Here is a 273,139-nt window from a genome sequence, read left to right as displayed (position 1 = left end):
AACAGGATCTTCTTGCACGAGCCTGTCAACTATTATTTTGTCTTTGTGCCTGTTAAGTAAGCTGTTTAACATCTTTGTTTAATTGTTTTTAATCATAGCAGCTCGTTTGTTGATGTAATCCTCAATTTGCTGATTTTGTGCTTTGGTGCGGTATTTTTTAATCAGTTCCATTGTTTGATTCCAAGCTGATTTTATATGTAGTGCCCAGGTTTGATTCCATATCGTTGGGACTTCTATTATTTTAAATTCCGGATTATGTTTGTTAATATAAGTGGTATCTGTTGAACCTATTCTTTAGATTAAGTTGCGTCGGTTGTTCCATGAATTTATTACACGTCAAGTAAATTAACCGTAGTCTTCGTAGTTGAACAAATAGGAATTTCGGTATAGTAATCGCCGATTTCTTACGTGCCATATTTTTCCCCACTTTGATTTTCTTGTTGGGAATCTTAGATTTTGCTGCTTTTAATAATATATCTTTAATAACCTGCCATATACTATTAATGTCCTTCTTATTATGCGAATCTTGGTTGAGCAATATTTCTAAATTGCTATTAACAAGTTCATCATCAGTTTTAGTTGTGTACCCCTGCCATTTATCGTTGTCCATTGATGCGTAATCAAAAATTAATCTTTCGTTATTGTTCCTGGCGCACGTAAATGCTTTGTAATTCCTGATGATATCGCTAGTATTGTATATGCACGTGACTATGTTATGATCACTATTCGTCACAGCCTTCGCATCTCTTATTGAACTGTGTATAAGTTCGTTTGTCCAGTTTGGACTAAGCCAAATATAATCGATTCTTGTACTGTTGCTGCCATTAGACCATGTAAATTCTTTTTTGTTAGGATTGGCTTCCCTATATGTGTCAATAAAATCATTATCCAGTAACGTGTTGAAAATTCGATTATTATTCCACTGCTTGGTGACATGTAGTTTATCTTGATGTTTATTAACTATAGCATTAAAGTCACCTGCTATAATGAGATAATTATTATTATTATTATTATTATACTCATTTATTTGATCAGTGATGAATTTAGCAACTTCAACTTTTTCTTGGGCATCGTTGGGTGGCATATAAACCTGTACTATACTAATCAAACATTGTTTAAAAATCAATTGGACATAAAGGATATTGTCTGTTGGATTAAGGATTTTTCCTATATGTTTCGCCCATTTGTCTTTCATGTATAACGCTATACCCTTTCCTTTTTTTTTAATCGGATCGCATTTGGACTATATTATATGACCTTCATTTAATTCGTTGTTGATGTATTTCCCATCCTTTGGTGATATATTGGTTTCATTAAGTCCAATAATATCAAAATCCTTCAGATCGTCTATTAAACTATATAGTTTGTCAGGATTTGATTTCAACCCATTAATATTATAAGTGGCAAAAGAAATAGTGGGAAATTTTGCCTTTTGTAGTTGGTTTTGTTGCTCATTAATAAATCTGTTTCGTTCCATGTTCAGTAAATCATTTATATCTTGCATAACCTGATCATCGATATCTTGTAAATGTTGTTGTTCAGGTGTATCATTTTTATTGTATGCATTTGGGTATTCTCTTGTGCTGTTATTATTTATTTTATCTCGTATTGAATCCTCGTGAGATTTTCCATTGTTTTGAGCTTGTGTTATGTAATTATGATTCCTATACTGTGAGCCTTGATGTAAGTGAGAGGAAAAATTCAGATCTCGGCTATTGATCTGCCTCTCATTCCTTGATACAACTGTTCCAGAAAAGAGATAAGAGGTGAGTAAGCATCTTTTAGCAGAGATTCATCACCTCATCCCAGTCCCCTTGGCGATTTTGATTATTAGGTGTATTACTATGTGTGCTTGAAGTATCAGAGGAAGTATTATCCGAAATGATTATGTTGTCTTTGTTGTTGTTCATAGAGCAGTGAGATTTAAGGCCTAGCGGGATTTTGTTAGATCCACTGGCGCAAAATGGTATATTATCTAAGTTTTTTTTGGTGATGTTGTGATTTTTCGAATTGTGATTATTCTTGAATCTCTGATTCCAGTGGGTATGTCTACCAAGGGTTATGTGTTGACCTTGTATATGAGGTTTATTATTCACCTTCTCTTTGGAATCATCATCATGGTTTGCCGCTGTTTCATGTGAGTCTACTAATTGTGTTTGATTGGATTTGTCAGGTATGTGATTGCTCTTGTCAAGTTGTAACTTCTTTAATTTACTTATGGCGCGATCCCTTTGTGGCCAGTTGTAACCTAATGGGTATCCTTTGATATTGAAATCGCTAAAGTGATAATTCTTGTCACAAGCATTAAAGAGGTCAGCCTCGTTTTGAAATTCCACAATGATCTTGTCTGGACTCTGCTTGAATGCGCTTTTGGGGTTAAAAGGAGCAGTAATTTCCAATGCTTTCGCCGCTGTATGCTCTTTTCCAAAACCTATAAATTCACCTCTATGCTTCTTTCTTTCATCAAAATCACTAGCTTTGAAATGCGCAGGGCCAAGACGGTAAATATAGTTTTCAATATCAATGGACCATACATTCTTCAACAGCTGTCTTGCATATTCGTCCTTTACTGTGAAGTAAACAGTCATAGTATTCTCTGACCTGTATTTAAAACTTTTGTCCGTTATGAAAAAAGGGCTACCATGCAGTAAGCGTCTAATGCTACTTTCGATGCTAGTTCTATCTATATTGTTAGGTATTTCCAAAATTTTGAACTCTCTACTAGAAATTCTTTGACCATGTAGCGTATAGTACTTCTTTTCTTTCATTTTAAGGTTGCTGTCCTTGAAAAAATGATTAAACAATCGTACCATGCGTCTCATCCCACCAATTGCGTAGTTCTTTATAATAATGTGTTTATCAGTCGCATTGTATTCTACTCCAGCGTAGTCTGAGAAGTTACGTACGTTAAGTTCGATGAAGGCAAATTTATCATCAAACGAGTCATAGAAGTTTATATCATTAATTGGAATGTAAGCATCGTAAGTTGCGACTTTTTTTTCTATAAACGTGTGCATTGATGTTTGGTTGCGTGTTGAATGTTTTTTGATATCCGTGAGAACTTTCTTTGGTTTCTTAATTTTTGAAGGTGGATACCAATTGTGATCTGTCTTATCATCGATTTCTGTACATTTTTGATTGTCAGCTTTTGTTTTAATGGCTGATTCAAATTCTTGGATTGATGATGCGGCTTTTGATGCATCTTGATCTTTAAGATCCATTTCTTCCTTATAATTGGAGATTGAGTTGTCCATTATATTATCTTCGGCTTCCGTCATAATTACGTCTTGGTTAATCAGCCACAGTTCCAAAATATTATCCACTTCTTCACTACCTTTCGATGAAAGCGAAGATGGAAAGACGTATGACGAGGGCATATCTATGTTATTCTGCACTGTTGAAATGTCTATTAATATTTCTGATTGATTGTTAAAGTCGAGTACAGGAATGGCAATGATGTCCTCCATATCAGATACGTGAGTATTCTGATTTCTGTTTTTTCCATAATTCGTTGGTATCTTTGACGAAACTTTGCTATTATGTTTTTCTAAGTCCAATTCCTCCTTATCGTTGTATTGTTGTTGAACAAAATTTACGTCTGTTGAATTAAGAGGTTGAAGTTCCTTATTTTTTGATTTTCGTTTCTTTTTATTCAGTGGTACAATCTCTGTTGTTTCTTTATTGTTATCACGTGATTGATAGGACGTAGTATCGGGATGACGAGAATCCTTAGAGTTGTCGACATTGGGACCCGTAATTTTGTCTGTTATATCATTAGTTAAATGTTGTGTACCATCTTGGTATGGGATATTATTATTAGAAGTTGGTACAAGATTCCTAGATCCAGTCGGTAAATTGTCATTGTTTTGTTGTTGTGCTGAAAAACGCGCGAAAATATTATTTTGTTCTTCTTGCACCAAAAATGTTTGTACTCTTCTTATCCACAATGCTACCGCAATTTTAATATTTCCAAGCCTTTACGCGAGCAAATATTCATCGTGTAGGATAAGTGGACCAGCTAGTTTTGCTAAAATTTTGTATTTTTCATCGTCTATAAAGCTATCATTAATAAACGAAGAACCTTTAAAAATAAAAGACAATTTCGTAAAGTCCATGTTGTTAGTATCGTTAAAGCTGAAACATATAAACTATTAGTAATTAGTAGCAACAATAACGTTGATATTTTATAAATAAAATAAAGTTTTTCCAACTCTTTGAGTTATACCCTGCGGTATTTTTCTGCCATGAAATATTGGTTTCAATAATTCCGGAAAGAGTTTGTCCCTTTTATTTTTTTATTAAAAAACGTCAAAGTGCGACGTTTTTAATAAAAAAATTTTTTTTTTATTTTTTAGTTTAAAAACGTCGCACTTTATGTTTTTTAACTAATTTAATTTATTTTTTATAAAAAAATGTCAAAGTGCGACGTTTTTAATAAAAAATTTTTTTTTTTATTTTTTAGTTTAAAAACGTCGCACTTAACGTTTTTTAACTAAGTTTAATTTATTTTTTATTAAAAAAACGTCAAAATGCGGCGTTTTTAATAAAAAAATATATTTTTTTGATTTTAGTTTAAAAACGTCGCACTTGACGTTTTTAACTAATTTAATTTGTTTTTATTAAAAAACGTCAAAGTGTGACGTTTTTAATAAAAAAATACAATTTTTTTTATTTTTTAGTTTAAAAACGTCAAAGTGTGACGTTTTTAATAAAAAAATACATTTTTTTTTTATTTTTTAGTTTAAAAATATCACACTTGGCGTTTTCTAACTAATTAATTTTTTTTCTTATTAAAAAACGTCAAGTACGACGTTTTTTCTTTTCTTTTCTTTAATTTTTTTTAATCAAGAACGTTAGTATCGTTCTTCTTGCCACAAATCACATGATTGCAAAATCACACAATTTGCAATATTACGGAATTGTTTAATTACCAAATTTTTGCAGATCGATCTTATCAATTTTAATCTTTTTTTTACATTTTTTTCATTTTTTTCATTTCTAATATTAATTATATACTAATTTCTTTATAATAATAATAATAACTTTAATTATAATAATGACTTCTGAGTTCGAAGAAAACGACATTGAGGAAACGGCTGAGGAAGAAGCTGAGGAAGAGGCTGAGTATGAGACTGAGGAAGAAGTTGGGGAAGAAGCTGAGGAAGAAGTTAAGGAAAAGGCTGAGTATGAGACTGAGGAAGAGGCTGAGTATAAGAATGAGGAAGAGGCTGAGTCTGAAACTGAAGAAAATCAAGTTGATGATACTGAAACTGAGGAGCAGCAGATTGAAAAAAATATTGAGCGTGAAGTAGAACAAGAAGAAACTAATACGAAGAAACGTAGTTGGGTGTGGGAGCACTTCACATATGATGAAACTGTGAAGAAGGCAAAATGCAAGCATTGTAAGATTTTAATTGCTTGCAATAAAGGAAGTACGTCAGGAATGGCTGGTCATATTAAAAGTAAACATAAATTAATGAAAGAAAAAGGAAAAAAACAACTTACAATACGTGAATCTATTAATAATTCTAAAGTAATTGTAAGTATAATGTTCATTTCTTTTTATTCAGTTTATAGGTTATAATTTTGTGCATTAAATATGAATATTTTAATTTTTAAATTTATAAACTCATGTATTTTATTAATATTTATATTTAGGTATATAGTAAAGAAACTTTTAAAAAATTTATTATTCGATGGATTGTAAAAAATGACCTTCCTTTTACTTGTGTTGAATCTGAAGATTTTTGTAATATGATTTTTCTTTTACGTAAAGATGCATTCATTCCATCTGCTGATACAATCAAAAATTATATTATGACATCTTTTAATGATAGTCAAAAAAAAGTTGCTTCTATTTTACAGGTTGTATATATTAATGTTTTTTAATAATAGTTTTATTTGAATTTTACTAATTATTATTTTAATTTTTGTAGAATACGTCTAGTAAAATTTCTTTTACGATCGACGTATGGACTTCATCAAATAATTTTTCTTTTTTGGGAATAACAGCTCATTGGGTTACAGAAAATTGGAAATTAAAAAGTTTCCTTTTAGATTTTATTAAACTTGAAGGGCCGCACTCAGGTGCCAATATCAAAGATGCTTTTTTAAAAAGCTTAAAAAATTTTAATATTGAATCAAAGGTTAGTTTTTTTTATAAATAATAAGATAATTTTAATAAAAATTAAAAAAAAAATTTATATAGATTCTTGGAGTAACGACTGATAATGCCAGCAACAATGTTACATTTCTCAAAGCTGTTGAATCTAATCTTTCTCAAAAATATATCTATTATGATAGTGAAGATAAGCACGTTCGTTGCTTGGCCCATGTAATCAATTTGGCAGCGCAACAAGTCCTTACTACCCTTAAAGCCACAGATAATGATGAATCATCAAATGAAGAAGTTGGTAGTTTGATAGTTAAGGTAAATAATTTTATTATATTATTATTATTAAAATTTAATTAATAATCTATTAAAAATTGTATTGCCTTTTAGCTTCGTACTCTTATTAAAAAAATAAAAGCATCACCCCAATAAGTAGATAAATTCAAAGCTCAATGTAAAGTTGCAAATGTTCTAAATCTAAATGTCATACTAGATGTTCGCACTAGATGGAACTCTACGTATGATATGCTTATAAGGGCAAGAAAACTTAAGGAAGTAAATTTGTTATTTTATTAATTTTTATTTTAATTAATTTATTAAAAACAATTATAATTTTATTTTTAGCCTCTTAATATATTAAGTAACAGTGATTCAAATCTTCGTCCTTTTACAATTAATGAAGATGAATGGATTAATTTGTTAGAAATAGAAGAGTTATTGAAGGTTAAATTTTAATTATATATATATAATTATGTATTTTTATAGTTTTATTAAAAATTTTTATTTTTTAGTATTTTGCTAAAGTAACAAAGCAAATTTGTGGAGAAACATACCCAATACTATCATACGTGATTCCTATATACAATATTTTGTTAAATAAATTAGAGGATTTTCGGGATACTCCAAATAGATTTGAAAATGGAAAAGTAAGTTTATTTATATTTAATATTTATATTAAATGTAATTAAATTCCTTTTTTTTTAATAGGAAGCGGCAATTAATGCCATTAATAAGCTTAAAATTTACTACAATAAAACTGATTCAACTTTATATGCAGTTTCTTTAAGTAAGTTATTATTAAGTTAATTTAATTTAATTAATTTTAATAATGTTTGTAATATATATAGTTTTAGATCTACGTCTTAAAGTAGAATATATGAAAAATAATGAATGGGAAACCCAATGGGTTGATAGAACAAAAAAAACTGTATGAGTTTTATTTGTTTTATTTAAATTATATTATAATTTTCTTTATTTTATACATACTATATAATAATTTAATAGGTATCTGAACTCTATATGATGTTATATACACCTCAAGAAACTCAAAATACTAATATAGAATATAATTCATCAGATGAAGATCTTGTTTCACATATTTCCAAATGGCGCCGTATTGAAACTGTAAGTGAATTTGATCGTTATTTTAATGCTGATCGTGCACAAGCTCTGTGTGATACTTTAAATTGGTGGAAAGTAAGTTTATTATTTTAAAGGATATTTATTTAATTAAATATTTGTAACAATTTTTTAATTAATAGTAACACGAGGAAGAATATCCTAACTTATCGAACATGGTCAAGGACTATCTTGGGGTCCCAGGTTTATTACTAATCTGTTTTATTTATTATTCAATAATATTTTTTAATGTAAAATATTTTATTTGGTAGCAACGAGTGCTCTTGCTGAACATATTTTTTCCAGCGCAGCTGACGTAATAACATATGATAGAGCAAGTCTTGCACCTGAAACTGTGCGTGCAGTCGAGTGTCTGAAGTATTGGTTTCATTCAGGTGTTTTAGATTAAAGTTAAGTTTATTAGTTTTTCATATTTGAATTTTGTTATTTGAAGTTAGTTATTTGGATGAAGAAGAATTGGATACTCAGGAAAACTTTGGATGAATAATTTACATCAAAAGAAGATGATTGATATAATTTCTTACGATAACCTCACTTCTTTCTTTATAACACAATGTTGAAAATGTATGGAAAATGTGTGTTGATAGCTTTTAATTTTCACAAATAAAATTGTTAAACCTGATCCAATTCAATCAAAGTCTTACGAAAATGCTTTTTCATAACCAATTTAATAAAAAAAAATAGATCGTTGATGTTTTTTTAAAAAAACGTTGCAAAACTGTGTTTGTTTCGCAACGTTATTTTTTGAAATTTTTTATTAGTTTCACCAGTCAAATGAAGTATCGGGTAATAACATATCAGGGCATCATATGCAATATTAAACGATATGTTTAATAGATTTGTATGGTTTAGTTTATTTGCTTATTTGCGTACAATATTAATCGATTTTTATTTTAGATATTGTACGGTGTTGTATTTATATTGGTTAATATTATGAAATATTACATGATCGAAGTTTCTCTTAAAAAAAAAAGAAATAAAATTTTTTTTTATTTAGAAAAAAAAGTATTCGTTTCAGGTACAGTCAACTCTCTTTATAGTCACACATTTGGGACAGTCCATATTTGGTAATTATGAAGAGATGTGACTATATAAAAAATTTCTTATATTTGTATATCATAATTCCAGCCAAAAATTAACATAATTTTAGCCAGAATTATACTTAAAACTTTATTGTATCGTAACTTCGCCAATATTAATCGTAGAGAGATGATCTTACCGCCATTCGATTCGTCTTGATGAGACGGTTCTAATGGTATAAAATACGTCGAAATCCAATCACTAGATTAATTTCCGAAATTAAAAAAATATTAATGGTTTTTGTGTAATAACTCTGCCAATATTGATCCTAGAAAGACGATCTTACTACCATTCGATTCGTCGTGATGAGACGAATCTAATGGTATAAGATACATCGAAATCCAATCACTAGATCAATTTCCGAAATTAAAAAATATTAAATGGTTTTTAAGTAATAGCTCCGTCAATATTGATCACAGAGAGATGAGCTTACCACCATTCGATTCGTCTCGATGAGGCGATTCTAACGAGCTATAAATCGTCTTTTTATAATCACTAGGTACTGAGAAATCTAGCAAAATGTTATATGGCGCAGTAAACGTAAATCAAGAAATATTATAATGCCGATGTTTAACATTTTGTTAAATAACTCGTCAGCCAGTGATCGGAAAAGGATAAAACTAAAAAAAACTCTCTCCCATTCTGCTCACTTGACAATATTTACGGAAAAAATAAAAAATTTTTTTCGAAGTTTTTTATTACTTTTTCTTTATATTTTCTTTATTTTAGATAACTACGACACTCTACAACATGGCTAAAGATAACAAGAAACAAAATAACAAGTCTAACAAAGATACTACTTCTAAACGTCCTGCCTCTAGCTCTCCAGCAGGCAACGTTTCTGGTCAAGGTCCCGCTATATCTGACACTTCGAACACTCCACCTTTGACCGCCTACTAATAAACGTACCAGAGCCGTGCCGACGACTCGCATCCGATGTTGATAAACCTCTCACGCCTTCTGGCCCTGTTGAAGCACTTCCTTGAGATACCTTCTCAACCCGATAACTCTTCGACGCTTCTCAACACGCCCCTGCTAATAATAACGATAAAGGCAAAAGCCCAGAAATTACTCCCACAGTTTCCTTCCCAGAACGTGCTGCCTCCCCGGACGTGTCCCAAGCTGCAGTACAATCTCAACCTACACTTTATTACGCCTCAGCCGCTCCTAATGACATTGAAGGCTTTTGGACTCACTTCGCTTCGAACCGTGACACGTGCGACGCGGTTGATCGACAACTTTCCTTGTTCTCCTCTTATGGTAGTCGTGCCACATGTAGTGGATCCAACGATTTGAAGAGGATCATCATACACTTCCGGAAAAAGGAAGATCTTGTCAAAGCCACAGCTTCCCCTATGGATTCTTTGTTCGGCTTACATTTCCATGCATATGACCCCAAGGCTATTAAGGCAGACGAACACGCACGTACCCTGGTGGTCACTGATATTCCCCTTTTCATTACTGACGCGCTTTTGCGTGGTACCTTCTCTCGTTATGGCAATATTACTCGCTGCCACACCCGTTTATCTAAACTTTATCGTACTGCATACATTACCTTTGAATCTACTGGTGCATTACAGAATCTCGGCTCTACTTGGGGCGTTCTTTGTGGAGGACATTGCTTACGCGTCTGCTCCGCTACTTTCTCACCTGACCAACGCGCTGAAAGACGCGCTTATGTTGCTTTACTTGCCGGTCTTCCGCGTGGTACTATTGCGGTCGATCTTGCCAAAATTGCCGATGAAATTTCCGCTAAATCTATTAATGTTCCCTTCTCTATGAATTCTTATAATCCCAAGCCTTATGCCTATTGCCATTTTGCCTCTGAAACGGCTATGGAAAATGCAAAGTCTATCTCATGCGCCCTCAAGAATGTTGGCCTTACCTGGCATTCTCCGGATGAAGTCACTTCTCTCTGTCATCGATGTGGTCACCCTAATTGTAACCTTGATTGATGTGGTTCTTCATCTAGACCTAATCGCCCCTCTCGCCCTTGGCAATCTAATGATAAATTACGTGCTTTATATAATAAACACTTACCTCCTTCCCATCCCGCTAAACGATATAATCGTTTTGCCCACCCTGATAATAACAATGATGGACGACGCCATACTAGTGCTTCTCGCCATCATTCTAATTCCAGACCTAATAATCGACAACAATCTCATTCTCGCTCTCAACGCCGACCATGGAATCGCGATAATCTTAATAATAAGAGTAACAATAATCAACATCGTCGTATTCCTGATGCAAATGAACTTGATCACTATGCTGATGACATGGATGTTACATACCCCGCTCCTCCTACTGTGCTTACTGATTGGAAATCTATTGGTGCTGCTCTTGAAAAAGTAGTTGAAGAATCAGCCCTCCTTACCACACAATTTGCTACCATGAACAGCCGCATCACCAAATTGGAATCTGCTATGGCTGCTCATGCTCCTGTTCCAGGACCTTTTGTCACAAAACCACCTTCCTACATCCCTTCCTCTATGCAAGGATGGGATGATTCAGTGAACCATACTAATAACAATATTCTTGTTGATATTAATTCTCCTCCTTTACAATCAACAAGTGGATTTACCCCAATTCCTCAATTTGCTCCTATTCCACCTTCCAATGTCGCTCCTTCCTCTCCTATTGATATGGAACAGCGTCTCTCCTCTCTTTCTGATACTGTTGCCTCTTTGGCTGGCTCGATTAAAGAAGGAATCCAACAAAACAACCTCATCTTAGCTCGCCAACATGGCCAAGCTAATCAATAATTGTTCTCTTTTTTTCCCCTTCTTTATTGCCGTTTTATCAGTGTGTAATAATGATGGACAACAATAAACATAATTTTTCTCCCCACCCTTCTCCCCTTATTAAATTTGGTCAAATTAATGTTAATGGATTATGTTCCCCTGTTCGACAACAACATTTGCTAAATTTTTTTCTTCATTCTTCTTTTGGTGCTCTATCTGTTAATGATACTCACCTTTCCCCTTCAAATGCTAAATTTATTTTTAAGAATGAACACTCCCAACATCATTTTCGGTCCTATTGGGCCTGTTCATCCTCCTCTCGTCCTCATGATGGTGTTGGCATTTTATTACGTAACCCCCTCCATAAACATGTTCAAACAATCGATCCTTGGAAAGGTCGACTTCTTAAATTAGATTTATTTTTTCATCAAATTAAAATCTCTATTATTTCTATATATTATCCCCCTTCTGGTTCTATTCATCAATCTATTTGCAATGATCTTATTGCCAAACTTCTTTCTTGGCTTGATCATGCACGTACTAATAATTATTTTGTAATAATACTTGGTGACTTCAATATTGATGAAGTTGCTCATTCTACTTATCCCCCCAATCATTTTAAACTCCTTCGTTTACTTTCTTCTCGATTTTTTACCGATCATCAAGCTTATTCTTCTATTGATGGTCCTGATCCTACCTTTTTTCATGATAATGGATCTTCTAGACTGGATTATATCTGGTCTTCACCTGGTTTTCCCGCTACTGGTCTCTTTTCACAAGTGGTTACTTGCCCCAATCTCCTTGATCGTCCTTTTACAGATCACAAAGTGCTTACAACTGTTTTTGACTTCAGTTCTTGCCTGGCTATTTTAGCTAAATCTCGTCTAAACAAAAAAAAGAAATGCGTACTATTTTCTCTTATACTTCCACTTCAGTTGAACAATGGAATAATTTTACCACTGAAGTAGATGATTCTCTTGGAGTATATTTAGACAAGCAATATCACCCTAATTTTGATTTCTCTTCTCTTTCTTTTGATCGTATGTGGCATGCATTGAAAGCTGCCATACTCAGTGCTGCAATTGAAACTTTACCCTTTCAAAAAGTCTCCAATACACACCGACATTCGTACTCTCCTGAATTAACCAAACTTATTGCCATTAACAAGTTTTTAGATCGATTTTTATATCGTCTTACGACTCATCGTCCTAATCGGCCTACTCAACTGTCGCAAATGACTGCTACTTTACCTACTCATCTAAAGAATCTTGCATCCTTACTTCCTGATTATTCAGTTCCTGCTTATTCTATAACTCCCGTTTCTGGATTTAAATCATTTTTACGATCGCAAAAGAATTTAGTTTCAGCTTTTCTATCTACTAAATTCGCCCAGCATCTTACGGACTCTGTGGAATACTACACCGCATTACGTGATGAACACTTTTCGAACTCGCTCGGCACCTTTATAGATTCTGCCTTATCAGTTGATAAGCGTTCGATCGTTCTTGACCGCGTCTTGGTCATCCTGGACTCTACTCCTACTTTATTAACGGATCCTTCGGATATTAAGCAAGCTGCTATTACTCATTTCCAATCAATTATTTCTCCTCCGTTGGTCCACTACTCTTCTATCGCTTCATTTCCTGTTCGTTGGCAACAAGCTTACACCCCTCTTTCTGATGTGTCTGCCTCATTATATGACCCTGTTTTGGCACCTATTTCTCTACAAGAATGGTCTGATGTGATTTCTTCTATGCCAAATAACAAAGCTTCCGGCCCTTCAAAAATTTCTTATGAAATGATAAAGCATTTATCCGGTGAAGCCTTGGATTTCTCTCTTTTACTTGCGAATACCTGCCTTTCTCGTGGTGATATCCCTGCTGACTGGCATGAAGCTGTAGTTTATCCTATTCCTAAACCTCACGATTTTGATGCTCAACTTAAGAACACTCGACCCATTACTCTCCTGGAAACAGTTCGTAAATGTGTAGTTAAGGTCGTCACGAATCGTCTCTCCAATATCCTTGCTGATAACAAAATTCTCCAAGATGGTAATTTTGCTGGTTTACCTGGTGGTTCTACGGATGTCCCTATTAAGATGCTTGATGCGATTATTCATCAACAAAAGCATGATTCTACTGATGATCAGGAATTATGGATCATTTCTCAAGATATCTCTAAAGCTTTTGATTCTATGGACCTAAATATGCTTAAATTAGCTTTAGATAGATTACATATCCCTGCACTTTTAGTGCGTTTTATTTTGAATCTTTTTACACGACGAAATAATAAGATAATTACTTGTCACAGTGATACAGCTGCTTATAGAATACGTGTTGGTATCGATCAAGGCGAAATCATTTTCCCTCTTCTTTGGGTTATTTATTTGGATCCTTTACTTACTGTTTTGAATCGTGAAGCACGAGATCCTTTTAATTTAAAATCTTCAGCTCTTTTAAATTATTCTCCACTTGAATTTGAACAACATTCCTTACCAATTTCACATTTAACGTTTATGGATGATTCTACACTAATTGCTTCTTCAAAACGTGGAATAGAAGATCGTCTTTCTATGACTGCCGAATTTTATACTTTAAATAATGTTCAAGCTAATTCGGCAAAATATGTCCTTCTTTCATCCTCCTCCCCTTCTTCGAAGATTACCTTCGAACTTTCACCTTCATGTTTAATTTCCAATACCTTTCTTTCCCTCTCTTCTTTATCTCTTAATACCTCTTTTCGCTTTTTAGGTGTTTGGTTTTCCTTATCCGCCTCCTCTGCTTTTGTTCTTAAACAAGCGCGCTCCATGGTTAAAGATATGGCTGCTCTTTTGGGTCCAAAGAAATTATTAGCACAACATGTGGCCTATCTCTATAATGCTGTCCTTCTTCCGCGACTGGAATTTCGTCTTCAAACTACCCTTTTCTCTGATAGTACTATTCAATCAATAGTTAAGCCTATGTTTTCAGTACTTAGAAGAAAAGCTGGACTTGCTGCAACTACTCCGTTGGCCTTGTTGTTTCTTAAACTTCCTTTTTTGATTCAGAATGCCTTTTATCGGTTCCTCTCTTCGCATGTAGCATCTTGGCAAAAAATATTCACACATCCTGACTTTAAAGCTTTTGCTTTTTATGCAATCTCCTATCTTCAAGGATATTTGGGTGCTGAAAGTTGCCCAACTACCATCAACTTGGAACCATGGTCACATGTCGTCTCTCTCCGGACGCATACTTTGTTTAATTCACTATTATTCTCTTCGCATTTGGGTATCACGTGGTTTCTTCCCTTTCGACCTCCGAGGCGGGATTTACAATCAGCATTGCCGCTTCGAACTGTTTTACCACAATCAACTTTTCAAACAAGTTGGAAACTTTGGAAACATTTGAATATTTTTGTACTTGCCCAGTTGGCTTCTCCTTGTGGACGTTATCTTATGAATTGGTCTGACCTTCGTTACCTTGGTATTGTAGGTCGTAAAGGACGGATCCCTGCTTGGTTTAATTTTATTAAAAATAATTTTCTTTCTTCTTCTTCTTCTTCTTTATTTTTGCCTTCGTATTTTATTAATTCTTCTTTTACTTTAGCTTCACCTTGTTTATTAGATCATACTGTTAAAGATTATCATTTTTACCCTCAATGGGCTATTAATGTCGATTCTGCCACCCAAACTTTATCCGTAGGCCGTGTTTGTATCACCTACAAAAAACAAAACTCTGCTATCATGTCTCATTGGCTCCCTGTATCTCTTTCTGCTGATGAACGATCTTATAATCCTTGTCCTGGTTGTTCCTTTAATATCCCCGCTCTATCCAAGAAATCTGCAATCAAACAACGCTGTAATAGTGAGAAATGCTTTTTTAATGTGATCTTATCAGATACCGTAGGTTATCCTACCAGGAATGCCAAAGTATTTGCGGCTTACCTTCCCATAACTTTATCTACTTCATGGAGTTATGCTACTTCTCTGGCGCTTGTTCATTTGACAAACCCGACTTTACCTACTTCTTCCGTCCTCTCTTCTCCCTTTATGGATAAGACTGATGATAAAGTTTTGCCATCTTCTGTGCAATCTTTGTATACCGATGGTTCTTTTCATATTGCTACGGACTCTTCACCTTCTTCCATGGCTTCTGCCTGGCTTGCTCTCGATGATGATGGATTTATCCTTGAATCTTCATCTTTACAAATTCCTTCATGTTTCCCTTCAGCCTTACGTTCTGAGATCTATGCTGTTGTATTAGGACTAAACGCTCTTTCTCATGGCTCTTCAATCTCTGTTTATACCGATTGTAGTCAGTTAATTTCATTATGGAAACGCTATGTTGATGTTCCCTTCTCACCGAAGTTGCTTCGTGAACACAATCACCTCCTTTGGCTTTCTATTCGACAACTTATCAATGATCGTAATCTCATTGTCGATTTGATTAAAGTCCCTGCTCATGGTGACGATATCTACAATGCACAAGTGGACTCTTTGGCAAAAGCTTCTCATTTGTCTTCGCAACCTACCGTCTCACTTTTGGCTTTCTGTCATGTCCCATGCTTATTGACTTTTAATTCTTTGCCTATTGACATGAATGTTCAGCACTTCCTCCGGTCTATAGCAGATGCTCGCGCACTTTTATCTTTTTGTTCAATGGCACGATTCACTGCTCTTGGCTCTCCTTCACTTTTTGATTGGGCTGGTATATACTTTTGCCTTTCGCAAATTAAAGGTTTTGCTTCGCATAAGAATGGTCGTTCTGAATTTTGGATCTTCCGTATCAAACTTCTTTTGGATATGCTGCCTACCTTAACTACTCTTCAACAACGCAAACCTTACTTATACTCTCTGGATTGGCTTTGTCCACAATGCAATTCCGCTCCTGAAGATTTGAACCATCTTTGGACTTGTCCTTATATTCTTCCAGAATTTAACTCATGTTCAACACATCGTTCTGAAGTTGTTAAATTCAGAGATTCGTGTCTATCCTCATTTTTGACCTTGAAACCTTTGGACTCTAATTTCCAAACTGGATTCTCTGCTCTTGATTGTTGGAACTATGAAACTCCTTCTTTATCCTGCCTTTGGCTTACTAGAGAATTGTTACCTGCACATTTGACGAAGTTTCTGAAACAATATTTCCCGGTTATTTATAAGACTATTTCTCCTCTTCTTAACGACTTTCAGATCGAATTATATGGTGAAATTTGGTTATGTCGGAATGTTCTTTTCCATGCTTGGGAAGAGTCACAGGGTATCTCGGCTACTTCCAAATTACGTGGCCCATCTTCAAATCCTCCTTCTACTGCTATTTCCTCACATATTCACAACTCTTCTTTGGCGACAGTTTCTCAGGATTCCTGGATTTCTTGGATATCCTCTTCTATAATTCAGGGTGGATCATGGATCTCGCACTTGGATTTTCTGCGCCACTTAACAGTTCAACCTCTTAGGATTTCTTTCTGGTAACGGACTGGATTTTTGGACGTTGGATAGTTGACTCACACTGGCCTTCGGGTAAAGTTGGGGTATGCGATTCTGTAATAGTTTAGTTTTTCTTTGCTTTAATTTTATTTTAGTTTAGATTTCTTTACTTGTATGAGTCGTGAAGCTACTCTTTTATTTTTTATTAGTCTATTTTCTTATTTTTGTAATATTGTTTGTCAATCTTCGATGTTAAAATATAAATAAAAGATAAAGTCAAAAGACTGTTTGCAAAAGGAAAAGGATAAAACTACTACCATTCGATTCGTCTCAGTGAGACGATTCTAACAAGCTATGATACATCTTTGTACGATTATTAGATGCCAAGTTATTTAATATATTCTTTATATAACTGTGATTATAAACGGTTCTTTTTAATATAAGATTTTTGAGGATAGGTGTGATAGTGACTATAGATAGATTGTGACTATATAGGATAGATTTTAATAATAAAGTGTTTTGAACATTCAACTGGTGTGACTATATAGTAGAATGTGACTATAACGGGAGTGACTATAGAAAAAGTTGACTGTAGATTACTGCGGAATTTTACTTTATTTTGTGTATCATGTGTAACATCTCCTTTTTTCCTTTTCTGAAAAGGAGATTACTTTAGTCGCACAAAGTATACTATTAAGGTTGTTTGCCGAAACTAGAGGGTTTCAGCAGAATGGCGTACGCGAAACTGCCAAAACTAGTTTTGCGAAATCATCAAGAATGCCAAAACTGTGAAACCTATCAAAATTGTGAAACTGCTGTAACTTGCCAAAACTGTTTCGGCATTTCGGCAATACTTTCTATATGATTTAATTAGAGTTTCAGCATTTAAACAATTTATAAGAATAAAGACAATATGATTTTTTGTATGTAAATATTTATTTTATAATATTTAATATTAAACTAATAAAATATACGATTATAAATATAATAAAAATTAAAATTTAATATCTTTATCTTCTATGTGGGGACCTGCTTCTACCTCTTCTTCTATCTCTACTTCTATCCCGTCTTCTATCTCTACTTCTGTCTCATCTTCTATCTCTACTTCTATCTCGTCTTCTATCTCTACTTCTTGATCTACTTCTTGATCGAGACCTAGATCGCGACCTTCTTCTTTCCCTTCGCAATCTATATTCATATCGACGTCGATCATGCGCAGTATGCTGCCGTCGATACTCTCGTCTAAACAGATCTAAAATCCAATAAAAATATTAATGAATTGAATGAATTGCCTAAATAAAATTAATTTAAAATAATAATTCATAATAATTACCAGTTTGTAACCAGAATTCATCGTTCATATCAGCGAAACACGCTCTATCAAAACTATTTGGGCTTACAATAGGAATGTCGTCATCATTATTATTTATTAACCTACTGAGGTTTTCATAACCTCGTTTGAGGGCATTCCATTTTGTAGAGCATTGCCTGGGTGTTGCTGCAAATCCGGTTGCAGCGAACAACCTATTTGCTATTATTGTCCATGCATTTACATGGTGACGGTTCGAATTGCTGATGTAAATTTCTTTGCTCCGCGATTAACTGCCTAGCAGCATTAATTGTCCATTGGAATGGTGGTGGTGGCGGTGGAACAAAAGGTACTAATGCTGCCATTTTTTATTTTTATGATTTTTTCATAACTTGAAAATTAAAAATTAAAATACAATTTAGTTTTGAATTGCGAAAAAAAAATCCTATATACTTCAAATTTCATAATATTTATACTAATTTTAAAATTCGTTATAATGTTTAAAACATGGACTGATGAACATAATAACATTCTACATAATTAAAGTATTTGTAACAAAATAAACACAGTTTTGATTCTAATGTAATAAATTTAATTAACACAGTTCTAAATTTTTATTTGTAATGCAGTTCTTAAAATTTATTGATCTAATGTAATAAATTTAATTAACGAAGTCCTTAAAACTTATTGATTCTAATATAATATGCTTATCCTTATTCCTTAATTAAATTGCACTATTTTTAAAATATAATATGCTTATCCTTATTCCTTAATTGAATTGCAATGTTTTAAAATATAATATAAAATTACAATTGCCTGCATTGCCTGCATAATTATATGTTAACTGGACTTTGATCGCGAATATTTTGCCCTGCATAATTACATCATTTATTTCCTAAATAGTATCATTATTTAAATCACATGATATTAGAATTAATTCTCATTGGATTAACTATTGTAATTATTTCTCATTATTATTATTCCTCATTATCATCATAATTATCGTCATTAACACTTAGTGTTCTGAAAAAAATCTGATCCGATTCGTATCCGCGGATCTGATCCAAAACGAATCAGATCGGATCAGATTTTTTATGATCTGTGATCCGATCTGAATCAAAAAATTTGATCCGTTTCGAATCAAATCGGATCGGATCAGCTATTCACTCAAATCGGATCGGATTGAATCAGATTCGAATGGATTCAGATCGGATCCAGATCGGATCCGAATCTTAGAAAATAAAAAATGTTTTGCGCAACATTTTTTATTAAGACAATTAAAAACTGTTGCGAAATGGTTTATAATAAAACAATTTAAAAAACCGTTGCAAAACAGTTTTTTTTAGTTAAATAAACCATTTCGCAACGATTTATAATTAAACAACTTAAAAAACCGTTGCGAAACGGTTTTTTAGTTAAATAAACTGTTTCGCAACGGTTTATAATAAAAGAATTTAGAAAACCGTTGCGAAACGGTTTTTTTGGTTAAATAAACCATTTCGCAACGGTTTATAATAAAAGAATTTAGAAAACTGTTGTGAAACGGTTTGTTTTTGGTTAAATAAACCGTTTCGCAATAATTTATAATAAAAGAATTTAGAAAACCATTTTGCAACGGTTTTTTTGGTTAAATAAACCGTTTTGCAACGGTTTTTTTGGTTAAATAAACCGTTTTGCAACGGTTTTTTTGGTTAAATAAACCGTTTTGCAACGGTTTTTTTGGTTAAATAAACCGTTTTGCAACGGTTTTTTTGGTTAAATAAACCGTTTTGCAACGGTTTTTTTGGTTAAATAAACCGTTTTGCAACGGTTTTTTTGGTTAAATAAACCGTTTTGCAACGGTTTTTTTGGTTAAATAAACCGTTTTGCAACGGTTTTTTTGGTTAAATAAACCGTTTTGCAACGGTTTTTTTGGTTAAATAAACCGTTTTGCAACGGTTTTTTTGGTTAAATAAACTGTTTCGCAACAGTTTTTAATAAAACAACTTGCAAAACCGTTGCGAAATGGTTTTTTTGGTTAAATAAACCATTTCACAACGGTTTATAACAAAACAACTTAAAAAACTGTTGCAAAACGGTTTTTTTTGGTTAAATAAACCGTTTTGCAACGGTTTATAACAAAACAATTTAAAAAACTGTTGCAAAACGGTTTTTTTTGGTTAAATAAACTGTTTTGCGACGGTTTATAATAAAAGAATTTAGAAAACTGTTGTGAAACTGTTTTTTTTGGTTAAATAAACCGTTTTGCGATGGTTTATAATAAAACAACTTAAAAAACCATTGCGAAACGGTTTTTTTTGGTCAAATAAACCGTTTTACAACGGTTTTTAATAAAACAACTTAGAAAACCGTTGCGAAACAGTTTTTTTGGTCAAATAAACCGTTTCGCAACGGTTTTTAATAAAACAACTTAAAAAACCGTTGCGAAATGGTTTTTTTTGGTCAAATAAACCGTTGTGAAACAGTTTTTTTTGGTTAAATAAACCGTTTCGCAACGGTTTATAATAAAACAACTTAAAAAACTGTTGCGAAACAGTTTTTTTTAGTTAAATAAACCATTTCGCAACAGTTTATAATAAAACAACTTAAAACCCGTTGCGAAATGGTTTTTTTTAGTTAAATAAACCATTTCGCAACTGTTTTTATTAAAATCGTTAAAAAACCGTTGCGAAACGGTTTTCTTTAGTTATATAAACCGTTTCGCAACAGTTTTTATTAAATAAATCTTTAAAAAAACGTTGCAAAACATTTTTTTAATTTCTGATTCAAATCAGATTCAGATCGGATCGGTTTTATCCGAATTGGATTCAGACCAAATCGAATCAAGTTCATTTCAGATTCAGATCGGATCGGATCCAATTATTTTTGATCCGAATTCGGATCAGATCAAATCCAATTTTTTTTGATTCAAATTCGGATTGGATCGGATTCATCTCAAATCCGATCTGATTCGATCCATTAACACTAGATAAAGCTTAAAAGAACTAAGATGACGGTAAAATATTGAAGTTTAATCTTTTATCTGTAGATTATTTAATCATCTAAATTATATTATTAATTGGTGTAACTTGGCGTAACTATATACAAATCTTATGATCAACTATGCCGGCAGTTTTTCATCTTTCGGCATTAGGCCAAACAGGTTTTGGCAAGCAACCTTACATACTATATTGATTTTAATGGAACTTTCAAATGGGAAAATTTCGCAACACCTTATTTTGATGATGTTTATCAAGAAGGGAGTTTTAGAAATAAACTTTGAATCCAAATTATAAAATAATTGACATAAATATATGCAAATAAATAAGTAGATCTGTTGCATTATTTTTTTTAAAAAAAAAAATCTACAACGAACTTTTTATATTAGAACAATGGACAATATAATAGATTACATGCAAAGAGAATTATACAAAATCTTTATTAGGTTACCTCTAAATATAGGTCTAAACCCACTACGTAAGTTATTCGTCACTAATTAATTGAAGTTTGATCATAAGTCGGGTAATTAATTATTAATGTATTTGATTATTGTTCAGTATATTATCTACAGAAGAGCGCAAAATAAGGTAAATGAGAGGTTATGAATTGAACCCTTTACAGTAAGTAATATGAAAAAAATTTTGAAGTACTCTTTGAAGGTCAAGAAACGAACTAACGTTTCTTTTTCTAAATTTATAAGTTTTAGCTTTTCCGGAGGGGACTTTTGGACGGTAAGTTTGTTTTTTGGGAGTAGAGTTTTAAATTTGACTTCAAGAAACGAACTAACGTTTCTTTTTTTAAATTTTGTAGGTTTTAGCTTTTCTTTTCGGACGATAAGTTTGTTTTATAGGAATAGAGGTTTGAAATTGACTTCAAGAAACATACTAATGTTTTTTTTTTTAAATTTTGTAGGTTTTAGCTTTTCTGGAAGGGACTTTCAGATAGTAAACTAGTTCTTTGGGAGTAATGTTTCGAAATTGGTTTTAAGAAATATGCTAATATTTTTTTTTAAAAAAATTTGTAAGTTTCAGCATTGTGGATACCTTTAGGACTCGATATACTGTTTTTAGAGTTTCAGAATTGAATTCAACATTTTTTTTTCCAATTTTATAGGTTTTATCGTCAGAAACACCTTTAAGATATGGCTCAAATTTTTATTGTAATTCAAGCTGGCGACAACAATTTCAATCTTCATTTCATGGACTTAATATTCCTAAGTTTCAACGGACTGTACGGCGTCATTTTTCCTTGCAAAAACAATGGATGCGATACCTTTTGAACGATCACTTTGATCAAAGTTAAGGTTAACTTGACATACAGACCGATCATCATTGAGGAAAATTCCCAAAGATTTGCTTCTGTGACTTTATAGGCGAGGTATGAAACAAGAATTTTCCTTTTGGTGATGCGTTAAGATTTAGTGGCATCATAGCAGCAGTATTACTGTAAGGTCGAAAAGAACTAGTTGTTAGTGTTTTATTTTTATAGATTCCGGCTTCTCTGGGACGAAATTCTGGATGGTAAGTTGTTTTATTTGAGGTGGAAATGCCATTGGCTTTTAAAACATATTGACGTTCTTTTATATTGCTTTTGTAGGTTCAGTTTATTTTATTCATTAACAGAATTCTAGATTCAATAAATTTATGGTTATTTTGATGTAGCGGATATTTGCTGTATATTATTATTCATAATAATTATATAGTACATTATTAATATTATAAATACACAATTGCTGCATTTAACTGTGAAATCTCATGAAATTCACGATGTTTAAGCCATGTACTGTATGGATGATCACTAGTCGGGAATTTGTACGAACTAGAAATAAAAAATTATACATTTACTGCTGTAAATAATAAATATTTTCGTTCCAATAGAATGACAATAAACAAATGGTTATATTAATTACAAAACATTTTTTAAAAAAAGCTCAGTAAATCAGTTCGGTTTTCGGTAATTACCAACCGGTATCGGTATTGATGATTACTGAAACCGATCGGCTTTGGTAATCATCAATACCGATACCGATCAATTCGGTTCGGTATCAGTTTTTGCAAAAACCGAACTGAACCGAACCGATTAGAACCCTAATCTGGAAAGACTGAAATTTCACCTATTATTAAGGGAGCTCACTCCCAGATAGCTGTCACTATGTCTGAAATATTTTTTGATGGTACCAATATGGCTTTAACAACCTTTCTTGAAAATGGGTTTCTACAGACAATGTTTTCTAAGTCTGGTGACAGTACTATAAATAAAGCTACCCTCCTAACAACTACTTTCAGCGATGTTGCCAACCTGAAATACTTTGCAGAACAGTCCAAGGCCACAATATACAACCTATGACTCTGTCATTAATAATGAATGCCTATAAGTAATGACTCTTGTTAATCAGCCTGTTACACCCAAAATTTTACGAAATAAAAAGATAAACAAATCCACGTGTGTTAAAGATGATAAAAAAGTTATGAACAAATCAACATTGAAAGGTAAAAATTCCCAGAAGAAAATATTGTTGGCTAACAATTTATCAACACCCGCTAATTGAAGTACTGACAGGATATGAAGTATCAAGTCCAGAAGAACATGAACATATCCACGATATAATAGTATACGACATTCCATATACCTGGTCTGCTGAAAAGATCGTAGCAGAATTAAACTTTGGGCAATCTTATTAAAGTTTTCAATAAAAAGACAGCACAAATACCTGACCCTTAGGGTTAAAATAGCATTGTCCTCATTTTCCTTGCTGCAGTTTAATAATAATTGGATTACGGATTTAGAAGGTGATGGTTTCCCACAAGTTGGAGTCTCCATGAATGAAAACAATTACTACGTGCACTTTGTGAAATGATCGAAGATCCACCACTTACTTAACTGAACTTGGGCCAAGTTTTTTAAGATTATACAAACAGGTAAAGACTGAATTTACTTTTATAAATTGGGCAGAATTTAATGTCTGGATTGATAATTTTACTAAAAATAAATGATTTAGTTATAAGATTAGAACTAGTCAAAAGAATGGAGAAATAATACGTCATATTTCTTATGAATGTTCAAGATCAGGTATTCATAATCTACAAGTGCCTTCTGATCTAACTAAGAGACGAAATGCAACTTCACAACGTACACAACAGGGCAGACATCTCTATTTTATCACATATTTTCTGATCTTTATTTTATTTATTTATTTTATGTGAAGCAGACGGGAGTTACAAAAAGGGCATGATTCTGAAGTAATACAACCCAAACTAATTCCACCATCGAAGACTAGAGAAGCTGGACCGACCCTAACTTCTTAAAAAGAAAAGACCTGAACCACTACCACGTCCGATAAAGGTCCAGGCAAACACACTGGGAAAAATAAAAAAAAAAGTGGAGAGGACAAGTCCCCTTTTCAAGAAATTGTGGCACTACACATAAACATATTCTATCCTAAAAATAATACAATTCTGAAATTCGTAAAACCGCTAATTAAAGCGTAGGCTAAACTAGTTTCTGTAATAAAGTCAAAATTTCTGCTAAAACCGCTGTGTTATCTTTATTATTACCCTTTTTCTTTGAGGATTTCTTTGCCTTCTTCTGAGTATTCGGGTATTTCTCCTCCTAGTTATTATTTTTAGAGACTTGTTTTGAGGATGCAGGGTTATCCTTCTTCTTAGGGTGATTACAATTCAAATTTTTGTCAGACTTACCTGACTTTTTCGTATTCGGTGTATTTTTAGCCTTCAGTTTACGTTGTAGTTTCTGCAAGGTAGGATTGGAGTGTCAACACCATTTTAACTCCTTACCATCAGGTACGAAAACTGTGGCGTATCTAAGGCCCTTAGTGTGGTCTCCCAATTCTCGAAATAGGCCACAAGTTTCCTCTATCCTTTACTTATTTGAATAATTTTAAATGAGCTAGCACCACACTTCATTAAAAATTCACATGGTTTACAGTCCATCCACAAGGTAGCCATAGTCATGTCCTCCAGAATGTTATGAATAACAGCTTGGAACTTTTCACGTTGTTTTCTTTCTCATAAAGTCCAACTCACAGGGAACCATCTAACAGGTATACCTCCCAGATCTGTCGTCCAATATTTATTAAATTGGGAAGGGTAAAGGAGGAAAGCGCTATCTTGACTCTAAGAGTCTGATATTTGTGCTGGCATTTAACTAAACACTTGATAGTATTCCCCCATAGTTTTAACTCTGCTATAATTTTCTGCAGGTCTTAGGTATACGGGATATCATAAACTATTATATCTCAGATTCACTCAAGCTCCTCTTCGACAGCTTCGTATCCTGTCAGTATCTGTGTAACTTCTAGTTCAGATGATTTCTTTCCCTTATGGGAATTTTTGGCTGATGTTTTCACATCAGGTTTTGCCTTCGTTGATTGGTTTGTGATTTGTTTATCAGCTGTAATACGCGCTTTTTGCTTATCTTTCTTCCAGAAGTTTTCAGGTATTACAGTTTGATCAACAGGAGTCATTACTACATCAGGCATTGATGGAAGCTTAATAGGTACTGAATTTGGTGGTTTTTGGAATCCTTGGCGTATAAGATCATCTTCATCAAGCGTTAGCAAAACGTATTTTCTGATCATTTTGCCAATCATTTGTAGATTATTTATTTGATCTTATTACATAAGAAAAATACCGTTATCAGTTATTTTTTTACAAATTTACATAATAATATATACAAAAATTTTAATTATAGCTTAATTTTACTTCACATATTCATTTTTATCTAAATTTGGGTATAGTTAAGCAACTTTATTAATATGATTTAATACAAAATAAGTATTTTTATTGAAAATAACTATTTTTATAAAAATTTTTTGTGAATTTTAAAGAACTTTATAAAAAATAAACAATCCAAACTTTTATCATTTTACTTTATTTTTCTGTTTATTGCTAATTAATTCTTAAAACAGTTTATAAAGTTATGTCAAAAATTAGCTTTGTTAACCTTAAATAATTGGAAGTATTTATTTAATGATAATTTCTTGCTTATCAAAAATTATCCAGACTTATTTTAACCATAGATTCTTGAATACTTAAATAATATACTATAAAAGTTTCAAGTTTTGCCTGAATATCTGTGGCTTCGTCCTGCTTCGCCTGAAGCTTCAAAGTCAATTTAGCAGGTGATCGGTATATAATTGGAAATATTATAATTATTGAAAATTTTAGCTCAAAGCTAACTTTGATATTACATTTTTTTTGCCACAATAACTTTATAGTATATTTTGGATAACCTAAACTACCAAATAAAATAATTAATATAATTTTTTGGGGCAAATATGGTTCTGCCTGAAGTCTCAAAAACGGAATTACCAATATATATGATTGGCAAATAATCAACATGGTGATATTTAGCATGTCCGCCCTGTTAACATACACAATGTCCATGGAAAACTTAATGTTGCTTATTCTAAATCAAGTAATATTGTTAAAATTAATTCATTTGTTGATAATCATAACCATATTCTTACTTCAAATATATGAAATAGCTTCAAGATTTCGAAAATTAACTCCAAAAATGTTGGATCTATTTATCCATTACTTATGCATGACTATCCTAACTATACAATCTTTAAAAAAGATTTATATAATGCAATGTATCAATTTCAGCTTCAAAACAATCTGGATGATTCAGATGCATCTCTAATGTTATAAATGCTATTAGAGAAAAAGGATTCAAATCCATTATGGATTGTTAAACCACATTTAGAACCTTTATCCAGAAAGTTAAATCATTTATTGTGGATGTCACCACAATAACGGACTATATATGAAAGTTTTCATGACGTTGTATTCTTGAATACTGCATTATTGCTGTTTTCAATTTAGTGCGATCACAGCTAGCACTCCTATAAAAATATGATTATCAAAATTTTGTGAATACCCATGATTTTTCTAAAAAATCATTTAGAAAATAGTTGATAACCTGTGAATACCAGTGGAAATTATAGAAAAATCTCAATTTTCGAGTAATTTACTTATACGCAAGTTTTTTAACTTTGTGTAATAATAACAGTTTTTTATAAGTAAACTACTCAAATAATTGGGAATTTTCCATGATTTCCTCCAGTAATCATAGGTAATCAACCTTTTCTAGATGATTATTTAAAAAAATCACAGGTATTCACAAATTTTTAAAAATTGATTATTTTTAGTGGTGTTACGCTATAATCGCACCAAATTGAAAACAGCAATAAATACAAATCGATTTCAGATGATGCTTTGTGTGATTGTTGTTATTGATAATCATTTCAAATCAAGAATTGTGGCTTCTGCAATTATAGAGAATGAAATATTAAATACCTTTTAATGGATTCTAATGACATTACTTGCAGAAACAGGTATTAATTTTAGAGTTATATTTACTGATTCAGATCCATCTTTAATTAGTGCAATTAAGAAAATATATTCCAATACGAATCATTTACTATGTATTTTTCATATTGACTTAAACCTATAAAAAAACTTAAGGGTAAATTAGGAATTCACTTTGAAGAATTTCGTCACAAATTTTATACTTGCCAAAATTCTTTATGTATAGAATTATTTGAATCACGATAGATGCAATTAATTGATCAATATTCTGAATCAGCTAAATATTTGTCTGATACTCTCTATGTTAACAAAGAGTCATGGGCTGTTTCTTGGATACATAATCAATTTACATGTGGTGCACAGAGTACCCAAAGAATAGAATCCATTAATAAGCAAATACATGATAGGGTTGATCGGTCTACTTCTTTATGTGATTTAGTAATTAACATAAATGATTATGTTAAGTGTGAAGAACATTTTGAAAAATTTGAAATTGAACGTAATGCTCTACCGATCATTGGATTACCAATGTTATATAATAGATTTTTTGGTCAAGTAGATGATAACGTTAAACAATTTTTAACTCCTATTATGTTAGAAAAGCAGCGATTACAGATAAACCAATCAGTATGCTATGATTTGAATCATATTATAAATTGGCAACAATTAATAGAAGTAAGTTAATTGATTGATTGTTTATTTTTTTTTTATATCTAATATTGAGATGATATACTGTTTTATTAGACAGATGTTGATAATGAGAAGATTTATATTGGACTTTGGGAACAAGAACAAGATATTCATCTAAATCATTGATTAAAGATGTAATTCAAGAAACTGTATTGGAAGTATAGCATGTTCAAGCTACAGGAACATCAGGCATTGGTCATTATGTAATGCTATTGAACGATGGTACACATTTGTGTACATGTCTTTTATTAATGAATAAAGGCCTTATCTATTGTTATTTTTTTCATGTTGCCAGTTATTCTCAATCAGCCATCTATCATATAACTCTTATATCACCTTGCTGGTATCTTAAGTCTGATATCAATCAAGATACTCTTTTATAACAAATACCAGCCATTACATTATGTTCTACAAATAATTTGAATAAAAATCTTATCACCAATAGTACATTTAACCATTTATTTTCCATTTGATCTACTAACAAAGTCAAATAAAATTATATATGCGAGGTTGTTTGGGTTGTCAAAAAAGGTTATTGATTCAGATATTAAAGCTGATATGTACCAAAAGTTATCTAATATGTTCAAATCATTTCTGTATGATATACAAAACAAATTTGATAAAAAGTAGCAAACAAATGAAGATTATATTCTTAATATTAATAATCTAATATTACGAAGCATAAGGAACGCCTACCAAAAGGCTGCAATCAAGTGTTGAACAATCCTCCTCTAAAAGTAAGCATGTATCAAAAAATAACACACAAATCAATATACATAATAATGAAAATGCAGAGGATAGTAAAAGGCATAAGTGTGGAAATTGCAAACAATATGGACATTATGCTAAAACTTGCCAAGCTTCAGAATTTCATTAGTTATATTATTCATTGAATTTTTGGTTTATTGAGTCATTAGAACTTGATAACATTTGTTAATCTTATTGATTTTTAAGATTGTTAGGATCATTAGAATTCTTAGGATATTAGGATGTTAGAATTAGTTGTTGGAATTATTGGTGAGAACGAAAGGGAGAGGACAAACGAAAGGGAAAGAAAGAACAAAGGGAAAGAGAGAACCTCTTTAAAAGAAATATTTCCTATGAAAAAAAAAAGAATTCTTTTCTTTCTTTTTTTTAAACATATTATTTAGTTGAAGAAACAAGTTCATTTTCTTTTCTGACGAGCTCATATGTTTCCATAAAGTATTTTTTATCAAAAGGGAAAGGGAGAATGAAGGGAAATAGTGCTAAAAGTAATAGTTGTTAAAATTTGGGATTATTGAGTTGTTGGCGTTAAAAGCATTAAAATTTAGTTGTTATAAAGAGGGAAACTGCTATTTTAGTATTGAAAAACTAACTGGTATATATATATAGTAAAGTAACCAAGTAACTGAAACCAAAATAAAATTAACTCACCGTTTTCACCATTAAAAATTTTTTTTCACACTTCGTTAAAAATTACAATAAAATTTTATTGGTTTAAAATCACATATTATTGTATTTTCACATAATTTATTATGATTACATGACCCATGTTCACACATATAGTGTACAAATAGAAATCGTCATATTAAAATATGGGTAATATTATTTGAGGACCCGTTACCATAGTGATACTCAAATTTTTTTTAGTTGTAATATGTAATTTTTATACTTTAATTTTTATGACATTTATAATAATTTGTAATCGTAATTTGAATAGCAATTATAGGTATTCATGAATGAAATTTGACTCATTTTTTATTGGATTTATTCATATACTGTACTACTGTACTTCGTTAGCTTTAATAGTAATAATAACAGTAAATCATATGTGATTAGAAGTATATTAACACATTTGAATAAAGTTTACCTTTCAAACACTTCTTGACTGTAATTTTTTTTGAATTGACAGAAAAACCTCACAAAGTTCTTGGTAAGTATTCTCATTGTTGTTTTTAATTACATTAACCATTACTTTTCTTCATAAACCCTAAAGTTGCATTTTTTTGATATAGATTTAGTTATTTCAGTATTTATTGCCGAAGCTCCAACTTGAATAGCAGATCCATATGAATTCAAAAATTGTGTTGGCAGAGAATGCGTCTTTAATGCTGACATTTTTATTGAAGAAATGGCAACAAATTCTTTATTTGATATGTCAATCCTTTAAAGTATATCTTTATACTAATGCTGGTTTACCAAACCAATGTGAAATCTAGCAGTAGACATAAGAGTAAAGCTCTAAACAATTCAGGCTAAATTGAGGAATTGATCCAAAATCAGCTCAAAATTCAGTTCAGTTCAGACACAATAAGTATACCTTTCATTAAACTGTTTTTCTGTTAAATTATTTCTTGTCATGTAAAAGTCCTTCATAAAATTATCAAAATTAGATCCAAGCTTTCCCTTTAATTGCTTTGGCAAGTTTTGGCCTATATGCCAAATACAATGCATAGGAAAAGTATCAGGAAATAGTGTTGCAACAGCACCACTAACTGCTGGATCATTATCTGTAACAAAAACCCTCAGTAATATACTAGTAGCCTCTTTTACATATTGAAATTAACAATTGCCTGAGCTACAATTCGTGTTTTCAAATTATTATCAGGTGTAACAAAAATGGATAATGGTCAATTATAACAGTTAGTTTTACAAGTATTATCATACATTATCACATCATGATAATGTAGCCATAATATTTGTTGTTCTGGACTCATCCAAAAAAGATGAGTTAATGAAGAAGTAATAGGATCTAATTTTATTGAGACTACTCATCAAGAATCTTCTATTTTTTTTTTGTGGAATCTTTTTAGCAAGATTCCCGCATCTGCTTCACCTGGTATTGATTCATGACGAAATTTACTAATAGCATTATAAAGATCTGGTCTATGTATTCTAATTTTAAATTTTTTTCTAATAATTTGATATTCATCTGCCTTAGCAACAACTGTTAAAAAGCGAATTTCTTCCATAATCTCATCTGATAATTTTCGTAATGTAGGGACAAATTTAATTGCTGATGGATGAAGCTCATGACCAGGACCCCGAACAATATATATAGGTCGGATGAAAAATTCAAAATTTACTAAAGTCAATAAGCAAATATTTTTCATGTCTGTTAAGCAAACTTTTATCTAACTTATAAATTTTTTACACTGCTAAGCAACTTATTTTATGACATATATATATTTATATATACTTTTTTACAAAAAATACATATAAAAAAACTAAAAACAAAAAAAATTTTTTAAGAAATAATGTATAGATAAGCAACTTATTTTATGACATATATATATTTATATATAATTTTTTTTATAAAATATGTATATAAAAAAAACTAAAAAAACAAAAATTTTTGAAATAATGTATAGATAAAGCTATTATTATTTTTTTGTAATATTACAACTTATAAATATTTCTTATTAATATTTCGTATATCTGTTCTGTGACTTCAGAGCGTAATTTAGGCACTTTAGTCAAAGGAAACATCTAAAATCTTCTTAAGTAAAGTTGTTTAGCAGGTTCGAATCTACTTACATATAAATTTATATCATGATTGAATAAATATTTATGGATTTATTCATGTTTTTTATAACACTACCAATACGCAGAATTTTTATTTTTAAAATTTACTGTAAAATTTGTCAAAAAAATATTTTTAAAAAATTTTCAAGTAAAAATGAAATAACTTTTATTGATTATTACAAAAATTATAGTATAAAATTATAAAAAAAACAGAAAAACACTTATTTTTTATATTTTTTAACTGTTATATAGATGCGTATATGATTTATAATTTTAAAAATACATTACACGATCACGTCTAAAAATGTTTCCTGTATTACGTATACAATTAACTTAATCTTTGTATTAAAAATAGTAAATTTTTTTTACACAAACATGTTTATAACTTTGTTTACACATTTTATTAGATTTTTTTAATGTGAAAAATGTAAAATATATATTATATTATATATATATTAAAAAATTCTATTTTGTTACGCAAATATATATCTGACTATTAATAATTTAATACTCTGCTACACATAATTATATCTGACTATTTTAAAATTATGTTATCAAATAAGCAATAATAAATCTCATATAGGAAAAATTTTTTATGTTGGTTAAGCAAACTTAAAACCTACCTTTATATATATTGTTCAGGATCCTTTATGACCGACATGTTGATTATGTAAAGTTGTGATCTCAAGACAACCTTTACTTTTTTTTTGCCCAAATATTTACTCTCCATAGATATTCAACTTGGTTTGTCTTTTTGATAATTTGGACTTAGCTTTTCCAGCATGGCAACACAAGTATATTCGTTTTGTTATTTCTTGTGTTGTTTTATCTATCCTTTCTTCTCCACCAATTCTTACTTTATGGCCTTTGGTAGCAGCATATTTTTTCATAAAATTTGCTACAAAATCCTAATTATGAAAGGTCTTGCTAACATAAAACTTCATAGTATCCTCTTCCTCTTCCTTCTCCTCTTCTTCTTCTTCCTCCTCTTTGGTAATATCTTCAATTTCATATTTATTATTAAACATACCATTTAAACTATCTCTATTACTTAATCTGTCAGTATCAGAAAATTCTTCTACACTATCATATTCCAACAAAGCTTCTAGTTCAACGTCTTGAATGTTTTTTTCCATAATACACAATTGTAAGTTAAAAAACAAAGGTAAAGCATGTGTAATTAGTTTTAAAAGAAGTAAACAAGCAGTTTATTATCAAAAAAATCAAGGTAAAATATGTATTTTAGTTAAGAAATACAGGCCATTTATTCTGAATAAACGTGAATAAATGAGAGTGAAAAAAAAATTAGTTATTGGTATTTATTATTATAAATATGTACGTGTGTAATAATATGTGATAACTCACGATCTATCATATGCATGATGTCATAAATATACATGTGTAATACAAAATTATATGATTTATTATTATAGGGTCGCCATGGCAACCCAAATCGCCAGCTACATTTTGCCTTAAAATATAATGTAAATTATAGAAAATTTAGTCAAATTTTCAAATTTTTAGTAATATTATGTAAATTATCAAACATTTAAGTGAATTTTTTAGCAATATTATGCAATTGTAAATGTAATGCAAATTGTAGAAAATTGTAATAAATTTGATTATTAAATGAAAATATAATATTCTCAAGGATAATTTATATAAATAGTATAAATGCAATATTTTCAAAAATAATTTAGTAAAATTTAGTAATAATTTTAAACAATTTAGTATAAATACTGTGACAATTTAAAACATTAGTTTAATAATTTCATATAATTCATTATAATATTATTTATTAATAAATACATAATTTTTATTTAATTAGTAATATTTACACTAATGTTTATGTTAAAAATTTTAACAAAATAATTTTTTTATTTATTATTTTCGCTTATTATTTATAATTAAATATTATTGGTTAAAAAAAATTTTACTTGAGATAAAAATAATATTAGCTAATATATATTACTATTTTACTAAGAGTAACTTTACTAATAGACAAATATATTTGCATTACAACTGATTTTTTTTTTTTGACTTTGATATTTTAATAAATAGTAAATTTTAAGTTTAGATTTTTTCTTTAAATTTTTTTTTAAGTTATTTCTTTTTTTAGATTTTTTTTTATTTTATATTGATTTTAATTTTATTTTAATTTTCACTATACAAATCAAACCTTAATATAGTAAACCTTGATATAGTGAATTTTTCAGACAACTATAATAAATTTTCCCTCGCTATAATAAATTAACCAATTAAATCTCTTAAAATCTTCACTATAGTCTTATAGCGAAGTTGAGGTCTGGATTCTAGGGTTTGTTATAACAAGGGTTGACTGTATATTTATTTTTTTATTTATTTAATTTTAAGTTTTAGTTTATTTTAACTTTGTATATTTTATCTAATTATTTATATGTAATCTAATTAAAAATTTTTTTAATTTATTTTATTTTAATTTTAAAAGATAAATATATTTAATTAGATATTTAGACTGAAAATAAAGAAATATAATGCTACAGTACTACTGATCTGAAACACAAATTACACAATGCACAAAATCTAACTGGCAGACTCATTTTTTGTAGTAAAGCTGATTTCTCTATATAATATAGTTGCATAAAAAGCCCAACATATTGGATGAAAAAAAAGATAAAAAGGGAGTCCAATTCTGCAAAATGCATAGAAGAAAAATAAACTTGAAAATAAATTCTATCAAAGCTAACATTACAAATTAGTTAACTAAACTAACTTCTGCAATAATGTCAAAATTTCCTTTAAAATCTTGTTTAATTAAAAATTTTTTATACAAGATTTTTAATTTTTTATATATAAAAATAAAATCATTTGATTTTAATAAATTTATATATTGGTAAAATCAGACACCCAATATTTAAAATATTAAAATAATGATGAATTTATTAATCCTCACTCTGGATGAGATTCAATATTCCTTAATTCTTATCTTTCCCAAATTATAAATTGTTAAAAAGATCAAAATGGTATTTATAATCTTTTTTTAAAGTATCAAGTAAATTTGTAAAGCAGGCAAAATTACCTTAAATTCTAATTTTAAAGGCTATACAAAGCTTATTTTAAGTTTTATTTTTAAAAAAGTATGTCTTGGAAAATGATCTAATAACTAGCCATGGCGAAAAAAAGTTGCGGTCACGTGACTTTAGCCGCATTACAGCGTTATGCACTAACACGTGAAAATAAACAGTGACGAATAAAGTGTGACAATTTTTCGCCATGACTACAGTGCATACAACTTAGTCCCAGCAATTAAATTTGATGAAATTTAAATCACTACTATTCATTCAAAAAAAAAGATAAACATAAAGTATAAACATACAATGATAAACCAGATTAAGCTTAATAAAACTATGTTTTTAAATTTCCTGTAAGGTATTTTTTAATAAAGTAGTAGCAATTCAAAGTTGAAATATTTTACTATTGAATTAAATATTTGGCCATTTTATTCTGACCAGAATTACATGTAAATCTGGTCAAAATTACTTTCATTTGCTAAAATTATATATAATTCTGGCTAGAATTAAGAATTATAACTTAAATTAATAAATCTGACCAATAAAATTACAGGATTAAGTATTACATAATATAAAAAATTTGGCCGCTTAAAAATTTTTTTGTTGGGACTAGGTTGTATGCACTGTAGGGTTTTACAAATGATCAGCATGACGTCATTTTTATATATTAAATTCGGGAGTGAGAAATAAATTTTTTCTTAAATAAATTTACTGATAAAATAATAATTATATATTATTTACATATTACTTCTATAATCTATGCAGAAATAATAACGACGATTATATGATAGTGATGACATGCTTGAAAGATCTTAGATTCTTAGATTGCATTGTGTAACTTAAGATCGGAACTTGATCTGCAAGTCGAGAGACGAAAAGAATTAGTGTTTTTAGGTAATATCGGGTAAAACGGATCTTGGTATCTATCAAAAACCTGTTCGACTGTTGTGATACTTACTTATTTAAAAACTAAAAAATAATTTTCGTTGATAGGATTAACATTTATTTTAGACCCAAGAACAAAATTTATATCTGCAAATATCTGTACAGTACCCAGATGATAATAACGGATATACATTACATTAATTACATTATCAGTTTAAACTAAAGGAAATTTTTAAATTTTAAACGAAAAACGAAAATCATGATTTGATGTTGCGGTATACATATTACTGTTTAAGGAAAAGTTTCTTAGACCCTGTTATTGGACATGTGATTGTTTATTTGTTTATGATTTTCGTATACCGAATTAAATTAAATTCATACTTTTTGCCAAGAAAATAGTGGATAAACCGTTTATCAATTACATCGTGTCTAAGAAATTCAAGGAAAATTTTTTTACCGTAAAAAAGAATATTAAGAATTCATTAAAAATTCGGCAAAACGGCAAATCCAATTACTTTAGTCAATCATCCGGTAAAACATTTTACCCTTTTATTTTTATAAAATACCCTTTGGAAGACTGAAAAAAAAATCAGCGGAAAATTTTTTTTCGTAATAAAATTAATAAAAAATTAATAAATCAATAAAAAAAATAAAATAAAAGATTAAGATAATATTAAGGAATTATTAAGAAACATATCAATCATGTCCGAGGAAGTAATTAACGATGATTCGGAAATTGTGACGGTTAATATTAATCAAGAAACTACAGACATAAACCTCGACGAAACAAAAGAAAAAATATTAAATGAACAAGTGAAAATTGAACGAACGAAAGCTACATATTGGCAATTATATAGATTTGCTAGTAAACGGGATTGGCTTATTATGATCATTGGAACCATTTTTGCTATCATTTCCGGTGCTGCTATAGTAAGAAAAATACTATTTATTCTATTTATATTTTTCTTTTACATACACACTTAATTATATTCAATGAATCTTCTTCAATTTTTAAATTTTTTAGCCTATAACAACTGTTATATTCGGAGAGATGATCAATTATTTTACGAATTTTCAGAAAGGACAAATCAGTAATGCCAATTTCCTTGACAAAGTAAACTATTACGCATTATTTTTTGTATATCTGGCTATAATCGTGTTTTTCAGTACCTATATTTATATGGCTGCTTGGGTATACACCGGTGAAAGATTAACGCGTCAAATTCGAGAAAGATATTTACGCTCTATTTTAAGACAGAATGTTGCGTATTTCGATAAGCTTGGTGCTGGTGAAGTAACAACTCGAATTACTTCTGATACACATTTAATTCAAGATGGTATCAGCGAAAAAGTTGCCATGTCTATCTCAGTATGTATAAAAAATATTTAAATATTTGCTGAACCAACAAATTAACTAAAATTTTATCCTCTGAAAATATAGTACGCTGCTCAATTTTTATCGGCCTTTGTAATAGCTTTTATAAAATCATGGAAAATGACTTTAGTGATTTGTGCTTTAATCCCATGTATTTCCATAACATCTACACTATTAAATAAGTTCACTGCGATATTTATGAAACGTTCTTTAGATTATTATTCTAAATCAGGTACGGCTAGTTCATTTGTATTTTTATTAGTTTTTTTATAAAGATTTTGATTACATATACTGATATACAATAATGAAAATAGGAACCATTGCTGAGGAGTCTATATCCACGATTCGTACAGCAGTTGCCTTTGGAATTCAGTCAAAGCTTTCAAAACTATATGATTCGCATTTAATTTTTGCAAAGAAAGAAGGTATTAAGAAGAGTATTTTGAACGGTGCTGGTCTCGGAGCTACATATTTCTTTATGTATTCAACTTATGCTCTTGCATTTTGGTATGGAAGTACTCTTCTCTTGAAAGGAGAATTAACTTCTGGTGATGTAAGTATAAAGTAATTCCGATCAAATCTTAAAACCTGTCTTATTGTTGTATTTTGAAATTTTGCTGCGCTACAGGTCGTCAACGTATTTTTTGCGGTGCTTATAGGAGCTTTCGCTTTAGGTTCGTTTTTTTTATAGAAATTTTTTATAGAAATAAAAATGCTTTTGTACTTTATTTGCAAATTTAAAATATTAAATGTACAGGTATTATTAGAAATGTAATAACGATGAGTCTAAATAATTATATAGGACACATTGCACCAGATTTACAAGCATTCAGTTTTGCTATTGGAGCGGGTAGTAAAATATTCGAAACTATAAACCGTATACCACCTATAGGTTCGTAGTTATCGATCTTTCTAAATCTTATAAATTAAGTGTTAATTTTTTTTTCTATTCGTACTTAGACATTGCATCTGAATCCGGAGAGAAATTAGATAATGTTGAAGGCCGAATTCAATTAAAGAATGTTTCTTTTATTTATCCTGCCCGCCCTGAAGTTATGACATTGAAAAATTTATCTATAGAAATTGAACCTGGTTCTACCGTTGCTCTTGTTGGCTCTTCTGGTTCTGGCAAAAGTAAATGTTTCAAATAGTTAGATTAGAACATCATTGATCTTATTTAAATAAAATATATTGAAATCTTTTTTGCTTCATTTTTTTTTTAGGTACAATCGTTTCACTTGCTCTTCGTTTTTATGATCCAATTGAAGGGGAAATTTACCTTGATGGGCATGATATTAAAGGTTTGAATTTACAATGGCTGAGACGACAAATGAGCTTAGTAGGGCAAGAACCTGTATTATTTAATACCACAATTGCAGGAAATGTTGCGCATGGATTAATTGGCTCGGTTTATGAAAACATTGATAAAGACAAGAAACAAATAATGATAGAACAAGCATGCAGAATGGCCAATGCACACGATTTTATTATGAATTTACCAGATAAATATGAAACTAACGTAGGTGAACGAGGATTTTTATTATCCGGAGGTCAAAAACAACGTATTGCAATTGCTAGAGCTATTGTAAAAGATCCAAAAATTTTATTATTGGATGAAGCCACGAGTGCATTAGATACGCAAAGTGAAGGAATTGTACAAGATGCTTTAGATAAAGCTTCAAAAAATAGAACTACAATTGTCATAGCTCATCGTCTTTCTACTATTAGAAATGCTACAAAAATTGTCGTAATGAATCATGGTGTAATAGTGGAAAGTGGAACACATGACGAATTAATGTCAAAAAAAGGAAGTTATTTTAATTTAGTTGAAGCTCAAAGAATTCAACAAGCAAAAAAGGCTAAAGAATCAACAGAAAATGAAGACAGTTCAGATGTATTAGTAACGGCAAGAAACGAAGATATCGTTCCAGAAGAAGATCATGCAATTGGACGCGTAATTACAAACAAGAGCGCTTCTTCCGCTATATTGGTCAAAAGAAAAGCTGATTTAGAAGCTGGAATGAAGTTTGATTATGAATTTACAACAATAGAATTATTACGAAAAGTAACTAAGATCAATAAACCTGAGATTCCATTTATAATTCTTGGATTATTTTCTTCTATTGTTTCTGGAGTTGTATATCCAGTATTCGCTATTATTTTTGCTAAAATCATACAAAGTTTCTCAAAAACTGGAGATGAATTGAGAAATGATGCAAAATTTTGGGCTCTTATGTTTTGTAAGTTAAAAATATTTTGTTTGCACATTTTTATTATCTTTTTATTAAATATATTATTATTGTTATTATTATAGTGGTTATTGCGATTGTGACAATGATTTCGAATTTTATACAAGGAAGTTCATTTGGATTTTCTGGTGAAAATCTTACTTTACGAATTCGTTCAATGTCATATGCAGCAATTCTTCGACAAGACATTAGTTTCTTTGATGAAGAACAACATAGTGTAGGTGTATTAACAAGTGCTTTGTCATTGGATGCACAAAATGTAAACGGTCTTGCCGGGATAACTCTAGGCACCATTTTACAAGTGTGCACTACCCTCTTATCAGGATTAATCGTAGCTTTAGCAATAGGTCAGTGAAAGAACTTTTTTTTTATAACTTTCTCTGTTTAAAGAAAAAATTTATTAAAAACTATTCATTAAATATAGGTTGGAAGCTGGCACTTGTTTGTTTGGCTTGTATTCCTTTGTTAGTTGGATCAGGTGCGCTACGGATGAAGATGCTGAGTGGATTCCAACAGAAAAATAAATTGGCTTATGAATACTCAGCTCAAATAGCTTGTGAAGGAGCCGCCAATATTAGGACTGTCGCAGCTTTAACACGTGAAGATGATTTATGGAATATTTACCATAAATTGTTAGACGAGCCAATGAGACAAGGATTTAATAACGCGTTCCTTGCTAGCATAACATTTGCGTTTGCACAGGTAATCAATCGTAAAGTCCAGTTAGAGGATTAAATTGATTAATCGAGTTTTAATTAAATATTTTTTTTTTTTGTATGAATAAATAGTGTGTTAATTTCTTAACTAATGCTTTGGCCTTTTGGTATGGTAGTAGATTGGTAAGTAATTTTTTTTAAAATATATATATATATATATTTCAGTATTTAAATTTTTATTCATATATTAACAAAATACATTATTTATTTTATTATTTTATAAGTTTGTGAGCGGAGAATACAATTTGGAAAAAATGTTTACTGGTAAATATCTTTTATTTTGAATTTTTAATATTTTAAATACATTGTAATTTTGTATCAATTAATGACAAATTAATTTTTTGCTTACTTTAGTATTTATGGCTATCGTATTCGGATCCATTTCTGCTGGACGAGTTTTTGCCTTCGCTCCAGACATAGCAAAAGCGAAATCTTCAGCTGCAACAATTATCTCACTTTTAGAAAGAAATCCATTAATAGATTCATGGTCTAATAGTGGAAAGAAATTAGATAAAATTGAAGGAAACATAAAATTTACAGATGTACATTTTCGATATCCTACAAGACCTCATGTAAGAGTATTAAGAGGGTTAAATATAGAAATTAAACCAGGTCAATATGCAGCATTAGTGGGACCATCAGGATGTGGAAAAAGTACAACTATTGGATTAACGGAAAGATTTTATGAAACTACAATAGGAAAAATTGAAATTGATGGAATTGATATTACAAAAATTAATGTTAGTAATTTAAGAGAACATATTGCATTAGTAAGTCAAGAACCTTCTTTATATGATATGACTATTAAAGAGAATGTATTACTTGGATGTAAACCAAATCAAAATCCAACACAAGAAGATATTGAACGAGTATGTAGGGAATCCAATATTCATGATTTTATTGTGTCATTACCTGACGGATATGATACACGTGTTGGAGGTAAAGGAACACAATTATCAGGAGGACAAAAACAAAGAATAGCGATTGCAAGAGCATTAATAAGAAATCCTAAAATTTTATTATTGGATGAAGCTACATCAGCATTAGATTCAGAATCCGAGAAAGTTGTACAAAAAGCATTAGATGTTGCAGCTAAAGGAAGAACTACTTTGGCTATTGCACATCGATTATCTACAATACAACATGCTGATGTTATCTTTGTTATTAAGGAAGGTAAAGTTGCGGAACAAGGAACTCATCAAGAGTTATTAGCACAAAAAGGAATTTACTTCAATATGGTACAAGAACAAGATTTAGGAGCTGATAATTAATACGGCGCAGCACTTGAGAAAAAAAAATTTCAAAATGAATAAAAAAAAATTTTTAAGGTTAAATAAATAAATATATATATATATATATATATTATGTATTAATAAGCCAATAATAATAATAGTATTTAGAATAATAATTATTTCAAAAAATTTGTAGTAAATCATTTACAAAAAATAAAGTACACTTTTTATTTTTTTTTAACGAAACATGTAAATATTTTAATTTTGCCAAACAATGGTTTTTTTATTGTAGTTAGATCGATTTTACACCGAGTCAATATTTCACTGTCTCACTGTCTCACTAATTAATTTCATTTGAATCACCGAACCCTTTTTTTTTTTAATTGGTGTAAGCAAAATATCAGATATCAGATATATATATATATTTATTTATTTACTTAAGGAAAAGTGAATACTGTACATATATATTACCGTAATATATATATATATAAATCTGATATATAAACCATAAAAATCGTAATTTCAATTTATCACGTGATATCAACAGTATAAAAAAACAGGGAGATATTGATTAACCCCCTTTTTTTTTTGTTTGATAACGCGAAAAAAACTCTAATTAATATAAGATTTTTAATATAATAATTAATAATCATACGATTAAATGATTCAAATAATTGTTCATTAAAAGTTATTGCTAAACCAAAAATTTATATAAACAACTCGAATTCTAAGAAAATCGAAACAATAAAGTAAAAAAAAAAAGGTAAACAAAGAATCTTTGTTGTTCTAATGAAACAAGACACGGAGTTTTTTTATAGTAATTCAGTGATTTCTCTAAGATAAACAAATAAAGAAAAAACATTGAATTAAACTTATTTGGATTCATCAAGAAATGAAATCGAATTTTAGACGCGACGATTATAGTATTATATGGTTAGAATGCGTTTTAGAATCCTTTTTAATGAATTATGTGTGAGGATTCACGATACTTTATTATATTACTTTATTTATCAAAAAGATTAACGTAAAAAAGGAGTTTTGAAAAGGCTAAGCCAAGTCCAAATGATCAAATAATGATTTACGGATGACTCAGAGAATCGAAGATTTTTTTTAATTTATTATTTACTTGATGATAAACTTGATAATATACTATTTTTGCCTGGGAACTAGTTTAAGTTTGGTGAGAATTTTAGAAAATCCTAAAGAATTCTTGATTTATTTGTTTTTAGTTAAGAACGAATCATAATTAATATTCTTTGGCTAATGTTTGCCGAACAGGAGATTAAATCTTTAATAGCCGAAACACCAACAATATACACGAAGTTTTACACGAAAAACGCCATTTTAATTATTCTTTTTTCCATTTGGTAAAATAAATTATTATATTCTATTGTATAATTATATTATGTACAAAATAAATTTATAACTTGACTAATTTTAAATATCTTATCTTTCTATTTTGACTAAATTAGGCGTAATATATATATATATGTATTATATATAACATAAACATCGGCTAAATTCAACTTGCGAAAAAAAAAAATTGCAAAAGAATTATTATTATAATGCGCAGTAATTATAATAATTATATAATTTGCAGATTGTTGTATCACGTTAATTTTGATTAAATTTGATAATTTAATTGAACAAAGAAATTCCCTTTTTTTAATATATATATTATATATTATATAAATATATATTTTTTTTTAGGGTTTAACAAAAATGCAAAAAAGTTCTTTTCAAACAACACATGATTATTTCTTGTCAAACTATGACAGATTAGACAGATTAAGTAACATTTAATTTTTCTTTTTAATTTTGTGTAAATTTTGTTATATGATATCTTTAAAATTCTCCCAACATTCCAATTCACTAATATCCGATACATCCGATTAACCCGAATTTTACTCTTTTCAGCTTTACGATCAAAAAATTTGGCTGATATACTGTAGCATGTATGACAACAGATGATAACCATATTATTAGAAAATTCAAATCAATTTTTCTTTCATTATTCCGCTTTATTTCTGGAAATATGAAAAAAAAAAAAATTCGAAAGTACAAATAAGGTAAGAATTATTTATTATTATTTTTCTAAGGCTGAAAAAGATATTTACAAGTTATGTCTCGTAAAATACCGGTAAAGTTTCAAGATTTTTATTCTCAATGTGTGTGGGGGAAATGAAATTGATCGTTTCATCTCACGTCATTTTTTACTTTTTATTTTTTATTTTATTTTATTTTATTTTTATTTTTTTTATTAAAAATGCATGATAATTAATTTTAATATATTTATTCTTTTTTCCCATTTTGTAGATTACATGCAGGTGTGTGAATCAGAAGGTATACGATATATATATATCAGATATATAATATATATATGTTTGTTATACAATATTTATAATTAATCAATAATTTCTTAATAAATATTCTTTCAACTTTAAAAAAGTTTGTTTATATCACTAATTTTTTTTACAACCTTAAAGAATTTGTTAGGATTCAAGTACGGAGATTTTTTAGTTCGGACGCAGCAAATGAAATTTTCCTTTTATGGTGTCACGGCCAATTATTTTCCCTTTTACCGACTTCTCGTAAACCATTCGTTTTATTTTCTATTTATAAAGATTTCACCACATAATAAATAAATATGTTTAGTTTTCGATTCTTCATCGTACCTTTCTCCAAAGGCTTAGCGAAATTGTTTTTATTTGATTTTCCTTAAGGTAGTACTTATATTAAAAATAAATATTTAAATTGTTTTATTTTTAACCTATTTATTATTATTATAGATAAATAAATAAATGAACTGCATAATTGTAAACCAACCCATTAATTCTTATATAATATTGAATGACGGTAAATCGTTTTTTGCCAGGTAAAAATTGTTAATACTTAAGTGGAAAACTAAGTAAATTATTTTTGATTAATAATTTTATAAAAAAAAAAAATTTTTTACAATACAATTTCTGTAGTTATCTATCAATTTCCTTAAATTAATTAGTTTTTTGCCCTACTTGAATGAGCGCAGTAAATTCATTATTTTTTTTTTTTTATGTGAGCGTGTTCTACCATGCAGGTTCTTTAAAATGAAATATCATATTAACCTATATTTATCCATTCTTTTTAAAAAAAAGTGGTTTGTACAAATTATACAATTCAGTCACGTAAACAATAAACGAAACCATAACAAATAATAAGCAAGTATTTTATTAAATTGTAAAATACTCTAGGATTTGCAGTTTTTTGTCGTTTTTTCCCTTCTCAAATTTTTCTCTCACCTTTTTTTTTTATTAGTAATATATATATATATATATATATACATATACATAAATATATATATATTATTATAATATTTAAAATATTTAATATATATATATAATATATATATAATTCTTTTATCAAATTTCTTCTTTCTTTTTGTTCTCTCTTTTAGTTTTGGTTACTGTATATTTTTTATTATTTGTGAGTGTTAACAAAAAAGAAAAAAAAAATTTTTTTTTTTTACATATATTTCGTGGTGCTAAGTTAAATCTTTTGTTTTAATTGGAGCCGACTTGAAATTTAAGAAACTAATATCAAACCCCTTTTTTGATTTAGGGGGACTTATTATAGTAATAATTAATAATTTTATAAGAGAATATATATTAAATATAAATTGTATATAAACACTTTAACTTTGTCTATTTATTTATTTTTTCTTTTCTCCCTCCGTATTTCTCGCATTTATACAGTTTCGTTTCATTATTTTTTTCTTTCCATTCCTTCGTTTTCTCTTTCAACTTTCGGAAATAGAACTTCAAATATATGTCCAATATGTCTAACGAAAGAGAGAAAAGGGCTAGACTCAGGTATTTATATAATTTCATTACATATCTCGAGTTTTGAGATAAAAAAAACACCATTATATATTTATATGTATGTGTGTAAAAAGTTTTGTAACTTTTTCTTAAAACTCGAGGTTAACTTTTATAGGTTGTCGCATAAACTTTTTCCGATATAATTAATTTATTTGTTTATTCGGAACAATATACTTATTTAACCATTTTCCCCAACCTTTTGGATTCGATTTAAAATAAAAAAAATTTCTTAATAGTCATGCATGTGATCGATGCAGGAAAAGACATGTTAAATGTGATGGCGACTATCCTATCTGTGGTAATTGTAAATCTGTCAATGGTGAATGTAGTTATAGCCATCCTGGAAGTAAACGCGGGTATGTTGAAACAATTGATGATAGATTGAGTAAGGTAAGAAAATATATGTATATGTATATATATATATATATATATTTCATTTGAATTTTTTTACTCTTTTTACTCTAGTTTTTTGAATTGAATTGAATTGATCAAAATTTCTTTGGTTTAATTTATTGGAATTTTATTAAATTCTTTTTTTTTTTTTTTTAAAAAAAAAACATTATTAAATTTTCATTCAATTCGTAATGTTAATTGTATCTTCCTTGATAAAAAAAAATATATATAAAATATAATAAAAAAAAAATGGAATATAAACAATTAAAATAAAATTAATTTATTAATTGATTCATTAGATCGAGCAAGTATTATCAAAATATCTTGAGGGAGCTGATACCCAACAACAAAATAGTAATACTTCTACATCAAGAGATAGTAACAGTGGCCCTGAATTGGATGTACATGATATTGTTAATATGGCGGCATCTTTAAGAATAAAAGAAGGCCACGAAACTATGCAAGTATTAACTGAATCAATGTCATCAGCAGCGATGAAATCAAATAGCAGATACGTTACTACAAAGAAAAATGAATTATCAGATGGCGTATCACCAGATTCAAATTATTCATCCAAAGGTTCTGGAGGGGACTTGCAACAACATTCCTTAAAAGATAAAAAAATTCAAACTTTAGAACCACCACTTCCAACTGAATATAAAGGTTCAAAAGAATTACCACCAAAAGATTTATTTGATCATTTAATACAATTATATTTAACTCATGGATATGCATCTAGGGGTCCTATTATACATAAACCTACATTTATTAAACAGTTGAGAGATAAAAATAATCAGCCATCTTTGCTACTTTTAAATTCTATATTCGCAGTTGCTAGTTTCTTTTCTGATGATAGAAGAACCCGAACTGATCCAAATAATCCTGCAACTTGCGGTGATATTTTTTGGAACCGGTCTTTAAGTATGTTTAAATAATTATTATACACACTTTTGTTGTTATATTGAAAAATTTATATATATATATTTTTTAGCGTTGATCGACGATTTTATGGACAGAGCACGACTTTCAACCGTTCAGGTTCAATTATAGATGATTTTTTTTTTGTACAATTACTTTGTGGACTAAATTTAAAATTGTTAAAATTGGAATATTTTTTTTTTTTTAGGCTTTATTATTTCTGATTCAATTTTGTGTTAAATCGGTAAGTTCTAAAAATTTATTTATAATTAGAATTCATCTTTTTTTTTATTAAATTACGATTAATTAATATTAAATATATCTGCACACACCATATATATATAATAGAGTCAAAACTCAACTAGAATTTGGATGCTAATAGGAATGACTATGAGAATGAGTATTGATTTGGGTTTAAATCGTGATTGTTCAAAGTGGGATATTAGTAAAGTTGAAAAGGCCATACGGACAAGGGTCTTTTGGGCCGCCATGAATGCTGAGATTATAGTGTGCGCGTCGTTTGGGTATGATTAAAATATAAAATTGTTCAATTTTTTTTTTTTAAAAAAAAAATAATAATAATTTTTTTTTGTTTTAATAGTAAACCTTTACCAGTGTACGATTATAATACTAAATTTCCATATGAAATTGATGACGATGGAGAAGAAGCTCAAGATGTAGCGAATCATATGCACTTTTCTAAATTAATGAAGATTTATGGAAATGTTTTACAATCAAAATCATATTTTTCACAACCAGGAGCCTTAAGAAATACTTTACCTGCTATTGACGCAACTTTAAACTCATGGTCATTAGCATTACCCTCACATTTACAATTTAATCCTCCACCTGTTGGTGATCCTGAACCAAATTCTATATCTTTATTTTGTGCATATTTGCATCAAATGTACAACACAGTGTTGATTTCTCTTCATCGTCCTTATATAGATTCGGAAGAATTTCCAAATTTTGATTCACGTGATATTTGTAATAAAGCCGCAGGAAATATCACAAAACTTGCAAATTGTATACCAATTGATTCTCAAGGAGTATATTTTACATATAGTGCATCTGCATATTGTTTAACACAGGCAGCTGCAATACATGTTTTGAATGTTGGTGATCCTGAATATTCTCATATTGGAAGAAAAAATATGGATAAAACAATCGATGCCCTTCGAAAAATGGTACGGGAAGCAAAACTGGGTCACGGTCATTGTGGAGTAGAAGATGCCACAAATATGCTGGATTATCTTTATCAGGTGCAGCTTTCTAAAATACAGGATAATTCTGAAACACAGAAACCTATTCGTCGTATTAGTAGAAGTGGCGGTGGGGGTGGTGGTGATGGGCCAAATAGGGGCGGTAGTGGAAGTGGTGGTGGTTATAATAACAACAATAAAGGTGGTGGGAATAATAGTAAAGGAGGAAATAATAATGATAAAAACAACCAAGTTAAAAATATACCAACCCCTCCTCCATCATCACACCAACAAGATTCTGCAGATGGTGGTGATTCTATTATGTCGGCTCTTGTAAAAACTGAAAAATCGCCAAGTTTACTGAATCGCCAACAGCCTTTTTCTACTTCCCCTTTAGGACCAACTCATCCACGTAAATCTTTGGGTGAAGTACGTCATCATCATTCAGGACCTACATATTTATCTCATAATTCTTCTATTGGAATAATTAAACCTAATCCTACTCCTGAACCTTCCCCTCCTTTCCCTCAGCAACATCTTCATTATCAACAACAGCCCCATCATCATAACGTACAGGCACATACTAGAGTTCAACAACAAAATGATGACTTAACGACTACGAATCATCATTACATGGAAATTCCTCCTCCAATGGTTTTGAGTTCACTTGCTGAGCCGCCAGTTGTTCCATCTTCTGGTTATTATAATACTAATAACTTTAATCCCAACATAGTGGAATTTACTACACCAAGCAGTACTCAACTTTATATAGGAGATTGGAGTGATATGGTAGGAGTTGGAAATTCGCATCAGCAAATTCCAACAACAGTGTCATCTCCTTCCCCTCCTGCTATGAACCAAAACCAAACCAATGTGAGCGTAGGAACTCTATCTTCAAGTCATCCGAATTCTCCTTCAGGTCCTACAGTAAATCCTACATCAATACATCAAGACCAACCTTCTAATTACTTATCTTATGGGGATCAAAACACAGCAACGATTTTATTAAGTAATAATCATACCATGATGGGCAGTGGTGATTTGGCAAATGGGACAAATACAAATGTGAATGAACATAACATTGACAATAGTAATGTGCCTTCGCCACAACACCCAATTATAGTTCAACAACCTACTCATCATCATCAGCATCATCACCCAATGGTATCACAATCGACAAATCATCCTCAATCATTTCCAAATTCTTCAACATCAAATTTGTGGGTTCAACAACCACAATGGTAGACATTAACGTTGCAAATTTAATTTATTTTAATACAAAAAAAAAAATTATATTTATCAACGAGCGGGTAATTCAAAATTAAATATCGATTTATTCTATTTTGATTTACTTAATTACCTTTTTTTTTATTTTAATTTATGATGCAACACATTAAAAAATGTTTTTTATTTTTTTTTTGCTTATATATATATGTATATAATTACGCTTTTTGTTTTATTTTATTTTTATAATCTTTTTTCTTGGATTTGATTTAATAATTATTTGTTTATTATTATTTATTTATTTATATATACGCTTTATCTTACTTTCTATGATGTGAATCATATATATGTAAATTATAAAGATTTTTTTTTTAAAGAACCGAGTTTAATACGTATAAAAAAAAGAAAAAAAAGAAAAAAAAGTGGTATTTTTTTGCGGGTATTGTTTTAAAATTTAAGTCGAAGGTTCAACATCTGTGTATTATTTTTTATTTTATCTTATGTTTAAATATGCTAAAAGGGGATATATTATTTGTATAGTGACAGTTTTTGTGGATTATATTATTATAAAAGTTTAAATTAAGGAATTCATTAATAGAATTAAAAATTTTTTAATGTAGTTGCAAATAATTAAATCAGTAAAAAAAAATTGAATAGAATAAAAAAAGCAAGGTAGACAACTTTTATTGGACGTGATATTTTGTCTTTTACAATTTTTATTGGTAACGATAATCTTTTTGTTACTGATTATCTATAAATTTTTTATATACGAAAATGACACCATTTGACATCATTTAGCATCATAAAAAAAAAGCCAAGAAATCAATTATTAAATTAATTTTTTTTTTTATGAATAATATCAAATCATCGTACGTAGCCTATTCCAAGACACTTTATCACAAAAATAAAGTCGATTTTAATATCAATTTACTTAAAATATTAATATTGTGATATGAAAAAAATAACTTATGATCGAATCACGTATTGTCTAGCATTAGATTTAACAGACTTAATTCCCTTCATATGCAGTAACTGCATATTTACCATCTTTCACTATGCGGTTACTATCACAAATATAGTTCAGTTACAATGCAATTACTGCATATTAACTATTGTTTCTGTAATGTATTCGTGAGTACCGAGTACTTTGTTGAGATACCGGATATTATATAAAGAGTATATAAGTTTGACCGGAATCAAGCACTAAATTTGCCATTGCTAGCATTAAGGGGGGTGCGGACTGGGTGCGGTATAAATAATTATCTATTTATATAATGAAAATGCATAAAAATAGGTTGAGTTCTTTCTTGCATAAGTCAGTAAGAAAAAATAATATGATATCAAATTATCAATCTATTTAACCGCCAAACTACTTAAGTCTACACTCCGTAAATCAAATGTATTAGATTTAGATCATCATCATTTCGAAAATCGTTAAACAAAAATAAACAGTTAAGAAGAGTTAAAATTTGAAAGAACCAAATTTTTTATTTTTTATATATAATTATGTACTTAAAAAAATGAAATATTTTTAAAAAAATGAAGTCGTGTATTATATAAACAGGTGAAAATATAAAACAATACAAGATAGTATAATATACAAAAAAAAAGAAAAATTAATAAGAATAATAATAATAATTAAAATAAATTAATATATATATTTTTTTTTTCAAAACTATATACAATAATAAGTAATAAAATAGCTATGATTCCTTCCCACAAACTTTTTTTTAAAAAAATTATTTCCGGTCTACCATAATATTATTTTTTTCTTTTTTTTTTCTTTTTTCCCTTTTTTTTTTTAAAAAAAAAAATAAATATTTAACCCACCAAAATCATCTATCTTGTTCTTATCAGCATTTTTTCACTGTCAAAACTTCTATTTTTACCATTTCTTTCCAACGCTCTACGTAATCCTTCCAATGAATATTCATCATCTGTTATAGCTGAACCTTCGGTAGTACCGCCTTCATCACCAGAATCGGGCCCAAATTCGCTAGTTTTTGCTCTTAATTCCTCCAATTGATCCATTAATCCCGCTACAACAGATTTATCAAGCTGATTATTTTGTTTTGCTTCATCTCTAATCTCCCGTTCAAGATCTCCTAATAACTCTCCCAATACTTGGTCTGGAAACATTTGTCCGTATGTGGCACCAAAAAAGTGAGACAATTTACGTATTCCTTTTAATTTTTTTTGTTTACGTGGTCTATTTTGTTGATTGGGCAATGCAAAATTAGTTGATGGTGAACTTGAATAAGGTGTTGGAGGAGATGATTTTCTTCTTGAATCTATATTGTCAGTATCTTCTTGATTTTCTCCTTCATCACTATTTTCCATATAATTAATAAGTTCATACATTGTTTCTCTATCATTTTCCATCAAATATTCAAGAGACATGATGCTTCTACGATGAAGATCAATACTTGAGCAATCCGACGAATTGTCTGACATAAACTTGGATTGTGAAAAAATTAAATTCTGTGGGGGTGTTTCACCAAACATCTTTTGTAGCTTAACAGCTCTTTGAAGATGACGTTTTCTATCCACAGCTGATAATTTTGTAACAGAGACATCATTTTGATCCAATGTGTTTGATGTGTTTGATATGAAAGAAATATTATCCTTGGAATCCTTCTTGTTAAAAGATAATGAGTTAGGTCGTCTTTTTTTATTCTTAAAATTTGACGACGGCGGCGGTGGTGGTGGTGGTGGTGGTGATAATGGAGCTGATTGAGGTGTTAAAGGTTCTTCTAAATCATCGTCGTATTCACCCAATACAGCATTTATAGGAACTTTTTCGCCTAAGAATCGATAAAGTTTTTGCAGTTTCTTACGGCGGTACTCTTTCGTGTCTTTGTTAACAATAATCAATGGAACAGTATCAGGATTAATTGAAGGTACACCCTTGATCGTATGTTTATTACTCAATTTTTCATCGAGTGAAACGGGAGGACTTGCTGGTGGGGTCACTATGGATGATGTTATAGTATTAGAAGTCGACTCTGATGGAATTAATGGTGAAATCATTGAATCAGATGCACGACGATTAATTTGTTTGTTCATGAATGATCCATTACTACTTCTACTATATCTATCATGATCATTATATGTCGATCTATCACTGCTAAATCTTTCACTGTTTGGAGAATGACCTGGAGTTGACTGAATGACTGGAAGTGTTAAAGCTTGTCGTACAATATCTTCATCCAATGCTTCTCCAAACATTATTTGTAATTTCTTGGTCTTTTTCCATAACATTCTCCTATCATTTGCGCTCAATTCGTTCATTGTTTGCAACTGAGGACTATCAGGAGTTTCCGAATTAAAATTTTGGGTCTGTGGTGTTGTTGATGGACTATTTAGAGTTCCCGTTAAAGAATCTCTTTTCTCATTTAATATATTTTGAGAGTAAAGTTGAGAATCCTTTAACCCTCTACCAAATATTGATTCTAATTTCTCTACTTTCTTCTTCTTATTCCAAACATCCTTTGCAACTTTCCTATTTTCAGATATAGTTGATGAAATACTCTTCGTATCATCATCATCACCATATCCTATTCTACCATTACCGTAAAGAGTTTCATCTGGCATGACAACAATTTGATCATCCATTCTATTAATTCTCTCTCCAAAAACCCATTTCAATTTTCTTTCTTTTTTAATTTTTCTCATTCTTTGTGCATTTGTTAATCTATTTTCATTATCGAAATATCCGTTCAAATTTGGATTTTCATCATTAGCAGCACATTGCATTCTTCTTATTCCTCTATTATCAAGAAGAATGGTTTCAGGGAAATATTGTGACAATATAGTATGAAGGGTTTGCTCTTTATAATGATGGGATACTGGCGGTTGTTTTATACTAGGATCATGAGCCATTGTAACAGCAAGCATAATTGACATATTTGGATGGAAATAGCTTTCAAGCGATTTTGTCATTTCATAGCTTTGATATTCTTTAGGTTCTTTATATAATTTTTTTTTTAAAAAAAATATTATTAACAATTAAGTAGGCAAAGTTTTTTGTAATTTAACAAATATATAATCATTTAAATACCTAATTTTTTTCTTCTCGCACACTCTTGCCATTCAGGACTATCCTCAAATCCGATAAAAGTATAACCTTTCATCAATTGATAAACGGCTTCTTGCGCTTCATCAAACATATTTCTCTCCACAACATCATCATCATCTATTGGCCAATTAATATCTCTTCTGATTTCATCGCTAATATTCACTTGTAAAGGAGCATCTGAATAAATATAAGTATAATAAATATATCTCGCGTGAATTACGGCAGTTTGTTGCTCCTCAAAATAATTATCTTCAATATCACAAGAATTTCCCGCAGCAAAGAGTTCTACATCAAGCCAAAATAATAAATTTTCAACCGAATATTCCTTAATAGCAAATTTTTGGAAATAATTAATTGCAAGCGTATTTGATAGAACAGCTTGAAATCTTGTTTCTGAATCTTGAATTTCTTTCTGATTATGTATTATAGATTGCAAAGATGATGTTGAAGTATTTGGAGTTGGTGAATTAGAACGAGGAAGTATTGTGCTATTTCTAGGGCTAATGATCGGCATACTATATCTTTTAACTTCACTAGTCTTAGTTTCCTTAGTTTCCGATGGTAAAATATTGATAACTGAATCAGAATCATCTTTTTCGATATTATCATTAAAACCTAAAAAAAAATTATTATAAAGATTGATTTGGATGTGAAAAAATTTTTTGTTCATTTAATTTAACGTACCTTCATAAATATTAAGTACATTTACAACATCACCATGCTCTAAAACATCACCCACAAGATCACGAAATCTTAATGAAATCATACTGACGTCATACAATAAACCTACTTCAAGTGGCTCATATAAACCACCTTGTTCAAATCCACCAAACTTAAATGCATATTCTGCTTCAATCTGTCTTGCTAACCTTTCTACGGTGTAAGTTTTTTCAATAGTTATTGGAACAGATATTGTAGAAGTAATATTCGCGACAATTTGTATAAATGAAGAAATATGTTGAATTGTTCTTGACAAACGTTTTTTATGGATATGAGTAAATGGGTGCACTGAACGAATGGAGGATGAAGAAGAAAGTGAGATAGAGGATCTTCTATTAATATTCTCAGTTTGTGAATAAACGTCTGAAGAATTAGCAGCCGCGTAAGAAGATTCGGGAAAATCATTAGATTTTTCTATGGTCGCGCTATCAGAATTTATCAAACGGTGTATTTCCTCGTCATTATTCTTGATATTATTTGATTCTTTACTCTTTAAACTTTTACTATTTCCTGAATAACTTTCTCTTAATATACTTTTTGCACTATATACACGACGATGAGATGTTGAATTTGAGTTAAAATATGAAGCAGGGGAGGAGGAGTTACGAGTATGTGCCATAACGTTCCGGTGTGCATTGCGTAAAGAAGTTGTATTATTAATGGTAGGAGTAAAGTTACTACTGTAAGATAAAATAATATTTTTCGTTGGTGTTTGTGTCTGCGGATCCGTCACAGTAGATTTTGACGACATAATTTTTATTACTTTTATGTCTAGTCTAGTGATGTAATATATATTAAAGAAATTATTTTTATTTTATTTTTCTTTTTTTTTAAAAAAATTTTGTTTTGTATTTGTATTATCAATAGTTCATGTGGTTAACCTTATTATCTTTGAAGGTTAAAGAATATATTTCGCCACGCGCTTCGACCATAAAAGCTGCACAGTTTATGTATGTTTGTAAAACAAATAAGAATGTATTATCAATTATAATGTAAGCAATGCTTGCTTCCAAAAAAAGCTATTTATTTCTTAATATAATGAATAATTAATTAGTAAATGGTCACGCTCGTTGCTTCCTTTCGAATTTTATTTTGATTAAAAAAAAAAGAAAGAAAATTTCTTTTAGGTAGAGAAAAGAAAAAGAACGAAATATTATATATACAAAAAGAGAAAAAAAAAAAGTGGTGCAAGTAAAGATTTGAGTGTAACTACTTTACGGTTGTAACGTAGTAAATTTGTTATTGGAGGACAAGCACTAAAATCAAACTTTCTGGTAACCAATTAAATATTGTGTATCCTTCGTTTCAAGAATTTTAATATAACAAGAACAAATTAAAAAAGACGAGTAAAGTATTAAATAATGTAACTCTTACCTTATATATTTTTTAAGCTTAATCTAAAAAAAACATTAGGAGCAAGATTCATTTTATTATTGTTTGCGAGTAATAGATTTAAATAATTTTAAGTTAGCAAAAATGTCCAACTGCAAATTAAAAATTTCTTAAAAAGTCGGAAAGATCCTTTTTTTTGAGTTTTGCCACATGGAATTCACATGAACTGATATTTTATACAATTCCGGATCATTGCTTTTGAGATGATGTGACATGGTACATGAATAACTTTTTCTCGACTTTTTCGTCCAAAGTAAGACTCTTAGGATTTTAGGGCTTCCCCATTTGAAATAAATTTTTGAAAAACGTAGAATTGGTACACAAAATACTTGGAATGTTCTAACATCTGTGGCACAGCAACGTCCTTTAATTCTGCATGGGCATATAAAATAATTGAAGTAATTTTGCTCCTATTTAAAAGGTTACTCTTCTAACATAGGAGTAAGTGATTCGTGCAAAATTAAATAAATTAAATGACATCATAATCACTACGATAAATTACCATTCGTATGAGGGGAAGTTTGAGACAAGCATATATATGAGTCTCTTTACATTAAAACTCTTTTGTAAAAAAGTATATTTGTATTAGAATTTTATTCAAGGAAAAACCACTTATTGGACAATATTAACCACACTTGTGTTAACGTATATAACGAAGAATACTCGATTAATAATAAAAGATGTTCATTATAACTGTTTCTTTCACAAATTCTGGACATGTAGTATACGCCATAAGACACTTTATATGGTGCATTCGCAACTTTTATGAGGCTACCATGTGAAAAAAAAAATAACTTTATTTTAATCATCTGACAAGCCACAATGGTCAGCTGACAGTTCGAGGTAATAACGTTACCTATTTAGGGAAAAAAGCTGACCGATCATCTATTCAATCAAGTCAAATGCTCAAGTCTCATGTAACAAGAAGTTACACAAACAGATCTCACAATCCTGATCAAAAGATAAAACAAACAATAAATATATAGTAGATAGTACAGTATATATACATATATATATATACTGTATAAACGAATTTTTTGTTTCATTTAAATTTCCTTTTTTTTTCTTACAATAACTTATTTTATCTTTTTTTTTATCTTTTATTTTCTTTGACTGTTATTATATCATCGAATTCTTTTTTAAAAAAAAAACTAAGAAATGTCCTATGAAGAACCGAAAGTAGTAGAAACTACCAATGCAACAGAGATCGCAGAAACTGCAAGTATTGAAAAACAACAAACTGAAATTTCAGAAACGGTCGTGCCAGTAAAACATACACAACAAACAACAACTAATGATAATAGTATCGCACCAACAAACAGTAAAACTAAAAAAAAGTTTGTAATTGGCACTGAAGAAAGTCTCAGGGATAACAGAGGAAACAATGATACAGCGTCAGAAACTGAAATACACGTTGATTCTAAAGGGATTGGGGAAAATCATTTGGATACAAATACCAAACAAAAAATTGAAAGTGAAGAAGAAGAAGATTATGTTAATATTCCCACCACAACATCTGCTCAAATTATCTCAGAACCTCAACCACAACAACCAATTCAACAACCAACACCAAAAGATGATAAGGTTAGTGAAACGAATCCATCAGAATTATCAAGGCCTACAATGACTCCAACAGAAGCACATCAGGCAGCTCCAGTTGTCACAAATACAACAGTAACTGCGCAGCGACAATCAACTCCAACAAAACAACCTCCGAAATTTATACTTAACACACCAGCAGATTCACCTGATTCGACGCCTATTTCATCACCATCACCATCGGATGGAATTGTTAACGCTTCTTACATAAATCTTAAACTTACTCCTAATCCTTCAAGTCAAAATCCGATTCAACCCATTCATATGTTCGATAATAATTATACTGCCCCTCAACCACCTGATGACTCTTACACATCCGAACCATTAAATTATCCACATCAACCTCGATTTCCACCCTCGTCAAGTGGAATATCACGTACTCAACAAAAACTTTTACTTCAAAGGCAACATTTTCTTGCAGATGATGAAAATTATTTAATTCATCCACGCAATCAATTAAGATTAACTAAAGTTATTGAAAGGATTAACAGAGAACATGCAGCTATAACATTATTTAGAGATCCAATTATTGAGAGTTTGCAAAGAGTTTGGCCAAAATACGTTCAAGATCATCCTGAAGTGTTGGGGGATGATTTTGGTGTTGGGTATGAAGATGCAAAAGAATGGGGGGTAATTTCGGATCATGGAAAAAGCGTGGATCATATCGGGTCAAATTCAATTATAAGTACTGAAACGCTGGGTGTTGATTCTATGCCTTTACGTGGAATTAAATAATAATAGAAATTTCATAGAATGAGATCATAAACATGTTACTGAATACTTAGAAAAAAATTTTCTTATACAAATCTTTCAGAGAAGAAAAAAAAGAAATAAATTATAATCTTGATATTTTTTTTTAATTTGTCATCATTTCCCTATTTCTACGAATAATGATCATTGTTGACAAATTCACGTGATATTTATCACGCACTCGAGTGTTGGTCGATAATACTAAACTAAGTCACATTGCTTTTCCCGAGAGCTTTTATAGTTAGTTTATATATTTAATAATCTTCTTTTCACGCTTTGTTTGACTAATAATATAAAGTACATAACATCTCTCAAAAACAAAAAAAAATAAAAAATAAAAATCACATTCTGTGAAACTAATTATACAACACCTCCACCACCTGGGTTATTTCTCCCACTACCATTATTATTAATTAACCTGTTGGGAATAAATCTTCCCCACATTCTAAATACAATTCTTTTAAAATAATTATGACGTCTAAAAATGGTTCCTACACCTAATAATATTATGGAATATAATGGGAGTGTTATACTGAGGTACGTGAGCCTGTATGACCATGGACCTTCTAAAAAACTTCCTGTAAAATTATCGAGCCATAATTAATAAAACATGTATGATGTATAATTATTGTTATGATAGTTACCTTCAACTCCAAATACATTAGTGACAATAGGTCTAACAATTCTAACAGTAGTTGAACCAGTGATACCAAATACAGCAATAATTATAGTCCATTCTTTCCACCATGTCCAGCTCCACCTTTTCATTTCGTCTTTACTGTTATGAGTAGAAGTAACATATTGTCTCAACGAACTACTACTACTATTATTGCTTGAACAAAGTAATAACGCTTCACTAGCTTCATGTTGTTGTACTAAATGTGAACTATTGTTCATTTTATTTTTTGAACGTACTAATAAATTAGAAATGCTTTTGTGAGAATAAAATTTGGTGTTGTTACGGAGAGAACGAGAGATAAGTGAAGTTGTTCTAACGAACATTTTTACTTGTAAAAAAAAAGTATAATTAATAATCGATTATCATTCTGTTTTTTTAATTCGCACACTATGTGATTGACTAAATCTGATTATCAATAGATTATCAAAACAATTTTAACTTGCTTTTTTCCTATCCCAAATACAAAACAACATGGCGTTGCTTAAAAGCTCTTGTCCCGACTTGGAACTTATAACTTGTGGAAAAGTTCGAGATTTGTACCGAATAGACGATAATACTTTGTTATTTGTAGCAACAGATAGAATAAGCGCATTTGACGTTATTATGAAAAATGTATACAATATACTATCATTCCAATACATAAAATCATACAACTTTTAACAAATTGCTTATTTTTTTCATAAGGGAGTTCCAGGAAAAGGAAAATTATTAACACAAATGAGTGTATTTTGGTTTAATTATCTGAAGGATATACTGCCGAATCATATTATAACTACAGAATTTGATCAAATGCCAGAAAAAGTACAAAAATATCGGGATCAACTTGAATATCGATGTTTACTTGTTAAAAAATTAAAAGTTTTTTCTGTAGAAGCTATCGTTCGTGGATATATTACCGGCAAGTATACATATTTAAATTGTTTATTTAAATGTAAGATTATTAACACTAGAAATATTATTCTATTATTATAGGATCTGCATGGTCCGAATATAAAAAGAAGGGAACGGTTTGTGATATTACTTTACCCGAAGGATTAAAAGAAAGTCAAAGTTTTGAGAAGGCATTATATACTCCTAGTACTAAAGCTGAAATTGGTCAGCATGGTAAATTATAACATATAAATTATATGAATTAAATGAATTAACATGATTTTTCTAATATATTATTATGTGATTTACAAGATGAAAATATTCATCCTAGCAAAGGTAAATGCTATTTTAACAAAATTCTATGTATTAATTTTCATGCATTAATATATTTTTTTAAAAGTTCCTGAAATTATTGGAGATAAATATGCAGATCAAATCTCAGAAATTTCGGTAAAACTATACACAAAGGTAATGTTTTAAATTATTAATCCTCTCCAAAAAATAAATATTAATAAAAAAAGATCATTATATTTTATTAAGGCAAAAGAATATGCATTGAGTAAAGGAATAATTATTGCAGACACAAAATTTGAATTTGGAAGGGATGATACAGGAATTCTTTATCTTGTTGATGAAGTATTAACCCCAGGTTAATAATTACATATGCTCAATTTCTTTTTTTAAAAACAAAAAATTTTAACAAATGTGATTTTTTTTTAAAAAAAAAAGATTCCTCAAGGTTTTGGCTTTCCTTGAATTATGAAGTTGGCAAAAGTCAAGAAAGGCATGTTATTTTTTTTTTCTTTTTTTCTTCTTTTTTTAAAAAAAATTCCTTCTAATTTATATACTAAACTTTTTTTTGTTTTAATATTTTTAGTTTTGATAAACAATATTTAAGAAATTATTTATTAAGTATTGATTTTGATAAAAAAACTAGTATTGAACTACCTAATGATATAATTACAAAAACCATGGAAAGATATATTGAAACTTATAAAATGATAACTGATTCTGATCCAACTTTTTTATGATTTTTATATATATAAAATATGTAAAAGGATTTTATATAAAGCTATAGAAGTGTAATAAAAATTTTTTTCTGCCTTTTTATTTCTACTTCTTTTACTATTATAAAAAGTAAACTATTATTCATTTTATTTTACAAGTATAATAAAAATAAAAATTACTGTATATTCAATTCCTATTTTTTATAAAAAAAATTAAAGGTTAAATAAACAAAAAAAAATTATTAAAAAAAGGATAAATTAAAAAATAAGAATACTTGTTTTTTATTAAAGTATCTTTTTAAGTTCGCATATAAAATTATATAATGTATTAAATTCTTTTTTTTTGAAAATTATTATTTATAAATCAAGTTTATTTGTAACAAAACCAGATAAAGTAATCATTAATTTAAAGCTTAAACCATTAATTTTTTGGATTTTTAAAATTTTATATATTATTTCTTTACATTTTTAAAATAAAATAATATAATTCTAGTAATACATATGTTTAATTTAGGCTGGCATTAAAAATTTAGCTAGAATTATAATTTAAATTTAATTGATTTATATATATTTAATAAGTAAGTTGCACTACAATTTATAATATATTAATACTGGTATATCTTTTTCTTATATCAAAGATATTTGATTGAAAAAATTATTGAAGCTGCTGGATTTATAGATAAAGATCCAGAATCCTTTATATCTTATTTCATCTCTCTATGAATCTTCTTAACTTCTGGATAATCAGCCTATAGTCTTATACTCTTATTTATAGCTTTATTTCCTATTAATTTTCTTTAACATTTCCAGATCTTAATATTTTGCACAGTTCTTTTAATAAAATTATTGCTACTATACATAATAACTTTATTCAAAAGTTTAAAAAAACTGCATTTTTATGAAAAAGGTCTTTGAAAATATTCTATCAATATCACACAAACCATAAAAATCTTACTATAGCCTTTTAATATACTATAAAATCAGTATATAAATTCTATTTATAGAATTTATTATACATAATTTTAGTTTGTGTATAATGTAACTTATAATTTTACAATTTTATATTTAAAAATAAAATTTTGCAAGTATAATATTAAGTACTACACAAATTGGATTTATTTTTGTGTAAATTTTTTATTGCATATTACATAAAAGTATTTAACTTAAATTTCATATATTGCATGAAATGTTTATTCACCTTTCTTTTTTTTATCATCTTTAATTTATATCACTTACATTATATGATTCTGTTAATTAGTTCAAAAGCTCAATTACTTATGAATTATTTTATATAATTATTTTTCAGATTTTATAGATTATTTAACAGTACTATTAAATAATTGCTTTTGCAAAATAAAATATTGATTTTATAATGAATATGCCTTCTATTGTCTAATTAGCATAGTTATATTTAATATAATTGAAATATATTACAGAAAATAATCTAAGAAGTATTAGTGTAATTATAATTTTCTTTTATTTTAAATTGATTTTTACTATAATATTTTTTTAAAAGACTATATAACTTTATTTTTTAGTTAGTATTTTATTTTATTTTGTTTATATATATATAAATTACAGTTAATAAAATTTATTAATAAAAATAAAAGTACTATCTCTATATAAATTTTAATTAAGACTAGTATTTCACATGAATTGATTTATAATACAGTGTAATTCTAATTAATTCTGAAAAATAAAAATGTATTTTGCAAATAACTTTTAATCTAGCAGTCCAATTTTAACGTTTTTTTATTTTAATCAAAGTAATAAGAGCTATTAATTAAAAAAAAAATTATTCACTAAATCCTAAAATAATATTTTTTAGAGTTTGAATTGAACTTAAATTGAATCCAAATTGAATCAAATTTTAGAGGAAAAATTTAATTTATGCGTAATACTAATTAAAACTGATCTTTGAAATAAAATGCATATTAATATTAAAAATAAGAAAAATTTTTAAAGTTTTGCAATAATTTTCATATATTTTTTAAATTACTTACAATCATTAAACTTTTAAAGATTAGTTAATTTAACAATTATAATATTTTATTTTTTATTTTTTTAAATAATTATATAAGTATAACAGAATATTTTAATATAATTATTAACTATATTTTATAAATAAAATTATATAATATAGGGCCTTTGCAATAAAAAAGGATAAAACAAAATCAAATTTATATTTATATATCAAATATAATTTTTAAACTCAAATAAATTTAGATTAAAATAGAATGTGATTAACAAGCTTTTCTCTTTCTTCTACTTCTATTACCCCATAACTGAACAGTTCTAGCAGTGTGTTCAAGCAGTTTTCAACCAATATTAATGATTTCTTTTAGAACTTCAGATGCAAGGATAACATCAGAAGAATATGCATAAAGAATGTTTGTATGATCAGATAAAAATTCTATAGCAGTAGCCATAAGATTGTTTACTGTAATTTGAAGAGAAACTTCAAAAGTTAAAGTGCAAGCTATACATACAAAGTTAGCAAGATAATCAGGACCCCGAAAAATACATAAAAAGGTCACATTTGAGTTTGCTTAAAAAGAACCTAAATTTTCATGAAAATCTTTCCTTTTTTAGATAGTGCTGGCCTAAATTTTATTGTCCGTTTTGATACTGGCCAGCATTATCATAATTCCGGCCCTGAAAAGTTGCTTATTTTAGGCCAAAATCTTGCTGATCATTTATGACTTCCATATGTATTTTTCGGGGTCCTAGATAATCATCCTTCTTATTGCTAAAGTTGCAGATCTTGAATGAAGCTAAAAGAATAAGATTTTTAAGATTAACTTCAGTTTTAACAAGAGAATTCCAAAGGAGAATTCCTAGATATGCAGTTCTTTTAGAATCATAATTTTTATTAACATTTTCAACAAGTGATATTAACATGTCCATAGTATTGACATCTAAATACACAGGAAATATTTGGAAATCAAATGATCTGAAAGAGGTGATATCTTTTATCACTGAAGAAAGGAAATTGCCAATCTTCCCATTTGTACTGAGAAGAATATTAAAGAATCCATTCCATAAAATATTCCGAATTTGTTATCACCATAAAACAAAGTAGGTATCATTACTCTTTTTCTGCATAATCAATTCATATACCTCATTAATACAGCCTTTTTTTTTTAAAAAAAATAACCTTTATTAATATTAGACATTTCTAGAACATCCGTTAAATAAAGTATTATGAATAGACCTTCATAATTCTTAAAATTAGAATTTTTAAAAATTTAAATAATTACTAATACTGTTACAATTTGTGATGTACAATTTTAATTACAAGTACTATTTATTTTTTTAATTGCATATAAAGTATAAAGTTTTAATTATATTATTTATTTCAAAATTAGAATTTACTGTTATAATTTGTGATGTACATTTTTAATTACAAGTACTATTTATTTTTTAATTGTATATAAAGTATTAAGTTTTAATTATATTATTTATTTCAAAATATCATATTTATTGGTGCTATTTATTGTTCAATTATTTACTATGATACTATCATTCTTCACCAGGAGATTCAGTTAATCCTTCACCAGGAGTATATGTTAGGCCTTCCCCGATTTGATGCTTTCATTCTCCTTATATGAATCGGGGAAAGGATTTCCACCATAATCTTAGATGGGACCAAGCCACTGGATATCTACGCCGGGATTCATTTATCACTGATAACGATCCCAAAACAGTAGCCCAGAATTCATTACATTCGTGTTCACCTTCAATTGAATATTCCAAAACTCCTCTGCGCTCCATCTTTTTCTTTTAATTTCTTCGATTGTGTTACACAAAAGTTGTCCCAAACTTATTGTCCCGAATTGTATCCAGAATTGTTGAGCACAAGGTGTTGATTTGGGGTATCCAGAACTATTCTCACTGATGTACAAGACATAGGTCCCCCTAGTTCTCAATTCCGCCACAAGCCGCGTTTTACCGGAACTTTCTAAATAAGGGGCGTATTTTCCATCTGACAGCCAAATTTCATGAAATTGTTTTAGCCGAGAGCAAAAGGTTTCCAGAACAGTGCTTGGTATTTAGTTTGGAATGCTATTTCAACTTTATTACTATCTGTAAAAAAAAATAATAATATGTACAGTATAATGAGAAAAGAAATAATGATTTATAAACGCAGAACACTAAAAGTTTGTACTATACATTCTTACCTTTTCCACTTGATGAGCTCTCGTCATCTAATGATAGCAAGTAAATAAAATGTCAGAATTGTATTTAGATTTTGAAATATTCAAATCCAACCATGGCACACATACCATTTTCTTTCTCTACAATAACCTCTAATGTACCCATATTATATAGATCATCAATAGAAATAGTGGGTTCCAAGGTTTTCGTTTCCTTTTCTTTGCGAAGGAAGATCATCTCATAGGAATATTCGCTGAGGGTTCTGTGATTAATCTTTTAAGGTGTTGTAAGGCACGGATATTATTTTCTTCCAATTCTTCTCGCTCAAAGAAGACTGTATCACAATGATCATAACGAACCAATATTCTCTTATCTTTTTTTAGTTAAATAGAATTGTGAGTAAGATATTTCGTAATAAAATTCGTATATGGCCAAAACAATTAATTACCTTCTTCAAGCTTCAGCTTTTTGTTTGGATAGCCTAAAAAGAAGAAAGTGCCAAAAAAAGTCAATAGACAATTTGAATAAGAAGTAACGAAAAGATGGGACTACGAAGATATGAAAAGAATATGACAGGGAGGCACTTACGAGCGATGGTGTAGTCGATGGTGACGATGTAGATCTTATTCGCCTTAAAATCGCGACGACCAAGTTCATCTTGAAAATATACTCCAAACAGTTCATTAGGTTTCATTTCTTCTCCGCCAAGTTTGACAATGTAATCATCAGTAGAAATTTTTTCGATATCACCATCGATATTAACTTTCCAAAGTTTCATATCGTAGAATTCTTCAATTTTGTACATTTCACAGATAAGTTGTGGAACCGTGAATTGGTATAAGTAGGTCATTTCATCATTAGTCTTGACGAGTTAAATAGGAATTGATTTTACAATTCTAGTGTTTGCGTTTACGTTTACAACTAAGCAACTAAACGACCGATCCATTAGGAGATATTGCTATAAAAGTGATAAAAGGAGTAAGTTAAAAAGAAGAAAAAAAAGGTTGAAGAAAGAAGTTTGAAAGCGTTTTTGAGGGTATATATTTTTTATAAACCTTTTTGAATACATCGTGATTCGTGACTCATAATAAACTCTTGACCAGTGTTACGAAGGTTCCCTGCAAGTTGGACTCTCCCAAAAGAAAACAATGCGAGAAGTTCCACTGTTCCAGGCTGTTAGCATACAGACACTTTATGAGTGGACCGTAAAACATCAGAATTTTTAGTGACCTGTGAGGCAAGGTCGTTTAAGATAATTCATACAGGTAAAGATAAAAGGAAATTTGTGGCCTATTTCGAGAATTGGGAGACCCTATGTACGGCCTTAGAAACAGCCCAAGTTTTCCATCTGGTAGGGAAAGAGTTGAAATGGTGTAAACACTCTTCACCTAACTTAAAGAAACCGCCCGCTGATACTCCGAAAAAAATATTCATCAATTTATCAGTAGATTTAAATGAAAAAAATCAGAGTATTTGTTAACCGTGCGACCGATAATCTTTTTGTATCACATCAATTTTAAAATATCATTATAATGATAGATTTATCTTACTGAAATGGATAAACAAACAGGCAAAAGAAAATTTAAAGAGGAGGCGCTAAATTAATCAAATTTTCTCCAATCAAATAGAAGCGAAAGTGAAAACGAAGAAGTCAATATTTTTATCAATGCAAAAAGGTCACCTACACCTTCTCGACCACCTAGCGACGATTTCACAGAAAGTTAGCGATGAAAGAAATAAAACGAAGAGAACAAAAAGAACAGGAAAGGTAAAGAATAAGTAATAAGTAAAAGTAGAGTTCAAATTAAATGTTAATATTGATGTACGGTTCCAAAATGTATATAGAATTTAAATTTTAAAATATTAATACAGAATCAATCTTAACGTTAGCTTTTGATATTTTAGATAGGTACAGATGTATTTTAAGTACTAAACGTACGGGTTTTAATAAAGAGAAAAAAATTTTATTTTTTTCTAGTTTATTGGTATATTACTATATGTATCGGCGCACATAAATTGTACCAAAGTATAGGCAATAAAAGAAAAGACCAAATTGATATGATAATAAATTATCATGCTATTCTATATACATATGATGGACAAAAAAAATTGAATATTATTCATCTCATTCTACGTGTAATGGTCACCATAAACGCTCCCATTTCGAGCACATATTTGGGCTTCCGTGGATTTGATGTTTATACACCATTGATGGCATGATTATATATTGATAAATAAATATTTAAGTTTGCTTTGGTATAAAAACAATTCAGCCAGTGATATGGAAGTGCTCTGCTTTAGGTTCAGTAAAAAATTGTGAAACCATGTATTCGGATCCATTTGCTTTTCAATAACGTTCCCATGTTGAATTTGACAAATTTTTAAAGGGATTTCATCAAATGGTTCTCCCAATCTCCTTTTAATTTCAGCTTCGATTTCTCTAAATTCACCATATATATAAATTGTAATTGATTGTATTACTTTAGTACATGGAATATTCCTATAGGAACGATAAGACAATTGAGAGTGATTTTTTCTAAGTTCATTTCGATTCCTAAATACAAGGCACATTATGAGAAAACTCGCTCCCATGTCTAAAGCATGAGCATAACCCGACATGACATATATATTAAAAAAAAGCGATTTCCCAATTATTTAAAATAAAATATATGGAGGAAATTTTTTTATTTGTTTATTCATATATTTATTTTAGTAAAAATTCGCAATTTAATGTACACTGTATATTTCATTTTCATGGTGCAAATTTTTAATAAAATAACTTGCACAACCTGTTGCGTCCCTACAAAAATTTATTTTAGTTGCATTTATTTATTTCCAGTTATTTTTTTAATAATTTTTTAAAAAAGAATTTGCTATCAGACAATTGTCTTATTAAATATATCCATGTCTTATAAAGTACAACAGTTTAAAGAAACGATAAAAAAGTAATTTAAAACGGTTTTAAAAAATCATTAAAAAAAAAGAAATAATTATTAATTAAAAAAATGTATATATATAAAAACCATGCTGGTCGTGAAAAATCTAATTTAAGTTAAATGGGCTAACCGTCATAGTAATAATTAATTTTAATGATCAGTCCCAAATTACTTTAACAATATGGCAATCAAATCTCACATTGAAAAAAAAGAATTAAAACTAAAAAAACACCCATCAGTCACCCTATAAAAATTTTATCCATTATTTCTGTGAAAACTCCATAAAAATGAGCCTTTCCCGGATCCATTCACAGAAAATGTAAATAATTTGATTCGGGATATAATTAGGTTATTAATTTTGGAAATTTAAGCCTTTTACGGAAAAAAGATGGAATATAAAAAATGGCTTTTTTAGAGGTCAACATATCTTGACGTGAAAAGGATCTCTGTATTAAGATTTGTTGTTTTTTTCAAATTGTTTTCTTACAAATTTAATCTTTTTTGAAATTTTTAGTTGTGATAGCATTAATAAATTACTTTTTGTAAATTATTTCAACATGTCGGAAAAATTTCTGTCGGGATATATGTTGTCGGGATAATGTCATGTCGGGAAAACTAACATGTTGGTATAATGTCCATTAGGGAATGTGTCATGTCGGTAAAATATACATTCGGGAATATGTCTTGTCGGGCAATCGTCGGAAATCGTGGTGTAACCGGCTAAATTCGTGTAGATCTCGAAATTGCAGCCTTTCATAACATATGCTTTTGTCGTCACTATTTACTTATAGGGTAGGTCCTGTGTTGCAACTTTCACATTTGTTTGGACTGTTAGCATACATATGCGAAAAATAATGTTTCACAGACCTGCTCGTGTGATCAGAAATTTTTGCGTGGCGTCTATCCTCTCAGTTCGGAAGTGAGCTTACGAATTTTTCGATATGCTAATGAATTCTTCTTTTTAGATCGACAAATTTTTCTTTTAAGATTTTTTTTTTTTAATTGATTTTAGGAGTAAATATTAGGCTTTTATCCTTATTATCATATGAAAAAAAGGCTGATTTCATACGAGATATTTACATTGCGAAAACGTATATATAATCTGGTATACATCAGCAAATTTTTTATTAAAAAAAAATTCCTAAGCAACTATTCACTTTTCTCATCATGAAATTTTCCATTCCTTTAATCATTGCCATAATTTGTATTGTGGCACTTGAGCAAATTGAAGCATTTAATGTTACAATCGGTGTATTTGTGTTTTGGACGCAATGTAAATTTTGGGCTACAGATCAATATGACAATACTGTAATGGATACTGGATGGATGGATTGCGAAACAGGAGATCCACATTTAACATATCATATTCGAGATGTACAAGCTAATCCATTCTGGCTTCATGCAAAGGTTATGGGCAGCATGAGAAAAGTAAAACATAGAGGACCATTTAGCGGGGATACCTGCTTTAAATTTAAGGGAGATGTTGGCAATTGGAAATTTGATCAACAAGACTGGTCATTTTGCGAAAACAATTCTCAAGACTAATTAATTTAATTAGTGTTTAAGTTTTATTTGTCTTATATTTACTTTATCTTTCGATTATTCCAATGTTGAACTAATGAAAGTATTACTATTTGGTTTATTAATTAACTTTAGTTTTATTAATTTAATATTCTTAATTTAGTCTTTGTTTTTGTATTCAATTATCATGTTTTTGTATTAAATTATCATGCTTTTGTATTCAATTATTGTGTTTTTGTATTCAATTGTTGTGTTCTGTATTCAATTAAATTCTATTGGTTAATTAACTAAAAAGAAAAAAAATCATAACAATATAACATAAAATTTCCTTTTATAGTAGGATCTTCAAAAAGTTTTATATGTAAACCTTACCTTAGGTTATAGGGTAACCTATTTTAATAGTAGGTGGGATCCTATTCAATTATTGTATTTTCATCCATGTTCATTAGAAAAAATTAAAGTAAAAAATAAGTTATAAGGAAGATTTGCTAAAGATAGCTAAATTGCCATTGCTTTGAACATCTGTTCTATTTTATCATCTAATCTTTCACAATTTTTCTCCTTAGCTGTATAATAATAAACTTTATATAATTCCTTTAAACTGGCAATAATTTTCTAGCCTTAAAGTATATGCTTCTTTATTAAGAAATATCTTGACTGCAACTGTCTTAATATAATTATTCAGATTCTTTCAGCTTACAGTTTTTTTAGATAGTCTTCATAATTTTTTGCAAAATTATCATATTTTCTGCCTTTTTGCAATGCTGTTTTTATGACTTTAACTTGCGCAAGTTCTATATCTTTATAATCAACCATTTTTGTATCTTTCTACTTTAATAATAAAAAAACTTTAATTAATAAAAAAATATATTCTTTAATTAATACTAATTTTTTTTACTCTAAAAAAAAACATTTGTTATAAAGCATTTATATTTTGACATGAAATTTAGTTTTCATAGCTCTTTCTTTTGCTTTCTCAAGAGTTATTTCAGATGCTACTAGATATTTATATAGTCCGATTTGCCAATGACCATATAGGAGGATTTAAATTCCATTAAGTAAGATTTAATACTTGTTATCATATGAATTCAGCCTTATGCCCCTATCTTATTTACTCTTTACAGATATATTTGATGATTGTAATTGCATAAACTATACATATTATGCCGAATTAGTTTTTTATTCCTAAGGCATTCTAGGAATTTGTCATATTAAAGCTCCCTTTTAACCATACATTTCTTAACACCCTGTTCGCTGGGCCTTTAAGATAAGCGTGTTTCTTCAGGTTTTCAGAATCTAAGTCATCAAAAGTTTTAAAATCATAACCTGCTAAAAGAACTGAATACATTTTTGGCTTTAAATATACTAATTTGCCTATTGGACTTTTTTTTGTCTTAAATAAGTTACCTGAATAGTTAAAATCAAAAATGTTTGGCTTTTCTGCTTAATCTTTATATATATTTTCAGTTTCTATCTACATGATAAGTAAGTTTATGTCAGTACTTAATAGTCAGTATACAGTAAACAGACTTTATTTTTATAGCAAAACTTTATATAACCCTACCAAAAGTTAAACATCATGTTATTCCTTTTTTAAAGGCTTTAAAACTAACATATAATATCAAATACAGCATTATTTTTTAACTTATAATATATAATTTCAAATTCATTCCTATTAGCCTTCAGTTAGCTATTTTACATTTACGAATATTTTTTTCAATATATTCTTTCATCCATGAAGACTGTCAGAACTTGAGTACATCATAAACCTTTGTAATTTTTATCCTGAACTTTACAGAGGGCGATCAGAATTATCCGGCCACTTTTCAAGTTGGAAAAACTTATATATATATAATATAGCAATAATAAAAATTTAAAGTTAAACAAATTCATTATGTCTTTGTTTACTAATTTAGATAAAATTTTAATAATAAATTCTATCTCCATTTGCAAAAATAACTTCCCAATTCAATTAGTTATGCCATTGATAAATTTTTTATAATATTCTGGAGTAATACGCTTTTAATGCATCTTTAACATAATACTTTTCAAGTAGTTTTATCAGAAAATTTAATAAGGTATGCAAGCATAATGTTGAAAAAGTATTATACCATAATATTGCATATTAATTACAGGTATTATTCAAGTGTAATACTATATATGTAAATTATGAAATTTTTTCGAGTTTGCGAAATTCGCAAATTTTAAAATTTAAAATTGTATGTTAAGGATATTTCAAGATCTAGTGATTGAAATATTGTAATTTTGGGTTTATCAGATTCGTCTCACTGAGAGGATTTGAATGGTAATAATTTAATATTTGTAGGATCGATATTCATCACATGATTACGCTCTAAAAGCCTAAATGTCACCTACGATATTTTCTGATCCTGTGATTGAAATTTTACGATTTATAACTCTTTTGATCCGTCTCATTGAGACGATTCGAATGGTGGTAAGCACAGGTCTATCAGACCAATATTGGCGGAATTATGATATTTTTAAGATTTTTAAGTTTGTTTACTACAAAATTGTAAAATTTATAAAATTTATACAATAGGTGATATCATATTTTCGAAAAATATGAAGCATGGGAATTTGTTTATTGTGATTATAAATACAAAATTATATTTATTTATATTACATTAACACATCATAATCTACAAAATTTTAGCAAAATAAACTGGCCGGATAATTTTGATCGCCCTCTGTATATATATTTGAAGAACTCAATAATACACTATATAATTCTTTTTAATAAAGAGGATTTGAATTAACTTTTCACTTATTATATATATATTTTTCTCTTTCAATCTCTTTATCTTGCACTAATCTTTTATTATACTATAGACTAAGCCAATTTTTATTTTTCTAGTGCTAAAGGTAATAGGACCCCAAATAATACTAATATAACTCACAAGTAAACTTTAAGTACTAAAGTAAAAATACATTTTATGGCATAACTCCATTAATATTGATGCTAAGAATTTGATTTTACTATCATTAGAATCCTCTTATTAAGATGAATCTAATGATATAAATTTTATTAAAATCAAATCATTAGTTGTGTTAAAAACAAGAGTATGTAGGATAACGAAATTTTTAAAATATCTCTGTAATATGCAACTTTTGAAAAATTTTAATATAAACTCTACATAAACTCAAATGTAAGTTGTATCAGTATTGTTTGGAGTCCTGAGGTAATCTGTAAAAAAGTTATGTAAGTGTATTAGAACTTCCAGATTAACTTCAGATATATAGCTTACTTTTGCATTAAGTATAATGCTTTGGATATCTAGTACTTTCTCTGGATTTACTTTACCCAAAATTTTCATAGATATGTATTAAGTCATTACATCTGAATATAAAGCATTTATATTCTTATATATAATCCAAGATTTCAGCTTACTAAAGTTATAGTCAGGATATTGCAGATTATTTTTTTGGCATATTGATGATTTACCATTTTCATGCTACTATAAATACTATTCTTGATTGTAAGATACTCATCCATATCTGCCATGAGCTTGAATTCTACTTTACTACTCTTATATAGTAAATCATTAAACATTTCTGATGTAGATAGAACCCTACCTACTATTAAAATAGATTATTCTATAGCTTAAGATAAGGTTTACATATAAAACTCTTTAAAGATCCTACTATAAAAGATAATTTTATATTATATTATTATGATTTTTTCCTTTTTAGTTAATTAACCAAGTAAAATCTAAGCAAATCCTAAATAAGGTTTTATATAAAAGTAAAATTTCTACTAGTAACAATTTTAATAGTAAACAAGGTCCTATGCAAATACATAATGAGAAAGATTTAATCCATCATCTTTCAAGTACATGATAATATAATTTATAAAAACATCTGCAAGTAAAAGTACATTAGTTTCAAAATAAAGATCTTAATAATTTCCAAAACTCTACATCTCGAATTTTTGCCATATTTTTATATATATTTGTAATCCTTTATACTTATATTTTGCTAACTAATAATTAAATAGAAATCCTTTCTAGACGAGAAGCTTGTTCTATCAAATTTTTTATAAGTTTGTCCAGTTATATGAGAATATTTCTTTTCAAAAAAAAAGATTAATCTTATCTATTAAATAGTCTTTCTCAGTAAAATACTTAATAGTTACTAAGAAAATCTTTTAAGCTTTCCTCCTAAACATTTCACTAACTTACCAAAACTTATTTCCATATAAAGATGGTTATCGGCCCTTACCAAGTTCACTGCGGTTTTAGACTGGTTAGTCTCAGGACTTGTAAGCTCTTTCATTTTTTTTTGGCACAGTAGAACTGATTTTAAGACTGACCTAGTCTCACCTGTCTTGGTTATAAAAGGATTCAGGATCTGAATTCTTTATTTATTATATTGGTCTTTATATATAAATTATTTTTATAATAATAACGTTATTAATTTAATAATAATTTAACCAATTTTTGATAATCACAAAATGATAAATAAAGATAATCATTTTTCCCACTTATATGTCTATTGAAAAATCCAAAAAAAATAGCCTTCTTCCAAGCATTTCTATATATAAAAAAAGAAACAAAAGTAACAAATTTGGCATATTTCATTAACTTATTTCATTCATTTATGTTTATGTATAAAGAAGGATTTTTCAATTTAATACTCCACTTTTTTTAAAAATTATTTTATTTTATAAATGGATACTAATTATTATTAATAATATTTCATTTCTTTTTATTAGCAATCTTTTTAAAATATTTTAATTTACTTTGAGATTTAATAATTTATTTGCAATCATGTTTTTATATAGAAAATTTCTAAGTTTACACGGGATGTTTGTACACATGTCATATAAATATAATTTTTAATAGACTAATTTTTTGTTTTTTAATTTGAAATTGAATGCTACCGACATTATTATACTCTTTTACTTTTTATTCTTATTATATTACAGATAAATATATGTATTTTCACCTGCTCTGCAAGTTTACTTAAGGCATTAAAGGAGGTTTTGAATGCCATTTTTAATCTATTAATATGACCCGTGTTTAAACACCCGTGTACAAATAGAAATTGCCTTTTATATAAATGTTAATTTTGTAATTTTAATAATCAATTTAATAGTAATAAATACATATGATTTTAAAAAGAATAAAAAGAAAAATTTAAAAATTATACAAAAGAATAAAATAAAAAGTTCTTTAATATTTATTTAATTTTCTTTTATTCTAACCAAAACTTTAAGTATAAATATGCTTATGCTGTACTAGTATCAATTCTGTTATGTGTTTGATTAAATTGTTTTCCTGCAATAAAAACTGTTCACAAGAAACAGAAGTTGGCATTATTGCTAAGTAATCTTGCGTTATTCTTAATAATATTGGGCATTTCATAGTATAGTTTTTCCACTATTCTAAAGGGATTTTATCACCTGGTGAATTGGAATTAAAATAAAGTTCCAATTCATTTGAAATAAGTAGTGGAGTTTGATTTGGTATTAACAAATTGCAAAAAAAATTTCATATTTCAGTTGAAGATAAATTTATTAGCTGATGCTATGAAATCTGAATAAGTTAAGATAGTATAAAAGTATTATCAGTTGATTTTTTATAATTGGCTATTACTTTACAAATTAGTTCAAGAATGTCATTTTGAGACATATTGCTATATGCTAATTTTTTATAGTAAGGATCAAAAAAAACTGAAACATATAATGCCTCATTTATTTCATTAAAATAATTTGTAAAAATATATTTCATTTCATCTATTTGGTTTTGTAAAATAAAATCTTCACCTTAAAGATAATTTAAATGAACTCTAATACCTTTAAAAAGTAATTTAACTTCACCAATAGTTGAGTAGTTAGAAGCAGATATCACCTTTGTTACTGATGTAAAAGAAGCCAATAAATCTGCTAAAATAGTGAATACATTTCACTTTTCCTTACTAAAAGATTTGATACTAAATGAACCAAAAGAAACTTAATTTCTAATATCATATAGAAAGTATAGTTCCATCTCATAGCACAATCTAAAAGCGGTACTTTAAATTTAATTTTTTTAATTCAAAAATATTTTTACTGTACTAATAAATGCATATAACTTTTTAACACAATTTGAAATGATACTTGTATTAAGGGTTGCCTTAACAACCAGATTTAATACATGTGCTGTATAGTGATAATAGCGAAATTCTAGTAATAAATTAAGAGTTTCTTTAATTTGTTAAGTTGCAGCTAATATTTTTGCTTTATTATCACTGGTAATTCCAATTAATCGATTTGCAATATTTAATTCTAAAATAATTTCAACAATGATAGAATCTTTAATTACTGAAGTAGTATATAAAGGTGAAAAAACATACAATACATCTAACATAAGTCAAATGAAGAAAAATCAGATTTTGGCAATTTTTAATAAAGTGTGCCAATATTAGTATAAACATGCCTATTATAAAATATCTATGGATGATATTAATATATGTATGTCGATACATGTATAAACATGCTGATATATTGAACATGCCGATTTACATATCTTTATAAAAATAATTTATACCGATTCTAAGATAAGATGTACAAAATTTAGTGATATTCATCAAAGCAAATTTTAGTAATTATTAACATAGTTGCTACTTTGATAGATAAAGTACGATATAAATAATTTAATAATTGACTATGATAATTAGAAATTAGGGTTATTTATTTAATATAAAAAATATACATTATCTTTACTATACATAAAAAATACTATATTTAATGATTTATAGTGTTTTTAGCAACTCTTTAGTAACTTATACTAATGAATAACATATTTTAAAATTTATACGGATTTGCTGGTTAAGCAGTTTTAATAATTTATAGTGGTTTTATTGATTTGTAACCGGTCTAGTAAGACTACACACTAGTAAATACAAATTCATTTTATTCGATTGGGATTTATATATGTCCTTTCTCAGGCTAAGCTAATTTTATATTTACATGTATATGCATAGTGATTATACTAGGTGATCATGCATGCAGATTATATAGCTATTCATTTCACAAAAAAATAAAGTATAAGTTATATTTGGCTAAATATAATTAAAATACATAATGCTAATATTCAGTTGAAAGATATTAAGTCTATCTCCCATACAGAATCAAAATATGCTTCAGCAAGATTGCCCAAACTAGTCCTGCTAGAAATATTAGGAATATTTGATCGGTTGTTCCAAAGATTTCTAATCTCAGGTGCACTTGCACTACATTGCATAGGGTATCTCTCAAGACCGCCCATTAATGCAACAGGCTTTGGTGGCAAAGGAAGAGGGGTCAATGAATATGGCTTATCCATTCAAGATTCCCTTTGGGAATAGTAACTCTGATATTGGACAGGCTTTTTCAGAAAAGGAGTTAAGAAAGTATTGTTCATACAGATATTTTTTTGCTGGTTATAGGCGTAGTGTTTACATTACTTTGCACCTTATGCTTTTGCCTGATACATCTAATCCTATTTGATACATTTTCCTTAAAATCAATAATGCCAGGGTTTTTAATAAAAAAATTTTTCATTTATATTAAACTTTATAGTGAAAAAATCTAATTTGAAGTGTTTATTTGCTTAATTGTTAGTAAAATTTCGCAGAAATATTTAATTTTCATGGTGGTAAAAAATTTGACTTATTAACCAGGACTCCAACCACATCTCATATCAACAGATTACCTTCTTTGTGAAATAGCAAAGTGGAGGATTATTTTTCAGCTTTATGTAGTCTTCGAAGCAATATTCATTTCCAGTACAATTTGTACGCCAATGCTTATCCATAAAGAATGCATGGAAATACTCATACCCGCTTCCTAATTTGGAATAGACGAGCTGATTACAAGAATAGCATATTCCTATATTTACTCTGAACCAAACATTACACTGATATAATAAATATGTTTGTTTTCTTGCAATAAGATATCTCTTATTATAATCAGTTAAAAGATGATTTTTTTTATATACCATTAATGTGTTCCAAATTCGATCTTTCCAATCTGATGGAGTCTCATTCCCACGCATTCTAGGAAGATCATAGTTAATATGTGAATCAGCTACACTTAAATGTATATAGGGATCAGAATATACCATATTTAGCCGAAGTGCTGTGTAATGATTATATGCAATATACTGATTTTTATTGATTTTATTGATTTATAGCTGATTTAGCAAGATTATACTCTACTAAATCCGAATTCATTTTTACTTAGCCGGGGATGAAGGGTATGGGAATATTGCAGGCCTGAGGATTTATATAGAGACATATGCTAATTTTATATTCACATGCAATGTAAATTGATTCGCAGAGTAACAAGGATGTGCCTGATCGCTCTTATACGCATGATTCTAAGACATCAACAGCTTCCTACAATCAGGAAGTAGATATATATTCGTCATATACAGCTAAAATCATATGAAAACACCACACCTTATATGCTAGTAAAAGTTTTTATCAATATATCTACACATTACATAAAGCAGTTACATACACTTTTTTAATCCTATTTCCTTCGTGTTATTATTGTGATATAGTAATCATCAAGAAAAATATATTGTTTTTCCGACCCCGAAGACTGGCAAAAGGCTGGCGTATGTAAGATAAAGGCATTATGGCATTTGTATAATTTTTATATAAAATATAGTCCGTTATTTTTTTGTTATTTTTTGAGGGAGAGTTGTTTGGTACACTTATCCAATTCTGTACACGATCAGTTTCGTTATTGTTTAAAACATTTTCCTTTGACATCTTACTCTTTACATCTTGCCGATTAATAAGGAGCTCCTATAATAGAAAATAGAATAGTTGATCAACCGAATAAATCTTAAATGAGATATTTTATGCTAGAAAATAATGTAATACCTCCAAGAGGGCACCGAATTTCGCAATATCAAATAAATTCCATCCTTCAGAATAAGATGTAGGTATTCTAAAACTAAATACCTCGTAAATTCTGTATGTTTTAATACGGATAATATCTGTTACATATACCGAAACATTATATTCTAAAAAAAGACAAAACTTAGCTAGCCAGTATGTAAATAAAAGAATACATCATGTGTACAAAAAAATACTTACTGTATCCATGAATACTCACGGATTTAAAGGTCTTTGCAGTGGCAGTAGTACAATTGGCATATCGTGTGAAATAGTAATTTAAATCATCAACACTATTACGTGCAAGCTTAGAAAAATCTCCAAGATAATGTGAAAATGTGTATTCTTTTGGGCTATAAGATTGTTCGTATATAATAGTTGCTGACTTGTCTTGATATATAACTGCATCGTTTTTAGGGACACATCCACTATTAGATGGCTTTTGATCATAGTTGATATTGTATGTCCTATCATTATGGGCCTCATTATCAATTTCGCCACTATAACCAATAAAAACATAAAATTATAAAAGATATCATTAAAAAGAAAGGGGAAAATGCATATAATACATACAATTCTTTTCCTGATACAATTTTGCTAAAAAAAACCGAAAATAAGTCTAGTAGTCGGTAAATAGTTTGAGTAGACCATGTTTTTTCATTACAATCATCTTGCAAACCGCCATAATGGTAGTATAGAATGAAATGACGGGAAACTTCTTTGGATTAATAAGCGGTTGATCCAACCTGCCCAACGCATTTTTAATATCACCATCAAGTATTCTTTCAAGATATTGCTTAACACCGTCAGGAAGACTTGCTGTTATATTGATACCACAAGCTATTTGACTGTATAGCTCCTCAGCTTCTAACATTGAAAGCTTAATGAGTGGGTAAATCTGTCAACTCCTTAACTCTAAAAAAATTTCTTTTTCAGTATTGATTTTTTTCCCGCCCTTAACCTAAATAACAACGATGTTAAAAAAAAAAATATGATATAAGTAAACTTGGCAGTATTTTAAAAAAATTAACATACAGTATTAGTATAATATGTCGGTGCTTTGTTAGCAGGTTTTTGGCTATCAGCTCTTGTTTTGCTCTGTGATTAATGCAAAAGAAAAAGCACAGCGTGCTTAATACCCCCTAAAAATTATAATAACCCATGCTTAGTAGTAAACCTGTTTTTCATACCTGGTTGAGTTTTTCATTGTTAGTAATAGGTTGAAATTTTCCAAGATCAGCCTCAAGTTGTTCGTCGAGATCTTGTGGTTGAGACCTTCAGGGTCCGAGATCGAACGAGTCCCCGAGAAATAGTTCCGAATATCTGGTCCTTCCATTGAACTTCCACTAGAAAACGCCTTCTGAAATTTGAAAATCAATGTTCATAAATAAATCATGATATCGCATTTTATAGATTGTGATGATCTCACCTTATTTAATCGAGGTGAGGCTCTTTCCGTTTCTTCTCTATCTCGTTTTCCCGAAGTTATACGACAATTGTCGAAATTTTGTGCTGAATCTCCGGTGAGATTGTTGACCTGACTTATAGAACTTATAGTCCTTACCTAATTGACAAAAATTATTAATTTATCCTTTATCATATAAACTTCAGACTATAAGAACCTACCCGCATATTCATGCGAGTGCTGTCCTTTCCTATAAAGGCGCTGTACGATCTAGTCCATTCCTTGAAAAACAAGATTTCAAATCATTATACTTGCGAGAAACATTTCGTAACCAAATGTATTTATACCAGGAAAAAGACTAGCTCTTAATTCGTCGAATCCAATTAATTACCTTCCATTTATTTATAATTTCTTTCGCTTTTTCTCTACGGCTCGCTTCGAACTCAGAATCAGAACTTGTTATCCTTTTTAATCCAGTCCAATACTGTCTTCCAATCTTTCTGTTCCATTTTTTTACGATAATACTTCACCAAATTATCACACGTCCATTCTTCGACCTCGGTAACATGATAAAAGGACAATAAAGCGTTAATTGGATGAGCCATTCTTAAATGGAGTTAAAAAAATTTTTTTTAGTGTATCGTTCTTATTTTGTGGAATAATAATGGAATAAATGTAAAATCGAATTTATACAGAATAATATTTCATCGTCAAACTATACCAGGATTTGTAATCGGTTTAGCGTCACCGGAACACGTGACTGGGCATGTCGATTTTATGTAACAGTTTTCCAATTCATTGCTTGAAACGTCATGTCTGAACAGCAGCAAGCTGGGACTCTTAGTCCCCAGTGATGAACTCTTCGTTCGGCAGGCTGGGACTCTTCGTCTAACAAGGATGCTTTTACGGCAGTGTGACGTTAGCGCAAGCTGGACTCTTAGTCTACAGCTTTTTCCGATTAAATTTTTCCGACGTACAAAAAAAAAATAAAAACGTGGCAAACAATGAAAATATTGGCATTTATTTATTTAATGTATTGCTAAACTTTATTAGATGCTATCAAAGAGGGAGGGAGTACGCGGATCCTAGGCCATTTTTTAATGCGAGTCCCAGCATCAAGTTATTTCTTTGCTCTCTCAGACTTTTTATAAACTTCTACATCTAATTTATTTCTATCACTATTGCTAACTACGAGATTCTCACCCCAACACTCTTTTATTATACTAGATTTCCGAAATAAATTTTCCCACACATATCTACAGAATTTTCGTCTATCTATATCACTCCCACCCGCACAGACTATATAAAAGATTATTCCCCGCAAGAAAACTTCTCCGAGATTAAGTAATTTCGGAATCTACAGCATAAATTCGGGAGATTAGCAACTGAGGTAAAAAAATAATATTTTTGATTCACACTTACCACTACGATTCATTTTCACAACATTCCATTCTGCCTCATATGCAAGGAATTGATTGCTCTGCGTTATCGCCAGAACGATACTGCGTAAAGTTTCAATAATTCGGCACGTGAAGATGCTTATTACGTTTGATATACTGCGCCAGACTTTTGCTGTGCCGTTGCATGTGATGAGATTCATGTGAGTAATTTCACTGCGTCTATTGTACGCGTGATGATGGTCAACCAATTGATTTTTATTTAATTTTATTTAAAAAAATATTACTAGTACGCAGTTGATCAACATTAAATCTGCCTATTTACAGTAAATACAAATTATTTCATTGGATATTTTCCCGACCAATTGTAATCAATTTATTGATTTTATTCCGTTTCATCTACAAATTAATTAAATAATTAAATAATTAAATTAAAAAAAAGATTAAAAATTGAACAAATATGTAGGAGGCTGAATTTTTTCAAAATCAAAAATATCATCTAACTTCCACTTGGCTCTTTTACTGATAAGTGGATGTTTCTTTTGTAAAATCTCGTTTAAATCCATAGTGCGACCAATAAGTGGTGCTATCTCATCATTTTCTTCATCCTCCTGATTTAGAATTTCTGATTCCTCATCTTCTACCATTTCAATCCATTCATTAATTAAATTTCTCCATTCACAAGGTAATTCAATATCTTGTTCCAAATCTTCAGAAGATTGATTTAAAAAATCATTATCATTATCAGATACATTAAATTGGTCATCATCTTGCTGTTCTTGAACAACTGGAATTGCAATGTTTGTATCTTTGAGTTTTTTATTTGCACTCATAATATTTTTCAGTCGTTTTTGCCGTTGAAATTCTCCCTTTATTTGACTCATAGCAAGAACTTTTTCTGACTGTAATAACATTATAAGTTATAACAGTTAAGAAAGCCAAATGATTAAATATGCTAAAAAAAATATCAATAAATAAAAATTTAAGGTAAATTTCATACATCCAAGCGGTTTCTTTTATTCGTATGAAAAAAGCCCATGGAAGAAAAAAGTCTTTCAACTGAGGCAGTATTAATACAAATAGCATATATTTTAGTAGAAAATGCACTTAAATCTGATGCATAAGCAGATGTAAAATCCCAAAACCCAAGTACACCATTACAAAATTGTTTCAATGACATATTATTAAATGGAAAATCTTGTTTTCGATAATTCTGCAACTCTCCCAATAGTGAGGTAAGTAATCATTTAAATCAAGCACAGAAATAGTAAATCATCCATTCACTCAATTAAGCAAAAGAAATTGATTGATTACGTTGAATAAAAAGATTATTTCGATATTCAGGGTGGAGAAGAAAAGAAATTAATAATAAGGGCTGTTCCCAAATATCCCATTATTTTTCTAAATGCGTAACCATTTTTTACTTAAATCTTGATCAGAATATTCTTGCCACATTTTGTAAAAATAAGCAAATCCATGAAGTATATCATGGAGACGAGTATTTTCTGCTTGTAATTTGTTTAACACTCCACAAAAAGTATATAGAAGCTTTTCTAATTGCTTAATTTCTTTCTACCAAATATTATTATCAATAGTTTTGCAGATATCAAGCGGCAAAGTTTTATTATTTCACGTTTCATCATCAAAATGGTAAATTGCTTCATCTTCTTGATCAAATTCTTCAGAAGCATATTTTGAAATAAGTACCTAAAAAAAATATGCATGTGTATAAAAAAATAAAATTAAAAGCTAATTTTATTAGGTATTTTAAATTTTTACATACCTTTAAAGCTGCCTTTGTTCGTATTAAACTGAAATAGCAATGATAATGAGAATTCCAATGTGTAACACATAGAAGAAGAAGAGTAAGATATTTATTATATTTGATTTTTTGCTCATCACATAATCTAGCCATAAAGTAAACTGATCTGTTAAGGTATGTAATAATTTAAATGGCCTTTTCAGATGTATTATCGCTGTTTTCAATTTAGTGCGATCAGCCAATTTTTCAGCTGCATGATGCTAAGGAAATCGGTTTTCACATTTCACGTGATGATCAACATTGATAGCCAATAAAATTTGGAATTTCATAAATTAGATAATCTAGTTTCACGCTTTGCAATTTTTTGACACGAAAAAAATGGTAAAAGAAAAGAAAAAAAAGTATAAAATTGGAACGTGTTTTGGATGTCAAAAATGTTTATATTGCGGAATAAACTTAGAAAAGGATATATGTAAATGTAAAAAAACAGTTAAACCAACTAGAACAAATAGAACAGTTCAAGTTAAAACTGCATATCCAAGAATGTTTAACCCTACTTCTTCTAATCATAAACAATTTAACTTTATCAAAAGTAAAAATGAATGCTTTCAATACGGATATGATTTTAAAAAAAACATTCAATTATCATTTTGCTCAACATGCAATAGTTCTTATCAACGTTTGTCTTCTAAAAATTCTAACTCTTCTAATAAATCAAATTTAACAGAAGGAACAGAAAATACAGAAGAAAAAGAAACAGGAGGAACGAAAGGAACTGATATTGCAAAAATAATTGATCTTGAAGCTACCTCTTCCGAAATTTCTACAACAATAATTCAAAGTGAATCTAAATATAATAATTCAGAAACTGAAAATGAGAGTGATGCTGAATTAGAATTGGAAGTTAATTACAAACTTGTTATCAAACAAGCAGATGGTACCGTTCTTCCAGCCAAGAACTACTCAGTTACAATCTCCGAGTTGGATGAGTTTTTATTTGCAATTCAAAATAACATCACGGCTCTTCTTAAAGATAAGGAAATTAATGCTAATGATTATAATGTTTCTTTCAAATCAGAAAAAGCTCAAGGAGCGGGTACTCTATTAGTAGATGTATGTGATTTTGAGAATTTTAAATCAAGAATATATTAAACTTGCTGCTGCAAAGAAGGTTGTGCTTATTCTTATTACCATGAAAAAAAGGAAAAGCTAGTTAAACGAAAAAAGAAGGTAAATTTTTATTTGTTATAATTAATTTTTTTCTAAATATAATAAAAAATTTACATATCATTTATATGGAATTTTAATTAGGAATCTAATTCAGATAACGAAGAAGCAATTTGTGATGAATCAATTCCAAAGACCAATAACAATAATAAAGTTCCAAAAATATCAGATATCTCCATACTTGATCAAAGAATTGCAAAAAATGTTACAGAGTTACAAAAAGAAACTTGGTGTCCTATGCATAACAGACATTGCCTAAAAGATCGTGAACCTTATACTGAAATAAGTAATATGATGTTTTCAACATGGGCTACGGAAATGGTTGGTTATTTAATTTATAATATTGATTATTAAAATTGTTTAATTAACGCGTGATTTTTTAAAATATTTTAGCTTAATGGTCTTGCAACGGTTAAAGAACCACCAACACATCCTTCATTCGCATATACACACCCACCAAAAAATAGATCTCAATCCATTATACCACAATTTTCTAATAATATACAAGATTCAATTAATCCTTTTTTTTCTAATATTTTACAAGCATTAGTCACTCCACATTTTTTCCAACCACCGCAATCACAACAATCATTCCAACAACCACCATTACAACCATCATTTCAACAGACATCATCACATCCATCATCTCAACAAACTATACCTTCAATGGCCGAATTTTTGCATCAAATAGATGAGATAGAAAAAACGGAAGATTATTATTTTAAATTTTTAGAGGGATTCGAAAAACAAAGAATTAAAGTTAAACATTTAAATAAATTGAATGATGCACAATTCGAAGCTTGTGGAGTAATTGCAATTGGAGATGTTGAAACTATTAGAGAAGCTGCTCAAAATTATAAATAAATAAAATTTTGAAACTCTTAAATTATCTTAGTAATAAATTGAAATTTTATTTTATTGTTTTTATTCTATTTTTTTTCGTTATAAAAATTTTTTAGTTCTATTTTAAAAATATCCGCTTCCTCTAAAATAACCTCTTGCCATTTGAGATGTAATTTGAGAACAAGCTATAAGTAAAGGATAAATAGGATTATAACTAACTTCCACAAAATATCTATTTCTTTGTAAAAATTGTTTAATTGTAGAAAAAGCAGTTTCTATGGGATTAAGATCGGGTGAATAAGGAGGCAAAAATTTAACTTTTACTCCAAATGTACTCAAATAATCAAGAAGGTCTTGATCATGGTGTATTTTAGCGTTATCAAGAACTAAAACGCTATTTGTACTTGGAAAGGGGTTCATTTGTGGCAACTATAATATAATGTTTGATAATTTAGTTATTAATACAAATAATAAATTTTTTAATAATATATAAATAGCACTTACTACTTGTGAAATTACAAATTCCTTAAACCTTTGTTTTGTACAACTTCCTTCTATGATGTCTACAGCAATTATACCTCGTTCTGTTAATGCAGGTAAAAGAGTATATCTTTTGCGCGAACGCAAAAACCACTTTTTTTAATGCTCTTGAATTTACTCTTGAATAACCATATAAACGCGTTGAAGTACGCTCATCTTTTGATGATTCATCCATAAATACCAATTGATCAATTCTATAACGGCCTATAGATGCAATAAATGCACTTCTCAACAATTCATTTCTTTCAGCAGCAGCTTTCTGCAACTAAAGTAATTATAAATTGATAAATTAATTAGTATTATTATAAAATTATTATAATGTTTCTATAAAATCAAAAAATTTACTTTTTTGCGAGTAATACCACAATAAGCTAATGATCTCCATAAAGTTGGAACAGAGACACGTTTTCCTGTTCGTACTTGCATTACTTCTATATATTCATCAAGATAATAATCAACATTTTCACTAACAATTTCACGCAATATCTAATATATAATTGTATAATGAGTATACAACATATTCTTATACAAACAGTTCAGTTTACTATTTCTAATTATACTTACATTCATATTACTTCTATTGAAAACTTTTTTCTTTCCTGGTAGACGTCTCCATGGGTTTACAACACAACCCCACTTTGCATATATATTTATTACTTTATTCACTAATGTTTCTCCAATATAAAGTAGTTTTGCAATTTGTTTTCTTGAGTATCCATCATTATATAAGAGTATTATACGCCATTTGAGATCCTCAGCTAAAGTTTTGGCCATAAAAACTTCGCAAAAAGAGAAAAAAGAAAATTAGAAGGAAATCTTCAAAAAAACGCGTAACTTTATTGTTTGAAAACCAGCTCTTACTTAGTAAATATTATACCTGAAAATTTGTAGGTGTCTAGTTTATTGTAAAATGTTTATGAAATTGTGAGGAAATTGGAGGAAATCAGACATAACGAAAAAGTTTTATTAGAAGCGTTTAAAAAAAAATGGTGGAAATCGGAGAAATCAAATCCGATTATCATATGGTTACATGATCAAGCTGATCGCACTAAATTGAAAACAGCGATAATTAAATTAGGAGATTCTTTAAAGATTTCTCTAACAATTAGGTTAGCTTGATGGGCAAAATAGGGGCCAAAAAAACGTTTCGCCACTCTAGTGCTAATCATTTTCTGTAAATTATAAAAAAAAAGTTACTATTAACAATTTAACATATCTTGCAGCTTGATTTAAAGATGCAGAATTAGTAATTACAGCATTGTATTTGATATTCTGTTTATCTAAATCACTTAAAAAATTTAATGTAAATTCTTTAATTTCCTCCTATTAAACATGATTTCTACTTATATCTTCTTTTTCCTATACTAAAACTTGTCCATCAGAGTAATTAAAACTGATCCCATAATTTCTTACTTATTGACATTTTTTCATCCATCAAAACATACAGTAACTTCAAGTTCATCTTTTTGTGCAGTATCAATTAAAGATTTTTTAATATGTTCTGAATTTGTATTCAGAATACAACCTGCTAGTACTTTTCGACTAGGTAATTTCAATTCTGGATTTGCAAAATTAATCATTTTTTGACTTGATTGATTTTTGACTCATCTAAATGATTACCCATTAAATCAGTGTTGGTATGGAACTGGGACATGTCCTTAGATGGAACAGTCCAGAACAGTCCAAGTCTTTGGACAAGACTTGTAATGTTCAAGGACATTTGGGACATTTAAGTTTATATAATATAAATGTAATTTTACTTTTTAATAATTTTAACTATTTAATTGAATTTAAAAAAGCATTTTAATAAAAATAAATTGGCAAAATTAAATTATTAGTACAGTCAACTCTCTTTATAGTCACACATTTGGGACAGTCCATATTTGGTGATTATAAAGAGATGTGACTATATAAAAAATTTCTTATATTAGTATATCATAATTCCGGCCAAAAATTAACATAATTTTAGCCAAAATTATACTCAAAACTTTATTGTATCATAACTCTGCCAATATTAATCATAGAGAGATGATCTTACCGCCATTCGATTCGTCTTGATGAGACGGTTCTAATGGTATAAAATACATCGAAATCCAATCACTAGATTAATTTCCGAAATTAAAAAAATATTAATGGTTTTTGTGTAATAACTCTGCCAATATTGATCCTAGAGAGACGATCTAACCGCCATTCGATTCGTCTTGATGAGACGGTTCTAATGGTATAAAATACATCGAAATCCAATCCCTAGATCAATTTCAGAAATTAAAAAATATTAAATGGTTTTTAAGTAGTAACTCCGTCAATATTGATCACAGAGAGATGAGCTTACTACCATTCGATTCGTCTTGATGAGGCGATTCCAACGAGCTATTAATCGTCTTTTTTCAATCACTAGGTACTGAGAAATTTAGCAAAATGTTAAATGGCGCAGTAAACGTAAATCAAGAAATATAATAATGCCGATGCTTAACATTTTGTTGAATAACTCATCAGCCAGTAATCTCAAAAGGATAAAACTACCACCATTCGATTCATCTCAGTGAGACGATTCTAACAAGCTATGATACATCTTTGTACGATTATTAGATGCCAAGTTATTTAATATATTCTTTATATAACTGTGATTATAAACGGTTCTTTTTAATATAAGATTTTTGAGGATAGGTGTGATAGTGACTATAGATAGATTGTGACTATATAGGATAGTTTTTAATAATAAAGTGTTTTGAACATTCAACTGGTGTGACTATATAGTAGAATGTGACCATAACGGGAGTGACTATTGAGGGAGTTGACTGTATTTATAAATTGGCATTTTTTATTTTCTTTATGATATTTTATTAAAAAGGAAATTCTAATTCTTTAAAAATTGATTTTAATTTCCATTTGGCATCAGAATCAATTACCGGATGAGTAATTTTATTAGTTTCTATAAATATATCTAACTCATCTGTTTCATATTCTTCATTTTTTGTTAGCTTTTCTTCTTCTAACATTTCTGCCCATTTTTGTAAATAATCTCCAAACTCATTTTCTAAATTAGTTAAATCATTATTTTTATCCTCCCCATTTCATTTTCTGGAATTTGTTCATTATTTTTTTTGATTTCTTCATTATCATTTGTATTATTTTTGTTAACATCATTTATAATACTAAGTGGAGTTATTAAAGTAGAAGAAGTACTAGAATTAATCCGATGCTTCTATGTAATATCTGCTTTTAATTTATTCATAGTAAGAGTTTTTGATGACTAAATATAAAGACAATAAAGTATTAGTATTTTAATATTAAAAATTTCAATATTTATAATAAAAATAAAAATACCTTTAAACGATTTCGTCGATTTGTCTGTAAGAAACCCATACAACTCCAAAGATGCTCCACAGAAGCTGCATTTACACAAATTCCAAATAATCTACAAGCAACTAAGCCTAATTCATTTGTAGATGTTTCTGTGAAATACCAATATTCCCAAATATCTCCATTAAATTGCTTATATATATTATAATTAAATGGATATTTTTCTAAACGAAAGTCATCAAATTCACGTAAAATACAGGTAGATTCTTTTTCAAACTATGCTTGATAATAGTAAGTGAGTCATTTACCAAATGTAGTATAATTAATCTTAATATTAGTATCCTTGAATTGATTTGTCTTTATACTTAAAGCATTCGATTAATGAAAACTGAAATATTTAGTCATTTGACTAAACCGAAATAGTTTAGACATTTAAAATTAAAAGATGAAATGCTGAAATTCAATATTCCATAGTATTTCCATGAATTTTTTATAGATTTCCATAGATTTTTAATTATAATAATTACTTATAAAAAAAAAAATAATAAATTCATATTAAAATATAATATTTTTTAAAGGAATTTATAAAACTATTATATGTATAATATAATTTCATATATTTTTATAATAAAACTATAATTTTATATAATTAATATTTAAACTTAAAAATTATTACTATATAGTTTAGTCAATGACGAAACCGAAACTAAGCTTGGTGACGAAACTGAAATTTTTCGTAAAAAGAAGATGCGCATCACTATCTTATACTCAAGATGTACTAATAAGCACGCCAGTAAAAGTAAAGACTGTTCCCAATCATTTCACCTGTTCTCTAATTTAATTATTAATTTTGCGACAAGTTGAGTATCTTCATAATTAGTCCAAAATTGAATAAGATATGCGAGACCATGTATAACTTGAAATAATCTTGCTTTATCTTGTTGAAGAATATTTAATATTTTACAATAAGGATATAACACTTCTACAATTATATTTAAGTTGTTCCAAAATGTACTACACAGGTCGAAAAGTGAAAAATCAGGCACCAATCGGTCACCAATCAGGTAGCTGATTGGTGCCTAATTGGCATTTTCGTCAAATACCGTCACCAATCAGGCAGTTTGCTAACTTTTGATCCAGTGATCAGAAAAGAATGAAATATAGCTCATTAGAATCGTCTCAACATGACGAATCTAATGGTAGTAAAATCTCATTTCTAGGATTAATACTTGATGAGAAATTAAGTAAAATATAAAATAAAAATGTATCATTTATATTTTATTTAATTTTTTATTAACCATTAATCCTAGAAATGCGATTTTACTACCATTAGATTCGTCTTGCTGAGACGATTCCAATGAGCTATATTTCATTCTTTTCTGATCACTGGATCAAAGTTAGCAACCTGCCTGATTGGTGACTTCGTATTTGGCGAAAATGCCAATCAGTCACCAATCGGTCACCAATCAGGTACCTGATTGGTGACCGATTGGTGACTGATTGATGCCTGATTTTTCACTTTTCGACCTGTGCTAGAATCGATAATTTCAAATATTTCTATTTTAATACATGGTTGATCTGTTTTTTTTCGAGTTTGATTAAATGGTGGTTTGAAATTAATTGCAAATAGCTAATAATAATTAAGTTAATAATCAATAAAATTAATTTACATTTAATTTAATAACATTAAGTTATAAATTTACCTGTAAAGCTTGTTGAATTCTCAAAAGACTTGTACATACTTCATAATAACTATTCCACCGAGTTTTCCTTAGAGCTGCAATTGTATAATATTTACCATAAAGCTTTTCTGATCACGTAATTTTGCTATAAAGAACTTATTATTAGCATTTCTAAAATAAGTAGCAAGTTGAATTGCATGATTCAACGTTGTTTTTAAATCTGTGAATTCTTTAAATATTTTACCAATACAAAGATTAAATTGGTGCGTGAAATATGGTAAAAAAACAATATCTCTATTTGAGATTCTTAATTTTCGCCTATATATTATCCCTTAAACTGTTTTGCGGGCAAATTTGCCCACAATTTCTAAATTAGAATAAATGACGCTATAAAAAATTCTTTGATTTTGGCCAGATCGTCACATAATTTTGCAGCCAAATTGATCTACATTCTGGCCATAAATTGTATGAGTTAGATATACAGTTGATCATTAAAATTAGATTGGAAATTAACCCGCAAAAATAGTATCGGAATTTTTATATAATAAAATTTAAACTTTTCTTACCATATTTTTTCTCTATTTGAATATTTATAAAAATTTTGCATTATAATAAACAAAATAGAGATAAAAAAAAATCAATTATTATGAATATATAATTAAAATGCATAATAAAATTTTCATTAAGGTTCTATATAAAGTCAAAATCCTACTTTTAAATATCAAAAATCATATTAACAAAAGTCGTTTCTCATACCAAATTCTACATATTCTATTAAGCTTTTATATAGCTATAATTAATTATCAATGAAATCATTGAAGTTAAGTGCAAAGTTTTTTAAAATTTTGTGATTATCTTAAAATACAACTTTTGACCAATGGGTAATTTTCGATTTTCTAATATATAATTAATAAATAATAATAATTGCTGCACAATATATAATTTAAACTATTTTGGAAAAAAATTTTATTAAAATTGCTTTATTTTTCATAAAATTAGATGAGAGCTGAAATTTGGTAAAATTGCGGGCAAATTTGCCCGCAATTGCTTACAGTTTAAGGGATAAAATTATTAATAAAAACAAAAAAATACAAATTCTTTGATATCGTTAAGTTTATCTTAACGGTATCATTTTGATATCATTTCAATATCATTTTAATATCGATTTAATATCGATACGATATTAAATCGATATTGAAATGATATTGAAATGATATCACTTGAAAACTTAAAGTTTCTGTAAAGTATCATCTGCTTTTCATACATAAGGTCTTCCCTCTGATGTCATAATTACAATACCTAATAATTATTCATTTTTTATGTTTGTCCAGCCATCAAATGTGAGAGTTATGCCAATTGGATCCTCTTTTAATGCAATTTGCATTGCTTTATCTCCTTCGGAAATAGCATCTTGTAAAATTTCACCACCAAGTGTATGACGATCAGGTAGTTTAAAAAAAGATTAAGGAATTCAAATAATTCCTTTGCTTCAGGGTTGTTAACCCAATAGTGCATACAACTTAATCACAATAACTAAAATTGATGAAATTCAAATCATTACTACTCATTTAAAAAAAATGATAAATGTAAAATATAACTATACAATGATAAAACAAAACAAGCTTAATAAAGTTATAGGTTTAAATTTTTTATAAAATGTTTTTTAATAAAGTAGTAGCAATTCAAAATTAGAATATTTTACTATTAAATTAAATATTTAACCACTTTATTCGACCAAAATTATGTATAAATCTGGCCAAAATTACTTTTAGCTATATAAATCTGAGTGCTATGGAGATGAGTGGTGTAGGGTTAAGGAGATGTGTAGTGTATGATCTCCTATGTGACAGTTTACACAGGTGATAAATAACGCGACGGCCAAAGCACGTGATTTGGAGTGGGTAGAAATGCTAATCATCACCTGTGTATGGTTCACACCCTTTATTTTACACGCTGTTACACACTGCTAAATATCACCATACACCACACAGGTGGTCGACCCTACATCACTGGTATTTGTCTTACCGTATAAATCTGGCTAAAATTAAGAATTATAATTTAAACTATATAAATCTAGCCAATAAAATTGCAAGTTTAATATATCATGTGATATAATCGATATTTTAAATTTGGCTGCTTAAAAATTTTTTTGTTGTGACTAAGTTGTATGCACTGTACTTCTAATGACAAAAATAAATAAAAATCTTTTTCTCCTTACCTTTATAGCAATGCTAAATCCAAGTCTCTTTTAAAAAAAAAAAAAAAATGTTTATGACATTTCTAATGATAAAAACAACAAAAACTTCCTTTTAATAAGCTGAAATTTAAGTTTAAAAAGATGTCTTCTAAAGAAAAAAAAAAAGGAATATTAGTAACATTTCTAATGATAAAAAAAAGAAAACCCTTACTTCTAACTTACTTTTACAGTTCAAAGTTAAAAACCAGGTATTTTTTAAAGAAAAAAGAAGAAGGAATGTTAACAACATTCTTAATAGTAATAAAAAAAACTCTATTTACAAAAATCCAGTTATCCAGATAGGCGTTCCTAAAAAAAATGGAGTAAAAGGAATGTTAGTGATATTTCTAAGACAAAAAATAAAGTAATTTATATTTACCTTTATAGTCCAAGCCAAAATTTAGATTCAGGCAAAGTTCTCTAAAGAAATGGAGTAAAGAACATTAGTAATGTTTTCAAAACAAAAAATAAAAGAAATTTACTAAATGCATCTTTATAACAAGCTTAAAATTCAAATTCAGGCGGCGTCTTTTAAAGAAATAGAATAATAGAAACGTTAGTGATATTTTCAAGATGAAAAACAAAGAAATTTACATTTAATTCAAGCTATTTAAGTTAAATTTTGAAGTTTAAGTTTAAGTTCAAATTCTGTTCTTAAAGAAAAAAGTTTTTTTTTTTAAAAAAAAAGCATAATATTAAAAAAATAGACCAGATTGGATCAGATTATTTGATCAATTCAGTCAATCTGATTATTTGTATAATATCTGATCAATTTAAATATCTAATATTATCTAATAAATCCATTCAGATTATTCGCAATCCATTCATTCTTAATCCAGATAATCCATTTTTTAATTAAATTAGATGACAAATTGAATAGATTTTACTGAAGCATATCTCTAGTATTACAATATTTATATATAATAGCAAATTTTATTTTAGACATTATAGCTTTTTCAAATTTTAAAAAACTGAAGTAAATTTTATATTATTAATATTAATAGTATTTTTTTTTTTTTTTTTTATGTTTTAGGAGACATCAGCATAGCCAGTTCACGAGCTATACGAAGGAAAGACTACAACTAAAGTTGTGGAAATGCCACTCCTACCGTTGAGCGACAGCTAACCAAGCACCTACTCTAATTATTTAGAAGTAACCGGATGTACATCCTCCCTACCCCCTATATACCACATCTGTAATTTATGCTTTGCTTTATATTAATATTAATAAGTATAAAGCCGCTTTCCTTATTTCCTTATCTTTATATTTACTTCAATATTAATTCAAATTTATGCAACAAATACTTTTAAAATATACTCAATGTCTTTTGGAAGCATCGCATATATATTAAACTCAATATTTAAGTTTTAAGCAAATTCAATCGAAAATTAGGTTAAACTCAATAATTTTAAATAGAGCAAATTGATATTAAAAATTAATTAATAGTCATAATTATGAGTTTTACTGTTTTAGCAAATTGTATTGATTTTACAAAGTCATATTTTATATTTGAGCAAATTAGTACTTTTTTTTTAAATTTAACTTATCCTTTTTTTTTAACTTTTATTGATAATATTTTTAAAATATTAGTTTTAGGGTTCAGGTTATATTTTAGCCAAAATTAAGTATAATTTCGGCCAAAATTAAGCATAATGCAGGCTAAAAATCATCTGATTAGTTTCGCAATATTTTATTTTTTAATAATTATTTATATTTAATTTATTATTTTTATTAATTATTATTTTATCTATAATCTATATATTTTTAATTATAAATTATAAAAATTAACAGTTTAATTTATATTAATTAATTATTTTTTTATTGATAATAAAAAAAAAGATTGTTAATTTCGGTAAATTATATATGCCATCCAAATTATTTTAGGCCGCTATAATTATGTAAAATTCCAAATTCAATTATGGTATCCCAAATTATTTTAGCATTTTACATAATAAATTATATATAAACTGAATGAATTATGGCATCCCAAATTATAATTATGGCATCTTAAAATAATTTGGGTGGCATGTATATAGTAAATTGACAATTAAATTTACCAATTTACAAATAATTTGAATAAACTGAAATTATATTTTATTAAGTAAATTTAAATATATATTATTTAGAATTTTACTATAACTCATATTTTGAATTAGGTCTATTTTAGCAGTATGAGTTATATATGTGATGTATGATAGTCTATGATCTATATAAATAATAATATAATTATTATTCTATTTATAAACAAACATTAAATTTAATCACTAAAATAGGATTTTATATTACTTCGCAAAATGTATGATTTAATAGAGACTGAATATAACCAGATTATTAGTTTTTTTAAAAGTGGTATTACAAAAAAATACATTATTAAAACACTTGATTTTTTTAAAAATACCAGTTTTTTAAATAGATCTTTTGTAAAGAAAACTTAGCCACAAAGTAGTTATTCTAAACCTTTAAATTATGAATACCAAAAAACACTAAAAAAATTATCAAAATAAATAATCATAACAAATAAAAAATGAATTTAAAAAGAAAATTGAATTATAAGTTTTTATTAAGACTATAAGGAGAAATTTGCATGAATTTAATATTTTTTCTATATTCCAGTATTTAAACTTTTTCTTAGCAATAAATAAAAAGAAAATCATTTAAATTGATATATTAAAAGAAAAGACTAGCCTATTAAAAAATGAAAATCAATTATTTGGAATAATGAAAACCATTTAAAAATGATAATCCAGATCATGTTTGAAGAAGATTTAATATTAAAAATAAGATTTCTTTAATAAAATATAAAGAGAAGATATGGAGTTATTTTTTAGGAAAGAGATTAGGGCTACTTGTAAAAGTTAATGGAAAAATGAAGCATCATGATTATATTTAAATACTTGAATCATATAAGCTTTTATTTATAAATAATAATTATAATAGACAAAATTATTTTATTTATTTATTTCAAGATAATAATGCTTTTATTCACATTACTAAAAATGTTAAAAAATGGATAGAAACAAAAAAAATCAAAATTTTGGAAAATTAACCAAGTTAATCACCTGAATTGAATTCCATTATTAACACCTATAATCAGAACTGAAAAGACACATAAAGAATAGAATTAAATTCCTAATAATATATTAATAAATTTAATTAAAAGTATGCCATACTGGATTGAAGCATATCTTAATGACCGGCCAACTAAATATTAGTTTTCCATATGATTTAACTAATAATAGTCCCATTTATTATGTACATTTTTAAGTAATTATAAAATTTTAAGTCTATTACTTTTGTTCAAGTAGTATATATATTTAGATTTCAAAATAAGTTTGGATTTTAGAATAAATTTAGTTTTTTAGGAGAAAATCTGAAATATTTCTACTTAATTTTAACTTTAATTTACTAATATTATATTATTAAAAAGTCAATACCATTTAAAGGTAAAGACGTTCTTTACTGACAATATTAATATTTTAATGAATTGATCTAAAAGTAATTAAATAAATTTTATATTTGAAATTAGTAAAAAAGAACAAGAGAAATATCAGTATAATTAAATAGGATTTTTCATTACTAAAAGAAACATTTTTAATATTTTTTTAATACTTTATTAAAAACATTATTAAGATTTCTTTTGACCTTTGGTAATGTATTTATCTAAAATTTTTTTTTGGATAAAATTCACCGAAATACTTAATCAAAATGATCAAAATGTATATCACGTGATAAACAAATCTATACTAGTTAACAGTTACACGCTTTTAAAAAAATTTTGTTACGATTGGGGGCGTAGTTTTTTCAAAGAAAAAATATCTACAATCGATGATTCCCGTTTTTTGATTTCTTTAAGTAGTATAATATAAGAAAATTGCGGCTTTTTTCTTTGATAGCCGTTGTTTTTAACAAAAGGAGGATTGTTGATTATTTATTGAATGAAAATAATTGGATTTTGCTAAGCCATAAACTTGACGGAAAATCCGGGATATCGTAGTAACCGATGTTGCTTTTTTGTCCTCTTTTTTTTTTTAAAAAAAAAAGCTGACTAAAAAAAAAAACTTCGAATTTGTTTTAGAATGATTTTTTTTGGAAAAGTTTTATCAAAGAAATAAATATTAAATTGATATACGTGAATATATATATATAAAATATATGTATATATATAATTCTTTTTGAAAAAAAAAAAGAATAAAGAAATGTCAGAATTACCACCTACAGCAACTTCAACAACATATAAACTTCATGCTCCAAATTATGCGGATTTATCATCATCAAATAATAACGAAAGTTTTGAAAAAAAGTATAAGATAAATTCACCATCAACAATTGATAATCCGTATAAAACAACACCATCAACAACACCATCACCTCCATCATCACCATCTAAAAAAGATCTCTCATCGATTGCCAACGTTTCTTCTCGTAGTATAAATAACAATAATAAAGAGAATAAACAAACAAGATCAGTAAAATTTCAAAATGATGATGATAATGATGAAAGGTTTTTTACGAGACTTGGAAAAACTTTTAAAAATTTTATTAATTATATTTATAAAAAATTATCAAGAATAATTGAATTGATGTCATACTTTAGATTAATTTTGGCTTTAACTCTTTATTCTTTAATTTTGGTTAATATTATATATATATATGAGAAAAAAGAGAGAAATTTTTGGTTAGAAATATTAATTCAGGTAATCATCATACAGTATAAATATGATTTTCATTCTCATTCTCTCTCTATTATTAAAATTGATTATTTTTTTAAAAAAAAATCCAATTTTTAGACAATAAATTTAGAATTTACATTTTTAACAATAGTTGGATATCCAAAAAGAATAAGAAATTTACCGAGAGCAATTAAAATATGGTGGGCAGATAGAAGAGGGGAAATACCAACTAGAAATTCGTATTCATCAAGATATAGTGAAATACAAAAAATTCAAATTAGCGTAACAAAAGATTATAAATGGTATGTTTATGATACTTTGGATTTTTCTTTAAATTGTACACCCACAAAATTATTATCAATTATTCTTATATGGAATATTGGAAGTTTAGCACAATATGGAATATCAGGTAAGAAATTAAATGATAATATTGATTTAGTTTTATTTTTAACAGTGAATCATTCATTATTTTTAGGAATTTTGTGGTTTATACCACCAATTAAACGACCTGTAATTCCTTATATAATTCTCACATTAATAGCATCAATTAGTGAATTAGTACCGATACCTGTTGTTGTAATTCAATCTAAACGAGCTAGAATGGCAAATAATTTTGAAATTCGGTATAATTTAAATTATTCGATACAAGATGCTTGTTAAGAGTTTACTACTGGACTTTTCTCAATAATTTTATTATTATTTATTATTATTTTTAATATTCATGTAACAATTTAGGTAGGTATTTTTTTGTATTTAATTAAACTGAATTTTTTAATATCATGGTGTTAGTTGTTTTTTAGTGTCATATTTATCGTATTACGTGTATATTAGATATATTAGATATAGATACTATGAGATATATATGATATATGATATACTGTATGTATAATGTTTTACGCGTTCAATCCATGTTAAAATAAAACATTTGTGGAAATGTATAGCATTTAAAGTATATTTCCTAGATGTAAATGCAGTTTCTTCGATATTCTACGTGTTAAAAGAACCAATCAGGTTTTATTTGAAATTTACCGTAATTTAAAGTAAGTATTGATAAGGAATTAATTAAAGCAAGTTTTTTGACAATACAACTTGGACTTTAAAATAGTCTCATTTCGTTCTGATAAGGAAAAAATCATGTGAAGAAAATAAATACCTACCAAAATTTACATTATCATATTTTTATGGAAAAGGCTTATCCTTAATAGATAATTGTGGCTTTAAATCTATCCTAAATATATATAAACCATGTTATCATCCATGAATTGGTTGAAAAATTTAATAAAACATTATGCGAATCATTAGCAAAGAGTGATTATATAAAATACCGATGATATACAGGAATCAACGAATATTGAATTCGTATAACCTTAAACCATAAATTTATTTCATGTCATTTGATAGGATATCTAATAAAATAATGAATATAAACAAATAATGACAAATTCAGTAATCAAAATCATTGAAATTAAAAGTTATGGAATAATTATTATGCCATTACCAAACCGCATCTAGTAAAGTTATAATAAAATTAGATTAAGATTTAAATGATTCAAACCAATTTCCAAATGGATGAAATTACTAACCTCAAAAAATTTCATATCAAAATCATTTCTAATCATTTCTAATCATTGAAATTAAATAATTATTATGCCATTACCAATTTTTTTTTAACCGTTCCTAGTAAAGTTATTTTAAGATTTAAATAATTCATAAAATCTCTGAGTGAATGATAGCACAAATAAAACACTTCGACATACTGTTACTTGAAAATTTAAATGACAAAAATTTTGCCCCAGATTTTATAAAAAAAAAGGTAACTAATTTTTAAATATGTATCGCTCTCTAAATATTAATTTATCCGTCTAAATATTATATCTTTTATTTGAACTTTAATCTCGTTAATTAAAAACGCAAATTTTTCTTGCTCTTCAATCTTCATTTAAATGATACAATCTTATACTCCCCCCAATTTACATAAACCCCATTATCCAATATTATCATGTGATTACATTGAGTCAGTGAATACATAATCGGGCCAATAAATTCAAAAGATTAATTTCTTTTACCTTGGTGGCTAAAGCGAACAAAACCAGTTAGTAAGTGTGATATGAACGAATTGTAATTTAATCGATTACAAATAGCGGGAAAAATGTAAAAAATCATTCTTTCCCCACAAAAAAAAAAAAAAAAAAAAGATAAATAATAAATAAATAAATAAATAAATAAAAATACATACAAACAACGGAACCTTTTTTTAGTACAATTTCACATAATTACACGCATATCAGTACATATCATATGTATGAATTCTTATAAATAATTTTTTTTTATTATTATTATGAAGCGTGATTCTTTGCATCTTTTTTTTTTCTCAATCAAAAAAAAAAGAATACCTTTGTAAATATTGCTATTGTTCTTTTTTTTACGCCAAAAAAGAAAGAAAAAGGAAAAAGGAAAAAATTTTTTTTTTCTACTTCTCTTTTATTTGATTTTGAAGCCAAGAATAAATTTCATGCCGAAAAAGACGAAGTTGTCAAAGAGATGATCAGAAAAAAAAAAAAATGCAATGCAATGCATATAATAAGATAGAATCATCTTTGACAAGTTAAATAAAGAATTTTAGGTCCAAAAATCTAAAAAGTTTCAAAAATGTTCAGAACGTCCAAACTCCAAAGAATCTAAAAATTCGGCATCACATTACATTTAAGCTAATATTTAACCAAATATAATATAGCAAGAATAAGTCAAAATATCATATTTTTTTTTACCGGAAAAGTTTTTAAACCACGTTGCTTTATAAGCATATATAATGATTTTATTTAAAAATACCAAAGCTAGATAGAAAACGTGATTGTAGTTGATAAGTAAATTCAAATGTTATTGCATAAGCATACGCAGTATAACTGACTGTATAACTGTATTACAGTATATAGTATATACAAATTTTTTTTGTCCCCAAAAAAAAAAAAAAAATTCTCACATTTTCATTTAACAAAGAAAACTATTAAGTAAAAAAATTTCCCTTTATAAAAAATCATCAAACGGATAAATAATATGTTTACCATAACATATTGTCTTAAATTTACTATTGTGTATAGTATGAGTAAAAAGTCTAAGTTAAATTTAATCTTTGTAAAATAAATATTTTTTTTTTTTATAACGAATCAATCAAATCAATCAAACGTTGTTTAGAAAGGTAGAAAGAGTTAATATGTGGTCAATGATTAGAAAAAAGTTTATTTTATAAAATTCAGATAAAAATAAAATTCCGATAATCTAAAAAAAGAGATGTGATGACAGGCTGAGCAGGTTTAAAACTTTCGGCAAATTTGTTTACACGGTTTTTTTGTTTTTTAACAAATAATTTGAATATGGTCATATTGGATTATTAATATCATTTAAAAACTTGTATGATTACCTAAAAAAACAAGTTTCTCTTATTTATTTATGAATTATAATATTTTTAAGAGATTTTATATATCTATCGTACGATAAAATACACTAAACTATATGGGAATAATGTTCCATATTACGACATCATCAAATAATTCGCGTGAAAAACATCTTTCGCTTATTATTAAACTATTGGAAACCACGTTTTTTCGATATGAAAAGTGAAAAGTGGCTTTATTTATTAATTTAATAATTATTTTCTCCACATTATCACGCAATGTAATTTTACCTTAAAAGAAGATAGTAAATTTTTTAACAAGTTCAAAAACGTACAAAAACGTACAAAAACGTACAAAAACGCACATTATTAATAATAAGTAATAATCTTTCGCTTACTATTGATCATAAGTTAAAAAAAAATAAACAAAAGTTAAACAAAGTTAAAGTTAAACATGGATAAATAAAAGTTAAATAAAGTTAAAATTAGTTAAAATAAGTTAAAAAATTTTAAGTTAAATTAAGCTAATTATTATTATGATTAATTAATACTCAGTTACTCAGTTACTCAGTTACTCACTACTCAATAACACTCGATTTGTAGAATCATGCCCAATTTATTGTGACTCGTTGTACATAATTTATCTTTTGTTTCATGTTTGATGGTTTTCTTTCATCTTTTTGATTCAAAACTTTTTTTTATAACCAATTTCAATAAATCCTTTATTAAAACTCTTTTTAGAAAAAATCACAAGCAAATACACAAGGTACAACACATTAAATTCTACATTTCTTTCATTCCAATATAAATAATTATAAATTTCTTTGATTGTTATTCATATTTAAAGATTTTAGTCTTACATAGTCGTCTTACAAGCGAAATATTTTTTATTGATCTGTTGTGTTTCATTTACTTCTCGTGTTATGAAACCCTTTTTTTTTTATACCTCAATAGATTTCAAAGAAGAAAATTGGCGGGAAAATTTTTTAGGTTGATCATTATTAGTTACAGTCCCAAGGTATCGAATATGTGTTACATAATTTACATGGTCGAAAAAATAAAAAAAAATAAAAAAAAAATAAGTGGCTTTTGCTTTTTTATATCTGATATATACAAATATCCCAAATATTATTTACTTTTTTTATATCTGATATACAAGTATACAAATATCCCAAATATTATTTGGTATCAATTTAATCACAATATTAAGAAAATCACAATTCACAATATTAAGAAGTCTCAAACTCTCAATCACAATCAACATAATTACACATGATATTAGGTTGGTTCATAATCATTATTCTTGATTTTACAAATCAAGTTATTAGAATGATTTAATATGCAATAATTGCATAACTCGGATATTAGCTGTTAATTTTGAAATTTTTTACACGTGTAAACCGGAAATCATGATTGTTTCCGAACCTTTTTTTTTTTATCACCTTTTATTAACACTCACACAATGGATTTTAACAATGGATAAGTTTTTGTTCTAGAATCGAGGGAATGCAATATGTATTTGGTAAGCGTTAGAGAATTGTTTGATAGTATAATGGGTTGTCTTGGCAGCCACTTAGCCACATTATGTTTAAAACAATGTCAAAAACAATGGAAAAAAAGAAAGCCACAAAGAAAACAAAGAATACAAAGACTTGGGGGTAAAGAAAATTCTAGTTATAAAGCTAATAAGGCTAATAAGATTTAATAACTATAAGGCTATAATAGGATGATAATTCTCCGCAGTTGAAATTTAAACACGCGTTTTTAATAATTGCGCGATTAAACTTAAAATTTTGAATCATCCTAAATTAAGAAGTTGTTTTTTACATGTTTTGCGTTGGGTTTTTTTTTATTTTATTTACTTTTTTACATTTCAAGTCATTTCAATTTTCAATTCTAATTGCTCAGTTTCAATCACAATATCTAAAATTCAATTCATTATTTACGTCATGTTTTTATGTATTGATAACGAAAAAAGATTTTCCGACTGTCAAAATATCCTTACATTTTTTTTTTGTGGCATATCTGATACATATTTATATATAAATTCAACAATCCTACTTTATCCAACAACAATTTTAAATTTTATGCATAATGGAAAAAAACAATGGAGAAGATAAAGTATTTTATTTTTACTATTTTTACTTTTTATGAGAAAGATCTATGATGATTAAATGTACGGTGACATATTATTATTACTATTATTTTCGAATTCGTTTAAACCCCTCATTACGAATTAATACTTGCTACCAGTTAGGAACGTTGGTAACGTAATATGGCGTTCGGCTGGATAATCAATCTTATCCAATTATGAGGTATCACATACTCACATTACCATAAACAAAAAAAAAAATTTTTTTCTCTCTCTCGCATGTTAACAAAGCATTTATTTATATCAAAACTATTGTTTTTGATTTTGATCGACTATAATATTTTCTTTAATTAGATTGTTGTGACTTTGTGAATCTTTCCCTACATTAATAAAAAAAAAAAAATTCGAAAAAAAAAAAATCTTTTCCGAAATAAAAAATAGAATGAATTATTCGAATGGAAATGATTTCTTACAAATATCATGAAATAATGAACAAACCGTTTAGGAGTAACAAAAAAAAAAGTGTCAAAATAAGATAAATGAAATAATTATGGTAAAGAATTTCAAATTTCAATCAAAAAAGAAAAAATTTTTTTTCCTCATGGTTTCAATGAACCTATTTTTAGTAATGTTTTTATTGATTTCCCTGTAAATCTATTTTAGCACTACAAAAAAAAAAAAAATTTCGGAATTACTCCCACTAAAATTCTCTCACGAAAGCACGAAAAAAAAAAAAATTCTAAATAATATTTTTTTTTCTTTCCTAATTAAGAAATAGTTTTTTTTTTTCGAACGGCTTCTTTTGTTACTTTTTTTTTAAAAAAAAAATAAATAAAATTTGTACATTACATATACAATAAACCCATTTAAAGGTTTCTTTTTTTTTAAAAAAAAGTCTTTGGCGAAAACGATTAAATTGTTTTAATGAAATCTTGATGAATAAAAGAATAAAAAAAAAAAAACTTTTATTTGATATGCAGATTTATTTTTGTTTTGTTTTTTTTAAAAAAAAAATAAATAAATAAAATATATTTTTTTTCTTTTCTTTTTTTCTTGGACAATTAAATCATTGAGATTAAACATTCTTGTAAAACCAATTAAAACAATTTTGGTCAATATCCTTGCAGGTTATGTTTTTTTTTTTCCTCCGGCAATTTGTTTTTTTTTTCAAAAAAGATAAAAAACCTTATTTTTAATTTAATCCATCTAAAATACATAACATATTCTTAACATATGTACTCTACATCTTATACATCATTTTTTTTCTATTTTTTTTCTAGATTTAAGCATGTAGACATCATACTATGAAACACTTGGCAAGGGTTGTGGCGAATGAGTTTCCTAACTCATTAATTGCCTTATTAAGCATTTAAGAAAGAGATAAGTACTTAATGTTATGCCAGCATGATAAAATCGTATGATTTTTGAGTTACAAAAATGATAATGATAAAAATGTGGCTAATTTCTTATTTTTGTCAAACTTTTCCGAATAGTCCTTTTTGAGGGGATAAATTGATTTGACGGGTATGTGATAAAAAAAAAAAAAAAAGTTTCCCAAATTCCTAAAAAAAATGATCGGTGATATAATAAATAATACTATTAATATTTAATACGGTATTATTAATACAAGTAGTATTAATACTTGTATGTACATGAATAATGTGATGAAACAAAAAAAAAATGATCTTCTAAAAAAAAAACCAAAGGGAGCTTTTCCAATTTATAATAATGGAAAATTCTTACGAGAAAAAAAAAAATATCTGTATTACATGGATTTTTTAAAAGCCTTCGTTAATAAATGATTTACCCGAATTTAATTATTTTTTTCTGTAACACGAATTATGGCTTAAATTATTTAACGCCAAAATTATATAATTGTCAAAGAAATTTTATTAAATTTTGGCCTTTGTTACTGAAAATCATTGAATATTATTACCGTTTATTAACATTCATTGACGTTAATGATGATATATAAATATTAACTTTATTATTAAATGAATCATTAAGCATACAAAAATCGAAAATGAGAGTAATAATTCTGAAATTTTAACCCATGCCAAGATATATATACAGTATATATATATATAATATTAAGATTATGTTCCTATTCATAGAAACAAATGGTTTAATATTAAGTTTACGTAATTAAAACTATTCTTAGAAACAGTGTTTTAAAAAGCTAATTGTTATTACTTTTTTTAGATAATCCGGATGAACCAGATGAGCCAGATGTACCAGATGAGCCATTGTCCATGACCTCTTCCTCCTTAATTCCTTAACAAGACATATTCTAGATATCAACATCCTTTTTCGCTTATAAGTAATTCATTGTATATTTGTCTCAGCGTTTGATCCAGGGTTACTCATATTAAAACTGGTTATATAACTTGTTATATAACTGGTTAAAAAAATAATGTATTAACCTTTTGGAAAATTAATGGATAAATAATTAAAGTCGGTATAAATTAATTACGTAAAAGAAAGAAATTCTCCGTGGTGAAGATCCAAAACAATTAGATGTAATAGTACGCTAAAATAAGATTATTTTAAATCCTAAAGGATGTTAATATTATGATATACTAAACTGAATTTTAATCGGTTTCTCTCCGAATAAAGTAAAGTATAACTTGAAAATCATTTATATAACCCACCTTTTTAAGTTAAGTTACTAACAGATGAGGTCTATTTCAGGATTTCATACTGGATTTACGGCCGATGAGCTTTACATAATGAGAAATGAGAAAGGGGTTATTTTTTCAATTATCACAAAATATAAATTTTTTTTAAATTTTTTTTTTTTAAAGGAAAATCCGGGATTTTTACGTAATAAGATAATCTCGATAAAGTGTGAGATAATTTAATGTGTGATAAAAAAAAATATTTTGACATTAATTGAAAATTTTATTAAATATTTTTTTATAATAATCATGATCTTCAGAGCATATTATGAATAAATTGTTTTAAGTATATAAATTGTGAATCTTTCAATACTTGGCATAGATCACTTGGCAATTGAATCACTGAATCACGATTATTAATTAATAAGTACAGGATTTACCCTCCGAATTCGGTGAATTTTTGATTCAATGAAATTCCTAAATTAATTTATCCGATACGGGTAAATTAAAAATAGATTATTTACCGGATGTTTGATTTTTTTTATTATTGACTTTATTAACTTTATTAACTTTATTAACTTGATTAACTTTATCTCAACAGATAATTAACCGATAAAAAAAAATGTGGTTTATTGGTTTTATCGGGATATTACCGATATTACCGGTATTATCGGTCCTATAATTTACCTATATTTTACATATTCCCGACATATAATATACCGCATAATACCTAGAATATATAAAATATAAAGAATATATCGGCAAATTATTTAAGCAAAAAACAAATAATAATATAATATTAATTTTTCATTTTTTCAATGGATATATATCTGGAAAATTATTTACGCAAAAAAAATAAATAATATTAATAATGAACAAAAAATTTATTAATTTTTTTTTTTGTAGGAAAGAAAGAGTTTTAGAAATATTATCGGAAAATTATTTACGCAAAAAAAAATTAGTAATATACAAAAAATTTATTAATTTTTTTTTATTTAGAATAAATTCGAATAAATTCGAATATATCGGTAAAATTATTTGCGCAAATAAATTATTATTATTAATATTAAAAAAATCACAAAAATTTATTAATTTTTATGAAAAAAGTAAAAGTTTTAGAATATATCGGTAAATTATTTATACAATAATAATATTATTACAAAATTTATTAATTTTTTTATGAAAAGTAAAAAGTTTTAGAATATATCGGTAAATTATTTACGCAATAAATAATTAATTTTTATGAAAAGTTTTAGGAAATTTATTCACGCAATAATAAATAATATTATTAATAATATCAAAAAATTACGAAATTTATTAATTTTTTTATTTATTTCCAATTTTGAAAGTTCTAGAAAAAATCATTCGTATGCGTAGTCTAAACAATTTACCTTTTACACTTTTACACTCGAGTCGGGTACACTCGAGTCGGGGTACACTAGAGTCGGGGAAAAACATTAAACATATCAAGTTGGGAAAAGTTTAAAAAAAATATCGATTAATTTATTTAATATCAAAATTTAAAAAATTTTTTTTTTTCACGATATTTCAATAATGTTCTAGAAAAAAATTCACGTGTAATAATAAAAAAAAATCTACAATTTTAACTTTTGCGCCCGAGCCGGGACCTGATATTAAAAAAAAATATCGATGAATCATCATTTAATATCACAAATTTTAATTTTTTTTTAATTGGTATTTCAATAAAGTTCTAGAAAAAATACTCCCGCTTTACACTCGGAGTCGGGGGAACATGCCAGATTAATCACCAAACCCCGAATCTACCCAAATCTGATATTTCAATAAAATTCTAGAACAAAAAAGCCAATAAAATCATTGTAATCTAGACCCCGAAATATACCAAGTTGGGGAATCCAATATTTACGCAACAAATAATCATGCGTATTGTATCAATTGTATCATGCGTATGTATCATGCGTATCAAAAAAGATTCCCATAATTCCCTTAAACCCCGAGTTGGTAAAAACATCGGTAAATTATTTCACTGTATTTAAATGTCCATTAAAAAATCCAAAAAAAAAATTCTGCATATCTAATTTACCACCGCACCACCCTGAATGTGGGGGACATTTATCGGCAAATTAATTTTGGATTTTTTTATGCGTGACAAACCCCAAAAATAATAACTGCGTCACAAAATGTTTTGCGACACAAGGACCATATGCGTCAGGATTAGGTGTTCAAAGGGAGTGTAAATCGATGAAAATCGAATAATTATATAAAAAAATTCGATTTTTGAAAAATTGTAAGCAGCAGATTTTCCTTATATACCATTTTTATCTATTAAAAAAAATTATTATTTTCATATTTTGGCGAAAAAAAAAAACATCGGAAAAAAAAAGATGCATGTTTTTGGACAATACAAAAAATTTTCCCATACATTTAACAAACAGTAATGGGAAATATTTAAGTATCCATTAAATTCGATTTTTGAAAATTTGTAAACAACAGATTATCCTTATATGTCTATTAAGAAAAAAATTATTATTTTCATATTTTGGCGAAAAAAAAAACATCGGAAAAAAAAAAAGATGCATGTTTTTGGACAATACAAAAAATTTTCCCATCATACATTTAACAAACAGTATGGGAAATATTTAAGTATCCATTAAATTCGATTTTTGAAAAATTGTAAACAGCAGATTATCCTTATATGCCATTTTTATCTATTAAGAAAAAATTATTATTTTCATATTTTGGCGAAAAAAAAAACATCGGAAAAGAAAAAGATGCATGTTTTTGGACAATACAAAAAATTTTCCCATTACATTTAACTTAAATAGTATGGGAAATATTTAAGTTATCCATTTTTAATGAAAATCTGCAAATTATATTATTTACTTATATATCATATGAAAAATATTAACCGTGTAACTTAAAGATTTTATTACGATTGTGATAAAAAAAGTTTAACCTGTGATTTTTTATGTTTAATAAAGAAGTAGTTTTAACCGGTATTGAAAATCAAGTGTAAAAATGCAAATTAATTTTAAACTAGTATAATATAATAAAATGAAAATTGTTCTAACGAAATAATTAATACAATATTAAAAATGTATTAAAATGTAACATTCTATGATATTCATGATATTCATTTGATATTAAAAAAGATAAGGATATGGATTGATATGGATTGATATGGATTGATATGTATTGATATGTATTGATATGGATGATAGAGAAGATAGCAATTACATGGAATTATATGGATGAATATGGATGATAGAGAAGATAGCAATTAATGGAATTATATGAATTAAAATATGGAATTATTATATGGATAATTATAATCATCCATATCATCCATATAATCATCCATAATTACTATCATCCATATAATTTCTCTGAACTGGTTTTAATATTCCCACACTTTTTACGGTACTAAATACTAATATGAACTGGTTTTAGTATTCCCGCAAAAATTGCATAATATAAATCAATAACCATATTCTCTCTTAAAAAGGAATATTTTGATATTTGAATCCTTTGAATCTTTGGAACCTTTTAGGTTTTGAAATGTTTCTTTTTTTTGTTTGTATTCTATAATTGAATTAGTTAAATCTTTAAATTTCGATGAAATCGATGAATACTTATTTAAAAAAAGATTGTAACAACTGTAAATATATAAATGATTTCACATTTACGATTTCATTTCACATTGTTGTAAACAACTTACGTAATATACAGTATATCAGTTATGATGGTGCACACTTATTAGTTTTATGGGACCTCTCATTTGATTGACCACCTGCCCTCACAGTTCCCTGTGATTTCATCATCAGACTTACTTTTAAAAGAATGTACATACACATTTCCTACATTTCCTTTAACCTGGGCCCTAAACAAGAATAACTTTAAAAATTTTTCTCAGATATTTATGTGATATTTACAAAAAATACCAATCTTTTTTTAACAACCCTTTTTTTTTTATTTAAACAATGAAAATCTTTATTTAAAATAGTAAATATCTGACGACAATATGATAAAAGACTAAACCATCTTTGAATTGGTTGTAGATAGTTTTTCGTTGGTTGAGATCAAAAATATTCAAAATATCAAATAGGGAATTTCTTTTGTAATTTTTATAAAGTAAACAAATAGCCTAAACCCATGTGGTTTTTGAGACATGGGTATGCCGAATTGCCGAATGAATGATATATTTTAATCATGTGAACATATCAAATGATTTTAATTAAAAAAAGTATTTCTAGTAAAGGAGACAATGAAATTTGGTTAACCGGACCAACTATACCGAATTTTTACTAATTTATAAGTTCAGGTATTTTTGGTCAGAGAATTTCTAGATCGACATTCTGGATGTAATTGGGCATGTGAGTACGTACGTTTTGTACGTTTTGTACGTTTTGTTTTCAAAAGTCAGTATAAAAACGGAATTTGAAAAAAATAAAATTTAGATAATTTAGTAAATTTAATCAATGAATGTATGTGATACAATTATACAAAAATGTATTATTTTGATTATTTTGATTATTTTGATTTATTTGAATGGAAATGAATGAAAAATTTCTCTTACGATGAAATGTTATATATCAGCTGAGTTACCTGTACGTTAAAAAAAAAGGCCGTAACACATTTATGAAACTATTAATACATTTAATAATTTTATTGGTTAATTATAACATCAGTCGATCAATGTAATTTTACCACGTTTTTTTTTAATGTTGTGTAGTATTATTGTATTATTCTCATCTTATTTTTCGTTAAATATTACAAAAATAACATTCGATGTTTTTTTGTTTTTTTTTTAGTCATATGAGAAAAATTATTATTGTCCGTCTTTACTAATTAAGAAATTTTTTGATACATAATATTTATTATATTCTCATACAAAGCCTCATAATATCATTAATAATTTAATGAAACTTGGTGAAGCTGAGTTAGTTCATGGGATAGTTTTAATTCTCACGACTCTAACGGAAATTTCTAAAAATTATTCATTATGACCTTGAATAAAAATATCAATAAATATCATTAAAATATCACAAGAAGTCACAAGAGTCAAGAGTCACAAGAGACTTTGCTTCTTAATTAGCAATTTATTTACAAATTTATAAAATTTCACCTAACGGATAATTTTTTTTTTTTAAAATAACCCGGACCGGGGAATGGAAAGGGGTTGTTCCTTGGCGTATTAAGATACTTGTTACTTAATTAGAATTGTTTATCCGGTTCCCATTTATTATTAAAAAGCAAAATGTTTATCATTTCTAATTTAAACTTGAAAGGAATAATGCGCAGTGTCAAAATTTAATTGGTTCAGATGATTTTCGCAGTATTATTCATTTATTCATTTATTTAATTTTTCGCAGTATTATTAAATTTTCCGCAGTACATGATTTCAAATAAAAAAGCAATTTATACGCCACCCCAATTTATGTGATAAAATTTTTGAATGAAATTAGTTAGTACAATTTTCCATTTTAAAACTCGAGAAAAAAAAACAAACAGTAAACAACTAAAAGGGAATTTCGAAGAGTGTATAGAGTGTATGATATAAAAGTGTATGATATAAAAGTGTATGATATAAAAGTGTATGATATAAAAGTGTATGATATAAAAGTGTATGATATAATAATAAAATATATATATAATATATATATATAAAATATTTAATAAATAATAATATATATACATACATACATATATATATATATATATATATATAATACACACATTTTTAACATTCATATATCTTACTTAGTTAATAACCATTACTATCTAAGTTAATATAAGAAACGTGTTTTAATCTTCCCCTTAAAAAAAAAAATCGATTTTTTTTCGGAAATGGTAAAGAGTAATTGATGTGATTATTAAGTGAAATAATCACGTATTATAAAAAAATATATTAACCATTGCTTATCGCTTTTTTATTGCTTATTGCTTATCAAATAATACAATTATTTATATTGATTATTATAAAATTTTTTTTTTTTTGTCCCTTTATTCAATGTATTATAATATTATTTATACAGTGTCAACTTTAAATCAACATTAATTGTATAATTTATTTGATCAATCAAAAAAAAAAAAAAAAAAAAAAATCTAAAATTTATATATAGACCCCATATTTCCCCCAAAATTTTTTTTACACTTTTTTTTTATCGAATCTTCACTGAAAACTTCTTATTCTTTTCTCAAATAAAAAAAAATTTTTTTTTTTTCTTCAAATAAACAATAGTAACGAAAACAAAATAAAAAAGACTTTTTTTTTCAAAAAAAAAAGTTTAGCATTATTCTTCTTCAAACAAAAAGACTACAACAAACAAACTCTTTTGCTAAAGAAAACGAAAAAAGTGTTTTTTTTGACTTTCTCTTTACAAAACATTATACTAATTAAAATTGAAATCCTGGAACGTAAAAAGAATAACATGCCTGCTATTACCTGTGCTTCAAACGTTCTTCTTCCTGGCTCACCAATAACTTCACCAACAACACCTACTACTGCTACTACTTCAGACTCAGCAGTAACATCATTATCTTCAGGAATGGCATCACTTTCAATATCTACTTGTATAAAAACATTGATCGTAGACGACAATGTTATAACAGCAAAATTATTATCAAAAATATTATCAAAAGAATTTGGACATGATACAACATGTACAATAAGTGGAAAAGATGCTTTATTAAAATTATCAAGAGAAACATTTGATATCATATTCATGGATATAGATATGCCAGAATTATCTGGTATTGAAACAACATTATTAATACATGCAAAAAATTCAAATGTATTGGAACAAAATCGTCATATACCAATAATTGCGTATACAACAAATCCTTGTGAGGATCGATTTTTCGAAGCAGGAATGACTGGTTGGGTTGGAAAACCCGCAAAACAAATGATGGTCAGACAAGAATTGGAGAGAGTTTATCGTGAAGCAAGACCTTCACCACCATCATCATCATCATCATCACCATCATCATCATCATCGACATCATCACGACCGAGTTAATTGTGAGATATTGATAATGATTGAGTTGGTGTCGCGTTTATTTTTTTTTTATCGGAATATATTTTATTACCTTTATTTTTTTTTCCTTTCTATTGATTGAAAAAAAAAAATAACGTTCAATATCAACTCGTCAAAACTTCGTTTATTAATATTTCTTTTTTTTTACTATTCTTTCTTGTAAATACGATTAGATTTGACACTTTTTTTTTCAACATTTTTCTTTTTTTTTCACTCATAATTTCGAAAATATTTAATTCACTTACTTTTTTGTCAACAAAATAAAACAAAAACAAAAAAAAACTATTATTCCTTTATGTAAATATATGCTAACCTTTCTTATATGTAATAATTTTTTTACCCTTTTTGTAAGTAGTAATTAATATGCAACCAACAACAAATTATATGTATTTAATCCCTCAACGATAACAAAAAAAAAAAATTTTATAGACATTAATTTTTTCATCAATCAAAATCAATGTTAACACAATTAGTGGTACATATTAGTAGTAGTAATAATATCAGAATAATCTAGATTTTTAGCACAATAATAACGATAACAATTATATAAAAACAAAAAACCAAAAAAAACATCCTAATAAAAAAAAAACAAAAAAAAAAAAATTTTTTTGTAACCCAATACATTTTCGTGCCTTTCGTGTTTATTTTAAAAATTGTAAATTGCTCAAGTGAATGAACTTATTTTTGAAAATCGGTAATTGAAAATTGAAACCGCAGTAGTAGTCGATCATTAAATTTTTTAACCTTAAATAAATATTGCCAAGTCGTGAAGCCAAGAATGTGACTGTTCAAATGACTTGCCCGTTTTTAAAATTCCCGTGTATTCATAAGTATTAAGTATTTTTAAGTATTTTTATTTGTACCCTTTAATTTACTAGACTTTAAATGGAAATTTTACTAAAAGCAATATAATGATATAACTGACATATATGATATATCTAAAATCTAAATTATAATTAGTTATTAAGACACTTGGCATCAAAGGGCATTGCTTCACATCGCTCTTACTTCACCCTTTCACCCTTTCACCCTTTTATTGCTTCCCCTTCACTTCACCCTTTCATCGCCTGATTATACATACATTACTAATTTACTATACATACTTTAAATTATAATATACTTAACATGAATTTATTTGTTATTAATAATAAATTATTATTAATAAGACTAACCAAATTTAAATATTTAACTAAACCGAAAATAATAATTTTATGGATAAAATTTTATTTAAAACTAAACCGAATGTAAAATACTTTATAACATTTTTATGGATAAATTTAATAAGACTAAACCGGATGTACCGGATGGAAATAAAAAAAGTAACTATATGGATAAATTTTTTGATTATATAATAATAATGTACAAACAAATCAGGATCATTTTTAAATCGACATTTCTTGAAACTTTACTTTATAAAGTAATTCTTGTTTAATAAAGAATAATAAATTATAAATATTGTTGTTTATCTGAGTCTTAATAAATTGGGATTAATACGCGTTTTTGATTTTTAAACTAATCGGATAATCATTTTCTCAATTTAATCTAATTTTTTTTTCGCGTTTTGCAATTTTTTTTCTTTTCTCACGAAAAAAAGAAAAAAATAATAAAGAAAAATAAGAAAAATATATTTTTTTTTCCCGCATCTTTTTTTTCTTATTGTGTTAATCATTTTTATCTTTCTTATTTTAACAATTCAATACGGAGAACGGTTTATCTTATTGTTCTTTTTTTTTTAAAAAAAAAGCATGCATATTGTGAAAATACCATAAAAATCAAATGAATCAAATGATTATATTCTGAGAGTCATACGATTTTACTTCTTTAAAATAATAAATTAAGTAAATAAAAAAGCAGGCTCTCACTTAAAGTTTTCTTTATGTTTATGTGTATATGTATAATATGTATGTATGTATTTACTATTATAGATTTGCTTTTTAGGAGAAATTTCTCCGTGTTAAATGCGTTGCAAAAAAATTCTCCATTTAAGAAAATAAAGAAAAAAATATGTGTTTAGTATGTGTCGTTATATATTATGTTGAAAATTATGTTGTATGTGAAAGTACATCCCATACAGTTATGTGATTATATGTTGAAAGTACATCCGTAATTATGTCCGTACATGTTGTCCCGTACATGTTGTCCCGTACATGTACAGTATTTTTTACCAAGTATTGTAGGTGTATTTTGTATTGTTGTTGTAAATTTGTAATAAATTAAAAAATTCTCATAATTTTTTCAAAATTCTCATCGATCCAGAATTCGTGTAACATCAAGTCTCATAATCCCCTTTAATGAATGAATGAAATTTCATCTTTTTTAGGAATATCACAACATTGTACTCAATTTATTAATAAAATAAAAATTAGAAACAAAAAAGGTACGCGAAAAGATTCAAAGTAAAGCAATGCACATTGGTATATAATAAATTATTTCCCTTACTTGATTCATTAAAGTTAATGAAAGCAGTTTTTTTTTTCTTAATAGAAGTTTTTTTTTTAAACTTTGTTAAAGTTTACTTTTTCTCATGTCCGTTAAATGATAATTGATATTTGAAAGGAAGATTTTCATGAAAATTTCCTTATTTTAATATTTAAACAACAACAAATGGAATATTTGAAATTTCAAAGTAAACTGTAACACAATTATAAACCGATTTATAAATTAAAGAAAAATAAAACTGCACATATGTTATTTAGTAGGGGAATATCATGTGATATGATACACGTTTCATAAAAAGAATTCGCCTTTTTGGCTGATTTTTATTATTTACTGTATTTCGTTCGAGATTCGAAACAAGAGGCAATTTTTTTTTTTTTGATCAAATGATAAGTGTCACAAAGGAAAATGAATGAAGGATCATCATTATCATTTGATTTATTATTATTTTCTTTCTTTACTTTCTTATTATGAGAATGTTTATTATTTATTATTATGAGATGATTTCTTTCTTATAATGAGAATATCTTATTATGAGAATCTTTTTATTATGAGAATGTCTTATTATGAGAATATTATTTTTAAAACTTTACCCTTGTGACTTTTAGAAAAGAAAATTCAATAATTAAAAATTTCACAAGATTTTTCCTTTTTTTTAATTGTTTATCCGAAAAAAAAAAAAATTTTTTTTTTTCTCTTGAATGACTCAAAATGATTTACCTTTTTCTAACCAACAATCGATTCTAAAAACAACCATACTAATTAAGAATACACAAACAAAAAAATACCTGTGCCAAGCCTTATACCTTATGGGTCAGTAACTCGGTATTGCCTTGGCACAAGAAAAAAAAAATTTTTTTTTTTATTACAAATCTTTTAAATCTTTTGAAAGAACAAAAAATATAATGAATATTTTGTGATACAATAAAGGAAATGTAGGTGTTATTTTTTTTTGAGAACAAAAAGAAAAAAAAAAAAAAGTTTTTTTTTTTACATTATTATAAAATGAATATTTTTAGTTTAGTTTCTATCAAATTCCAGGAAATAAAAATTCCGTTACAATATATAGTAATAATCCTAATTAAGAAATTGAACGTGTTGATGCATATTGCATAAATAAAAAATGAAGGTTTTTCTAACAGTTTTGTTAATGTGATACCAAAAATGATTTTTTTTACTTTGTTAAAAAAACCATTTTTGTTTATTAAATAATATTAATTTTTTTCTAGAATTCTAAAAAAAAAAAAAAACACAAAAACACAAAAAAAAGTTCTTTCTTTCTTTTTTTTCTCACATCTTTCATTTTTCTCACATTTTTCTCACACATCTTTCTATCGAGAAAAGAATGAATTCTAAATTTCTAATTAAGGAAATTTTTGATACGCAGTAATAAAATTTTAAAATTCTTTATAACTGTAAGATGAAGGAGATGACCGATATTTTTCTTTCTTTATTACTCACATTACTCACGAGGCGCATCATTTAATAAAACTACGGAAATGATTTTGTCACTTAACCATAAAACCTAATTTAAATTTGTTTATTTGTTTTGATACTACTAAGCAAAAGGAAATCATTTCGGTAAATTCCGCAAATCAAATATAATTAATAATAAGCCCTAAAAGTCGACTAAAAATCTCCAAGAGAAGATTGCTTAGCTAAATATGTTATTGTTGTTTTAAGATTATTGGAAAATAGTTTTGATTTATTAAGATTTGTAGCCTTTTTGTTTCATAATTTTTTATGGTCAAATAATTTCTCCCGAAATAAATAAAAGCCGAAGAATTAAAAGAAAAGCCGAGTGACAATCCATGAATAATAATGTTTATTGTTGATTATTCCCCTATTTGATTCTAGACTTACCGAATCATATACATTTTAATAATGGATTTAGTTAATTAAAAACCTAGAACTTTGTAATTTGTTATATCACATGCACACGTTGAATTATTAGTAACATACACTAAGTAAAATACGTAGAAAAAATACCATTGTTTAAAATATATTTTTTAAAGTTATTTCATTGATTCATTTACAAATTAAGAAATATTTTTTTCCCCAAAGAACAAAGAAAATTTTTAATTGGTTTAAAAAAAAAAAGATAAAATAATTTTCTATGAGAAAAAATATTTTGACCATTTGACTCATTTTACTCATTTGATTCATTTGATTCATTTGACTTCTCCGTTTATTCCTGTATCTCCCGATTCTCCGTATTTTTCCACCGATGAACAACAATACAACAATTTTAGTATATGTATATTCATTATTTCCGTTCATTATGTGATATTATTGAAATATGCATCTTGTACAAGAAAGGTAATATAAAGACAATAAAATTATTCATTTATTCATCGGAGTATTTATTTATTTATTAATAGTAAACATACATTACATTTATCCAAAAGCATACATTAAAAAATTTATTATCCATAACAATGAAAAAGTTTCCCGTTGAACAAAATATTTTTACTTTTTATAGAAATTCATAGAAAATGTAAAAAAAAAAATATCATTTCATGATATTTTTGAGAATCATGTTCTGATAATTTGTTCTATTGCATTTTTTTATGTCGGATTCGTAATTCCGAGATTTTGTGTGATGATTCCGAACAACTGCGGAGCTTGCGCCAACTACGCGAAAACAAAATCCAACAAATCATAGAAAAATGAGTTAAAGAAATTAACCGTTAAAAGTTAAAATCAAGTTAATCAAGTTTTTACTGTATATATTGTGTATATATATATAATACGGGTTATACGAATATCTATAATTAAAAGATTTATTTGGTCAAGAAAGACAAATAAGCCACATATATATTATATATTTTTAACAAAAATCAGACTCATTCAACTCATTCACCGATTATAATTTATTTATATTAATCTGCAAAGTCAATCAAAAAATGTAAACTTTAATTTATTCAATTTTTAGAAATTCTTTAATAATTTTTTTTCATAATCATCAAGAAAAGTAATCGAATTCTAAAAGTAATCGATTCTTACTTCTTTACTCACAAAAAAAAATTCATAGTCATCTTTATTCGTTGTTGTTTAACTTTGTGTAATTTTAGGATTGACAATCACATGTTTTTGTTCTTTGTTAAGGTTTTCCGTTTAAAGAAATTTTCAATAACATTTTAAAAATATATTATATACTTATTCAAAGTGATACCAAGCAAGATTAATAAATAATAATAAGTGTTTGGAATATAAATTTAAACGAGTTGATCGTCTTGCCATTAAAGTTGTTAAATATGTTTGAAATAAGTGTAATGTTAAAAAAGAAAGAAATATTTATATATTCAACACCTGACACAATGAAATTTATTAAATTGGTCTTTTGAAGTTTTAATTAATCCCAATACGCGAAATATTTTTTTTTTTAGATCTTTTTCCCTGATAAAGTTGATAAAGTTTGCTGTTTAATACATAATCTGAAACGCAAAAAAAAAAAAAAATTTTTTTTTTCCCACACAAATCCTGCAATCCCATTTTTGATTTTATTAATAGTTACGGTAACATGTTGAAATCACATTAGTGGCTTGGAACTTCTTTTTTTTTTGATTGATAATTTTGATTTTCCCCTCCCTTTTTTTTTTCTGTTAGAAAATTTTTAATTTTTTTTTTTAAATTAAAAAGTTCTTTTTTTTACATATTTGTATAAATGATCGTTGATTGATAAACATATATACAAAAAATTCAATTATTCATATGAGGATTACAAATATATATAATATATACCATATTTGGTATAACTTTTACTAATATGATAAATTGATAATAATATTAACAAAAAAAAAAATTGTAACAAAAAATTATTATTATTGTAATAAAAAATTATTATTTTTATTTATTATTAACTTTTTTTTTTTACAATCAAGTTCAATCAAGTCAATCAAGTGACCTAGGATAGGAATTAAAATAATTTTAAATAATTTTTGTATAACAATCATGGTTAAATCAAATTAAAAATCGATAAATCAATCAAAAATCTGAATAATTTAGGAATATTGATTCAAAAAATCAAATGAATCAAAATCAATAATCAAATAAATCAATAAAATAAGAAAAAAAAAATCCGAATGATCAATAAATCAATAAATCAAAACAATAAAAAAAAAAAATGTCAAATTTACCCATAAATGAGGAACGATAGAAACATATGATTATTATCAAAAAAGGGTCAGCAGGTTAAGCAGGTTATCAATCCCAAATTCTAGACTACGATAAATTACTACACGTGATTTCGTGATTAAGTTTATCTAATATTTTTTTGGTATGGTATAAATTATTTAAGCCGTAGTAACGTAATACCAAATGTTTATTTATTTTATTTATTGACTTTATAAATAAAATTTTTTTTTTCCTTGGGATTCCCTTAAATTGTGTGTGGTCTGTGATAATGGCGAAAAATTGGATGCCGAGAATTTTATTTTTGACACCTTTTTTTTTTTTATTTTGAAGTACTGTCTTTATTTAGCATATAAATAATATAAATATTTTTTATTATATATGTATTTTTATATATATATATATATGTATTTTTTTTTTTATGCATTTTTTTTTTATGGGTAATAAAAAAAGGGCCATACTGACCATACCCTAAAAAGTAATCATGGGTTGCAACAAGTGTTTATTTTAAAAAAATACACAATAAATATTTATGGGAAATTTTTTACCCCGCATTTTTTTTTATTTTATTTTTTTTTATTTATTCCTTTTTTTTTTACCTAATAGAGTAATTAAGGTATATATTATAATAATAAAAAAAAAAAATGTTTGTACAAAATGCCCTTACACATAATCAATCAGATAATCGCTTTACAAAATAAAATTTTTTGGCTGGTTTTCTCTATTGTTAAAATACGCGTACGCATTACATTACAATTTTTTTTTTTCTCTCTTAAATTAATCTTAAAAAAGAAACCGAATTTGAAAAAAAAAAAATTTTAAGAGTTATGAAATTACAAAACAAGTTAGACTTAATTGGCGCAGCATAAAGTTATGCGGGTTAATAATTGACGTTCCTGAAGAATTACAAATTTAAACAAGTTAATACATTTACATGCTCGTGCTGTATGGCGCACCTAAAGAATGCATGAATAACTAACATATTAGTTATTTGATTTATATTTATTAAGTTCATTCAACAACCAACGATTATAAGTTATAACGCGCAAATATGAAATATCGGATACTACGGATACTATATTATGGATGCGGATACGGATACTATAGATACGGATACTACGGACACTATAGATACGGATACTACGGACACTATGGATACTATGGATACTATAATCGTAAGTGTAATAATTGTATAAGTATATAATTGTATAGGTATTAATTGTATAAGTATAAGTAATTATATAAGTATAAGTATATAATCGTACAAGTATAAGTATACAATCGTCCAAGTATAAGTATATAATCGTCCAAGTATAAGTATATAATCGTATAAATATAACTGTATAAGTATATAATCGTACAAGTATAAGTATATAATTGTCCAAGTACAAGTATATAATCGTATAAGTATAAGTATATAATCGTACAAGTACAAGTATATAATCGTATAAGTATAAGTATATAATCGTATAAGTATAAATATATAATCGTTTAAGTTTATAATCGTATAAGTATAAGTAAACTATATATTCATATAAGTATAAATATATAATCGTTTAAGTATAAATATATAATCGTTTAATTGTTATATACCGAAATCGTTCTAGTTTATAAGTGTATAACGCGTGTAAATTCTTTTAACAACAACAAAAAAAAAATGCAGGAGAATTAAAACGTAATAAAATCTTTTTAATAATAATCCTTTAATCTTTTTCTTCTCTATTCAAAGAAAATAATTAACATTTAAACATAAATTATTTTTTTTAGGCTTGACTTCTTAATTTAGAATATTGTTACGGGGGTACAAGTATAGTATTACATTTCTATAATAAATATGTACAGCTGTTATGCATCTTTCTTTCTTCATGAACAAAAATAATCATCACATAAGTTTAAAGATAATATGATAATATGATGATAATAAGATGAAATAAAGTTGATTAAAAGATGATAATAAGTATTTAAAAAGAAATGTTGACCTTGTTTCTGTTTACAATTTTAAAAATCACACTCTAAAATAATATTAATTAATACTAAATAATGTATAGTCGGAACTCTATCTTTGAGTTTTCACGAGGTTTCTCAAAAAGAATTGCGGCGAAAGCCTTATCTGCATATATAGAGTTTTTTTTTTTTTCAAAAAGAATAAAAAAAAGTAAGAAATTAAAAGTTGAAAATTTGCCCAAAGTAGGTAATTCTTATATATACATACAGTATTTATTTATTAATATAGACGTATAAGATTCATCTACGTATGACTTGCAGATCATCTCACATTTACCGCCAAAATTCCTATAATTTTAGAACTGCGGTAAATAAAAAGCCATCAAGATTTTTTTAGAAATATGTAACATATTGAAACTTAATAATCAAGTATTTTTTTTTTTGTTTTCTCGAGAAAAAAAAAGTTCTTTTTTTTTTTGTGACTCATTTTATGTAATCCAAAAAAAAAAAAATTAAAATAAACAAATTTGTATCGTACGATTCTTTTCTAATTGTAACAAAAATTTATCGTCTTAATAATAATAATTTGATATCGTACAATAAAATTTTTTTTTTTCTGTACCTGGGAAAATTCTTTTGGAAAGAAAAAGTATTTGTTAATTATTTCATTTCTTATTTTCAACTTAAAATAATCAAACATTTTAAATGTTTCAAATTTTTTAAAGTTATTAAATTAAAGCTAGCCTTGATTATCGGAATGATACAAAATAAGTTAATAGTATATAAAATGAATACGGATATAAAATTTAAAATTTGGATATAAAGTTTATGTAGTTTATGTAGTTTTTTTAAGGTTATTAATATCTTTATTAATAACTTTTTTTTTTTTCCCCACAAAAAAATTAATTATAGCGAACTTAAAATTTATATATATCCATACAATAAGTTTTATAACTCTAAAGAAGAATATTAATAAAATAGATAGATAGATAGATAGATAGATAAATGAATGTACACGTAAAATATTCGATAATCCAATCTTATTTAAGAATTAAGAAATTATTATTTGTAACGCGAAATATTTATTTAATTTATAAAATTATATTTTTTTTATATTTTTAATTGTTCTTCCATATGTATAATTTGTATAATTTCATATAATTTATACAAATCTTTCATTAAATGATATTATTATTATTATTAGGTTTACACCGCATTTTGTATAGTTGAATAACTTTAGGTTTCTTTGGTATGTCAATTAAATATTGAAATTCTACCGCATACGTTATTATTTGAAAATCACTGTGATATCAATAAAGAGGGTTGCGTTTTTTTTTAAAATCACTATAAAGTTTTCGCTCGGGTAACCTACGATATAAACAAATAAATAAATATGTCCTGTCTACTGCTGCGTAAAACTTTCTGAAAAGTGATCCTCAAATTATCTAAATTATAAGGTAACATGAATGATATTAATGTTTCTAATATATATAATACTCTTTTTAGTTAAATAAAATGAAATCTTCATAGTATTGTTCAAAAAAAATGTTATATGAATGCTATTTTTATTATTATAAAATGAAATTTGAAAATCCTTGCATTAATAAAGATATAAATAGTAATGCAATTGAGCACGAACCGCTTATTTTACCTTATTTAAATTTGATTTGCTATTTAAAAAAAAAATTTGGGTTCTTTTTTTTTTTGCATAATCTTGTGATTAAAAAATTATTTTAAAGGTTAGATCTCCATCAAGTTTTGAAACGTCATCCAAAAACCCCTTGATTCTCTTCATTCGATAATTTTCTTTAAAATATTCATTTATCCTATTTATGCTTCTATTCCTTCAATCAATTTTGATAGTCAATCTATATGGTTTCAATTTTCTGACCTTTTTGCTTATCATTTTCATATATACCTCCTTTCATTTATCCGATTTAGGTCTCATTAAGGTGATTATCAGCGAAAAATTCCCCATTATTTTTTTTTAAACTAACGCCAAAAAGAATTTCTAAAATTGTAACATGTAAAGTTTTTGACACTTTCCCCCTTTTCTAAAATGTGATATGTAAAAGTGACAACTTATATTACTTATATATTAACAATTATAAAATGTAATTCACTAAAATTATAAAAGAATATGATAACATGATAACATGTAAATTGATTGAAATCTCAACGCGTAAATATCAATAACGAAATCAATGATTAGTAAAAGTAAGGTAATTAATAAGGGAATCATATGAAAAAGTTAAAAAATGGGTTATAAATGCATTAGTAATATGCTGTTATACTGTTTGTATATACCATTGTAATTATAAACGCGATTGAATTGTATCATATCCCTTATCCCTTGTATAATCGCATCGCAAGCGAATGAATGATCAAATGTATAATTATCCACCAATTGACTTTTATCACTCTTATCAATCTTATATTCTTATTACTTATTACTCTCATTACTCCTTATTATGATTACCCTTATTACACTCATATATATAAATTTTTCATTGTTTAAATTACGCTTATTACCCTTATTACGATCATATTTGAACTTTATTATACTCATTACAAATCATCTTCACCCTTATTACATTCATTCATTTGACATTTCAAAGTTCAAACCTTATTACGTATTTTACCCTAATTACATTTATTATCCTTATCCCTTGTTACTATTATTATATTCTCTCTCCTCATCCATATTCTTTTTTTTTTTATAAAAAAACATCCTGTTTTCCCGTTACGCAATATTGAAAGCTCCTAAAACAGAGATCTCGTGTACTGACAATCAGAGAATCGTATCGACGCCATCAATTTATTCTGTTAATCTTTTTTTAGTTAATAGACAACTAAAAGTTTTTGTCGATCAATAAAGTAAAAAATTTTTCTTTGTTAACATAAAGTACAGTAATATACATTAATACATTATACATAATTAACTTTATTTCGTTTCTTTTTCTTTCTTTCTTTCTTTCTTTCAATAATCAAAGAAACTTATAAAGATTGAATTAGATACTTTTTCGCGTTACTTTTTATTTGAAACACTTTGATATTGACCTGCATAATTAAAAATGTCAAAATAAGACCGTTCTGACAGCCAAGAAAGATATGCAGCTAAAATGCCGTTAAATTAATTTTACGACTGTGTAACATGACATTCGGTTACACCCTTTTTCCTTCCTTTCTTTTTTTTTCTTTTTCTTTTTCCTTTTCTTTTCTTTTTTTTTTGAAAAAGTGATATATTGGTGATATATTAAATAAACTTTAAAAAACCGGCAAAAAAAAAGGACAAAATTAACTTTTTTTATCATCATAATACTCCTATAATTATATGATATTAAACGCGTTTTAACATTTATTCTTCCCACCCCCTTGTATACAATTTTATATAATATTTACTTTTTTGGAAATGAATATAAAATTAAAAACATCCTGGATATACTGGTATTAAGTGAATTAATGGTTTTTATTGGAATTTTAATCTTATTAATTTCATTATTTCCATTTTAATATTAATAAAAAAAAAAATGGCCGATTTGGATTAACTTGCATTAATTTAGGGGTAAAAAATAATAAATAATATAAATATTAATAATAATAATAAATAAAAATAATAAATAATAATAATAATAATAATAACCTTAATTTATTCAGATTAACCTTTTTTTTTATCAAAATAAGATGAATATTAAATTTTATTTTATGAAACGAATGAAAAGACTGAAAAAAGTTTAATATATTGTTATTACATTATCCGAAGATTGATTATTTCTAAGGGGTCAAAGTTTTAAAATGTCACGATTGAATAAAAAGACTGAGAAAAGTTTAATATATTGTGTTATATTATCCGAAGATTGATCATTTCTAGGGGTTTTGAAAAAAAAAAAAGTTTTAATATCACGACTTTAAAGATTTTAGTTTATTATCACTATTCTTTGAAGAAAAATAAATGTACAGTTGATTGAACGACATTCTTAATTGAGATTTTTCCTGTATAGCATGTGAACTTGGCATGTATCATTGGCTTTACTGATAAAAGTCAAAGTAAATCTTTGTCTTTTTTCGCATTTCGGCGAAACATTACTTGTTGTTGTTTCGTTATATTCGTTATCTCTTTCCTTTCGATATAAACAAATATGCAATTCTTTATTGAAAGGCCTATTAGATTTAGTATTTAGGGTTTAAAATAAACCCGTGGAAATTACTTTCTCATAATAATAATATTCGAATCCTCATTCCCCACATTGTTTGGAACTTTTTGATTACATAAAGAAATAATGTATGTACATGCACACATATATGATATTACACTAGACTAGACAGATATTTCACAAATTTTATTAGTTTCAGTATTTTGTTCAATCAACGGCTAACGGCGACGACCTTTTTTGTGATAATAATATTTCATATTGTCAGAAATTTCTTTTTTCGATTATATAATACAAAAATTATTTTACTTCCATTCAAAAAAGATCTCATTAATTTTTAATGAACCTTAAATATCTTGATTTACCCCCGATTATATTTATATATATATATCTTTTTAAATTGAAAATCCCTTTCTTATTACTGCATTTACAATCATAAAGACATATAAAGTAATACATTTATTTACATAATACGAATCATATGCCTCAAAATAAAAAATCAAGTTTTAAAAATAATCTTTTAAGATGAAGATATTGTTTACTTCAAGATTTCTTTATTACAAATGATTATGATCATCAATTTTAGTTTGTAAGCAGTAAAAAAATACCACGTTATAACTTATGCTTATATGCAGGGTTTTTGATTGGTATTTCATTGGCTTTTCATTAAAGTATTCGTAAAGAAAAAAAAAGAAAACATTTCGGCCGTCTCAAAGATAATAATGTTGTACCTCTTCCTTTTTTATTTGTTCCCCTATTTAAACAACGGGTATGATCCAATCAATTTTTCACGTTTTTTTCTTTTTTAAAATCAGCCCATGTATATTTTTTTATCGTTTCACGAAAAAAAAATTTTTATGTATTGTCACGTTACTTTTTTTGAAATTTTTGATTTCTTATTATCCAATTATAGTAATATTATATAGCATTACAGAATTAGGATTGTGTGGCTTTTGTGGGATTTGTGGGATTTATGGCATTAAAATTATAGTTGTGTATCATCCAATTATAGTAATATTATATAGCATTAGAATATAGAATTAGGATTTGTGGGATTTGTGGGCTTGTGGCATTATTGTTGTGTATCCAATTATTGTAGAATTGTGGCATTAAAAATTACCGGTATTATAGAATTATAGTTGTGTATCATCCAATTATAGTAATATTATATAGCATTAGAATATAGAATTAGGATTTGTGGGATTTGTGGGCTTGTGGCATTATTGTTGTGTATCCAATTATTTGTAGGATTGTGGCATTAAAATTATCGGCATTATAGAATTATAGAGTTGTGTATCATCCAAAAAAAGCAATATTATATAGCATTAGAATATAGAATAAGGATTTGTGGGATTTGTAGGCTTGTGACATTATTATAGTAATATTGTATAGCATTAGAATTAGGATTTAGGTTGTGGCATTATATTATAGAATTATAGAGGTGTGTATCCAATTATAGGAATATTATATAGCATTAGAATTTGTAGCATTAGGACTTGTAGCATTATTGTGGCATTAATTCTGGAAAAAACTCCGATAAATGATCATTTTTTCTAGTTTTCAGTCCGAAGAAACTCAGACACGTGATCATTTTTCTGAAAAAATTTTTTATAGGTATTATGGAATTGGGTGTCCTTAACGTACAGTGGGGCCGTGGGGGTGTACGATATTTAACGTACGAACTGGCCCGAGTTTAGGAGTTATGCACTTGCACGTGATAGCGTTAAAGATTTACTGTGAAAAAAAAATTAAATTTTTTTGGCCGGAATTATGTATGAAATTAAGAAATTTATTAAACCGAAAAAAAAATCTTTTAAATTATTCACGTGAATCATAAAAAAAAAAAAACTTTTTTTTTAGTTCGTTTTTACTCGGTAAATTTTTTTTTTAAACGGGGAAAAATTTTACTTTATATAAAATTATAATATTTTTACATTATGATATTTGCTCCTTTTCTTTACTTTCTTGTTCCTTTTACAGTTTACTTCTGTTATTGAATAAAATTTATCCGATAATTTTTATTGATAGTATATTCTTGAGTTCGTCTTTCTGATTTGTACAAAAAAATGAGGAAAAACTTTGATTATTTTAAAAATTAATGAATTTATAAAATTTATTTTATATTCTCATTACAAAATTATGGAAATCAAAAGATTCAAGGAAAAAATTAGGAAAACGCAAATTAAGAAATGTAATTTATGTAATTTATTGCAAGTATTGCGAGAAAACATTATATACAACTTTATTTAAAATATCATATTTTAAAGTATTATTTTAAAATTAATTCATGGTTCTAAATTCGGTACATTATAATAACAGATATATAATTCAAGTTCAACGCTCTTTCCAGAAGGATATGTTAAACCTCAAAGTGGAATTCCAATCACCTAATTATATGACTTTGACGGAAAGGCTAGCAAAGACATAAAAAATTATATAGTTCGACGGATCTTAAAATAATACTGCAGTCGAAGTCGTTACAAATGTCAAATATATACGGTTTTTTATTTAAGTCTATTAACAGGGAGAAGATAAATTACAAAAGAATTAACCAATATAAAAATACTATCACTATTGTTCATTCTACAATTATTAACGAAAGAGTGCTTTTTTTTAACGAAAATAAAAAAAAAACCAAGAAATTATAATTAAATCAAACCCTAAAAATAATATTTACCCTCCGTTTTTTTTTTAAAAAAAAAACTATTCTACTATACTTTTGACTCTGTGATGCTAAGTTTTTCTAAATCTTTATCATTATTCTCTTTAATGGTTTTATTATCATTTATAACGAGATCGTTATCATTCATAACGAAACCATTTTCATTTTTCAACAATCTCCATAATATTATGGTAGAAATAAAATATAATATAATATTAATCAATCCTAGTAATATTGTTAAAATATATGTATTATAACCTACACGAATCATCCAAGCTGTTGAGGGTATTATTGAAGTATTGTACTTGTAATAATCTGACAAGTGAATCGCTATGTAATAATGTAGTTTTAATAGAGCTTTTTTTATGAAATTATTTTTTTTTTTTAGAGCATTTGATTGGCAAGGAGGACAATAATCAAAATGGTTAGTTCGAAATTAAGAAATGATTATTAGCTAAACTTGCTGAAATTTAAGTCAAAAAAAAAAAATTTACGAAAAAGGGGCTTACTGTAAAATATCCATAATATGCCAACGGCGCTATAAAAAAAAAAAGATGTGTTAGTTTCCCAATCCTCTATTATATTCCATGAAGAAGTTTGCAATATTCCTACCAAAACCTCACCCTCCCCCCGCTCACTCACTCGTTCAATTGTTCACACAACTAAAAATCTTATAATTTTATGTACCTATTAATTCCAATATCGGATTTTTTAAGTCCATTACTCGCAAAACAATAAAGTCCTATATTAAAATCAAGGATCAAAGATTGAGGATAATGAGGATAACGTGAATAACGCGAAAAATTGGTTAAAAAAAAAAATTCACGTGCAAGTAAAAACATATATAACGTATAACGTAAACTACGCGTATTAAATTACCACTTATAAATACGCCAACTAATAAAATGGTTCCAAAGAAACCCGAAAATATATGAGATTCTCTAAAATAAATAAAAAATTATTTAATATAATTAATCCTACGTTTATTCTGCTTTTCCTCCGATAATAAAATAATTTACGAAAAATGAAACTTACAATGATGATATTTCTTTATACTTTTGTGACGATGATGCATCTATAAGAAGTGTTTCTACGTAAAAATTTTGAGATTAGAAGAGAATGATAAAAGATGATTGATGTTAAAAAATGTTTCTCGTGAGATAAACATACCTAGAATTAGACAAGTCGTCGATATCGTGAATTCGGATGTTTTTACAACATTAAGTATATTAAATAGAATAAAATTATTCATTTTTATTGGGTAAAAAATTATCATGAAATAAAAAAAAATTTTTTTTTTTAAAGGCCAGAAAGGTAGAAACCATTTTATTTATAAAAAAAAAAGATTATTTAGACGCGCGCGATACTTTCATTGTAACTATATACATGAAATTTTACTTTTCTTACTTTTCTTAAAAATTTTTTGTCTATGAACAATATAATGTAATAGTATATTCTTTATTTTCTTTATTATTATGTTCTTTTAAAGAGTCGTCTTTCCGGCGTATCATCGCATTATATGATAGGATATATGATAGGAAATATGATAGAAACTATGTTTAGAAAATTCGTTACAAAAATGAAGAATCGATCGTTCTTAAACAAAAAATATGTATCGTCAGCGTATATGATAAAACTATCTTTGGAAATTTCATTGATTTGACCAATCGAATCGTTCAAATTTTTTCATTCTAAATAATATATTAATTACATATTACCCTTTTAATAAATTTGAATTATAATTTTTCATTTAAATTTTGGATTCTATCAAAAATATTTTTGACCCACCCGTTGAATGACATTATTCAAAAAAAAAAATTCAATAATAAACCATTACAAAAAAGAATTAAGAAAAAAAAATGCGCATCAGAATGATTATTAAAATCATACGATGCAAAAGTAACAAAGCTTTTCTCAGAATGAGCACGAGATAATCACACAATTGGTTTAAACCAAAACAAGTTTATTCATGCAAATTTGTATATAATAAGTAAGATTAACAACTTACCTGCCAACTTTCTCCGAAATAATATCGGAATATAAATTTAAAATACCCTTTTATGAGTTAAAATGATTAAAAGTGATTAATCTATTTATAGCGTATCAAAAAAAAAAAGAAAAAAAAGAAAGAAAAATTCCATCTATCGGAAGTTGTGAAATCTAAAATTATCGGGAATTTAAGGCGACATTTTCATATTTTGATCCGTTGATTAAGCTTTTATTATCGTAAGTCAGCAGGTTGACGAATAAAAAGGATTTCCGCTAGAACTATTTTCGCGATTTCAAATGATACGTTCGTGTTTATGCTCGGTTTTAAATGTACCTATAATTCCATTTAAGGACACGTGACGTGTATATCAAATTTTGAATTAAACCCATTCAACCGGGATTAACAATAGATAAGATTATAGTTGTTTCACATTTCCGATTTTTTTTAAATTATCATAAAAAATTTAAGGGATACTCATTAATTTTCTTATTTCAATAAATTAATGAATATCCTCTCCGGAAATTGAATAATTTCAATTAAAATTTAGAATGTCATTAATAGTCATTCAATGTTTCCAATGCAAATCAAGTAAGTCAAAAAATAGAATTCCATTTATGGTTAAGTGGCACCTTTTCATTTTAAAATCTGTGGACGTTAGGGTACAAGAGGAGGGGGAGGGAATTTTTTTTTTCCCTAATAATTTTCTTCGTGTAACATATATGACAATGAAAAAACAGGTTTTTCAATTTCTTTGACCGGAATTTCAATCCATTTATTCCGAAAGATAACGAAAACGTGCAGCATAAAATAGAAATTGTTCATGTTTAAAAAAGAAAAAATGATCCGAATTAAAAAAAGGGTTGATAAATATGGATAAACATTCAAAGATAGATTTTTTAATGTCGAAAATGCAAAAAAAAAAAAGAAAAAGCTCAAATATTGCATTCCACGTGATGAGCACATGAAATATGTTTCAAATGTAATCCCGCGTGAATTTAGAATTTTAATTAAAATTCCTGATGTGTTGAGATGTGTGAAAAAAAAATAAGGGGGATATCTTATCTATTATGATAAAAAATATTGTCGATATCGTTATCTGAATTAAAAACTTTTTTCCCTTGTTTAAAAAAAACGAAATCTTTAAAAAGGATAATTAATTATTCAAATAGATTTACTCTTCACGAGTTCCTATTTACGCAAGGAACTGGATTATTTCCCTTTTAAGTTTTATTTTTTTTTTAATTTAATTCCGATACAAACTGCATTCACTTGTGAAAAAAGGATATCCCCAACAAAGACAAAATAACGGACGGACAACGGACAATCGGAAATGGGACAACGGTCGAATATTCCTTTTTGACAGAAAAAAAAAAAAAGGTTACTACGCCACGCATATTCCTTATCAGTTTATTAAAGGTGATACAGGATTTGCCCATTAATGGTTATATCAAATCATATATAGTTATATGTTATCTCCGTAATAAATAAAATAAATGATTTAATGATTCGTAATCTTCTATCACCACTCACGAAAATGTTCTTATCGGTAATATCGGAAATAAAATAATATCTAATAATATTACAAGGGAATTACAAAGGGACTACAAGGTTAATAATTAATTAAAATTGTTAAACATAAAAGGTCTCAATATGGGGATGACAAAAAATATTTTTGTTAAAAAAAGGAAAGAATTTAAACTGGAGAAATACTTGATGTTGGGTTCTGGAATATTTCGGAACAAAAATTTTTTAACATTGATAGGATTTTTCCGTCAGGTTTCCGTTTTAAATGTAATGCAAAGATAATTTGCGGCATAAATTAAAATAATCTAATATTTTATTTATTTTATTTATTTATTTTATTTATTTATTTTTATTTATTTTATTTTATTTTTTTTATTTTTTTTTTGATCGAATTTCTTAGATTTTCTTGATTGTATCTATAAAATTTCTGAGTAAATATCTAAAATACCTGAGTGAATATCTATAAAATTCCTGAGTAATCTACAAAGTACATTTTTTATTGTGAAACAATTTTAAAATAAAAAAAAAAATTTTTTTTTTTTTTTTAAAACGGTTTTCCAAAAGGTTGCATGAAATAAGTCACAAGATAAACTTTTGAACTTTGTTTGGTTATAATAGACATATTTTTTGGGCTAATCGGGTAATTCATCAAAATCCATATCAGGTATATTGACTTATTGACTTATCCAAACTCACACATTTTTCTTATGAATAAACCTGTCCGAACGGCGAATTTAGGCGATTCTTGACGATTTCTAACTCCTTTTTCTCATAATAAGGGAAACATTTCTGCAAGGGTCAAACCCTTCCAATTTTTTTCTTTTGTTATAAAGAAGGTCCGTGTGTATTCAAAATATGATTTGATGAGAATAAAATTATTTTTTATCAGATTTCCTGCTTTAAAATCTTTAGACTAATACAAAATAATCTATTTGTTTATTTTTTGTAAAAGGGCTTTGTTCCAAACAGCCGGAAAATTCCTGTTTCTTATCATCATCTTTTATTCTTTTTTATAATATGTTATCAAAAAAAAAAATTTAATTACATCGTTACGGATGTAACATTTGTAACATGTAATGATACCGTGCACTTTCCCATAATCAAGTAATCTTACATCTTCTTTATTCCGAATTTGGTCTTTATAAAATGTGGAGTTGAGTAATTTGTACGATTGTTACTGCGCATTTATGTTACAATTTTAAAATTTATTAATGCAACTGTACAAACTGTACAATATGACTATCTTATAAAATAAACATTTTCCGATTGAGATCCAAAAAAACAGTATTGTCCTTTTGTGTGGCTATAAAATACGTTATATAGTAGTTTTATGTACAATACATTACTTTATGCATCGTATGATACATTTGGTCAATTACAAATCCCTAATTTTATTCGTTTTCACCCGTAAAAAAACAATGGTTGAAATATTATGTGCATGATTTTTAGATTCCGACCATTTTTTTTTTTTCCCCGTTCATCATGTTTAAAAGGTATATCTTAACTAAATTATATATGGTTTTATTTATATTATCAGTCATATTATTATTGTATATATATATATAATATTAATTGTATACATATATATACTTAAAATATATGCTTATCGATTTTTTTAATCTATAATAAATTATCTTTTCCGGTTAGATGCGCAGATAATGATATTTTGATGAGAAATTTTCTACTTCCGAAATTTTCCTTTAAGATTTATATTTAAAATTTATTATGTAACTTATTTTAGTTGTTTGTAATTTATTTAGATGGCGCGATTTTCCTTTTTAAATTCCCAATTTGTAACAGATAAAAGTACTCTTTCATAATTTTTTTTTTGATTGATATTTTGGATGTACAATTACTAAAACTGATATGGAAAAAAAACGGGAATTCTTGGTTCTCTTTGTTTGATGACATAAACATATCCAAAAAAAAATTATAAAAGCTTTATTTTTCTCGCCGTCTTATTATCTTTTGTTTCGTTTCCAAATCCAAAAAAAAAAAGAAATTATTATTAATAATAATTAAAATAAATAAAAAAAAAAATTTTATTTTTAAAATTAGAATTGAAAATAAAAAGTATAATCTTTCATTTTTGTTTTTTTTTTAATATATATACTTTTAATATATATACTTTAATATATATATATATATATATCATACAAATAACATACATACATATATATATATAATATAATATATATATATATAATTTTTTTTATTTTATTTTATTTTAATAATTTTTAAAGTAGCATAAATTAATTTTACTTTAATAATTAAATATTATAAAATAAAAGAAAGAATTTTTTTTTTTTCCTCGAGAAATTTGTTTGAAAACCTCCTTTTTTTTCAACTACAAATCGTGATAGGTAAGAAAACAATCGATACCATAAATTATTATATTATATTTATATTATTTACACGTCACGTATTTTTATTTTTTTTTAGTAAAAATGGGTCGCGCAAGTAATAACGGAAATCTCATCGGTTCTACAACAACCCAAACACTTCCTCTTACTACAAATTCAACGGTTAGGATAGCAACCACAACAAATTTACCATTAATTCAAGATCAAATTCAACCTTTATCAACTTCAAACATTTTAAAACCTTCAAATCAAATTCCTATTATCTCTAATAATTATCGAAATTATCCTCTTCCTTCTGAAAATTTAACAAATAATAATACTTTAATATCGACAACAAATGTTATTCTTGATTATCTTTTATCTGTATCAATTAATGCTAGAATTGATCAAACTAAGAATGATTTAAAAAAATTTGATGATGGTCAACAACAATCTTTTCATATTAAGAAAGGTCAAGGTGTTGAAGCTATAGTTGAAGGTTTATTACAATCTCATCGAACTCAAGCTTCTTCCGTTTTATTACCTTTACCTCTTAAACATAGATTATATTTATGTCAATTATTACATTTAGTTTTTGATCGATCTCATATTGCATCTCCTTCATCTCATGTCTCTCACAACTTCTTAAATACTTCAAATACCCAAAAATCTAATCAACCTCCAAAATTATCAAATACAACGACAAATATACCTACTACAACCTCGACGTCACCTTTACGTAATAATTCAACTCAAAAATCTCACAAATTACCACCAAATCTTGTTAAATATGAGAAACATTTTAAAAACGCTTTATTATCAAGATGTAGAAAACATCGACAAAGTATATGTATAGCATGTCAACAACATCCAAGTAATTCAAGTATAACCCCTCCAATGACAAGGAGGCGCAGTACCCCCCCTAAACCCATTCCATCACGTCGAACTGCTCCAGGTTTAATTGATGCAATCCCTGTATTTCTTAATACATGTGCAATAACATATCGTTTGGATAATAATAATGGATCAACTGTTAAACCAATATGGTATGATCTATTATTGGACTTGTTAACACAATCCGCGATAGAATGTTATCTTTGTGATTCTTATAGTTCACTTGATGCTTTATTGGAAATATTTTCGTATGGTAATATTGATCCATCAGATTATCATTCGGATGATTCAGAAAGTGATGATGATGATGATCCTCACTTTGCTGCTACCCGTGCTGATGATTATTTACTATGGCAACGTACCGCATATTTAGATGAATTTCGTCAAAAGAAAAAGGACAGAATGGAAGAAGTATGTTAATAATTTTTTAAAAGAAAAAAAAAAAAAATTTAAAAAATTTTAAAAATTTAAAACTAATTAAAAAAAATTTTTTTTTTTTTCCAGTTTCTAAATGTTAAAGGAAAACTCGAGCAACATTTTGAAAATTTAGCAAATAAATATCCAATCAGAACTTTTGAAACAGATATGTTAAATTATTGTGCAGATGTAACTGGATCTTTAGAACCTCCAGCGTTAATGACGAAAAGTAAAAATGATGAACTATCAAATGATTTATTCCATATTCCTGGAAGGTATGATGGAGGAATTGATATACCAATGAGTGATGATGATGATGATTATTATATTGAGGATACTAATAAAAATCCTCCACAATCCGAGAATAAATATACGGATGTAAAGAAACGTCGATTATCTGAGACCGATAAATCTAATGAAATGTCAAAAAAGAATAAAAATGAAGAAGTATCATCATTTTAGAAGCAGTCATATGATGTCTTTGTTGGATTAGATTGGATTTGTTGATTTTAATATTATATATAATATTAATAGATTAATAAATATAGAAGTTTATTTCTAAAAGAAAAAAATTTAAATGTTATTGGATGGAAAGCTAAAAAAAAAAAAGATATTTTAGTTTTTACCTTACCGATTAATTTTTTTTTCCTTCTTTTAATATATATAATATATATATTTTAAAAAAAAATTGGATTGGTAAAAAAAAAAAATTTTTTTTTCATTTTCATAATCTCTTTGCTTTCTTAGTAAAAAAAAAAAAAAACTTTTGACGAATAATTTTTTTTAAAATCAACTAAACAATTAAGGCTAACAGATCGTCTTTACCAATCAATTCAAAGCAAATGTTAAATAAATAATAAACCACACTAATTTTTTGAAAAAAATTATTTAATGCAATATAATTAATATATCCCGATAAGTTATATGTTTATGATGAAGTTCGATAATATTAGGCACACAACTACTCCAAGGTGTCGTCGTAAAGATATTTTGACCGTTTAAAAAAATGATGCAACTAAGTAATTAATTTCGCGGAAATTCGCGCCGTAATTTCAACACTTATCGATTCAACATTTGTGTCATTTTGAGAGATAATCAGGCATTTTTCTTTTGTAAATATTTTGATCATGATTAAGTACAACATTTTCCTAATTTATGTATCAAATTAGAATAAATATTTAAACCTTAAGTTATAAATAAACTGTAAATAATTATCTAAAATAAGTCATTATCGTAAAAATCACGATAATTTTTGATTTTAACTGAGGAACATTAGATTTATTGATCCGTAAAATTACATCGGTTTTTTTATGTATAATTATAATTACATGAATTTTGATGATATTTGCTTTGTACAATTAAAATATTAGAATTTATACTCCCGTTACCGTTTAATATACTTAATATATAATTAGTAATTTAAAATGTTTAAAATATATAAGTCTGATTATAATTGAAAATGCTGAAAGAAAAAGGTTTTATATTTGCAAAAAAATGAAAAATAGTAAAAATTTCTGTAAAAATAAAATAAGCAAAGTACGCTGCTGTAAAAATCCAAGTCATAAAGAATGTATCAAAGTTCTCAAGGTGTAAAAGAAAAAATTAGAAATTATCAATAATAATGTAACAGCAAAGCATGAAATTAAGTTTGTTACTAAACCTTCCATAAATCTATATTGAAATTATTTGTTCCTTAAGGAGCACCTAAATTTGAAGGTATATTTATTTGGTAACCTGGCATTCCAGCAACCATACAAGTAATGTCATCAGACCAATAACTCTATCATCTTGTATTTTGGTTCCCTTGCTAGTTATTGATGGAGTGGTGTTATTACAAGGTTTGGAATTGTGTTTAGTTCTGTTATTATATTTGGTGATGGGTTTGATGTATTTAGTACTGGATTTAGAATCTAGTTTTTGCATTATGATCATTGCAATAGTACTATTTAACTAATGTAAAAATATCTTAATTGATAAATAAACTTAAATTAAATTAGTTTGTATCAACTGTCAAATCAGAAAAGTATTCTTCTGTTAAATCATCTAATAAACTATTAATAGACTCAGTTTTTTCACTTTAACAATCATTTTTGGATGCAATATACTATACTACATCCAAATGGTTTGGATTGGCTAAACAATAATTTTAGTTTAACTAAAAATGAATGGATAAAAATCAAATTATTTTGTGATTTTTTAAAACCCTTTTATGAGTTTACAGTGAAAATACCTGGGTCTGAATATCTTACTCTTGAAATATTATTGCTTTTTTTAGATTATTTGCAAGATCATTTAAATATACTAACTATATAGAATAATGAATCTCATATTAGGAATAATTTGTGTTTTATAATGAAGATCTAATACCAAAGCCAAATAAGTAGCTAAATTAAAATTATATAATATGGAATCAAATTTTTCCCTTATTGCTTTAGTAATATCTTTTATCCATGTTGGTACTATATAGATATAAAAATGGCAAAAAGTGCTCTTTTAGCTGAATTTAATAGCTATCAAATTCTTGTAAAAAGTGAAAAAAATAATGAAGAAAATAAATATCAAGTATACTAGGGGAAAAAAAATCACAAGAAATTATGGAATATATTCTATAAAAAAAAAAGAAATCCAATAGTTTGTCATTTCATAATGAAGTTAAAGAATATTTGGCAGTTTCTATAGAATCTCAAAATGTAAATCCCTATGAATGGTAAAAAGATTATAAAATGCAATATCCAATTTTAGTCAAAATAGCTTATGATTATATTTGTATACCTGCAACATTAGTTTTCAGTAAACAAACTTTTTTAAAATTTGGCGAATTAATTAGTAAAAGAAAAAATAGATTAAGTAATTATGCAATAGAAGCTTGTATAAATTTAAATTCTTAAATAGCATTATTAAATTGTAATAAGAAATATAATGTATTTAGTTTTATTTTTAGTGATTATATAAATATTAACAAAATTCTTAGAAAATATTTTAAATTATAAGTATTAATTTGTAATTTGTCTAAAAAGTAGAGAATTTAGTTAATAAAATTCAGGAAAAATATAAAATTATAAAACAGATCTTTACATAAATTTTCTTTACCAAAAGTTAGTTTAACATCACTTTCTATATTAGTATAAAATAAATTTTACTTTTTTGAACTTTGTATAATATCATTTAATGCTATATACACATAAGTTAAAAGTCATATACTGTAGTTATACAAAAATTGTGATTGTTATACAAAAATCTGTGAGTATTGTACAAAAACTTTATCACATATAAATCTTTTTTTATTTCTTTAGAAAAGGCATCAAACTTTAAGTAAATATAATCAACTACTAATATATTTATATATATTTATTAGCTTTAAATTTGAAATTATATTTAAGAAATATATACTTAATTATAAAGAAAAAAATAATAAAATTGCCCTGATTTTTAATAGTTAAATTCTTTACTTTTTATATAGATCACAAATTAAATATTAATATATTTAATAAAAAAAATAATTAATAAAATTTGTTATTAGTTCTATTCCTATAAAAAATTTTTATCTAAATATTTCCATTATTTTTCTATATCTTCCATAAAAATTTTGTAAAAATGATATATTCACAAATATCTGTATTAGTGAGATGAAAATTTCCATGATTTAAAGCTATAAATTCCATTAAAATGATACATTTATGAAAAAAACATGGAAAGATAAAATATGGATCAGATTTTTTATAGGGTATTAATCTTCATCATCAATTCCATTAACTTGAAATTATTAAGTTAAACCAAACTGCAACTTAAAAACCTTAAAGTTAAACTAAACTGTAATTTAATTTTTTAAATCAGATTGAATTGTAACTTGGAATTTTTAAATCAAATTGGATTACAACTTAAAATTTTTAAAGTTGAATCCAATTACAACTTAAAAACTTATAAATTGGACCAGATTAATTTCTATCAGTTTAGTTCAATCTGGTTTGGTTTAGCTTGAACTTAACAACACTAATTATACTAATATTACAAATTTATTCATAAAATTTGTATACTAAATTATTTTTTTTTAGTTTTTCTATTTTTTTCTATATATAAATTAACTTAATATTTATTTCAGGAATATACATTTCTAAAAAAAATAAAAACATCAGGAATTTATTTGTTTGATCTTTATTTTAAAATATTAAAAATAGCAAGAAAAAGCAAATGGCATACATATATACTAAAATCAATTGATTAATATGAAAATTCTATTTTTACAAAATATGCTATGAATATTGGAAAACATATATTAGTTGAATTTAATGAAAAATACAGAAATTATATATATAATTTGAAAGATATATTAGCATTGAAAAATATATGTTATTCTGTTAATAAAAAACATCATACTTTTAATATCAATTATAAGAATAAAGATAAAACTAAAAAAATAAAAACTTGAACCAATAGTTAAAGTATTAGATAAAGACAATATTTCAAGATATTTTTATAGATATCTATACTACTCAGACAAAAGTAGCAGATCTTTCATTTTTATTAATTATTTAAAATTATATATAATAACAATACTTGAAATTTTAATATATGATAACATAAATTTCAAAGAATATATATTTAAAATTTCACACTTCTAACTTTTACACAGTTATCTATATATTAAAAAACACTTGGCGTTATGTTTGATTAATCATATAAATAAGTTATTTGAATTGTATAATCCTACTTCTATTCGTTATCAATATCATACAAAACCAAAAAAAGGAAATTTTATTTCTGGCGAAAAACTGAAATTTTGGTTACACCGAATTCCATAAAAGGAAATTAATAGTTACACGAATTTCCAAAAAAGGAAATTTTATTTTCTGTTACTTTTCAGAAAAATTTAAAAAATTAGATTGCTCAAATTTCTAAAAAAGGAAGTTGTCTAAAGCGGGGTAAATCACGTGATTTGATATAATTTAATTAGAATAATTTTTTATAAAGAAAGATTAATAGAAATTTTAAAATCATAATACAGTCAACTCCCTCTATAGTCACTCCCGTTATAGTCACATTCTACTATATAGTCACACCAGTTGAATGTTCAAAACACTTTATTATTAAAATCTATCATATATAACTACATTCTATCTAAAAATCTTATATTAAAAAGAACTGTTTATAATCGCAGTTATATAAAGAATATATTAAATAGCTTGGCATCTAATAATTGTACAAAGATATACCATAGCTTGTTAGAATCGTCTCACTGAGATGAATCAAATGGTGGTAGTTTTATCCTTTTATTGTACAAACAGTCTTTTGACTTTATCTTTTATTTATACTTTGAACTTCGAAAATATAATCGAACAACATTACAAAAATAAGAAAATAAACTAATAAAAAATAAAAAAAGTAGCTTCACGATTCATACAAGTAAAGAAATCTAAACTAAAATAAAATTAAAGCAAAGAAAAACTGAACTATTACAGAATCGCATACCCCAACTTTACCCAAAGGCCAGTGTGAGTCAACTATCCAACATCCAAAAATCCAGTCCGTTACCAGAAAGAAATCCTAAGAGGTTGAACTGTTAAGCGGCGCAGAAAATCCAAGTGCGAGATCCAAGATCCACTAGAATTATAGAAGAGGATATCCAAGAAATCCAGGAATCACAAGAGGAGTACGCCAAAGAAGAGTTGTGTTGTTGTAGAGAAGTAGTATTAGGAGAAGAACTTGTAGATGGGCCACGTAATTTGGAAGCAGCCGAGAATATACCCTGCGACTCTTCCCAAGCTGGAAAAGAACATTTCGACACAGCCAAATTTCACCATATAATTCGACTTGGAAGTATTAAGAAGGGGAGAAATAATCTTGTATATAACAGAGAGAGGAAAGTGTCGATTCAAAAATGCCGTTAAATGCGCAGGCAACAATCCTCGAGTAAGCCAAAGACAGGATGAAGAAGGAGCTTCATAGTTCCAACAATCTAAAGCAAAGAATTCGGTACGAAAGGAAATATCCAAAGATTTCAAGGATAGGAAAGAAGATAAATAAGAATCTCTAAATTTAATGATTTCAGACCGGTGTGTTAAACAGGGATTTAAATCCGGTAAAATATAAGGACAAGTCCAAAGATGATTCAAATCTTCAGGAGCAGAATTACACTGCGGACGAGCCAGTCGGGAGAATATAAGTAAGGTTTGCGTTGTTAAAGAGTAGTTAAGGTAGGCAACATATCCAAAAGGAGTTTGATACGGAAGGTCCAAAATTCAGGACGACCATTCCTATGTGAAGCGAAACCTTTAATTTGTGAAAGGCAAAAATATATACCAGCCCAATCAAAAAGTGAAGGAGAACCAAGAGCAGTAAAACGCGCTAGTGAACAGAAAGATAAAAGAGCACGAGCATCTGCAATGGAGCGGAGAAAATGTCGAATATTCACGTCAATAGGCAAGGAGTTAAAAGTCAACAAGCATGGAGCATAACAAAATGTTGAGAGTAGTGGGTTGTAAAGACGAATGAGCATCTTTTGCCAAAGAATCCGCTTGTATATTGTAGATATCATCGCCATGAGCAGGGACTTTAATCAATTCGACATTAAGATTACGATCCATGATAAGTTGTCGAATAGAAAGCCAAAGAAGGCCAGTTAGGATTCTCGGAGCGACTTCGAGTGAGAAGGAGCGTCGACAGGCCGTGTCCATAGTGAAATTAACTGACTACAATCAGTATGAATAGAGAGTGACGAATCACGGAAAAGGGCGTTTAATCCTAATAGAACAGCAGAAATTTTAGAACGCAAAGCGGAAGGAAAGTAGGAAGGGAGATGCATGGAAGAAGATTCCAGAACAAGTCCAACATCATCAAGAGCAATCTAAGCAGAAGTCATGGAAGAAGGCGAAGAATCATTGGCAGGATAGAACGAACCATCTGTGTACAAAGATTGCACAGAAAGTGGTAAGATAGTGTCTTCAATTCTATCGATTCTATCCTTAAAGAGAGGAGAAAGAGCGGGAGACGCGTTTGAAAAATGAACAAGAGCCAAGAAGGTTGCATAACTCCATGAAGTAGATAGAGCAATGGGAAGGTAAGCCGCGAAAACTTTGGCATTTCTGGTAGGATAGCCCACAGTATCCGATAGAGTTACATTAAAAAAGCATTTCTCGCTATTACAGCGTTGTCTGATAGCAGATTTCATGGATAAGGCGGGAATGTTAAGAGCACAACCGGGATAAGGGTCAAAGGATCGTTCATCAGCCGAGGTAGATACAGGAAGCCAATGAGACATAATAGCCGAGTTTTGTTTCTTATAAGTGATACACGCACGACCAACAGATAAAGTTTGAGTAGCGAGTCAAAATTAATAGCCCATTGAGGATAAAAAGAATAATCTTTAACAGTATGATCTAATAAACAAGGAGATGCTAAAGTAAAAGAAGAATTAATAAAATATGAAGATAAAAGTAAAGTAGAAGAAGAAGAAGAGAGAAAATTATTATTGATAAAATTAAACCAATTAGGGATCCGTCCTTTACGACCAACGATGCCAAGATAACGAAGGTCAGGCCAATTCATAAGATAACGTCCACAAGGAGAAACCAACTGAGCAAGCACAAATATATTCAAGTTTTTCCAAAGTTTCCAACTCGATTGAAAAATGGAATGAGGTAGAATAGATCGAAGTGGCAGAGCAGGTTGTAGATCATGCCTCGAAGGCCGGAAGGAAAGAGACCACGTGATGTTCAAACGTGAAGAAAACAATAACGAATTAAACAAAGTGTGCTTTCGCAAAGAAACGATCTGTGACCATAGTTCTAAGTTAATAGTAGTCGGGCAACTTTCAGCACCCAAATATCCTTGAAGATAGGAGATAGCATAAAGGGCAAAATCTTTGAAATCAGGATGAGTGAAAATTTTTTGCCAAGATGCAATATGGGAAGAAAGAAAGCGATAGAAAGCATTTTGAATCGAAAAGGGAAGTTTGAGAAATAACAAGGGCAACGGAGTAGTCATAGCAAGACCAGCTTTTCTTCGAAGTACTGAAAACAGAGGCTTGACAATTGATTGAATAGTACTTTCAGAGAAAAGGGTAGTTTGAAGACGAAATTCCAATCGCGGAAGAAGGACGGCATTATAGAGATAGGCCACATGTTGTGCTAATAATTTCTTCGGTCCCAGGAGAGCTGCCATATCTTTAACCATGGAGCGCGCTTGTTTGAGAACAAAATCAGAAGAGGCGGATAAAGAAAACCAAACGCCTAAAAAGCGAAAAGAAGCATACAAAGATAAAGAGGAAAGGGAAAGAGACAAATCAGAGACTAAAAAAGAAGGTGTAAGATCAAAAATAATCTTTGAAGAAGGGGAAGAAGATGAAAGAAGAACATATTTAGCTGAATTAGCTTGAACATTATTTAAAGTATAAAATTCAGCAGTAATAGAAAGACGGTCTTCTATTCCAGATTTTGAAGAAGCAATAAGTGTAGAATCATCCATAAACGTTAAATGTGAAACTGGTAAAGAATGTTGTTCAAATTCAAGTGGAGAATAATTTAAAAGAGCTGAAGATTTTAAAATAAAAGGATCTCGTGCTTCTTGATTTAAAACAGTGAGTAAGGGATCCAAATAAATAACCCAAAGAAGAGGGGAAATGATTTCTCCTTGATCGATACCAACACGTACTCTATAAGCAGCTGTATCGCCATGACAAGTAATTATCTTATTATTTCGTCGTGTAAAAAGATTTAAAATAAATCGCACTAAAAGTGCAGGGATATGTAACCTATCTAAGCTAATTTAAGCGTATTTAGATCCATAGAATCAAAAGCTTTAGAGATATCTTGAGAAACGATCCATAGTTCCCGATCATCAGTAGAGTATGTTTATGTTGATGGATAATCGCATCAAGCATTTTGATAGGGACATCAGTAGAACCACCAGGTAAGCCAGCAAAGTTACCACTTTGGAGAACTTTATTATCAGCAAGAATGTTGGAGAGACGATTCGTGATGACCTTAACTACACATTTTCGAATTGTTTCCAGAAGAGTAATAGGTCGAGTGTTCTTAAGTTGAGCATCAAAATCGTGAGGTTTTTTAGGAATAGGATAAACCACAGCTTCACGCCAGTCAGCAGGAATATCGCGCGAGAAAGGCAGGTATTGGCCAGTAAAAGAGAGAAATCAAGGCTTCGCCGGACAGATGTTTAATCATCTCATAAGAAATTTTTGAAGGGCCGGAAGCTTTGTTATTTGGCATGGAGGAAATCGCAGTGAGACCATTCTTGTAGCGAAATAGGCGCCAAAACGGGATCGTATAGTGAAGCGGACACATTAGCAAGAGGAGTGTAAGCTTGTTGCCATCGGGCGGGAAATGAAATGATGGAAGAGTAACGGGTCAACGGAGGAGAAACAATTGATTGAAAATGAGAAACAGCTGCATGTTTAATATCCGAAGGATCCGTTAATAAAGTAGGAGTTGAGTCCAAAACGACCAGAACACGGTCAAGAACAATTGAACGTTTTTCTACTGATAAGGCAGAATCTATAAAGGTGCCGAGCGAGTTCAAAAAGTGTTCATCACGTAGTGCAGTATAATATTCCACTGAGTCCGTAAGGTGTTGGGCGAATTTAGTAGATAAAAAGGCAGAAACTAAATTCTTCTGTGATCGTAAAAACGATTTAAATACAGATGCAGGGGTTGTAGAATAGGTAGGAACTGAGTAATCGGGGAGTAAGGATGCAAGATTTTCAAGATGGGAGGGCAAAGCGGCAGTCATTTGCGCAATCTGAGTAGGCCAATTAGAACGACGAGTAGTAAGGCGATATAAAAATCGATCTAAAAACTTGTTAATAGCAATAAGTTTAGTTAATTCGGGGAGAGTACGAATGTCGGTGTATATTGGAGACTTTTTGAAAGGGTAAAGTTTCAATTGCAGCACTAATTATGGCAGCTTTCAATGCATGCCACATACGATCAAGAGAAAGAGAGAATAATCAAAATTAGGGTGATATTGTCTATCTAAATAAACTCCAAGAGAATCATCTACTTCAGTGGTAAAATTATTCCATTGATCAACTGAAGTGGAAGCGTAAGAGAAAATAGTACGCAATTCTTTTTTTTGTTTAAGACGAGATTTAGCCAAGATAGCCAGGCAAGAACTGAAGTCAAAAACAGTTGTAAGAACTTTGTGATCGGTAAAAGGACGATCAAGAAGACCCGGGCAAGAACCTAACGCTTGTGAAAAAAGACCAGGAGCAGGAAAACCAGGTGAAGACCAGATATAATCCAGTCTCGAAGATCCATTATCATGAAAGAAGGTGGAATCGGGGCCAGACCTTTGTAGAGGAATGAGCTTGATGATCGGTAAAAAACCGAGAAGAAAGCAAACGAAGAAGCTTAAAATGATTAGGTGAATAATTAGAATGAGCGATTACATCAGCATTGAAGTCGCCAAGAATAACTACAAAATAATTATTAGCTCGGGCATAATCGAGCCAAGAAAGAAGTTTGGCAATAAGATCATTGCAAATAGATTGATGAACAGAACCAGAAGGGGGATAATATATAGAAATAATAGAAATTTTAGTTTGATGAAAAAACAAATCTAATTTAAGAAGTCGACCGTTCCAAGGATCAATTGTTTGAACATGTTTATGAAGAGGATTACGTAACAAAATGCCAACACCATCATGAGGGCGAGAAGAAGAAGATGAACAAGCCCAATAGGACTTAAAGTAATGTAGGGAGTGTTCATTTTTAAAAATAAATTTAGCATTTGAAGGGGAAAGACGCGTATCATTAATAGATAAAGCACCAAAAGAGGAGTGAAGAAAAAAATTAAGCAAATGTTGTTGTCGAACTGGGGAACATAAACCATTAACATTTAATTGACCAAATTTGATAAGGGGAGAGGGGTGAGGGGAAAAATTATGTTTATTGTTGTCCATCATTATTACACACTGATAAATCGGTAATAAAGAAGGGGAAAAAAAAGAGAACAATTATTGATTAGCTTGGCCTTGTTGCCGAGCTAAGATGAGGTTGTTTTGTTGGATTCCTTCTTTAATCGAGCCAGCCAAAGAGGCAACAGTATCGGAAAGAGAGGAGAGACGCTGTTCCATATCAATAGGGGAGGAAGGAGCGACGTTGGAAGGTGGAATGGGAGCAAAATGAGGAATCGGGAAAAAACCACTTGTTGATTGCAAAGGGGGAGAATTAACATCAACGAGGATATTATTATCAGTTCAATTCACTGTATCATCCCATCCTTGCATAGAGGAAGGGATGTAGGAAGGAGGTTTAGTGACAAAAGTTCCAGGAATAGGAGTACGAGCAGCCGTAGCAGATTCCAAATTAGTGATGCGGCTGTTCGTAGAAGCAAATTGTGTGGTAAGAAGGGCTAATTCTTCAACTACTTTTTCAAGAGCAGCACCAATAGATTTCCAATCAGTAAGTACAGTAGGAGGAGCAGGGTACGTAACATCCATGCCATCAATATAATAATCAAGTTCCTTTTCATCAGGAATGCGACGACGTTGATTATTATTATTATTATTGAGATTATCGCGATTCCATGGTCAGCGTTGAGAACGAGAACGAGATTGTTGTCGGTTATTAGGTCTGGATTTAGAACGATGGCGAGAAGCATTGGTACGGCTTTGTCCATCATTATTGTTATTAGGGCGGGCAAAACGGTTATGTCGTTTGCAGAATGAGAAGGAGGTAGATGCTTGTTATATAAAGCACGTAATTTATCATTAGATTGCCAAGGGCGAGAAGGGCGATTAGGTCTAGATGAAGAACCACATCGATCAGGGGTTACAATTAGGCGATCACATCGATAAACAAAGAAGTGTCACCATCCGGAGAATGCCAGGTAAGGCCGCTTTCTTAAGAAGCGCTGAAATAGATTTAGCATTTTCCATAGCAGTTTCAGAGGCAAAATGGCAATAGGCGTAGGGTTTGGGATTGTAAGAATTCGTAGAGAAGGGAACATTGATAGATTTAGCGGAAATTTCATCGGCAATTTCAGCAAGATTGACTGATATAAGACCACGCGGAAGACTGGCAAGTAAAGCAACATAAGCGCGTCTTTCAGCGCGTTGGTCAGGAGAGAAAGTAGCGGGGCAGATACGCAAACAATGTCCACCACAAAGGACGCCCCAAATAGAGTCGAGGTTCTGTAAAGCACCAGTAGATTCAAAGGTAATGTATGCAGTACAATAAAGTTTAGATAAACGGGTATGGCAACGAGTAATATTGCCGTAACGAGAAAAGGTACCACGCAAAAGAGCGTCAGTTAGAAAAAGGGGGATATCGGTAACCACCAGGGTACGCGCGTGTTCATCAGCCTTAATAGCGGGGGCAGGGTCATATGCGATGGAAATGTAAGCCAAACAAAGAATCCATAGGGGAGGCTGTGGCGTTGTCAAGATCTTCCTTTTTTCGGAAGTGGACGATGATCCTCTTCAAATCGTTGGATCCACTACACGTGGCACGACTACCATAAGAGGAGAACAAGGAAAGTTGTCGATCAACTGCGTCGCACGCGTCGCGGTTCGAAGCGAAGTGATTCCAAAAGCCATCGACGTCATTGTGAGCGGCCGGCGCGTAGAGTGTAGGTTGAGATTGCACTGCAGCTTGGGACGCGTCCGGAGAGGTAACACATTCAGGGAAAGAGACTGCGGGAGTAATTTCAGGGCTTTTGCCTTTATCGTTGTTGTTAGCAGGGGCGTGTTGCGAAGCATCGAGAGAGGAGGTATCGGGTTGAGAAGGTATCTCAGCGGAAGTTGTCTCACGGGGGCCGGAGGAGGCGTGAGAGGTTTATCAATCAGGCCGATGTGAGTCGTCGGCGGACTGCAGTACGTTTATTAGTAGAGGTGGTCGAAGGTGGAGTGTTCGAAGGGCCAGACATAAGGCTTTGACCAGAAACGTTGCCAGTTGGAGAGCTAGAGGCAGGACGTTTAGATGTAGTATCTTTGTTAGACTGGTTATTTTTCTTTTTGTTATCTTTACCCATTTGTAAAGTGTCATAGCAGTTATCTAAAATAAAGAAATTATAAAGAAAAAGTAATAAAAAACTCCGAAAAAATTTTTTATTTTTTTCGTAAATATTGTCAAGTGAGCAGAATGGGAGAGAGTTAGTTTTATCCTTTTATGATTACTAACTGATGAGTTATTCAACAAAATGTTAAGCATCGGCATTATTATATTTCTTGATTTACGTTTACTGCACCATTTAACATTTTGCTAAATTTCTCAGTACCTAGTGATTGTAAAAAGACGATTAATAGCTCGTTGGAATTGCCTCATCAAGACGAATCGAATGGTGGTAAGCTCATCTCTCTGTGATTAATATTGACAGAGTTACTACTTAAAAACCATTTAATATTTTTTAATTTCGGAAATTGATCTAGTAATTTGATTTTGATATATTTTATACCATTAGATTCGTCGCATCAAGGCGAATCGAATGGTAGTAAGATCGTCTCTCTAGGATCAATATTGGCAGAGTTATTACACAAAAACCATTAATATTTTTTAATTTTGGAAATTAATCTAGTGATTGGATTTCGATATATTTTATACCATTAGAACCGTCTCATCGAGACGAATCGAATGGCGGTAAGATCATCTCTTTACGATTAATATTGGCGGAGTTACAATACAATAAAGTTTTAAGTATAATTTTGGTCAAAATTATGTTAATTTTTGGCCGGAATTATGATATTCTAATATAAGAAATTTTTTATAGTCACATCTTTTTATAATCACCAAATATGGACTGTCCCAAATGTGTAACTATAAAGAGAGTTGACTGTATAAACATATTTTTATCTGCTTTGCAAGCCCTATAAAAAATATATATACAGTTAGTATACTGTATTTTTGTATTTTGCGAACAGTATATTTATAGTATTATTACCGTATAATTACAGTATTTTCACATACTGTATATATTCGGTATTCTGCACACCGTATCATATATACGGTTTGCATACAGTATATTTTTCCAGTTTTACCCGTATATTTTATACTTGTAAACAGTAGAAAAACCATATGTTTTATACTAATAAACAGTATATTGTTTTATATTTTATATTGCGAACAGTATACTTTTTCAGGATAAACCGTATATTTTATACTGATAAACAGTACTTTTTTCCAGTTTAAACTGCATATTTTGTACTGATAAATAGTATATATTATTTAATTAAATCGTATATTTTATATTTGCAAACAGAATTTAAAATGCATTTATAATTAATAAAATTTTTATTAAATAATATTAAATATACAAATATTTTTTATAAATAATATAAATAAAAAACTAGTATAAAATAATATACTATTTGTAAAAAAAATAATATTAGCAAAATATAAACAAAAAAAAGAAATTTAATTAGTAATATTATCATTATTTTAAATATAAAAAAGGAATAATAAAAGGTTAGTAAAAAAAAAGAAATTTAATTAGTAATATTATCATTATTTTATTAAATATAAAAAAGAAATAATAAAAAGTTAGTAATATTATTAATATATTAGTTAGATATAAAAAAGTAATAAAATAATAGTAGTAATAATGTTAGTAATATATTAAAAAAATTAAATAAAATACATAAAAGTAAAAAAAAAAATATAATATTAATATAAAAATAAAAACATAAAGCGGTGTACATATAGTTGTTTAATTAATATTGTTAAAATTCACCATTACAATTCCTGAGAGATATTAGTGAAAGTAATTGTTAATTGATATACGTACATATCACTTTTTGTATAATTAGTAGTTTGGTACAAATATATATTATATATTATCAAAATAAGTTTTTTATTTAATTTTTATTATTATATATTAAAATAATTTTGGTATTCATTTTTATTGTTTTTTTTTTTCTAAAAAAAAGAAGAGAAAAGAATATTTTTCAAAAATAAACAAAAAATAAACAATAACCTGTTATTAATGCATGTGATCAGTGATCAGCTGAATTTTAATTGGTTAAATATAGAAATGCGAAAATTAAAAAGCAGAAGTATTTTTTTTAAAATTTAAATCATACAGATTGTTTTTAAAGTTTAATTAGTAATTTAAAAGTTCTTTTTTTTAATAAGAAAATTTGTAAAAATTTTTCTTAATACTGCTTAATTTTTAAATTAAAGCCTTAATACTAAATTAGCTAAATTAGAATTAAGAAAAATTTGTAAGAATTTTCTTTGATACTGCTTAATTTTTAAATTAAAGCCTTAATACTACTAACACTGGTCAAAATCGATTCTATCGGGTACATATCCACTGGTAAAAAAATGATTTATCCTACACATATCTTACACATATTGGGTACTCAAAATGTAGAAAATCATACACAAATAATACACATATCATCACATATCGGGTACTAATATATATATCATACATATATCAGGTACCTGATAGGTATACTATATATATAAGTACCCGATATGTATATGATATGTGTATTATTTGTGTATGATTTTCTACATTTTGAGTACCTGATATATGTAAGATATGTGTAGGATATGTGTAGGATAGACCATTTTTTTACCAGTGATCGGGCACCCATATATCGGTGACTAACAAGATATATATCGGGCATTTTTACGTATTGGGTACCCGATTTTTCACATGCAAATTACTAAGATCCCAATATCTAAACTATATTAGTCACTGACACATATTAGGTATCCGATATGTGAAATATTTATGTTGTCTCCAGATCGATTCTTGCAAGCTCGCACTTTAGATTGATGTGAATCATTGATAATCGAGTGTCTCGGTTTTTAATCTGAGGCAAATAAAAAAAAATTTTTCGATCGTTTTATTAATCTAAAATAGTGCTAGTTTAACTCATACTAACTACACTAAAAATTATTTTAATTAATTATGAAGTTTTTAATAGAAACGGTTCTTTCAAGGCTAATTGGCACTGGTAAAAAAATGGTCTATCCTATACATATCCTACACATATCTTACATATATCGGGTACTCAAAATGTAGAAAATCATACATAAATAATACACATATCATACACATATCGGGTACTTATATATATAGTATACCTATCGTCATCGATATATGTATGATATATATATTAGTACCCGATATGTGTATGATATGTATATTATTTATGTATGATTTTCTACATTTTGAGTACCCAATATGTGTAAGATATGTGTAGGATAAATCATTTTTTTACCAGTGTGGCTTCTTTGAGGCAAGTTTTGAAAGCTTTTATTTTTATTTTTTTTTTCTTTTTCAGAACGGTACTAACCATTCCTTCCTTTTTCTTTTTTGTTAAACATTTTAAGGTAGGTTCTGGAAGGTTTTTTTTGTTTTTTTCTTTTTAAGAACTGTATTAGTTTTTATACCCATCTCTTTTTTCTTTTTTAATAGGAACGGTTAAAATGTTCTTTTACGTATTAAGGTAGAATTCACATTTTTTTTTATTTTTTTTTTTTGAATGGTACTAACCATTTTTTTTCTTTTTTTTAGCATTTCGACCTGGACTCTCCCAGTAAATAGGTGTGCTATGATGTCTACTATGATGTTAGTTTCTTTCTCCTAGAACGGTATTGACCGTTCTTTTGTCTTTTTTTTAGCATTTCGGCCTGGGCTCTCTTCCGGTAAATAGGCATTTCTACGGTGTCTATAGTGTTGGTTTTTTCTCCTAGATACTAACCATTCTCTTCTCTTATTTAATAGGAATAGATTAATGGTTTTTTGAGAATAGGTAAATAAGACTTTAAGTAAGAAAACGTAGGAATGTTAGAGAAATGAAATTTTATAATAAGAGGAACGAAAAATTTAATGTTTATTATTTAATCTGATATTAAATAATATAAAAATTATGTATAATCTTAAATTAACAAATAAAATTAACTTTAAATTCAAATTTCTTTATTATTTTTTCATATAATTCATCAGTAATAATGCATTTCTTGACTAATTAATATATTTTACATATAATAAATGCCGCATTACATGAACGTCCACTATGGCATCTACTGCTATAGCCTTCTGAATACAGCGACATTTATTACTGTTGCATTCACCTTTACAATTACATATACCCCCTGATACTAAACCAACGTGCAGCCTCTCTAATTGATAGTCTAGGCCGAAATGCTAAAAAAAAATAAAAGAACAGTCAGTACCGTTCTAAGAGACAAAAAAGAACGATTAATACTGTTTTAGGAGAAAGAAACTAACATTATATAGTAAACATTACAGCACACCTATTTACCAAATGCTAAAAAAAAAGAAAAAACGGTTAGCCCGTTTAAAAAAGAAAAAAAAATTGAATTCTATCTATTAAAGAACATTTTAACCGTTACTATTAAAAAAAGAAAGGATGGATTAAATACGGTTCCTAAAAAGAAAAAAAAACAAAAAAAACCTCCCAGAATCTACCTTAAGATGTTTAACAAAAAAGAAAAAGGAAGGAATGGTTAGTACCGTTCCGAAAAGAAAAAAGCAAAAAAAAATAAAATAAAAGCTTCCGAAATTTACCTCAAAGAAGCCAATTAGCCGTGAAAAACCGTTTCTATTAAAAACTTCATAATAATTAAAATAATTTTTAGTTACTAATGGGTTAAACTAGCACTATTTCAGATTAATAAAATACATATACATGTTAAAGATGATATCATAGGGACGAATGAGACATGATGATATTAATAGGAAACGTATGAGATAATTCAAATTGTCCTAATTTATCTTACAAAAATCTTCGTTATACTAAAAAAAATTCGTTTTAAGGTCATTTATAGTACATATTTGAATTAATAATATTTTCTTTGTCGGCATAACAACTTTTTTTCATAAATGCGTACCACACTAAAGATTCATGATATTGTGAAATTCGTTATATCAAAATAGGGCCTTTCTTGTATGGCTTTATTGCGCTATACATTCTAATTATCAACTGATTATGGTTTGCTTTGCTTATGATAGTGCTTATCCCGTTTGATTATGTCATAATAAGAGGAATTAACTAATCAGAAATAGTAGCTTTACCTTTTTAATAAAAAAATGCAAGAAAAAATTTCATTTCCTGTTACAAAGAAATAAACAGGATTTATTAAATAAAGCTTATTAAAATATGATAATTAATTTTTATAAGGTATGTAAACCGTGTTAAAAAGGCAAAATTTACCAGTGAACTTGTCTGTTACATCATTTTTTTTTTTTTAAAAAAAAGGCTTATTAAAATATGAATAATTAAGGTATGTAAAACGTGTTAAAAAGGCAAAATTTACCAGTAAAGAACTTGTCTGTTACATCATTTTTTTTAAAAAAAAAAGGCTTATTAAAAAAAATAATTAAAAAACGGAAAATTTTTTTTTTGATAATTTTTTTTTATTTTTATATATAATGGCTTCCATTTCTTTTACATTTTTGATCAATCTTTCACATTTAGATAAAAATTTTATTCATATCAATATAATATAATTTCTGTAAAAAAATATCTTGATACGAATATCATTTCTCCATGACATTTTTTTTAAATATTAATTAATTAATATAATTTTTTTTTTATCTTTTTTTTTTTTCTTAAAAAATTTTTATAATTAATATAATTTCTTTTGATACGAATATCATTTTCTCCACGACATTTTTTTTTTTTTTCTTATTTTATTTTATTTTTTTATTAAAAGTTTTTTTTTCTCAAAATGCCTGAGAACATTAATGTACCGGAAGAGGTTGAACATACGGTTCCTTTATTTATCTCATCTTTTGAAAATTCAATTATTATATTCACCAAGAATTTTTTAAATATTGAAATTATTTCTTGTACTATATCTTTGATCTTATAACATTGCCATAAGTGATCATAAGTTTCTTCCTCAATTCCGCAAAAATTGCATTTCCACCTATTATCATATAACTCAGGCTTACGTTTCTTTAAATTAGCACATGTTGGTAATTCATCACAACATATTTTTATTCTAAATGATTGCAAGTAATGATCTTCAAATAACGTATCATATTGATTAATACAATTTAATTTTAAAGACATTTTCCAATCTATCAATTCCAGTAATTCAGGTTGTTGGTATATTAAGCTTCTATTTAACGACATAAATTCATTTACAAATTGAGCATCTTTAACTCCTTTTATCGTTAATATAGAATTTCGTTCAATAGGCATATCACGCCAACATATTGTCTCATTGTGTAACAACAATGTATCTTCTACTATTAATGTTTCTTTTTCAATACCTAGTTTTGCCAATTTGTCTACTGTCTTATTATTTTCATTGTCTCCATGTGCTTTGATCTTTATTAAATTTATATTAAGATCATAAATTTTCACCATTTTAAGCAATAACAGCTACCAAATTTTATAATTAACTTTTGATTTTTCAATTTCTGATATTGTTTCATTATACAGTTTGTCAAATATATTAATAACCCACTGTGAATCTGTATGTATTCTTACCTCCGCCACTTTCGGGCACACCATTACGCTCAGAATTACCGCCATCAGCTCTGCTTTATTTGATGATGGATTATCTTTTATACTACAATTGAATTCCTTATTGATAGGGGAGCTAATTAAAAAAGCACTACCCATTTTCATTTCTCTTGTTGTCATGTTTTTCATAGATCCGTCTGTATATATCTCAATCTTCTTTTTACTTTCTAAATGCTTTATTATTTCCAATAATTCTAATCAGTACTTTTTTGGATATATATACCGCAATAATCCATTAACTCTTTCAACATCATTCACTTTTACATTTAGTCCCCCATAATGTTTACATTTAGCTTGAGCAAGTACTTCATATATAGAGTTATCAATTATATAATGATCATTTTGTATAAAGCTGGCATTAATTTTTACGCTATTATCTATCGCAGCTTTTGTGATGCATCGCATGTTTGAATTATTTCTTCTGTTTCTTGTACGATCTGTTTTAATTTCACATCCTCTACACTTTTTAATTATGGGCAATTGTAATAAAGGTGATATTGTATCATTCTCTATCTCTTGTATCCAATGTTCTATTACAAATTTACCATTATCTGGTTTATCTATAATACGCCCTATTATTGATGTATTCACTTGATCATTAAACGTTGCTATCCAATTTCTTGATTTAAACTCTTCACTATCAACATTGTTTTCAATTAAATTGTGTTCCAACTGATATATACTTTTCACCTTTTTTGAAATTAAAGGTTTGTCAATTAATTTTTTTTCAATAGTTTTAAACCATCCAGGGATTTTTCCTTGTGTATTAATTTTCATTCTATGTTTCAAATCCTTATACCTCAAGAGACATATTCCATCTGAAGATATTAATTGACTGACAAAACATACATTTTTTCCTTTTAAGCCTTTACTAATACCACTTTGAAAAAGCTCCTTATGCGTGAATATATCTTTTAATGGTAGAGAAACTCCTTGTATTTGATTTATTTTAACTTTACTTGCTCTTATAGTTAACATATTATCAAATAACAATGCTAGATTTCGTACTAGCAAACAGTGCCTAATTTGCAGATTTTTTGGACTAATATTCCATTCTCCTAATAGCGACTTATTATATAATAATTCACTTTGTAATTTTTTACAATTTATTTCAAAAACATCTTTCGTTAAACCTTTAGCAGTTACTTGGTTATATACTCTACTTAACTGTCATTGAGCTTGAATCATATTGATATCTTTAATATTATATCCCATTGATGAATGTATTATACTATTAGGCGTTGTAAGTGGCAGGGATACTTTCCGTTTAAACATGTATCTACATATGGCGTTCAATTTTTCTACTTGTGTTCCTGACCATACTATGAGTTGCGCTTTATAATCAATGCGAGGGATAATCACGTAATTATATATGTATTTCATCTGTAAATCTGTCACCTTCTTTGACCTTATCGTTTTATTATATCCATTAATAATCTTTAGTTTGGGTTGATGCTAGAACGGTTTCCTTCTCTATATTTAAGCGATAATAGTGAACGTAGTGAGCGATTTGATCTTAATAGTTCAACACTCTGTCCACTATGTAATGGAGATCATAAAGAAGAAAGTTTATGGAAAGATATAAAGGGTAAATGGGGTGCTGGTGAATATTGTGGAGAATGAACTTATCATATCACATGCAAAAATCCTCTTAATTATGAAACCCCAATAGTATCTGTAAAAGCATAGAGGGCGAAAACTTTGTCATGTAAACTGATCACCTAAAATGCGCAGAAGATATCAGAGAAATTCTTGCCAAATTAATAAATATATCATGCGTAGTAAGTACATCATCTCTATACTTCTCAGTAATAATAGCTAGGAGGATTGTCTTTATAAGACCCTGGTATGCTATTTTTGTAATAATGAAACCAGGTCTAAGGTCTTATGAAATGCTGTCATATTTTTGCAAATTTATGGGGTTAGATCGTAAGGATAGATCAATGAATAATTAATCCATCGACTTTTTTTCTGGAAAGTTCTGGCATAATACACATATTACGAATCTTTGATTTAGCATTATGCGGATTAATCTGACATCCCTGATGTTAGTATGAGATAAAAATTGGAATTGAGCATCTTGATTTACTGATTTACAGATCTTGACCCCTTTTTTTCTCATATAGTTCAAAAAAAGAAATGTAATGTAAAGTAATACACTTTCAGAGTTTTGGAAAAATTGACTGTCACACTGATAGGGAGTTTACATGTCATACATCTTGTATATCCTTGTATCGTATGTTAGAATGAAAATGGAAATTGGGCGTTCGAATTAAGAATAAACGGTAGATTTATTTTCTCTATTAGCATTAGCTTAACATTATGCGTACTCATTTTCCGTTTTTGGTAATAACATCTAATATGAAATTGGGTATTTTGAAAATGGTATGAATATTATTACATTAATCAGTTTCTTCAAAACATCAGATTTTCTTTTAAGCGCTATTATTACAATTCAGGGAAAAGACAGTTGTTATTATTGGACAGGATCCAGGCCGTCATTTTATTGCTTTAGGTGGAAAAAATATAATTATAAAAAAATGTAATAATGACAAGTACACATAATGAAGCAAAGTAATGTTTTATTTGATCTATTTAAATTGGGTTAAATTCTCTTTTCGTGCATAGTAGGCATATAGTATAAAATAAAACTTTTTTCCAGTACATTTACGCAAGAGAATTGCATATTAAAAAGAATCAATTGTTAATAACTAAAAAACTTGATCTACCAATAAGATCTACTCAATGTCAAACAACTTCCCAACTAAGGTTGCGAGCTAAACTAGTTTTTGAATTTGGCAAAATGTCTAAACCTCAGTTTCGTCAATTTTTTTATAAGAGTTCAGTTTATTATAATTTTGTCATTTCATATGATTTTTATAGTCAAGTTTCACCAAATTTTTATTAATATTTTAATATAGTTTTGTCAAGTTTCGCATTTACTATAGAGTTTCGCCTGCAACCTTATTCCCAACAACCTTTTTTCTGACATACCCTTTACCTGACAATGATTACCCGACAAGACATATTCCCAAATGAACATTTTACCGACATGACACATTCCCTAATGGACATTATACCGACATTCTAGTTTTCCCAACATGACATTATCCTGACAACATATATCCTGACAGACATTTTCCCAACATGTTGAAAATGATTACGAAAAGTAATTTATTACTGCTGTAATAATGTATCATGTTTATAAATATAAATATAATTTTCTTACATGCTACCACAACCAAAAATTTCAAAAAAGATTAAATTTGTAAGGAAACAATTTATTTAATTATATTAGATATTGTAAAATTTGGAATTATACGATATAAAAAAATGTTAAATCACTGAAAAAGCTGTTTTAAATGAAATAATTAATAGCTTTATTTAAAAATAGATAATTTCATTGCTATAAAGTTAATTTTTTCCACAATGATTAATTGAATTCATATGAAATCCGATAATAAAAGATTTCCATAAAGGGAAACCAGTATTTTTGTCTTACGAAATAGAAACTGCATAATAATAACGATCTTTTAATTTTAGGAATTGTTTTGTAAATAATTTATTATGTGATTATGGATGGGAAGAAATTTGATTGGCTTTATTTATACTTTTTTTTATCTCTACTTCAAAATTTACAGATTTTCAGATTTTTGGAATTTTTCACTTATCCATTTTTTGCAACTAAAATAAATTTTTGTAGGTACGCAACGGGTTGCTGCTAGTGATTTTGTTATAAAAATTTGCACTATGAAAATGAAATATACAGTATACATGAAATTGCGAATTTTTATTAAAATAAATATGAATAAACAAATAATAAAAATTTTCTCCATATGTTTTATCTTAAATAATTGGAAATCACTTTTTTTTAATCGGGAAAATGTCTGTCGGGATATGTGTTGTCGGGATAATGTCATGTCGGGAAAAATAGCATGTCGGTATAATGTCCATTAGGGAATGTGTCATGTCGGTAAAATGTTCATTCGGGAATATGTCTTGTCGGGTAATCGTTGTCGGGTATCGGGAAAAAGGTTGTCGGGAAATCGTGGTGTAACCGATCTACTACGCCTAATCATGTCATTGCTCAACTCTTCGGGAGTCATGCCTTTTTTGACCTTAACCGCTGTTTTTTTGTTCATTGGTCCAGTGTTAATCATAGGGATCGCTACCATGTGGTCAATCTCAAACAAAAAATTTCCGATGGACTTTCTGCACGTGTCACCAAAATTGTCAACGATCTTGATACAAAAAATAATACACTGGAGGAAATCGAAAAGACCTTTACAAAAAGTTTATGGCAGAATTCAATACTAAAATCTCTAATGAAGTCACCACACGCCTTTCTGAAATTATCCGATTTTGACCAACATTAGTGTGTCCAACATCGATATAAAAGTGTGCAAATCAGAATCATGTGACTTTAGAATCCATAATTATTACATTGAGTCATGAGTGGCTTAGTACGGTACAAATCGATATTTATTCGCTTAAACTTCTTAAAACTGTATTATCAAACCATGTCAACAACATTCACTACTGAAAACACATTGGAAGGTAAGTTTGTATTCTCTTCAAACATCTTGTTTTTGGATTTCTGCCTTTCTAAAAGTTTCTTCACGTTAGGAATCTCAATAAAAGATCCAAACTACTTCACAGCTGAAAACGACTGGTCTTTGTTGGGTTTTTTACTCTATCGTCAACAATGCAGTGATTTTCTACCCAATAAGAGCGAAGAACATCATCGATATTCCTTAAACCTTAGAGAAATAATGGGCTGTGAAGAAACACCAGTACATTTATTGAGACGGGCTGGCAGAGCAATTAGTTCAATACAGGTTAAGTGTTTTCATATCCCATTATATTCAAGTACAATTGGGAACCCATTCTTGTAGCAGTGGACGGGTCTGAAAGGTATATAACCTTTTGGATGGGGTTGAGGCCTGCGTTCAAGCACCCAACACTCCTGGTTGAGATCGGGAAGTGCATGAGTTGAGGCTCGTGGTGTTTCCGTCCTGTGTGAATGATTTTTCCTATCCGACTGTAAGTGGACGGGTCTGAAGGGTATATAACCTTTTGGATGGGGTTGAGGCCTGCATTCAATCACCCAACACTTCTGGTTGAGGCCGGAAAGTGCATGAGTTGAGGCTCGTGGTGGTTCCGTCCTTGTGAGCGGTTTCTAGTTTGTAAGCGGACGGGTCTAAAGGATGCCTTTGGATGGGGTTGAGGCCTGCGTTCAATCACCCAGCACTCCTGATTGAGGTCGGGAAGTGCATGAGTTGAGGCTCGTGGTGGTTCCGTCCTTGCAACTGGAGTTGCATTTGTAGTATATAGTATTTGGTGAATTTGGCTTTCACAGACTAAGGAATGTTATATCGTTAATAGACGGAAAAGAAATCACAGCTTATAGACGAATTCTGGAAGAGTGCTACATCGATGCAAAGGCGGAAGATAGAAGCTGTAGCTGAACGCGAGGCTTTGTTGGTACGGAACATTTGATATGTAATATATCAAGGTATATGACATGGAAACATTAACTTTTTCATTTCATAGGAGGAGCACACCACAAATGCTGTGTACTCTGTATACTCTACATCTAGAAATGGACGGATTGTGCAGGAAAAACTTACGAGAAGATTAGAGGATACGGACCTGGGTCTTCAAAAAAAGGTACAGTACTTAATAATAAATTCAAATTCATTATGTTTTTAATTAGAACTATAATTTTTACTTTAGGACAATGAACCAAACTTCAAGCGGAAAAAAATAGAAGATTTCTTTCCCGTTCGTGCTGTCACTCCATCCACTGATATGAATAATGACTATACGGACCATGCTGGCGAAAAATCAGTCCCATTAAGTCCTCCACAAGACGCGGAAGGTGATTATGTGAAAGATCCGGAATACTTCGATAAACTTGGATTTAACCTATATTGGAGGTGAAGAAGAACCTACACCACCACTCCCAAAATCTAGAATTCCAGTAGAAAAAAGTTGGGACTCATTTATGATTGATGAAATTGATATAGCAAAATGTTTTAGTTCCCTTCGCAAATCCCTACCAAAAACAAATCACGAGGTCCAGTAAGTATTCTATATAAGGATTTTGCGGATGAGTATTGTAATAAATTCACTTATATCATCCTTCTCCTTGAAGCCCACAATACTGGGGAATCCTTGACTTAACGGGACAGCATAAACCAACGAAGAAAATGTTATGGAAGAAATGGAATTATCTGGTCGATGATTTCCGAGTTGATGTTGGATGGAAAATGATAGGGCTTGACCAGTCCGAACTAGACTTTTTTGATAATATGGAGGTAATGTGTTTACATGTATTTAACCATTGCTTTTGTTTCGCTAATTTCCTTATCCCACATGTGCTCTTTTTTGAATAGGACTTAGAAGTTCAGCAAACATTGCCTATACTAAATGCCCATCTGACAATATTAAAGTCGTATCTTGAATATCTTAAACTACCACTTAATGAGGGAGAACTTATGATCCGCTTTGTGGCCCCTGCCTTCAATATGAGCTTGGACCCAAATCAAGAAAAATTTCGAAAACATTGGTAATTTTAAAAATCATCTCTGTTTTGTATATTTTATTAATCTCATTTTGACATCTTATTTTTTGATCTTCAGGTCTGAACAACAACTAATAGCAAGCCAGGAAAGGCGCAGAGAAGGTCAAGATCCTAATAATGAGCGTGCACGTGCTGGGCAAAAGACCGATATTATAATCGATTTACCAACAGGACCAGCTTTAGAAGGTTTCATTTGCGAAGTCTCGGGAGGACTTCCAGCAGGTTGTCCAAAAAAAATTTGGACAGATAAGCTAAAACTGATGGTTGGAATGCGAGACATGATAAACAGAATAATGAAGACCTTTCCTGGTTTACTATCGACGGATTATATGAAAGTTGTGGTATTCGGGTGCCAAGTTATCGGTAAATTGTCTTATTTAAAGAGTAAGCAATAGAAATTTCTGATAAGACTGCTAACAAGATGTGCGCTTTTTTATGTCACAGGCTTGCAGATGAATCTATATGCAATGGATGTCCGGAATCCAGGGATTTATCGTTTTGGAATAGTTGACAAGGTATCTTTGCCTGCTTCGGCAAAAGAGTTGCCTACATATGAGGCAGTGCATTTGATGCTACGTTCTCTGGAGGTTGTTGTTCATTTACTCCCTTTCTATCATTCATTGTATATCTCATCATGTTTATCAAATTTAATTTTTTACAGCACCGATTGAGCGATCTTACTGATTATTGTACGGCTCTTAAAGTTAAACACTCAAAGTTAAGGCGAAAACGTAATTATGTGTACCAAGAGGACAGTCTGGCATTTTCTAATAATACCCCGAATTCATCCCCCAAAATTAAGCTTCCCAATATTAGATCATAGTAATAAGTACTTTCGGGATATGGACACTTTTTCACAAGTTGTACAAACCCATAATTTGGTGGATTTTTTTTAATTTTTATATGAAAAAAATTTTTTACTATTACAGTGCGGTACCTCTATAATAGGTACCCCTTATATCTTGTGATCTAATGGTCAGAATTTTATAAAATTTTAAAATTAGATAGCTTTTAAAAAGATAAATACATTAAGCAAATAAAAAAATTTTCTCAATTTTTTTTGCTGACATAATACAAAATCACATGACTTAAAATAAATTTGATTGGCTGATGCAATACCTAATGTTAATGCATAATTTTTTATATATAATTTATTATTCATTATAATTATTTAAAGTAATTTGATTAAGTATATTATCAGGAACTTTTCTATGGGATTTATATTTTTTTTAGCAAGTTTTCCCATGATTCTTTTTTGAGAAATAGATATAATATAATTTGTAATAAATAAAAACTACCAAAAATTTTTTTGAATTTTTTTTCAAAATTTTTTTAACAAAGTATGGGTAAGTTTATAAGCTAAAATGATTTATTTGAATAAGCACTATCAAATGATTATTTTTTTTTATGTTACACAAAAATCACTTATTCTCAAATTTTTCCCATCATAATAAATTACCCGAACTTCAAACTTATGTAGCACTAGCAAAATTTATTATTTTTTAATCTAATCCGATAAGTTTAAAAGCTCTTGATATGCTTTATTAAAATTATTGGTTAGAATTTTAAAATATTATTTTTTGCTAATGTGACATCTTTTTGAAAATGTCACATTATGACTATAAAATTGGGTTGGTTATAGAGGTACCGCACTGTAGCTATTTTTTATCATTTATGATTATTGCAAATTTTTTTATAACTGAGATTAAATGTATTGGGAAGAGAGGAAGATCGCGAAAAAAAATCATAGTAAACATGGGTATTGTGATTATAACTGTGCGTCAGAAAAAAAACAAGATTAACTACACAATAAACAAATTTTTTCTTTGTAAAAGCGCATCCTCAGGTCACATGATTTTATTTATTTGGCAAAAACTGTAACGATCAAAGTCCTGGCATTTTTTTTCCTATACGTATGAAAAGACAAAGTAGCATCGAGGTAGGGCAATGATAGAACAAGTTAAAACTTTTTCACTATCAACTATTACAAGTTTGTCTTGAAATGACATTAAATATAAAATGCTTTGTAGATAAAATACTATTACTGCGTTACATTACACAGACCGAAAATTCTTTGATAAACAGTTATATAACAAAATAAAGTTTCGCCCAATAGGAGTTATATTTTTAACTCATCTATATGTTGTGTGAACTGATCATTGATCTACATTACTGCGCCTAAGACATGTATATTAATGCATCAAAAATTAAAAAAGGGTAGATCATCTCATGATTCAAGTTGCTGGAGCCAGGGTGATACAGTGGTTATATCCATGATACAATATACGTCATGCCACAAATAATGTAATCGAACAAAAAAATGAATCTTATAATATACTTACTATAAATCACTATAAGTCTTTAAAACTGCTATAATAAAAAATTGATAAAATCAGTGAAATTGTTATATATTACTATAAACTCCCTATACTCATAAAATGGTTAAAACTAACTATTCTGGTTTAAATCCTGTAGTAGTGCAGGCATTAAATATAGATATAGTGGTGAAATGCCAGAAATGTGGTGTTCTTGTGTTCATTATCCATTCAAGAAACTTCTCGAATATAATCCAGAATACTTCTCGAAGAATGGGTTTATCCAGATAATTGAAAGATCATATATAGATAGAAAATTTAAAGCTGGGAGACGCTCATTTCATATTTATTGCACTGTATGCGACTCCTTAGTAATTATTTGTGAAAATACTATTAAATGTGGCAATGATCATCTGAAGAAATGTATTGCTAGAACGGCCAAAAAGAGAGTATCAATACTCGGTTCTGATGAGATTGAAAAGATTTACCACACATATTGTTTTATATTCAGAAAAGGTTTGAATAATTATACTTATAAACATTCAAATGAAATTAAAAAAAGGATTGTAAATCGCTTAACAATCACCGGACAAATATATGTTACATGAATTTATTAGTAAAAAAAATTGGTGTAACATTATAGTAAAAACTTTGATTATATTAAAAGTCTATAATAATGATATACATGTGACTTTCCAATTGTTACATTAGAATAGCATGTGACTTAAAGAACTCGATCATTTGTTTTTTAAAAAAAAATTTTCATCAATAAAAAACGTGTATAATATACGAAGTTTATGCATTATTTTAAGCATTTCTTCAAGATCCTCTTGATTCTGAAGTTATATAAACTCATTGTTTGGTGTATTAGACATATTAAAATATGCTTTTTCGATAAACAAAGTTTTTAAAGTGTAGTTTTTAAAGACTTTTTATCGTAAAGTCAAATTTTTGGTTTTATATATACCCAAAGAATTAAATGACTAAATTTTATTTGTATTTATAAAATTTATTTCTTTTTTTTTGGACATCTTATTATTATTATAATAACGTTTAACTCTCTGACTATCCCATTCAGCTGGTAAATTTATTAAAACATTATTAATTTCTGTTTCAGTTGGTATTGTATCTTTAAGTAATAACGAACTTAATATCTCTTTTTCTTCGTCAGTCGTAATTATTCTTTGATGTTTAGGAGCAGGATTTTCATCATTTAAGATAGATGATTGTTGAGAATTTTTATTTGATTGAGATATAGAGGAATTCTCTTGATGAATTTTTCGGTTTTGTGAAGATTTTACCGATCTTATATCTGTTTTAACTATTTCCAAATGGCATCTTCCTTTTGTATTTATCCATTTAGTTTTAATGACTTCCTGACAATAAACGTCTTTTATTCTTTTCAATCCTTTATTATAAGCACTGCTCAATTTTTTTAAACCTTCTGGAGTTAATTGTGATGGCGGATTTTTTTTAAAAAGTTCATGATCTGTATAATTATCCATTTGAAAAATCTCAACCAAATTTTCTATCAACTTCCATAAAGGATCAATTCTGTTGTTCACTTTACGATCATTCCTGTCATAATTATAGGGGTCTAAAAATTCATTTAATAATGTATCAATTCTCTCCCTTTCTTCTTGAGTGGCTTGGATTTGAAGAGTTAAATTTTCCTGATCAACAACATTTCCGATTATATTTTGTTTGATATACCCAACACCACGCATTTCTAAAGCTTCATCAAATGCTGGGTAGTGTCCTTTTCTTGCCAAATTAATAGAAGCACAATATTGGAGTTTTTCTTCTAACTTGGAAAATTTTTTAAGAATTGATAGAAAATGAGCAACAGATGTTGTATAGTTATTTTTGCCTGCAGCTGGAAAGAGAGGTGCAAAAGCTGTTAGACTGTCCCGTTGTAATTCATAGTTACCAATGCGTATTCCAATAAGGTGACTTTTCCACATTGCAAAATATTCATAATAAAAATACCAAACTCTAATGCATATATTTTCATTTATCGGTCCAGCTGTAATGTCCTCAATATTAATATTCTTTTTTTTTATATAAATTTGTATCGCTACCCTCATCGCAACCCATATTAATTCCAGTACTCTTCTTGTTGATCTATAGTCAACAACAGCTTGAAGTTTATCCAAAAAATGAACACCAATTGTTGTAGCCAAATGAAAGATCCCGTAACTTGAGAATATAGTAAGTAGTACACCAAGCATATCTTTAGAGATATGCCACCCCCTAATATGGGTCTTATTTTTTCCCATTGAGTACGTGATTTGATTAACCTCCTAAAGATAGCTTCATCTGCGCAAATATCTAGATATTCATCATCATTTAGTAGGAATTCTTCTTTGTACATTTGTGTAGCATGAAAAATCTCATTGTCATCATTTGGAGAACCAGTAAGGGTTAAAATCACTACATTAGGAGATGGAATTAAACAACCAAATTCACATTTGCTTAGAATTTCTTTTTCAATAATCTCAACGTCTAAGTTTTTGTTATAGCTTATATTTCCATTTATATCCATTTGAAAATTTAACAATTTTTCAAAAGTTTGATTAATTTTTGCTTGCATTGTATGTAAAGATGTTAGCCTTAATTATTTTTTAAAAAATTTTGAATTACAGCTATAAGATTTTTATAGCCTTAATTAATTACGGCATATAAAAATTTTGTATTACGACACTTTTTTGAATTACGGCTAACATCTTTAATTGTATGCATTCCTGATGTCATTCCAAAAAGTTGAGTATCAACATTTAATTCCCTAACTGATTCAGATGTTTCATTAGTAAGTATAGGTAATATTAACTGAAATACCATTCTGAGGGTCGCATGTGAAGTTCTGCGTGTTACATCATATATATTACTGAATCCAAAGCTAACTTCTTTAAAATCGATGTTATCAATTATAGCCAAGTTGAACACATTATTTCCTCTTATCAACCGTTTTGTGGGGTCAATATCCTTCATTCTAACTTTTTCCAATCGACGTTCATGGCGACTTGTATGTCCAATGATCAAACATTTTGTCAACAACGCATGTAGGGAAGAAATTACTTTACTAAAAATGGCCAATTTTTTGAAATGATTTTGTAATAATTTTGAAATACTACAAAAATACATTTAATACATCAAAATGGTTTTATTATATTTTTGTTATTATTTTGTAATTATATTGTATCTAGGACATAAAATAGCTGTAATTATATCGTATCTGTACTATAAAAATAACTCATAATAATATCACAATAATTTTTTAATGTTTTTGTTATTATTTTATTATTATAATATAATTAACTTTGATATTATTTTAATATTTTAATCTCAAAAATACCTCAAATATATCTTGATATATTTTAAAAATTTTACAAAATAATTGCACAATTGTTTTGAAAGCTATTGTATCTAGGTCTATAAAAATATTTCAAAAAATTGGCCATTTTTAGTAAAGTAATTTTGGTCTCCTGCACAATGATGATAATATAGTAGGAAGCTAAAGATCGAAATAAGGAAAAGCATATCCTACCATTACCAAAAGTAAAAAAGAAATTGTCTTATTTATTTTTTGAGGGTCAGATTTTTTCAAAGGTTTATTATGTAATATTTTGTATTGATTTGATCGTATTATTTTTTTTTATTCCAATTGTAAAAACATTTTTTCAAAAAATATTTTCAAGAATTTAGGAAATGCATCGATATATTCAGTGATATTAGTTGGAGATTGAAGGTAAATTTTGTTAGTCTTTAAACGTTTATATGATTGCCATAGTTTATCTCCAGCTAATTTTCCAAGTTTTTCAAAATCATCATCTTCTAATTCTTTTTCATCAGGATAAATTGGAATTTGATTTAAGCGCGTTAATACTCGAACCATAAAAAAAGTAGGAAGTTTTAATAATGTTGGGGTGAAAAAATTATGAGATGTGTTGGAGGATGTAGTAATCGATTGACTTTGATTAGAAACAATTTCTGTATTTATTTCGTACAAGTAATTTGCATTTAAAAATTGAAGATAGGTAGGTAAAAATATTCCAAGAACCTTCTCTTGATATTCTTTATTCTTATTATTTTTAACATAAAAAAGCCAACGTGCAATTATTTCCAAATTTTTTTTAGGATCTTCATCATGGTACTTTTGATCAATATACGTTTCTAGTAATTTGCCTTTTCCAGGTTTTACATGAAAGTGACCACCTTCTAATTCATAACATTCTGAACAAATGTAACGTGAATATTTTATATCTTTTAACGCAGTCTTACAAATTAGATTACATTCTCCAAGAGCAGGACATGTATGTTGTCCATTGCACGCAATTTGTATACTTTTTCCTAGTAATTTCCATGAATGTTTTGAACAACCATTTCCTCGACCAAAAAAGTAAAAGAGTTTCCCACAAAAGAGACATTTCCGCCTGCAAAGAATACTGGACGCAGTAGATTTTTTTTTTTTAAAATTTGAGTCATGTAATTTATTCTGATCGTGATTAAAATGATAACTGCACACTCCTAACTTTTCCAGAGATCCATTTACTTCTGAGACTCCTTCATTATCTATCTGCCATACTCCAACCAATTGCCATAATGTTCGAAAACTTTCTTTATTTTTACATCTTTGAATTCTGCCATCTATTTTATCAATTAATACACATGACGTTAAATTATTTGATTTCTTTTGCTCAATTATTATGTCACTCTCATCATTATTATCCGGGATTTCTTCATCTTCACTTTCAAAACTATCAAATTCACTATCAGATTCGAAGTTTTCATCAAATCCTATATCTGTTTCATTTATTTTAAAAGTTTCTTGTTCAAAAACTGTTCTGTTTGTATTTATTTCATTAATAAAATCAATATTAAACTCATTTTCAATAGTCTCTAAAGTATTTATATTCAACTTTACAGCATTACTTGACGTCATTATGAACGATTACAATAGTAACTATTATATGGTTCGTTAACTTTAACCTTAAGATCCTTCCAAACGAAAAAAAAATTCTCATAATATTCTTAATAGGAAACGTCAAAAATAAGCTCAGAATTTATTTTGTTACAATATTTTTTTTTATTTGTTTCACAAATTTACAAAAAAGGCAATATTTTTGTATTTTTTATGGTAAAATTCATAGTAACATAATAAACATATGATGTCAATCATTACTAAAATAATTTTGGTCTATATAGTGTTAAATTTGTCTGGTGATTGTTAATTAATAATGTAAGAGTTATCCAACAGGCTTGAAGAAGTTACAAGAAGAGACCTGCGTCATTCACATCTCAAATTTGAAATGCGCTGAGAAATGATAGTACTACTGATGAGGAGAAGTTTTTAAGTGGTGATTAGGTAAAAGATAAGAAAATTCAATTATTTGTAACACATATCAAATGTATAAACTATTCGCAAATTTGTATAAACTATTTACAAATAGTATAGGTTAATTCGCAATTAGCCAAAAACAGCCAAGAATAAAGCTTCAAATGGATCAGTTCGGTGCAGTTTTTTTCCAGTTCAGGTAAGAATCAAAACTGAATGAAAACTGAACCAGAACCGTCCAGTTCAGTTCAGTTCTATTTGATTTTAAGAAAAAATGTGAAAATCAAAATAACTCGGCAACCAGTGATCGTATAAAGACAAGCAATAGCTCATTAGAATCGTCTCATCGAGATGAGTCGAATGGCGATAATATCATCTCTCTAGCTTTAATATATCATGAGATAATTAACACTAAACATTTTTTATAAAACTAGTGATAGAATCGTATCTATTGATCCTAGAGAAATAATCTTGGCATCATTCGATAGGTCTTAATGAGACGAATCTAATGAGTCTTTTTTCATTTTTTTTTGATTACTACATAACGAGTTATCTTAATTTTCACATTTTTTTAAATTTTTGAATATCAAAAAATAAAAATTCCGATCTAAGATATAACCATCTTCTACTGATTGTATTGGAACGATCTTTAGCTCATTAGAACCGTCTCAGCGAGACAAGTTGAATGAAAGTAAGATCATGTCTCTAGAATCGGTAGATACCTTTCTAATGCTAATTTTCTAAAATTGCTTAGCATGATTTATCTCATGATATACCGATGCTAAAGACATGATCTTACCGTCATTCAACTCGTCTCATTGAGTCGGTTCTAATGAGCTAAAGATTGTTCCAATACAATCAGTAGAAGATGGGTTATATCTTAGATCGGAATTTTTATTTTTTGACATTCAAAAATTTAAAAAAATGCGAAAATTAAGATAACTCATTATGTAGTGATCATAAAAAAATGAATAAAGGCTCATTAGATTCGTCTCATTAAGACTTATCGAATGATGCCAAGATCATTTCTCTAGGATCAATAGATACGATTCTATCACTAGTTTTATAAAAAATGTTTAGCATTAATTATCTCGTGATATATCGAATCTAGAGAGATGATTTTACCACCATTCGACGCGCCTCGTTGAGATGATTCTAATGAGTTATTGCTCGTCTTTATACGATCACTGGTTGCTGAGTTATTTCGATTTTTGCATTTTTTCTTAAAATAAAATAGAACTGAACTGAACTGAATAGTTTCGGTTCCAAAACCGAACCTAAAACTGAACTGAATTTTTGGTCAGTTTCAGATCAGTTCCCGGTTCAAACTGGAACCATTCAGAGCTCTAGCCAAAAATAGCCAAAAATAGCCACTGCTTTTTGTGCCATTTTTTTTGCTGATTTTTAGCATTTTGACCTGTGTAAGATTCCACAAAGTATCAGTAAAAATGATTGAAAATTCTGAATATTATCATAGACAGGTAACTGCTTATCTTAGTAAATCATGTGATGAAATTATCCGTTTAGCATATTCACATTTTGGACTGGATAATTATATTGGAATGAATGTATGTGTATAACAGTATAAGGGAATACATTTCATGTGACTCTCTAACAAAATTCCCAACTCTTATCCAGTTATATAATGTGACTAATGTAGATTTATTAGATATGAATAATAATTGTGAATGAATTTTCCAGATTAGTCCTTAATCCAAATCCTGAATATTGTCTTAATAAAATAATATATTGTCCACATTTTATGGATTAGGCATGTGTGACATAAATTTTTGATCCATCTAGCACGTCTCTTCTTATTTATAAAAAGACCATAAATGTATTATTTGTATTATAATAAAACTGACCCTAGAAGTCTATTTTTTGAAATTCCATAAAATTCCATATTTTTTTTTTTGCGCAATGTATAAATATATAATGGCATTTAACCAGGCATATTCTGATTTACTAGCAAAATTACCAGCTTCCCTAATAAATGAGACATGGATTCATCTCACATCACAGAAATGCAAACTATTATCTGAGAAAGAGGCTAGCGAAATTAATCCAATTGTAGAATCATTTTTAAAACATGAAGTTATTAGATACCAAAAGAAATTAATGTGCCAGAGAGGCAGAGACGAACTCAAAGTTGGTCAGAGTGTCAGACATCTTTATCTTTCAAAGAAATATCAACTATATATGTTATAGATAATGGTTCCTTCCAAACTGATAATATCACTTGGCCGAAGGCGCTAAAGCATGATCATGAAGAAGAGAATAATTGCCGGATTATGAATAAGCTTAAAGTACTATCCCAGCACCAGCTCGATTATAATAGATAAACTTTTGAGAAATTTATGCTAGATATAGAAAAGAAATATAGAGAGCGGGTTAATGCAAATAAAAAATTATGATATGAAATTGATAATCTGGAAGAGACAGAAAAAGAGTGGCATTCATGAAGTCAGATTCTTCTCATTAGTTGAGGGTACTTTTTTTCTTATACTTTTGCAAAGTAAGATCCTAGTTAGTAAGATTATGCGCTTTCTAAAGATCAATATAAATTGATCCAAGAGGTTCCCCCATTCTCTTTTATAATCACGAAAAAAGAATGTTATTTTGCAGATCTCATCCAAGACAGAGAAGAACATATAAAGAACATAAAGCTGAGCTGAAAGAAGAGAACTTTCATCTTCGTAGTGAATTGCAGATAGAAGTTGATACTAATCGTAAAATGAGAAATGAATTAATCAACTGGAACGGAATTATGCCTGATGTGAGCAAGAAATTCAAGATCTCAATAGGGAGATAGAGCACCTTGAAAATGCTTCAAAAGAAGAGATAGTAGAGTTAAAATCTGAAATCTCTACCTTAAAAAGTCAGCTATATTAAGCTAGAAAAGATGTGCGAGATAAAGGAAAATATATTTCCAGTTTAGAAGAGCAGTTAGTAGAATCTGAGGAACAAGTTAAGAAATTGTGATGCCAGATCAGAAGCATCTCATCATGAAAAAATTCGCCTGAATGAGGGAATTCTCCAGACTTGTATAATTCTGATAATAATATGGCCACAATCACAGAGCTAGCAAATGCTATAGATACATGCTATAATGACATCAGAAAGTCATAAAAAAAATGTTTATTATATGTACATTTTTGTAGATCATGTATATTATAATATTCATTATTTTAAATGGACATGTAATATTTAACATTAATGAACATCATCAATGAGATTTTTATCATGAAGTGCAGCATTAAATAATGATAATTCAATATTTATCAAATGGGTAAATAAATTTATAAAAATAATTTATTATATTAGCTACTAGTCAAAATAGAAAAAAATTCGACCATGATCTATGATTAGACAAGACCCTTAGACATCACATATATAACTCACATTTGAGTTTTAGCAAATTCAATCAAAATTAGGTTAAACTTATAATTTTAGATAGAGCAAATTGATTGAAAATTAATTAAAAGTTATAATTATAAGTTTTAGCAAATTGTGTTGATTTTACAAAGTCATATTTTATATTTGAGCAAATTGGTACTTTTTTTTGAATTTAACTTATTCTTTTTTTTTAACTTTTATTGATAATATTTTTAAAAATATTAGTTTCAGGGTCCGGGTTATATGTTGGCCAAAATTAAGTATAATTCTGGCCAAAATTAAGCATAATGCAAGCCAAAAACTGTCTGATAAGTTTCGCAACATTTTTTTATTTCAGTTTTTTGAGATTATCTCGGCATTCAGTGATCCGATTTATGCAGATTTTTTTTTAATCTGTAGAGCTCGATGAGGGCTACAAAACAAAAAAAAGTTCGCATAAATTGGATCACTGGATGCCGAGATAATTGCAAAAACGTGATTTTTTTTGAAATTTAGGCCAATTTGCTAAAAAGTTATACTCATATTTTGAGTTTTAGCAAATTGGTATAGATTTAAAATGTGATAATTTGATTTTCAGCAAATTAGGTCTATTTTAGCAGGAGCAAAAAGTGCTAAATTTATGCAGATCAGTTATGAGTTATATATGTGATGTCTGGGGTTCTGATTAGACTGGCATACGATGATATCCAAAAGCATTGCAGAACCTCTGGTATGGAGTTGTAGGGGTCTTATAAATATAAAATTTGTTATATTTCGGTGTAGTTAAAAAAGCCTGCATGTTGAAGTTTTGGATATAAAATTTTTCAGACATGAAAATTAGACACGAAAATTTGAATAATCATTTTTTTAAGTCACGTTGGATGTACGATCATCATGTATATCAAACTCTAGATTTTTTTTTTGTAGTATATTGATAAAAAGTTCTTATTAAATCAATGCATACTTATATTTCCATAACTCCAAATTTTCCTGTCATTTTCTTACAAATTACAAATTCCATAAAAATAAATATTCCAAAATAGTTTTTAATACATTATGAATCAAAAATAAATATTTCAGTGTTTTATTTAAAATAAAAGTAGAGTATCGTATTTCTACATTCATTTAGATGTTTAATATTAATTGAAAAAAAAATTTTTGAACGAGATCAAAATGATGCCTTAATGATAATTGGTTAAATAATACATCACGTGAAAATACGTTTCACAAGGGGGGAGGGGGTCAACTTTATAATAACCCTAATATCACATAATATGTGTCACTCCCCTAATATGGTTTGAATAAATGTATAAATAATATTGAACATAATTACGAAAAGAAATACAGTTACAAAAGACTTATTCTATACCTTATTATAATAATAACTTGAGATCTACTTACCCAAAAGAATATCATATGAAAAAATACATATGGTATATTATTCTAATATATATATTCAAAAGTAAAAAATATAAAAAGATAGTTATGGAATAGCAATAATTTATAAAGACTGATATATACCTACTAAATTATCTTTTGCTTAATTTTTGTAATATTGCGCTGCGAAATATAAAAAAAATACGTTACTACAACTGATGCAATTATAACATGAGATTTGGCAAATATTTTCTACATACTCCCTTAAGTAACATCATAGTCTAGTAAGCCTCAACCACACCCTGTTGTAAAGAAGGTACATAACTGACTCTTTAGACTTCACAATAGGATATTGTATGGTAGAGAATCTGAAAATATAAATATATTCTATTTTCATACCTATTTAACAGCTTTAAAAACCTTTTATCGATAAATATAAACACAATATTAATATAACTTTTTAATAAAAAATAAACACATAAGCAAAGTATTAAAGTATTTTTTAATAAAAGTTTAATAAAAGAAAGAAAAATAAATATTAAAGATAAAAAAGTTAAACGGTAATAAATAAACAAAAGATCTTAATAAATAATGCAATATTTACTATTTTTAACTACACTAATTATAATAGATAATTCGCGTTTAACTATTTTTAGAGAGAATTAATAAATTTACCAAATAATGAGTTATCTGATTTATTCAATTTTACCAGTATTATAACCATTATTTTATTAGATGGAATGATAAAGTAAAATTTACTTTTTATTATTTAAACACGTTTAAATTGCAAATAACGGGTTATCTGACTAACATAGACCAGTATTTAATATCTATATTTTTCATTTTCTACCTCTTCCACATCTTCCTTTTTTTTGGCTATTTTGTGGTGCTTCTAAAGGAGATTCTTGTTGTAAAGGAAGTACTGGAGATTCTTCTTGTATTTTTCGTATTTCTTCTTGTCGTGCTACTTCTTCTTGTACTTCTTGTGCTGCTTCTTCTTGCACTGAAAAAAATCGATTTTTTTTTTGTTTAAATAGTATCCTAAAAATAAAATAACAAATGATTAATAACAAAAATAAAACAAATAATTTACAAAATTATTATAACTCACGTTTTCTTTGAATGGTACTGATTAACATTTCTTTGACAGCCTAGTCACCTGCAGTTACAGGAAAATCGGGAGCTTTCTTCTTAAACTACAATAAAAAGTTAGTTGGCTATCAATAAACTTTTTGAAATAAAAATAATAATAATGAAAGACAATATTTACAGTACGAACAACTTGGGATGTTACTAAGGTCTTTTAGATTCTATAACTTAAAGCAAAATCCACATTTTTCTCATAAAGACACTCCATCATGTCCTATTATAAAAATAATAAGTAAAATAATAAAATATAAATTTAACTTTTTATTAAAAAGCTAAAATAATTAATTACTAAATAGCTGAGCCAGCGCTGCTTTCGATCTTTTAAGCCGATAGCGTCCTGTAATTTATATTTATGCGTGGGCCTATATATTGGCTTAGCCTATGATATTAAAATAATGAGCGATAGAACATTAACAATATGATATTCTTAATACTTTATACCTCAGAACGGAAAAACATTCAAATCGATAGGAGATAAAACAGTGTTAGAGTTGTTAGAGGAAGACATGTCAAAAATAAGAAAAAGAGTTTAAGTTTAAGTTTGGAATAATACAAGCGTGAACTTATCTTTTTATAGAGATATACGCGTTATCGAGAAATGTCCCGTGCCAATTTAATACGCGTATCAATTTGATATACGCATTATTATTAATTACTGATACATTGTCATACTTTACTTTTTTCTGGGACTATAATATCAACGATTAGAAATCATTTTTATTACTATTAGTTTTTATGCTAAATAATAATTTATTACATTTTATTCAAGATTTTCCCAATTAGCATCATCAAATGCATTTTCTTTATCAATTATAAAATACTTGTTATCTATTTTTGCAAATCCTACGCAATGGTCTACACACCTTACATCAATAAATTCTTTTGATTTAAATTGAGTAAAATATTTACATTCATATTCATCATCTATTATTTTTGATGTTAATTATACATAAGCGAGCATGTGAATTTTATCATTAAATTTATGTACAAAAAAATAATCTACTATCCCATAAATATCTACAATCATGAGTTGAGAAGTGCATTTGGTCATGATAAACTTTATCTATTCGTACGTCTTATCTAAATTACAAGCAATAATAAATCAATAATATAATTGATGATGATGATGATGATAAATGATTTCTTACCTGAACACAATAATTATTTCTTGCAATCTTATTCTTTCTTTTTATCCAATGACTGCTAATATAATGCCCATCTGATGTCCTTAGTCTTCCATATTTCATGCCATAATTATTAATGTTCTAATAAATTTAAAAAAAAACTAAATATATCTTGAATAATTTGATTAATCTAACAAAAAAATTTTTTTACATTTACTGAGTTTGATCCTTCATAAAATTTAATCAGATGTTTGTGCTCTTGTCCTGATAAAGAATATTGTATGGAAGACCAATAAAATTCTTCTTCATATTCTTCGATATCACAAAATACCTGTTTACTATTCCATTGTTTTGGTAGTTTTTCTTTAAAAATGGATTTAGAAATAAAAAAGAATGGCAACAAATAAAATTGTTGTAATAAGGTAAGCGTGTTTGATAGATTACTGTAAAGATTAAGTCTTGATTTAATAAGTGGTTGTAAAATACCACAAATTCTCTCCATTGGAAATTGCCAGTATGTCCAACTAGGACCACAATATTTAATACAGTTTGCCACATGTAAAAGATAGTAAAAACTTATCTGACATACTGCTAAACGTTGACTATTATGCTGATAATATTCTCTAAAATAAACAACAAATCTTTATAAAAAAATGAAAGATGATAAATGAAAAATTAAATTAAACATTATTACCTCTCATAATAATCCAAGAATTTTTTAAGTAATTGTTGAACATCATCTACTTGATCTTCTAATATTACAGGCTCTAAACAAAGCTTTACAGCTTTTACAATATTTGACCATCCTTGAAGATGCCTATTTAACAAATAAAAAAGTAAATTTTACTTTTCATTAATGTAGATTGATAGATAATAGTCATAATACATATATACTTTTTGATAAATACCTTTTATTTAAATATTTCTTTAATAATGGTAATGAAAATAAAATAATACAGTTTCTCCACTCTACTGCTTTATAACCATTATGATATTTAAGTATATCTTGTGAAGGGTGTCCTATTTCATTAGGCATATCTTTTTTGATTTTTTCCATTTATGCGCCAATAATTTCCTATTGTGATTTTGATAATTCATAATCATTAGACATTGGGATATTATTGAAAAATTTACCAGTCCAATGCGCATACATTTGTAGGGCCATATTTTCGAAAAATAAATGCATAATGTCTGTTGGAAAAGACCATGGAAATAAGATTGTTTTTAGTTTGAGCAACTCACTTGGCCCTTTAATTCCTATAAATATAAAATAATTTTTAATATATAATTTTTATTTAATGTAATTGGTTTTAAAAATAAAAATATACCTGCCTGTTTCTTTTATCATATTATTTTTTTGAATTTTAATTGTTTCACTGTCAATTAATTTAGCCATATTGACAGTATCATAGTATATGTGATGGTTTGATGGATGACAGATTCCTTCTATCATACAAAAGCGGCAGGCCTTATATGAGTTATGCCCAGTTAAGTTTAAGCTTTTGCTTAATGCTGGGATATCTCCCATCCATGTTAATAAATGTGCACGTAAAATAAATTGTTCATTTGTACGTCCATCTATACAAGGAACTCCTTCTAAAATTTTTAATAACAATTTAATAAAAAATTTTTAACAAAATCATTTTTTGTTATGTTAGAATAAGTTTACCTTTAAGTTCCTGTAATTCTTTTACTAAAGGATGTAAAAAATAATTGAAATCTTTTGGCGAACGGGTCCTGGTATTATTATCGTTACTAAAAGATTTTCTTTTTTTACATGAATGTAAGGGGGTAAATTATTATTTATTAATAATATAATCCAACAATCATCGGTCTTCTGTTCAAAAATTTGATATCCGTCACATGACCCAGATAACGTGATATCTCTTTCATCTTTAAAATAATCTCTTTATAATAAGTCTTGATATAACCTATTTAATCCAGACAATATATTAGTATCCTATAACTAATTACTCTTAAATATAATTTACTTAAATTACTCACATCCCATCAAATATATCGGCATACATTTTTTCATTTTCTCCATTTTCTCCTTTAGTTTAAAAATAAGTATTTCTATATTGTAATTCTTCAGCCCTTTCTTTATCTTTATATTGAATTATTAGACGTTCTTTTAGAGAGAAAAAAACATTAAGATCCCCCTATTTTCTTTGTCATCAATTTACAGAGTTGCTACGTCAAATAGGCATTCTCATGGTCGAACGAACAAATAAACGAACGAACGAACAATAAAACAAGCAAATAATCAACGGCATAATTAACAAACAACATAATCAACGAACAACATGCAACAACATATAACAACAACATTTTTGGTTCATGACATAAATAGCGTTAGTAATATAAAACATCAAGCGATATAAAATAAAATTTAACTTCTCTAAATTTTCCTCAATTTTTATCCACTTTATCTTCAATTCCAAACTTCGATAGCTCTCGCTACGAATTATTACTTTTCAAAAGTGTATATTTAATTCATCTTAAAATTTTCATTTTATTCAATTAAAATTAATTAAGCAAACATTAATTAAAGTTTAGGGCGAACCTATTACCTTTAATTAATATTAAACTTTACTAACGAATAATTAAATGAAACTTATGTTTTTATTGAGTTATTTCAAAACTAACTAACTAACTGAACAACTGTGGAATTCGCTTTGAATTCCGCTCTCTATTTAAACAAAATTTATGATACTTTCTATTCTAATATGTGCTATCTATATACTATCTTTTATGTTCTTTTTACATATTATCTTTGAACTATCTTTCTAATATGCTATCTATATTTTAAATACGCTATCTTTTAATATGCTATCTTTAATATGCTATCTTTAATATGTTATCTTTCAATATGTTTCTATATTATCTTTCACGTTCCGTCTTTTTAATACACTATCTTTCAATATATTTCTATTTTTAATATATTATATTCCATCTTTTGTGGCTTATATCTTTTTGTATCATCTTTTATATTATCTTTTATATTATCTTTTCGTATTATCTTTTATATTATCTTTTATATTATCTTTTCATATTATCTTTTATATTATTGTTTTTATGTATTTTCATTATGCGTGTTCCTTTAATCCGCTATCCCTTCATTTTATATGATTTACCTTTTGTGGCTTATAATTATTCTTTCTGATTGTTCTTATTGTTGAACTCAATAAACTGGTTGCTAAGCCGCAATTGATCGACTCCCTACTCAATCTATTAGTTCCTTGTTAATCATTTGATAAATATTACATCATGTAGATCATTACTCTTTCTAAATGTTTATCCTTTTCAGCTAATCATTTATCCATTCACGCTGATTCAAGATTAATTCGTTCGTACTTAGTACTTGACGTTCACATTTGTCTATTTGGTATATTATTTGCTCTCGCTTAATATTTATCCGTTTACAACGTTGTATTTACAGGTTTACTATTGTCATCAAATCTATTTTCATTACAAATAGGACAGGTCGTTAGATTTTCATATAATGATGTAAACGCTATACAACTGTTTTTGCAAGTATCATATTTTTGCGGTTTAAAAGGAATTATGTTATTGATTTTTTTTTTTCAACTTATAAATTGTTAAATTAGAATTAATATTATCGAATATTTTGTTAAATGCAATATCGGATATCGAATGAAGTACTTTTGTATGTAAAAGGCGTAAGCCTTTGATCAATTCGTTTAAAATAAATAAAAAAAAAGTAATTAAAAATTGTAATCAAAATTATCAATGTAATATTAAATATATACCATCGTTTATGTTTTCTATGTCATTAAATTTATTATCTATTTCTGTAAATTTATCATTCTCTTCAGAAACATCACTTTCAGTTTCCATATCTTCAACTTTATCATTTTCATCATTATCAAGACTTGGATTATCATCACAATCATAATCTTGATTTGGATTGTTATTATTACCATTATTTTCATCAAGACTTGAATTATCATTATCACCATTATAATTTTTGTTATAATAGTTATAATCTTGACTTGGATTGTCATTATCACCATTATAATCTTCTTGACTTGGATTATTATTATCGTCTTCATTATCAAGACTACTTTGATGAATAATATAATTAGCAAAAAGTAAAATTTACTTTTTGTTATAATTTCATTAATTACCTCTCATTATCTGAAAGACTATTCACTGAACTTATATCCGATTTATCTAATTCATCAAACTTAGTTCTTTTTTCAGCTACATTATAACTTGAAATTGATTCACTACTGCTTTCTGTTTCTGATTCATTAATTTTTTCAATACATGCTTTTTCTTTTTCTTGATGTTTTTTAAAAGTTTTTTTAGTAGACAACCACTTTCCACCACCAGGATTTATTTTACAGATACGGCAAGAGCAGAAATATTGCATTATTATAAGAACGAAAATTAGGAGTTTTTTTTTTAATTATCTGGAAAAAAAAATGTTATTTTGGGGTACATCCTAATTCATCCATACACCCTGTTTTCATCACAACTGTCATGTAAATATAAATATTCCTGTCACGTACATACTCTACCACAGCCACATAAATAATTTTTATTTTTATAACGTATGAAAATGAACTCTGGTGAGTTTTTTTGTATAAAGGGTTTACCTTAGTTGATAAGGTTTTTTATGTTGCCTTTTTTGATAAAGGTTTTATAAGGTTTTTATGTTGATAAGGTTTTAACCTTCGTTGATAAGGTTTTTAAGGTTTTTATGTTGCCTTTTTTGATAAAGGTTTTAACCTTCGTTGATAAGGTTTTTAAGGTTTTTATGTCGCCTTTTTTGATAAAAGTTTTTTTGTTTTATGTCGCCTTTTTTTGATAAAGGTTTTAACCTTCGTTGATAAGGTTTTTAAGGTTTTTATGTCGCCTTTTTTTGATAAAGGTTTTAACCTTTGTTAATAAGGTTTTTAAGGTTTTTATGTCGCCTTTTATGTCGCCTTTTTAAAGGTTTTTATGTCACCTTTTTTGATAAAGGTTTTTTTTTTATGTTGCCTTTTTTTTTGATAAAAGTTTTAACAGGACCCCGGATATCTCCAAAACAGGTCATAAGTCACACTTTCGGCAGATTGGCCCATTTTTCAGGGGCTCAAAAAATCGTTTTTTGTAAATATCTCGGCATCTAGTGGTCCAATTTTGATGAACTTTTTTTTAAATTGTAGAGCTAAATGAGGGCTACAAAATAAAAAAAAGTTCATTAAAATTGAATTACTGGATGCTGAGATATTTACAAAAAACGATTTTTTAAGTTTCAGCAAAAAGGGGTGTTTTTGGCCAAAAGTCCATTATGACCTTTATATTAGATATCCGGGGTCCTGTTTTAACCTTCGTTGATAAGGTTTTTTTTATTAATTAATTCGTGATTCGCATAACAATCAGAGAAAATTTACGAAATTACTATTCAATTTAGGGGGAAAAAATAAAAAAGTTATTTGCGATTATATTATTTTACAGTGATTCAATTTCGATGAACATTTTTTTGTCGTGTAGCTCTCTACGCCTTCTATAAAATAAAAAAAAGATCGTCGAAATTGGACCAATAGAATGTGAGATAATCGCAAAATCAATTTTTTCCGGAGCATGTCGGATTCGAAATTTGGAATCCGATATGCCCCGGGAAAATTGATTTTGCGATTATCTCACATTCTATTGGTCCAATTTCGACGATCTTTTTTTTATTTTATAGAAGGCGTAGAGAGCTACACGACATAAAACTTTCGTCGAGATTGAATTACTGAATCACGAGATAATCGCAAAAATGTTTTTATTTTCTCCCCCAAATTTGAATAGTAATTTTCTCCGATTGTTACGCGAATCACAAATTAACTTATTGTTATTTTTTTCACATTTACACTTAAGAAACTTGCCATCCTGATGCATGCGCGCTGTTTCTTGGCGGTGATAATCTTGCAGATCTTCAGTCCAAAGTAATTGAGGACTGGATCAGAGTAAACAATAAAATTCCTCAAGATTTTATTCATGTTATAAAAAAAAAAAGACGAGTATGTATAAACTTATTAATAATGGTTTAAAATTTAAATTTTTAATGAACTAATGGAGAATTTTAAACTTTTTAGTTACAGATTTATTCATTTTGAGAATGAGCATTATAGAGAAGTATTTTTTAATAAAGTAAAAGGCTAAGGATTAATTTGGATAAAGAAAAAAAGGTCATTGTCAAATTTCAACCCGTCAAAAGAAAATTCAACCATCATAGTAATAAACATGTAATTTGATAATTTTTAAAAAATATCGAAGCATAATTAAGTTATTATTATTAAAGTACTTATTAACTTACAGGATCCCATTGGGCGGCCATACCATGATTTATTTGATAATAGGTAACATTCTCGTTTTAATATATAAATTGTAAGTTTACTGATTTATATACACTTACTTTTAATATTTATTATATAGAACTCATTTTATTATAATTGTAAGCTACCTTCAATCGTCGAAGAAAATGAGATTGAGTTGCACATGGAAGGGGAGGAGATTATAATTAGCGGAAAATATAAAGAACTCAATTTCGATGGAGATATTTTAAAAAAATTAATACCGGTCGGCAATTTTGAGTATACATTTACATTACCTTCAAAGTAAGTTATTAAATTGATAAATTATATATTTATTATTTATTATTATACATATTCATTAACTCTTATTAATATGATAGAATTAATCATAATAGCAAGGTAAAGATAGAAAAAATAGAAAATTCAAATATATTTAAAATAAAAATTAAAAAGGAAGAAAATAAACGTATAAAACTTTTATTTGAATAAATAAATTTGGTATGTTGTCAAAATCTGATGGTACATTTTCGTAATTTACATGACTTTGGTGATTACTATAATAGTAATGGTTATACTTACAATTAATAAAAGTAAGATTTACTTTTTGTAAGATAATTAATTATCTTTTAGTTATTACGAAAGACTACTTTCTGAATTTATATCTGATTTATCCAGTTCATCATCTTCGAATTTTCTTTTTTCAGCTGCATTGCAACTTGAAATTGATTCACTATCGCTTTTCTTTTCTGATTCGCTTTCTGTATCTATTTCATTAATTTTTTCAACACTTTCTTTTTCCTTTTTTTGATGTTTTTTTAAAAGTTTTTTTGGTAAATAACCAACCACCTCCCATTACCATTAATAATTTTACAAATTCGACAAGAACAAAAATATGGTATGCACACACTGAACAATTGTAAATGAGGACGCACACAAATCATGCATTGCATAATTCAAATTATTTATATGGAGGTAATTTAAACGTCTCCCAAATTTTTTTATTATTTCATTATTACGAATTTGTAAAACAGATATTTACTTTTTACCAATGTGCTATTGTCTTTTATAGAAATTATGAATTTTTTTTTCTCGAGTTGCGTTGGTACTGATATCCTTATCGTGTAACTTGGGTATCAATGTAATTATTGATAGCGAACAAGTACCAGGTTTTATATATATGAAGTTTATTGCGAAAAACTGATACATTATATTATTTTTAATAAAAAATATACAAAATGTAAAATTTCTTTTTGATAAACAATAAATAATTTTATGTAATAAAGTGAATTAAGCAAATTTTTATTTATTTATTTAATTATTTGGTGCATTTTTAGTATTATAATACAAATTTTATGATACACATTATTTTTCACAAGAATGAAAGAAAGAAAAAGGAACAATTAATAAATGGGTTAAAACTACATTTCGTCATCATCAGCAATAAAATCCTTTAAATTTTCATCGACTCCATTAAAATATGCTTTAACAATATCAAGCTTAGCTTCTTTCATAAACTTTTTTCCTTCTCCGCACATAGTTAGACCTTTCTTATAATCAGCCATTTGTCCCGTTCTTACCAAATTAAGCCAAATTTCAAAATTGGCGCCAACTTTCATTTTACTTTTGAAGAATATGGATGTAATTTCTTCAAATACATCTAAGAGAACCCAATTGCCGTTGAATACTTGTAATAACCTATATATCCTTGGCGAGATCTGAAGCATTAAATCCAAATCTCCAAGATCTATGTTGGGATATTCTTCTATTATTTTTTTCTTGGCTTGTGATCTGGTTGTCTCCCCTCTATTTCGTTTAAGATTTGCAGAACAAAATGCCTGCAAGCAAACGTATGATTTCCAGACTTCCACGTGAAAGCGTAGATCTTTACGTCACAAGATTTCTTTGGCGACTTGACTTTTTGTACTTCCTGTGACTGAATTAAAAATATTACCCACTAATTTATGTAATATATTTTTAATTTCATTTTCGTCTTTAGCTATAAATGGAACTCTAGTATGTATGATTTGAGGAAGGAATATCCATCAAAATTATATCATTCAAAGAGTCACCAATTAATTGTTTGAAGCCTTTTAAGAATGAAAATTCTGAATCGTTCATTAGGTGATTTATAATGGCTTGTCTGTACAATTCATTTCAGGAGAAAATCTTTTTATCACGAGTAGGAGGACAAGTCGGCAATTTATGGATAAATTGCAATATTTCGTGTAAATCTTTACCAAGATTTACAGCTTTGTCATCAAGATTATAAGTTTTTTCATTTTTTTTATGATTTTTTCCATCACTTTCATTGTCTAATGATACTTCTTCAAATTTTTCAAATCCTGGATTTTCTTTGACAGGTCCCAGCCTCTCAGGTGGTCCCTCAGGTGGTCCCTTGAATAATCTCAGATTTTTTTTGACAGGTAACAATTCTCCTTTATGAAGTCTTTTTTTACCCTTTCTATATTGAGCTTGATGTTTAAGCAGGACCCTAGAAATGCTTATATATGTAAGGTACCAAGGTGCTTAGCCAACATAGTAAAGTTTTATGATGTAAGAATTTTATAATGCTTAATTTTAAGAAAATTTTATACTATGTAAGATAATTAAATTGCATATTTTTGGTATTATTTTAAAATACTAAGAGTTTTTAGTTGCTTATTTTTCATATTTATATAACTTTTTAAAATATTATATATTGAATTTATAATTAATTTTTATTTTATTTTCACTAACGGTGAGTGTTAATTTTGTACTACATTTCACAATTTTATATAAATATATAAACAAAAATTTTTTTTTTGATGAAATTTCATTTTTTTTTCAATGTTTTATTAATTATCTGTCAATAGTATCTTTTTAATTTTTATTAAACTCAGTGTATTATTTTTAATATAAAATTACTATATTATACATGTTTATTTTGTTAAATAAAATTACTATAAATATGTTTTACTTTAAAATATAATTTCACTACTCACCACTTTGGTTATATCAAATTATCTTTTATGTTTAAGTAAGTTTGTTCAGCAAGTTAAATCTACTTGTATTTTAAGGCTAAGTATGATATTATTAAGAAAAAACGTTTCAGCGTTTTTTTTCTAATAATTTTATATGAAAAAATGCCGAAACGTTTTTTCTTAATAATAATGCAAAAAAAAATGTTTCAGCATTTTTTTCTAATAATTTTATATGAAAAAACGCCGAAACGTTTTTTCTTAATAATAATGCAAAAAAAAACGTTTCAGCGTTTTTTTTCTAATAATTTTATATGAAAAAATGCTGAAACGTTTTTCTATAATAATTAATATAAAAAAAAACGTTTCGGCATTTTTTTCTAATAATTTTATATGAAAAAACACCAAAACGTTTTTTCTTAATAGTAATACAAAAAAAATGTTTTCAGCGTTTTTTTTACATATTTGACCCATCTGACCAGAAATATTATGTCGGGTCAAATGGGTTAACGGGTCGGGTCAAACTGTGACCCGACCCGAGGTCGGGTCATGAATTTGATGACCCAACCTGAAATTTTCGGGTCAACCCGACGGGTCACCCGAATTGACCTGACCCGTTCGGAACACTAGCCAAGATAGAAATCACGCCTACCACAATATTAATGGTAGAAGCCGCCATGATTTTTGGGACTCTGTTGCCAATAGGTTCATATGACTAATATCTATAATTTCTTTAAGAAAGAATTTAAATTCAAATTAACCAATCCATTTAATTGAATCAGAATAAATAGAATATTTCGAACAAGGGTTTCTGGGCAACAGTGCAGCCAAAAGTGGAGGAATCTCGTCAGGAATTACCATGTAAGTAAATAAATAAAATTACATTCATATAAATTAAATGTATTTATCGAATATTCAAACTGATTTTAATATTTAGAACTATGTCCTTTATCGTAATGGTAACCCTGAGCGGCGGCTGTGGACGCGTACTGGCCAAAGATATTATCGTGAATTTAGAACGAGATTTTGGGAGAGGTTAGGTAATTATACTATAATAAAATTTATAATTAATATTTACGTTCATATTTTAAATTTAATAAATTTGATTAATTTTAGTCATGTGTGATGATCGTAAGGCAAAGAGAAACTTACCTACGTATTGTAGAAAAAGATAATTATTTTTATTTTTTTATTATTTATTAAGTGAATATCGGCTGGAGACTCATGTTTTTTTTAAGCTGTGACTGATACTGACGTCCACGCCATACAGCCTGGGTGATAGTGGTGCGTATCTATAAACAATAAGTACTGAAATTTTGAAATTTATTTATTTATATTGTGTAACTTATGTTTTAAAGTACTTTGTCAAAATATTAATTGCCGTGTGAGCGGCAAAATTTTTTTTTTGCCATATTACATGGAATTCTTGTGGATTTCCATGGAATTTTTGTAAAATCCATAAAAATTACATGAAAACTAGTCCGAAATTTTATATTTTTATTATTGCTACTTATTAAAATTATCCAACTTTAACCCATAATATTAATCAAAATTCTTATTAAATTCTATAAAATAATCTGATAGAAATGTTCAGTACATGTTGCTATATCATTTTATCAGTTTAGTTTTTTCTTTTTACTATTCAATTTACAATTTATAAAAATTTGAAGTCACTTAATATTAGTGTAGTTTATAGGTTAGGTGACAGCCACCATACTATTTTATAAATTAGTAGCGAACAGGTATCTATATCTATAATTTCTTAGTCTTTTTCAGTTTCATCTTCTTCTATCTGACTACAGTCAACTCCCTCTATAGTCACTCCCGTTATAATCACATTCTACTATATAGTCACACCAGTTGAATGTTCAAAACACTTTATTATTAAAATCTATCCTATATAGTCACAATCTATCTATAGTCACTATCACACCTATCCTCAAAAATCTTATATTAAAAAGAACCGTTTATAATAGTGCTCCGAAAAAAATCTGATCAGATCAGATAAATTTAATCTGCAGTTTAAATTCAGATCAAAAAAATTTGATCTGAACAAATCAGATTAATTTCAGATCAGATCAGATCAGATCAGATCAGATTCAGATTAGGCTTATTTAAAATCTAAATCTGATCAGATTGGATCTGACAGATTTGATTCAGATTTCAGATTTGATTTTACTAATAATTCATAATGCCGGCTGGAATTAATTCATAATTTTAAACTCCAGCCAAAACGGATATGTCGATCGTTTCCTTTTTTGGCGATAGCCGTTCCACAAAAATCGATTTTTATAGGAACAAATTTGGCATTTTGTGTAACCTAAATTTCCTTTTTAGGAAATCCAATAATTCCTGCCAGAGTTAAGTGCATAATTCTGGCCGAATTACATATTTAATTTTGGCATTTTGGCTGAAATTTCAGAATTTTGAATTTGACTGGAATTACAAATTATAACTTTAGAATTTATAACATATTTATTCAGATTCAGACCAGATTCAGATCAGATTCAGATCAGATTCAGATCAGATCAGATTTAATCAGATTCGAATCAGATCAGATCAGATTTGAATCTGATTAAATCTGATCGATTCGATTAAATTTAAACCGATCTGATTCAGATCAGATCAGATCAGATCAGATTTAATTAATTTCAGATCAGATTGAATCTAAGTAAAATCTGGTCTGATTTGATCTGTTAGGAGCAGCGCAGAAAAAAACCTTGGAAAAATTTTGGAAAAATTCCGGTTAAATATAAAAATTCCGGAAATTTATTTTTTCAACCGGTATGGAATTATGGAATTAAAAAAAATTCCGGTTTTAGATAGTATTACCAAATATATAATAATCTTTTCTTTTTTTTATTCGTGTATGGAGTAACCAGAAAAGACGTACTGGCTTTAAATAATCATATTGTAATAAACTACTGAAATAATAAGTAATAAAATTAAAGATAAAAAACTTTTTTGCGATATCTGATATAAATTTATTAAATGAAATTTCCGGTATTTACAAAATATTCCAGAAATCTGCTACGTCACGACCGGAACAATTCCGGGATTATAAGATTTTACCGGTTTTATCAGAAATTTACCGGAAAAACCGGTTAAATTATAATAGATTTTCCGCACTGGTTAGGAGCACTAGTTTATAATCACAGTTATATAAAGAATATATTAAATAACTTGGCATCTAATAATCGTACAAAGATGTATCATAGCTTGTTAGAATCGTCTCACTGAGACGAATCGAATGGTAGTAGTTTTATCCTTTTCCTTTGCTAATGTTTACGGCCAGACCACCCATTGCCTCTTATGAGACTAATCTCGGGCTACGTGGCCCTATCATCTTCAATGGGCAACCATTATACTGAGTAATTAATTCCTCAGGTAACAGCACCACTATAGAAGACATCCCCCATCGGGCCATTATAGGCTGATCTGAAGCTAGGTACACGCCGCCTACTCATCCTATACCCATTGCACGATACCGATACTCAATTTATTTAACGACCTTTGAGAAAGCATCTACTTTCATGGAGGACTTTCGACAGGTAACATCAACCATCTAGTACCCTTCCATACCACCATTTTAGGTACTAAGTCTCACTCAAAGGCCACTACAGCCCGCGATTACCTAGCACCGATAGTACAGTTGCATTTAAGCCCCAAGGTATACTTTGTAGCCGACCACTCTGACATGCAGGCATTCGTCCAAGATCACCCCCATGGCGTATCAACCACCAGGATCACCAACTAGGACCCAAGAAGTGGGTAATCGAACCCCATAACCATGCTACCTGTTCTGTGCACGAACACCTTGGTTGGTCTAAGCACCTAACAGAAGGTCAAACTACCACTAAGACATTGCACCCTCAGCTTTACCATCTAGGACGACCATCTAGCCATTACGGCCCCAAGTGGTATCGTGGAGTGACCACCTGAACAGGAAGTCCCCCCCAAGGTATAGTAGTGACCTCGAGGACAGGACTGCGCACATACCAATGGCCTCATAGGGAACGTTAGAAGGGCCATGACCTCTTGGCTTGAAATGTGCGGCCTAACCGTACACACTAATCCACCATGATGCAGTCCAACTACACTAATCCCTGTACCTTCACGCTATTAGTTGTAGCGTCCGCAGTAAAATTCTTTTTATTTCCGTGGTCATGGGAATTGAACCTGCGACCTCACCATACTCAGGCTTAATGAGGGTCTCAGTGACTAACCACCGAGATAGGGTGACCAACCCTAGTTTTATCCTTTTCCTGTGCAAACAGTCTTATGACTTTATCTTTTATTTATACTTTGGACTTCGAAAAATAATCGAACAATATTACAAAAATAAGAAAATAAACTAATAAAAAATAAAAAGAGTAGCTTCACGACTCATACAAGTAAAGAAATCTAAACTAAAATAAAATTAAAGCAAAGAAAAACTGAACTATTACAGAATCGCATACCCCAACTTTACCCGAAGGCCAGTGTGAGTCAACTATCCAACATCCAAAAATCCAGTCCGTTACCAGAAAGAAATCCTAAGAGGTTGAACTGTTAAGCGGCGCAGAAAATCCAAGTGCGAAATCCAAGATCCACCCCGAATTATAGAAGAGGATATCCAAGAAATCCAGGAATCCTGATAAACTGACGCCAAAGAAGAGTTGTGTTGTTGTGGAGAAGTAGTATTAGGAAAAGAATTTGTAGATGGGCCACGTAATTTGGAAGCAGCCGAGATACCCTGCGACTCCTCCCAAGCATGGAAAAGAACATTCTGACACAGCCAAATTTCATCATATAATTCGACTTGGAAGTCATTAAGAAGGGGAGAAATAATCTTGTAGATAACAGAGAGAGGAAAGTATTGATTCAAAAATGCCGTTAAATGCGCAGGCAACAATCCTCGAGTAAGCCAAAGACAGGATGAAGAAGGAGCTTCATAATTCCAGCAATCCAAAGCAGAAAATTCAGTTTGAAAGGAAATATCCAAAGATTTCAAGGATAGAAAAGAAGATAAACAAGAATCTCTAAATTTAATGACTTCAGACCGGTGTGTTAAACAGGGATTTAATTCCGGTAAAATATAAGGACAAGTCCAAAGATGATTCAAATCTTCAGGAGCAGAATTACACTGCGGACAGAGTAAGGTTGCTTGCCGAAACCTAGGGGTTTAGGCAAGATGGCGTTTTGCCGAAAAGCGAAATTCTGCCGAAACTATATTAAAGTTATATTAAAAAACTGGCGAAACTTTGGAGAAAGGCGAAACTGCTGAAACTTATTATAAATGCCAAAACTGCCGAAACTCTGCCGAAACTATAATAAATCTATAGTAAAATTTTGACAAAACTAATCGTAGGATTTTGAGGAGGTTTAGACAAGCAACCTTAGGACAGAGCCAGTCAGGAGAGTATAAGTAAGGTTTGCGTTGTTGAAGAGTAGTTAAGGTAGGCAACATATCCAAAAGAAGTTTAATGCGGAAGATCCAAAATTCAGGACGACCATTCCTATGTGAAGCGAAACCTTTAATTTGTGAAAGGCAAAAATATATACCAGCCCAATCAAAAAGTGAAGGAGAACCAAGAGCAGTAAAACGCGCTAGTGAACAGAAAGATAAAAGAGCACGAGCATCTGCAATAGAGCGGAGAAAATGTCGAATATTTACATCAATAGGCAAGGAGTTAAAAGTCAATAAGCATGGAGCATAACAAAATGTTGAAAGTAGAGTAGTGGGTTGTAAAGACGAATGAGCATCTTTTGCCAAAGAATCCGCTTGGATATTGTAGATATCATCGCCATGAGCAGGGACTTTAATCAATTCGACATTAAGATTACGATCCATGATAAGTTGTCGAATAGAAAGCCAAAGAAGATGATTAGATTCCCGGAGCAACTTCGGTGAGAAAGGAGCATCAACAAACCGTGTCCATAGTGAAATTAACTGACTACAATCAGTGTGAATAGAGATTGACGAATCACGGAAAAGGGCATTCAATCCTAAGAGAACAGCAGAAATTTCAGAACGCAAAGCGGAAGGAAAGTAAGAAGGTAGATGCATGGAAGAAGATTCCAGAACAAGTCCAACATCATCAAGAGCAATCCAAGCAGAAGTCATGGAAGAAGGCGAAGAATCATTGGCAGGATGGAACGAACCATCTGTGTACAAAGATTGCACCGAAAGTGGTAAAATAGTGTCTTCCATTCTATCGATTCTATCCTTAAAGAGAGGAGAAAGAGCGGGAGACGCGTTCGAAAAATGAACAAGAGTCAAGGAAGTCGCATAACTCCATGAAGTAGATAGAGTAATGGGAAGATAAGCCGCGAAAACTTTGGCATTTCTGGTAGGATAGCCCACAGTATCCGATAGAGTTACATTAAAAAAGCATTTCTCGCTATTACAGCGTTGTCTGATGGCAGATTTCATGGATAAGGCGGGAATGTTAAGAGCATAACCGGGACAAGGGTCATAGGATCGTTCATCAGCCGAGGTAGATACAGGAAGCCAATGAGACATAATAGCCGAGTTTTGTTTCTTATAAGTGATACGCGCACGACCAACAGATAAAGTTTGGGTAGCAGAGTCAAGAGTAATAGCCCATTGAGGATAAAAAGAATAATCTTTAACAGTATGATCTAATAAACAAGGAGAAGCTAAAGTAAAAGAAGAATTAATAAAATATGAAGATAAAAGTAAAGTAGAAGAAGAAGAAGAGAGAAAATTATTATTGATAAAAGTAAACCAATTAGGGATTTATCCTTTACGACCAACGATGCCAAGATAACGAAGGTCAGGCCAATTCATAAGATAACGTCCACAAGGGGAAACCAACTGAACAAGCACAAATATATTCAAGTTTTTCCAAAGTTTCCAACTCGATTGAAAAATGGAATGAGGTAGAATAGATCGGAGTGGCAGAGCAGGTTGTAGATCATGCCTCGGAGGCCGGAAGGAGAGAGACCACGTGATGTTCAAACGCGAAGAAAACAATAACGAATTAAACAAAGTGTGCGTTCGCAAAGAAACGATCTGTGACCATGGTTCTAAGTTAATAGTAGTCGGGCAACTTTCAGCACCCAAATATCTTTGAAGATAGGAGATAGCATAAAGGGCAAAATCTTTGAAATCAGGATGAGTGAAAATTTTTTGCCAAGATGCAATATGGGAAGAAAGAAAGCGATAGAAAGCATTTTGAATTGAAAAGGGAAGTTTGAGAAATAACAAGGACAACGGGGTAGTCGTAGCAAGACCAGCTTTTCTTCGAAGTACTGAAAACAGGGGACGACGAATTGATTGAATAGTACTTTCAGAGAAAAGGGTAGTTTGAAGACGAAATTCCAATCGCGGAAGAAGGACAGCATTATAGAGATAGGCCACATGTTGTGCTAATAATTTCTTCGGTCCCAGGAGAGCTGCCATATCTTTAACCATGGAACGCGCTTGTTTGAGAACAAAATCAGAAGAGGCGGATAAAGAAAACCAAACGCCTAAAAAGCGAAAGGAAGCATGCAAAGATAAAGAGGAAAGGGAAAGAGACAAATCAGAGACTAAAAAAGAAGGTGTAAGATCAAAAATAATCTTTGAAGAAGGGGAAGAAGATGAAAGAAGAACATATTTAGCTGAATTAGCTTGAACATTATTTAAAGTATAAAATTCAGCAGTAATAGAAAGACGGTCTTCTATTCCAGATTTTGAAGAAGCAATAAGTGTAGAATCATCCATAAACGTTAAATGTGAAATTGGTAAAGAATGTTGTTCAAATTCAAGTGGAGAGTAATTTAAAAGAGCTGAAGATTTTAAAATAAAAGGATCTCGTGCTTCTTGATTCAAAACAGTGAGTAAGGGATCCAAATAAATAACCCAAAGAAGAGGGGAAATAATTTCTCCTTGATCGATACCAACACGTACTCTATAAGCAGCTGTATCGCCATGACAAGTAATTATCTTATTATTTCGTCGTGTAAAAAGATTTAAAATAAAACGCACTAAAAGTGCAGGGATATGTAACCTATCTAAAGCTAATTTAAGCATATTTAAATCCATAGAATCAAAAGCTTTAGAGATATCTTGAGAAACGATCCATAGTTCCTGATCATCAGTAGAGTCATGTTTATGTTGATGAATAATCGCATCCAGCATTTTGAAGGGACATTAGTAGAACCACCAGGTAAACCAGCAAAATTACCACCTTGAAGAATTTTATTATCAGCAAGGATGTTGGAAAGACGATTCGTGACGACCTTAACTACACATTTTCGAACAGTTTCCAGAAGGGTAATAGGTCGAGTGTTCTTAAGTTGAGCATCAAAGTCATGAGGTTTAGGAATAGGATAAACCACGGCTTTACGCCAGTCAGCAGGAATATCACCACGAGAAAGGCAAGTATTGGCAAGTAAAAGAGAAAATTCCAAGGCTTCACCGGACAAGTGTTTAATCATCTCATAAGAAATTTTTGAAGGGCCGGAAGCTTTATTATTTGGCATGGAGGAAATCACAGCAGACCATTCTTGTAGGGAAATAGGCGCCAAAACAGGATCATATAATGAAGCAGACACATTTGTAAGAGGAGTGTAAGCTTGTTGCCATCGGGCGGGAAAGGAAGTGATGGAAGAATAGTGGACCAACGGAGGAGAAACAATTGATTGAAAATGAGAAACAGCCGCATGTTTAATATCCGAAGGATCCGTTAATAAAGTAGGAGTTGAGTCCAAAACGACCAGAACACGGTCAAGAACAATTGAACGTTTTTCTACTGATAAGGCAGAATCGATAAAGCTGCCGAGCGAGTTCGAAAAGTGTTCATCACGTAGTGCAGTATAATATTCCACTGAGTCCGTAAGGTGTTGGGCGAATTTAGTAGATAAAAAACCAGAAACTAAATTCTTCTGTGATCGTAAAAATGATTTAAATACAGATGCAGGGGTTGTAGAATAGGTAGGAACTGAGTAATCAGGGAGTAAGGATGCAAGATTTTCAAGATGGGAGGGCAAAGCGGCAGTCATTTGCGCAATCTGAGTAAGCCGATTAGAATGACGAGTAGTAAGGCGATATAAAAATCGATCTAAAAACTTGTTAATAGCAATAAGTTTAGTTAATTCAGGAGAGTATGAATGTCGGTGTGTGTTGGAGACTTTTTGAAAGGGTAAAGTTTCAATAGCAGCACTAATTATGGCAGCTTTCAATGCATGCCACATACGATCAAGAGAAAGAGAGGAGAAATCAAAATTGGGGCGATATTGTCTATTTAAATAAACTCCAAGAGAATCATCTACTTCAGTGGTAAAATTATTCCATTGTTCAACTGAAGTGGAAGCGTAAGAGAAAATAGTACGCAATTCTTGTTTTTGTTTAAGACGAGATTTAGCCAAGATAGCCAGGCAAGAACTGAAGTCAAAAACAGTTGTAAGAACTTTGTGATCGGTAAAAGGACGATCAAGGAGATCCGGGCAAGTAACCACTTGCGAAAAAAGACCAGGGGCAGGAAAACCAGGCGAAGACCAAATATAATCCAGTCTAGAAGATCCATTATCATAAAAGAAAGTGGGATCAGGACCATTTGTAGAGGAGTGAGCTTGATGATCGGTAAAAAACCGAGAAGAAAGCAAGCGAAGAAGCTTAAAATGATTAGGTGAATAATTAGAATGAGCGATTACATCAGCATTGAAGTCGCCAAGAATAACTACAAAATAATTATTAGCTCGGGCATAATTGAGCCAAGAAAGAAGTTTGGCAATAAGGTCATTGCAAATAGATTGATGAACAGAACCAGAAGGGGGATAATATATAGAAATAATAGAAATTTTAGTTTGATGAAAGAACAAGTCTAATTTAAGAAGTCGACCGTTCCAAGGATCAATTGTTTGAACATGTTTATGAAGGGGATTACGTAACAAAATACCAACACCATCATGAAAGCGAGAAGAAGAAGATGAACAAGCCCAATAGGACTTGAAGTGATGTTGGGAGTGTTCATTTTTAAAAATAAATCTAGCATTTGAAGGGGAAAGACGCGTATCATTAATAGATAAAGCACCAAAAGAGGAGTGGAGAAAAAAATTAAGCAAATGTTGTTGTCGAACTGGAGAACATAAACCATTAACATTTAATTGACCAAATTTAATAAGGGGAGAGGGGTGAGGGGAAAAATAATGTTTATTATTGTCCATCATTATTACACACTGATAAATCGGTAATAAAAAAGGGGGAAAAAGAGAACAATTATTGATTAGCTTGGCCTTGTTGCCGAGCTAAGATGAGGTTGTTTTGTTGGATTCCTTCTTTAATCGAGCCAGCCAAAGAGGCAACAGTATCGGAAAGAGAGGAGAGACGCTGTTCCATATCAATAGGGGAGGAAGGAGCGACGTTGGAAGGTGGAATGGAAGCAAAATAAGGAATCGGGGAAAAACCACTTGTTGATTGCAAAGGGGGAGAATTAACATCAACGAGGATGTTATTATCAGTTCGATTCACTGTATCATCCCATCCTTGCATAGAGGAAGGGATGTAGGAAGGAGGTTAGCGACAAAAGGACCAGGAAGAGGAGTACGAGCAGCCATAGCAGATTCCAAATTAGTGATGCGGCTGTTCATAGAAGCAAATTGTGTGGTAAGAAGGGCTAATTCTTCAACTACTTTTTCAAGAGCAGCACCAATAGATTTCCAATCAGTAAGCACAGTAGGAGGAGCAGGGTATGTAACATCCATGCCATCAATATAGTAATCAAGTTCATTTGCATCGGGAATACGACGACGCTTGATTATTATTGTTGTTATTAACATTGTCGCGATTCCATGGTCGATATTGAGAACGAGAACGAGATTGTTGTCGGTTATTAGGTCTGGATTTAGAACGATGGCGAGAAGCATTGGTACGGCTTTGTCCATCATTATTGTTATCAGGGCGGGCAAAACGGTTATGTCGTTTAGCAGGATGAGAAGGAGGTAGATGCTTATTATATAAAGCACGTAATTTATCATTAGATTGCCAAGGGCGAGAAGGGCGATTAGGTCTAGATGAAGAACCACATCGATCAGGGTTACAATTAGGGCGACCACATCGATGACAAAGAGAAGTGACTTCATCCGGAGAATGCCAGGTAAGGCCAACTTTTTTGAGGGCACATGAAATAGATTTAGCATTTTCCATAGCCGTTTCAGAAGCAAAATGGCAATAGGCGTAAGGTTTGGGATTGTAAGAATTCATAGAGAAGGGAACATTGATAGATTTAGCGGAAATTTCATCGGCAATTTCAGCAAGATCAACCGCTATAGTGCCACGCGGGAGACTGGCAAGTAAAGCAACATAAGCGCGTCTTTCAGCGCGTTGTTCGTGAGAAAGTAGCGGGGCAGATACGCAAACAATGTCCTCCACAAAGGACGCCCCAGGTAGAGTCGAGGTTCTGTAAAGCACCAGTAGATTCAAAGGTAATGTATGCAGTACGATAAAGTTTAGATAAACGGGTATGGCAACGAGTAATATTGCCGTAACGAGAAAAGGTACCACGCAAAAGAGCGTCAGTTAGAAAAAGGGGATATCGGTAACCACCAGGGTACGCGCGTGTTCATCAGCCTTAATAGCCTGGGGGTCATATGCATGGAAATGCAAGCCAAACAAAGAATCCATAGGGGAGGCTGTGGCGTTGTCAAGATCTTCCTTTTTTCGGAAGTGGACGATGATCCTCTTCAAATCGTTGGATCCACTACACGTGGCACGACTACCATAAGAGGAGTACAAGGAAAGTTGTCGATCAACCATGTCGCACGCGTCACGGTTCGAAGCGAAGTGATTCCAAAAGCCATCGACGTCATTAGGAGCGGCTGAGGCGTAGAAAAGTGTAGGTTGAGATTGTACTGCAGCTTGGGACGCGTCCGGAGAGGCAGCACGTTTAGGGAAGGAGACTGCGGGAGTAATTTCAGGGCTTTTGCCTTTATCGTTGTTGTTAGCAGGGACGTGTTGCGAAGCATCGAGAGAAGAGGTATCGGGTTGAGAAGGTATCTCAGCGGAAGTTGTCTCAACAGGGCCAGGAGGCGTGAGAGGTTTATCAACATCCATGACAGAGTCTTTAGCACTGACTCTGGTACGTTTATTAGTAGAGGTGGTCGAAGGTGGAGTGTTCGAAGGGCCAGATATAGAGGAACCTTGACCAGAAACGTTGCCTGCTGGAGAGCTAGAGGCAGGACGTTTAGATGTAGTATCTTTGTTAGACTGGTTATTTTTCTTTTTGTTATCTTTACCCATTTGTAAAGTATCGTAGTAGTTATCTAAAATAAAGAAATTATAAAGAAAAAGTAATAAAAAACTCCGAAAAAATTTTTTATTTTTTTCGTAAATATTGTCAAGTGAGCAGAACGGGAGAGAGTTAGTTTTATCCTTTTCCGATCACTGGCTGACGAGTTATTCAACAAAATATTAAACATTGGCATTATAATATTTCTTGATTTACGTGATTTCCCCTGCGTACCCTTCAAAAATGTCACGAAAATTCACGTGACATTTTTTTTGTCACATCTGTCACACCCTTCCTTGTTTCCATTTTTCATAAGTATCTGAGGGACTTTGTTTTTTTCGAGTAAGTAAAAACCTATTCGTCACACCCTTATTCGTCACTGTTTATTTTCACGTGTTAGTGCATAACGCCATAATGCTGGCCGTTTTGTGACATTTTTGAAGGGTACGCAGGAGTAGTCGATTTACGTTTACTGCACCATTTAACATTTTGCTAGATTTCTCGGTACCTAGTGATTGTAAAATAAAAAGACGATTTATAGCTCGTTGGAATCGCCTCATCGAGACGAATCGAATGGTGGTAAGCTCATCTCTCTGTGATTAATATTGACGGAGTTATTACTTAAAAACCATTTAATATTTTTTAATTTCAGAAATTAATCTAGTGATTGTATTTCGATGTATCTTATACCATTAGATTCGTCTCATCAAGACGAATCGAATGGTAGTAAGATCGTCTCTCTAGGATCAATATTGGCAGAGTTATTACACAAAAACCATTAATATTTTTTTAATTTCGGAAATTAATCTAGTGATTGTATTTCGACGTATTTTATACCATTAGAACCGTCTCATCAAGACGAATCAAATGGCGGTAAGATCATCTCTCTACGATTAATATTGGCGAAGTTATGATACAATAAAGTTTTAAGTATAATTCTGACTAAAATTATGTTAATTTTTGGCCAGAATTATGATATACAAATATAAGAAATTTTTTATATAGTCACATCTCTTTATAATCACCAAATATGGACTGTCCCAAATGTGTGACTATAAAGAGAGTTGACTGTACTACTCTATTCTAGAATTAGTATTATTATAGTTTTTTTGAATTTCTTAGGGATTATCAGATACTTCATCAATAGTGGATCTTTCATTAATTATTGTTGAAAGTCTTTTAGGTGTATTTCGATTGGATTTTCTTCTAATATAATCTTGAAGAATAAGAGTTATTTCATCATCTTCTTGCTCAACTGCAAGTAAAGTGGCTGTTCGTGCTAATCCCCATACACGACCATATAAATTTCTTTTATGAACAGCCTTTTTAAGAATAGGAACAGTTATTGGGATCGTGACAGGTTTTCGTACAGATAATGTATTATTGTTCCTTCTTTATTGTTAAATATTACTTTTTCTTGCAGGTTTGTCTTATCTTGGTAAATATCCTTATACCATTTCTGAGGTATCATGCTGATATGAAATGCTGCGATTTTGGAATTCATCATAACACGAAAATAGTGACGACATATTATTCCCTTTGAAATAGACTTGAGACAAGAACACAGGTAGGATATTGCATTGATAATAATAATGAAATGTACATGATTTTTTCTTTCACTTCGTATATCTACAACTTTCCATATTTCTAACACTTCTTCTTGTCCTATTTCTTCGATCATAGCCTAAAGTGTAATAAAACGTGCGTCAAGTTGATCTTTAATAAAACCATTCGATGATTTATGAAGATTTTCCTTTAATAATAGCAAGGTATTATTTAACACTAAAGTATATTGCAACTCAATTATTTAGTAACAACATACCTGCTTACAATTTAATTCTTCGTTATTGAGTTCAATTATATTTGCAAACATTGAGATATTTCTGTCTTAATTGTATTATTAATAGGTTCAGTAAGATATTTATCAAGAATTTTTGTTACTATAGAAAACAAATCTTGCCCAGTCAACAGAAGAAGTATTTGTTGTAGTGGCTTGTTTGTATTTGTAAAACTGATTCCATCACTCTTCATTTTTTAGCCTTGAATCAAGTGATCAGCAATCTCACATAAGGTACTATTAGCTTTTAATTGTTGCTTTATAATCCAATTATAACCTTCAACTCTTGCAGTACTTTCAATACCAGCCATGAAAATTTTATGAAGGTATGCTTGAGCCCATGATTTAGAATTTTAATCTAATGTACGTAAAAGAATGTCTTTTGCCATTGGATAATCAATAAGTAATTGGTTCCATCTTTGCTTAAATAGTGGTTCACATAAACTATTGCGGTATTGATAGAACTGTTTGATGAAATCGTCCCATTTCTCACCTAATTTTGCTTTCAAATTTTTAGGTAAATTTTGCACAATATGAAAAATACAGTGAACTGGATATGTTTCAGAAAAAATGATTGGAATTGCTGCATCAAGAGCTGGATCAGCATCAGTAAACATAACAATTGGAGCTGTTTTAGTTGCTTTTTTGATGCATTTAAGTATCCACACATGTGTATCAAGAGATTCATCACTTACTAATACTTGACAAACTAGACAAGATTTACATTTATTATCGATTATTATGAAAACTTCCAACGGCATTTGATACTGATTTGTTCGAGCTGTATTATCGTTGATAACTACATCATGATATCTAAGCCACAGATCCACCTGATCTGAAGACATCCAAAGAAGACAAGTTAATCTATTGTCTTTATCTAATTCAAAATCAACAATCCAATGTAAGTCTTCAGCCTTTTTTTGCATTAATGTTGTAAGTAATGCAGATGTGTCATTATTAACTTTATCAGCAATTTTGTACTTATGAATTACGTTGGCCAGGCCTTGATCTTGAAAATGCAGATCTGGAAACCGGGCTTTTAAAAGATTCCTTTGTGCTGTAAGTGTTAAACTTCCATACTTTGTTATTAACAAAATTTCGTTAAGTGCTTCATTAGTAAATGTTCGATATTTTGTTGAAAATTCTTGAGTTTTAGGTATAAGTTCATGATTATGTTGATTAACAAATGTTGTAACCCCTATTTGTGTTGTTTGTTCAGGAAAGGTGAGATTTATATGCCATGGACAATTTAATTTTTTTGTTTTGGTATTCCGTTATGTTTCCTTTGATGCTGCTTTTACCAATTTTTTGGACTTATATTTTTCACTGAATTTACAAACTAAGGTTCTTTTATGAACTTGTCCTTTACTATTTCGTTTCATTTTATATTTAATAATTGCAAATCCATTTCTAGCACCATAATCATCAAAGTAGTTATCAACTTCGTCCTACGTATCAAATTCGATATCTTTATAATATCCTCAGTTTCAACTATAAAGATCAGATATTTACTATTAGTTAATACGTATAAAGATAAGAAAGATACATACGTATTTAAGATGTAGTTAATACTTGTTAAATTGTCACTATTTTCTTTATCTACGTTAATATATTCATTTACATTAATATATATATTTAACGCCTTCCATTTCTTGTACAATATTATCAATATTAACAGCAACTGGATACATATCCATTAGACTTATAGTATCTATTAAAAAGGAAGATACAAAAAATTCTTTCTGAATAATAGTTTTGGTTTGAGTTTTTTTTAGTTGGTATTAAAAATGAGAGAGAGAAATAAAGTTGTTTGTTTGTTTTTATTAAACGATGACTTTACTAGAGATATGGGTTTGTTTATGGCATATTTTTTTGATTTACATTAGGAAATGCGATATATCTTAAGTTTTGCTTTGCATAAAAATCTTTCATAAACCTATGAGGGGTTAAATATGTCATATATTTTGGTTTACATTAGGAAATGCGATATATCTTAGATTTCGCATTGCATAAAAATTTTCATAAAAGTATAAGGGGCTTTATTAGAACATTTCGAGAAGTTTATTTATATTTTTTCGGAAATGCGATGCATCTTAAATCTCACTTTGCATAAAAAATTTGGGTCATGTGTGATCATGTATTTTTAACCAATTAGATTACACTTTATATATCATGTTAGATTTAATTGGATCACCCCCGCTAGATATACATTTATCCTTATTTTAAATAGTTTTTGCTTTTTCTTATTATAATTTATATATAATTAAGAGAAATTTACATTTATATTTAAAAATATAATAAATTAACTTTAAAATTTAAATATTAAATTTATATTATTAAGTGGCAAAAACTTAAATTAGAAATTTGAAATTAATCCAATTTAAAAATAATTTTTCATTATTTTACATTTTTATTAATTCAATTCTACTTATTAAATTTTGCAAATATTATTATTTATATATAATAATATAATGGAATTAAAGATTATAATAATCATTTTACATAATAGTAATATATAATTGGATTCTTTGCAATAGAAAAAGGGGAAAATTGCTAAAACAAAATTTTTTTAGTTAATGCTAATTCTGGACAAATTAAATATTTAAAGCATTTTTAGTATATAAATATAAATTTAATTTTTCTGTTAGTTTCCCTTCTTAAAGTCCAATTATAAGAATTTATTTAAAAAAAATAGAAAAATTTTCACTAATTAAATAAAACTAATATAAACAAATATTTAAATTGATTTATTTTATTATTTTTATTAACAAAATTTTAATATTTTTAAATTTTAGCAAGTTATACTTTCAATTAAAACTTGTGAAATAACATATTTTTCATCATGTGAAACAGATGAATGAACCTTAATATTATTATTTCCTTTTTGACTAACATTATGGATCATTAAATATGGCTTTTCTAAAATAATATTAATTATTATATTAAGAAAAAAAAAATCAAAGTATTTAATAAAAAAATTGTTAATAATAATTATTCATGCCTTTAATTTTACTTATAGATATATCTTTCCATGTAAGACGATAATGAGGAAATAATGCTTTATAAGCTGCTTCTTTTAAAGTCCATCTTTTTTTTTAATAAACTTAATTAGAGACAAAAAAATCAAATAATTAGAATATATTAGAATCTTACCTAACAGCCAAGTATTTAATGATATTATTATTAATCATAATTTTATCTTGTTTTGAATTATTTTGTGATAAATTATTAGCACTAATCAAATTTTTTTTTTGATTAGATAAAAAAATATTAAATTCTTTTAATTCTCCATCTGACAAAATTCTTTTGGAAAAATGTAATAGGGATGTTGGTTTGCGTGTTAAAAGAGCTTTAATACGTGATAAATGGATAATATCTATTCCAATTCCAAGTATCATTTTAATATAACAAAATTTTAAAAAGCACGACTTTTTTAAAAAAAGATGCGGTGAAATCACGTGATAACTTAAATAATAAAACGAATAAATATTTAATACATATGTATGGTATACCAATATTATTCGATATAATAAATATAATAAAATTTAAAATTTACTTTTCCACTATTGTATAATTTCAGAGTTGTCTGTATACAGTAGTTTTATTATACGTATACTGTATTATGAAGACATAATCCATTTATGAAATATATATAATCATAATCATAATAAATAATAATAAAAAAAATAAAAAAAAAATTAATACAATGAGCAAACCATACAATTATTTATGCTACATGGTAAATTTCTCACTCATGTTCATTACATGAGATCTAAACAATTAAGATGATATTAAATTTAGCAAATTGTTTTAGATTATACATGAATTTTTTTTAGAAAAGGAAAAAACTTACGCGCTAAGTTGAGGTTTTTGAGCATATTTAGTTTTGAGAACCTCACGAATTGAATTCAATAATTCTTGATATGTAGGATGTGCATTTTTATTTAACCTATAATAAATTTATTTAAAAAAAAAAAGATTTAGTATTTGGATATTGATAAATGAAAATATTATTATATTACTTACGATGTGACCAAAGCATGTGACATAGCGCCAGTGACTACCTGTTCACCTGCCATTTGTGCATCAGCGGAAGTTTGCTCATCTTTACATCCACTGAACATAATGACATCAGCAGGGCTTCCCTTTGTCTCGATGTTCTTACGACGAATTTTCTGATACTCAGTTGCAGCATTTTTAATTTCTTTAATTGATTTTATAACACCACCTTTAATATAACTAAAACCTGCATTTATAATGCTTTTGCTTCCCAAAGAAAGAATGTTTGATTCTTTGACAACACCACGAGTGGAATAAACATATGGTAAATCAAGTACAGTTCCCGAATGACAACAATCGAATATAACAGTCAACCTTACTCCTAAAATAATCACATGATTTATTTGACGCATAATTTCGAGGAAATTTACAAAAGAAAAAAAAAATAAAGCTAACCTTTTGGAAGGGGGGCAACCATCAAAGCGTGCAATTCATCATCAATAATTTGTCCATTTGTCATAAAATCAACTGGCATAATAGTTTCATCATATCCATCTTCTTCATCCCCAGCCTCATCTTTAACTTGTCCTCCATGCCCACTATAATGGAAAAAGTATCTACAAAATAACAATTTGTAATAATCTCTAAGTTCTTTCCTTTTTGGTCAATTACCACAATCTGTTTTACACTCACGAATCGTTTTCTTGTGGATCGTGTACAAGCCATTTTATTGCTTTAATAATATTTTCTCTTGTCGGAAATAATTCCGGATCTAATTGTTCATCGGTTAGTATTTTCATATTTGATTCTTCAAATCCATAATGTCCTGTCAAAAACTTTTTGATATTGTTGACATCATTGATACAACCTTTTTTTTTTTAAAAAAAAAATATGGATTAATTAATTCTTTTTTTGACTGCCGGAGCCTCTAAAAAAATAAAAAATTACCCCTCAATTGATATTCGGAATGATAATAATTAATTCCAATTAAAACAGCTCTTTTACGTCCTGTACAAGTTGATGTCTGAAAATCGACTTTTTCGGTTGGTTTAACAAATAAACTATAATCATCCGGTAAGTCTTCGTTTGGTTGCTCTTGTTTTTGATATTTTACTTTTTTAATTTGACCATGAGAAGGCACGCTGGTTTCTACATATTTCTTAAAGAAATCAGAGGTAAAGGGATCCTCATTAAAATGACTAGTAAATTCTTGGAAGTCTTTAGGAATATTACCGCTACTACTACTACTACTATATGACGTAGTTGTTGTGGTTGTGGTAGTAGTTCCGTCTGGAGAAGTATAAGTTTTCGTTTCTTTATGAACTGACATGATAAACTTAACTTCCAAAAAGACAAAACTTTACTTCCTTTTTATATGTTTTCCACATATATGTTTTCCATATTTGATATCCATAATCAATTTCACCAAATTCATACTATTTATTCATCTGTTAAACCGGTATGAACTGGAACTTATTATTATCTTGTATGATGCACATTTGTGAGCCAAGAAAGATGGCAATTTGTAAAACGTGGTACTGTGAGTCTGTGATAGCTGACGTGCTTGCAAAGATCGGCATTTTTTGCGGATCATACATAAGAATAAGATCTAAATTTTGTGGTACGTGGTACGTACCATCAAAAAATCTTTTTATCAGTAGATTTCCATCACTTTATTTTAATTAAAATGACAAAATATTTTATTCAATTTGCTCAATGTATATGATTCTCATTGTGTTTACATTTTTTTGTTTGGTTAAATTAATTAATTGATATATTTTTAATTTAGCTCATGAAGAGTTTCGTTTACCTGAACTTGAATCTTTAGCACAAATTGAAAATGTAAAAATATCATACAATAAAGAAGAATACAAAAATAATGTAAGCAGTAATATTTTTTAAAAATTAAATAATCTAATTGAGATATTGAATGTGATTTGGTTAATTTCTAGTGTCCGTTTTTAATCATTGAAATTGATAATGAAGAAGAAGCAACTAGGCTTGTTAAAAGAGCAATTTTAATAAAGTGATTAATCAAATTTAATTGATTATTTATTTAGCATTTATGAAATTAAACTGATTAAAATTTTATAGGAATATATATGAATTATGGGGAGTGGGAAAAATTTATGAAGATGTTCACACTCAAGTGAAAGCCAAGCCTGAAAGATGGGTAAGCAATACTCGTCTTTTTATTTGGAAAAAACTTCGTTCTGATTTCTTTCTCCTTATTAATAACAGCCGGCGTATGACTATAAATCATTTAAATTTATAGTATCGGCATTTGGATCGACATGTTCATCGGATTATCAAATCAGAATAATCGATTCATTTGCGTATTTAGGATTTAAAGGAGATATTGATCTAAAAAATCCAGAAGTGACATTTGGTGTATTAGAAGATTATGGGTTAGATTCTGTACCGCCACTAGAACCTTTTATGATATATTTTGGAAGATTAGTATGTATTAGGTTACACTATCATGAAATTTCGATTAAAGCAAACTTATTCTTTAATTTGAACTTATTTATTTGCTGTTAGATTGCTTCAGGGAACCGCGACCTTATTCAAACTTTTAATTTGAAAAAACGAAAGTATATAGGAAATACATCGATGGATGCTGAATTATCATTAATAATGGCTAACCAAGCATTGGTACATGTTTATCATTTGTAACTTTCTCTGGGTTAATTTTACGACTAACATTATAATTTTTAAAAAAGGCTGTACCGGGTAAATTGATTTACGATCCGTTTGTTGGTACAGGCAGTTTTCTTTTTACTTGTGCACAATTTGGATCTTTTACGATGGGATCTGATATAGATGGACGGCAAATTCGTGGGCAAAGTAATTAAGTTTTTAATTGAATCATAAGCGGAAACTTGTTGAAAATCATTTTCAATTTTTTTTTTTTGGTGATTAGCTGATAGGTCTGTAAAGTCTAACGTGGAACAATATCATTTACAGGGAAAAGTCTTGGATACGCTTGTATTTGATATCTGTCATCATCCATGGCGGGATAATCTTTGGTTTGATGCTATAGTAACAGATCGTAAATAGATAGAATCTTCTTAAGAGTTAATATGCATTTGTAGGGGAAAATTTAATAATAGTTTTTTTTTTTTGTAATAGCTCCATATGGTGTTCGAGCAGGAGCGAAAACATTAGGAAGAAAGAATCCAACAAAACGACCATTAACTATTGATGGAACACACGAGTAAGGGAATGTTTTAATGTTCAAGGTTCATTAATTAAATAATCATTTTATTATACGTACTTTAAGGGGGAAAGATTACTATCCACCAACAAAACCATATGAAATGTCTGAAGTATTGTCTGACCTTTTGGAATTTGCTGCGAGATTTTTAGTTCTTGGAGGAAGATTAGTGTATTGGTTGCCAACACTAGTAGATGAGTGTGTACTCTTTTATTTTTTTTTCAAACTTTAAGTGCGCATATACTGTATTTATAACTATGTGATGATGCGAAATATAGATATTCAAGTTCAGATTTACCGGAACATTCATCAATGAGACTTGTATCAAATAGTGAACAAAATTTTGGTCAATGGTCAAGAAGATTAGTTACAATGGAAAAATTTAAAGATAATATCATAGGTGAACGTACTAATATACATAACGTAAGGGGGGTAGATAATCTTTCTTCTGTATATAAGAAAAATGATGTTAATTCTAATGAAGCAGAAACAACAAATACAAAAGAAAAGAAAAAACCTGGACATTATTTATTTAGAGAAAAGGTGAATAAATTACAGTAATTTTTGTTTAATAATACCTTTTTTATTTAATTTTTTTTTTAAAAAAAAAATTAGTATTTTTCTTCTAAATCCGATAAAAAACAAATTTGGACAAGAAATAAAGATCAAAATCGAGATGATGATACAGACAATACTACATAATAACCTGTAAGCAAATCTGAAGTTGTTGCTAATTTTTATAGCGGTTTATGAATTTAATTGAACTTACGGATTTTGCATTTATTGATGCTTGTGGTTTTTGGAAGAAATAAAATATTGTGTATTTTACTCTTAAGTTTAAATAATTATAAAATAATTATATGTACGTTGACGTAAATGACGTAATATGTGGTTTCACGTGATATTTCCGGTGTCGCATCCAAAATAAATAGACAGATCATTTTTTTTTCTTGATTTTTTTGATTTTTTTTTCTAGTTCTATAAAATTTTTTGGTTTATGAATAAACTTTTTTCTTTTAGGATCTAATTTTAAACCATATTTATATTAGGTGTGTATCGTGGCTTTTAAAAATTAAATATTCTTCTTATATTAGAAGATAAAATTTAGTTGATCGACATTTTTCTATCTTTTCAGATTCATTTACTTAATAATGGAAGAGCAGATAGAGCAAGCAGTAGCTTTTGCGTTAAGTCCCACAGCGGATCAAAGCCTGAAAAGTCAGGTTGGTAGACAGTATAGTTAAGACTCAAAGAATTTTTTTCTAATGCAATGATTTGAGCTAATGTTCGTAGATAGTTGGAGATTTAAGTTATGACGCGTAATATGGTTTAAGAGAGTGTAATATTAATTTCTTTATTCCAATTTTTATGTTGTTTATTTGATTCTTTAAATTAATTTCTATAATTTTATTCCAAGAATAAAAATAAGCTGCTAATAATAACTCTGCATTAGTTGAAAAATTCTTGTAATTATTACTTGAAAATGATAATAATATATATTTTTTAATCAAATGGATCATTTTTTTAAAAAGCTAAAAAAATTCCAATCAAGTGTCCTAATGATGTATACGCATTTCTCGTTTGTTGGTTTAATTATGACATCGATTGTACTTTAGGCTATGAATTTTTGCGAACAAATAAAGGCATCTCTCGATGGTTGGCAATTAGGCCTATCCTTGTTCGTAAGATTTCCAAAAAGGTGTGTCCATTGTTTTTACACACTGAACTGATTAATATAAAATGTAGATTAGATATTATTATCATAACTTACTTTTAATTAACATCGCAGTTACCTTCCATCCTCCCTCTTTTAATATAATATATATGCGAATTATTTTTATCTAATTCAGTACACCAGAAGCTCGTTTGTTTGCTTTGCAAGTTTTGGAAGGTGTGATGCAAAATAGGTATCGATAAATAAATCATATGATCATCCGACGTGTTCTCTTTTTTCAATGTTTGCTTATTTTAACTTTGTCATATTCAGATTTTCAAGTCTTGACAAATCACAAGTCAATCATATTCAATCCACATTAATGGAATTTGTTAAACGAGAATATGTGATCGGGGAGGGCGATGGAGATGAACTTAGCACCGAGCCACAATGTCAGTTATTATAATTTTTTTTTTTTAATTAAATAGTTTATTTTATAAAAATATGAAAAATAAATTTCTTGATATGATTCGAATTTATTAACGTAGACCTAAAAAACAAATTCGCTCACACCTTAACTCTCCTGTTCGTTCAAATGTATCCGTCGGATTGGCACAATTTTTTCGACCAATTCCTGGAACTAATTCAGACAAATACGGTGAATGGAAATAAGACTAATATTCGTGTAGCAGATATATTTTTGAGAATCTTAATTTCAATTGATGATGAAGTTGCGAATATAGAAATTCAGAGAGGAAAAGAGCAAGCGAATAGGAACACAGCAATTGTTTGTATTCAATATACTTTATTATTGTTATTTTTTTTTTTAATTGATAGACACATTAATAGTATTCTCTGATAAATAATACGTGCTATAATCTCTTGCCAGAAAGACAATATGAGAGCAGGTGACGTACAAAAGCTAGCATCTACTTGGTATGAACTGCTGAGCGAATACCGTGTTCGAAATCAAGATATTGCTATTACGTGTTTGAACATCATTGGTCTTTATATTGGTAAATTACTTAGTTATCTCGCGTTTTATTCTTTGCAAGATTAATTAATGATTACCTCTATATATATTTTTTGTTTAATTAGCTTGGATCGATATTAATTTAATTGTAAATGACGCATTTATCGTGCTCTTATATGAATTATTAAATGACACAAGGCTTCGAATTGCCGCTTGTGAGTGTTTGACAGAGGTATTTGCATATTTACTGAGATTTTCTACGAATTAATTATTATTTCATTTTTGTCTTAAAAATAAATTGATTTTTTTTTTTCTAATAGATTGTATGCAAAGGAATGAAACCCGCAGAAAAACTCAAATTAATTGAGATCTTAAATTTGACTAATGTTATGGGAAATTTAGACTTAGTGAGTAAATGTATTCCTGCACTTTATAACTATATTCTATAATTAATTTATGTTAAATTTCTATAGACGGATGATATCGAATTTGTGGAACATGTGGCAAAGTTAACTAATGTGTTAGGTGTAGAATTATGTAAAATTTGGGAGGTAAATAATGATATATGGTTATTTTATGAGTTTATATTATTATCTTTCCATTTCATGATGCTTTAATTATAATTGAAGGCGGACACTGCAACAAAAGCTGCAGCTTATGGTCAAATAGAGCTTTTACTCCCATTTTTACTGAAATTTTTGGCAAACGAGTATGATGACGTTTCTTGTGCTGTATTTTCATTTGTATCAGCTTTACAGGCGATTGTGAGTATTTAAGTTTTCATGCATGTTCAAGCTTTTTGTTTCTTTAATACAAATTACATTATATTTTTAGTTTAAGAAACAAAAGAAGCAGGCCGGCTCTTTAGCAGGATCACAACGTGAATTCATAGATTCATTACTTAAGGTCATTGTCATCAAAATGAAATACGACGATGAAACAGATTGGGGCGGAACAGAGGAAGATGAAGTGGAAGAAGCCGAATTTTTAGAGATGCGAAAAGTTAATATTTATGAATGACCTATTCATTTATTCAGCAACTTGTTTATTTCTTTCAATATTAATTCAAATCATTTATCTCTTATAGAATCTAAAGACGTTTTTTGACGCAATTTATAATATCGATGAACAATTATTTACTTCCTATGTTCATACGGCTGTGATTAATACTCTGGACAAATATCAAAGGGTTGGAAATTCAATTGACTGGAGAGAACTTGAATTAGCTTTACACGTATTGCTGTTGTATGGCGAGGCATTTAAAGGACAGTTGATATTTGTACTAAAACATAACAATGAGATCATTGCGTTTACTCCTTTAGGGGAGATGGTTTCGAAAATGATTCAATGCAGTAAGTATATGAATTGTTATGTAATTTATTATTCGTGTTTATATATATATATATATTTTTAATAATTATGAAAATATTTTAATTAATAATCTTGTAATAGACATTTCAACATATCCACATCCATCAATGCCTTTGATATTTTTTGAAAACGTTGCACGTTATTACCAATTCTTTGAAGTACAACCAGATTGTATTCCCACAGTACTTGGAGCTTTTGTAGATTTGCGTGGGCTACATAACGCTATTTTACAAATTCGTACTCGATCATGGTATCTGTTCCATCGATTTGTGAAATTGCTCAAATCAAGAATGGGACCTTATGTAGAAACCGTATTAACTAATATTCAGGTTTAAATATTAGAATTGAGTGGATAATGGTACTTTTTCGGTAGATTAATAATAATTTTTAATATTTAGGATTTATTAGTTGTGCAAGCAAATCTTTCTTCAATTGATGTGTCAGATGGAACTATAACAAAAGATCAAGCAATGGAAGGAGGATTTGATGACCAAATATATCTTTTCGAAACTGTTGGTATATTGATCACAGTCGACACTATTCCTACTGAACGCCAAACTGAATTTGCAAAAGTAATTTCATAATAATTTGAAATTGTTTAATTGGTCAAATAGAGCTTGTAATTAATAATATTTTTGGCTGTCTAATAGATTGTTATCAATCCTCTGCTGGCGGATATTGAAAGAAATCTGAGTAAAGTAATGTCAGAACCCGAAGACCTTCTTCATGTGCTCCAGCTGCATCACTTAATTATAGCAATTGGTAGCATCGGAAAAGGTTCGCTTTTTTTTCGACATCAATTATTTTAGAGGGTCAATTTAGTTATTTTTTGTCTTTAATTTTCAGGTTTTCCTGATGCCCTAAAAACGGAGGTACCAACTGCCGAGTGGGTTGTATTATTAAAGCAATCTGTTGAAGTTATATTAGTCGCGTTTAAAGCTTTAAGTCGATTCGAAATTGTTCGAGAGTCTGTAAGTTTGAAAATCTCTTTCTTAAAAACAACTTAAATTTCATTATTGATACTTGTTTTTTAGGCGAGGTTTGCATTTGCGAGATTTGTAAATGTACTTGGTGTTGAGATTTTGCCTTATCTTCCAGAATTAATTACTGGATTACTTAATGAGAGCCAAGTTTCAGAATTAGTAGATTTCTTGCCCTTTATTGGTCTACTTTCTCATAAATTCAATGTATGTTTTCGCGATATTTTTTTTTTCCATTTCTTTCCTTATTGATGACGAGCACTAATACAATATTATCTTACAGCCATCAATTTATGATATTTTAAATGAATTAATTTGCCCTTTAGTTACCAAAATTTTTTATGTTTTAAATCAAACACCGTCTGGAACAGATGAAGCAATGCTATTGTTGAATCTTCGAAAAGCGTATCTTGGTTTTATATTAAGCCTTTTGAACGTTGGAATGGATGCAGTCTTTATTAGTGATTGTAAGTTGATGTTACATTTTGATCATTGTACTAGACTCTAATTTATTTCAAATTATCTAGTAAACCAACCGCGTTTAGAAAGTATACTTCAAAGTGTTGTTCATTATGCAAGTGATCCTGCTGACGTGCCATCAGCAAGGACAGCTTTTAATATTCTTTCAAAAACGTTGGTATTGTGGGGTGGCCCTATACAATCTTCAACAAATAACACATCCACTAATTCTGGTCGACCTCTTCCCGGTTTTGAACAATTTATGTATGATCATATATTGCGTATTTGTTTTGAAGTTCCAATGAAGCCTGAATTTTGCATAACTGATGGACAATCAAATTTGGTAATGTGAAGTGTATTTTTTAAAAATATTGAATAGAATATTTTACCAAATTTGTTTTGCTTTATTAGATACTAAATGAAATATCAAGTATACTTAAAACTATGTATTCACTACGAGGACATGAGTTACTTGACTATCTTAGAAGAGTTTGGTTGCCATTAGATTCTGCTGATGAATTTTTACAAGCTTTACAACAATTAGAACTAAAAGAATTCAGAAAATATTTTCAGGTATTTAATAATGATAATGATATTTGAATATTGTTTATATTACACTGATTAATATTTTAATTTGTTATTTAATTAGACATATGTTCAAAGATCCAAATCATGAGACGTGTATAATTTATTAGAAAGTTAATTAATTAAAAAAAAATGTAGTTGCTAAGCTATGTAAAACACTGGTTAATTTGAAAGCATTTAGTTTTTAGTTTTTACTGGATTTCATTTAGCCTTGATATTAAAGTTTAAGCCAGAATTCATTTGTTAATGATTTCAAAATTATTTCTTTTATATGTTTGTTTTCTTTACCAACACATTTTATTTTTGTTTTATTTTTTAATTTCAAAAATAATTTATTTATATACATAATTGCAAATATTTGAATTTTCTTGAATTTGAAATAAATTCAATATTCAGAGTTTCAGACAACTTTTTTATTAATATATGAATAAATAAAATTTTTGGCCGTTATATTAAAAATAAGTTAATGTATGATTTTACAATCATTAAAATTGCCTGTAGAATTATACTATCAACTACAGTTTATGTAAATAAATTCTTTTAATGCAATTAATATTCTGTTTTTTTTAATAATTTTACATATATTTATGAGAAAAATAAAATTTTTCTCTGTAAAATTTTATTCGAATGATTTATCTAGTCCCTATATTTCTCTAATTTGTTAAATAAATTAACATTTTACTATTTATTAAAAATTTTTTACATATGAAATTTTATATAAATTAAGAAATTTCTAAATTTAATAAATTTAATATAAAATTATTTTATCAAGTTAAAAAAGCCAATTTACTATCAATTAATTTAAGGTAAGCAATATTTTCAAATTTACTATAGTTTTTATTCTTCTAATATCGCGATGAGCTTTTTATTCTATATTATTAATAATCTAGCTGAGCTGATTCTATTAATTTAATAATTATATTTCACATCAAAGTAATACTGCAGCATATACTTCACTTATTTGTATTTTTATGTTTTTTGATTTTTTTTATTTCGCAAAATTTCTAGTAAAAAAAATAGTATTATTCAAACTCTTTTTTCTGACCATTTTCAAGGGTGCTGAGCAATTTTAATTTTTGTGAAATCACATACTATGTTGTTGAGCACCAGTGTGTGTTTTAGTAAAGTCGATTTGGGTGAGGGTAAAGTAACGTAAATCCTAAGTTTCGTTATACCGGAACCTGATCATAAGTAAAATCTTGATTGGATTATCATAACGTATAATTAATTTACCCTCAATATAACGGAATTCTTGATATAACGGATTTTTGACAAATTTTACTAATGGAACGGATGGTTCCATTATATCGAATTGCACTGTATATTCCACATCAACAAATATCATTATGCATGAAAATCTGAAAAGCCTCATTCATATATTTAAACGTATAAACACATTTACAAGTATTTTTTCATTCTAGCTAAACTTTTAATTTAAACTAATAAATTGGTAATTTAACGATGAATATATATAGATGTCTAAATTGAAATAATGCAGTTTGATAATTGTAATGATTAAAATATAAAGAAATTAAGTATTCGATTAGTTCCTCTTCATTCTTGAAATTTATCAAGCTGAATATGAGTAAGAAAACGAACCAAATCAGTATACTTGTTTTCTATAAAAAAGATAACTAAAAAATTTTTGCGAAAACTGATTACCTGTAAAGTTAATGTTTTACTGCTGTTCACCTCTTGATCTCGATAGATTCCAACTAAAGCTTGTGCCTTTTCATACAAAGTACTTTTAAGAGAGATGACGATAAATTGGAAGGTGTCAGAGGCGTGTTCTCGAATGTAATTGGCAATTTTACCAACGTTAGTATTATCCAATGCAGCATCTACCTCATCAAGTACAAAGAAAGGTGATGGCTGGTAACTATGAATAGCGAAAAGTAATGCTAATGCTGCCATAGTTTTTTCACCGCCAGACAATTGTTCCATATCTCTAAAACGTTTCATTGGAGGCATAGCATGATATTTGACTCCATCTAAATATGGTTCCTATAACATAAAAAAAGATATTATATTTCTCAATATGTATTTAATAAAAACAACTTATCAAAATAATTTATTCATTCATGTTATTCATATTTACCTCATTGTCTTCTAAACTGAGGTATGCTGTACCGCCCAAAGGAAAACTGCGACTTTTTGTCAGATCTTTATATATTCGATCGATGTTTTTCTCAATATGATCATAAGCTGCGCGGAATCGTTTGCATCTGTTTAGAAGATTAAGTATATTTGTAAAAATATTCAAACGTTCACATTTCCATTTTAATTAAAATAAAAAAAAAAGTAACCTTTTTTGCTTGACATTATTAAACCTATCCTTTGCTGTTTTAGCTTCTCTCCTTGCGCTATCAAATTCCTTTTCTGTGTCATGCAAACGTTGTTCTATACCGTCCAAACTTATGATTAACATAATAAACTTTAGTAAACAATTTTAATTATGTATTATGTAACATATAATAAAATATAAACATAATTGAAAATATTTACCGTTCAATGGCTTTTAAAATAGGAGCTATTTCTTCCATTTTTGCAGATTTCTCATCAAGTTTCTTTTCAAACTCATTTGCAATTTCAATCCCGTCATTCTAAATTAAACAAGAAAATTTAAGATTTAAGAATAATTTAATAAATGAAATAATTTTTTTTTTCCTTCTATTAACCTCCTTAAGATCATCAGTCAATGAACTATAATCAACTTGAACATTCCAACCAGAACTTGTTGCCGTAGAACTAGGTCCAGCTCTATTTGACGATAAAACGTCATCTTCATCTATATCCATCTCATCATCGTCTTGGAACCGCTATAATAACGATTATTATTAAATAATGAAATCATTAAGAATAAACTGGTCATGAAATCGAAATCAAACCATACCGAGTCTTTTATTGGTATATCATCAAGTGATCCTCTTTCAAGAGGTAAATGGATTTCTTCCAATTTACATTTACGGAATATAGAAAATTGATCTGCTTCTAACTTCTCTATATCCGATTCCTTTAATTAATAAGCGATAAACTATCATTAAAACATCACAACAGAATGTAATAATAAATAATCCTATAGATATTAATTTTAAAAAATACCTTGTTTACAATTTCTTTCATCATTCGTTCAATCTCTTTTGTTATTTGGGATAACTTCCTCTTTGCCACATTAACAGCATCGGTTTTCTCGTCAAAAGATTCCTTTATTTCATTTAATGCATTCTGTGCTTCAGCAATTTGATCAGAAATAAGCTTTTTATCCCTCAATAATTGTTCTTTTTCTTGTCCGAGTTGAGTCAACCTCTCAGTATCATTTTTTATCGCTGCTTCGAGTTTATTTAGCCGATCTTCTGCTTCTTTCCTTTGCTCTGATTCGAACTTCAATCTTAAAAAACACATCAATACCCACGTAATTTAATAATAATGATAGTAAGAAACAATAATAATACGTACTGATTTTGAAGCCTTGATTTTAAAGTTGTAAATTTCAATCTCTTCTCGGCCATTTCTTGCGCCAACTGAAGTTGACGCTGTTCATATTCACGAATATTAGCAACTTGAATTTTCGCACAGAAGTCCTCAAAAATGGTATCTTCAATACTATGTATTGTATTTTCTAACTGTGTAATTTGATTTTCAAAATTTGTTAAATCTGAATGAGCCTAAAAGTAAAATTAGAACATAAATACTTAGTAGGCGATATTCGTCAAAGTTTGAACTTTAATAGATAAATTTTCCATAAATACCTTTCTCCATCTTGGCTGTAATTCATTAGTTTCACTAGCGATAAAATTTAATTCGCTATTTATTGATTCGAGCTTACGTGTGATAACACTCTAATCAAATATTAGTTTTTATTATTGTTATTATTTTGAATAATCAATCTGAGTTGATTTGGGAATTTTTTTTTTTTACCAATTCTTCCTGGGAAAATTTCAGCCTAGACTCTAGTCCAGATATTTCGCTCTTCTTTTGTTCTTCAAAATTTCCCCTTCGTTTAGATTTGCTCAAGTTATTCAATTTGGATAAAAGATCATCTCTCTGACGTCTTAATTCTATAAAATATTATAAGTTGGCTTATATTTATAAAATTGAAAAAAAGTAGTCATTTATTTTACCATCAATATTGTCAGCGCGTCTCTTTTCTGCTACTCTTTTTGCGCCGGTTAAAATATCATCGCTATGCCCGCCAGTAACCAAACCACTCTTATGGATAATCGTACCATCAAGTGTAACAGCTTATTTAAAAATTATTATTCAAAACGTAAGTTATCATAAACCATAAGCTAGTAAAGAAAAATAACTTTAAAGTTTACCTTTAACCTGCTGATTTTTTTCATAGCAGATGTATTTAGCTATCTCCAAAGTATCACAAACCAGAGTATTTCCACAAGCATATTGAAATGCTCTTTCTAGCTTATCATTATAAGTAATGACATCAATCGCCAATCTAGCCCCTTTCATGAAGCTACGATATTTGTCATTTATTGGTTTAACTACAATTGTGTCGAGAGGAATAAATGTAGCATGACCAAGACGTTGTTCACGTATATACTATTATAGTTATTAATTTGTTGATTAATAAAAGTGCTTTTTTAAGTAAATAATACGAAATTACAATAAAGTACCTGTATACATTCAATAGCGGTTTTCTGTTGATCAACAATGATAGCATCCATATTTCTCCCAAGAATTATTGATACTGGTACAGCATATTTACGTTGACTAGGGGTGAATAAATCTAGAAGACGTCCGTGAACACCTGAAAAGACCCTCTTCAAACTCTCTAAACATTCCTTCATCTTTTGTTCTCGTTCCGATTCCCTTTGGTCTACACTGGCTACCGTAAGTTTGTTAAGTGTTTCTTGTAATTCTCGATTATATTGAGTTTCTTGTTGACTAAATAATTAAATAAATTCTTAATTAAATAAAGTACAATAAACCCATTTTTTTTTCAACAATAAAATATTAATTTTGTAATCTTATAATATACTTTATAGAATTCCTTTCGGCAACAGCGGCTTCAAGTTCTTTCCTGGCAGCTTCAAGGTCCGCATTTAATTGCGTCACATATGAACCAACCTGATACAGTTTTAAAAAAATAAATAACTAAAAAAAAAGGAACGCAAAATTGAAAAAAATTTCATAAGATTACCTTTTCTTTTTGATCAGAAACCGCCAGTTTCTCTTCCTCTAATTGTTTACGGCGTCTATCTAAATCTTCCATTTTTTCTTTTAATCGATGAGTAGATTCGCGACATGTTTTTTCTTGTCGTCTAACATTTACTAGTCGTTGTTTTTCATTAACAGTTTTCTTATTTGCCGCTTCTCTCCTAGTAATTCAATAAATTATAGGTTGAGTAATTATAGAAGAATATTAAAATCCAATGTTGAACACCAAATACCCATCGTACAGAAACTGTACTTTCTACTATATTCAGCCATATCTTCAGCATTAAGTCTTTTATTACTGCCACCTCCAGCTCGTAAAGAAGCTGTGTATAATAATAAATCAGTATAATTGTAATATTTAATAAGAGCTCTAAAATATCAAATATCATACCTTCATATTGCTCTGCAGATCTAGTTATTTTGTCTAATTCTGATTGTAATTCTACAACATGATTCGTCTAAATAAATATATACATAAATATTTTTTAAAAGAAATAATGTTAATTATGAAAGACAAAATATAGTAAAGAAACTACGTGAATAAATGTAATGCATTTTATGATTTATTAGTTTCCTTACTTGACGATCGAAATCCTTTCGAACTCTTTCAGCATCTTGCTCATACTGACTCAACTTCCTTTTGGAATGAAATATTTTCTCCTCAACAGTAAGTAAAGCCGGACGCTAAATAAAAACTATATTATATAGATTCCTTTGTCTATTGCTATAAATTTCAACGTCATAAAAAAATTTGTAAAATAACCTTTTCTTCCAATTCTTTTTCTTTGGATTTAATAACACCTTCCATTTGAAAATATTCTTTATGAACTTTTGATTGTTCCAATCTGGCTTCCTTTAATTCTGAATCAAATTTTTTCTGCAAAAATTAAATAGAAAGTGTTAGTCAAATATTTGAACATACAAATATTATAATTAAATTATACCTGTTCTCTTTGTCTTCTTCTTATGACATCGTTATGCTCATCAATCTCTCCCTTGTACCCTTGTATATTCTGTTGGATATGAAATAATTTCCAGAGAAGATAATCGACTAAAATTTGGGTCTAAATATATTATAAAGTCAGGTATTGGTAGAGAAAAGAAAACAAATTAGCAAATTGATAGAAAACAGCTATACTCTTTCAGCCTGTAATTTCTCAAACTGTTGCGCTTGGGCTTTCTGTCTTTGATATTCTTGTATCTCCGAATTAATTCCACGTTTTTTGTTAAAATTAAACGCGGAATTCTCTGTTGCTCGTTCTTGCTGAACTTTTAATTGCTCATATTCGGCTTTCAATTCCAATGATCTGGAAAATAAAAAAAAAATTATCAAGAGTTTTTAATATAAAGTCAAGCCTATTAAATGAATATGTAATTTATATAATTACCCGCTGATTTGTTCAATCAATCTAGTTAGATCTTTAGGAGATTGAGATGCGATAGCTTCAACATCACCCTGGTTAATTGGAGCAACATTTGGTTAACTTTTAAATATCAACATGGTATTCGACAAATAGATTTATTACCAAAATGTAATACCTGGAAAACTAAAAAGTTTCGCGCTTTTACCAATATATTTTGTTGTTCCAAAGTAGAATTATACTTCGCATATGTAACAGGTTTATTATTTATTTTATATTCACTTGCGCCAGATGTTGTTATACTTATATATTGAAAATTTTTATTAAATATAATTATATTAAATAAATAATAATTCTATATTTGTGAATACCTTCTTGTAAATTTAATTTCATTTCCATTATCATCTTTATATACGGCCATGACCCAAGCTCGCTTTGGATTATTGGTACGTCCTTCAATAGCCATTCCATCAGTGACCTCTTCGTCATCATCTTGCATAGCTCGACCTCGATAGATCAAATCTTTAAGCTGAGATGATCGTAATTGAGCAGATTTTATTCCAAGAACAAAGGAAATAGCATCCATAAGATTTGATTTTCCTAATTAAACAATGTACAAAAAGTACAATTAAAACAAAGTTCAAATTAGCGAAAGAACCGCTTATTTTAAATAGGCCATACAATAATAAAAAAAGTGAATTAAAAAATAATTCATTTTCCAAAATATGCTCGCGCCCATATTTAAGAAGTGTTTAACTGCTTAAAGAAAACTCGTCATGATTTTTTTATAAACCTACTATACCTGCTCCATTAGGACCAATTACCGATGTAAAATTATGAAAAGGCCCAATAGTCTGCAGTCCTTTGTACGATTTGAAGTTTTCGAGTTCAAGTCGATCAAGCCGACCCATTTTAAAGGACTTTATAAGCCGGAGCTATAAATCTAGTGAGAGTACCCTTTTGAAGCAACTTATAAAAAAAAGGTTTCTTAAGAATTAGAACTTCTGTCTATGAAACTTAAATTCTTGAAATATGGGACAGAATTACGTAGAATTACGCGTGCTTAAACGACTAAATTTGTGCAGTCTAATTTTAGGTTCTAACTCGCATCTCATTGGGTAAATTTTGTGACGTCAACCCTGCGATAAAACATAAGTATTTCACAAGATCTAAAAAAATTTGCTCCCCCTCTTACAATTTAATTTTGCAGAGTAAAAAAGGTAAGTGAATTTTATTCGATCTTATCCATCCTCATTAAATAAATCCGTTAAACCATTTCCTTTATGCTTAATAACGATTATTGCTTATAGGCATACCATGGCCCTTCCTGCTGACATCTATAACGAAACTTCACAAGGCATTCGTTTATTCAACAAATGGACCTACGAAGATGTTGAAGTCAAAGATATATCCTTGACAGATTATATTCAAATTCGAAACCCAGTATATTTATCACATACTGCTGGTCGCTTTTCCACAAAAAGGTTTAGGAAAGCTCAGGTATAGGCACAAAATTTTAAATTTATAATTGTGGTAGATTATTCGATTATCAATAATTTAAAATGAGACCTCATATAATTGATTACATATTCTTTCGTTTAATTAGTGCCCTGTCGTCGAACGATTAACAAACTCACTTATGATGCACGGTCGTAATAATGGCAAAAAACTAATGGCAGTTAGGATTGTAAAACACGCATTTGAGATCATTCATCTGCTAACTGATCAAAATCCTATTCAAGTTTTAGTTGATGCCATTATTAATACTGGTCCACGTGAAGATTCAACCCGCATTGGTAGTGCTGGAACTGTAAGAAGACAAGCAGTTGATGTGTCCCCTCTTCGTCGAGTAAATCAAGCTATCGCACTATTAACAACTGGAGTATGTCTCATATATATATTATATATATATTTTTAACAATCTCATTACTAATTGATAAAAAAAATATCATAGACACGCGAATCGGCATTCAGAAATGTTAAGAGTATTGCAGAATGCTTGGCCGATGAACTTATTAATGCTGCTAGTTTGTATCTTATTTGTGTAATGTTGAAATTTCGTGAAAAATATTTATTAATCATTTTATATTTTAGAGGGAAGTTCCAATTCGTATGCCATTAAAAAGAAAGACGAACTTGGTGAGTGAAACGTTTATTCATGATAACTATATTTCACAAGTTTATTAACCGTTTTTCTTTATTTACAGAACGTGTCGCTAAATCTAATCGTTAAAAGATGTTAATCCGTATTTTTATTCTCATCAAATCATTTAGAAAAGTAATCAGAGTAATGTTATTATTTTAATAAAAGTTTTCTTTTTTTATCTATAACTAAAAGAATAATAGATATTATTTACATGTAAATATCCAGTCCCAATTTACACCAAAGTTCTTTATATGATTACTTGTAAATTACAATTCATTTTATTGATTAAAAATAAATATTTCATATTTCGTATAGTTAGGCAAGCAAGCTACAAGAATAATATACAAGCGTACCCATAAGTTTTGTTTTTACAATTTAGCTTTTATCGGACCCGAACTATCCCATTTTCTCGCAATCAATTTAATAATATTTTTACTTGATACACATTCTGTTTCCATGGTCTAAAAAATTGTATTAATTAAATTTTTTTTTTTTAATATAAAAGCAATAATTAACAAAAACATACCGAAATAAAAGGTTCAAAAGAATTGATATAAAAGAAATTTTCGTCGGGTTCTAAAGGCGGAAAAGTTTGATTTGGCAAGAGTTTAGGATAACTTTTCCATACTTTACGAAAAGTCCAAGAACGACTGATATAAAGTCTATCAAGCATCTCGTCAGATAATTCTTGATGTGAAAATAACTTATTAATAGTTTCTCCATTTGGAAGTCGCAATTTTCCTGCAAAAGATAAAAATTCACATTTTCCGCTGTTAGTTGTTACAATCTGTTCGGGAATATCTTCAATTTTGGAACGACCAAAATAGGCTGGATTAACGTGTCCTGTGACTAAAGTAACGTGAAGTGTCACATATGGGATCTTCTTAATTTTAAGATTCATATTTTCAAATTCAATTCCAGTAAATTGCTGTAAAATTATTTAGTTAGCAATTTCTAAAAATTATATGAATATCAAAAAAAAAGGAAATGGAAAAAAAAATATTAAAAAAAAAGTTTACAATAGGAGCGGCCAGAATAATTGCATCATACTCTTCAGAAGAACCATCTTTCGATTTTACAACGTATTTTACGTTGTTGATGCCATCAGGCGATGGCAATTTCGTTACTTTAACTACTCTTGTATCCAATTTCAAATTAGCACCAGAAAACTCGACGAATTTTTCAAATAATTGAAAATTTCCGCCTTTAATGCTTTTCGCTCCTTGGGGCGCTAAACTAATAAAGGCACCTAGTGCGTGTAATTCCGCTAGATTCTGTCCATAATTAACGCGAGTCATTGGTTCAACAAAGTGCTGAAGATAGAGCTGGTTGATTTTTTCTAACTCGGAAAAATAATACTGAGCTGTGAATTTTAGTTCTTTGTTTAATTGAAGCCGTTCTGACTCTGAATCTATACTAGTATAAGGTTCATCAAATTTATACTCTTCTAAGAATTTTCCGACAATTTCTTTTACTAGGTTTTGAACCTTTAAATTAAACAAAAACAAAAGTGAAATTATATTCACGTGATTAAAATTTTTTTACGGATTCATACTTTTTTAGGAGCCAATCCATATTTCCACAAAATTCTTAAAGTGTCCCAATATGGATTAGAAGATTGTTCAAAGACGAATTCTTCGCCATTCCATCTATTGAAATCAAAGAATTAGATCTGCTTTAATTTGATATGAATGATCTCTGTGTTCACTTACATTCCCGTTTTCGAATCTTCCATTTCTTCTCCATAATTTATAAATTCTAACCCAAATTTCTTCGAATTTTCTACTATATGATAATTAACATCAACAAAAATAGATGCTCCCAACTCGATAGGGATGGTTATACCATCGCGTTCAAAATTAATAATTTCAGTACGTCCACCAATGCGTGACGATTGTTCATAAACTGTAGTATCGACTTTAACAGAAGAATTCACAAAAGCATTTGAAATCCAATAGGCAGCTGAAGAACCTCCGGCACCAGCACCTATCAAAACATTAATAATAAAGTAAATATTAATAATTTAATTATAATTATAAATATAAATGTGAATGCGACTTTCAATAAGTACTTGCCAATTATTGCAAGTTTTTTGACTTGTTGATTTTGCTGAGGTACCTCAAAGTGAGCAACTTGTATTGTGAAGATCAAGTTAATATAAAAGGCAAATACTAAGTAAAAAATGAATACCCAACGCAAGTTTCCCGAGTGCCTCATTATGTTAAGTTGAAAGAAAGTGAAAGGTTTTAGATGAATGAAGCAGTGTTGTCCTATAAAAATATGTCATGATATATCTAAACTACTACCCCGGTCTAAAGTTTAATAGCTATATTTATAATCGTGTAACGACGTTTAAGATGAATATGGTATATTAATCTAATGTCTCGGAAATAGCAAACCATAATTAAAATTCTCCTTTTTTGTTAATTTTGAATTTACGTGTGCAAAACAGGAAAGTATGCTTTCTTCTTTTTCTTCTTAAGAAGATATAAATTCGATTCTTAAATTTTATTATATGATTCTATATTAAATAAGTAAAATAACGAATGCTAAATGAATGATAGACCTTTTTATTAAATATTATATAATTTTGTAATCCTCCTACTTTTCAAATCTTAAAGGGAAGGGAGAAATTTACATTAAAAAATCATTAATTTCAAATATAATACTATTGACTATTTTTGAGAAGAAGAATAATGCTTCATAATATGATTAGTAATTTGTTTCTTTGTGATCAAGTCATCACACTTAATACAACATTTTAATAATAAATTATAAGTTTCTAAATCAGGATATACGGGAGGATATTCTTTAGACATTTGATGTCTTAAAACATCCAAACAATAAGTTGATTCTCGTATATTTTGCGAAGAAGCTTTAATAAACGTTTTGTAAAAATTTAAATTACGATGATATCCAGATAAAAACATATCAAACCAAATATGTCTCATTTCACTAAAAGAATGTATACATCCATATAATTCCAGTAACGTTAACATTGATTTTTGATTATGCTTTGCTTTATGAATTTTAATTAAATTATTTATATGTTTGATTTTCTCTTTGATCTTTAATCTTATAGGTTTAAAATCTATGTCGGTAAATCGTTCATATTTTGGAATACATGAATCTAGTAATGTTTGAAATATCTCTATATTATTCATATCATATCCAAAAGATTTCATCATATTAAATATTCCTAAAGTATTTTCTATACGTTGTAAAGTTTGTTTAGACGAATTATATTCTGGTGAATTAGCATGACCTTCCAATAATATTTTAAATGTCTCAAATGTTGGTTCAATTCCATCACCTTTCATCTCATAAATCATATTTAATGCTTCATTTAAAGGAAATTCTTGATGATTAATTTGATTGGACAATATATGAAATCTAATCGTTAATTCAAAATGATCTTTATTATATTTTGAATTTGATAATTTCACTTCATTTAATAATTTCTTCCAGGAAACGTAAAATGAACTTTGTGTAAAATTATCTTTCGTTAAGTAATTTAAAGGATTATTCATGTTTTCTTTTGATGTTATCAAAGATGTATTTTTTTTAATTTGTTCTTCAAGATTTTTAATCCGAAAAGAAATTTCCTTATGTAAAGCTTGAACATAAGCCTTCATCAAAATTGTAGAGAAATTGAATTGCCAACTTTTTTGTTGTGATGATTCTGATTGTTCGTGTATAGTAATAAATTTAAAATATTTATTTATTAAATATTCGGCTTCTTGATAAACTCCCAAATCAGCATAATAAGATAATAAAATATAAAGAGGTTCTCTAGATGGTATATAATTATATTGTAAAATAAGTTTATCTAAATTTTTTATTGCAAGATCCACTAAAGATTTTCTTGATAATGCCCAAATAAGTTCAGAATAAATTGTTGGAGTCATTACAGTTTGTTCTAGTGATTGGATTTTTTGTAATATCTCATCGAATTTTTTACAGGGTCCGGGATAAGTCCCTAATGCCTACACAACAAAAAAGAAAGCAAAAAAGATGATTTTAAGAAATTATAATATATTGAGAAAGAATAACACTATACTCTATACTCTAGACTTACTCGAATAATTAATCGCCAAGTTTCTTCTGTGAAATTATGATAATTTGGATTAGAATTTAAGAATATTTCACTTAATTCTTTTACTTCCTTAAAATAATTTAGGTCGCTTGTTGAATATAATTTATGTGAAGTTGTTAAAGAACGAAATATAGAATTCCACATATCCAAATCAAGTTTTATGTTCAAATTTTTGTAAGCAATTTTTGATGATTTAATAAATGGTATTTGCCCATTCACGATAGATTTTAATACATGTAATGAAAGAAAATGATCAGAAGATACTTCAACAACATCTAATAGGTATTTATATGTCTCTTTTGTAGGTGAAATAGAAGATTTTGTTGTATCATTATAAATTTGGGAGAATATTTCTAAAGCACTATTTAAATCTGATGCTTTATGACACATTTGAAGTAATATATGATAAATTTCTAATGTTGGTAAAATGTTCTTTTCTTTTAAATCGATAAATTCTTTGGTAACAGCTTCAAGATTATTAGTATCTAGAAAATTCTTCATGCGCTCAAGATGTATTTGTGCTTTATCTACTTGTGATGTTATTTCTGGTGTTGTTGAAATATCGTGAAGTAGAAGTATGTTATTTGCAGCCGAATTCAGAATATGTTCATGAGTTGAATATGATGAAGCTAATAATAAAGAAATATGGAACATAAGAATATTTCAATTTGCCAAGTATATAAAAATTTAATCATTCTTTACTCTTTATAGAAATATAGTTATCGTTACCAAAAGCTCTTGAATTGGATAAAATTCGAAATAATGAATTATTTTGAACATTATATTTTTGAAAAATAAAATATTGAGTTATTATATTATGAGAATGATATTTAGTTAAAGGAGAACGTATTACTTTTAGACATGTTGAGGCAAAGCGAGTTTGAAAAACCATTATTTATAAATCAAATATTTCTATTATATTATATATCTAAAAAGTATAATTCACCGCTCCCTTTGTATTAATAAATAAAAAAAAAAATTATTGATTATCAAATTTTTTTCCTGTGATCTGAATAGTTAGCACGTAAGATTCATTACGTGCATAACGTTACGAATACTGCGGTAAAAAAAAAAATTATATAATTGGACATTTAGCGAGATATTTTCTTATTTCAAACTTTTTTACGATGGAAAGGCTTCAACGACTTTTCGGAGCGGCTGCCGCCAGTCACCAACCTGGCATGGATACTCCAACCGTGGACAACGCGGAAATGGTTTATATTTCTTCTTTAGCTTTGCTTAAGGTAAACAACCATAAAATTTGGACAAACAAAAAGCAGATCAAAATGCTTTGAGTCCGGTTTATTATTTGATTATCGTTTGTGATTATAAAAAACTTTGGTTTGCTCGGACATAATTTATCCATATTCAAGCGAGCAAGAATGCTAGTATTTTATTACACTAATCACAATATACATACTAATCATTTGTTTTTAATTCGATTGATTGAAAGATGCTAAAGCACGGTTAGTATCTGTTCCGAAGTATTATTACGTATTATTTAATATAAATTCATATTTTTTTTTTAATGATTTATATACAGGACGTGCCGGTGTGCCCATGGAAGTTATGGGTTTGATGCTTGGTGAATTTGTGGATGATTATACTGTACGTGTAATTGACGTATTTGCTATGCCTCAAAGTGGTACAGGTGTCTCCGTGGAAGCAGTTGATCCAGTTTTCCAGACAAAAATGTTGGACATGCTGAAGCAGACCGGACGGTACGAATTATTAGATACTAGATTCATGTGATCTGACATTAACAAACAAATTTTCGTGTTATAGGCCTGAAATGGTAGTTGGCTGGTATCATTCTCATCCTGGATTTGGATGTTGGTTATCTAGTGTAGATATAAACACGCAACAGAGTTTTGAGGCATTGAATCAAAGAGCAGTGGCTGTTGTTGTTGATCCTATACAGTCTGTTAAAGGCAAAGTGGTTATTGATGCTTTTCGTTTGATCAATCCACAAATGCTTATGCTTGGACAAGAGCCACGTCAAACTACATCCAATATCGGCCATCTTAATAAACCAAGTATTCAAGTATGATTAGTTTATTTTTAAATAATTATCTTAATTATATACTTTTTAACTTTATTACTTTTATTTTAGGCTTTGATCCATGGATTGAATCGTCACTATTATTCGATTGCAATTAATTATCGAAAGAATGAATTGGAACAGAAAATGTTGCTCAATCTACATAAGAAAAATTGGACTCACGGACTAACATTGACAAACTTTACGGAACATACCGAAATTAATGAAAAAGGAGTCAATGTAATTTCTCTTTTTTTCTTGTTTTTGTAGAAAACTGTCCATGAATTAAAACTTATTCTTAATTTTTCTTTTTAGTCAATGCTTACATTGGCAGAATCCTACAACAAATCGGTACAAGAGGAATCAACTATGACACCTGAACAATTAAAAACTCGACATGTCGGAAAACAAGATCCCAAACGTCATTTGGAGGAAAGTGTGGAAGAAACTATGTCTAATAATATAGTAATGGCACTAGGAACTATGATTGATTCAGTTAGTTTCGTAGACACCAACCAAAAAAAATAAAAAAGCAGGAATTGCTACACACTTACAAAATTGTTGGATTATAAATTTTATAACCATATTTATTAGCAGTTAGTTATCAGCTTTACTTGTACTTACTTATTTTAGACATTTATTACATTTATCATACATCTATAGTACATTTATTTAATTAAATCTACGATGTTAGCTTTAATTAATAACTCCTATCCAGTGTTAATTTGTTTATATAATTCGGTTTCACATATTCAATAAAACAGGGTAAATCCATAGATCTTGGTTCGAACAATGCAATGTCATAAATCTTGTTGGATTAATATTCTATTTCAAATTCAAATTTATATAATAATATTTGTTCCTATTTGCAGTTGCGTATATTATTGCATATTTTTAGGTAGTATATAATATAAATGCATGCCACCAAATTTGTGAAAAAATACAAAATTTCCTTAATAATTCCAATTCACCAAATCTTTTATGGTAAATAACGAATGTATTACATGTAGATCTCTGTGTTTAATCCGATATTTGACACATGATTTTCTCATGAAGCAGTGATAAATTTTTTTCCATTAGACCCATATAGGCGCATACACTTGGAATATTTCCCCTATAAAAAATCTCACCCTCCTTCCTACAAATCAATAACACATGGCTGAAAGCATAATTTATGAAGATACTCCCTTCGCTGAGTATCTTGCAGGTATGCAAGTTTTTCTTGTCAATAAAGCTCCTTTTTTTAAAAAAAGGTATCTCTAAACCTCAAATCATTTTTTGTTTATGTAGAGATCGGTAGTAAAGAAGAGCTAATAAAGCAACCTGAGATATTTGAACTTGAAAGGCAATTTTCACAACATAGCGAAGCTGAAATGAATTTTATCGCTCGACTTACGTGTGATACTATCGAGTATCTTAAGGTTTTCATCGGTTTCTAAGTTTCTTATTCCTATATTAACACGTTCATTCGTTAATAACAATCTTATTTGATAATTTTGTAGGAAGCTTTTTCAACAGCTTTGCCAATACAAGAAGAAAATCAGTTCGAAGAACGCTTTAAATACCTATTATGTACATCACACCTTTTAAATGATACATTGTCGATTTACTTCTATGACAGTAAAAAACCTAGTATAACAGAACTTAGGGAATCCGGATTATATGCTGGTGGACTTTCGCGACGAAATTTTGAAGTTCTTTTTAGTGCAGTAATCGGGTTGACAATTGTATTCTTGACATGGTTGATACATGATGCAGAAGCCAAAGATTTTAGAACAACAATGATTCGATTACCTGCTGCATTCCTTTTGGCTATGTTCGCTTCCTTTTTCTTATACCGTCGCATGGTAACTATTAATGTTTATTAATCTTAAAATTAAATTTAATTAATTTGATCGATCATATCATTATTTAATTAAATTTAGCGACGAAAAGCTGTCAAGACGTTATATGATTCCGCATTACATTACATGGAAACACTTGTATATAATTGCCAAAATCTCGATTTAAAGATCAATAAAGCGTTAATTATGATTCAAGAGATTGAGTTAGTATCTCGTGGTTATAGATTGTATCCTTTTTATATTATATTGATCAATTAGATGATATATGTTACTTTGTCTATGTTTTCGTTGTAATTTTATCTTTAACGTTATATCAGATCAATGCCATTGTCTCCAATTTCTCGTATAGAACAAAATTCAAACAATCGACGTTGTCTTGCACTTCGGGAAACTGTATATAATATACTTCAAGAAGCTTTTTTGACCTATCATAATGCTATAGTTGTTATGAAACCAGAAATTTCAAACCATAATTTAAATATTATGTATAACATGTATAATATCGTTCCGTGTAATGAAGATGATGAATGGATTAAGGAAGAAGAGAATGATACACATTCTTTGGAGAATTTGAAATTATGTTTTCAGAAAATGCACACGAAACGTAGAGAATGTCTTTGTCATTTCCTTGCACTGGATGTAATGACACCCGGAAGAGATTCTCATCGAAGAGATTATGAAAGCCATTGGGCAGCAGTTAATAATCACTTAAATAATTTGAGTGTGGTTACTGGACTTTTCTTGGATAGGGTTATTGTTGCTTCGGCTAGCGAATTATGTATATATTTCTCCTTATTTGTTTTTTTTATTCTTTAATTGGAATTATTTAATTAATTAATTCTTACATTTCTTCAGACACAATACCATCATCTAAACAAGATTTTATGTCTCAACCATCTCCTGCTATCATTACCAATAAGAAACTTAAGTCTTATCTTCATCGTCTTGCATGTATAGAACAGCATATTCGTGGTATTCAAGCTAAATTATATATTTGTAATGAGGATGCTCGCAAATTCTACGAAACTGAAGGTAAAATTTTGGATATAATATTCTATCATATGCTTAACGTTAACATAATATATAATGCTATTATTAGGAGCGTCGAATGAAAATGAAAAAGAATGCCTAATGAATCAATACGAATCTATAAGCAAAGATTTTACTTATATTTTCCAGGAATGGGAAGAGGGAAAGAGAGTATTGAAGGAAATGACGGACCCGATACCAAGAGATCCAGATTCTATTGGGCCACATCAGTCTTCAGTTGAAAATGTTGAAATTCCAAATAATAACAATGAACCTATAGAAAATAGTTCCGAGAAACCTCTCATTGATTGGACACAAACGGATGAACCATTAGATGTACCTGCACAAGTATTCGAAGCAGAGGCTGAACCAGAAGTTATAAAAAAGGTAATTATTTGCTTATATTATTAGTTCTTTAGTATCTTGTATTAATATATGTGTAATTCTTTTTAGAAGTTAACGAGAGAAGAAAGGATTACCATTCAAAAAGCCAAGAGAACACAAGAGGTACGAATTATATTACATATTTTTTTATTTAACCGCAATCTAATATATGTAATAATTCTATATTAGGAGAAGGCAAAGTCTGTACGTCAGGATTCTGAACGTATGGTACATGAGTTGAAAGATGTATTAGTACGGCGGAAGCCCATGAATTATGAAAGTGAGATGTTAAAGTCCTCTTCAGAAGAACCAGAACGAATACAATTGCATGGTTCTCGTGTTGCTGTTGCAACAAATTAAACATAACAATGTTATATAAACATGTTATTTAAAATTAATTATATAAAAATTTAGTAATATAATTATTTTATTACAATACATTTTATTTATAGACAATATTTAAATACGGTAGTTTTATCTACAGTATAGCCGTCAATTATTTAATGACACCTTAAAAAACATCCCCTTAGATAAGGGAGATTTTTTGTCTCTTCATACAATATTGTATGATTACTATTTTTTTTTCCCATAACACATAACACAAATAGTAATTAGCACACTAATTATTATCAATAAAATCTTTTTTTTTGAATTTGTAAATTCTCATCTCTAAAAATTAAACAACGATTTTTTAATAGATTTAATAGAAAAAAAAATAAGTTTTATTAGAATTTAAATAAAAATTTTTATGTTTTTTTATTTTGAATGATATTATTGTAACTTATAATTAGATCAGGTTTTTGATCATATTGTGAAATGGGTACCAATTTATCCTTCAATATTTGAGAATCTAACGCTAGCGCGACTGTTAAAAATTTGGTTATTACAACTCTTGTAGTAATAAAAGAGAAAACGGATGTATTTTGTTTACAATACTTACTCGTTTTTGGTGTTGGTTTATTTTGGTAAATTTGTTGACATTTGGTTAAATATTTATCATAATAACTATAATAAAAGTGAGACGATTTAGTATTTTACATAAAATAATACTTAATGCAAGTAGAAAATTACCCTTTTCCATGACCTAATCTATTTCCTTGATAATCGAATGCTAAACCTATATATAAATAACATCAATTAATATCAATTAAATATTTTTTAGGAAGATTCTTATAATATTGATTTACCTGGCATTATTATCAGATCTAATTCATCGGCTAAATATAATTTTTTTATTTTTTAATATTAGATAAAAAAAATCAAATTTTTAAAAACTAGAGTCTGATTGTATTACCTATTTTCCTTATTTCATTATGATCTGGTTCAGGTATATTCCACCGATTTACAGGTAATGATAAGTAATCTTTATAAGAAAAAAGTTTTACCATTTCCATTTCATCATTATTCCATCTCGGTACATAACATGTCTTTTCTACAATAGTAATTTTTAGATAAAACAGTCTAAAAGCCAAAAAAACTAATTAAAGAGAAAATAAAATAAAGACCTCGTTCAAATATATCTTTAATTATTTGTTTTGTAGAACTTTCACCTTTTGGCATGCTAATATATATGCTAATATGATTACTTGTTAAATATTCTTCTGAATTAATGAGTTTTTCTGTTACAATACTACCTATGGTTTTAAAAAAAAATATCAGAATAATTCTTTGTCCAACTATCAAAACCTTAATTGGATTATAATTATCCATAATAAAATTAACTAAATACATACTTTCATGTTCTATTACTTCTAGTGGAATTTGATTTAATAACATGCGCATTTCCTTCCTCAAAGCGTTCTTCATAGACCTTAATGATTGATTCATATTGTTAATTTTTAAAAGATTAATCAGCTTAAATTTTCAGTTTTATGTATGAATTTTTAGAGGAATTTTTAGAGGAAATCTCGGATTATTGATTGGGTGCCAGTTTAAATCAATACAAATCGGTGATCTAACTGGCCCATAACAAAAATTTGATCAATAAAAAAAAAATTCTTATGAAATTTACAATACAAATAAAAATTGTGGGAACAAATTCTTTTATACTCATTATTTTACCAATAAATAGAAAAAATTAGCTTAATAATCACATATTGTGGAAAAATTTGAATTATTGCAATATTAAAAAAAAAAGGTTTTTCCTAATATATTTGTTATTATATTAGTGTAGCTTCACTGTTAATTAAAGCAATTAACAATGAAACACTTAGTTGCGGTGATGAAAATAACCGGTTCATATCACCTTTTAAATGACTCTTGGGCATCAGTGATAAATAAATTAAATAAATTATCGAAAAATTATTAGAACCTTTGAAGCTGAATAATAGATGATTTTTTCTTTTCAAATCCCTCTTATGATTTTCAAATAAAGCGACTTTACCAAATTCTAACTATTCAATTAAGTCTAATTAATTATCTGTTTACCAGTACGCTTATTAGATAAACATAAGTATAAGCATTTGATTATACAAAAAATGAAATGATATGACAATCTTCCAGAACATATTACTCCTTCCCATCAAATTCCAATAAATTCTCGTCAATATCCAAATTACATACCGGAATCATCTACAAATACTGATAATGCCAAATGCTTCAGTAAATACTCAAATAATTATGTGTAGTCAAATTATTACATGAACTTCCTTTCGTGCATATTAATTTTTTGTTTATAAAAATTATCTTTGCGCACTTCTTCCTCCCCTTATCTTGGTCTAATGTGATATGATATCGTAGATCAATAACCGATCTGGTAAATTCTTCGATTGCGACAAGTTTTTTGTTCGTACATCGATTGTGAATGCTCTGATCGAATATTGAGCTTCACCTTTGTCAAGTGAATCCAAGACAATGTTTGTAAATAATCCCCACAATCTCATTAAGTTATTCTTCCACACCGTTTCTTGGGAAAAGGCAGCAGTCGCGTTTCTTTCTAATCCCGATCATAATTGGCCTGTATCTTTTTTTTGGAGCTATGACTGACGCGTACTGCTTGCCTATAGTTACAACATACTTCTATTGTCTTTTGTTTTATTTTTCAAGATACATTCGCTGCTATTGGACAACAGCATTTTAGAATTGTTACCCTTCGCCAACTGAACCAGGTGCTGACATAGCTTTCCTCTGTTAGTTTGCATTTCTTTCTCTGTTCTTGGCATATTCTTGCTCATTTTTTTGGAGCAAGAGTTCAGGATTTAGTTCCAAATATGAACTACTTTTTTTATCCCTTTTTAGTATTTTGATATCGATAATCTGCGGTTTGCTTAAAATGCCGCAGTTGTGTAACCAAATTTTTTTTTTTTTTTTTTTAAAATAAAAAAAAAATTAAAAATCAATCAGATTAGTCTTTTTTTTATATCCATCCGTTTAAAAGTAAAGGAACGGTATTTTATTTCATTATGGTAAAGTATTTAAAATTAATTTATGAAGGATTATCGAATCAATTTGTTAAGAGAAATTTGAGAAAAAGCACAAGTTAACCTTAGGGCATCTTTGTTGCAAATACATGCAAAGTTTTTATTCTTCTATGAATGTCTTACATTCACGGAAGATGAAAATAAAAACTTGTATTAGAGCAAACATATAATAAACCAACAAAAAAAAAGCTTGTATGACTAATTCAAGTGTTTTTTTTTATTTATTGTTTGCTCAATGACCCCACTTTTACATGATAATTCGGTATTTTATTCGAATCTCATGTAATGTAGCCGCCTAAGAATAAGCCTAAACAGAAAAAAGTAGCACCTGCTCCTTATCCTGTTAAGAAAAAGGATACAGGAAAGTCTACTAAAAACCCATTATTTGAGAAAAGACCAAGAAACTTTGGGATTGGTGAGTGATCTAATTCTTTGATTGGTGGAAAGATAATTTATAATTTTTTTTTCAAAGGAATTAATGTGAAATAGTGATATTAAAAAATTTAATATATCTCAACCACTTATCTTAATCTTTCGGTTATCTTACATTTCATGTTATATAGGTCAAGATATTCAACCTAAAAGAGATTTAACCCGCTTCGTTAAGTGGCCCAAGTATGTTCGTCTTCAAAGACAAAAAAGGATTCTTAACCAACGTCTTAAAGTTCCACCGGCAATTAATCAATTCACCAAATCCCTTGACAAGACCACTGCAACTAATGCGTTTAAACTTCTTCACAAATATCGTCCTGAAACCAAAGTCGAAAAAAAAGAACGTCTTCAACTTATAGCAAAAAGTAAGGCTGATGGTGGAAAATATGAACCTAAAAAACCTTATGTAATCAAATATGGTATCAATCATATTACCGCGTTGGTTGAAGCCAAAAAAGCCAAATTAGTATTAATCGCTCATGATGTTGATCCAATTGAAATTGTTATATGGTTACCGGCTTTATGTAAAAAAATGCAAGTTCCATATGCTATTATTAATGGAAAAGCTAGATTAGGAGCCGTAGTTCATAAAAAAACCGCTACCGCTTTAGCTTTTGCTGATATTAAAGATGAAGATAAAAGTGCATTCGGTAATTTAATTAATTCTATCAAGATTAATTATAATGAAAAATATGAAGAACATAAGAAGCAATGGGGTGGTGGTATTATGGGTGTTAAATCTCAAGCTATGATGAGAAAACGTGAAAAGGCTGCTGGTAGAGAAATAAAAGCCGTTTAATTTTGATTTTTCTTTATTTACGTTAATAAATTATTAATATTCTTATGTTAATAAAATAAAAGTTCCGGATCGCTTTATTTTTTCATTTATGAATTATATTATGCGCAGTAAAATAGAAATTTTTTTGTGATATTTACATTTACATTTACAAAGTGATATTTACATCTACAAAGTAATCATCCACTAAAAAAACTAATTGATTTTTGGACTAGTGTGAACCGTAATCTAAAAGGCTTACTCTTTTTTAATGCCTATAATTAATTTGGTCTAGATCATCATCCTTCTGACTGATTAAATTTCTTCCGGGAAGTAAATTTGATATTTCACGGACAATCTTCTAATATTTACGGAATTGATGAAACTTTTTACTAATCCGAATTTCATAAAACTTTTGTACTATAATATATATGTTACATACCATTTCATCCAGATATAGAACGAGAAAGCGGAGAAAGCGGGAATTTTCACTTATATAATCACAAGCAAATTTCCCATATTTAGATGTGATTTTTATCCAGTTAGCAAGACGGATGAGTTGAGAGATTTTTTTTTTCAAGTTGAAGCGAGAATAAAATGACATCACTTTTTAATTTAGAAATAAAAATTGAACGAGTTTCTTTGTTGTAAGATGTAGATACGACTAGATAATCATGTGAAAATACTGAACATATCGGGATTCGCCGCAACGGCCAGGAGTGACATTTCTAGTTGCAATTATTTACTTTAATAAAGAAAGTGCGTTTTTGGTGGAATCGGGAATCAGATAAAGTAAAATTGGGTTGTTATCCTTGTAAGACAACACTTTATATTTAGATAAATTAATTTTTCACACGCCCTTACGATTAAATAATCTGGTAGTAAGTCACTGCAAGTTCATTGAAGTGGCTCAGTTGAAATTAGCGTTAGGTGCGGACAAGTCTAAACGCGATAGTAACATTTTTAACCTAAAGTAATTTAATAAGCAAATTATTTAAATATCAACCCTAAAGATAGGATGATAATAAAGAGTGGATTTATGGATTATTGAATTGTTAGCAGTGCCGAACTTATGACTAAGTTTGGCACAAATGTTTTGTTGATGACTACCTAACGAAGATTATCCCCCATAATATGTTGTGTGACAAGGGACAGCACGTGTTTGTGACATCTTCTTTAATTGTGATTTCTCGTTCATCTCACAAAATCTAAGGGGAAAGATGACATGAAATTTTGACAAAAGTTTAATGATTTTCAAACTCGACTTTTTATTATTCTGTACACCTGGCAACGAGACACCAAAACAATCAGATCACAAGTAAAAGATTCGTGTGACATGCTATTATCGATACTTGATTATATCATTTGTTAATACAGTATATCATAGTCTTCTCACCTGCTTGCAGTTCTTTTCCCTTTAAACACCAAATGCAATAAGATACTTCATTAAGACGATAAGTTACAAGAAGCGTGTAAAAGCAAAATATTTATCTTGTATTTCCCCTTAAACCTTGCAACCTTTAGGTGTTTGCATTTTCAAAATTTCTTTTGTTAAATAAATAATAAAAAAGCGAAGGACCTCTGAAAAAAATATATATATTTTATATATATATACACACGTATTTGGTAAAATTTTTTAACAGTTAAAAAATGGGTCTTACTTATCGTACGTATTTGAATGGTAACCGCATTTTTGGATGCAGTAAATGCCGAACTCACTTATCCACGACCGACAGTATTATTTCAAAGGTTATATTATATTTTAATAATAATACTTGCTGTTGAAATCACTTTTGAGAATTTCGAAATAATAAGTGATTCTTTATTCGCTATAGCAATTTCAAGGTCAACATGGGCGTGCTTATCTCTTTGAGACTGTGTAGGTTCCCATTTATTATTAAGCTTGTAGTTATTCTATGCATATTTTAAACCCTGGTTTTTTTATAAAAAACTTTTTCCCTTCAGAGTTAATGTTGAGGAAGGACCTTCCGAAGACCGCCATATGACTACTGGTTTACATACTGTTAAGGATATCCATTGTTCCCGCTGTCGATCTGTGCTGGGATGGAAATACGTATGCATTATCGCTTAATGTATTATTGATTTCGTTGAATTCTTTGATTCGTTTATTTATATATTTTCTCGAATTTTATTATATAGGAAAGAGCGTATGAGCAGAATCAACGTTACAAAGAAGGAAAATATATTCTGGAGAAGCAACTACTCACCGATGTCAATTGATGAATAAAGTTAAATAAGTGTTATTTTACAAACAGCTATTTTGATTAACAAAAGAAATACTATGACTTTACATTAATTCAAGTAATTTATGCTCTCTAACTTGGATAACCTTAACCTTTGGCCTACTGTGAAATAGTTTATACCCAACCCCTTATTTTTGTTATATCTCTTCTTGTGCATATATGCTAATTTCCCCATTTTTTCCTTTAATTCCAATTAATTAGATGAACTGATCAGTCGGTTTTTTTTTTTTACTTTCCTCCTTTTTGTTATGTATACTGTATTCTAAGTAGTTAATATAAATTTTATTGATTTTTTGTTTACATTCCCTTTATAATATGGGCCTTGGGTTCGGTTAGAAAAGGCTGAGAGCTTTTAAGTTTGTTTATACGCTTTATTAACTATACTTATTTTGTTATATATATATATGTATATATATATATATTTTTTTTTTTTTTTTTTGCTAATTTCGTTTGGTTTTTTTTTGTATTATTTCAAAGTTAGGAAAATCAAACATACAATATTCAAGCTTTCACCCTGCGATTTTTTAAATAAACAATTTTTTTCTTTTTTTTAAAAAAAACTCTTTTTATTCCTTTTAACAACCAATGCTAAATTTTTATGGGCTGCTGAATTCATAACAAATTTCATGGATATGCAAATAATTCCCTGTGAGTATTGTGGAGGTATCATTTTGCTTTGTTTTGGGAAATATTTTAATAACTGAAAAAAAAGTTGAAACATTAACTTAGAGAAGAATTTACAAATTATGAAATTGTACATACAATAGTTCATATATAATTATTAGAATTTAATTAATTGCTTGTAGGTATTTAGCTACAAGCGTGTAATTATTTATTAATTATTAGTAAATCATTTCAGTCAATGATCAAGGTTAGTAAGATTTCAATAGAACAGGTAAAGTGAATGTTATTCATCTTCATTAATTCTTTTTTTTATGAATTTATATAATTGTTTAATTTTTATTTTGCTTAATTAAAAAAGGATAAAATAAACTTAAACTTATAAGCATATTTCTTTTAAAAAAAAGTAAAAAAGTTGAATTAAAAAATATATATAAATTAGAAGTTAGAAAATTATACAAAGCCGTATGGCCAGAGTTATGCAGACATAAATATGTGTTTCTTACATAATTACATATTAATCTGTGCATTCAAAGGAAAAAAGGTTTTAAGATTTTTTTTTTCAAAATTCAAACGGTTTCGCGATAAACAGGTTTTTGTAGTCAAAACGATACTGCTGTTATTACGTCAATGATCTGCATTTTTACAAATGAATTTTTCCGCTGTGACACACGATAAACATTACATAAATCCTATTATTCCGTTTTGTGTGACTTGATAATTTATTAAGGATCAAATTTTTTCTTTGCGTTTACTAAACAATGTTTATAAAAGTAGATTTAACTTCTACTTTAAGACCTGTCTTAGTGGAAGGAGAAACGATTCTTGCAATACAAGATAACGTTGGACTTTATGATGGGTATGTTAGATTTTTAAATATTAATTAATTGACTTTGATAACTTATGTTGAATCTAATATACAGTAATGAGAAGGCAGCTAAATATATGAGTGGAAATGTATATTTAACCTCACACCGAATTATTTATGTTGATTCTGAACGACCAAAGGATAATTCTATTGGAGTCGAAATTAGACTTATTAAGGGTAGAGAATTTTATGTAAGGAGTTCATTATTTTGATTTATACTAAAAAATTTTTTTACCCTTTTCTTTAATTATACGAAAAAAAATTATTGTCTTACGAAAAATTACTTTTTTTTTTATTGTGAATAATTATCTTCTGGAATAGATAGGCAGGCTTTGTTAAATCTTCACCAAAAATAACACTAAAATTTTCAGATTCCAATAATAATTTAAGTCCCAGTTCCAACAATAATCCGTATTTATCATCACCTTCAGCTTCTACATTATCATTTCAAAATACTCTTTCTTCTACTTGGATATGTACAATTTGTTCTTTTTCAAATAAATCACAAAATACTAAGTGTCAACTTTGCGGTGTAAAAAGGCCAGAGAATCTTAATTCTAGTACGCCTCCATCTAGCATTTCTTCTTCCTCTGGAATTTTCTCTCAGCATACAACAACACATCAAGATTCACATGATAACAATGTTGAAGCTGACGAAAGTGATGGCATAGCATGTCCACAATGTACATTTTTAAATCACCCTTATATGATCAATTGTGAGATGTGTGAAGCAAAATTGAAAACTCTTGATATTGATGATGAGATATTTAAAGAAGACTTTGTGAAATTGGCTTTTCGTAATGGAGGTGCTATCGCTTTTTATGACAAAATGAAACAAGCGATGAATATGAAAGGATGGGAAGTAAGTTCAAAAAAAGTTAATTTCCTTATTCAATTAATTGATGTCTAAAAAATTTTTATTAATTAATTTATTTATTTAGAAACCCGTAGAATCTACTAAACCTCCTGCAGATTTTGATCCTGTTCGCGGAGGAATTAGTAAATACATTGACTATTTTCTCTAGAAAAAATGATATTACAATGATGTTAATTTTATTATTCCTTTACTAGGTGGTATAATGCGTAATGCTGAAAAGAACAAAAAGGAACAGGATGAATATTTGAATCAAGCATTTAAAGATATGGAATCATTGAAAACGATAACGGAAGAAATGGTATTTTTTTGGAATTACTTTTATTAATAAAAAAAACTTTTATTTATAAATATTATATATTATAAATTGTTTTTAGGTTAAACTTGCACAATCAATTAATAATAGATTAAGTAAAGAATCAGCAGAATCCGGGGCTTCAGCCGATGAAATTACCGCTTTTAAAACCGATTTGTTTAAGCTTGGTATCACAAAGTATGGTTAAAAAAATAATAAATTCAAGTTTTTTAAAAGATATGAAATTAAAATTATGGTTTTTTTTTATAGGGATGAAGCTGGTTCAACCTACCATCAAGAACTAGCAAGAGAACTTGCAGAATTCTTAGAAAATGTATTGGTCAAAGATGATAAAATGATGTCTTTAACAGACATTTATTGCATATTTAATAAGGCTAGGGGAGTTGGTAAGGAAAAAAATATATTTGTATTGTTCATCAATATTTATAATCATTATTAATTTTATTTTGTATACTTAAATAGCATTGATTTCCCCTAGTGATTTACAAAAGGCGTGTTCTTTATTTGAACGATTAAACTTACCTTTCAGATTGAGAAAATTTGAAAGTGGATTGTCAGTTGTTCAATCAGATATCCTTTTATTTGCATTTATATTATTATTTTCACTTACGTATATTTTGTATTATATTATTTCATTCTTAATTTGAAGTTTACTGGCTCATAGCGATGATCAGATAGCACAACGTGTTCTAGAATGTATTCGATCAAAGGGATCATTAAGTGCTATTGAGCTTGCTTCAATGGAACAGAAAAGCGTAGTCTTAGTAAATGAACAATTACAGGTATATTATATAATAATTGATTTGTCTTTAATTGCAATTCTTTTAAAAACTTTTTTGATTCAAACAGATGGTGGAGGCCAAAGGACTCATTTGCAGGGATGAAAGTGTTGAAGGAATTCGATATTATGATAATTTAATAATAAATTACGTTTGGAAAGGAATTAATTAACTTATTTATTTGACATAAAATTTATTAATCAAATATATATTAATGGTATTAATCTATTTCCATTGTATCCTCTTCTTTTCTTGTTTCAACATTCGAAATCTCAATATTTTGTTCTTGATTTATTATTTCTTTTCTCTTCCCCTTATTCACAATAACGGTATCATTTTGATTATTACTTTCATTACCATCATTTTCATCATCATCACTATTATCATGGAGATTACTTTTAATATTAAATAGTTCTTGATCATCTAAAGAAAATTTTTTTTTGCTTATTGAATATTTATTTTCCCATTCATTATCATCGTCAATATTAAATTGATTTAATTCACTCGTCTTGTCTAAATTAATCTCTTGTAAATTTACTTGAGAAAATTTTATTTTTTTTGTTGTTTGACATTGATATGTAAGTTTTTGTTGTCTCGGATTAATTGGATCTTTTTACATAATAATAAGTAATAACGAGCAAATTAATAAGTAATAACGAGCAAATTTATTAAAAAGTATTATTGAGTATACTTGGTTTTGAAATAGAACTGATATATACCTGGTTCCGGAAAAAATATTAAATCAGTTCCAATAGTTTCATCATATTCACCTTTAAAATGTATATTACCTATACGTAAATAAGGTGTATCCGTATCTAAGCCCTATGTAAGATTAGGTTGATTACATTTTATTGTATCCAAATGAATTATTTATATTATTTATAAGTTTTATACTTACAATTAGTGAATAATCAATGTCATTATTTTCTTTTTTATTATTAAAATTGGAGGGTTCGTCGCCAACACTTTCTTTTTCGTTATTTGCTAAAGGTTTTATGTAATAATGAAAAGATTTTTGAGAATGATTTGTTGTTCTTGTTGCTGAAGTTGAAGCAGTAGCATCATTGGTTTTATTGTTAATATTATCATGAAGGTCAGAACTGGAAGATTGTTGTAGAATTGAAGTCGATGAGGATAAATGATCTTGATTTTGATGATTACGATTTTGATTAAAATTGAATGAAGAAGGATTTATATTGTTTAAGATTTCGAAATTATTCGTTATCATATCTAAAGTTACTTCTGTACCAAGGTCAATTATTATGTAAGAAACCTGTCAATTCAAAAAAGTTTTGAAAGAAAGGGTTAAGGTTAACTGAATTTGGGTTAATTAGAAAATTAAATGAGAAACTTTTAATTAAAAAGATTTAGAAAAGATATTAAAGAAATTACCTCTTCTTCATATTCATCGCTATCCGAATTATCGTTTGATATATTTGAATTATTAGAGGTTGGTTCTTCTAATTCCATATTTAACACAGATTAGATAAAAAATTATATGATTTTCAGGCGTTTTTATGATTTTCTAAATATAGAAGAATAATGATTTCCTCGTGGCAAGTAATGAGAGTCAAGTGTGGGAATATGTAGTTCTATGTTGACTGAATAGGCAATCGTTGGCTGAAATTAATACAATATTTGTCACGAGGTGATTGACTTTTGTAACGTAGATCTTCTAAACAAGGTTCTTTTCGTCAAGGATTTTCTGTTTTCGTTTTCTTTCGTATTTCTCAACAGTACGATTATTTATTGTAGGACCGATTATAAGTCATAAAGAGTTAATATTAGAAAATCTGTGAATTTTTTTTTTTTACGTTAATAATTATATTTTTTTTTTGTAAATGTTTAAGTAACTTCTTACTTTAAGTTGTGAAGGTATAAGTATAAAATTTTATTATCTATTATTACATTGTATCATAAAAAAGGAGATTGAAAGGAGAAAATCCAAAACATTAAATTCAAAGAAATAAAGAAATAATAATCAAGAAAGTCTTTTGGGCTTAACCGAAAGAAAAACAATACCAAAAAATTCAGACTATAGTCTTTTTTTTGCAAAACCGGGAAATTTTTGATGGTTATCAACCAGTTTTATTATAAAGACCCTTAAAATTAACTTTTCCTAAAAAATTTAAATCATTCAACCAAATGTTAATATGCAACGTGTAAAGTAATGCGACTTAGCCTTGCTCTTATTTTCAATTATGGATAACTGTGATGTGATACCTCAAACTAGAGTTTGCCATGCAAGGCCATGCTTTTTTTAAAATTTTTAATATGGTTTTTTCTAATATACATAAATCGACTATAATCTTACACTGACTTACATATTTGTATTTTGTATTATTTAAAAAAAAGCAGTTTTCGACCAGGATATTCCTTCATTTAGATTAACTTATATATTATCGTATATATCTATATATGTATATATATATATATTTATCTTGAACTTTATTTTTTTTTTTCGTGACTGACTTTGGCGTAATAAACTTGCCCTATATATATTATCATCAGTACAGTATATTTTATTTATTTATTTATTTTTTTTTTTAAAAAAAAAACCCCCATCTTAAATAACCTCTATTTATTCGGTTAAAGATCTAAATATTTTCAATAAAAGAAAAGAAAAAAATTTTTTTCCTATTTAGTTTCACAATGACTTCTACAAGACCAGAAATTATGGACGAAGAAATTTCACCATCGGACCATTCACATTGTAATTCTGACTTATCTGATACTGAAATGAAAGAACCAGCGGAATCGCCAGACTTTTATTCTGCAAGAACTTCAATGGCAAGTACACCCACAACAGATTATTTTCCTGACAGTGAAGAAGAACTTTATGATGACGAACCAAGTGATCTTCCTTCTATTCCAATAAATTATAATCGAGGTCGTCGTACTTCTGTAAGCGCTGAATCAATGGCTCCTAGTCAAGATAAGGATTATGTTAAAGTTGTTATTCCAAAAACACAAGAACAAAGAAAACGAATAGAAAATTCTATTGAAAATAATTTTTTATTTAAAAATCTTGATGAAGAACAGTATAAAGATGTTATTGACGCTATGGTTGAAAAAAGAGTTTCAAATCATGAACAAATTATTAGGCAGGGTGGAATTGGTGATTTTTTTTATGTTGTAGAAACTGGTACCTTTGATGTTTACGTTTCCAAAAATGGTGCTCCACCAGAAAAAGTTCATAGTTATGGTCCCGGCGGTAGTTTTGGTGAATTGGCCTTAATGTATAATGCTCCACGCGCTGCTACTGTTGTTGCTACTTCGGACTCTGTTCTTTGGGCTCTAGATAGAGTAACTTTTAGAAGAATTTTAATGGAAAATACTTCTCGTAAACGCAAAATGTATGAATCATTTCTTGAAGAAGTACCAATTCTAGTATCATTAGAGCCTTATGAAAGACATAAAATTGCTGATGCATTAGAGTCCGCAGTTTATGAAGATGGTCAATTGGTAATTAAACAAGGTGATATTGGTAATAATTTCTTTCTCATCGAATCTGGTGAGGCTAGTGTAATGAAAATTGATGAAGAAGGAATTGAACATGAATTACCTGGCTTGAAAAAAGGAGATTATTTTGGAGGTATACAAAAAAAAATTATAATTAAAAAAAAAAAATTTTTTCTTTAAAATTTTCTTAACAAAAAATTTCTTGTCACTCTTTACAGAACTTGCTTTACTTAACAATAAACCTCGCGCCGTAAATATAAAGGCAAAAGGTCGACTAAAGGTTGCTACATTAGGCAAAAAAGCCTTTGTCCGATTGTTAGGTCCCGTTGTCGATATCTTGAAACGTAACAGCGATAATTATGAGACTATCACACGTAATGCTCGCCAACAATAGGAATAGCAAATATTTCCTTCTTGACCCTCTACGTATTACTGCTGTCTTGACCCGCATATTGTTTTACATATAGAGGGGTCAAGAAGGGATGTATATACAGGGCCAGGAAGGTAATCTTTGCATTCTTTTTTCAATTTTTTTTCTCGTTTTTACTAATATACATATATATATATATAAAAAATAAAAAATATAAAAAATACGTCCATTATTGTATAGCATATTCATTTCTTTGGATGTAAATTTGAGTTCTTGCATTTATCCCTATTACTTGATAGATACACTCATTCCTTCTTACTTAACCCCACCGTTTTCATTTCCCTTCGTAATTTTTCTTTTTTTTTGTGCTTTTATCGGGATTATACAGATTTGAATGACTCAATAGAATTATTTGTTATTTAAATCATTTATATTTTATTTCTTTATTTTTATTTTCGGGAAATATATTATATGGGAGGGTTTAAACATGTATGTAGAAATTAAAATTGTAGAAATTTTTTTTTATTTCTTTTTCCTTTGTAGACCGACCACATTTTCATTGAAAAAAAAAAACAAATATGATTATTTTTTTTTTATATATAATTAATATATGACGAGAATAATCATGGCTCATCGAAATTTTTTATTCCTTCTTCAAGAGCATCTCGACTTGGTATTGAAGTGTTGATGGTTAATAGATCATTTTTATTTTTATTGGTAGAGAATTGACACCATTCGGGAGCAATTTTAGTTAATAATTTGAAATGTTCTACTGCTTCGTCTAAAGAAAATATTCTTTTTTAGTATATATAATAATATAGTATTATACAAATAGATATAGAATTATTAATACATACACTCTGATATTGGTATTTTCGAACTTTCTGCAATTCTTGTTGCAGCTTCCTTCACAGACATAACTGTTCTGTTATTTGAAATATATATACTGATAAATGTTAGGGTCAATAATATATAGTTGAATATTGAATTTAAAATTTTATTTTATTCTTTTTTCTAACAAAAAAAAAGGATACAATGTAAGGGAACTTGCAATTTCCCGAGCTCGGCTTAGCATGGTTTTTTGTTTCTTTTTGAGAAGTTCCGCTCCTTCTAATGTTTCTTCGATCGTCTTCTGTCCTTTCGCACGAACCTATGAAAAGATCATTTTAATTCGCATCAAAGTTATCGTATAAAAAAGAGGCCTTAATTACATACTCTTTCGATTAATGCTCGGCGACGGTGTGCCGTATCAGCTCTCTTTTTCGGTTTAATTATAGGCGCGCGCTTCACGGGCTTATTTTCTTTAAATATTTTATCCTTAATTAAACGATCTTTAGATTTTTCATCTTTAGTTCTAGACATTTCATCTTTAGTTAACCGAGCTCTAGATGTTTCATCTTTAGTTAACCGAACTTTAGATGTTTCATCTTTAGTTAACCGAACTTTAGATATTTCATCTTTAGTTAAACGAACTTTAGATGTTTCATCCTGATTAAAAGAAACAAATACATAAGAATATATTAAATATCTGATGATAATTTTCGCCTGCTTAGTAGAAAAGAATTTACGAACTAATTATTTTACCTTCTGGCTTCTAGTTCGAGCCTTAGTTGACGTAAAAAACGAGGAAACTATATGACTTTTTTCGGTTTTTATTTTACCCATTGTTTTAATTATAAGTGACTTTGGCGAAAAGAACTTTTAAGAAATATCCAAACTTTAAAAAGGTTAAAAAAAAAGTTGATGGAACTTCAGTGCGGGAAATGAGCCCTTTTTATATAAAATTCGCGTTTTATTATACGCGTTTTTCCGCGTTAGCTCTTTCTTGAACATCATGCAGTTATGCAACCAACATGTGTAATTGTACGACAATAGTTTATACAACAGTCATTAAATATTAATCATTGGGTAGAAATATCACCGAACTGCCGCTCACGCATGGCCGTACAATTTAAATTCAACACGTAACGCTAAATGATTGTTAATTGATCGATCAATCACAAGACTTGAAATGTTCTTAAACTAAATTCTGACATCAATAAAATGAACGATCCAGTTATTCACACTAACATGTGACTTCTTAGTCAACCTCTGAAGAAGAAACGCCATAATGAAGAGAACTTCATTTTCTATTCACGACTCAGTCATACTGAATATATTAGGCTCACTATTATGTTATTCCCAAATAAAGATGCATATTACAAAAGAATGAAAGATATAGAAAATGTTACAACTTCTTACATTGTTATGGGTTGTTCAAAAGAAGAATGATCTATGACAAAAAAAGAAATTAGAGAATGATGAACAACCAGACAACTAGACATAATATCAGCTAAATAATACTAATAATATAATATTCTTTTCAGGACTTATTTTTACATTTTAATATTATTAATAATGATTTATTGGAGTAATCTGGATTGAATCACCAAATACTATATAGTATACCTCATATTTAAGAATTTTAAAAGGCATATTAATAATTATTTAATTACTTTATAAAGGAAAGTATCATAATACAAATACTATCATTGTCAAATTGGTCAATTTTCTACTAGTATTTATATAATAATATAATTTTAATTTTCATTAGAAAATGCCTTTTTACATATTAAAAAAAATGTTACTTTAAAACTGAAATGAATTTTCTTATAAAAATCTATTAATATAAAATATTAAATTATATTTATCTATTTTTTCAAAGAAATTCATTATAAAAAATATAATATATACAAAAAAACTAATTCCAACTAAATTATATTCCTTCTACAATAGACATATAATGAGGAACGAAAACAAATTGTATCATGTAATTTTAAATATGGATATATGATTAATGTTCCATGGTCTTTAGCTTTATTATAAGCTAATTTTGTTAATCTTTGAAAATTTGAAGAATTTTTTGAACATTGATGAATAGAACAAGGACCAAGTAATTTTTAAGGTTCCATTTAGAATGTATTTTGGGAAATTTTTTTATTAATCTTAGAAAATAAAATAAAAAAACCGTCGCTAAGCCTGTAATCACGTGATAAAATTTTCAACCAATAAAATTGACTATCCAATAATATTGCTAAACAAACTTGATCAGCACAGCCAATCATTAGGACTTTTATCTATGCTAACAATAGGTACAGTGACGTCACATCACAACCTTTTAAAACTCGCAAGTATGTCTGAGTCGCAAATGTATTGTTCTTATACGTGTACGACATACTATCTTATACGACCTATATTATGTGACATATACGTCGTATAAGAACATAGCACCTGATCGTATAAGAACGATACATTTGCGTCTGAGTCTCAGTTTCCCCGTTCTTTGTTTCCTCAATTCACAGAACAACAACTAGAAGAAGCAAGTAAAAACTTCAAGTCTTCTGTAAATTGGACCAGTTACAAAAAGTGGATTTAGGACGGAGAACCTTTCGTAGAACACGACGAAGTAATTAATGATTTGAAACTCGAAAATGGATCTGGATCTCAGAGAAGACCAGCTGGTAAATATATAGATCTATTGATTTATATTCACTCTGCTACTTCATTTTCATGTATATATTTGGTTAATAAAGTCAAATATATAAAATTTTTTAAAGGAACCGGACGAAGTGACGTTGACAACAGCAGAGAACGTCGACATGAAATTAGCTCTCACCATAGTGCCAGGAAGACAACTCAAAAAACCGGGAAAAAAGGCAATAGAAACACTTTATTAATAAGAGCCAAAACCACCTGAAGCATTTGGTTTGTGTATTGTGATAGTGTTGGAAATTGTATCGGATCCAGAATTTTTACTACAATATTCACGGGGACAACGTCCTAATTGGTTGTAATATTAAGGGAAAAGTTAGAGAGTTTAGAATTGTTAATAAAGCAACTGGTGAAGTTGAACTTATTGGACGAAAAATCGGTTCTTACAATATTGTGCCAAAAGAATCGTATATGTATACATTAACTTTACCAGATTATCATTATTTAATGTTACGGCATTTAAAGGATAGATGGTTTAGATGTTTAGCTTACTTTTCTGATCATGATTCTTATTCAAATTTTCCAAACATATTCTATACTAACAAGACCTTTGTTTGACAAAGAATGAAGCAAGAATAGCAAATAATTTTTTATAAAATAATAAATCAAAGACGCGTTTTTACATTGCTATATATTTTTTCGTGTCCGCAATAAAGTCTTAAAGCCTTACCCTGGCGTAAAAGTGTCGAATCTGAAGATGTCTATCGTTGCAAGACAAAATCTTCACTTTGTCCATCATGTGAGACGAATTATAAAGAAAATATAGTAGGTGAATATAAGAAGAAAGGGGCGGAATCGTCTTATAATTTACGTTGCATCTATAGGACTCGAGGTAGTAGGCTAGATCGCTCACCTGAAAATGCGCAGTATGATATCGGAAAAATTCTTGCCAAAAGAATAGGGCTGTGCGACGTGCGAATCGTATATATTCTTGATAAATTAATTTTTTAATTCAGTAAAACCAATATTATCATGAATGCAATCTTATTTCGCATATAGGATTTGGGGATATCTATGCGAGGTCTGAGACCATCTGCTAATTTTGAAGCCATCTTTATTGATTTTTAAGGAGGATAATGAATGACGAAATGCAATGCGTCATTACTAGGCTTTTTGACACATAGATTTCTGGAAAGTCTTCTAGGTAGGTGCCCTAGTAGCCCTAGTAACTCTAGGAAAAATCGGAACTTCTAAACTTTTTTTTATTTTTTAGCATACAGTATGTAATATTACGCATATACTGTATCATCCATATAGTATCCATATACCATCCATATAGCATACATATGTAGCATAGGAAAAGTTTTGAATAACTTTATTTTTTACTAAGGATATTAGGGACACTAGGGACAGAAAAAAACCGTCCCAATTTATATCCTAATATCCTAATAATGTCTGAAAACATGCCACCGGAGGCAATATGAATGCACTCTAATGATTCGAACTTCAGGATGCGAAATTGGTTACTTATACCGGCGCAATAGTTGGGTGCACTTCTGGCAATCAAATAGGCCGGACAAAGATAATACATATCGCACCTCCAATTCTCTAACCAACTGACCACCAAACCGGACCCTTGAAAGTGACGAGAAAGTGCCAGGAAGGTTCTGGGGCTCAAGGCGCAGTAAATTTTTATTCAACTTCAGCTGACATTATTACACAATTTTGGCCAGAACAATGAGGCGCAAAAATGGCAAACATATACCAGCAACCAAGAGGTATACATATACCAGTAGCTAATAGGCAATGGATGGGTTGCAAAATGTTGCATGATTTTTTATTTTTTTTACCTCTGACCCACAGGTCAGTGAAAGTCATGTGACCGGTGCAGTAGACGCAATTTACCCCAGTATCACCTAGGGATGGTTAGGTCGGTCCTGGTCCGGTCCTGGTCCTGGGACCTATAAGTCCTATTGAACGGACCTGCGGACCAGGTCCTGTTAGGACCAGTCCTGGACCTGGTCCCAGGACCTGGTCCTGACTAAGTTATTTATAGATTTTATGAATTTTAGTAATAATTAAATATAAAAAAAGTGAGTTGCAATATCGGGATTCACTTTTTTATATTAATTTTATATAAAAAAAGTGAGTTGCGGTATCGGGATTCACTTTTTTATATTGATTTTATATAAAAAAAGTGAGTTGCGGTATCGCGATTCACTTTTTTATATTGATTTTATATAAAAAAAGTGAGTTGCGGTATCGCGATTCACTTTTTTATATTGATTTTAATATAAAAATGTGAATCGCAATATCGCAACTCATTTTTTATATGATTTTAATAATATAAAAATTGTATTGCAATATTGCAGTGCACTTTTTTATAATTTATAATTACTTAAAATCAAATTTACAGCAAATTATACATATATAATTTAAACATATAGATCTCTTATAACCTTATTGGCTAGGACTTTTTAGGACCTGGTCCGCTTCTGGTCCAAAATTTGGACCTAAAGATCTGCAGACCAGGTCCTAGGACCAGGTCTTTAGGTTCAGGACCTAGAACTTTACCATCCCTAGTATCACCCCAAGATTTCTAAGTAAAATTCCACCCTCACGTGATCAGTGATGTTTAAGGGGCGTGAATAAAATTTTTTTCACCACTAAAAATTTTCAAGTCCTCAGAATACTTATGAAAAAATGAAAATGGTATGTATGATGCTGGGTGACATTTTATGCAGGTCATGTGGGGTGAAAAATCTTGGGGCGATGCTAGGAAAGATAGTAGACGCAGTAGACGTAGTAAAAATTCATTTAAATTCGGCCAGCACTATTCCCTAAAATTTCAGGTTTACATTAGACTATATTGGCTGATCAGAAAAGCCCCCATAATTTTATATGCTAGTAACCCATCATGAACCTATCAACTGAGCTTAAATATTAATTGGCTTGATTTTTCCAATCAGCCGATATGCAATATTTTAGCAAGCGAACTAATAGAAATACTCTAGTTTTCTGCCAGTTCTATAATAGTTCTGGAAGAGTTTCAGGCACTGCCAGGCCATTATGGCGCTAACTTGGATCCTTAAATCATGTGCCTAAAAAATCAGCCTGAATTATACTATAGTGCCGGCCAAAATTAATTGCAGATCTACTGCATCACCCAAAGTAATATTTTTTTATATTACTTCAATACCTTAAGAGACCGCCAAACAGATGTAAAAGAAAAGCATTACCGACATCTTAACAAACAATCAAAGAGGCCTAAAAACAGGTGAACAAATAGATACACTACCCTCCAAAAAGTATCTGGTCAAGCTCTTTTCGATTTTCTCAAAATTGAATATATAAATTATCATTTTTTTAAAAAAAACCAATTCCCCTGATTCTCAAAATTAAAATGGATGTATTTTTATTGTGTTATGATGCATGTACTGGATTTGGCGATTAAAACAAATAATAACACCTCAATTTTGCCAATGATGATCTTTACTTTTTTTGTTCACTATGCCACTTAGCTATTTTAAAATGGGAAAAACTCGTGAGTTGAGTGAGTTTGGGCGTGGGCAAATTATTGGCCTCTGGAAAGGAGGAAGAACTCATGAAGCTATCAGGCATGTCCTAAAAATTCCAAAAAGTACCATTACAGACACAATTGCCCGATACAAAAATTTTAATACTGGATTAACAACTAAAAGAACTGGAAGACCATGTTCCATGAATAATAATGATCGTTGTAAACTTTTAAAAATTATTAAAAAGAATAATAAACTTTCTTTGGGTGAAATTTAGCAGAAATTTCATAGTTCACAGGATAAACAGATTTCAGCTAACACTATTCGTAAAAACCTTCATCAAATGCAAATTTATTCCTGGGTTGCTGCGCTGAAACTACTTCTTACAGAGTCTCAACGTGAAAAATGGTTGTCATGGTGCATAGAACGGCAAAGTTGGTCTATGCAACAATGGAAAACTATCATTTGGAGTGACGAATCCAGATTTACACTTTTTCAAAATGATGGTCCTAGTCGTGTTTGGCAAAAAAATGGAACCCGATACAATATCGAAAATTTGACTCCTACAGTTAAATACGATGGTGGTGGTGTTATGATGTGGGGATGCTTTTCAGGAAAAGGACTGGGACCATTGGTAAAAGTAGACGGTAAAATGAATAGGTTAGATTATATTGATATTTTAGAAAAAAATTTACTGCCATTCATTCGATCAAAACATCACAGGCAACGTTACGCATTTCAGGATGACAATGCTCTGTTCATACTGCAAGAGATGTTAAAAATTGGATTGTACAGAAAAAGATTAATATTCTTCCGGATTGGCCTTCCCAATCCCCGGATCTTAATCCTATTGAACATTTGTGGTATGAACTTGAACGAAGACTTCGAAAATGATCTGCACATCCAAAGAATTTTCGTGAACTTGAAGAAGCATTGCAAGATGAGTAGGAAAGAATCCCACCCAAAACTTACATTAATTTAATTGAGAGCATACCATGTCGAATTGAAGCATGCATTAAAAACAATGGATGGCCAACTAAATACTAATTATTATTAATAAAAATATAATCTTTATTATTTGACCGGATACTTTTGGGAGGGTAGTGTATCTCTTTATAGATAAAAATTCTGCAGAGTATTGTAAACAAGTAGATAATTAAAAATAATAAAAACAGAAAAAAAGAAAAAAAGCATAACCATTAGGTTATGTAGATACTATTAGATTAAAGAATTCCAATCACTACTAGATTATAAGGTTACCATTGGATTAAAGAGTTGCATAAAGTAATATAGTAGGAATAAACTAAAACAATATTTAGAAAACCATAAAGAGATCCAGGAATTAGATTATAAAACTTATGAAGTTACATCTAGGTTATACAATTAAGTTATAAAGTTACTGTTAAATTATGTGATTAGATTATAAAGTTACTATTAGACTATAGTATTTCTATTAGACTATAATGTTCTTATTAGACTATAGCATTCCTATTAGATTATATTATCTCTGTTAAACTATAGTGTTCCTATAGGACCCCACATAGAGGTTACCATAAAATTTTTGTAAATTTACCTTATTCCAAATTTTTCTTTTACTAAGTAATTTTATCACCTTTCCAGTTACATTTTTAAATCATGTATATTTTTACCTTATAAGTTTAGTAATATTTATAATTAAGTAGAATTTATAGATTATATAAAACATAATTTATTTTATATATTTGGTATTTTTTTATTTCTTTTAAAATTGGCCTAATTTTTAGATATAATTATTTTAAAAAAAATAAAAAAGTTTCTATTTAAAATAAGTTTAAAATTGATTAATAATTACAGATATATATATTTTTTGATAAAAAAAAAATAAAAAAAAAGTTTATAGTCAGTTTAAAAATAACTTTAATTTATTCCACCTTCCATTCATCCTCTGATCTTTACTTTATTTTATAATTTTTTATATTACACAGATACTCTTAAAAAATTCTTTTTTACATATTTTTTTTTAATTTTATGTGTTTGTGTAATGAAATTGTATGTATCTGTATAATAAACTAGTACTAAAAATAATATAACAAATTTTACGTATTTGTGTAGTAAAATTTTATATGTTTACATAATAATAAATTTTACATATCTGTGTAATAAAATTTTACATGTCCATATAATAAATTAGTACTAATAATAATATAATAAATTTTACGTGTTTGTGTAATAAACTTATACTAAAAATAGTATAATAAATTGTACATGCATATCTGTGTAATGAAATTTTATGTGTCCATATAATAAACTTATACTACAAATAGTATAATAAATTTTATATGTTTATGTAATGAAATTTTACGTATTTGTGTAATAAACTTTATACTAAAAATAATATACAGTCAACTCCCTCTATAGTCACTCCCGTTATAGTCACATTCTACTATATAGTCACACCAGTTGAATGTTCAAAACACTTTATTATTAAAATCTATCCTATATAGTCACAATCTATCTATAGTCACTATCACACCTATCCTCAAAAATCTTATATTAAAAAGAACCGTTTATAATCACAGTTATATAAAGAATATATTAAATAACTTGGCATCTAATAATCGTACAAAGATGTATCATAGCTTGTTAGAATCGTCTCACTGAGACGAATCGAATGGTGGTAGTTTTATCCTTTTCCTTTGCTAGTGTTTACGGCCAGACCACCCATTACCTCTTATGCACTAATCTCGGGTCCACTGCCCTCCTATCATCTTCACTGGGCAACCATTATACCGAGTACTTAATTCCTCAGGTAACAGCACCACTTTAGAAGACATCCCCCATCGGGCCATTTTAGGCTGATCTGAAGCTAGGTACACGCCGCCTACTCATCCTATATCTATTGCATGATACTGATACTCAATTTATTTTACGACCTTTAGAGAGCATTTACTTTCATGGAGGACTTTCGACAGGTAACATCAACCATCTAGTACCCTTCCATACCACCATTTTAGGTACTAAGTCTCACTCAAAGGCCACTACAGCCCGCGATTACCTAACACCGATAGTACAGTTGTTTACCCCAAGTGGTATACTTTGTAGTGACCACTCATACAGGAAGTAGCAGGCTTCTGTCCAGGATCACCCCTTATGGTAGGTATCAACCACCAGGGATCACCAACTAGGACCCAAGAAGTGGGGAATCGAACCTAACCATAAACTACCTGCTTACCCGTTCCGCACGAACACCTTGGTTGGCCTAAGACCTAACAGAAGGTCTAACTACCACTAAGACATTGCATCCTCAGTTTTACCATCTAGGACGACCATCTAGCCATTACTGACCCCAAGTGGTATCGTGAAGTGACCACCCGGATAGGAAGTCCCCGCCAAGGTATAGTAGTGACCTCGAGGACAGGACTGCGCACGTGCCAATGGCCTCATAGGGAACGTTAGAAGGACATCATGACCTTTAGTTGAAATGTGCGGCCTAACTGTACACACTAATTCACCATGATGCAGTCCAACTACACTAATCCCTGTACCTTCACGCTATTGGTTCAGTAAGGCCCGTCCGCAGTAAAATTCTTTTTATTTCCATGGTCATGGGAATCGAACCTGCGATCTCACCATACTCAGGCTTAATGAGGGTCTCAGTGACTAACCACCAAGATAGGGTGACCAACCTTAGTAGTTTTATCCTTTTTCCGTCAGCTGGCTGACGAGTTATTTAACAAAATGTTAAATATCAGCATTATAATATTTCTTGATTTACGTTTACTGCGCCATTTAACATTTTGCTAGATTTCTCAGTACCTAGTGATTGTAAAAAGACGATTTATAGGGTTGGTCACCCTATCTTAGTGGTTAGTCACTGAGACTCTTATTAAGCCTGAGTATGGTGAGGTCGCAGGTTCAATTCCCATGACCACAGAAATAAAAAGAATTTTACTGCGGACGCTACAACCAATAGCGTGAAGGTACAGGGATTAGCATAGTTGGACTGCATTATGGTGAATTAGTGTGTACGGTTAGGCCGCACATTTCAACTAAGGGTGGTCATGGTGTCCTTCTAACGTTCCCCTACTGCATGCTACAATCCTGTTCTCGTTTTGGTCACTACTATACCTTGGGGGGACTTCCTGTCCGGATAGTTACTCTACGATACCACTTGGGGTCAGTAATGGCTAGATGGTCGTCCTAGATGGTAAAGCTGAGGGTGCAATATCTTAGTGGTAGTTCATATCTGCCGATCTGCGGAATTAACAAAATTCGTCTAAATTAAGGAATTTGACAATAATTTAATAAAAATTAGGTAAATTAAGTTTTGCAAAAATGATCACACTTGTACTACATAATCATATGACAGATATCAAGAAATTACTTCAACAAAAAGTTGCGTTAAAAAATTTTTTTTCTTTCGTAAACTCCCTATTAAACTCCCCATCAACTCCCCATCAACTTTTCAACCAGTTTTTACATCAAGTAAGTTGAGAATTTTTGCAAGTATATTAGTAATTATTTTACATTAGACACAACTTGGAACTGTTTTTTTATTTTTTTTTTTATAGTTTATAAAAAAAATTCATTTAGAAAGCAAAATTATTCAAAAAAATCTTTCAATAAAGATATAACTCTAAATATTAATAACAATGATTTAGCGAAATTAAATTATGTATTGATTAGTTGTTTAATTATAATCTATTTGATATTTATTATTAATTATTTTTCAGTTAATTTTTTTTCGTTAAATCATTAAATATTCTGTATTTTTGTAAAGTTTTTCTTTCTTTTTTTAATAAACTAACTTTATAATATTTTTTTCCCTTTTTTTCTAGAAACTCCTTCTACTGGTTTCGGGTTAAAGAGGTAAATATTTTGGGAGAGGTCTTAAAGGTTTTTTTATATATTTTTAACATTTTTTCTTACGTAGGAACGGGTTTTGATCGATTTTAATCGGTACTGCGCCACATAATTGATGATCGGCAAATTCTGCAAATCGGCGGATATGTAGACCTTCTGTTAGATCTTAGACCAACCAAGGTGTTTGTGCACAAAACAGGTAGCATAGATGGTTGATGTTACCTGTCAAAAGTCCTCTATAAAAGTAGATGCTCTCTAAAGGTTGTAAAATAAATTGAGTATCAGTATCATGCAATGGGTATAGGATGAGTAGACGGCGTGTACCTAGCTTCAGATTAGCCTAAAGTGGCCTGATGGGGGATGTCTTCTATAGTGGTGCTGTTACCTGAGGAATTAAGTACTCGGTATAATGGTTGCCCAATGAAGATGATAGGATACAGACCCGAAATTAGTCTCAAAAAGAGGCAATGGGTGGTCTGGCCGTAAACATAGCAAAGTAAAAAGACAATTTATAGCTCGTTGGAATTGCCTCATCGAGACGAATCGAATGGTGGTAAGCTCATCTCTCTGTGATCAATATTGACAGAGTTATTACTTAAAAACCATTTAATATTTTTTAATTTCGGAAATTGATCTAGTGATTGGATTTCGATGTATCTTATACCATTAGATTTGTCTCATCAAGGCGAATCGAATGGTAGTAAGATCGTCTTTCTAGGATCAATATTGACAGAGTTATTACACAAAAACCATTAATATTTTTTTTAATTTCTGAAATTAATCTAGTAATTGGATTTCGACGTATTTTATACCATTAGAACTGTCCCATCAAGACAAATCGAATGGCGGTAACATCATCTTTCTACGATTAATATTGGTGAAATTATGATACAATAAAGTTTTAAGTATAATTCTGGCTAAAATTATGTTAATTTTTGGCCAGAATTATGATATACAAATATAAGAAATTTTTTATATAGTCACATCTCTTTATAATCACCAAATATGAGGATCATCGCAACTCTTTCCTGAATTTTTGAAAATACTAATAAAAATTTATTTTTGAAATTTTCGTTCGAAAATTTCTAAGTGCTCGTTCTAAATACTAATATTTCTTCAGTTGCCTTCCTCTTTACTGAGCTTCTACTATGTCTTCACCTCCAGCTCCTTCTGTTATTAACCCAGATATTCCGCCGCCACCGCGTCCTATTACTTCTACTCCCTCTGGAGACTGACCTTTGTCTCCCACGACTACCGCTAGCGCGCCTAATAAACGTTCACGTATTGTCACTGATGATGCTATGAATGTTGATATAACTTCGCCTTCTGCTTCTGCTCCCACCCTTACTTCTACCGTTCCTTCTGGTCTTCCTGTCAACAAAGTCCAAGTGTTTACCTCTCCTCAAAACACTACTACTCCTGTTGAAACTGTTGACGTTTCTATCCATGCTCCCACTAACACCAATGGTAAAGGCAAAACTGTTGCCTTTGATGTTCCCGAACGACGACCATCCCCTGATGGTAACGCTGCCGCTATAAAATCCGCTCCATCTCGTTATTATGCTGCGGCATATTTACGCGACGCGCCTGACGCGTTCAAGACTAAATTTACCACCAATCGCTCCATGTGTGACGAAGTGGATTGCTCACTCTCCCATTATTCCTCATATGGCACCCGCGCACGCTGCGATGGATCAGGCGATAATAAAAAAATCCTTGTCTTCTTCTTTGATCAACATGATTTTACCGATTGTGTCAGTTCCCCACGTGCCGATCTCCTCGATTTGGTCTTCAGTCATTATTCCCCTGCAGACGCCAAACTCAGTGACGTAAGTCTTTGTTCGTCACTGATATCCCACTTTTCCTTACTGAGACTCAAGTCCGTCAGGCATTTTCCCGATATGGTACTGTGGTTAAATGCAAACTCACCCCTAAAAAACATTACTATAATGGACATATCCAGTTTACCTGTGCGGATGCAGTTACCCAATTCAATGATATTTGGGCAATCATTTGCCTTGGTAATTCTTTACGTGTCTGCCCAGCATCTTTTTCGAAATCCCAACGCGATAGCCGCAGAGAACATGTTGCTATCCTTGCCGGTATTCCTAAGAATATTAAAGAAGCTGATCTACTAGAAATTGCCACTCAAGTCAATGCTAAGGCCCTTAACGTTCTATTATCTATCAATTCCTACAAGCCTAAACCATATGTATATTTGAATTTCTCCTCATTCGAATCTCTTGAAGCTGCCAAAGAAATGACCGTGGCTTTCCGCGGCAAAGGATTAACATGGCACTCTCCTAATGATGCACAAACTCTATGTCATGTTTGTGGGCGTCCTGGTTGTTCTCCCTCTATATGCAATCCCCGTACCACACGAAAAGTGGACGATCGCCTTAACAAACTTTACTCTCGCTTCAATGCTGGCCCTAGACGTGGCCGTCAGGATTCATGACAGTCACGTGACAATTCTAATTCCCATTCAAGATCACGTTCCAATTCTCGATCTCGCAATAATAATTCCTCTTCATTCCGCTCTAACAATAGCAATAATAATTCTAACTCTTCTCGTCCCAATACTTCTCGAAGTAGCAACCGGCCCAACAATAATAATAATAATCCCAGGAACAATGAAAATTCTTCTGGACCTACTCAACCTCCGCACAGACCTCATCCTATCATTTCTACTACACCTACTTCTTCATCCGACAATCCTGCCCCTACGCTTCCTCAGCATGTTATTGATGAATTAAAGGCGCAGATCAAAGAGATCGCTAACACTCTCCATACTTTGGAAGAAACTGTCTCTTGGATGAATGATACTATTACGTCTCATGAGTATAGGTTATCTGAACTGGAATCCATGATGAATTATGATGCCCCTGGCGATTCTGAATTGCATTCGCCTCAGGATGCTCATGAACATTATAATCATTCTTATGATAATGGATGGGATGATGCTCCAACCCAAGACACGAATTCTGGTTTCAATCTTCCTCCCCATACTTCCTCTTCTCTTATGGACGTTTCTCCTGATGCTTCCTTCTCAGCCCTGGATCCTAGCTCCGTCCTATCAAAAAGACATGTCCCCTTACCTGCCTCCCGACCTACTAATATTGCCCCCGATGCTAGCACTTCCCGTTTGCAATCAGAAATTTTTAATGTTACTAATACACAAAAGAATCTTTCTGCCCAACTTGGTTCGATTATGGATAAATTGGACTCTTTCTCCCCCTCAAAACCTTCCCCTTCATATGATTGAACACCAATTTATATTGGGTGCATCACAGGGATTTCACCTCCCTACTAGTGCGAAACTTGATACTAATAGTCTTAATAATCCTTCCTCTTCCTCCCTTCCTTCCCCTCTTATTAACTTTGGACAAATCAATGTTAATGGTTTGTGTTCTCCTGTTCGACAATTACATCTGTTAAATTATTTCCTTCATTCTTCTTTCGGCGTTTTATCTTTAAATGATACTCGTCTTACTTCTTCTGGTGCTAAATTTATTTATCAAAATGAACATTCCCTTCATAATTTTAAGTCCTATTGGGCTCCTTCCCCTTCTAATTCACGACCTCATGATGGTGTTAGTCTTTTGCTTCGACATCCTTTACATAAACATGTTCAGAAAATTGATCCTTGGAATGGTCGTCTCTTAAAATTAGATCTTTTTTTTCATCAAACTAAAATTTCTATCATTTCCGTTTATATTCCTCCCTATCATTCTATTCATTATAAAGAACGTGATGCTATTTTTGCCCAACTTAATTTATGGCTTGATAAAGCCCGCTCTAATAATTATCACGTAGTCATCCTTGGTGATTTTAATGCAGATGAAAATTCACATTCACATCTTCCTCAACATCACTTGAAAATTTTGCGATCACTTTCTTCTCGATATTTTACGGATCATCAATCCCATATTTCTTCAACTTCAGGTCCTAGTCCTACCTTTTATCATCCGAATGGTTTTTCAAAACTTGATTATATTTGGTCATCCCCTGGATTTCCTGCTCCTGGTCTTTTCTCTCAAGTTGAAACTTGTCCTAAGTTGAATGATAATCAATTTACTGATCACCGTGTACTTATCACGGCCTTTGATTTTAGCTCTTGTTTCGCTACTTTGTCCAAAGCTCGATTAAAGCAGAAAAGCGAACAACGCACCATCTTTCTTTACAAGAACTTGAATGAAGATATTTGGGACACATTTTCCAATGAAGTAAACTCTCGTCTTGAATTATATTTGACCACACACCATCCTTCAATATCCTCACTTTCAGCCCTTTCATTGGATAAACTTTGGCACGCCCTTAAACGTTCTATTCTTGGTGGTGCCATTGATTCTCTACCATTCCAACATGTATCCAATACTCACCATCATAAATATCCTCCTGAGCTTACCATGCTTATTGCTATCAACAAATTCTTGGATAGATTATTGTTTAAATTGACTACATCTAGGCCTAGTCGTCCTGCTCAAATTTCACAATTGATTAATTCTTTACCTACTCAATTAATTCTTCTTAAATCGCTTTTATCAGATTATACTATACCTTCTTATAGTATAACACCACTTCCCACTTTTGTCAAATTTTTGCGTTCACAAAAAGCTTTGGTCTCAGCTTATCTTTCTACGCAATTTCATCAGCATCGTGTAGATTCCATTGAATATTATACTGCTCTTAGAGATGAACATTTTTCTACGTCTCCAGGCTCTTTTATTTCTTCAGCCCTATCAGTGGAACATCGTTCTATCGTTCTTGATAGAGTTTTGGTAGTAATTGACTCCAAACCCACTTTACTTACTGATTCTTCAGTTATCAAACAAGCTGCTATTAAACATTTTCAATCGGTTGTTACTCCTCCTTTGGTCCAGTATTCCTCTACGGATTTATTTCCTTCACGTTGGCAAAGAGCGTATACTCCTCTTTCTGACATCGATTCGTCTTTATATAACTCGGTTATGTCTCCTATTCTGGCCGATGAATGGAAGAACACTCTTAATTCTATGCCTAATAATAAAGCCTCTGGTCCTTCCAAGATCTCTTATGAGATGCTTAAACATTTAACTGGAGAAGCTTTCAATTTGTCCCTTGCATTAGCCAATGCTTGTCTCATTCATGGAAATATTCCTGCTGACTGGCGTGAAGCGCTTGTTTATCCCATTCCAAAGCCTCATGAATTTGACGCTCAATTGAAGAATACGTGGCCTATCACTCTATTGGAAACAGTACGAAAATGTGTGGTTAAGGTCGTTACAACTCGACTTTCAAAAATCTTAGCTGACAACCAAGTGCTCCAAGGTGGTAATTTTGCTGGATTGCCAGGCGGTTCCACTAACGTCCCTATTAAGATGCTTGATGCTATTATTCATCAACGACGCTTTGACAGAACTGATGACCAAGAATTATGGATTGTTTCTCAGGACATTTCTAAGGCCTTTGACTCAATTGATTTGAATATGCTTAGACTAGCTTTAATCCGTCTACATATACCTTCTTTACTGATTAAATTTATTATCAACCTCTTTACACGACGTAATAATAAAATTATTACTCACCATGGTGATACTTCTGGATATAGAGTTAGAATTGGTATAGACCAAGGTGAAATTATTTCTCTGTTATTATGGGTAATTTATTTGGATCCTTTACTTACGACGCTTAATCGAGAAGCTTGTGATCCCTTTATTTTGAAATCTTCTGCATTACTGGATTATTCCCCGATTGAATATGAACAATATAATTTGCCTATTTCCCACATTACTTTTATGGATGACTCTACTTTGATTGCTTCATCTAAACGAGGAATTGAAGATCGCCTTTCCATTACTGCTGAATTTTATACTTTAAATAATACTCAAGCAAACTCAGCAAAATATATCCTTCTTTCTTCTGAACAATTCTCTCAAAATATAACATTTGATCTTTCTCCCTCTTTTTTAATTTCAAATCCTACTCTTACTTTAAAAGCGTTAGCTTTATCTACTTCTTTCCGTTTTTTAGGTGTTTGGTTCTGTCTTTCGGCTTCTTCTCGTTTTGTTTATAACCAAACTGTTTCCATGGTCAAAGATATGGCTGCTTTACTTAGTCCTAAAAAGCTTTTGGCACAACATGTGGCTTATTTTTACAATATTGTTTTACTTCTGAGGCTAGAGTTTCGCCTACAATCCACATTATTTGCTGAATCCACCATTAATCGCATGGTTTCTCCAATGCTTTCCCTTATTCGTCAGAAGGCTGGTTTGGCCTCAGTCACTCCTCTTTCCACGCTTTTCACATTGTTGCCCTTTTCTATTCAACAAGCATTTGGTCGATTTCTATCATCCCATGTGGCTTCATGGCAGAAAATTTTTTCTCACCCTTCATATAAGCTCTTTGCCAATTACATGATTACTTATCTCCAAGGTTTTTTGGACTGTGATGCCTGTCCTTCTACTATTGACCTGGAACCATGGTCCCATACCTTTCCTTTACGAACACATTCTTTATTTAATTCTTTATTGTTCTCTTCTCGGTTAAATATCACGTGGTCTTTATTATTCTGACCTCCGAGGAAAGATTTACGTCCGGCGATACCACTCCGGTCTATTTTACCAAAAGATTTATTTACTTCCATGAAAAATGTTCGAAACAATTTTGGTACTCGTTTTTTTGCCCAACTGGTTTCTCCGTGTGGCTCTTGACTTCTCTCATGGAAAGATTTACGCTTTCTTAAACGAGTATCGAACAAAGGATCTGTGCCCGCTTGGTTTACTTATTTGTTTAATCTTATTGTTATTCCTAATTCTCCTTCTTTTTTTATTTTACAACAATTTAGAATTTCTAGTTCTTACACTGTAGCTTCTATTTTTTTTATTGACATTAGTCAAAATTATTGGTTTAATCCTCAATGGGCTATTTCTTTCAATCGTAATACTAATTCTTTTCTTGTTGGCCGTGTGATTACTACATATCCTGCTCCACGTAATGAAGCTCTTATCTCACATTGGATTGCGTCTTCGGTTGATGACTTGCTTTCTGATTTTACTGCATGCCAAGGTTGTGCCTCTGCTCTCCCACGATCCTCTACCTCTAAGACATTGCTTAAAAGATGTCCTTCTGAAAAGTGTTTCTCCTATGTGTCTTTATCAACTCTGATCCGTTATCCGACGAAACCTCGTACTTATATACATGCGGATACTCGCTCGGTTTCACTTTCTGCCTCGTTAGGCTATGCCAAATCTCTTTTACTATTTCATCTCTTTGCTCCGGATCGGTTACCTTCCACGAATGAACAAGTGCCTAGGATTTCTGATATCCAACTTCCTTCTTCGGTGTCTACACTTTATATTGATGGTTCCTTCCTTTCTCCTCCTAGTCATCCGGTATCCTCGATGGCTTTTGCATGGACTGCTATAGATCCTGATGGATTTATTTTGGAATCTCACTATAATAATATTTCTTCCATTTTTCCTTCTGCTTTACGTTCAGAAGTCTTTGCTTTATTGCACGGATTGGACTCCCTCCCTCGAGATTCAAAGATTACTGTCGCCACTGATTGTGCTCAATTACTTTCTTTATGGTCTTTGTATGTGGATGCTCCTTTTATTCCTAAATTGCTTAAAGAACCTAACCACCTTTTGTGGTCTTCCATACGTACCATTATGTCACAAAAGAAGCTGGATGTTTCTTTGCTCAAGGTTCCTGCTCATAGTGACGACCCTTTAAATAATCATGTGGATGCATTAGCTAAAGCCGCTCATACGGACTCACATCTTTCTTCTCATCCATCATTGGAATTACTGGCTCCTTGTATTTTACAATTTAATTCCTTACTTGTGGATATGAATATCCGGAAATTTATTAGAGATATTTTTGATGCTAAGAGTCTTTTAACTCTTGCTGTATTACCAAGATTTAATTCCTTCTCTTCGACTTCCGATATTGATTGGGCTTGCACCAAATTTTGTCTGACTAACAATAAGCACTTTGTCTCCCATCGGAATGGCCGTTCCGAGTTTTGTAGTTTCCGTATCAAACTACTATTAGACATGCTTCCGACGCTTACAACTCTTCAGCGACGAAAGCCTCACCTTTATGATCCGAGTTGCCTTTGTCCTCAATGTAACTTCTTTCCTGAGTCTTTAGACCACTTGTGGACTTGTCCTTATATCTTACCAGAATTTAGCCCTTTGATTACTTTTAAAACTCTTTTATTGGCTCTTCGAGCCAATTGTCTTGATAAATTTATTTCTGCGTCACCTTTATTACCCTTACCAGACTCTTTTGTTGCTGATTTTATGGCTCTTGATTGTTGGGATTGTGACCCTCCTTCTTTTTCTTGCCTGAGACTCGCGCGAGAACTTATACCGATATCCCTTACAGAATTCCTTGGAAATTATTTTTCTTCACTTACCATATGGTTTATTTTAGATACACCTTTGCACGACTTTCATTTTGACCTTTATGTGCAAATCTGGTTGTGCCGTTCCATTTTCTTCCATCATTGGGAATCAGCTCAAGGCATTACTAAAAAATTGAAATCGTCAGCTCTTGGGCCTTCTTCTATTCCTCTTCCTTCCTTTAACATTCCTCTTGATTCTTCCACACCTTCCTTGGCGACAGTTTCCTTGGATTCCTGGGTTATTTGGGTTTCCTCTTATATAATCTGTGGGGGATCTTGGATTTCACATTTGGATTTTTGGCGCCGCTTAACAGTTCAGCCTCTACTTAGGATTTCTTTTTGGTAACGGATTGGATCTTAGGACATGCTGGATAGTTGACTCACACTGGCCTTCGGGTAAAGATGGGGTATGCGTTTCTGTAATAGTTTAGTTTTTCTTTACTTAATTTTATTTTGTTTAGATTTCTTTACTTGTATGAATCGTGAAGCTAGTTTTTTTTTATTTTTTGTTGTTTAATTTTCTATATTTTGTAATATTGTTCGATTTGATTATTGTACTTTTCGTTTAAAATTTATAATAAAAGATAAAGTCATAAGACTGTTTGCATATAATCACCAAATATGGAGGATCATCGCAACTCTTTCCTGAATTTTTGAAAATACCAATAAAATTTATTTTTGAAATTTTCGTTCGAAAATTTCTAAGTGCTCGTTCAGAATACTAATAATTTCCCAGTTGCTTTCCTCTTTACTGAGCTTTAAACTATGACTACACCTCCAGCTCCTTCTGTTATTAACCCGGATATTCCACCGCCACCGCGTCCTGTTGTTTCTACTCCCTCTGGAGACCGACCTTTATCTTCCACTAGTACCGCTGGCGCACCTAATAAACGTATACGTACTATCTCTGATGACGCGATGAATGTTGATATAACTTCACCCTCAGCCCTGCTCCTACCCCTACTTCTACCGTTCCTTCTGGCCTTCCTGTCAACAAAGTCCAAGTGATTACCTCTCCTCATACTACTACTACTCCTGTTGAAACTGTTGACGCTTCTATCCATGCTCCCTCCAACACCGATGGTAAAGGCAAGGCTGTTGCCTTCGATATCCCAGAACGCCAACCATCCCCCGATGGTAATGCTGCTGCTATCAAATCCGCATCCACTCGTTATCATGCTGCAGCCTATCTACGCGACGCACCTGACGCGTTCAAAACTAAATTCACCACCAATCGCTCCATGTGTGACGAAGTGGATTGTTCACTCTCCCGATATTCTTCTTATGGCGCCCGCGCACGCTGTGATGGATCAGGCGATAATAAAAAGATCCTTGTCTTCTTTAATGATCAGCATGATTATACCGATTGTGTCAGCTCCCCACGTGCAGATCTTCTCAATTTAGCCTTCACTCATTATTCCCCTGCAGATGCCAAACTCAATGACGAAGCGAAGTCTTTGTTTGTTACCGACATCCCACTTTTCCTAAACGAGACGCAAGTCCGCCAGGCATTTTTCCGATATGGCACTGTGATTAAATGCAAACTCACCCCTAAGAAACATTACTATAATGGTCATATCCAATTCTCCTCCGCGGATGCAATTACCCAATTTAATGATATTTGGGCGATCATTTGCCTTGGTAATTCTTTACGTGTCTGCCCGGCATCTTTCTCGAAATCCCAGCGTGACAGCCGTAGAGAACATGTTGCTATCCTTGTCGGCATCCCAAAAAATATTAAAGAGGCCGACCTTCTAGAAATTGCTACTCAAGTTAATGCTAAAGCCCTTAACGTTCCACTATCTATCAACTCCTACAAGCCTAAACCCTATGCATATTTGAATTTCTCTTCATTTGACACTCTTGAGGCTGCGAAAGAAATGACCGTAGCTTTCCGTGGCAAAGGGTTGACGTGGCACCCTCCCAATAAAGCACATACTTTATGCCATGTTTGTGGGCGTCCTGGTTGTTCACCTTCTGTTTGTAATCCTCGTTCTACACGAAAAGTGGATGATCGCCTTAACAAACTTTATTCTCGCTTCAATGCTGGCCCTAAACGTGGTCGTCAGGATTCACGCCAATCACGTGATAAATCCAATTCCCGTTCAAGATCACGATCTAATTCCAGATCCCGCAATAATAGTTCCTTTTCATCCCGTTTCAACAACAGTAACAATAATACTAACACTTCTCATCCTAATACTTCTCGACGTAGTAACCAGACCAACAATAATAATTATAATCCTAAGAATAATGAAAATTCTTTTGGTTCTACTCAACCTCCACTTGTACCTCATCCTATTAGTTCTACACATACCTCTTCTTCTGACAATTCTGCCTATACACTTCCTCAACATATCATTGATGAGTTAAAGGCACAGATCAAAGAGATTGCCACTACCCTCAAATCTCTTGATGAAACTGTTTCCTGGATGCAGGATACTATCACGCATCATGATTATAGAATATCTGAGCTCGAATCAATGATGAATTATGATAACAATAATTCTGGTGACTCTGATTTGTACCCACCTCATAATGACCATGAAACTCACTCTTATGATAATGGATGGGATGATGTCACAGCCCACGACACGAATTCAGGATTCAATCTTCCTCCCCATACTTCTCCTTCTCTTATGGATACTTCTCCTGATGCCTCCTTCTCAACTTTGGATCCTAATTCCGTCTTGTCAAGACGACATGTCCCCTTACCTAACTCTCGACATACTATTATTGCCCCTGATGCTAATGCTTCCCGTCTGCAATTGGAAATTTCTAATGTCTCTAACACACAAAAGAATCTTTCTGCCCAACTTGGTTCGATTATGGATAAATTGGACTCCTTTTCCCCATCAAAGCCTTCCCCTTCTAATGATTGAATACCAACTTAATTTTGGTGATTTACAGGGACTTCACCCCCTGACAGTGTGTTACCTGATAATCTTAATAACAGTATCTATCCCTCTTCTCCTTCCCCTCTTATTAAATTTGGTCAACTTAATGTTAATGGTTTATGTTCCCCTGTTAGACAATTGCATTTGTTAAATTACTTTCTCCATTCTTCTTTCGGCGTGTTATCTTTAAATGATACTCGTCTTACTTCTTCCAGTGCTAAATTTATTTATCAAACTGAACATTCCCAACATAATTTTAAGTCCTATTGGGCTCCTTCCCCTTCTAATTCACGACCTCATGATGGTGTTGGTCTTTTACTTCGCCATCCTTTACATAAACATGTTCAGAAGATTGATCCTTGGAAAGGTCGTCTTTTAAAATTAGATCTTTTTTTTCACCAAACAAAAATTTCTATTATTTCTGTCTATATCTCTTCTTATCATTCTATTCATTATAAAGAACGCGATGCTATTTTTGCACAACTTAATTTATGGCTTGATAATGCCCGTTCTAATAATTATCATGTAGTCATCCTTGGTGATTTTAATGCTGATGAAATTTCACATTCACATCTTCCTCAACATCATTTGAAAATTTTGCGATCACTTTCTTCTCGATATTTTACGGATCATCAATCCCATACCTCTTCAATTTCAGGTTCAAGTCCTACCTTCTATTATCCGAATGGTTCTTCAAGACTTGATTATATTTGGTCGTCCCCTGGATTTCCTGCTCCTGGTCTTTTCTCTCATGTTGAAACTTGCCCTAAGTTGAATGATAATCAATTTACTGATCACCATGTACTTATAACGGCCTTTGATTTTAGCTCTTGTTTCGCTACTCTAGCTAAAGCTAGATTAAAACAAAAAAGCGAACAACGCACCATTTTTCTTTACAAAAATATCAAAGAGGATTCTTGGATGACATTTTCCAATGAAGTAAACTCACGACTTGAGTTGTATTTGGCCACACATTATCCCTCCTTATCTTCACTTTCAGTTCTTCCTTTGGATAAACTTTGGCACGCTCTTAAACGCTCTATTCTTGGTGGTGCCATTGACTCTCTACCGTTTCAACATGTATCCAATACTCACCATCATAAATATCCTCCCGAGCTTACCATGCTTATTACTATCAACAAGTTCTTGGATAGATTATTGTTTAAATTGACCACATCTAGGCCTAGTCATCCTGCTCAAATTTCACAGATGATTAATTCTTTGCCTACACAATTAACTCTTCTCAAATCTCTTTTAAAAGATTATACTATACCTATTTATAATACGACACCACTTCCTGCTTTCATCAAGTTTTTGCGTTCACAAAAAGCTTTGGTCTCAGCTTATCTTTCCACACAATTTCATCAACATCGTGTGAATTCCATTGAATATTATACTGCTCTCAGAGATGAATATTTCTCTACGTCTCCAGGTTCCTTTATCTCTTTAGCCCTATCAGTGGAACATCGTTCTATCGTTCTTGATAGAGTCTTGGTTGTTATTGACTCCAAACCCACTTTACTTACTGATCCCACATATATCAAACAAGCTGCTATTAAACACTTCCAATCGGTTGTTACTCCTCCTTTGGTCCAGTATTCTTCTACGGATTCATTTCCTCCACGTTGGCAAAGAGCTTATACTCCTCTTTCTGGTATTGATTCATCATTATACAACTCGGTCATGTCTCCTATTCTGGAAGATGAATGGACGAGCACTCTCCATTCTATGCCTAATAACAAAGCCTCTGGTCCTTCCAAGATCTCTTATGAGATGCTCAAACATTTAACTGGCGAAGCTTTTAATTTGTCTCTTATTTTAGCTAATGCCTGTCTTAATCAAGGCGATATTCCTGCTGATTGGCGTGAAGCGCTTGTTTATCCCATTCCAAAGCCTCATGAATTTGATGCCCAATTAAAAAATACGCAGCCTATCACTTTGCTGGAAACTGTACGAAAATGTGTGGTTAAGGTCGTTACAACTCGACTTTCAAAAATCTTAGCTGACAATCAAGTGCTTCAAGGTGGTAATTTTGCTGGATTACCAGGCGGTTCTACTGATATTCCTATTAAGATGCTTGATGCTATTATTCATCAACGACGCTTTGACAAAAGTGATGACCAAGAGTTATGGATTGTTTCTCAAGACATTTCTAAGGCCTTTGACGCAATTGATTTGAATATGCTTAGACTAGCTTTAATTCGCCTGCATATACCGTCTTTATTGATTAAATTTATTATCAATCTTTTTACAAGACGTAATAATAAAATTATTACCCATCATGGTGATACTTCTGGATATAGAGTTAGAATTGGTATTGACCAGGGTGAAATCATTTCCCCACTATTATGGGTTATCTACTTGGATCCTTTACTTGCCACACTTAATCGAGAAGCTTGTGATCCCTTTATTTTGAAATCTTCTGCATTATTGGATTATTCTCCAATTGAATATGAACAACATAACCTTCCTGTTTCACATATCACATTTATGGATGACTCTACTTTGATTGCTTCATCTAAACGAGGAATTGAAGATCGCCTTTCCATTACTGCTGAATTTTATACTTTAAATAATACTCAAGCAAATTCTGCAAAATATATCCTTCTTTCTTCTAAACAATTCTCTCAAAATATAACATTTGATCTTTCTTTTTCTCCTTTAATTGCATCTCATACCCTTACTTTAAAGGCGTTAGCCTTATCTACATCCTTTCGTTTTTTAGGTGTTTGGTTTAATCTTTCGGCTTCTTCTCGTTTTGTTCACAACCAAACTGTTTCCATGGTCAAAGATATGGCTGCTTTACTTAGTCCTAAAAAACTTTTGGCACAACATGTGGCTTATCTTTATAATATTGTTTTACTTCCGAGGCTAGAATTTCGCCTACAATCCACATTATTTGCTGAATCCACCATTAACCGCATGGTTTCTCCAATGCTTTCCCTTATTCGTCAGAAGGCTGGCCTTGCCTCAGTCACTCCTCTTCCTGCGCTTTTCACATTGTTACCATTCTCTATTCAACAAGCGTTTGGCCGATTTCTATCATCTCATGTGGCTTCATGGCAGAAAATTTTTTCTCACCCTTCATATAAGCTCTTTGCCAATTATATGATCACTTATCTCCAAGGTTTTTTGGACTGTGACGCCTGTCCTTCTACTATCGACCTGGAACCATGGTCCCATACCTCTTCCTTACGAACACATTCTTTATTCAATTCTTTTTTGTTCTCTTCTCGACTAAATATCACGTGGTCTTTATTGTTCTGACCTCCGAGGAAAGATTTACGTCTGGCGATTCCACTCCGGTCTATTTTACCGAAAGAATTATTTACTTCCATGAAAAATGTTCGAAACAACTTCTGTACTCATTTTCTTGCTCAATTGATTACACCGTGTGGCTCTCGACTTCTCTCATGGAAAGATTTACGCTTTCTTAAACGAGTATCGAACAAAGGATCTGTGCCTGCTTGGTTTAATTATTTATTTAATCTTATTGTTATTCCTAATTCTCCTTCTTTATTTGTTTTATCACAATTTAGAATTCCTATTTCTCATACTGTAGCTTCTATTTCTTTTATAGATATTAGTCGAAATTATTGGTTTAACCCTCAATGGGCTATTTCTTTTAATCGTATTACTAACTCTTTCCTTGTTGGCCGTGTGATTACTACCTATCCTGCTCCACGTAATGAAGCTCTTATTTCACATTGGATTGCGTCATCTGTTGATGATTTGCTTTCTGAATTTACTGCATGCCAAGGTTGTGCCTCTGCTATTCCGCGATCCTCTACCTCTAAGACTTTACTTAAACGATGTCCCTCTGAAGGATGCTTTTCTTATGTTCCGTTATCAAGTTTGATCCGTTATCCTACAAAACCTCGTACTTACATACATGCGGACACTCGCTCGGTTTCACTTTCTGCTTCGCTAGGCTATGCCAAATCTCTTTTATTATTTCATCTTTTTGCTCCGATTTGACTACTCCTTATGAATAACCAAGTGTCTAGGATTTCTGATATCCAACTTCCTTCTTCGGTGTCTACACTGTATATTGATGGTTCCTTCCTTCCTCCTTCTAGTCATCCGATATCTTCGATGGCTTATGCATGGACTGCTATAGATCCTGATGGATTTATTTTGGAATCCCATTATAATAACATTTCTTCCATTTTTCCTTCTGCTTTACGTTCAGAAATTTTTGCTTTATTGCACGGATTGGACTCCCTCCCTCAGAATTCAAAGATTACTGTTGCCACTGATTGTGCCCAATTACTTTCTTTATGGTCTTTGTATGTGGATGCTCCTTTTATTCCCAGAATGCTTAAAGAATCCAACCACCTTTTGTGGTCCTCCATACGCACTATTATGTCGCAAAAGAATCTGGATGTTTCCTTGATCAAGGTTCCTGCTCACGCTGATGACCCTTTGAATAATCATGTGGATGCATTAGCCAAAGCCGCTCATAACGACTCATATCTTTCTTCTCAGAATTGCTGGCTCCTTGCATTTTACAATTTAATTCTTTACCTGTGGATATGAATATCCGGAAATTTATTAGAGATATTTTTGACGCTAAAAGTCTTTTAACTCTTGCTATGTTACCAAGATTTAACTCCTTTTCTTCAACTTCTGATATTGATTGGGCTTGCACCAAATTTTGTCTCATTAACAATAAGCAATTTGTCTCTCATCGGAATGGCCGTTCTGAGTTTTGTGGTTTCCATATCAAACTACTATTAGATATGCTTCCGACGCTTACAACTCTTCAGAGACGAAAGCCTCATCTTTATAATCCAAGTTGGCTTTGTCCTCAATGTAACTCTTTTCCCTGAGACTTTAGACCACTTGTGGACTTGTCCTTATATCTTACCGGAATTTAGCCCTTTAAATACTTTTAAAACACTTCTATTGGCTCTTCGGGCTAATTATCTTGACAAATTCCTTTCCGCGTCATCTTTAATACCTTTACCAGACTCTTTTGCTGCTGAATTTATGGCTCTTGATTGTTGGGATTGTGACCCTCCTTCATTTTCTTGCCTGAGACTCGCATGAGGACTTATACCGATATCCCTTACAGAATTTCTTGAAAACTATTTTTCTTCACTTATCATATGGTCTATCTTAGATACACCTTTGCACGACTTTCATTTTGACCTTTATGTTCAAATCTGGTTGTGCCACTCCATTTTCTTTCATCATTGGGAATCAGCTCAAGGCATTACAAAAAAAATGAAATCGTCAGCTCTTGGGCCTTCTTCTATTCTTCGTCCTTCCTCTAACATTCCTCTTGACTCTTCGACACCTTCCTTGGCGACAGCTTCCTTGGATTCCTGGGTTTCTTGGGTTTCCTCTTATATAATCCGTGGGGGATCTTGAATTTCGCATTTGGATTTTTGGCGCCGCTTAACAGTTCAGCCTCTACTTAGGATTTCTTTTTGGTAACGGATTGGATCTTAGGACATGCTGGATAGTTGACTCACACTGGCCTTCGGGTAAAGATGGGGTATGCGTTTCTGTAATAGTTTAGTTTTTCTTTACTTAATTTTATTTTGTTTAGATTTCTTTACTTGTATGAATCGTGAAGCTAGTTCTTTTTATTTTTTGTTTAATTTTCTATATTTTGTAATATTGTTCGATTTGTTCATTGTACTTTTCGTTTAAAAAAAATTTATAATAAAAGATAAAGTCATAAGACTGTTTGCTCATAATCACCAAATATTACCTAATATGGTGGTATGGAAGGGGTCTAGATGTTTGAAGGTTATCTGACAAAAGTCCTCCGTGACAGTAGTAGTGGTGAGGGGTTTATAATAGTAGCCATTACAGTATCATGCAACGGATTAAAGAACGAGTAGGGTGGTGTTCTTCCGATCCAAAGGCCTTCGGGTCCCCTGGGGTATGCCTGATTAATGAACGTGCTGGATAAGTTGTCTTGGTTAAAAAGGTGGCCTTGATGACATCTGGTGGTTCAAGGATGGCGAGGATACGAACGACCTACCTCCATAACCTTCAATAGAGGGTGCAGAAAGTAGTGGCCACTTAACGTACAATACACTTGTAAAATAATCACCAAATATGAGGATCATCGCAACTCTTTCCTGAATTTTTGAAAATACTAATAAAAAATTTATTTTTGAAATTTTCGTTTGAAAATTTCTAAGTGCTCGTACAAATACTAACAATTCCCCAGTTGCTTTCCTCTTTGCTGAGCTTTATACTATGACAACACCTCCAGCTCCTTCTGTTATTAACCCAGATATTCCACCGCCACCGCGTCCTGACACTTCGCTCCGTCTGGAGACCGACCTTTGTCTCCTACCAATACTGCTGGCGCACCTAACAAACGTTCGCGTATTATCTCCTGACGCCATGAATGTTGATATAACTTCACCCTCTGCTCCTGCTTCCAGCCTCACTTCCACCGTTCCTTCTGGCCTTCCTATTAATAGAGTTCTAGTTATTACTCAACCTCCTCCTACTAATACGTCTTTAGATTCTTCTATACATGCCCACCCCCTTCCCG

At 29.2% G+C, this 273,139-nt stretch overlaps 46 protein-coding genes across 50 annotated transcripts; 19 read left to right on the top strand and 27 right to left on the bottom strand.

The window, feature by feature from the left end:
* Positions 1 to 36,105: 36,105 nt before the first annotated feature.
* On the top strand, positions 36,106 to 41,329 carry OCT59_023293 (uncharacterized protein). The gene is made up of 13 exons (XM_025321589.2): positions 36,106 to 36,444; positions 36,539 to 36,883; positions 36,956 to 37,121; positions 37,204 to 37,442; positions 37,518 to 37,563; positions 37,692 to 37,781; positions 37,850 to 38,023; positions 38,113 to 39,129; positions 39,204 to 39,485; positions 39,563 to 39,840; positions 39,927 to 39,977; positions 40,079 to 40,118; positions 40,209 to 41,329. The coding sequence occupies exons 1-13, from the start codon at positions 36,217 to 36,219 to the stop codon at positions 41,123 to 41,125; spliced, it is 3,873 nt and encodes a 1,290-aa protein (XP_025168443.1). The 5' UTR covers positions 36,106 to 36,216; the 3' UTR covers positions 41,126 to 41,329.
* A 3,570-nt stretch (positions 41,330 to 44,899) lies between these two features.
* Positions 44,900 to 49,371, top strand: OCT59_023292 (uncharacterized protein; the record flags this gene model as incomplete). The annotated part of the gene is made up of 7 exons (XM_066131958.1): positions 44,900 to 44,934; positions 45,180 to 45,333; positions 45,636 to 46,257; positions 46,328 to 46,374; positions 46,463 to 46,498; positions 46,603 to 46,778; positions 46,856 to 49,371. 7 exons carry the CDS (start codon positions 44,900 to 44,902, stop codon positions 48,699 to 48,701), a joined length of 2,916 nt encoding a protein of 971 aa, XP_066006670.1. The 3' UTR covers positions 48,702 to 49,371.
* Positions 49,372 to 50,151: 780 nt separating this feature from the next.
* OCT59_023291 (uncharacterized protein) lies at positions 50,152 to 54,229 on the bottom strand (the record flags this gene model as incomplete). Its single annotated transcript, XM_066131957.1, has 3 exons — positions 50,152 to 52,648; positions 52,741 to 53,373; positions 53,443 to 54,229. 3 exons carry the CDS (start codon positions 54,227 to 54,229, stop codon positions 50,520 to 50,522), a joined length of 3,549 nt encoding a protein of 1,182 aa, XP_066006669.1. The 3' UTR covers positions 50,152 to 50,519.
* A 1,681-nt stretch (positions 54,230 to 55,910) lies between these two features.
* On the top strand, positions 55,911 to 57,541 carry OCT59_023290 (uncharacterized protein). The gene has a single exon (XM_025321595.2). The coding sequence runs from the start codon at positions 56,029 to 56,031 to the stop codon at positions 57,202 to 57,204; it is 1,176 nt and encodes a 391-aa protein (XP_025168450.2). The 5' UTR covers positions 55,911 to 56,028; the 3' UTR covers positions 57,205 to 57,541.
* Positions 57,192 to 58,228, bottom strand: OCT59_023289 (uncharacterized protein). Its single transcript, XM_025333896.2, has 2 exons — positions 57,864 to 58,228; positions 57,192 to 57,797 (listed from the first exon to the last, which is right to left on the bottom strand). Exons 1-2 carry the CDS (start codon positions 58,219 to 58,221, stop codon positions 57,580 to 57,582), a joined length of 576 nt encoding a protein of 191 aa, XP_025168451.1. The 5' UTR covers positions 58,222 to 58,228; the 3' UTR covers positions 57,192 to 57,579.
* A 109-nt stretch (positions 58,229 to 58,337) lies between these two features.
* OCT59_023288 (uncharacterized protein) lies at positions 58,338 to 59,877 on the top strand. 2 transcript variants are annotated; one of them, XM_025321596.2, is made up of 8 exons: positions 58,368 to 58,510; positions 58,583 to 58,796; positions 58,871 to 59,002; positions 59,081 to 59,104; positions 59,169 to 59,236; positions 59,309 to 59,417; positions 59,498 to 59,552; positions 59,646 to 59,857. In XM_025321596.2, exons 1-8 carry the CDS (start codon positions 58,370 to 58,372, stop codon positions 59,797 to 59,799), a joined length of 897 nt encoding a protein of 298 aa, XP_025168452.1. In that variant the 5' UTR covers positions 58,368 to 58,369; the 3' UTR covers positions 59,800 to 59,857. The 2 variants fall into 2 exon arrangements, with proteins under 2 accessions (XP_066006668.1, XP_025168452.1); XM_066131956.1 differs by having other exon boundaries at positions 58,338 to 58,796; positions 59,646 to 59,877.
* A 3,910-nt stretch (positions 59,878 to 63,787) lies between these two features.
* Positions 63,788 to 64,738, bottom strand: OCT59_023287 (uncharacterized protein; the record flags this gene model as incomplete). The annotated part of the gene is made up of 6 exons (XM_066131954.1): positions 63,788 to 63,861; positions 63,957 to 63,983; positions 64,062 to 64,206; positions 64,293 to 64,306; positions 64,382 to 64,414; positions 64,522 to 64,738. The coding sequence occupies 6 exons, from the start codon at positions 64,736 to 64,738 to the stop codon at positions 63,788 to 63,790; spliced, it is 510 nt and encodes a 169-aa protein (XP_066006667.1).
* A 1,415-nt stretch (positions 64,739 to 66,153) lies between these two features.
* On the bottom strand, positions 66,154 to 66,552 carry OCT59_023286 (uncharacterized protein; the record flags this gene model as incomplete). Its single annotated transcript, XM_066131953.1, has 1 exon — positions 66,154 to 66,552. The coding sequence occupies one exon, from the start codon at positions 66,550 to 66,552 to the stop codon at positions 66,154 to 66,156; it is 399 nt and encodes a 132-aa protein (XP_066006666.1).
* A 1,484-nt stretch (positions 66,553 to 68,036) lies between these two features.
* On the top strand, positions 68,037 to 68,414 carry OCT59_023285 (uncharacterized protein; the record flags this gene model as incomplete). Its single annotated transcript, XM_025321597.2, has 1 exon — positions 68,037 to 68,414. The coding sequence occupies one exon, from the start codon at positions 68,037 to 68,039 to the stop codon at positions 68,412 to 68,414; it is 378 nt and encodes a 125-aa protein (XP_025168454.1).
* A 7,070-nt stretch (positions 68,415 to 75,484) lies between these two features.
* On the bottom strand, positions 75,485 to 75,715 carry OCT59_023284 (uncharacterized protein; the record flags this gene model as incomplete). The annotated part of the gene is made up of 1 exon (XM_066131952.1): positions 75,485 to 75,715. One exon carries the CDS (start codon positions 75,713 to 75,715, stop codon positions 75,485 to 75,487), a length of 231 nt encoding a protein of 76 aa, XP_066006665.1.
* A 1,207-nt stretch (positions 75,716 to 76,922) lies between these two features.
* OCT59_023283 (uncharacterized protein) lies at positions 76,923 to 78,153 on the bottom strand (the record flags this gene model as incomplete). Its single annotated transcript, XM_066131951.1, has 5 exons — positions 76,923 to 77,186; positions 77,265 to 77,407; positions 77,481 to 77,779; positions 77,853 to 77,876; positions 78,026 to 78,153. 5 exons carry the CDS (start codon positions 78,151 to 78,153, stop codon positions 76,923 to 76,925), a joined length of 858 nt encoding a protein of 285 aa, XP_066006664.1.
* Positions 78,154 to 78,194: 41 nt separating this feature from the next.
* Positions 78,195 to 79,289, bottom strand: OCT59_023282 (uncharacterized protein; the record flags this gene model as incomplete). The annotated part of the gene is made up of 7 exons (XM_066131950.1): positions 78,195 to 78,240; positions 78,315 to 78,377; positions 78,470 to 78,639; positions 78,709 to 78,843; positions 78,906 to 78,965; positions 79,076 to 79,148; positions 79,210 to 79,289. 7 exons carry the CDS (start codon positions 79,287 to 79,289, stop codon positions 78,195 to 78,197), a joined length of 627 nt encoding a protein of 208 aa, XP_066006663.1.
* A 2,421-nt stretch (positions 79,290 to 81,710) lies between these two features.
* OCT59_023281 (uncharacterized protein) lies at positions 81,711 to 81,996 on the bottom strand (the record flags this gene model as incomplete). The annotated part of the gene is made up of 2 exons (XM_025328036.1): positions 81,711 to 81,788; positions 81,865 to 81,996. The coding sequence occupies 2 exons, from the start codon at positions 81,994 to 81,996 to the stop codon at positions 81,711 to 81,713; spliced, it is 210 nt and encodes a 69-aa protein (XP_025168457.1).
* Positions 81,997 to 82,221: 225 nt separating this feature from the next.
* Positions 82,222 to 83,934, top strand: OCT59_023280 (uncharacterized protein; the record flags this gene model as incomplete). Its single annotated transcript, XM_066131949.1, has 3 exons — positions 82,222 to 82,956; positions 83,155 to 83,391; positions 83,464 to 83,934. The coding sequence occupies 3 exons, from the start codon at positions 82,222 to 82,224 to the stop codon at positions 83,932 to 83,934; spliced, it is 1,443 nt and encodes a 480-aa protein (XP_066006662.1).
* A 551-nt stretch (positions 83,935 to 84,485) lies between these two features.
* On the bottom strand, positions 84,486 to 86,033 carry OCT59_023279 (uncharacterized protein; the record flags this gene model as incomplete). Its single annotated transcript, XM_066131948.1, has 5 exons — positions 84,486 to 84,497; positions 84,572 to 84,718; positions 84,799 to 84,939; positions 85,651 to 85,776; positions 85,899 to 86,033. 5 exons carry the CDS (start codon positions 86,031 to 86,033, stop codon positions 84,486 to 84,488), a joined length of 561 nt encoding a protein of 186 aa, XP_066006661.1.
* A 9,707-nt stretch (positions 86,034 to 95,740) lies between these two features.
* On the top strand, positions 95,741 to 97,290 carry OCT59_023278 (uncharacterized protein). Its single transcript, XM_066131947.1, has 3 exons — positions 95,741 to 96,369; positions 96,463 to 96,754; positions 96,821 to 97,290. The coding sequence occupies exons 1-3, from the start codon at positions 95,872 to 95,874 to the stop codon at positions 97,003 to 97,005; spliced, it is 975 nt and encodes a 324-aa protein (XP_066006660.1). The 5' UTR covers positions 95,741 to 95,871; the 3' UTR covers positions 97,006 to 97,290.
* Positions 97,291 to 110,575: 13,285 nt separating this feature from the next.
* On the top strand, positions 110,576 to 112,046 carry OCT59_023277 (uncharacterized protein). The gene has a single exon (XM_025321600.2). It carries the CDS (start codon positions 110,857 to 110,859, stop codon positions 111,442 to 111,444), a length of 588 nt encoding a protein of 195 aa, XP_025168461.1. The 5' UTR covers positions 110,576 to 110,856; the 3' UTR covers positions 111,445 to 112,046.
* A 14,792-nt stretch (positions 112,047 to 126,838) lies between these two features.
* Positions 126,839 to 128,041, bottom strand: OCT59_023276 (uncharacterized protein; the record flags this gene model as incomplete). The annotated part of the gene is made up of 6 exons (XM_066131946.1): positions 126,839 to 127,146; positions 127,299 to 127,327; positions 127,477 to 127,531; positions 127,669 to 127,730; positions 127,825 to 127,879; positions 127,960 to 128,041. 6 exons carry the CDS (start codon positions 128,039 to 128,041, stop codon positions 126,839 to 126,841), a joined length of 591 nt encoding a protein of 196 aa, XP_066006659.1.
* Positions 128,042 to 131,785: 3,744 nt separating this feature from the next.
* Positions 131,786 to 134,855, top strand: OCT59_023275 (uncharacterized protein; the record flags this gene model as incomplete). Its single annotated transcript, XM_066131945.1, has 4 exons — positions 131,786 to 131,796; positions 132,599 to 132,666; positions 132,746 to 133,950; positions 134,044 to 134,855. 4 exons carry the CDS (start codon positions 131,786 to 131,788, stop codon positions 134,416 to 134,418), a joined length of 1,659 nt encoding a protein of 552 aa, XP_066006658.1. The 3' UTR covers positions 134,419 to 134,855.
* Positions 134,856 to 157,386: 22,531 nt separating this feature from the next.
* Positions 157,387 to 157,596, bottom strand: OCT59_023274 (uncharacterized protein; the record flags this gene model as incomplete). Its single annotated transcript, XM_066131944.1, has 1 exon — positions 157,387 to 157,596. One exon carries the CDS (start codon positions 157,594 to 157,596, stop codon positions 157,387 to 157,389), a length of 210 nt encoding a protein of 69 aa, XP_066006657.1.
* Positions 157,597 to 157,941: 345 nt separating this feature from the next.
* OCT59_023273 (uncharacterized protein) lies at positions 157,942 to 161,082 on the top strand (the record flags this gene model as incomplete). The annotated part of the gene is made up of 11 exons (XM_066131943.1): positions 157,942 to 157,978; positions 158,048 to 158,259; positions 158,807 to 158,905; positions 158,975 to 159,091; positions 159,158 to 159,302; positions 159,361 to 159,505; positions 159,579 to 159,741; positions 159,820 to 159,992; positions 160,066 to 160,370; positions 160,452 to 160,594; positions 160,669 to 161,082. The coding sequence occupies 11 exons, from the start codon at positions 157,942 to 157,944 to the stop codon at positions 160,828 to 160,830; spliced, it is 1,701 nt and encodes a 566-aa protein (XP_066006656.1). The 3' UTR covers positions 160,831 to 161,082.
* A 2,223-nt stretch (positions 161,083 to 163,305) lies between these two features.
* On the bottom strand, positions 163,306 to 165,313 carry OCT59_023272 (uncharacterized protein; the record flags this gene model as incomplete). The annotated part of the gene is made up of 3 exons (XM_025310065.2): positions 163,306 to 164,521; positions 164,623 to 164,908; positions 165,040 to 165,313. 3 exons carry the CDS (start codon positions 165,311 to 165,313, stop codon positions 163,306 to 163,308), a joined length of 1,776 nt encoding a protein of 591 aa, XP_025186486.2.
* Positions 165,314 to 165,977: 664 nt separating this feature from the next.
* OCT59_023271 (uncharacterized protein) lies at positions 165,978 to 167,264 on the bottom strand (the record flags this gene model as incomplete). The annotated part of the gene is made up of 1 exon (XM_066131942.1): positions 165,978 to 167,264. One exon carries the CDS (start codon positions 167,262 to 167,264, stop codon positions 165,978 to 165,980), a length of 1,287 nt encoding a protein of 428 aa, XP_066006655.1.
* Positions 167,265 to 174,318: 7,054 nt separating this feature from the next.
* On the bottom strand, positions 174,319 to 175,718 carry OCT59_023270 (uncharacterized protein; the record flags this gene model as incomplete). Its single annotated transcript, XM_066131941.1, has 6 exons — positions 174,319 to 174,482; positions 174,632 to 174,638; positions 174,707 to 174,823; positions 174,900 to 175,305; positions 175,377 to 175,499; positions 175,591 to 175,718. 6 exons carry the CDS (start codon positions 175,716 to 175,718, stop codon positions 174,319 to 174,321), a joined length of 945 nt encoding a protein of 314 aa, XP_066006654.1.
* Positions 175,719 to 178,432: 2,714 nt separating this feature from the next.
* OCT59_023269 (uncharacterized protein) lies at positions 178,433 to 179,081 on the bottom strand (the record flags this gene model as incomplete). Its single annotated transcript, XM_025313778.2, has 2 exons — positions 178,433 to 178,766; positions 178,834 to 179,081. 2 exons carry the CDS (start codon positions 179,079 to 179,081, stop codon positions 178,433 to 178,435), a joined length of 582 nt encoding a protein of 193 aa, XP_025186490.2.
* Positions 179,082 to 182,411: 3,330 nt separating this feature from the next.
* Positions 182,412 to 183,530, bottom strand: OCT59_023268 (uncharacterized protein; the record flags this gene model as incomplete). The annotated part of the gene is made up of 3 exons (XM_066131939.1): positions 182,412 to 182,854; positions 183,231 to 183,428; positions 183,512 to 183,530. The coding sequence occupies 3 exons, from the start codon at positions 183,528 to 183,530 to the stop codon at positions 182,412 to 182,414; spliced, it is 660 nt and encodes a 219-aa protein (XP_066006653.1).
* Positions 183,531 to 194,157: 10,627 nt separating this feature from the next.
* OCT59_023267 (uncharacterized protein) lies at positions 194,158 to 194,642 on the bottom strand (the record flags this gene model as incomplete). Its single annotated transcript, XM_066131938.1, has 2 exons — positions 194,158 to 194,347; positions 194,410 to 194,642. 2 exons carry the CDS (start codon positions 194,640 to 194,642, stop codon positions 194,158 to 194,160), a joined length of 423 nt encoding a protein of 140 aa, XP_066006652.1.
* A 22-nt stretch (positions 194,643 to 194,664) lies between these two features.
* On the bottom strand, positions 194,665 to 196,176 carry OCT59_023266 (uncharacterized protein; the record flags this gene model as incomplete). The annotated part of the gene is made up of 2 exons (XM_066131937.1): positions 194,665 to 195,337; positions 195,551 to 196,176. The coding sequence occupies 2 exons, from the start codon at positions 196,174 to 196,176 to the stop codon at positions 194,665 to 194,667; spliced, it is 1,299 nt and encodes a 432-aa protein (XP_066006651.1).
* Positions 196,177 to 197,283: 1,107 nt separating this feature from the next.
* OCT59_023265 (uncharacterized protein) lies at positions 197,284 to 198,313 on the bottom strand (the record flags this gene model as incomplete). The annotated part of the gene is made up of 4 exons (XM_025331514.2): positions 197,284 to 197,487; positions 197,577 to 197,849; positions 197,988 to 198,052; positions 198,232 to 198,313. The coding sequence occupies 4 exons, from the start codon at positions 198,311 to 198,313 to the stop codon at positions 197,284 to 197,286; spliced, it is 624 nt and encodes a 207-aa protein (XP_025186493.1).
* A 2,402-nt stretch (positions 198,314 to 200,715) lies between these two features.
* On the bottom strand, positions 200,716 to 201,408 carry OCT59_023264 (uncharacterized protein). Its single transcript, XM_066131936.1, has 3 exons — positions 201,156 to 201,408; positions 201,004 to 201,089; positions 200,716 to 200,921 (listed from the first exon to the last, which is right to left on the bottom strand). The coding sequence occupies exons 1-3, from the start codon at positions 201,398 to 201,400 to the stop codon at positions 200,794 to 200,796; spliced, it is 459 nt and encodes a 152-aa protein (XP_066006650.1). The 5' UTR covers positions 201,401 to 201,408; the 3' UTR covers positions 200,716 to 200,793.
* Positions 201,256 to 203,342, bottom strand: OCT59_023263 (uncharacterized protein). Of its 2 annotated transcripts, none has more exons than XM_066131935.1 (6): positions 202,950 to 203,342; positions 202,695 to 202,869; positions 202,458 to 202,618; positions 202,029 to 202,383; positions 201,858 to 201,951; positions 201,256 to 201,774 (listed from the first exon to the last, which is right to left on the bottom strand). In XM_066131935.1, the coding sequence occupies exons 1-6, from the start codon at positions 203,329 to 203,331 to the stop codon at positions 201,751 to 201,753; spliced, it is 1,191 nt and encodes a 396-aa protein (XP_066006649.1). In that variant the 5' UTR covers positions 203,332 to 203,342; the 3' UTR covers positions 201,256 to 201,750. The 2 variants fall into 2 exon arrangements, with proteins under 2 accessions (XP_066006649.1, XP_025186495.1); XM_025313780.2 differs by having other exon boundaries at positions 201,856 to 201,951; positions 202,950 to 203,340.
* Positions 203,343 to 203,688: 346 nt separating this feature from the next.
* On the top strand, positions 203,689 to 206,051 carry OCT59_023262 (uncharacterized protein; the record flags this gene model as incomplete). Its single annotated transcript, XM_066131934.1, has 12 exons — positions 203,689 to 203,719; positions 203,791 to 203,882; positions 203,954 to 204,027; positions 204,096 to 204,174; positions 204,243 to 204,461; positions 204,543 to 204,656; positions 204,725 to 204,848; positions 204,925 to 205,053; positions 205,134 to 205,218; positions 205,285 to 205,416; positions 205,497 to 205,761; positions 205,834 to 206,051. The coding sequence occupies 12 exons, from the start codon at positions 203,689 to 203,691 to the stop codon at positions 205,918 to 205,920; spliced, it is 1,431 nt and encodes a 476-aa protein (XP_066006648.1). The 3' UTR covers positions 205,921 to 206,051.
* A 27-nt stretch (positions 206,052 to 206,078) lies between these two features.
* Positions 206,079 to 211,509, top strand: OCT59_023261 (uncharacterized protein; the record flags this gene model as incomplete). Its single annotated transcript, XM_025313782.2, has 23 exons — positions 206,079 to 206,090; positions 206,239 to 206,267; positions 206,354 to 206,441; positions 206,835 to 206,917; positions 207,069 to 207,125; positions 207,206 to 207,324; positions 207,421 to 207,659; positions 207,762 to 207,888; positions 207,971 to 208,077; positions 208,166 to 208,252; positions 208,319 to 208,396; positions 208,475 to 208,609; positions 208,680 to 208,847; positions 208,933 to 209,197; positions 209,298 to 209,545; positions 209,615 to 209,788; positions 209,867 to 209,993; positions 210,063 to 210,187; positions 210,251 to 210,403; positions 210,480 to 210,663; positions 210,724 to 210,998; positions 211,067 to 211,228; positions 211,305 to 211,509. The coding sequence occupies 23 exons, from the start codon at positions 206,079 to 206,081 to the stop codon at positions 211,329 to 211,331; spliced, it is 3,069 nt and encodes a 1,022-aa protein (XP_025186497.2). The 3' UTR covers positions 211,332 to 211,509.
* Positions 211,510 to 212,794: 1,285 nt separating this feature from the next.
* On the bottom strand, positions 212,795 to 218,687 carry OCT59_023260 (uncharacterized protein; the record flags this gene model as incomplete). The annotated part of the gene is made up of 26 exons (XM_066131933.1): positions 212,795 to 212,815; positions 212,903 to 213,244; positions 213,339 to 213,465; positions 213,547 to 213,654; positions 213,746 to 213,843; positions 213,919 to 214,059; positions 214,134 to 214,253; positions 214,343 to 214,628; positions 214,697 to 214,905; positions 214,990 to 215,079; positions 215,159 to 215,298; positions 215,362 to 215,481; positions 215,560 to 215,797; positions 215,872 to 216,142; positions 216,237 to 216,325; positions 216,399 to 216,576; positions 216,669 to 216,738; positions 216,807 to 216,873; positions 216,995 to 217,099; positions 217,179 to 217,292; positions 217,360 to 217,479; positions 217,554 to 217,722; positions 217,804 to 217,871; positions 217,955 to 218,078; positions 218,148 to 218,376; positions 218,579 to 218,687. The coding sequence occupies 26 exons, from the start codon at positions 218,685 to 218,687 to the stop codon at positions 212,795 to 212,797; spliced, it is 3,753 nt and encodes a 1,250-aa protein (XP_066006647.1).
* A 270-nt stretch (positions 218,688 to 218,957) lies between these two features.
* Positions 218,958 to 220,259, top strand: OCT59_023259 (40S ribosomal protein uS7). Its single transcript, XM_025309034.2, has 6 exons — positions 218,958 to 218,996; positions 219,087 to 219,276; positions 219,383 to 219,658; positions 219,731 to 219,803; positions 219,871 to 219,915; positions 219,984 to 220,259. The coding sequence occupies exons 2-6, from the start codon at positions 219,094 to 219,096 to the stop codon at positions 220,007 to 220,009; spliced, it is 603 nt and encodes a 200-aa protein (XP_025186499.1). The 5' UTR covers positions 218,958 to 218,996; positions 219,087 to 219,093; the 3' UTR covers positions 220,010 to 220,259.
* OCT59_023258 (uncharacterized protein) lies at positions 220,158 to 222,181 on the bottom strand. Of its 2 annotated transcripts, XM_025313783.2 has the most exons (6): positions 221,998 to 222,181; positions 221,635 to 221,908; positions 221,478 to 221,571; positions 220,942 to 221,409; positions 220,449 to 220,850; positions 220,158 to 220,383 (listed from the first exon to the last, which is right to left on the bottom strand). In XM_025313783.2, exons 1-6 carry the CDS (start codon positions 222,137 to 222,139, stop codon positions 220,291 to 220,293), a joined length of 1,473 nt encoding a protein of 490 aa, XP_025186500.2. In that variant the 5' UTR covers positions 222,140 to 222,181; the 3' UTR covers positions 220,158 to 220,290. The 2 variants fall into 2 exon arrangements, with proteins under 2 accessions (XP_025186500.2, XP_066006646.1); XM_066131932.1 differs by having other exon boundaries at positions 220,449 to 221,409.
* Positions 222,182 to 222,597: 416 nt separating this feature from the next.
* OCT59_023257 (uncharacterized protein) lies at positions 222,598 to 224,986 on the bottom strand (the record flags this gene model as incomplete). Its single annotated transcript, XM_025313786.2, has 3 exons — positions 224,748 to 224,986; positions 224,001 to 224,647; positions 222,598 to 223,908 (listed from the first exon to the last, which is right to left on the bottom strand). The coding sequence occupies exons 1-3, from the start codon at positions 224,908 to 224,910 to the stop codon at positions 222,598 to 222,600; spliced, it is 2,121 nt and encodes a 706-aa protein (XP_025186503.2). The 5' UTR covers positions 224,911 to 224,986.
* A 91-nt stretch (positions 224,987 to 225,077) lies between these two features.
* On the top strand, positions 225,078 to 226,849 carry OCT59_023256. Of its 2 annotated transcripts, XM_025313787.2 has the most exons (6): positions 225,078 to 225,262; positions 225,472 to 225,484; positions 225,562 to 225,739; positions 225,804 to 226,062; positions 226,132 to 226,299; positions 226,375 to 226,849. In XM_025313787.2, the coding sequence occupies exons 1-6, from the start codon at positions 225,146 to 225,148 to the stop codon at positions 226,585 to 226,587; spliced, it is 948 nt and encodes a 315-aa protein (XP_025186504.1). In that variant the 5' UTR covers positions 225,078 to 225,145; the 3' UTR covers positions 226,588 to 226,849. The 2 variants fall into 2 exon arrangements, with proteins under 2 accessions (XP_025186504.1, XP_066006645.1); XM_066131931.1 differs by having other exon boundaries at positions 225,078 to 225,484.
* A 365-nt stretch (positions 226,850 to 227,214) lies between these two features.
* On the top strand, positions 227,215 to 229,676 carry OCT59_023255 (uncharacterized protein; the record flags this gene model as incomplete). Its single annotated transcript, XM_025313788.2, has 9 exons — positions 227,215 to 227,266; positions 227,350 to 227,480; positions 227,562 to 227,906; positions 227,985 to 228,130; positions 228,221 to 228,681; positions 228,759 to 228,935; positions 229,003 to 229,319; positions 229,386 to 229,439; positions 229,506 to 229,676. 9 exons carry the CDS (start codon positions 227,215 to 227,217, stop codon positions 229,674 to 229,676), a joined length of 1,854 nt encoding a protein of 617 aa, XP_025186505.1.
* Positions 229,677 to 230,062: 386 nt separating this feature from the next.
* Positions 230,063 to 231,143, bottom strand: OCT59_023254 (uncharacterized protein; the record flags this gene model as incomplete). Its single annotated transcript, XM_025324367.1, has 7 exons — positions 230,063 to 230,181; positions 230,257 to 230,321; positions 230,388 to 230,433; positions 230,504 to 230,533; positions 230,611 to 230,748; positions 230,822 to 230,950; positions 231,050 to 231,143. 7 exons carry the CDS (start codon positions 231,141 to 231,143, stop codon positions 230,063 to 230,065), a joined length of 621 nt encoding a protein of 206 aa, XP_025186506.1.
* A 1,503-nt stretch (positions 231,144 to 232,646) lies between these two features.
* OCT59_023253 (60S ribosomal protein L7A) lies at positions 232,647 to 234,101 on the top strand. The gene is made up of 3 exons (XM_066131930.1): positions 232,647 to 232,720; positions 233,027 to 233,150; positions 233,299 to 234,101. Exons 1-3 carry the CDS (start codon positions 232,718 to 232,720, stop codon positions 233,964 to 233,966), a joined length of 795 nt encoding a protein of 264 aa, XP_066006644.1. The 5' UTR covers positions 232,647 to 232,717; the 3' UTR covers positions 233,967 to 234,101.
* Positions 234,102 to 235,317: 1,216 nt separating this feature from the next.
* OCT59_023252 (uncharacterized protein) lies at positions 235,318 to 236,236 on the top strand. Its single transcript, XM_025313789.2, has 4 exons — positions 235,318 to 235,691; positions 235,778 to 235,821; positions 235,908 to 236,016; positions 236,103 to 236,236. The coding sequence occupies exons 1-4, from the start codon at positions 235,593 to 235,595 to the stop codon at positions 236,181 to 236,183; spliced, it is 333 nt and encodes a 110-aa protein (XP_025186508.1). The 5' UTR covers positions 235,318 to 235,592; the 3' UTR covers positions 236,184 to 236,236.
* Positions 236,237 to 237,583: 1,347 nt separating this feature from the next.
* Positions 237,584 to 239,836, top strand: OCT59_023251 (uncharacterized protein; the record flags this gene model as incomplete). The annotated part of the gene is made up of 10 exons (XM_066131929.1): positions 237,584 to 237,686; positions 237,751 to 237,886; positions 238,021 to 238,557; positions 238,637 to 238,694; positions 238,767 to 238,870; positions 238,947 to 239,062; positions 239,135 to 239,271; positions 239,348 to 239,455; positions 239,540 to 239,667; positions 239,735 to 239,836. The coding sequence occupies exons 1-10, from the start codon at positions 237,589 to 237,591 to the stop codon at positions 239,834 to 239,836; spliced, it is 1,524 nt and encodes a 507-aa protein (XP_066006643.1). The 5' UTR covers positions 237,584 to 237,588.
* Position 239,837: 1 nt separating this feature from the next.
* Positions 239,838 to 241,134, bottom strand: OCT59_023250 (uncharacterized protein; the record flags this gene model as incomplete). Its single annotated transcript, XM_025324368.2, has 4 exons — positions 239,838 to 240,273; positions 240,384 to 240,486; positions 240,563 to 240,937; positions 241,057 to 241,134. 4 exons carry the CDS (start codon positions 241,132 to 241,134, stop codon positions 239,885 to 239,887), a joined length of 945 nt encoding a protein of 314 aa, XP_025186510.1. The 3' UTR covers positions 239,838 to 239,884.
* Positions 241,135 to 242,227: 1,093 nt separating this feature from the next.
* On the top strand, positions 242,228 to 244,374 carry OCT59_023249 (uncharacterized protein). Its single transcript, XM_025309032.2, has 2 exons — positions 242,228 to 243,259; positions 243,345 to 244,374. The coding sequence occupies exons 1-2, from the start codon at positions 242,317 to 242,319 to the stop codon at positions 243,518 to 243,520; spliced, it is 1,119 nt and encodes a 372-aa protein (XP_025186511.2). The 5' UTR covers positions 242,228 to 242,316; the 3' UTR covers positions 243,521 to 244,374.
* OCT59_023248 (uncharacterized protein) lies at positions 243,911 to 245,305 on the bottom strand. The gene is made up of 5 exons (XM_025313790.2): positions 245,081 to 245,305; positions 244,712 to 244,984; positions 244,531 to 244,646; positions 244,354 to 244,442; positions 243,911 to 244,277 (listed from the first exon to the last, which is right to left on the bottom strand). Exons 1-5 carry the CDS (start codon positions 245,159 to 245,161, stop codon positions 244,120 to 244,122), a joined length of 717 nt encoding a protein of 238 aa, XP_025186512.2. The 5' UTR covers positions 245,162 to 245,305; the 3' UTR covers positions 243,911 to 244,119.
* Between the last annotated feature and the right edge of the window lie 27,834 nt (positions 245,306 to 273,139).

This window comes from Rhizophagus irregularis, chromosome 32, assembly GCF_026210795.1.
Source record: "Rhizophagus irregularis chromosome 32, complete sequence".
Taxonomy (NCBI): Eukaryota; Fungi; Glomeromycota; class Glomeromycetes; order Glomerales; family Glomeraceae; genus Rhizophagus; species Rhizophagus irregularis.
This window is presented reverse-complemented; position numbering and strand designations above follow the sequence as displayed.

What these genes read in the sequence shown, in the direction of transcription:
- OCT59_023264 (XM_066131936.1), bottom strand. Translation starts at nt 201,400, where the DNA reads ATGATACTTGGAATTGGAATAGATATTATCCATTTATCACGTATTAAA. An exon ending in ATTAAATACTTGGCTGTTAG is followed by an intron (nt 201,090 to 201,155) that starts GTAAGATTCTAA and finishes TTAAAAAAAAAG; the next exon opens with ATGGACTTTAAAAGAAGCAG. An exon ending in ATCTATAAGTAAAATTAAAG is followed by an intron (nt 200,922 to 201,003) that starts GCATGAATAATT and finishes ATATTATTTTAG; the next exon opens with AAAAGCCATATTTAATGATC.
- OCT59_023252 (XM_025313789.2), top strand. Translation starts at nt 235,593, where the DNA reads ATGGGTCTTACTTATCGTACGTATTTGAATGGTAACCGCATTTTTGGA. An exon ending in GCTTATCTCTTTGAGACTGT is followed by an intron (nt 235,822 to 235,907) that starts GTAGGTTCCCAT and finishes TTTTCCCTTCAG; the next exon opens with AGTTAATGTTGAGGAAGGAC. An exon ending in CTGTGCTGGGATGGAAATAC is followed by an intron (nt 236,017 to 236,102) that starts GTATGCATTATC and finishes TTTATTATATAG; the next exon opens with GAAAGAGCGTATGAGCAGAA.
- OCT59_023258 (XM_025313783.2), bottom strand. Translation starts at nt 222,139, where the DNA reads ATGAGGCACTCGGGAAACTTGCGTTGGGTATTCATTTTTTACTTAGTA. An exon ending in GAAGATTCGAAAACGGGAAT is followed by an intron (nt 221,572 to 221,634) that starts GTAAGTGAACAC and finishes TGATTTCAATAG; the next exon opens with ATGGAATGGCGAAGAATTCG. An exon ending in ATGGATTGGCTCCTAAAAAA is followed by an intron (nt 221,410 to 221,477) that starts GTATGAATCCGT and finishes TTTAATTTAAAG; the next exon opens with GTTCAAAACCTAGTAAAAGA.
- OCT59_023256 (XM_025313787.2), top strand. Translation starts at nt 225,146, where the DNA reads ATGGAAAGGCTTCAACGACTTTTCGGAGCGGCTGCCGCCAGTCACCAA. An exon ending in ATGCTGAAGCAGACCGGACG is followed by an intron (nt 225,740 to 225,803) that starts GTACGAATTATT and finishes TTCGTGTTATAG; the next exon opens with GCCTGAAATGGTAGTTGGCT. An exon ending in TTAATAAACCAAGTATTCAA is followed by an intron (nt 226,063 to 226,131) that starts GTATGATTAGTT and finishes CTTTTATTTTAG; the next exon opens with GCTTTGATCCATGGATTGAA.
- OCT59_023248 (XM_025313790.2), bottom strand. Translation starts at nt 245,161, where the DNA reads ATGGGTAAAATAAAAACCGAAAAAAGTCATATAGTTTCCTCGTTTTTT. An exon ending in GCCGAGCATTAATCGAAAGA is followed by an intron (nt 244,647 to 244,711) that starts GTATGTAATTAA and finishes ATCTTTTCATAG; the next exon opens with GTTCGTGCGAAAGGACAGAA. An exon ending in GAAAATACCAATATCAGAGT is followed by an intron (nt 244,278 to 244,353) that starts GTATGTATTAAT and finishes TATTTTCTTTAG; the next exon opens with ACGAAGCAGTAGAACATTTC.
- OCT59_023253 (XM_066131930.1), top strand. An exon ending in ACCAAGAAACTTTGGGATTG is followed by an intron (nt 233,151 to 233,298) that starts GTGAGTGATCTA and finishes CATGTTATATAG; the next exon opens with GTCAAGATATTCAACCTAAA.
- OCT59_023290 (XM_025321595.2), top strand. Translation starts at nt 56,029, where the DNA reads ATGTCCTATGAAGAACCGAAAGTAGTAGAAACTACCAATGCAACAGAG.
- OCT59_023249 (XM_025309032.2), top strand. Translation starts at nt 242,317, where the DNA reads ATGACTTCTACAAGACCAGAAATTATGGACGAAGAAATTTCACCATCG. An exon ending in AAAAGGAGATTATTTTGGAG is followed by an intron (nt 243,260 to 243,344) that starts GTATACAAAAAA and finishes CACTCTTTACAG; the next exon opens with AACTTGCTTTACTTAACAAT.
- OCT59_023278 (XM_066131947.1), top strand. Translation starts at nt 95,872, where the DNA reads ATGTCAGAATTACCACCTACAGCAACTTCAACAACATATAAACTTCAT. An exon ending in GGTTAGAAATATTAATTCAG is followed by an intron (nt 96,370 to 96,462) that starts GTAATCATCATA and finishes TCCAATTTTTAG; the next exon opens with ACAATAAATTTAGAATTTAC. An exon ending in AGCACAATATGGAATATCAG is followed by an intron (nt 96,755 to 96,820) that starts GTAAGAAATTAA and finishes CATTATTTTTAG; the next exon opens with GAATTTTGTGGTTTATACCA.
- OCT59_023288 (XM_025321596.2), top strand. Translation starts at nt 58,370, where the DNA reads ATGGCGTTGCTTAAAAGCTCTTGTCCCGACTTGGAACTTATAACTTGT. An exon ending in CGGTAAAACTATACACAAAG is followed by an intron (nt 59,237 to 59,308) that starts GTAATGTTTTAA and finishes TATTTTATTAAG; the next exon opens with GCAAAAGAATATGCATTGAG. An exon ending in TGATGAAGTATTAACCCCAG is followed by an intron (nt 59,418 to 59,497) that starts GTTAATAATTAC and finishes TAAAAAAAAAAG; the next exon opens with ATTCCTCAAGGTTTTGGCTT.
- OCT59_023263 (XM_025313780.2), bottom strand. Translation starts at nt 203,331, where the DNA reads ATGTCAGTTCATAAAGAAACGAAAACTTATACTTCTCCAGACGGAACT. An exon ending in GGTTGCCCCCCTTCCAAAAG is followed by an intron (nt 202,384 to 202,457) that starts GTTAGCTTTATT and finishes TGATTATTTTAG; the next exon opens with GAGTAAGGTTGACTGTTATA. An exon ending in TCACATGCTTTGGTCACATC is followed by an intron (nt 201,952 to 202,028) that starts GTAAGTAATATA and finishes AATTTATTATAG; the next exon opens with GTTAAATAAAAATGCACATC.
- OCT59_023293 (XM_025321589.2), top strand. Translation starts at nt 36,217, where the DNA reads ATGTCCGAGGAAGTAATTAACGATGATTCGGAAATTGTGACGGTTAAT. An exon ending in TATAGGAGCTTTCGCTTTAG is followed by an intron (nt 37,564 to 37,691) that starts GTTCGTTTTTTT and finishes ATAATTATATAG; the next exon opens with GACACATTGCACCAGATTTA. An exon ending in CTCTTCTGGTTCTGGCAAAA is followed by an intron (nt 38,024 to 38,112) that starts GTAAATGTTTCA and finishes TTTTTTTTTTAG; the next exon opens with GTACAATCGTTTCACTTGCT.
- OCT59_023277 (XM_025321600.2), top strand. Translation starts at nt 110,857, where the DNA reads ATGCCTGCTATTACCTGTGCTTCAAACGTTCTTCTTCCTGGCTCACCA.
- OCT59_023259 (XM_025309034.2), top strand. Translation starts at nt 219,094, where the DNA reads ATGGCCCTTCCTGCTGACATCTATAACGAAACTTCACAAGGCATTCGT. An exon ending in TCGCACTATTAACAACTGGA is followed by an intron (nt 219,659 to 219,730) that starts GTATGTCTCATA and finishes AAAATATCATAG; the next exon opens with ACACGCGAATCGGCATTCAG. An exon ending in TGAACTTATTAATGCTGCTA is followed by an intron (nt 219,804 to 219,870) that starts GTTTGTATCTTA and finishes TTTATATTTTAG; the next exon opens with AGGGAAGTTCCAATTCGTAT.
- OCT59_023289 (XM_025333896.2), bottom strand. Translation starts at nt 58,221, where the DNA reads ATGTTCGTTAGAACAACTTCACTTATCTCTCGTTCTCTCCGTAACAAC. An exon ending in TAATGTATTTGGAGTTGAAG is followed by an intron (nt 57,798 to 57,863) that starts GTAACTATCATA and finishes ATAATTTTACAG; the next exon opens with GAAGTTTTTTAGAAGGTCCA.